Below are 288,358 nucleotides of genomic sequence, written 5' to 3'. Positions count from 1 at the left end.
GAATGGAACAGAATTCACGGAAAGCACCTTTCTCACCTTCCCCTGAATGCTCCCTGGAAGATCAAGCGAGCCTTTTAAATGGCATAAGACATGTGTAGTTTCACTGTCCAGTTCCAGTTCAGTTTTGGCTGATGACTATTTCTGTTCAAAATTTACTCCTGGTGTTCTTTGTGGTTCCAGTGAAGTTACCTGTTGGGAGGGGTATACAATTCAGGGGGGGGAAACAGTATGAAGCATACAATTACATGGACATAAATCATATTACAGTATAGAACACACTAGGCCAAACAAGAGGAGATACCCGGAAAGCTGTGATTGACTCACCTAAGTGTTTTTAATTGGCCGGTAGCAGACTCTGGAGATGGACTTGGGATACAATGTACTATTATGCAACGTTTTTATCTCATCGTCAAAAAGACTTCAAACAATGCAACCCGGAGGAGAACGTGAAATGTTTAAACGTGAACAGTGAAATCACAAGACATGCGTGAGGCTGCTCAGCATTCAGGACCCAGATCTTTGTGAAATGACAGCAGCGTGTGTTGCCAAATCCTGCGGCAATTCATCACTTTTCACCTAGGCAGAGTCCCATTACAGAGAGTTCCGTGACTGGAACAGCAAAATAATAAATAAGGACCTCTACGGCCAGCCAAAAGTAAGTCGATATCTACAGCATGTATACATAATCTTTGAAATGGACCGGTGAGAATATATCATTGCAATTTGGCCGTGGCTGCATTTGATACAAGCAATGATAAAGGATCCCTGAGCAAACAGGGGGCTGTAATTTAGATGGAGCACAGCTGACTTTAAATCCATTAAGTTAACATGGTCTAAGAACAGGAGCAGTTCTCAATGATGCTTCTTTGGTCTATTGGCACTTGTAGTCTACAGCAGGGTAGTCAACCTGTGGTCCTCCAGATGTTCATGGACTACAGTTCCCATGAGCCCCTGCCAGCAAACACTGGCAGGGGCTCATGGCAATTGTAGTCCATGGACATCTGGAGGACCACAGGTTGACTACCCCTGGTCTACTGTGGTACTGATAGATAGTGTTGGCTCCGATTTCCATATAGTTTCTCCTAAACAAGTCAAAGTTGGAAAATACTGGGCAGACGGAGACATAGGGAACTTCGTGGTGAATTTCTTGTCAGTCTGGAATAGAAGGAGAACTTGAAAGCAATGCTTTTCACACTGAGACAATGTCACTGTGAGAAATGGACTTGTCCATATTGATCTGATACTATCTAAATACAAGTATATTGGTACAGCCCGTTTCACGGACCGTTTGCAGTGGATCACTGCCTGGTTGACAATGATAGGTTTACAAACTCTGTATCAGTGGCTGATTGAGCAACAGCTTTAGAATAAATATTTGTAGCATCCCACTTTTGACTGGACACAGAACCCTGGGGGAGCAAACTCGAGGTTGACTGTTTCACCGTTTTTCACCATTTTTCACCCCTACAATCATATATTGCAAAACATAAGGTGGTTCTGGTGTCATGCACACCAGAACCACCTTATGTTCTGCAATATATGACTGCAGGGTCGAGATTTTGATATTGACAGATCTGGCATTACACAATCTTTGGCCTCTCCCATTGTATTTCTAGAGATGGGATGGAGATTAGAAAGATAGCGATGATGTCCATATTTCAGGAAGGTCTGTTAGGACATAGATCTCTTGCTTTGTTTCTATTGTCCAATCGCCTCCCATCACCATATCTACCATTACCCCAGATATTTGGGATCCCTCGCCCGTCACATCAATACACATCTCCTCTCATTCTGTTCATAAAATGCAAACTGCAGTTTTGTGTAGCCTCAGTTACCCATAGAGCCATACATGGAAGGCAGAATGGGTTTAATCCTTCAACCCCTATTTTATCGGACGTTCAAAATAAGCTGCTGTGCATTTTAAAGGGAAAACACATTTTAAAAGATATGTCTTTTGTCCATTAAAAAGTAGGGATTCCATTTTCAAATAGTGAAAACAAATTGAGATTGAAAAGGTAAACCATCTTTCCCTCTTCTGCACAGCCCTGGGACAAATAGAGGCTGCACTTGATGGACAGAACAAGCAGCAGAATCTTCATCTTGTTTGTCCAAACACTGAATAAACTCAGCCCTTAACAGAAGAACAAGAAGAACAAGAAGAATTGGTTCTTATATGCCACTTTTCTCTACCAGAAAGAGTCTCAAAGCAGTTTACAATCGCCTTTCCTTTCCTCCCTCTACAACAGACAGCCTGTGGGGTACGTGAGGCTGAGAGAGCCCTGATATTACTGTTTGGTCAGGACAGGTTTATCATTGCTCTGGTGAGCCCAAGGTCACCCTGCTGGTTGCACGTGAAGGAGGATCAGGGAATCAAACCAGGCTTGCCAGATTAGAAGTCAGCACTCCTAACCAATACACCAAGCTGGCACTCACACCAAGACCTGACAGTGTTTATTCACATCTTTATCCCCCAAATGAAAGTATTGCTGCACTAAGACCAAAGGCCAAAAGACAGAACACAGTCTCAGCTATCAAAAAGCTTATGCCCTGAATCTCTTGTTGGTCTCCAGTCTACTACTGCAGTGGTCCCCAACCTTTTTATCACCGGGGACCAGTCAATGCTTGACAATTTTACTGAGGCCCGGGGGGGGGTAGTCTTTTGCTGAGGGACATCACTGACGCCTGAGTCCCTGCTCCACTTGCTTTCCCACCGGTGCCCCTAACTTCCCGCCACTCGCTGGGGGGCGCTGGCAGCAGCAGCTGTGCAGTGCCACACCAAGGGCAGCCTCAGCCATGGTGGCCACTGGAGAGCACCAAAGGTGAGCCAGTGACAGAGTGGCAGGGCAGCCCCCAAGGCAGCAGCTGGGGAGGAGGACAAGGAGGAGCCATGGCCCGGTACTGACTTGATCCACGTACCGGTCCTGGTCCCCAGACCGGGGGTTGGGGACCACTGTGCTACTGGACTTAAATCTCATGACCCCAGTCAAGACATGTTGTAACCATCCTCAGTAGACCCGGGAAAAAGTAGTACCCTCCATTCTTCATGACTGCCTTTTGGAACCTAAAAGCAAATATATATTATATATGGCAGCAATGCATGTCATTTTTTTAAAAGGAGCCTTGTAATTTTGGCTTTGGAAATGATCATTACAAGATGTGTATTTAATATATAAATATCACAATGTCAAGCAAGTTTGAAAATAACCATGGCATCTTTTTTTTTTAATATTGAGCTAAAATAATAGCAGGGGAACGCTAAAGATAGCTGCGCTCTTTAACTGACCCATTATTTACCTATCATTCTCTGAATGGCCACCTCTATTAAATTGTCAAGAACTAATATATGTTTCTGCATGTCCGTATTTCTCGAAGGTTCTCTTTCTGTATCACTCACATGGATGCAAAGCAATGAAGTCCTTCCACTGGGATTACTCCATGTTCAAGCTGGATGTGCACTGTTGATACCCCTATAAAGCACTCTGAAGATTTCTTTTCCCAGCACCTCACCGTAGGAGGAGGTCATCCAGAGTTCTGTTTCTTCAGAGGGTAGATAAATCAAGATCGAATTGTTTGTGGAATGAAAGGCAGAACAGAACGGCCAGTGATTTGCATCCACAAATGACTACTAAATCCCTCCCCCCCAGAGAATCAACCAGTCTTCTTATCTGGAGCTTTTATTTCTCTGTTGAGATGGTCACCTGCACCATCATAAAGGCTTGGAGTAAGTTATTTAAAATGTAGGTGCAACGGGGGTGGCCATACTGCAGCTCTACAGATGGTCATGGACTACAATTCCCATGAGCCCTTGCCAGAAGATGCTAGGTGGTGTTAATGGGAATTAGAGTCCATGGCCCTCCGGAGAGCCACGGTTTGGCCACCTCCACCATGGCTTCTCTCTGGTCTCCAAAAGCATTCACAAAGTGTATCATCCTTTCTGGAACATGTATAGACTCCTTCCTTGGCAACTGTTCATTAAAAGGATTAACAAGATCACCCTTTGATGTGCCCCTGCAGTCTTGGGGATGGATCCTATGCACCCATTCCACTAATAGAAACATGGATCCCTGAAACTAGCTGCTGTGTTTATTTATTTATTTATTTTATTTATATACCGCCCTCCCCAGAGGCTCAGGGCAGTTTACATTGAACTTATGAACCATACATGAAACAATCTGCATTAATAACCATACAATAATTAATAACAGTGTTTGTAACAGTACAACAATGCAACAGTGCAATGGCACAACAGGTCCAGAGCGCTCTGGTGAAGTTCTGGGGGGGGGGGAGCAGGGGCCCTTCATTCGCTGTTGATTATGCCTGGTCTCAACCAAATGCCTGGTGGAAGAGCTCCTTTTTGCAGGCCCTGCAGAACTGCTTAAGCTCCGTATGTTTGATGGGCCCTTCAAGATGACCTGGTGAGCAGCTGAGTAGCTGCATTGGTTGCCATTGGTTTGCTGTGCTTTGCCACCAGCTGTTTAAAAGAAGAATGAACAAAAATAGTAGAATATAAATAAACTCTGTGTAATTGTTGTTCAGAGCCTCTTGTGGCGCAGAGTGGTAAGGCAGCCGTCTGACAGCTTTGCCCATGAGGCTGGGAGTTCAGTCCCAGCAGCTGGCTCAAGGTTGACTCAGCCTTCCATCCTTCCGAAGTCGGTAACATGAGTTCCCAGCTTGCTGGGGGGTAAACGGTAATGACTGGGGAAGGCACTGGCAAACCACCCCGTATTGAGTCTGCCATGAAAACGCTAGAGGGCGTCACCCCAAGGGTCAGACATGACTCAGTGCTTTCACAGGGGATACCTTTACCTTTAATTGTTGTTCTAGAGTCCCAACTGGTTGGGGTCCATCTGTACTTGTCTGATCATGGTTAGTGATGGCCAGTAGAGAAGGATTGCCTGGAGGCATCCCAAGGGCCCAACACATGACTCCAGGAAGATCCTGTCTTTTCTCTTCCTGTTGAAACTGCTCAATAGGAATGCCACTGCTAAAGCTGTGGATCCTCTAATCTGGAAGCCCCCTGGCAGTCTGAGCAGGCCACAGTGGCCTTGAGAGCCAAAACTCTGAGTCAATATAAGGCAGCTTCATGCGCCCACGTGTGCTACATGTCTGGATCTGCAGCACTTTGCACATGCACATTTTTGCAAGTCCCATGGAAGCTGTGGTTTTACACACACATATACACACACATAAAGAGCGAACGAAATTTAATTCTGTGACCTAACCATCCATGATCCTGGGGAGAATATTAGTTATACCTTCTATGTAGGTACATAAAGCAGCTGCAAGGCAGAAGGACATGAAATTCCACCACCACAATGAAGTGTCAAAGCTGTTCAGCCCACACTATATGTGTTGAATGGCTGCAAAACCAGGAGATCCAAGGTTCAGCTCATGAATGATTGTAGCTGCTGAAGATGTACTTTGCCTCCTGAACAAGTCTTCCCTGAAAGACTCTGCATCCCTACTCACAAGGGGCATTCTGCTAAAAGTTTCCTTGTGCCAGAAGAATCCACCAGTGGAATAGACTTCTAGGATTGAGTCCCTAATCTGGTGCAATGGGGTATATATGTAACAGGGCATTCCTGATTCATGCCAACAGGTTCGCAGAAAAAGCTTAAAAGAGCCAGTTTGGGCAGCCCAAAAGTGGCTCAATAAACCACCTGCTTTAGTCTGGGGCGGCAAAAGAGGGCGGGGGGCTGGCAACAGGCCAAAATATGCCATTGGAGTGATAGATTCAGAATGAGCCACAAATGGTCCAAGTATGTGGCTTCATCCAGAATAAGGCCATGGATGATTGGCACTAAGTTGGCCTTGGCAAAATCCACTTAGGGAAATGACAAAGTAATGGCCCATTATATTCATTTCCCTGATTTCTCAGGCATGTATATTTGATGAATGTCAGCCAGAGCATCTTCTGGGATATTTACAAGATGCATGTCTCTGACTGGCAGGTGACCAATCAACTGTTACAAGCATGTCCATCTGCAGCTATTTCCCAACTAGGGATAATTATATCAATCAATATTTATTTAAGGTCATTCAGACCAAAATCCAAAGACATGCAATTAAAAACTAAGACAATTTAAAAAGAGAAAAAACAGTAATGGTATTATAAATTTTTTTAAAGATCTGGCAACATAAAAACTTTAAGATGTTAGATTGAATATTTAAGACAGTTTAAGTTGCTTCTAAGGTACCAAAAGCTTTTTATTTCTTAAATATATTCTTATATTTGGGGCTATGAACATATAAATAAATATCACACTGAGAACAGTATTCTCCTCCAAAGTTTGCAGTTACTCCTCTGAGACTGCCCACTTTGGTTTCTGAGCTAGGAGTTGCAAAATGCCAAGGCAGCCCCCCGAGTGGGGTCACACGGCAATTGAGGACTGCTTTTACAACTGGCAACGACAACCCCTACAAGATGCAGTTGTGTGTTTCCACTGACAGAAACGTCTGCTCACCCAAATGGAAAACAATACCGCTGGAGGTGTCGGTCAGGGAGCAGTTTTCCCGAATTAAAGGGAAGATATTCCTGGGCCCGTATATCTAGGCTTACACTAGGGCTGTCTGTCAAAGCTTTTCTGTCAACAAACAGGAAACTTGAGACATCAAGTCTGTCAAAGCCTGCATCTTGAGGGAGCAATAAAGATACATGAAATCCCAAAGGGAAAATAGACACAATGCTAAGAATGCTACTCTTTTTTTCCCCCTCTCTATTTCTCTCCTTAAGAAAACAAAAGGAAAACACTGACAAAGTTTCCCCCCACCAGGTGACCCTCCAGTGCAAACTGCTGATTTACCATTGCAAAGCATCTGCTGATCAAGCCCCCCCCCCCCCATAAAGGGAAACAGCTGCTGTGTGCTCTTGGAATAAACAGCCCTTTTCAGAGGATCTGAGGAGAGACAGTGAACAGGGGAAGGAACAAGCACACTAGAACATAAGCACAGGGCCTGTACATCTGCCAGTGTTTGCCGCTGTGGCTCTCTCAGCTTGTTCAAAGTTCTTCACTGTGGACTGAACTGTCTACATACGCATGCATAAGCCTTTTCATGTATTCAAACAGACCTAATTGAAAGGGACACCAGGGATGAACAAAGGTAGTAAGGTAAAGGTAAATGTATCCCCTGTGTGCAAGCACCGAGTCATGTGTGCAAACACCTTGGGTGACGCCCTCTGGCATTTCCTTGACTCAATACAGGATGGTTTGCCATTCCCTTCCCCAGTCATTACCATTCCCCCCCCCCAGCAGCAAGCTGGGTACTCATTTTACCGACCTCGGAAGGATGGAAGGCTGAGTCAACCTTGAGCCGGCTGCTGGGATCGAACTCCCAGCCTCATGGTCAGAGCTTCAGACAGCATTTTGCCTGCCTTACCACCTTGCACCACAAGAGGCTAGTACTACAAAGGTAGTACTGAGGTCCAAATCAAGAAAGGCAGTCCTTCAAGTATATAGGTTCTAGGTCAAGGATTAGCACCTTGAAGTGAACCCAGAAACAAATGGGTAGCCATTGCTCCAACCAAAAGACAAATATCTGGGTGCTATTCCATTAAAATTAATGGATTGTCTTCAAGGACATGACCTCATATAGCACACTTCTGTAGTCTGGCCTCAAGGTAACAGAAGCATGGTTAGTTTAGCTTAGTCTAGGAGGGAAGAGAATGTTCAGGCAAGATGAAGTTGGAGGAAATCATTCTTGGTTAGCCTTATTTTGTAAGAGTAAAGCTGGGCCTAAAGGAACCTTCAGGGGTTTTTTCAAGGTTTTTTTTTAATCCAATGGGAGGATCGTGTTAATGCATGTATGTGTTATGTGCTACCAAGTCACTTCCAAGTTATGAAGACCCTGTGGATTAATGACTTCCCAATATGCAATCATTAATAGCCTTGCTCAGGTACTGCAAGCCAAGAGCCTCAGTTAGTCCATCTCATGTTGGGTCTTCCTCTTTTTCTTACAGCCTTCAGTTTTTCCTTGAAAATCAAGATAACAAGGTAGAAACACATGGAGGAGGATATGTGCCACCAAGGAACAGAACATGTGGTTCAATAAATCCTGCAAGTTTCCAAAGAATTCATTTAAACTGTCATGACAAAGTCTTACATTTCACGATGATGATGTTTGCCAATCAGTTGAGTCTGACTCTTGCCGATCCCATGACTCAACTGTCGCCACAATTTTTGATCATGCACCACTTCTTTTAGTTGTATATTGTTCTGGACAGTGTCCATTTTGGTCATATCTAACCACCATATTCTTTGTCGGCCTGGTTTCCTTCTACCACTAACCAGTCCTGGCATAACTGCTTTCTCCATTGAGGTGGATCATATGATAAGGCCACTTTCCTTGTAGGATTATTTTGAGGGTGAAATAGAAATGAGAGAATCGTATACTCCACCCTGAGCTTTCTCCATTGAGGTGGATCACATGAGAGCCAGCTTGGTGTAGTGGTTTGGAGTGCGGACTTCTAATCTGGCGTGGCGGGTTCGATTCTGCATTCCCCCACATGCAGCCAGCTGGGTGACCTTGGGCTCACCACGGTGCTGATAAAGCTGTTCTGATATCAGGGCTCTCTCAGCCACACCCACCTCACAGGGTGTCTGTTGTGGGGAGAGGGAAGGGAAGGCGATTGTAAGCCGCTTTGAGACTCCTTCAGGTAGAGAAAAGTAAGTGAGCCAGAGTTTTGTGATTTTGCTGACCAGTAATATGTTAGGCTTTATGTACTATAGTATTTTCTTGTTTATTTCAAGCGGAGGTCAATGTTAAGTCAAACAAGAAGAAAAACAACTTGTCTTCAATATCTTTAATAACAATCATCAAACGTCATCAGATGTCCAATGTAATAACTAGAAGGACATTTATACTTTTCCATCAGCGTGGTTAGGGGGGAAATATAATAAGCCTTCACCCCAGGAACATACCTGTATATGTCAGGAGAGTAACACTGAGAACACCCATCATGTGATTTTTAATTGTTGTATTTACAACTAGTTACGTCAGGAACTGCTTTATCCCATCTTGACTGACTCAAATGCTACTTTAAGACTTGCTAAATTTAAAAGATCTTTCGGATAGAAATCAGAATTTATCCTATATTATTGCCAAATATGCAAGATTAGCGATTAAATGTAGGAATATGTATAAGGGTTAGGAGGGATCTTCATACATTTTCCTTTCACTAAAAAAATCAAAAAGTGTTTATTTACCACATATTTATATTAAGGCATCCCAAGTGTGGAATTCTTCCCCAGGAATATCGATTTCGCACTAATTTGGAGGTGCCGTGTTAAAATAGCTTCATTTTCACAAATTTCCAATCAAATTAAAACTTTCTAAAATCCCATTTGTTTCTGTGAAGGAGAATTAACCTTGCGTCTAACTTTTCTTTTGAAATCAAAGGGAATTTTGAAAATAATTCTTCTCTCGTTACATCTGACAAGTACTTTGGATCAACCGTAGGCCAATAATTCTGGGAGTTTTGACCTTCAGTCTGAAAGATGTGGAATTTTGTATTTTATTGCCCTGCTTGGGCATTATTTATGTGCCCATATTGCATTTCAGAGATATTAATGCCCCAAGTGGTCTTAAGCAAACTTAGGTGCTAATTTTTAACAGAAAACAGCTGTTTATATCCTTTTGGAATGCATCTGAATACATGTCAGGGAATTTTTAATGTGCTGCGATAATCTAACAGCTTTCATTAAGTTGTTTTGCTTTACATGCTACCCTCTCGCTTTTGTTAAATTCTGGTCTGTAGCAATTTTCCTGATGCTGAATATAATTGCAAATGCCAGCTTATCTGACAAAGAATGGATGGGATGCCCAGTTAAAAGAGGCAACTGCTGATGTAGCTGAAGGAAACCCACTTTTTTTGAATTTTCTGCCCTGACCATTTCTTTTTGCAGTCATTATTTTGTTGTAATGTGATACGTGGCTTTTGTAAAACTTTTTCAAATGATTATAAAAAAAAATGTTTAAAAAAATTAAGTGACTTTCAAATGCTTACTCTCTATGGCTCCTGTTTTTAAATGCCCACTGTTACTGCAAGTATATAGACAACTGAGATTGTATCATCATTAAAAAATTAATTTTTTTGAAGGGTGACAGTTCTAGAATTCATTTAACCTTCTATTTTAGGGGAGTGTGGGAAAGAGGATGATAGACTAGCGGTATCTAGGGCTTAATCCAGCAGGGTTCTTCTTGGGTTCTTATCACCAAAGTGCTAAATAGTAGGACAGTCAACTGATTAAAGAAATTTTGTTGCATAAACATTTTCCTTCCAGCTGACCAATCATTGAATTTCTTGATTAAATGCAAAAAGGTTGCAGAGCACCTTTTAAACCGGCATGGGAGAAAACCAACAGGACTTGAGAGACATCTGTTTCAAGATAATGAGCTCTTAGGAATGATGATCAGAATGCTCTCCAGGGGTAGTCAAACTGCAGCCCTCCAGTTTTCAATGGACTGCAATTCCCATGAGCCTCTGCCAGCGTTTGCTGGCTCATGGGAACTGTAGTCCATGGACATCTGGAGGGCCGCAGTTTGACTTCCCCTGCTCTATGCCCTCAGGCAGAAGAGAAATACAAAAATGCAATGGCAGTGGAGAGCCAATGAAACAGAAGTAATATAACAAAATGATACGTGAAAAAGCCATATCAACAGGGGAATGTTTCAAATGAAGGGTTAATATAGAGGGAATTCTGAGACACAGTTGCTGAGCAGAGTGGGTGGGCTGTTGCCTTTATACCTGGTTTTCAGGTTTCTTTGTGAATTCTGGCTGGTTGCTATTTTGGAAATGGAATCCTGGAATAAATGACCCAGCGGGGCCTTTTGTGTGTGTCTTTGTGTGTGTTTATAAAACCATGCCATAGATGTCTTTGTTAGTCATCGAAAAATATGCAATTTTTTAAAGCTAACACTGACCGTTTAAAGAAAATGCCTTATTGAAACATACCATCTTTCTCACTATTACAGTAACACACTAGTAACAAAATCAAAAGGTCAAAAGTCCAAAATGTGAGCATGTATACTACTGACATCATCAGGGAATATTGCTACCCACTGCTCAATCCTCTAATTGTTTTAGCCTTCCCAATACCCTGATTGAAAGGAAAAGTACTCCTCAGAGTGTCCAGCCTGGATAAATCTGATTTAGGCTACTGAACCAGTGGAACATTGTCCACTTGCTTCCTAAGAAAATATTGTCATAATATATGAATGAGAACAGATGTAGGACGGACATTTCAAAACAACGGTTTACATCAGGCTGCCAGACAAATATTTACAGCTCACCTAAGAGTGAGCAGAATATATTTGACTTAAATAAGGAAAACTATTTCCAGACTCCAAGGTTGTGAAATATGTTATCAACATCCCCGGAGTGGGCAGAAGGAAGAGAAGAAAGCAGACAGCATTCTCCTGATATTCTAGATCCAAACTTGTGCTATGATTTTCATACTGAGAGTAGAAATGACAGCAGTTCATTTTTGCACCTATTCATTTTCGGGATGAATACAGTGTCTTGGTGCAGTAATATAACCAAGTTTTCCCTTGGCTTGGTCTCAATAAGTCCTTGAGTTAGCACACACACTATAAAGCAAAAGCAGGACTTATTGAAGAAATTTGAGAAAAGTTATTAAAACAAGTGTTGGTGTAGATGCACAAAATAATAAAGTTAGCTGGCTGATGCTAACTTTAAGTCCTACGTCACCAAAGTCGGTTTTTAAGCACAGCGTTCCAGAGCATAATACAAATATCTTCTTGGCTGCAAAGGGTAGGTAGAGAGGAAAAGCATAAATGTTCCTTTCCAACATAAGCTATACTTCAAAGAAAACCACTGGTCAAAACCTCCTGGCTTTCTTAGCCAATTGCTGGGTTGTATCCAAAGGGAGTGTGTAGGGTAAAAGCAAGCTCCCCCCCCCCATCCCAGCTGAATTGTGGGAGCTCAATAACACACCAGTGTGGGGGATTGGCTAGTACTGCTGTCTGTCTGGCCATGCCCACTCTCCGCCCACATAGCAGCCAAATATGAATACAGTGAAAGTTGTATAAAGATGGCCTCTCTCTCTCATCATACCAATAGGCATTCCTGAGGCTGCAACATTAGGTCTAAGAAGTTATGTTCTGGATTCGCATTGGATTTTTAAAGTTTTTTTTTTAACCATTAACAATTTTACATTTTATTATTTTATCTCCTAGATGGTGAGCCTCATTAATCAGTCCTCGAAATAGTACAGTTGCTACAAGGCTGCCTACAAATTCCCCCCTCCCCCAATTGCCTGTGCATGACCGACGGGATGAAAACGGGGAGGAAATGACATCACAGGATTCACAGTTCCCCTTTCCAGGCTCCACCCTCCAAAAGTGCCCAAGGCCTGGCACCCCTGCAAAGAAGCAGCATAATGTTTGAAATAAATAAGTACACTGACAGTGCCAAATAAGTTTCTTCTGGCCTGGACTGGAAGGGAGTGGACATCTGGAAGCCTACTGATGGACAGCAGGTTAAGGTTCATTTTTGTATATCTCAGGCCTCCCTTAAGTTCATTTATGTATTCATATCCCACTTTTCTCTTCAAAAAGGGAGCCAAAATGTCTCACAACAGCAACAAAAGTCATGTGTATGAAGAGCAAAAAAGAGGACATATTTCCTGACTCACTACATGAGCCCTATTTCAAATCTCATTTTAAATGCCCACACCTTCAGGATCTCAGAAACCTTGATAATTGTTGCTAACTAGGGGCCTTTTCGCACAGGGATCTTTGTTGCAAATTGTTTGCGGAATGAAAAATCGCCATTTAAAATAGTGGAATTCGTCGTTATGCATACCTGCCTTTGTAGTGGAATCAGTTGCGTTTTTTAGCGTTTCCCACAGGCTTCCGGTCTCGGCAGAAATCGCTAGAAAGGAAGCGCTATTGCCAAGCTCGTCCCGCCCCTGGCCGTCAAGCAGCCAATGGGCAGCCGTTAGCATGCTCCCAAACAGCCCCTTTCCCTTTAAGAAAGGTTTAAAAAAAAAAAAAAACGACCCATAGCAACGAATCTAGGTAGATTCGTTGCTACGGAGAGACCCATCCAGCTGCCTAATGTGAGCTGTCGTTTGATTGTATGATCGTTTGCACGCTGCCTCGAGTGATAAAAAAAAAATCCCCCCCCCTCTCACGGGCCCGATTTTCGGCTGGATTTATTTGTAAAAAATAAAGGGACTTTATTTCAGCAAACGGGCTTTTCAGTGGTTTGTGCTTAGTGACTAAAGGTGAAGGACTGAAGCCAGGGAAGCCTCTAAACAGAAAGAGGCTCGCCGGTGCGTTTATCCCCGCTCGCTCGGAGAAAAAAAAATGGCGATCGCTTCGCCGGAAGTTTGGAGGAGAGAGCCAGGGGGAGGGACTTTGAAGAACCAGCAACAATGGTAACGCACAGGTCTTTAGCGCTACTGTTGCAGATTGGTTGCAGGAGTGTATCGCTATCCGGAGGGTGAATCCACTTTTCTGGATTCCCCTGAAAGCGCCACAACGAAGTGCTTTTTGCTGATTGGTTTCAGGATTGTTGCAGATTGTCTACGACGTCGTGGGTTATGGCAAATTAGTAGCGTTTCCAAATAGCAACCATTCTGCTACTTTGAAGCCGTGCGAAATGGCCCTAGGAATATTCCTAACCTTCCAACTACAAAACAGGGCATTTTCATCCTTTTTTTTTTAAGAGCCCGAAAGAAGATGGACACTCCCCCCCTCCAAACAAAGAGGACAAGTCCTCTAAAAAGACCACATCTGGCAACCTTTCTTAAACTGTGGTGATTTTTATGGGCATAAAACACAATATCAATCCTATATGTTTTGCTTCCACAGTTGCAAAACATTGTCAGAAATCCTGGATGGTTCTATTTGTTTTGAGAGGGAAATCTTCATTCCTTCACAGTTCTTTTTTTAGCACGGCTGATATTAACTGCCAACAGAATGGAACGTGATATTGTGAATTCCCGTTGCTGTCTCTTACCAAAGAGATAATTGATGTAGCAGTCCTCTTACTCTTATCTCCGGGGAGTGTTTAACTGCAAAAATTCAAGCTTCATTTTGATTTGTGGCAGCTTCATCTGGGTGGGCCGAACAGCTCAGGGGAAGGTGTTAACAACCAGATAGCCGTTTCTTTTGTAATGCACAGAGACAAAATTGTTGCGAATCCACAGCTTTATTATTGTAGCATGGCAATAGAGCTGTCTTGGGATTACGCTGGAAGGCTGCACACCTGACGGTATTTGTTTTCACCAGGATTTGCTTTCTTCCTCTAAACACGGAGTTAGCTGAGAAAACGACATCCAATTAAATTCTTCTTTTTTTAAAAAAAAAATATCACCCCAACAAGAGACTAACAAAGGGTAATGTGAACTAATCCAGCAAACTTCATCAGTAACGAAGATACTAAAATTTTAAAAATTCACTATTGTCCTGCAACTTTTCCCTCCAACTAAACAATGTTTTTTTTAATTAAACCGCACATTTTTAAAATGGAAGAAAAAGAATAAGAAATGTATGCATTTGTGCTCTTTAAAGAGTCAATCACTGAAATTTGTAGCAAGCAGTTAGTATAATTTAGTAACGGTGTCTTAAGTCCATCTTACTATTCACAAAAGCAGTGGAAAAGAAAGGGATTGTCCAACTGGGCTTCTTCCTTTCCTCCCACCCCCTCTCCTCTGTTTTCTCTCTCTGTCACAGCACCTGGTCAGAAAAAAGAGATCAGGAACGTACTTTTATCAAATCCTACCCACATCTGTGGATGTGTGAAAATGTAGACTGAGAGCCAGAATATCTCTTGTTTTGTTAAGACTGTGTCAGAGGGCTCTCACCCCCTGACATAGCCCTCCAATGTGGACTTTAGACATAGAGTAATGGTTTGTTCTGGGGTGAAGATCTATATGGGAAATCCCAACCCACTGAATTTGGAAAGCAACTCTATTCAAACATATATGAAAGGTCTGTCTATTTGGGATCCTCCTTTTTATGTCGCACTTACTTCAAGAAAAGTGTCCTCGGAATTGCACCATTAGAACCCCAAATGATGGGAAGGGTAGGATGTAAATGTTTGAAACAGTTCATTAACTGTGGTATATCTCAAGGCCTTTCTCTTATAGATCCAGTCTGGCTGCATGGATGTCTTCTGCTTCTCATAATATGCCTTCCTGCATTAGCAGACTTGAGCATAACTCACAAGACTGAACTCATCTAGGGTGCTGGCAAAGAAATGTAAACTGCTGGCAGCCAAGGGAAAAGTCCTGACCTGGATCTCAGAAGCTAAGCAGGGTTGGCCGTGCTAAATACTTGGATGGGAGACCACCAAGAGGTCTAGAGTTCCTGCACAGAGGAGGGCAAGGATGGAATGCCTTTGTTCATCTTTTGTCTTTCCACACCACCAACCAAGGGACTCAGAGAAGTGCTGTTAGCCATGTTTCCTCAGCTTAACCTGCCTCAGAGAAATGTTGTGAGCCATGTTCTCACAGTTTAACCTGCCTCAATCTCTTTCTCAGTCTAACCTATCTCAGAGACTTGTTACGAGGATCAAATAGACAAGAATCCCCATGTGGCACGATGAGGTTCTTGCCGGAAAGGCTTGACAAATAATCAGTAGATATATAGTTACAGATCTAGAAGTTATAGAAAGCTGAATTGTTGTGTTGCACTTATAAAAGTTTAGAAAGGGAAGCATAAACAATCTACCTTATAAGAGGAGAATTAACATGGATCTGCAAGAAGCACTTTAGCTTTACATTACAAAACAGACAAAAACCAGGTGTGTGCACGTTACGGGCTTTAGTTTGGCAGACAAATCAAGAACATTTGAGCGAGGGTTTTGAGTTCTCGTGGAGCTGGTCAGTGACCCCCAAGAGTATGATGGGTATGCTTGGTGTTGACAGGCAGGAGGGTGACATTTGAGTCCATTGAGCTGGAAATGGAGTGATTGTTAGCATGTGTGAGAACACAGATAGAGCAAGGAAGCACTAGGCGACAGGAGTTACTCTGGTTTTCTTTCCTAGCACTGGAAGGAACAAGTTACAAGATATTTTGGGGCCTACTTAGTTTCTCTGGACAAATGTGTCCTGTTTGTCTACGAAGGTTGGGAATATTAATTGTAAATAACTCTGCTTTTTGGAAAGAATGGAACAGCTGCAAAGAAAATCTCCTTTCCATAGTATTTACAGAGCATGAGTCCAGTTAAGCCCAAGCGCTAAGAATCAACTTGTCTTGGCCTTCAGCAATCAAAAGGGATGAACTGTTTCAACCGGCTTCTGGGCCAAATCCTCATTGGCTGAGTGTTGTTTACTATCCGTTTTGTTTTGCATCACAATAATCCTGAGAGTAATGGCAATGCTATTTCCTGATTTGACTCACAAAGACCGTTTATGCACTGGAGGTTTCATGCTGGGCTGCAGGCTGGAGTTTTAGTCGTGGCGGGTTGCCCCACCTCTTCCTGCACCCACACGGGGGAGCATTTGGCCTGATGCACGTCATCTGCCCCTGATTTGTGCTCCTGCACAGGAGCTGGGGCAGCGAAGTTCCCAGTGCATAAACGGTCAAAGAGTTTCAGCCTACGTGTTGCAGCAAATGCGAGGCAGAAACCATTAGCCCTGCAGTGGCAGAGGTTGTGTGTTCATCTCTTGCCTTAAAAGCCGTACAGGGTAACCACAAGTCAGCTGCAACTTGACCGCTTATAAAAAAAAGAAGCAGCTTAAAAAAAAAATGTGCCAGGCCTTTACATTTGAACACTTCTGTTCAGGAATGAGAATTTGTTTTCAGAATAGGAAAATAACCTGATACTAAGGCAATGGTGCCCTGGCCAGCACTTTAGCCTTATGACCCATCCAAGTCTTCTGTTAGCAGATACCACCCCTAATCCCCAAGATCATGGGCACCCTAATGTGTAAGTGAGCCTCAAAATCCTGACTGAGCAAGGCAGACAAGGTGCTTGTAAAGGGGCAAGGAATTTCAGGAAGTCACTTATAAAAACAGTGCACGAATGTTTCCAAACATGAACTATTCTTCTCTCATTTCTGACAGTGAATAAGTAATAAGTCTATATCCCAAGCTGGATGGCTCAGGCCAGGCCATTTTCATCCCATCTCAGAAGCTAAGCAGGCACAGCCCTGGTTAGTTTTTGGATGGGAAACCACCAAGGGACTTGCTGTGCAGATTCAGAAAATGAGAAATTGCCTCTGTCTCTTGCCAGGGGTTGCCATGAACTGGAAGATACTTTACATACATGCAGTTTTGTAGCTGTCTTCCTTAAGCTGGCCAGTGCTGTTTCATTCGTGCTTATGAAGTCCACCTAGAAAGATGGCAGCTCCACGCAGAAAAGAAGGCTACCTCTGATCCTGTCTGTAAAGAGTCCCACCACTGCTCCAAAGAATCTGGCTTCAGAGGCCACAGTTGCAGCTGTTCTTTCAGCAATGAGTAAGATGTGTGGTGCCTGCTTGCCCGAAGAACTTGCTTTTCTTTGTCTTTGAACCAGAACATAATCTAATTCACCCCAGGTGAAAATAATAATCCAGGTCTGACAAGGTAATCCTACCCTATTACAGGTTTCTTTGGAGCATTGCTTTCGACAATGGTTACGATTCAATTCATTCTGCTCTGTCAAGATGGGCTCAAAAGGCATTAAAGCTTCCCATGGCTTCCATAGTAGCTCTTTGGAGTCTCAAACATTATAAACTGGCTGAAATGTTAACTGCGTCATGTTAGAGGTGGGGGATCGGAAAGGCAGAAACTTCGTTTGGAGAACGACTCAGCATTTTGAACCCATGAAAAGAAAGACAAGAAAGAGTTAAGTTAAAGATAAAGTCTGTTAGGGGGGATGACACTCTAATGGGATAAATGTCACAAAGATTCTGTACTATTAAATTCTCCCGTCGCCTTGATTCTTTATTGTGAAGCATTCACAATTAGATAGTAATTTTAGTGCATGGGAAAGAGCCTGCTGTACTAAATTGCATGGTCTACATACAGGAGAGATCAAATTATAACACAATAGCACATTTCAGACATAACACAAAACCATTGTTTCATTTTAACTGTGGTTCGTTTGTGAATCCAGCTTGCTTTGGCTAATGCAGGAGAGAGTCTGCACTGGGCTTTTTATTCTCTCTTAGCCTGAATAAACCCCCCGCTCTGAACTTCATTTGATTTCCATTTTGATTTTGGGTGCTTTAAAATTTTCCCACTGCAACGTTCCTGATGACACTACTGTTTCCCCGTGATATCCAGGAGTGGACATAACTTGCTACATCCGAGGAAATCACTCCAAAAGCCCCAGCATTTCAAGTGTAGATGCCAGTGTTTTGCCAGACTAACTTCATTCCCCTTCTCTGCGCTTCCAACACTGATGTTGTGAAGTAGTCTGTCAGGGTCAGGGTCAGGGTGTCAATTCAAAGACTGCAGGAAAACTTGTTCCTGGTTGCCATTCCCTCTCAGGATATATTTTTGTCCGCATTTTGGGATTTGTTTTAAAGTGACTGTATGCTGAAAGCCCACATTTCTACGAGCAGAGATTTGCCTTTTGGATTTACTTTCTCTTTCTCATTCTCTGTGAGGCTACTGCTTCCCCTCTCCACTTGTGCAGGAAAAGAAAGATAAACAAGCAGTCCTGTACTCCACGTGCCTCTCGCATGGCTTGTAGCTGGGAGGCATTGTTCAGGAAATAAAGCTCTCTCCAGCCTTGTGCTCCTTCAGTGTTGACCCCCCCCACTCCCACCCACAATAAAGTGGTAAGGAGACCGAGAATTGGTACAATGCAAATGCAGAAGGGCAACCTTAGCAGGATCAAGAAAGTGGAAAAAATGTAAGTGCAGATAAGGCCCAGGTATCATTCTTTTTGTTTTTCACTCTGTCTCCCCTGCTGCAAGACCTGGCTGCTAATGGAGTACCATGTGACACACAAGCTAGGATTATCCCAGGATGTTCTCATTTATACATTACCTAAAACCACATTTAAGGCTAACTGGAGTCAATAAAATAAAGTTGGAGTCCAGTGGCTCCTTTGACTGATGAAGTTCAATTCTGAGTATAAGCTTTCATGTGCGTGCACATTTCTTCAGATACAGTGAAGCAGACATTGCCAACCATTACATATGGAAGAGGGGTATTTGCCAGGAAGGGTTAAATAAAGTCAAGATGCATAACTGAGCAATAAGGAAAGCTAAGATTGGATTAAAGCAGTTGGTAAGACCTGTGAATAGCAGCCATTTAGCAAGCAGATACTAAAAGAGTTCACAAACAGATGCAAGGACTGAGTGACTTAGCATATATAGTGAGAGAAGAACCCGATATTGCTATTAAGTCCTGGGGGTTCTATTGTCAATAAACTGTCTTCAAACACAGGATTCAGTCTGCAGTTTGACCTGCCACAGATAAGGTAAAGGTAAAGGTATCCCCTATGCAAGCACTGAGTCATGTCTGACCCTTGTGGTGATGCCCTCTAGTGTTTTCATGGCGGACTCAATACGGGGTGGTTTGTCAGTGCCTTCCCCAGTCATTACCCCCCAGCAAGCTGGGTACTCATTTTACCGACCTCGGAAGGATGGAAGGCTGAGTTTTTCAAGACAGGCAGGGCCCAGAACGGCTGAGCCGGCTTCCATAAGGAGAGCTGCAAGAATAACCAGGGGAAAGTTATACCAGGGGGTGGGTGGAATATTCATGCAATTCCTTCCTTGAGAGGTGCAGGTTTGTGTCTTTGTTTTCCAGAAGTCCTACACCTGGGGGACTTACTGCCGAGGAAATCTCTTGTGCAAGCTTTCAAATTTATATACTCTGTCTTCTCTTTAGATCGCTTCCTAATTTGGGGGCCAACGTGTGATTTCTTAAGGCTCCTATCTGCCACGATCCCAGTCATCTTGCGGAGTTTGACTGAGGTCAGGAATCCTGGGCTATCTCAAGCAACACTCACTCCGGAGTTTCCATGCCAGCTCTTATGTTATACTGCCCTCCTCGTAATCCCTAACACTGTTTGCCATTAAAATGGCAGTTTACAATTGTGTTGAAGTTTACAGGGTTACTTAAGCAGGGCAGGCGAGTGCAGAAGCCACTTACAGCCAGGTGGAAGAAGTAAAGCTGACGTTATTGTGTTGCAATGCGATCGTGTTGCAGCCTGAGAAATCCATCCCTTTGCTTCATGTGCATTTAACTATTTTTTCTCCCACTTTATGGAAAACTGCATAAAAATTGCGCAGTTATGTGGATGACACCACGTTCCAGGCATGAAATAGTGAAGCCTTGACAAGGCTACTGTGGAAGTTTCAAACGGAAAGTGCCAAAGCGGGACGACGGCGGAACAGCAAGAAGGCAAAAGCAGTACGCAGCTTTGAGACTGATGATGGAGAAATTGAAATGGTTAAAGGGGTTCTGTCCCTTGGTTCCATCATCCAACGAAAGGCAGGTTGCAATCAAGAAAACAGGATGAGACAAGGAAGGGCAACCAGGAAGGAGCTAGAAAGAATTCTTAATTGCTGGGATGTGTCACTAGCAACCAAGACCAAGATAATTCGTACCATAATATTCTCCCTTACTATGGCTGGATGCAAAAGTTGGACAACGGGAAAAGATGACAGGGAAAAGTTGGTACATTGGAAATGCAGCATCGGATGAGAGTTTTATGAATACGGTGGGTGGCCCAAAAGACAAATGAGCGGAGTCACCGGAAAAGACCATCATGCCAGGAAAAGTTGAAGGCAGTGGAAAAGGAGGAAGAGCCAAGATGAGATGGGTTGACTCCATCAAAGAAGCCACATCTCTCAGTCTACAACAGTGGTCCCCAACCCCTGGTCCGGAGACCGGTACCGGCGCGTGGATCAGTCGGTACCGGTCCTCGGCTCCTCCTCGTCCTTCTCCCCAGCTGCTGCCTTTGGTGCTCTCCAGCGGCCAACCTGGCTGTGGCTCCCCCTCGGCGTGGCACTGCACAGCTGCTGCTGGCAGCGCCCCCCAGTGGACAGTGGGAAGTCAGGGCACCGATAAGAAAGCAAGTGGAGCAGGGGCTCAGGCGGCAGCAGCGACATCCCTCGGCAAAAGACTACCCCCCCCCCCTAGGCCTCAGTAAAATTGTCAAGTATTGACCGGTCCCCAGTGATAAAAAGGTTGGGGATCACTGGTCTACAAGACCTGTAAAAGGTGGTTAATGATAGGACCCTTTGGAGGACATTAATTCATATGGTGGCCATAAACAGGAAGCGACTGCATGGCATTTAACATGTGCACTAATTTTAAAAGCACCTAACTAATTATGTAACTGAAAAGCACAGCAGAAAAACTAGTGATTAGAGGTACCTCAAACCCGACAGGATAGAGAATGCCCCAATAAACTAAACATAAGGTAGATCTTAGCAGATACATTGGTAGGTCTAGAGCTACCACAGGAAAGAGTCTGTGATTCACCTTGCACTACCAGATTTCTCTTCCCCTATTATGAGGAGTCATTTCTGGCTATTAAGGGACAGGCAGTTTATATCAATAAGAATAACAATTAAAATTAATTAATAATTAAAATTCAGTTGAAAAAAAGGTCTCGTACCTGTCTAGAATAATAACCGTGGAGTACCAGGAATACATACAAACACAGAATATTCTGTGGTTGCTGCTTCAGAGACCTAGGAAAGCTCCAGGAAACTCCTCCAGGTTAAGATCTGGCAGCGTTTGCTGGTGTGAATGTTTCATTCATAAATAAATGGTATGGAAAATAAACTAGCCAGTACTTGTGCACAATGAGCATGAAGGTCCTTAGGAGGAGATGGGGAATCACTTTGACAGAGAACCTTCTTCCTGAATCTTCTGGTGTAGAAGAAGAAGAAGAAGAAGAAGAAGAAGAAGAAGAAGAAGAAGAAGAAGAAGAAGAAGGAGGAGGAGGAGGAGGAGGAGGAAGAGGAGGAGGAGGAGGAGGAGGAGGAGGAGGAGGCAAGATCTGGACTGGGACCTCAGCACTAGGGCAGGGAGGTGTTACCACTTTCTCCATGCCGTTTTCCCACTGCAAAGCATTTCTTCCTTGGGCGTTATTACGGCATATTAAGGGCTGATCCTGCGTTGAGTAGGGGGTTGGAGTAGATGGCCTGTATGGCCCCTTCCAACTCTATGATTCTAAGATTCTATGATTCTATGATTCTATGATTCTGTGATTCTGTGATTCTGTGATTAAGGTTTAAAGTAGTAGGGGGTATGGGGATTGGGTCCACTTGATCCAGACTCAGTCCTTAGTGGCTGCTATTTAGAGCCATGGAAGAATTCAACTGTTCCAAACAGGGAACTCCAGCACCATGTGTTGTATAGCTGAAGAACTGACACTGAACACTAGGTTCTTGCCTGCTTTAACTTTGCAAAAGAAGTTTGGAAAACCGCAGTGTTGTCAACAGTGAGGCACACATCCTCTTTTTTTAAAAAAATTGCAAAGCTTTTTGTTTAGAAACTTCAGTGGCAAACATCACTTATCGTGCCTGCAAACATCGTGCTTGCAACCATCACAAAAACACACACTTCTTCCCTTCCGTCCGGTTCACCAGAGAGCCTCTGCAGCAAACTTTCACCCCAAACAAGGTACATCTCCCCCGATGGCCAGTCTCCAAAACGCTGCGGGAAGAAGATTACCCACTATTTGTTTCTGGTTTATGTGGCTCTGCTCTTCTCTTGTATGGCATGTTTATTTTTTTTTGTCCGGTGCTGTTTATTTTTTGTTAAGGATATTACTTAAGACGAAGCCAGGCCAATAATGTGTTTACACGAGTCGAGCATGTTTGCCGTTCCACATGAATGGCTTTTTATTGGTTGCCTTCGCCTGTAATGCTTGCGCGGAGATTAGCAGAAATGGTTTAAATTTAGGTCCCCTTGCGCTCTCGTCTCACAGTACATCTTGTCTATTCAGTTCTGTGTTTAGCTAAGAGTCGCATTATATTACACTGAAAAGTGTTTGGCTCCGGTTCATAACATCAACACTGCAAGGCTCATAATGCATTGATTTACTATCTGTAAGAAGATCTCGGAGAGTCTATAGGAGTCTTTACCCTGAAGCGTTCTAGGGCCTTGGTACTAGATAAGAGCATATAGAACAGGGGTAGTCAAACTGCGGCCCTCCAGATGTCCATGGACTACAATTCCCAGGAGCCCCTGCCAGCGAATGCTGGCAGGGGCTCCTGGGAATTGTAGTCCATGGACATCTGGAAGGCTGCAGTTTGACTACCCCTGATATAGAACATGGCGCTTGGACCAAAGCCTTCTCATTCCTTCTCAACACTCTTCATTCCTTAGCAATATCCAAGACATTTAAGGGAACCAATGTCCTTACCCTTACCTTCTGGTTTTGTAACTAGAAGAGATGCAAGCCTAAGGGTACGGGGGGGGGGGGTTCTGTCGGTAGAAGGGTATGTGGGCAGGGTTTGACTATGCAAAGGAGTGGAACACTAGGCTGCTTAAAGAGCAAGCTGATTTTATTAGGAAGAGAAACCACTATGGACAGAAAGAGGGCAGAAAAGAGAGAGCTAACTAACTGTTCTGTTGTCTAGACTCATTCTTCTGTTCAGCTGTTATTCTGGAGGCAAGCCGGGAGGAAGTATGTTCAAAGGAGTAGGACGTCTCCAGGACACATGAAGAGAGAAGTTGAAAAATATCTGGAAGTTCCTGATCTAACTATGTGAAATACACATCTCCGATGCCCCCTGCAGGACATTCTTCTTATGCTACACACTAGAGATCTTGCATGTTCCAACAAGGCAAACATAAAAACATAAGAAGAGCCCTTCTGGATCAGACCAGGGGTCCATCTAGTCCAGCATCCTGCTTCCCACAGTGGCCAACCAGTTCCCCTGGAGGTCCAACAACAGGGCATAGAAGTCAACGCTTTCACCTGATGTTGCCTCTTGACACTGGTATTCAGAGATTTACTGCCTCTGGATGTGGATGTTCTCTTTAGTCACCATGGCTAGGAGCCACTGGTGGACCTGGCTAACCCTCATTTAAAGCCATCTGTGCCACGACATCCTTTGGCAGCGAGTTCCACGTTTTAATCACTCGTGTGAATATTTCATGCTGAATCTATTACCTAACAGCTTCACTGGATCCACTCAAGTTTTGGGAGAAGGAGAAAAGGTTCTCTTTCTCTGGTGAATTGATTTACTATCTGTAAGAAGATCTCGGAGAGTCTATAGGAGTCCTAACCCTACAGGAGTCTTCAATTGTAGGGCTGTCACAGAGAACTCTAAAGCAAAGAATATGCTGGGCTGGCTTCAACAGATATCTTCTGTGAACTGTGGTGTTTTGCTTCAGTGCAGGAAACTTTTCCTGACGCAAGAAGTGGACTCCCTGTACCAGATAGAACTTCCACCATTAGTGGAACAGATCTATGAGGTCCAATCCCCTGAGAAACCGTAAGAGATTCTGTGGGTCAGCAAGAGCCTTTTAAAATGGCTAGAAGTAACTTAAGGACCTAGGTGGACAGCAACACACTGGAAGAAGGAGAAGACAGAAGAGACCATTCTTCCATAATTTTGTGTCTCCTGAAAGCATCTGTCCATCTTTCTGGCACTTTCCTATTTATTCCAAGAACTTCCAGGTTCAATGTCCTGAAGAGGTATCTTGTGATAGTTATAGGATAGCTGAGGAATCAACTTGTCCCAGAGTGGGTTGATCTTCTGTAGAAGAAAACAGTTTCATAGCTTGGGAATATGTCTGGATTCTGGCTTGTATCAAAGGCTTCAATCTCCTCCAGGATTCATAGCTTCATAGCTGACAATCTGGTCATGATGAACCATGCTCTGATCACAACCAAATAAGATTATTCGCGGTTGGTGAAGTAAGGATGGATCACTGGCTTTCAGCTTTGTTCAATTGATGACTGCAATGCATCCCACCTGGGATACATATACATGGGCTTAATGGCTGGAAGAATTCTGGTACTATGAGAGCTCCTGCACTAGCTACAAACCTTTTGACAGGTCTGGTAAGGTTGATCTGGCCTCCCATAGTTGTCCTATCCTTACCACATTTTACCATCCATGACCACCCACATAAACTCAGATCTTACAAAAGTTATGAGACTTCCTGTTTCAATATTATCCCTTTTTAGTTGTTCACCAAGTCTCACTTATGCATTTCCATTATTATTCTTTCTACAACTCTGTGAAACTGATTAATATGAGAGGTCCCCTTCAATGGGGAAAAGGGTTATCAAACAATAAGGACTTGCCGAGAGTCTTCACATTTCTAGCTGAGCTGAGATTTGAATGAGGGTGTTCCCCCAGCATACCACGGTGAATACACACACCCTTTTATAGGCAATCAACACAGATGGATCCAGTCCAATGTTTGAGTTGAGTCTGGGTCCAAGGTAGATCTCCGAAGGAATCTTTGGCTTGAATCCAGATTAGCATTCCCATGGGTGCAAATAGAGTTGCACCCTGTAGAGTTGCTAGCTCTGAACTGGAAAACACCTGAGGATTTGGGGTAGTGAAGGTAGTTTTGAGGAGGAAAAGGACCTCAGTGGGGTATAATGCCAAACAGTTCACCCTCCAACACAGCCATTTTCTGCAGGGAAATTGTAGTCTGGAGATTGGTTTTAATTCCAGGAGATCTCCAGATCCTACCCAGAGGTTGGCAAACCAGATTGCATGTCTCCCCCCTTCCCAAGCAAACTACCAGAGGCATCTGGGGATTCTGTGGAAAGGGAGAAGCAGGAAAATCATGTGCCATGGACAGAAATCCTCATACACAACTGCACAATAAGTGAAATCAGAAAGTTTTGAGTAAAAGTTTCTGTACTGGAAAGCTGTTACATTGATTTTTGTCTCTACCTCTCCTGACCACCAGTAGAGAACTGTGGGGGAAGGGATAGGGTGCCAGATCCAGATTAGGAAACACCTAGAGTTGGATATGGAGCCTGGGGAGGACATGGGCCTCATTGGGGTACATTAACATGGTGTCCACCCTCCAGAGCACCCATTTTCACCAGGGGTGCTCATCTCTTCAGTTTGGAGAGGAGCTATAATTCCAGGGGATCCCCAGGTCCCACCTGAAGGTTGGCATTCCTAGCACTGAGTCTTCACATCCCTCATAAAGGCGGAGATCTTTGTCACATAACCCCGGATATTCATGCCACTTTCAAAAGCCAGCCCATATTGTGGTGGTTGTTCCGGATCAGAACTCAAGACCCAGCAGCTTTAACGTGCCTCATGACACGTCGGCCCAGAAGCTCCGAGCACGGATCATCAAGCTGTCAGGAGCAATTTGCGAGTTTCACTCAAGTTGGAAAGGGTAGTAAAAGAGGAATCAGAAGTGTGGAACACCACTATTTCCAACGTGTCCATTCCTGACAAACAGCCTTTAATCAAAAAGCCTCCCAGGGACGCAATCCGAAAGTATAAAGAAGCCGAAACAGAAATGATTTCTTTGCGGCCCCCCGTCATGCCGCAGAAGAGAAGTCATAAAAACGCAGGCTTTTGTTTGTCTTATTTCATCCTGTTACCTCATGACAGATATTGGAAGATGTTTCCTTCTAGCGCCATGTCCATTCTGCTCCATGAACCATGACTGCTCCTGGCAGACGAGGACAACTAAACAAACCAACCTGAAGTATTAATAAAATTGAATTTGTCAGAGGTAGACCCGTAGAGCATTCGTGGAAGTCCTAACAAGCCCCAGTCCTGGCAGTGCTTTTTGGCAAGCCGTGTAAATTGAGTTTGGCACTGGCGTGGATTTCTGTCATAATTCAACTTGTCAGGCCCATCCTGCAGTGAATTTTGTGTACTTTATTTTAAATTGGTTTATATTGTATGGGACACAGAATCTGGATCCAAGTGTGGGGAGGAAAACCCCTACGACATGGAAGTAAGAAGAGACTGAGGCAGCAGGACAGCGAGCCAAGCAGGTGAGTCATGTTTTAAAAATATGCCAACTTCTTAGCAACTTGAAATTTAACTACCTTTTGTTATGATAACTTGGGACAAAGACATACCAGAGAGTCATTAGTGGATTATGCGATTTCCTTCATCCTGATTCTTGCATCTGACCAGAAAGCCGAGGCTTCTGCCTCTCAAAAGAGAACTTTCTAAAACTCAGCACACACACAGAGCAGTCTTATACTGAATCCAGCGATTGGTCCATCAGGGTCAAGACGCAAATTGTCACTGGCTCTCTAGGGTCTCAGGCAGAGGTCTTACACGAGAGCACCTACCTGATCTGTTCCAATACCAAGGGTTAAACTTGGGACCTTCTGCATATGGAGCAAAGGATTTTCTACTAAGCCATAGCCCCTGTCCACTACAGAGAAATTACTTTCCTCTGCCATAATGCTAGAGAAACTGCTTGGTGTAGAGGTTAGGAGTGTGGACTTCTAACCTGGCTAGCCAGGTTCGATTCTGTGCTCCCCCACATGCAACCAGCTGGGTGACCTTGGGCTCACCATGGCACTGATAAAGCTGTTCTGACCGAGCAGCAATATCAGGGCTCTCTCAGCCTCACCCACCTCACAGGGTGTCTGTTGTGGGGAGAGGAAAGGGAAGGCAATTGGAAGCCGCTTTGAGACTCCTTCAGGTAAGGAAAGGGGCATATAAGAACCAACTCTTCTTCTTTTTCAGTAATATCAGGGCTCTCTCAGCCTCACCTCCCTCACAGGGTGCCTGTTGTGGGGAGAGGAAAGGGAAGGTGAATGTAAGCCACTTTGAGACTCCTTTGGGTAGAGAAAAGTTGCATATAAGAACCAACTCTTCTTCTTCTTCTTCTTCTTCTTCTTCTTCTTCTTCTTCTTCTTCTTCTTCTTCTTCTTCTTCTTCTTCTTCTTCTTCTTCTTCTTCTTCTTCTTCTTCTTCTTCTTCTTGAACTAGGCTCCACACAGTTATGACATAGGCAGCTGGATTAGTTTTTATTCTCTCATTCCATCATCTTCTTACAACAGCACCCATCTCACATGACTTTTGCCCATCAATGCCCCATGATCCTCAGTCAAGCCATTTTTGGGGTGGTCAAAGTGGACCCCTCATTCCCTTTTCACAGGCTGAAAATCTGGCTGGATTTAGCACAGTACTTCACACAGAGAATCTCTGAACTGATTTGTGAGGTTGACTGCCATTCGATAGGGCGATCGCCATTTGTTTAGATGGCCTTTAGAAAGATCAGACCTAATTACTTGCTCTGGCAGCTAAGTGGAACCTCCCTGTTCTGACGCAGTATATCCATCTGCACCAACTGCTAGGTATTGTGATGAAAATGAAACAAGAAAGGATTATATAGGTCATACCATTGGGAAGAAGAGCCTCTTGTGGCGCAGAGTGGTAAGGCAGCAGACATGCTATCTGAAGCTCTGCCCATGAGGCTGGGAGTTCAATCTCAGCAGCCGACTCAAGGTTGACTCAGCCTTCCATCCTTCCGAGGTTGGTAAAATGAGTACCCAGCTTGCTGCTGGGGGGTAAATGGTAATGACTGGGGAAGGCACTGGCAAACCACCCCGTATTGAGTCTGCCATGAAAACGCTAGAGGGCGTCACCCCAAGGGTCAGACATGACTCGGTGCTTGCACAGGGGATACCTTTACCATTGGGAAGAGAGCTGGTCTGCCTTCTGGTGGGGTTTGGGAGGAAAAGCCAGGAGGTAAGCGTTGTACAACATCTGATGGAATGGTTACAGTTAGGGCCTCTAGGTCTGAGTTGGATGATAACTAAATAAACACACCAAGTTCCTTCATAGGAGGCTGGAACCAGTTCTTTGGGAGAACCTGGAGGATCTTTCTAATCCCATTAAGACAGCTGCATTCAACCGTGGCTGTTTGCAGGCTTTGTAGAGTCATTTGGGAAACCGAATGCTGAACTGGAAGGACCTTTGATTTGATCCAGCAGGATAGTTTTTTATGCTCATCTGTTCCAGGCGTTTCTGTGTAATTCAGAAAGGGATGCTGTGTTTTTACGAGCAGAGGCTCAGTGTCTTGAACGGCTGCTAAACTTAGAAAAAGAGAAAGGAAGAAGGAAGAATATTTTCCCCATCACTGCCTCGCCGTTTTCTTTGGTTCTCTGTGAGTTCAACTTCGGAATTGCCCTGGAGACTGACAACAACAGACCCGTGCTTCTCCCAAAAGCAACAAAATATATTTTTTAAAATCCACGCAAGTGTTGATTCCGTATTTGGAAATGGGTGGCTTAAAATATCAGGTGTACCTTATTCTCACTGCTCATCTGTGGCCAAGTTGCCTATATCATGTGATTGCTTCGGTGAGTGGAAGACAATTCATACCGAACTGCAGTGTTTGCCGTCATGACATTCAGCATGGCCACTGGCCCAGGGGCCTCTGTTGACAGACAAGCTCTCCTAATGCCGCTGGCGATCAGAGGGACCATATACCTGATGGCATAGGGCACAAGGTCTACTCATCTGCACCAAAAAATTTTAATCTCCAAATATCAGGTCATTGGCCTAGGAAGTAGCTGCTCATCTGGGAGAGGATGTGCCGTTACCCTGATCTGCTCCTAAGGACAAAGGAAACACTCACTAAATGGCTGCAAAGTGAGGACATTAAACTGCAAAGAACTCTGCAGATTGTCCCAGCCAAACAGTTGTTAGGATCCAGACATGCAAGGTCTCATGACCTCCAATACACCTCTGCTCTCCTTTGCCCGCCTCTGCTTGTGTCTCCTTCAAAACTGACTTCAAATGTTTCATCCCTTTTCTCCTTTGCAAAAGCAACCTTTTTCTGTCCCCAGGCAAATTCTATGCTTTCCTGCCTGACGGACCCAAGGAGTTACGTTCTTTGGAGGCACCCAAAATTATACCTTCCATCATGATGTTACCATTATGATGGATGCTTCCCCACCCAGCTGGCTCATTCCAAAAACAGTTTGGAATCTACCTTGACTTGTCCAAACTAAGGGCTATGAATTATGCCTTGGTTTCATTTGTAGCTATTATAAAGGACAAACTCATTCAGGTAGCCACGGACAACATCATGGCAATAGACTACCTGAACAAATAAGGGGGTGGTGTAATAGTTAGGACTTCTAATCTGGCAAGCTGATTTTGATCCCCTGATCCTCCCCTACATGCAACCATTCTTCTTCTTCTTCTTCTTCTTCTTCTTCTACACCAGAAGATTCAGGAAGAAGGTTCTCTGTCAAAGTGATTCCCCATCTCCTCGTAAGGACCTTCATGCTCATTGTGCACAAGTACTGACTAGTTTATTTTACATACCATTTATTTATGAATGGCAACATTCACACCAGCAAATGCTGCCAGATCTTAACCCGGGGGAGTTTCCTGTAGCTTTCATAGGTCTCTGAAGCCTCTTCTTCTTCAGTAATATCAGGGCTCTCTCAGCCTCACCCCCCTCAGGGTTGTGGGGAGAGGAAAGGGAAGGCGAATGTAAGCCACTTTGAGACTCCTTCGGGTAGAGAAAAGCGGCATCTAAGAACCAACTCTTCTTCTATTTATTGTAGATGGGGTCAGTGGCCTTTTTTCCCCTGCCATGTGGTCTTCTTGGACAGCTTTGGGAAACTGAAGGAAAGGTGCATTCCGCTCCCCACTTCTTCCCCACATACTACATGATGGTTTGAGTGGGGGAAACCCTCCAAAAATGCTAGAAGAGGAATGGGGAAAGCAGTCTGAGAACACACATGCACAACCCATTTGTGATCCAGTTTCAAACATCCAAAAGGAAACCAATTGTGATCCCTTCGTAATTGTTCAAGGGCCCTGCGAACATAAGGCTCTCCCATCAGTAATCAAGTGTTCCCAATCCAAATTGGTTTATGCTGTCAAACTGGTTTATGATGTCATCGCTTAAGCGGGGAGGCAGCCAAATAATTTGTACTCTGCTGCTCCTCTTCTTCAGCCCTTGTGATAAGACAGGCAGAAAGTCCAAGGAAATCAACGGGGTCCTCCTGATGATATTGGCCTCTTCTGCACCTGCTAGAGGCACTTCCACGAACAAGAGTGATCCCAATCTCCTCTCGCAGACGCTGCCATCTCCAGCCCACTCAGTCATTACTGGAAATTAGCTTTAAATACTCTTTCCATTCGCCGTAAACAAAACCTGTGATTGGCACATCTTCTCCCACACGGCTGGCAGCCCTTCAAAGAACGTTGCATAAATCATTTTGCATTAGAGAAATACACTCTCGGCTATTCCCTTATCCAGACAGCTCCTTTGTTTCCTGTTATTTTACTCGCTGGCACCATAATCAACTCTGTGTCATTAATCCTGCTTTCTGGCCTGGAATCATTAAAAGCATATTAGCAGAAGGAGGTGGAAGCTTGGTAAAGAAAGCGGTGGAGACACTTCCAGTAGTATTAGACACATGCGTATGCTACGAAAAAGCCCTGACCCAATCATTGCCAGCGTTTGTCTGTGCACAGAAGGTAAAATTCTGGTTTTGCAATCTGTCTTGTTCCCCGTTCAATCTTGAGATCCAGTGTGTTGAAGTGGTTAAAGATTAGCAGGCTCTAATCTCAAGATTTGATGCCCAACTCCACCTACATACACAGCTAGCTGGTTTGCCAAATTCCGGATGGGTGCTGGAAACCTTCAGTAAGATGAAAGAGAGCAAGACAGGATGAAAGAGAGAGAAAGGGAAAGAGACAAAGAGGGGGGAGGGAAGAAAGGCATCAGTTCTCCTGAAGAAAACAACTGCTTTGGAGGGGCATTGGCCTTCTTATCCAAAGCCTCATACAATAGTGTCTATATAGGTCCCCAGTGTCTTCACCTTCCCATCCACCTGTATATCTTCCAAGGGCCAAGGTGGACAAGCCATGGAAGGGTGGGCTGCCACCTTCTCACCTTCCACATCTTCCAAAGGCTGGACCAGGCAGGAAAGGCCATGGGAGATGCTTCCTTCCTACCCCCTCCCCCACATCTCACAAAGGGTAGGCCAGGCAGGGAAGGCCATCGGGGATGGGCAGCCTCCTTCCTGCCCCCCCTCCACATCTCCCAAAGGGTAGGCCAGGCTGGGTAGGGAAGGCCATGGTGGGTGAGCTGCCTCCTTCCCATCTCCCCACATTTGCCAAGGGCCAGGCTGGGTTAGGAAGGCTGCTGGATCCCAACAGACCCTCTGAGGAGCAGAAGGGTGGGGGGAAACAAAGAGCACTCCAATAGACAGCTGCAGGGCCATTGGGAGGAGTTATGAACCCAGGTACTGTTAGAGGAAAAGTCTTGCCAGAAGCTTCCATACTACATCTACTGGCAACCATGTCCGGGAGATCAGCCTTTCCTTTGGCAGAGCTGAGAATGGTAACTACATTTCTCTTGCTGTTAAGCAGGACATCATGATAAAGCAGAGTCAGAGAATAAAAGCGACTGGGTTAAATAAGTATAAACAATGAATTACACTTGAGCCCCAGAAGGGCCTCTGAAGTTGTAAATGAAGAATCCTTGCTGAGCAACAAGTGAGTAATCCGTGTTACGCCCACCCATGTTAATGCACAATTTAATGGTGAGGCTGAAGTATATTGAACTGGTCCTTTTGCAAAAACTGAGTTGTCCTTCCTAATATTTATACCTTAGGACACCTGATAATCTTCATATCCAATGTCTCCCCAACTGTTCATTCATAGAATCATAGAATCATAGAATCATAGAGTTGGAAGGGGCCATACAGGCCATCCAGTCCAACCCCCTGATCAACGCAGGATCAGCCATAAGCATCCTAAAGCATCCAAGAAAAGTGTGTATCCAGCCTTTGCTTGAAGACTGCCAGTGAGGGGGAGCTCACCACCTCCTTAGGCAGCCTATTCCACTGCTGAACTACTCTGACTGTGAAAAACTTTTTCCCCTGATATCTAGCCTATATAGTTGTACTTGTAGTTTAAACCCATTACTGCGCGTCCTTTCCTCTGCAGCCAATGGGAACAGCATCCTGCCTTCCTCCAATGACAACCTTTCAAATACTTAAAGAGGGCTATCATGTCCCCTCAATGCTCCATGTAAATATATACACAGAGATATACATCTTAGGAATACAGTAGCAATTTATTCTCACTCTGTGGGGGCATTTCACCAGAATTCTGCGCATGAAGATCACAGCAAGCTCAGCTTTTGCCGCAAATGGCAGAAAACCCCCTTTCGTTCTTACTTGCATGGGAAAAGTGTAACATAAAAAGCATCAAGATAAAACCCTAGGCTTCTCACATCCACAGCCTTCTGAAGTTTCTCGGATCCATTGATAAACTCTATTGCTTTGTGCTTTTGTTTGAAGACAGCGTCCAGATTGCTTGAAATCCAATCTCCAGTGTTAGCAACAGGCCGGGGGGATGCTATGAAATGGTTCTTAAAATCAAGTAGGCTTTTAAAAAAAATTAAACTACAAATCCTCAATGATGCAGGTCTGAGAAGTTAATGGACCATGCTCAGTCTAATAGGAGAGGAGGGATTAGATCCAGAGTCTTCCGTTTGCCGATCAGATTATAAACTTCCACTACCTGTACCTTTGGTCACAATTGGCTTCATAATGAAAGCTGCTGTTAGCTTAAGAGAGATGGTAACCCAACACAGAAATTGCATTTTTGGAACTATTTGTCTTCCTTTTAGATTGTTGGCATTTGTAGCTGAAGGACATCCTGTTAAAACTCTGCTGGCGAGGCAGTCCAAAAACTCTTTCCGATCCTATAGTAGGGAACTTGGACATTTGCTTCTAGGAAGTTTTCTTCTGTAAGTTTTGTGGGAAAGAACCCTTGCATTCCAGTTAAAAAGAAGCACATATTTGTGGTGTATTAACCCTTCCAGTTTGCCATGCCAGGGAATTCTGGACATCAGCATTTTGTAAGAGGCATCTGATGAAGAGATATTTGACTCATGAAAACTTAGACTCAGGAAAACATTTTGGTCTTTAAGATAGTACTGAACTACAATTTAATAAGACAAATTTCACTTCCGGTATTCTAGTTTAGTTTGGCTCTTATTAGCGGCCAGTTGAGTTCCACCTTATCTGCTGATATATCTAGTTGATTACAGTAAAGTTACTGGTTGATTTTGGATCTTCTGTGTGGTCTCCTCATCATGACATTTAGCAGTCTTCCACTAAGGAACATTCATTTTATCGAGTCATTACTCTTATGATGTTCACTGCCTGAAGAGCCTTCAAAAGTGATAGAGAAGAAAAAGAAATCAAGGATTCCAGTTCTTATCCAACTGCAACCCCATGCCTTAGTTTTCCAACCCAAGGTTCTCCTAACAGAATCCACCTTCCTCTGATCCCTTCCTTCACCCAACTACTCATCTATCAAGGTAATGATCCATTACCTTGCAACAGGACATCATAACAGTGGACTTGGTGAAGGATAACATCTGAAAGAGAAAGCTACTTTCATGCCTTTTCCTTGTGTCCAAGAATGCAGCCCACTTCATTGACTGGAACTCAGTCAAAGCCACCAAGAATGGCTCCAGTTCTTCATCTGCTTAATTTTGGGGCTTGGGGGGGTGGAGGTTTGAGTCCCCCAAGACAACTGCTGTGCTTTGATTGGTGGCTTGCTGTGATTGACAAGCCGAGGAGCTGTGAGGAGAAGTTTGACTTGTTTTCCCTTACCATCTCATTGGGAGGCAAAAAGCGGCGATGAGGCAGAGAACAAACATGGGAGGGGTCTCCCATGAGGAGGCGTGCAAATGCACAGCTTACAACCATGCACTTGCAAGCAGGAGGAAGCGTGTGTTTTGTGCCTCCACGAGGAATGGCTTAGGAAGCTATGCTCTTCTAGACCAATGACGTAATGTATCTCATCGTCAAATTCATAGTCATTTGTAGCCAGTGCGTCCGGGTTAAAATGTCAGGGGAAATGGATGAATATTTCCAGTGAAAAATTCTCTAGAGCTAACCAGAATTACAGTGAATGTGGGACATTAAAAAACAGTCATAAAAGTGTCTAGTATCAGATATGCTTATTAAAGGCAGCAGGACTCAGCCATAACATTATTTCTTTCCGAGAAATAATAAATTGGAAGTGACTCATAAAAGAATGGAGAGCAATCTGATTTCTAGGAGGCTTCGGGAGAGACTCCAGCACGAGGGGGTAGCAAAGCCATACATTTAAATCAGACCTGTTCCTATCCAGAAACTAAATTTGTAATCACTCAAGTGACAGTAAATTATATGTGGTTTATAAGATATCAGAGTTAAAGGGAGGGTATCACAATTTTAAAAATCAATATCAAATTTGTCAATTTTTGAAGGAAATTCTAGGCTTCTGAATGACTCAGGATTCCATATAAGCTATCCCATTGCTCCACTTAAGACAATTCGCTTGCATATCCAGGGAACTGCTAATTGCTGCTGTGGGATGGTAGGTGAATTTCCTCCAGGCCAGGCTGGATTCCAGAGATCTTTGGTGGGCATTTGGGCATGAAACTGGGGTCACTGTGGGCAGGTAGGCAGGTAGTTGTGAGTCTCTGCACTGTGCAGGAAGGGGTTGGACTAGATGACCCTAGAGGTCCCTTCTTACACGTTATTGAGATTTTGACCACTAAATTAAATGTAAGGCCAAACTAGGCAAGACAACAGGAGATCCACATTCAAATCTCCCTTCAAAAAACAAGTTAAAGGAGCTGAGCAGGGGTCTTATTTAAATTGGTCTCATGGAACTGGAGAAGGGGGGTCAACCCTTTCTAATCAAACAGTAGCCCCAACCTCACTTATCACCCATTCAGTTGTTTTGAACTTTCTTTTTAAAAAAATGACAATCCAGGAAAATCTCCCACTGTTGGCCTTTTGTTAGCAGTTCTTTAAACAGAAATCAAACCACAGGGAGATCAGAGTGTGTTCTACAGTTTAATGCAACCCAACAGCAAATTTAAAAGGGAAGGGGCATTTCAGGATCACAGTTATCCAAGGAATAATTTCTGGTCCCTATTGGCAAGAGTCCCTTACTTTTTTGAGCCTATATCGTCTCTATGCTTTCATTATACTTTTGCATTTCTTTTGTAAGCCACTTCTTGTGCTCAAATTCATCAAATCAATAGGAAAGCGCATACTTTGGCAGCTGTGCAGCATAACTATAGGAGTCCCAGATGGACAACTGTATTAGTCTCTAGCAGAGAAACAAAACTAGAATTCCATGACACCATAAACATTTTGTCTAGTATTATTTGGGAGCTCGCTTCATCAGATGCACACGAGTGTAAATCAATTATATCATGATAGAATCATGGAAGGGGCCATCCAAGCCATCTAGTCCAACCCCCTGCTCAATGCAGGAACATCCTAAAGCACCCCTGGAAAATGTTTGTCCAGCTGCTAGGTGAAGATTGCTGATAAAGAACTCACGACTTCTCTAGGCAGACTATTCCACTACTGATCTTATCTACCATAAAAACAAATTATTAATATGCAGCCAGTAACTTTCTGCCTGTAATTAGATAAATGGTTTTGTGTGTGTTTATTAAGTGCCATCTAGTCACTTCCGACTTGTGAGTTAACATTCTCTTTAAAAACCTGTCATTCACAGCCTTGCTCAGGTCTTGCAAAGGGAGGGCCATGGCTTCCTTGATCGAGTCAATCCATCTCTTGTTGGGTCTTCCTCTTTTCCTGCTTCCTCCAACTTTTCCTAAAATTATTGTCTTTTCCAGTAACTCCTGTCTTAATGGTTTTATGTTCACAAAAATGGCAAGGAGGACTTCCTTGACTGAGTCAATCCATCTCTTGTTGGGTCTTCCTCTTTTCCTGCTGCCTCCAACTTTTCCTAGCATTATTGTCTTTTCCAGTAACTCCTGTCTTAATGGTTTTAGGTTCACAAAAATGGCAAGGAGGGAAAGATGCCACAAGGAAAGGCTGGTTAAAACAAAGATACAAAAAACCCCCAAGAGCAACCGGTTTACTCAGAGTGGGTGAGGGCCGCTCCATACACCAGTACCCCGATGGGTGACCTCAAACCACTGACAGCGATCCAGGGAATTGTCAAACAATCACAAAATGTTGAACCCCCTGCCCATAATTTTCCCCCAGTATGTTTCTCTTCCCATTCTTTCCCTGCAAGACATCTTGCCAGAATTGATGGGATTTGGACTTTTCGTGGCCTTCAGATCTGAACCGAAATATTGAGAAAACTAGAATTTCCATTTGACGCCAGCAACCCCTTAAAGTCGGAGCATGAGCCAAGAGTGGCTCTCAGCCAGCTGCTGGTCTGATAACAAATGCCGTCAACAGCCGAAGCCAAACGCACACGAAACGATGCTCATTTAAATGGCAAAGGAGCCACTGAGGCTGCTGCAGTATGTGCTTGACCCAAGAGCAAATGCACATCGCAGGTAGGGTCAGCTTCGTTTCCGAACCTGGTGTTTGCCAGGCTCACAGGACAGCTAAACCACAGTCATCAACACAGCCATATGCTAACTACCTCAAAGAGCAGACCTATGTATTCTCTACTCAGGAGCAAGTCCAGCTGTCTCAGTGAGCCTTCTGATGAAGCCTGCCTAAAATTGCAACCTTCAGCAGCACAAGGCAGAAAACACTTGGTGGCTGGAAAAAGAGAAAGCCTCCTCACGAAATCAAAGCACAAAGTTATTTTAATCTCCCATGTTAATCCCCCATTCAGCACAGCTCTGCCTAAGTAATATTGTTTTAACACTCCTGCCAGCAGATGCCTTGCCAATATTTTCCCAGAATGTTGATAGGGCTTTGCCAATATTATATTAAGAAGGAACATCTAAGAAATGCAAACACGTTGTAGACTTTTATTAAATGTGATGTCTGTCCAGTATCTCATACTAAAGGACTAAAGGGGGGGGGGGGAAATCAAGGAAAGTTAAACCAAAGATAAAGCTCTGGAACGGTTTCTGTTCCCTGCTGCAAAGAAATGTCTTCTATGCCCTAGCTAAACAGCCACTGTGGGTTACGGCTCTTTATAGATCAACCCAAAATGGTAATAGGGGTCCCTCTGGCAAAGTGACAGCCACAGTCCTTTCTCTATAGTTCCCTGGGAAATTTGCAGACCAAAGCAAGTCTCGGGCAGCCGATTCAAGAGGCAGGCACAGGAGAGGATAGATGGGCAGACGTGAAGCCGATGGCAGCCAGAGATAGATTATCAGACAGAGAGGGGCCTTGTAGAAGCTCAGCTGGCGTAATACAAAGCGGGCAAGTTAAGAGCTCCGTAGGATAAATAGAACCAGTAAGGTAGCTATCAACATACGGCCCTAAAAGAGGGCAACAGCCCCAAACGGAGGACGTTTACACCAAATCTGCATGTGCTGATTCACATTCTTTGATGCAAATGTATACATGATTAAAGGTAAAGGTAAAGGTATCCCCTGTGCAAGCACCGAGTCATGTCTGACCCTTGGGGTGACACCCGCTAGCGTTTTCATGGCAGACTCAATACGGGGTGGTTTGCCAGGCCCTTCCCCAGTCATTACCATTTTACCCCCCAGCAACAAGCTGGGTACTCATTTTACAGATCCTCAGAAGGATGGAAGGCTGAGTTAACCATGAGCCAACTGCTGGGATCGAACTCCCAGCCTCATGGGCAGACAGCTTCAGATAGCATGTCGCTGCCTTACCACTCTGCACCACAAGAGGCTCATATACATGATTACGTAATACATGATTACGATACTCTAAATAAAAATGCAGTTATCGGCACTAAGGCCAATAGCTGCTGATGGGGGCTCTTGCTAGAAATGTACACTGCAAAAGAAAAAAACATTTTAATAATTGATTCGGGAGACTAATATTTTTGTTAACTCAGATTTCTGGGTTGGCCTGTTACTGATCCATAATTTTATAAGAGGGGTTCGATTTGTTTGGCTGTTTTTAAAGAACTCGTCCTTGTTTTTGTTAACGGCACCCAACGTGCCCTGGATGTAGCCTTCCCTGTGCATCCAAAAATGCCCCAAATTTCACAGAAATTGGACAAATGGAGTCATTTTATGGACCCGTGAAGCAGGTGCCTCCTGCCGCCTTGTCTCCACAGTTTAAAAAACAAGCGAAGGGATCAAAAATGTTTTTGCTTCTTTTCCGCTCCAAACTCTGACATTACGCTTCAGAATGTTGACTTAGCCATGAGCCGTCTCATTGTTCCGAAAACGAGACATAGCAGACATTCTCCCACTTACATTGTCTACAGTAAGATGCAGGAGCAGAGAGCACATGTCTATCCATATTCCAAACCAGTAACTCTGTCCTGGCAATCCCCTCTTCCTCTAAATTCTGGGGGAAGGAGGAAAGAGAGACATCTAATTGCTATACACCATGACTTTCTGCTGCTTAGCCAGTCATCCCTACTCCCGTTCACTGCTTGGGCCAGGGGTAGTCAAACTGCGGCCCTCCAGATGTCCATGGACTACAATTCCCAAGAGCCCCCTGCCAGCGAATGCTGGCAGGGGGCTCTTGGGAATTGTAGTCCATGGACATCTGGAGGGCCGCAGTTTGACTACCCCTGGCTTGGGCTTATTATACTCTTCAGAGGGGACACTGGCAACTTTCTGAGAAATGGAGAAGGGGCCTCAGGAGGAGCAGGTGGTGGCATCAGCTCACACCTCTGAAGCCTAAGAGCAGGCTTTTGCAATGAGGGTTTCATGAAACCCTGAGGCTTCTTGATGGCCCTGCAAGGGTTTCCCGAATAGGTGGGGATTAATTCATCTTGTATATATTTTTTCAAATTTGTTAAACATTATGGATGACATTCATTCATTCATTCATTCATTCATTCATTCATTCATTCATTCATTCATCTTTAAATGCTCCCAGACAGGTCTCGCAGCAATTCACACGATAAAACATTAAAATACAATAAAATCCCATAATTTCCCCAATTAAACAATAAAACAATAGCCAGCAATGGCCATATCCTTTATACTAAATTCTGACCCACCTTGTTCAGCCAGTGGCCATACCATAGTTCCAGTGAGAGAGGGAGCTAGTCTGATGGACCTTGGGCAGTGGTCTCCAACCTTTCTGAGGCTGGGGACCGGCAGGGCAGCAGGCCGCGCCCGTGCATTGCGCATGCGTGGGCCATGCCCGTGCATTGCGCATGTGTGGGCCACGCCAGCGCATCACGCATGCGCAAATGCGTAATGCTCAGCCAAAGTCACGCATGCGCAGCACTTTTGCACATGCGCACATGCGCAAAAGTGCAGCGCATGCGCGATATTGGCCGCACGTGGCGCATTCGCGCAGGCGCGATCCGCGGGCACGGCCCTGATTCCCTCTCCCCGCCCTTCCACAGTAAGAAGCTTCCTGGGCCGCAAACTTGCGGCCTGGGAAGTTTTTTACTGCGGGGGAGGGCAGGGAGAGGGAGCCGCGGCCCGGCACCATGGCCTTCGCGGCCCGGCACCAGGCCGCGGCCCGCAGGTTGGGGACCACTGACCTTGGGGATCCAAGACTGAAATCCTGGGGTTCTGCCATGGCCTCAACCATACACCTGGCTATATATGGCTATATATGGTCTTGGTCAGTCCACCCACCCCACTCCCAAAACTGCCAGTGATGGTCCTGGAAAGGATGGGAAGGGGAAGCGTACATGGCTATGCTGGGTGGGTGTGTACATGGCTATGCTTCCCAACTGTATTCTGCAAGATTGTACCACTTTGGGGGTTTCACAAAGCCTGAAGAATGTTTTGGGGGTTTCTCACTAGTAAAAAAAAGTCGAGAAAGGCTGCCCTAGAGGAAGTGAAGGCAGTGTCCTCTGAGGCTAGGGTTACCAGTTTAGGTTGGGATATACCAGGAGACTTTGGGGAGGGAGCTGGGAGTGGGCAAGATTTGAGCCTGGGAAGGACCTCAGTGGAAAGTAATGTTCTGGATCAGGGGTAGTCAACCTGTGGTCCTCCAGATGTTCATGGACTACAATTCCCAGGAGCCCCTGCCAGCAAACGCTGGCAGGGGCTCCTGGGAATTGTAGACCACAAACATCTGGAGGACCACAGGTTGACTACCCCGTTCTAGATTACACTCTCCAAAGCAGCCTTTTGCTCCAGGGAAACTGATCTCTTTAGTCTGGAGATGAGCTATAATCCCAGTGGATCCCCTGACATCCCTCTCTGAGGCTATAGAATTACTGGAGGAAGAGCAATCAGCAGCACAATGAGTAATAGTGGTGTACTTTGGGGTGGTAGAGGAAGGTTACTTCTGGAGTCTTTACTTGGAACACTATGATTAACCAGGGAGTGCTTTCCTGAAAGGCTTATAAAGCCCTTACTGGATTCCCTACTGCCTGTGGACATTCCCCCCTACTTCTCCCTGGCCAGCAAGAGAAACGGAGGTTGACATCACATTGTCCTGATGCAATGATGTCACTCTACATGTGTCTGGAAGTTGACATCAGTGCGTCTCTGGGGGTCTCTGAAGATGGACTCAGACAACTAGGTAAAAGTCTATGGTTAAACCATAGTTTTGCATAAATGCTAGAGCATCCTTGACAAGTACTGTTGTCACTTCTGGGCATGTAGGAGTGACATCAGCATAAAAACATAAGAAGAACCCTAATGGATCAAATCATCTATTCCAACATCTTATCTCACACAGCGGAAGGCTAACAACAGGGAATAGACCAGTGGTTCTCAACCTGGGGGTCAGGACCCCTTTGCGGGTCAAATGACCCTTTCACAGGGGTCACGGAAGGGCAAGCAGCTTGGAGGGGGGCATCATCTACACAAAAGCCTTGCAGGGTAGATCAAGATAGAGCGTTCATCTGTCTGGAGCAGCAGAAAAGAGTGAGATCGACATGGTGGGACAAGAGGCAGAATTGAACTGAGAAACCCCGGGGGGGGGAAACAATTTATATACAATCACGAATGATGGATTTTCACACCATTGGTTTTGGTTTAACTTCTGTGAAAGAACACTTGCATAATTGTATGGTTGGGAGGTCACCACAACATGAGGAGCTGTATTAAATGTTCGTGGCATTAGGAAAGTTGAAAACCACTGGGATAAACGTTGAGGCCTTTTCCTGGTTTTGTCTTCTGGAACTGGGATTCAGAACTTTACTGTCTCTGAACATGGAGGTTCCCTTCAGATCTTGGTTCAAATCAGGTGCCTTTATGAGACTCCCTAAGTTTCAGATCTCCTGGCATTTAGGCTCTAAAAGGGCTGCCTATTAAAACGACTAAATCCAAAATTAAAAGGGGATCCTTCTATCCAAGGAGGTCTCAGCTGAAGGAGGGGGTAGAGTCCTCGTATTAGTTGTTTATCTTTCTAGCTGTTTTATGGTCTGCTTCTAGTCTAAGGTCTGTTTTATGGTTGGTCATTTTATTGGTCGTTGGTCGTTGACTTAAGTGGTTTTTAATGGCTTGTTTTGTATTTACATGGACTAGCAGTAAAGCCCGTTGTGTGCTGTAATGCAACAGGCGTTAGCTCTTGGTTTAGTGTGGGTTTGCACCTCACTTGGAAGCCGGCAACTGTAAGAGGAGGTCTCTCTGTGCACCACAGCCCTGACCCAAGGCAGGCTCAAGCACCCCTAGGAAGTGCGGAATTCCAGAACATGAACCTACCCCTATCTGCAGCCTTACATCCTCTCTGCATGGGCTGTGGGCACTAAGTGGCTGGTTGGGTGGCTGCATAGGCATTATACCCTTTTGAGGCCCCATTTTTAAACCATAAGGGATATTTTAAACCCAGGGGAAGCCAATCTCCAGGTGTGGCCTGGGGATCTCCTGGAATTATTGCTCATCTCCAGACTATAAAGATCATCACAGGCAGAATATGAGCCTCTTGTGGCGCAGAGTGGTAAGGCAGTAGAAATGCTGTCTGAAGCTGTCTGCCCATGAGGCTGGGAGTTCAATCCCAGCAGCCGGCTCAAGGTCGACTCAGCCTTCCATCCTTCCGAGGTCGGTAAAATGAGTACCCAGCTTGCTTGCTGGGGGGTAAACGGTCATGACTGGGGAAGGCACTGGCAAACCACCCCGTATTAAGTCTGCCATGAAAACACTGAAGGGTGTCACCCCAAGGGTCAGACATGACCCGGTGCTTGCACAGGGGATACCTTTACCTTTACCTTACCACAGGCAGAAATGGCATCTTTGGAGGCATTGTGCCTGTTTGAAGCCCCACTTCCAAACCTCGCTTTCACTGGGCTTACCTAGCACAGTCTGTTTTCTTTCTGAAGCCTAAGGCCCACTGCTGGCAACTGCAGTTCCTGTCCCCGAACGCAAAGCCAAATCATTGCATAATAAAACTGGCAAGCCGAGTTTCCCCCAAAGTCTCACTGCCTACTTTCCTGTAAACCCTTTGTATGCGAACTCCCAAGCTAATTCCACTTGAAATTCTGGGCCACTGATGCCTTTTAATTCAAAGAACCTCTGCGGCAAATACTGGGAAGGCCTTTAGCCTGGGGGGGACGACCCTTCCCAGCCGCCCTGCCATCGCTGCCGGGGCCACTGGGAATGGCTATCGCCTGCTGTATTATTTTTACAGCGGGCTTTATTTCTAGTAAGGTATATAAAAAGAAACAAGACATGCAAAATGCAGAGCGTTTTAGGATGTCTATTCATACTCGTTAGATAAGGAGGATCAGTCCTCGTAAGTACTTGGATGGGATTAACAAGGAAACTGCAGGTTGCTCTGCAGCGTCAAGCCCTGGCAAACTGCTGCTGAATGTCTCTAGCTTTGACAAAACTCCATTGAACCACAAGTCCGCTGCAAGTGGACAGCTGCAACAGGGCCAGCTTGGGTTAGCACAGGGAAGTCATTGTCAGTATGCAGAGGCAGGAAATGACAGCCCACCTCTGTCTACCTCTTGCTTTGGAAATCCTACATCAGGGGTGGCCAGACTGTGGCTCTCCTGCATGCTGGCAGGTCCTCATGCAATCCATGGACACCTGGAGAGCCACAGTTTGGCCACCCCTGCCCTACCTGATCACCATAATTTGGCTGTGACTCAACAGCACTTTTGATCACCCAATTCTACTTATTCCATTATAAGCTCCAAATGATGTTATTTTGCATATATCTACATAGCAGCAGCCTGTAGCTTGTGAATATAGCCAAGAGAAGGTCATGTCCCATGCAGTAAATCTTGCTGAGATCTCCTGGCTCCCGTCCTGTCCTGTAACAAGAGATGACATTCTGAGGTCAACTCCCCAACACTGATGTTGACCCTCAGCCCATCTTTCAAATCGATAAACGAGCACAAAATTAAAAGTGAATTCTGTTTTAAGTGTATTTCCTCCCTTGCCTTTGTTCATCTTCCAGACTTCAAAAGGATTCATATGGTTCCATTCTTAGCTATTGGTTCCTTATTAGGGGCCATATACTAGAAACAGACCTATGAATGGAATACACTATTGTTCTGTCCGAGGCTGTTTGCCATTTAGACTTGCTGGGTTAATTCTTGCGTGGCTGCCATGTGTTGTGCCTTTTGCATCCAATACAAAATTGCCCGGGCATCAAGAGATTTGTCTTTCTGTGCCATGCATAATTTAAGTGCTGCTAATAAACTTATAATCAACTTCTTCTTGGGCTAGACTGGAACTTGATCCAGCCTTCGTGGAGTGGGATTCATTCAGCGAGGAAGTATGAAACAACAGAACTTAATTTAATTCTGTCTTGGAGTGGTTTGAACGTAATCCTCAGGTGGAGGAACCATGTTCTCCAAGAGCTAACTTTTCCATCAGATGCATGGGATTGCTGTTCTCCACCTTTTCCCCACGAATGAGGGAATTGAAAAATGAAATCCATCTCCTTTGCCTTGGCCTTGGCCTTCTTCTCAGCTAAGTGTGTCTGCTAAAATAGGTCAGGAACTACCTCCAAGACAATATATGTGCTGTCAAATCATTCTCATCCTTCTCCTTAAAAATCCATTTTGTTTCTATGAATCCACAGAGCCCAGAACTGGGTCTCTCTCACCTGGTTCCAAAGATGGCAAAAGAATCCATTTGGCTACTCCGCCATGACTGGCCCTGCTTCCCCACTTTTGCAAGGTTTTGAAGCCTATTACTGGCCAGAAGAGAGAGCCTTTGGTGTAATCAAAAGGGCCTTTGGCTCTTAGCCTGTGAGCCACAACAGTACAATCAGCACCAGCCTGCAATGGCTTCATGTCATCACCTGGTCTAGCAGGAAGGGGGGCATCTATTGGGCTTTTGTTGTTATTGCTGCTTAAATTGGACTTTTTGGGCTTGGGTTTAACTTTGCAAGTCACTACGTCCCCGATGTGGGAGAAAAACTGGGCCAAGATAATGAATAAAGAAATGCATTAATACAGTTTTACCCTTCTCCCGTAAAACATCAAGCAGCTAACAAAGAAATGCAAAATTCAAACTGTTTACAATAACCCCCATATCATTAAAGAAACATCTGCCAAGACATTTAAAACATGGGCTTGCGGAAATGGCAATTGACATTCTAGACTTCAAGTGCCCTCCTAAAAAGCATACAAGAGTGCCAGAAAAACAAGGGACAAAGCTGCTCACACTTCTGCCAAGCTGCTTCATAGCACAAACACTGTTAGCATAAAAGAGTATGTCCAGACACCGGACAGCTGGAATCAGCTGCTAGATGACTTTATCAACAATGATCTACAGGCTGATCAAAGGTGGTTAGTGATCGTCTTTGGTCAGGGTGCCTATCCAGATAGCTCAAAGTGGCTTACAAAGCAGTAAAACAATAAAAACATAAACCACGATACCATAAAAATACAATAGTAAATACCATCAAACACGGGTGAGAAGAAAACGGTTGTACCAAATGAGTTCTCCATTAATTTTCTTCTGAGCTAGGCCTAAGTTCCTGGCCAATAGTCAATCTGCAGGCCAGATGGAAGATGGGTGGGGTGGGTTAGGGGAGGGCGTTTTAACTGTAGAATTTTTTAATTTTCATCATGAATGTTTTAATTATGTTGTAAACCAACCAGAGACCACTTGCAGAAAGGGGTGGACTATAAATCTAATAGTAAAAATAATAGCCTCTCTTTTTTTAAAGGCCATTTAAGAAATGTCACATCAAAAAAGAACCACCTGGATGGCTTTTCTAAAGTTGAGCTCTTCTGCTTTTCTTCTGATAAGACAGATGAAGCCATATGGGAAACTGTTGGAAGCGCATTGGGGGAGTACATACCACTCAGATTGAAAGGCCGTAGATCTAAATTACCATTTTAAATCAAGTCTTCCATTTCCTAATTCATGCATTTCTTAAATAAGCATGCATGCTCAATGGTTGCTAATGAGGCCCTTTATATAACCCAACAGTATAATCGAAACCCTCTGGGCATGTATCCTATGCGCCCTTTTGTATTACAGATTTAAACTTCTCCGGGGAGCCAATTATGGAATTAAAGATTCGTGTTTGGCTCTCTGGATACATAGTTTAAAGACACAAAGCAGATCACATACTTGAGGAATAAGGACCAAGCCAGATGAGATGCTGAAAGATCCTTGACTGGACCATCAATGTAGATTTCCTGTGGAAATTGCAGGATGCCCAGTTGACCTTGGAACCAAGGATGTGATGGATGGAAGCACATATTCTTTCTCTTATTGCCATTGACATGAAATTGCAGAACTGAAATTTTCTCCATTGGGGGAAATCTATGGGCACCATACAAAAACCTTTGGTTTCCCCCAATGTTAACATAGCAGTTTAGTGATGATATTTTACATTGTGATGGGATAACAATTTGAGGGGCTGATTAAAAGCCCTCTCTCCTCATGCTGCATTTTTGACCCAAACTGGAGCTTCTCAGGGTTGTTAATTATGAAGGAAAAACATTCTAAAGGCTCATCATACAATTTATTTGTTTGTTTGGTTGGTTGGTTATATATTTATTTCAGGGATTTCTAAACCGACCCTCTCCAAAAATGGTTTCGGGGTGGTGTATATCAGTAAATAAAATAAAAAGTACAAATATAAATCTAAATAAAATACTAAAACTCAGGCTAAAACCCACTTCCTTAAAGTCTGCTATCCTCCTTTGTTCTAAGTGTAACATCCCAATGAACCAGGCAATCAAATTAAGATGGCTTCCAGCATCGTGCCTGCTTTGACTTTCAGTGAGCAGAACTTCCATCATGCTTCTAGATGCTGAGCAGAACTGAGGTTGTTTATGACCTAAAAAGTGACTGACATAAAAACTGTGCCTTAGTGGCAGAACACATACTTTCTGTGCATAAAGTTCTAGGTTCAATCCCTGACATTTCAGTGAAAAAGATCTCAAGTAGCTAATACTGGGTTTTTCTTCTTCTTGAGATGTTGGAGGGCTATCACCAATGCTGGACAATATATGACCTAGCAGGACCTGTCTTCTGATTCAGTATGAGTCATCTACTTTGTTACTCTGTGTTGTGTATTAAATTATAGATGACAGAGCAAATATCCACAATATGAACAATAAACAGAAAACACATCGCCCGGGGCTTTATATTAGATTGTTCGAAAATCACATATTTTTGTCCTTGAGTTTGTTCTGTGAGATACTTCTGCAGGTTTTTAATCAATGTGTCTGCTCGATGGCCATGGATTTTGGTTTATAGAAATTACGTGTAGGATTTAGTGTTACATCCAGAAAGCACATTAGTGAAGGAATAACATTAAGTGGCATTTTTAATGAACTTTTTCATGGAAATCATCCTGTACGAGGACTGTTAGTGACTGCCATGATTATTAAAATAGAAGAAAAGCAACAGGGGAAGTAGACACATGGTGTTGCCTTATACTGAATCAGACCATTGAGCCAAGTCAGAATCAGAATCACGCAGAGCTGGATGAGACCCCAGAGGGCCATCCAGTCCATCCCCCCCACCTTCTCAAGCAGGGGTAGTCAACCTGTGGTTCTTCATATGTTCATGGACTACAATTCCCATGAGCCCCTGCCAGAGTTTGCTGGCAGGGGCTCATGGGAATTGTAGTCCATGAACATCTGGAGGACCACAGGTTGACTACCCCTGTTCTCAAGGACTTAAAAATCACACACTCCTGATGGTGCTCTTCCAATCTCCTCCTAAAATCCTCCAATGCAGGGGACTCCATAAGCCTCTGAAAGCAGCAGATTCCATCTATGAACATCCCTATGAACAGTCTGTTCTGACTGGCAACCCTCCAGGTTCTTAAGAAGAAGCCTTTCACAAAACCTGCTATTATGGGATTAATAGAATTCTTTTTGAAGTATAACAGATTGACAGTCTTCTGGGATCAGTTCCTTTGGAGGTACCAAAAGCTTCAGAGGACAGGATACATGTTATCCCATCCTTGCCAGACTCCCTCCCCTCGCTAAACATCACATCCAAACCTTCAAAATTTCCCAAGCCACAGTTGGCAAATCCCCACCTATTATACCATACCTTTTGTTGGAGATACTGGGGATTGAACCTGGAGCCTTCTGTGTAGAAAGCAGATGTTCTATCATAGAATCATAGAATAATAGAGTTGGAAGGTACCTCTTGGGTCATCTAGTCCAACCCCCTGCATTATGCAGGACACTCACAACCCTATCGCTCATCCACTGTCACCTGCCACCCCCTTAAGCCTTCAAAGAATCAGCCTCTCTGTCAGATGGCTATCCAGCCTCTGTTAAAAAATTTCCAAAGACGAAGAAAACACCACCTCCCGAGGAAGCCTGTTCCACTGAGAAACTGCTCTAACTGTCAGGAACTTCTTCCGGATGTTTAGACAGAATTTCTTTTGAACTAATTTCATCCCGTTGGTTCTGGTCCATCCCTCTGGGGCAAGAGAGAACAACTCTGCTCCATCCTGTATATCAATGAGCTATGGTAGAACCATAATGGACCTACATCCACTGTATGATATCTTTAATTAGAGATTCTGGGGATTGAACCTGGGACCTTCTGTTAAAAGTAGGTGTTCTATCTATGAGCTATGGCGGAACTCAGATGAAGAGGTCAACTGTGGGAGGGAGGGAGAGAAAGATGTGGTGGCTCTCAGAACAAGGCCTGTAGCAGCCATACTGGTAGAGCTCTGACTTCTCCTCCCTTCCCCCCACCTTGTGGTTAAGCAGGTGGCAATGTCGTGGAGGGAGGGAGGGAGCAAAAGACAGGCAAAGGGTGCAGGTGATGATGTCACTGCTGGTGACACATCACTTCCAGAGGCTGGGAGGCGTGGCCAGCTCACATCACTTCTGAGGTTCTTCAGAGGCTGAAAATGTATTTCAGGGTCTTCTTCATGGTCAAAAAGTTGTAAGAAGCTTATTTAGAAGGCTTGGAGTCATTAAAACGATGCAGTCTAATGAGGCACAGTAAGTGGGCATCAGGAGATGCCTGGAGATTTCTGGGATGCTTGTACCAAATTAATAGGATATTATAGGCAACCTGGCACTCCGGTGGTGAACCAGATCTCCCATTTTCTTGCTCAGGGGAAAAAAGCCATCTTGCTTGGTAATAATGATGATTAATTACGTATACCTCTCAGAATACCAGCTCTGATCTGTTCAGGCTTCCTTTTTAGAACAGAAGTCTGCTTTCCTTCTGTGACAGAAAGAATTTCACGGGGATTAGCTGACTTGGAATGCAATGCAGATAATGTTGTTCCATCCTGCAGTCAAATACATCTCCACCAATGACAATTGGGCCAAGAGTTGAAAAGAAAGTTTGGGGGGAAGGGAATAGGATTTTCCCCTGGATTCTCAAATATGTTCCAAAACAGGCCCAGGACCTATTCCGCACACAATAGATAATGCACTTTCAATGCACTTTAGAAGTAGATTTTCCTGTTATGCACAGGAAAATCCAGCTACCAAGGCACATTGAAAGTGCATTATCCTATGTTTGCAGAATGGGCCCTGCTTCTTATAATTCGGCATGGGGTCAGATCACAGGTGCACAGGGATGCCAGCCTCCAGGGGGGTCCTGGAGGATCCCCAGAATTACAGCTCATCTTCAGACTGTAGAGATCAGTTCCTCTGGAAGATGGACTCTGAGGCATTGTACCCTCTTGTGGGCCCTTTCCTTCCCAGGCTCCACCCTCAAATCTCCAGGAGTTTCCCAGCCTGGAGCTGACAATCCTGCCTTCCGTCTCCCGCCAGTGGCTGGGGGACCTGGCAACCCTACAGGTATGTGGCCACACTACTGGTAGCCATGCCAGAAATAAACAAGGGGTCTCTGACTGCTTCGGTTCCACCTCAAATACAATGATGGGGGGGGAGTGAACTGGGGAATGCCATGGCTCAATCTCTGCCCCTCTGACAGGACTGCCAATCTCCAGGTAGGGACTGAAGTCCTCTTTGAATTACAACTGATCTACAGCCCCCCTGGAGAAAATAGTGACTTCAGAGGGTGGAATTCTTACCTGAGCATCCTTTCCTTCTCAAACTATGCCCTCCAGGCATCCACCCCCAGGTCTTCAGGCAAGCATTTTCAAGCTATTATGGGGTCTGTCCGTTTTAGGGTTGCCAACCCTGGGTTGGGAAATACCTGGAGATTTTGGGGGTGGAACTGGGAGTGGGTGGGATTTGGGCAGGGAGAGACCTCAGCAGAGTATAATGCTGTGGGTTCCACCCTCCAAAGCAGCCACTTTATCCTGGGGAACTGATCTCTGTTGCCTGCTGTAAAACCAGGTCCCACATGGGGACTGGAATCCCTAGTTTCTTATTCGGAACAGCGCTCCATCTCCTCCTGACTGGTCCTTTCCAAATTACCCCTGACAGTGGTCTCCAAGCCATAGGATCTCCTGGCTACATTACACACATGCCATGGGATAAATCAACAATAACAATAACAATAACAATAACAATAACAATAACAATAACAATAACAATAACAATAACAATAACAATAACAATAACAATAACAATAACAATAACAATAACAATAACAATAACAATAACAATAACAATAACAATAACAATAACAATAATCCACTTGCAATAATAATCCACTTGAGATGCCTAAACTTCCAGCACATGAATGAGCAATGAGCCAGGTTGGTGTAGTGGTTTCTAATCTGGAGAACCAGGTTGGATTCCCCACTTCTCTGCATGCGGCCAGCTGGGTGACCCTGGGCCAGTCACAGTTGTCTTAGCACTGTTCTCGCAGAGCAGTTTCCTTAGGTCAACAGAAACACATTTTCAGTAGTAGCAGCTTTCTATACACTATAGCCTGATCTCAGCAACGAAGTGTGTTTGTTAAATTTTAAAGAGGTCGTGTCTGAGATTCATCACTCTAACACTGCCCTCTAGTGACTAATTTATAGAACACGAAAGCTCATGCCTAGAATAAAGCATTGTCGGTCTTAAAAGTGCCATTGGACTCAAATTTTGTTGTAAAACACCCGTTTTTATTTCTTCATCTCTCCATCAGTAAAAGCAGTGAATCCACAGAGCTGTCATTTCAGAGCAATACACATATGTACCAACACTGTCCCCTCCCCTTATTTGAGGCTACATGGAATTCTTCTTCCGGAGCATCTGTTTCTCTCACTCTCATTCTGAGGGGCCCTGTACAATGCCCACAATTCTTTTCATTCTCCATTAGATATTGCATGGCAACCCTGTAAAAGACATTAGGCTAAAAGAGACTGGCCTGTGGTCTCCTAGGGGACGTTATTATTCCTGAAGGGCAGCCCCCTCCAGCATGAACCTTTCTGACCGCTAAGACCGTCTTCCAAGGTGCCTCAGCCTTCTGAGATAAGACAGCTGACAAAATGTCTGGAGAATCATGGGCATTTGATGACTGGGGAGTGGGGTCAGTGGGGTGGTGATGGCATATAGCAGGGGTAGCCAAACTGTGACTCTCCAGATGTCCATGGACTACAATTACCATGAGCCCCTGCCAATTGGACATGCTAGTCATTGTAGTCTACAGACATCTGGTTTGGCCACCCCCGGCATACAGTCTATCCCCCAAAGCTGCCATTCCCTTCATGGGAACTGATCACTAGTCTGGAGATCCACTGGAATTCTGGGAGAACTCCAGCCCTGCCTGGTGCTTGGCAACCCAAAAGGAGGCCTTCTTGGCAGTGCAACTGCGGGACTCTCTCCCCAGAGGTATTTGCCTGGCCTCTTCTGTCACAGTCTTCCCTCGCAAGCAAGCATACATTTCCTCTTTGGTGTTTTAGCTAGTGCTTTATATGTTTTCACATACGCGTTTTAGTCTGGGATTTGATTGTGTTTACTATGTCTCATTCTAACAGTCACCTCGATGGCCTGGCTGGGAAGAAAAGCAGCATACAAATCTTGCAAATGAACAGGGGTCTGAGGTCTCCTGAGTCCTAGCATGACCCTTAGACCAGGGGTAGTCAACCTGTGGTCCTCCAGATGCCCATGGACTACAATTCCCAGGAGCCCCTTCCAGCATTCACTGATGATGATTGTTTGTTTGTTTGTTTGTTTGATTGATTGATTGATTGATTGATTGATTGATTGATATCCTTCTACCCACAGCAAGCCGTCTCGTGGTAGGTAACATGTTAGAACCCCACATCAACATACAATCCCCATTAAAACAAGACCCATTAAAGCCATCCTTTGTCCAATTTCTGGTGGTAACTAACACCCTCTTCCCCAACCTGTGCAGCCACTATTCGGTGTGGCAGGGTTCTTTTTAAGCCACAGCCACTAGCCAGATGATCTAAAATGTGGCATCAGGGCTATCTGATCTTCCATGCCCTGGCCTCAACTATACACCTGGTGAAATAGAAGAAGAAGAAGAGTTGGTTCTTATATGCCGCTTTTCCCTACCCAAAGGAGGTTCAAAGCAGCTTACAGTCGCCTTCCCATTCCTCTCCCAAAGGTCACCCAGCTGGTTGCATGTGGGGGAGCACATAATCATACCCGGCATGCCAGATTAGAAGTCTGCACTCCTAACCACTGCACCAAAATAGCTCCGTCTTGAAGGACCTGCGGAACACAGAAAGCTCCCATGGGGCCCTCAGCTCTTCAGGGAGCTTGTTCCACCAGGTTGGGGCCAGGACCGAGAAGGCCCTGGCCCTGGCCCTGGCTGAAGTCAGGAGAGTTTTCCTAGAGCTGGGAATGACCAGTAAGTTGGTACCCACAGATCGTAAGACCCTGCAGGGAGCAGAGGGCTAAAGGCAGTCCTTCAGTTATGTGGGTCCCAGACCGCAAAGCGCCGTAAAGGTCAAAAGCAAAACCTTGAACCTGATCTGGGCCAGCATTGCCAGATATTTACTTTGCCCAGATCCTGCCCTTTAGTTAGCAATCAACATGCAGATATTAGGCAGAGGAAGATATGCAATGGTAAGCTAAAAAGAAATTAGCCACTTCATCTCAGTCATTTCAGAGAGAAGCATCTTGCACTGGAGACTTCTAACAAGCAGACAACTACATAATCATGGCAAAGGTTGCATGAAAATCAAGGCTTGTCAGAACCCAGAAGTCGAACAAGGTTGGCCCTAGTTAGCCCTTGGAGGGGAGACCAGCAAGGAAGACCTGGGTTGCTATGCAGAAGAAGACGGCAACAAACCATCTCTGATTATGTCTTGCCCTCATAATCCCATGATGGGTCCCATGAGCCAGTTGACAGCCCTTGACTTGAGAGTTGACGGCACTTAATTATTATTGTTACCCTCCCAAGATATCAACAAGAAAGTGGAATTTCTCCAAAGGAGGAATGACAGAGATTCTGAAGGTTGACTAATCCTTTTCTAATTGGCTTTGATTGTCAACACAAACCCCCATTGCTCCTCGGCTGCATCTGACCATGAGAACATGGCTGAATGTTCAGAAAGTTGTTTCTCTGTTTACAGGCTGTCTCATAGCAACAACCTCTTGGGGTCAAGAGATCCATTCCATTTGCAAGGCCCACGTTATCCGGCTGGTTAACACAGAGCTCTGGACAAGAATTTTTATTGGCTTTTTTGGAAACCAAGACAACAACAAGTGCCAAGAAGATGGGGAGAAATGCTCAGAGTCCATTCCAAAACACACTTCAAGTGGACAGAGCTCCATAAGCTTGACCCTAAGATGTCAAGTGTGTGTGTGGGGGGGGGGGGAGACTATCATCAGATAATTATTTTCCACCCACCAGCATATTGTTGAAACCTAGGATCAGGAGGGGGCGGGGACTAGAAGATCTACAATTAGATCTTCCCAGAATTTTTAAAATGGAAATAGCAGCTGAGAAAAGCCTAAATTCGGGTTGGAGCTACAATGTACAAGGGAATTCTTTCCCGTGGAGTTTTGCTGATCTAACAAGACTCTTTGCCATCTATTATTATCTAAGAGCAGGAAAAAATGACACATTCTGGGAAGGCAGTCTGGGGTAGTGGTTGGAGTATCAGATTAGTATTTGGGCAGTCAGGTGTTTGCTCCCAAATTAAGCCAAATTGGAAGGGGAATCCTTCTAAGGAAGAGAAGGGGGACATCTGCCTAGTTGTAAAGGGAAATCAGGGGAGAATTTCTTAAGACATGTGTGTGTGAGGTAATCACTTCAGAAAGGAAGGTGGAAAGCTCTGGGGAACTCTGAAGAAACCAAAGATCAAGGTAAAGCCAAGGAGTTTTAAGGAAAAACGAATCAGAAACCTCTCTGCTAAGAAACATAAGAAATGTAACGTCTGACAGAAAAGTCCAAGAACTAAGAACAACCTGTTAACTTAAGAATGTCAAACTAAATAAGGACTGAATTGTATATATATTCGTTAAAGCTTGATTCTAACCACCCTTTCCTCTTTATATGAGCTGTATGGGTAGAAGCGGTATATAAATTTAATAAATAAATAATAGATAAAATATTTTATTTGTTGGCTTATAAAAATGCCTCAGTGCCATTCTGACTCAAAGGGTTTTCGTGAAAACACGGTTGTACTCCTTCCCTGATACTCCCAGGACTGAACAAAGCCACAGAGATCAGACAGTGACAGGGTGGGACAGTGAGCTTTATTTTTTTTGGTGGGGGGGAATTTACCTAGGTGTGGGGAAGAGTGTAATGAGCACTCTGTTGTACCTTGTAAATCCCAAGATTCAAGACTAAACATAAAGGCAACATTCAGAGAGAAGCAAGCCAGTAACCTACCTGTCTTCAGTTGTTCTATCCAACTAGAATGGCTGGGATTGACATCCTGGTTACACCTCTCCCAAAAATCTTTGTTGGTGGCAGATAAGAAAACATGAGCAAATGATAATATTGAAAGATACTTAGTTCCTTCTCTGACTCCGTGCATCAAAGAAAGCAACATATGGATTTCAGAAACTGGAATATAATGTGTTCTTTGCATCATCCATCCATTGGTCTCTTGTCTGTTTATGAATGGCATACTTGAGCTTGCCCACTAATAAGGCTGTGCCATCAGGTGGACCTCCAGCTGGTGACCTGAGGAGCTCCACAGGATCGTACAGGAAGAGACGGTCCTTCAACTATTTGAAACAACTTTGATTTCCTTGAGTGCCAGCTTGCTGCAGTGGTTAAGAGTGGTAGCAGTTAATCTATGTAGCACTTGTAGCACGTGCCACGGCCCTGCCATTCTAGGGGTCCTGCAGCTGCCTTCCCAGCAAAGCCCCTGAATTGGGTCACAAACATGCTGCAGGAGACTACAAGAGCAGAGAACTGCTCTTGTGGCTACTAACTGTGGCTACTTCTGGTGCTGAATGCAGCAGTGTGCTTTGTCCCACTGGCTTTGACCAAGACAAGGAGCCACACTGACTTGTCAAGCTGCAGAGGAGAGTGACTGCACTGGAGGAGGAGGAAGGAACAATGGCAAAAGTGAGGGTGAGTCAACTGGCTGGATCCAGGGCAGGGTGTTTGGCTGCGAGTCAGTGGTTGGGGGCTACTTTGGGTTCTACTGTCCCTCCCCCAAGCACGGGAGCACACCCAAGGTTGAAGGGGAGTTGATGATTGCAGGCAGGCAGCTGGGATACTTCCTTCCCCTGACATTGGGTGCAGAAAGGTTCAATCGGTCTGATCTACACGCTTCCCCGAGGGACAGGAAGGACTGGGGGGAGTGAAGCAGGGTTGTAACTCCCTATAACTCTTTCTTTCCCCTTGGTAGAAGGGTGGCCTGGCAACTGCAGAGAGTCAACACTGCTAGAACAGACCCCTCCCCCCCCCAAAAAAGAAAAACCTGGCAGGGAATACCAGAGGCCCACTCCATCTGGTATAACTGGTGAAATCACAAGGCAAAGCTGAAGGCAGCAGTGGGGGAGGGTGGGTGGGCAGCTTGGAGATGCTGGCGCTGGTTGTGGCAGGAGGGGCACCCTGTGAACTGCAGTGAGTAGCTGACAGGTGATACGTAAGAGGCATTGGGTGGGGGGAATGCCATGTGATTCACTGCGACAAGAACCGCCATTGAGAAAACTTGAAGATGCCTGGAAGGCCACTGGGTATAATAGGAGGCATGAATGCCAATGAACTTGCTCGGTCTCTGCTGAAATACAATTCAGTTCTGAAACGTTGGAATGCAAATGTGGAACAGATTTAAAGAAATCTGCTCAGGCCCTGGGAATGCAAGTCCCCAGAGTGGAATGAAAGAATGCGGCACCGGATAAACTGCGGTGACAACAACGTGTGTGGAACGAGGGTCCCTGGGCCTGAAATCAGCGTATGGGAATGACAAGCACAAGAGGAGAAGGACAGTCCCTGGGAGTAGGATCCCTCCTCTGGTGCTAGAATGACTGTCCCCAGCATTGTTACATGGTCCCTGGGAGTGATTAATGTTCTGAGGCTGGAATTATAGCCCTCAAAGGGGATGGCTCTCCCTGGGAGTGACACAAGTGTTCTGGCACTGGAGTAGCAGACTTCAGAGTGGAATGACAGTCCTGGGGACTGGAGTCATTGGAATGGAACTGGAATGACAACCCCTAATATAGAATGGCTGTCCACGGGAGTAGTAACCCTGCCCTGATAAATGGAAGAACAGGCTAGAGAGTGGAATGAGTGGGAGTAGCATAACTCTACTGTGCCTGGAATGATGGCCAACAGAGGGAAATGACTGTCCAAATACACTGCTCTGAGACTGGGCACTGTTGCCCTTTAGGTGGTGAAGAAATATATTTTTAAAATTTGTATTGTGATGTGACCATATAGGGTAGCGTTGTTCAGCTCCCCCTCCCAAATGGCCAATGATGGGCCTGGAGGGATTGGGACAGGGAAAGGCTCCAGTTGGGCATGTACATAGCTACGCTTCCCAACCATATACTGCATGATCACACCACTTCTGGGGTGAAGCCTGAAGAATGTTTCATGAGTTTATCAACAGTAAAAAGAGTTTAGAAAGCCTGATCTGGATGACTGACTATGGGATTCCATTTATGGAAATCCCAAATTGAAGTGGTCTTCCTAATATCAGAGCCAGCCTCTGTTGGACCCAAGAATCAGAGCTCAGTTCAAAAATATGGGATTCACTATGATCATTTATGCACTGGGAACTTCTCTGCCCCAGCTCCCGTGCAGGAGCACAAATCGGGGATGGATGAGGTGCACCAGGCCAAGTGCTCCCCCATGTGGGTGCAGGAAGAGGTGGGGCAACCTGCCATAACTAAAACTCCAGCCTGCGGCCTGGCATGAAACCTCCAGTGCGTAAACGGTCTATGAGAAGTATTGTGCAGGGCACAGCTATGGAGATGTGTTTGTGGACTATCAATCTATGCTGATTTTGACTACAAGAACCTCCCCAGATGAAACTAATTTCCAAAGATAGCCTTGTGAGATTGTTAGAGTGTTGGACCAGGAGTCAAGTTGGGGTTCCTACATTGCCTTGGCTCACCAGATGCCCTTTGGCCACATTCTCTCAGTCTAACCTCAACAGGGAAGGAAGGAACCACGTGTGACTCGCTGAGCTCACGGGAGAAAGATTGTAAAGAAATGTCCTGGTTAGAAACTTAGATGCCCTACAGGTCCCAGCCATGGAACAAGCAGAAATAAGAGGATCAGAAACAAGACGGTTAAGAAAACAAATCAGTGGAGGAGATGCTAAGAATAGTCCAAAATATTTAGAAATTTGCAACGAGGCAGGAAGAACACATAAGAAGCAGGAGTGGAAATTCTCTGACAAAGCTTTCATCCAGAGCCAAACCATGAGACTTTGTTTCGGCAACAAGAAGAGTTCAAGGAATCTCAACAGAAGTATGATAGCTGCTAGATGTTAAGCCAACAGAAGCGCAATCCATCAACAAACCAGAGATAATGTACTTTGGGGAGGAAAGAGGGTATAGGATACAGTGGTATTAATATGGAAAGAATGACCTAACCCAAATGGGAGATCTGAAGGACAGTCTTCCTCATTGTTTATTCCCAGTCGTTGTTTCTTGTGTGCGTGTGTGTTTGGGGGGGGGGGAGTTCTGCTAGAAAAAATTATAATCGATGAAGCAGTTCATATTACAGATATCTCTTTAGGGCTGTTAAGCCCCCTTGGCCACTAGTGGGGGATGTGGGGTGGGGTAGAGTTGCCAGATCATAGTGGGAGACTCCTAGAGGCTGGGGAAAGCAGGGACCTCCGTGAGGTACAATGCCCCCCCCCCAATGCATCCATTTTCTCCAGAGCAGCTGCCCATTATAGTCTGGGAAATCCCCAGGTCTCACCTGGAAGCTAGCATCCCTAATCTCTTTTTATTAATGATATCCCAAAACTGGATATTATTCTAAGCCACTTCCTGCACTCCACCATGCTGGCTTCTATTTGATGCTGTTAGTATGGGAAGTAGTGGTGCCAACCTCCAGGTGAGGGCTGGAGACTCCCAGAATTATTCCTGTTGATCTCCCAAATATATAAAAAGCTTGTTTGCTTATTTATTCCACTTCTCCTAAAGAAAAGGGCTGCTTTGAAAGGTGGACTGCATGGCATTATGCCCCACCCAGAGTCCCTCCCATCCCCAGTGTAGTGGTTAAGCATGGTGGCCTTTAACCTGGAGAGCTGGACTTGGTGCCCCCCTTCTCCACATGCAGACAACTGGGTGACCTTGGGCAGATCACAGAGCAGCTGTGTCAGAGCTCTCTCAGCCCCACCTATCTCATGGGGAGAGGAAAGGAAGGTGATTGTAAGCAGCTTTGAGACTCTTTCAGGTAGTAAAAAGCCAGGTTAAAAAAAAACCCAACTCTTCTTCTTAAATGCATCCGTCCCAGATTGCATCCTCAAATCCAGGTATTTCTGAATCTGGAGTTTCACCACCAGCAGAAATTGGCTAGTGGTGTTGTGTCCACTGGCTGGTGACTGTTCTCCAGGGCCTCATACATCTCCTTCACTAGATTCACTGGCAGTCTTCAAGCAAAGGTTGTATACACACTTTTCTTGGATGCTTTAGGATGCTTAGGGCTGATCCTGCGTTGAGCAGGGGGTTGGACTAGATGGCCTGAATGGCCCCTTCCAGCTCTACGATTCTATGATTCTATGATTCTCTACTTGTGATTATTTCAGTCAGAGGATGGAAAGGAAGCCCGGAACAGGCAGACCCACAGTGACTGGGGCAAAGCTTAATCTGGGAGATTTTGGCTGACTGGGGACTTGAAGCTGGGTCCGGCAGATTGTAGTTCAAGGTTCTGACCTCTGCTCGGTCCTGGCTCCCATGGTCAGCAGCATCAGAGTAGGCATCCTTCACCACCAGATAGTAAATTACTTAACAGAAAACAGCTTCATGCATTCCTTTGAGGCGTCTCCAAACAGCACCCTAAGAACTTCCATGCTATTTGCGTAATCCTCCACAAGATGGTAGTAGAGCATCTGGAATTTCCCCCCCTGGAAGTCTTTTGTAGCAAGTTTAAGGAGCAGTTTCTTTGCAAGTAGCATCTCATGGCACTCAGGCTTTGCAACCCTTGCCATAAAAACCCACGGTAGACAATACAATGCAGTGAAAACACTGGATTGCTGTGATTGTCTGTGTATGGAGAACTCGCTTTCCCTGGGGCAACTGGTTATGAACAGCAGTTCCTTGACTGCCAGATGTCTCCAGCTGACAATCCACGCAGTGCCTTAGGGCTGCCAACCTCCAGGTGAGCTCTGGAGTTCTCACAGAATTACAACTGATCTGCAGACTAGACCAATGACATCACTTCCCCTGGAGGAAATGAAAGTTTCAGAAGGTGTATTTTATGGCACCACATCCCTACTGATCTCTGGAATGCCCTGGGTGTATCAGTGCAACTCCCAGCTCTTGACCAAGGCCAACTAACAACTTTGGCCTCTATCAAGAGTGTGGGTATGATCCTGGACTCCTCTTCTTTATCGATGGAGGTCCAGGTCACTAACACTACCTGGCAGACTTTTGTTGTCATCTGATTTCACCACTGTGATCCACACAATGGTCACCTCCAGATTAGACTACTGCAACTCAGTCTATGCAGGGCTACCCTTGAAACGGATCCAGAAGCTTCAACTGATTCAAAATGTGGCAGCCCAGTGGAAAGCCCATATTCAACCAGTACTCATCGGCTCCAGATGGAAGACGGAATCATGTTCAAGGTCTCAGTTCTCCCCCTAAAGCCCTAAACGGTCTGGGATCTTTGTACCTGTGAGACTGCCTTCTCTTCTATGCCCCTCCAAGAAACTTAAGATAGAGCCTACATGATTTGCTCAGGGTCCCCAGCCCCAGAGAGAGAAGCCTCCAGCAGAGCCAGGGCTTTTCCGGCATTGGCTCCAGCCTGGTGGAACACTCTCCCGAGCAAGATCAGGGCCCTGCAAACCATTAAACAATTCTGCGGGACCTGCAATAGCAAGCTGTTCCACTAGGAATGTTCCACCAGGCGTGTCCCTAGGTTGAGGCCTGGGAACACAGTGACAATGTCTGGCCTCCCTACTGACAACATCAACTGAAGCAATTATTCGAAACCTTTGCAAAGACTAACTTGGAGGTTGCGCTTTATGTTTTCCCTTCTCCCATCAGAGAGAACGAGATGACTAGCAACGGCTTCCCCGTTAAATTAAGTGGACTGACTTTGAAGTGTTTTTAATATATTTATATGGATGGATTTAAAATCACGTATTTAATTGCCTGTTGTGAGCCATCGGGGAAGGGTGGCATATAAATCTGAAAATAAATAGAAGAGTTGGTTCTTCTAGGTCGCTTTTCTCTACCCGAAGGAGACTCAAAGCGGCTTACAATCGACTTCCCCACAACAGACACCCTGTGAGGTGGGTGAGGCTGAGAGAGCCTTGATATCACTGCTTGGTCTGAACAGGTTTATCAGTGCTGTGACGAGCCCAAGGTCATCCAGCTGGCTGCATGTGGGGGAGTGCAGAATCAAACCCGGCTGACCAGATTAAAAGTCCGCACTCCTAACCACTACACCAAACTGGCTCTCTGATAGATAAGTCATCTCCGATCCAAGTTCTAACCAGCCCCAACTCTGCTTAGCTTCTGAGATCTGATGAGACTGGGCTAGCCTAGGACCTTCCAGGTCAGATTGAGGATGGTGTTGGGGGACACCTAGATGAAAGGGTGGTCCCTCTAGGAAAGGTTGGTCAGAAAAAAATGCAGTAGATAAAATCAGAGGATGCGGAATGTTTCTTGGTCTGCTTGAGGACCAGGAACTCAATAAATACTCCTCTGAGCATGCAGCCTCTGAGCGATACCCATTACTGCATCAAACCCCCCCAAAAATCCCAGGTGAGCCCAACCACTGGGAAGAGCATCATGCACACCAGGAGCTGTGGAAACATTCGGGTGCCCCCATCATCAGACCCCCTGCTCTGGAACTATTTGAAACGGCGGCTGATTCCAACAGGCCTCTCCCGGCTACGTTCTATAAATGCAATATTTGTTTAAGTAAGAATTGGTTCTCTTGACAACCGAGTTTTGTTTTAAGTCCTGTGGGCAGCTCTTCATGTCATAATCAGAATAGTCAACACAGTGAGCAACCCGATCTTCCGAGCCGGCGCAGGAGCCAAAATGCGTGTGCGCATTTCTCATTTGCTCCTGTGTAAACAGATAAAAATTAGAATCAGCTGTCAGCGCAGTCCAAATTAAAGACCAAATGCAACTTTAATGTCAAAATTGGATCCAGATAGATATAAAAAGGGACAGAAACAAAGAAGCACATTCTTTAAAAGCGGGCTGGAAATGCATCCATAAGGTACAGATCCTGTGGAAACCGGGGTCCAGATGCGATAAATATCGTTCATTCCTATTTATTATGCAATTTCTTCTACAGGTATTCATCCTGCCACGACAAAGCTAGGCAGACCTTTGATTGTCTTCGCGGCTGGAAATGGAATCGTATTGGAATTGAAATGGAATCAATAGTGTTCATCTAACAACTTAATTAATTGATGCTTATGGAGAAGCCTTTCCAAATGTGCAGAGTTTGTATCTGAACATGTCCTTGGCCAGTGTGTTCCACAGGATATATACTATTTATATAAGGTTACCAACCTCCAGGTGGGAACTGGATTTCCCCTGAATAATAACTGCCCCCAGATTACACTGATCATCTGGGGATTTTCGAGGGGGTCATCATCTGGGCATGGAAATTGTGGTTACTGTGGGTGGGCTGGTAGTTGAGAATTTCTTGCATTCTGCAGGGGCTTGGACTAGATGCTCTTGGATTGCTAATGAGAGGGGGCTCAGACCTCTGGCCTCTTGCCTCCCCCATTCTGTGAAAGGAATGCCCTTGAGTTCAAATGGTTAACCAAGATAAAGGTAAAGTCCATTATGGAATCAGGGGGCAAATGGGAGAAATCGTTTATCCCTCTTGGTGGGAAGTGTGATCAAGTCACAGCTGAATTATTGTGACCCTGTGGGGTTGTCAAGACAAGAGACTTCAGGGGCAGTTTGCCATTGCCCGCCTCCATGTTATGCCTCTTGGTGGTCTCTCATCCAAATATAGGGCAGGGCCAGGCCTGCTTAGCTTCCATGATCTAACAAGATTGGGCTAGCCAGGACTATCCAGATCAGGGCTTCCTAGGACTCATTTAACCATAGAGTTATAAAAAATAGAAGTGCCCTCAATCTCATCTTGATGATGCCACTAGCCGCTGCTTTCTATACTGATAAACTGGTGTCTAAGTCTTGGTATCTTTAAATGGTGAGTTATAAACTTTGGCAGGAATAGGGAGAAAGAAGGCACCACAAAATGGGAGATAAAATTCTCCCCACTTTCTCCAGCCAGCTATGTGCTTAGCGCTGCCAAAACCAACTTCAGTTTAGAACACAAAACCCCAAATCCAATTTAAAAGATTTTCAATTCAATTTGAAGTAAGATTGCAGCCTGGCCTGTGAGCAGGATCCAGCCTTCCCCCCCCCCTCCTCATAGAAGTTTTGGATTTTTAGAAGATTGGAATTTAATGTGAACCTTCCAGATTGCAATAAGATGATGGGACATTTAAAAAAAATAATTGTGAACTATGTGTATAATACTGTGGGAGTTGATCCATTGAAAACAAATTATGTAACTATGACAGACAGTAACTTTCCACAGTACGCGTCTTGTGTATGTGTTTTTAATTAGTCTAGGAAAGCTTTCGGAATAATACAGCCCAGTTGGGTCTAAAGTTCAGAAAATGATCTGGCCAAAAGTCTATACCAGCTTCCAGAAAGACATGTGGAAAAGAAGCCAATAGCAGGTTCTGCAGGTTTGCTAGGAAAAGAGTAAGAAGGACACAACAAAGCCTATGCAGAATGGAAATTGCTATTTTGGGTACTATTAAGGCCAATTCATGAAGAAGAAGAAGAAGAAGAAGAAGAAGAAGAAGAAGAACAAGAAGAAGAAGAAGAAGAAGAAGAAGAAGAAGAAGAAGAAGAAGAAGAAGAAGAAGAAGAAGAAGAAGAAGAAGAACAAGAAGAAGAACAAGAAGAAGAACAAGAAGAAGAACAAGAAGAAGAACAAGAACAAGAACAAGAACATGAACAAGAACATGAACATGAACATGAACATGAACATGAACATGAACATGAACATGAACATGAACATGAACATAAACAAGAACGGGAGGAGGAGGAGGAGGAGGAGGAGGAATTGGTTATTTGTGACCCACTTCTTACAACCAAAAGAAGTATTTCAATCACCTTCCCTTCCTTACAACAGATGGGCTAGATCATCCACAGCCTAGCCTCAACCAAACACCTGGTGGAAGAGCTTCATCTTGCAGGTTCTGTGGAACTGGGTATGCAAACTTTTAAATTATCTCACGAGGGATATTTTGTACGTTTTTTTTCTGAGGTGAAAACATTCAAATATTAGCAAGGTAGCATTTTACTCTGTGGATAGAAGACGTGGCTGCCGTAATATCCATGCTGATGCATCAAACAGAACGGTGCAATTGTGTGATTACTTAGAGTGCCACCCTTGTCCTGGTTAATTTGCTCCCCTGAAGCAAGAAGGGCTCTTATCACCCCAGGGGGTACACAACTCTCTTTAGGAAGATGCAGACTTCCAAATGTTCCTGATGTGAATTATTGGAAGGCACTGCTGCACAATACATTACCAAAGCAAACTGCATACTGAACCAGATGCATGATACAGGAATATGTAGGAAAATCATTGCCAATATGAAAGCAAAGCTCATGTTTTATGACCAAGAGACCTTGCGATCTCTGTGTTGGTGGGGGGGGGGGGGGGAGGACGAATGCTTTGGGCCTTCTTTTGGAAATGTCCTTTGACTGGGGAATGTTTTCATGATTCCAAACCATACCAGGCCTGCTAACAGCAGCATTAGGAAAGATACATATGTACACCCTGAAACTCAAGCCAGATTTTCCAGTCATGGCATGACTCTTTTCATAATAATAATAATGAGAAAAAGTTTTATGAACTCCAAGTTGTGATTCTATTAGGAGCTGGGCAGACAGTTCCCCTCCATGCGAAGGGGCTGATCCCCCAGGGCCGATGCCACAAAAGTGGAAATGAGAGCAATTCAGGGAGGGGGGATTTGTTCCAGTTAATTCACTTCTCCCACATGGAAGTTCGTTTTACAAACTGGAAAGCTCTTTGAGCAAACATTTGCAGAACCTTGGTCCCCGGATCATGGCAATTGCTAACATGTTGGCCTTATTAGGCAGAAAGTACTTTTTAAATATGGTTCCCCAGGTACAAGCTACTAAAATAACCAAAGTCTAAACCTCTCCCACTTGGGATAACATGGCCTTCGTAGCTGCCAGCGGAGGAAGGGGGTCACTTTCCTCCTCCCAGAGTGGGGAGGAATGTGAAAATTCATGCAACGTACTGACATCAGGGAGTGATGTCAGCATGTCACTCTGGCTTTGGGGGGGGGGAATCTCTATGATTTAGCTTCTTACCATAGAGTTTTGCCCCAAAACCGGAGCATAGCTCTCCGATGTCACTGACGTGCCTGTGTCACTTCTAGGTAACATCAGTTTGTTGTGTTTACTTCCTGCTTCTTCCCTCCCTGTGCCTGGTAAGTTCCCCCAGTTTCCGAGAGCCTTAAAACAGGGGGAGTGGCTCCAGACCGGGAGATCCCCAGGCCCCAGCTGACAACACTTCCTCCACTGAGAGTGGTGGCAAGCAACAAGGCTGTGTACCAAAGTCTGAATCCACTCAGAAAGCATCTGCATAGTGCCAGCCATCACTAGCCTTGAAGGCTTTTCTTAGATGCTATATCAATAGACATGGACTGAGAGACCTCAGAGCCTTTAAACCACTCTTTGAAATGGAGGGGAAATGGTCATGGACCGTTTATGCACTGGGAACTTCACTGCCCCAGCTCCTGTGCAGGAGCACAAACCAGGGGTGGACAACGTGCACCAGGCCAAGTGCTCTCCCATGTGGGTGCAGGAAGAGGTGGGACAACCTGCCCCGAGTAAAACTCCAGCCTGCAGCCAGGCATGAAACCTCCAGTGCATAAATGGTCATGCTGAAGCCTGAAAAAATACTACTGGGCCCAGTAATCTCCCAGAATTATGATTGGTCTCAAGACTGATTATAACTGATCTCCAGAAATTCTTGCTCTGGGGAATTTTTGGATGGTTGAATGCATGCTATTCATTGTTTGTTTCCCGTTTCACTAGAACCTAACTCTAACTAGAACTTAGGAGTCCCTTATCAAGTAAAGCACGGGCATAAAGAATCACAGAGTGGTGTTTTATAGCTAGCACTGTTGGAGATTAATTTTAGATGGCACACTTGCTCTGACTTTTTCACATTTTCAACTGGAGAGCAGTCATTCATCTCACTTGTAATAGCCTTGGGTCAGCCTGAGATCTTTTTGTCACCTAGAATGGCTTAACTAAATTACATTTGTGCTCCATCTGAAGAATGCAGCAATTTGTAGACAAAGAATTTTTGCCTTCTTCCCCAACATCTGTATGTGTGTAAAAAAAAAAAAAACGAACTGCTAATGACTTCCTCCCCTCGTTTTTGGTTTTACTTAAAATCCAGCCTGATGAATAATTCTGGGGAATGCAAAAGTTTCCTTGCTAATTACCACCCTTTGGGTGGGTCCTGATGAAAGATCTGATCCCACCAGTACTTTTTGGAAAGGGCCCTTATAGTTCTAAGAGTCCAGACAATGTTTAGCAAGGCATAAGGGAAGGGAAGTGGTGTGTGTGTGTGTGTGTAAAAACATTTCCTCAACAGGATGTTTTCTACCCACAAACTCTGTTTATCAGTATCCAAAGGAAGCACTGGTCAGTTCAGATCAACCGACTAATTAGAAGCAGCGGTTAATTAGGAATGCCAACCTCTTTGCACTCTTTTGAACATTTTCATGTGATGTGGTATCTTTGTGGAAATATGATGTTAGCCCCCCACTTTCTGACACAGGCATGGTTCTAATGAGCAGCATCCATTTGGAGCTATTTCAATTTGCTAAGGAGGGACTGATCCCGCCATTTTTAAAGACTATGGAAATCCAGTGCAAGTCACAAGTAGAAGACATGATGGATTTCCAAGGCATCTTCGGTCAGTGTAAAACTGGGTAAATAGAGCAGCACGTGGCCCCTGATTTAGAATGGAGCCTGATTTGGAGGTGGGATGTAGAATGGCCCATCAGATCTCAGAAACTATCATGTAGTCCAATCAGATCTCAGAAACTAAGCAGTGTAGATACTTGGTTTGGAGCCCACCAAGGAAGACTTTGTAGAGGCATGCAATGGCAAACCACCACTACTTACTCACTTGCCTTGAAAACCCTATGGGTTGCCATACGTCAGCTGCAACTTGACAGCACTTTCTAGACACCCGCATGGTTGGGGGGGGGACGACCCTGACTTGGATGTCCCAGGTTAGCCAAATCTCATTGGATCTTGGACACTAAGTAGCATTGGCCCTGGTTAGAACTTGGATATGAGACCATCAAGGAAATCCAAGATTGCTATACAGAGACAGGCCATGGAAAACCACCTCTGGATGTCCCAGGTTAGCCCAATCTCATCAAATCTTGGATGCTGAGTAGCATTGGCCCTGCTTAGAACATGAATATGAGACCGGCGAGGAAATCCAAGATTGCTGTTCAGAGACAGGCAATGGAAAACCACCTCTGTTCATCTCTTGCCTTGATGGGGAATCACAGCCAACTTATGACACTTCCCACAACTATGGTTTTGGAGGGAGGCTTAACTCTTTCACCGAAGACAGTAGGCCTCAAGAAAACTTCCTCGAGCTTCTATGTGTTCTGGTGAGAGAACCACTGTCTTTGTTTGCCTGCTCCTTCCAAAAGGAGGATGAGCAAATTTGTTCATGGGCTCAGGTCAAATACATTTCCTCTGATCCTCTCTCCATTTCTGGCAGGAGTTGTCAAGATGGTCACAAGACAACTGGGGGATGACATAACCCAGGTGTTGATTTGCAGAAGGAGAACAAATTAACAGGAATATTCAAGTTTTTAAAGCTCTTCTTCAGTGCACATAGCAAGTGCACTTAGACTTGGCAGGGCATCTGTGGAACATTGTCTCAGGGCCATGACAGTGATGTTCTGCAAGTGAAACTCCAGGTGTGAAATTAGACTTTAAAAAGCAATGTGGGCTTCTGGTTCTGGGAAAAGGGGGCTATCTTGTACCCCCACAGCACTTCTCATATTGGAAATGTGCTCTTTAGGAAGTTTTAATCCTTCCAGCTTTTAAAGGACAATCCCTTTTTCCATATGCATTCTTAAGGAGGGAAAATCCTGGAAATGCAACATGAAATCCCACTTGTCCCAAAATATGTATAGGATTGCACAAGTGCATATAACATCTCAGCCTGGTGAACTGGATTTCAGTGGCATCTAAGACTGGTTAAGTACATTTTCTCCAGCTTGTGCCCAGCTTTTTTTCTGTTTTTCCTTCTGTCTGGCCTTCGCAATTGCTTCCCATTTTAATAAAATCTGCTAATTTCATTTACCATTTAATATTTCTACCAGACCATCAGTGAAGATAAAGGACAATATAACTCCCCAAAGCAACTTCAACAGCAGAATGAAACAGAAGCTAGCAAGGAACTAGTCAGCTTTCTCATATCAAGCTGGCTCTGCATTGGAAGGGTACTCTGAGATCTTTGCTAAAGGCAGTCTTGATCTTCAGAACAGCTCGATCCAAGTTCAAGAGCACCTTAGAGACCAAGAAGATTTTCAAGATATGAGCCTTTGAGAAAAAAAAAATCTCTTTCAGTCAGATAAGAGCTTCCAACCCCAAAGTTCATACCCTGAAAATCTTGTTCGTCCCTTAGGTGGTACAGGGTTTGAATCCAGCATGCTGAATTATACAGAAAAGTATTTTCGGAGCAGGAAATGGAGAGGAGAGGGTGGGTGCGGGGGTGGGGCAAAGCTACAGAGACTATCATGACTTTCCCTCTCCATACCGGGTTGCCCCTGGTTGCTCCCTGATGAGAAGCATGATAACAAGTGGCAAATCCAGTTGGAGTGATTTCCCTCACCCCGAGGAAACTCTGGCCAAAACTCAAGCCCGCCCCTGCAGACAATGTCATGTGGAGGGGGCTCTAAAACCTGCCAGCAACCAGAGGCTCTCCAGTGGCAGATTCCTCATGCAGAAACGGCCAGACTGTTGCACAAACCATGCTTTAAGCAAACATGCCTTATACTGAGGTATGAATCCAGCCATTAATTCATTAGCCCTTAGCCATAATGAATTAATAGGATGTCCTTATTCAGAGGGAATATGGCTCTGGAGGCCAGTTGCCAAAGGAGAGCTGCAGGGGAGTTTTCTAGCTGCTTGGCCCCTGTGGGAAACTGGATGCTGGACTAGATGAATCTTTGGTCTGACCCCTCTGGGACTTACTTATATTCTCAATGTACTTCTGTTTTCGACTGTGTTGTTCTTTGAGGATTCCTTCTCCACTCTGTGTACAGGAAAGGCTAGAGTATACCCCTCATGGAGCAGAGATAGTAATTATACCCGACAGTTTTCTACCAAACCAAATACAGTGCTTCAAATCAAGCCTAAATATTTACACCGCATCCAGATGCTTCACACTCCTGAGGCCTCTTGGTTCCAACCCGTTCTTCTGATTCGCTGTGAAGTGGGCGCTCTGCAATTTCCAGGGGGATTTTGCCGATTGACAGTCCTGGGCCTGAAGTACATTCTGGTTAGCAAGTAGCAATCATCATGCAGATTGTCCTGGCGTGATTCATTCAGCCAAGCAAACAGCTCGCTAAAGGAAAATATTTGTTTCAAGGGAGGGATGAGGGGAGTGTACGGATTAAAGACCCGTGACCTTTCCGAGACCCAGGCAACAATTATGAAGGTAGCAGTCATCTAAATGGCAGGCTGCATCTGACTCACCCAGGACCCATTCCTCCGTGTAACGCCATGTGCTGAGGTTGACTATAGTTTTGAGCTGAGCATGGATACCTCTCATGTTTTCTACTCCATCCATGCAAAGCACCTACATTAGATTAGAAAGACTTGTTTGGGAGGAAGACTTCAGCCCAGAAACCAGGAGATCCAGAAGCATAATATGAAACACCCAAGTGCTAGGAGCCAATGCCAGCCTCTCTAATGAATCACATTGAGATCAGTACAGGCAGTTTCCCCCTAGACCAGTGGTTCTCAACCTTTCTAATGCTGCGGCCCTTTAATGCGGTTCCTCATGTTGTGGTGACCCCCAACCATAAAGTTATGCAAGTGCTCTTTCACAGAGATTAAACCGAAACTGACCAATGGCGTGAAGATCCATGGTTCGCGATTGTATATAAATTGTTTCTTTTTTCCTTCCGGGGTTTCTCAGTTCAGTTCTGCCTCTTGTCCCATCATGCCGATCTCGCTCTTTTCCACTGCTCCAGACAGACAAACGCTCTATCTCGGTCTACCCCGCAAGGCTGTTGTGTAGATGGTGCTCCCCCGGCCAAGCTGCTCGCCCTGCCGTGACCCCTGTGAAAGGGTCGAAAGGGTCATTTGGCCCCCAAAGTGGTCCCAACCCCCAGGTTGAGAACCACTGCCCTAGAAAGCAAGAAAAGACCTGGTAGAGAAGCCCATTCTATAGTCATTGAGCCTCAGTAATCCTCAACAGGCAGTCCAAGGGTCAAAGCAGACCTGCAAAGCCCCTTCCTCATGCGTCTCAAAGCCTATTCTGCATCACTAATACAGGTGGTGGAACCCTGATGGAGTGTACCGCCCCACACTTTGGTTCTTAAATGTCCCTGTGTGATAACCGCCACCCACCTAGGAGTCTAACATAGCAGGGAGACGTCTAGCACTGCTGTGATAGATTTTGGCTTCCTCCTAGGATACCCTGTCCCTTCCTTCTGAATAAAGTACTACAGTCCTCCTGCCTTCAGATTTCAGATTTCAGATTTCATTCTGCTCTCTTTATAGACTGAGTCTGATCTCTCATTTCGTTCTTCCCTCCCCTTTCAGGCATGCTGATGAACTTTTCTGTGTTGCTTCCCTTTGCATTCAGCACCCTCGTCCCAGGTACTACAGTCTGGTTCTGGCATGTACATAGATATCTGGAAAAGGCAATATGGAGTTCTCGCCTCCCAAGCATGCATGACATGGACCCTCCAGGGCAAGTCTCAGGACAGGTGGCACTAGGATGCTCCATCAGATAGAAGATCATGCAAATGGGACTGCAGCCTATCTGCAATTTTGTGACACCCCACGTCACATGGTATGCACCCCACATCTGCATCGTCCAACATCTGCCAACAGTCACATGGCAATGGGGACTGCAAACAGTTATGATTTAAAATGCATTGATCGTAATACAGAATAGCCTAGTGAAGGTGGTAGGGCTGACTTTGCATGTTTAGCTATCTTTGATGTGTTTAGAAGAAGAGTTGGTACTTATATGCCACTTTTCTCTACCCAAACGAGTCTCAAAGCAGCTGACATTCGCCTTCCCTTTCCTCTCCCCACAGCAGACACCCTGTAAGGGAGGGGAGGCGGAGAGAGCCCTGATATCACTGCTTGGTCAGAACAGCTTTATCAGTGGTGTGGCAAGCCCAAGGTCACCCAGCTGGCTGCATGTGCAAGAGGAGCAGGGAAACAAACCCGGCTCCCCACGTTAGAAGTCCGCACTCCTAACCACTATACCAAGCTGGCTTTAATTGTAACAAAAGAATTTCTGCATATGTGAAATGTAGTAGCAGAAGCCAGGAATCTGCATGGAGGTTTCCCATGTGAAAAGGGCATGTACCACAGTAGTTAATTTTATAATGTCCAGGTTCCAATAGCCAAGTATGCTGCAAAAAGAACATTTTAAAATTGCGTGCATTTTTTTTTTTTTGGTCAGGCTAACTTCTGGTTTGGAGACAAACCCAAAGGCAACCGCAATGACACTCCGCTGAGTCAGCTATTTTTATAGTAGGGATTTGGGGCCAATTCTCACACTGTTATCAATAGTACCGGAAAGGACAATTCTGAGCAGAATACAGCTAAAGTTAGCTGCAGTGAAGGCTGTCCGCTGACAAATGCTTCTTCACGAGCAAGGAGCTTTAAATACATTAGGACTCATTCCAAGGAAACAGTCTGCTTGTCAGTATGAAATCGTGAATGAAACTGAAGTGCGTATTTAAACATCCATGGGAGATATAGAATCATAGAGCTGGAAGGGGCCATTCAGGCCATCTAGTCCAACCCCCTGCTCTATGCAGGATCAGCCCTAACCATCCTAAAGCATCCAAGAAAAGTGTGTATCCAAGATATTTTTTTAAATTAAAAGCAAGAAACACCAATCTAGTTATGAATAAGTGGCAATGTGATTAAGTTACAAATAATGTTTGGAAACCCTGCACATGGGCCCTGTTTCTGGCACAAGCATTACATGAAGATGCACTCGTGATTAATAGAAGGCCTGTTACATTATCCAGGGGTAGTCAAACTGCGGCCCTCCAGATGTCCATGGACTGCAATTCCCAGGAGCCCCCTGCCAGCGTTCGCTGGCAGGGGGCTCCTGGGAATTGTAGTCCATGGACATCTGGAGGGCCGCAGTTTGACTACCCCTGTGCTAAACTGTGGCCAACATCAGGGCAAACCAGGTGGACAGGAGACATTTCTCCAGCAGAAGTTAGTTTCTCTTTTCATTAGATTTTTTCATAATGATCATATATGTATATAATCACAATAAATGTGTTTGTTTTAAAGATGACTTAAGTTGAAGCCCAGGAAACAGCCACCAACTAGAGCCCAGAGGCCTCCCCCCACCACCAACTGCAAACACTCCTTGGAAATTTGAATGTACAGATATATGGACTAATGAAATTGCTCTTTTGCAGAAATGTAAAGTTTAAAGGTTATAATGAAACTAGGGGCAAAGCCCATTGCACTCAGGAATACAATGGGCAATAGATCGGCAGGTGGGTGGAAGAACTCTGTGGATGGCCTCTTCCTCCCCCCCAGGACTGCAGGCTGGAGGCCCCCAGGAAGGGAACTCACTGGCAGGGATCTGCAGCCTCTGAGCCTCCGAGGGAAGTAGAAGGAGGAGGGGGTGGTCAGGGGTGGAGGACTGAAGACAATTGGCTGTCCGATGTACAGACAGGCAAGCCAGTTGGAGAAGGAGAAGGCACTCAGGGGCGGGACACCTGTCCTGAGTCGGTGTTAAGCACTGAGTGGCACTTAGAAGAAGAGTGGGTTCTTATATGCCGCTTTTGTCTACCCAAAGGAGTCTCAAAGTGGCTTACAGTCGCCTTTCCTTTCTTCTCCCCACAACAGACACCCTGTGGGGTGGGTGAGGCTGAGACAGCCCTGATATCACTGCTCGGTCAGAACAGTTTTATCAGTATCGTGGCATGTGGGGGAGTGCAGAATCGAACCCAGCATGCCAGATTAGAAGTCCGCACTCCTAACCACTACACCAAACTGGCCATGAGACGTGCCCCTCCTCCAAACCCTTACCAGAAATATTAAGTGGAACAGATGTTATAATGAAAATGTTATACTTTCCACTGTTGGTATGTTATAAGGTTCATGACACTTTCTTTGTAGTGTACTACAAATCTTTCACAGTAAACTGCCCTAAGGGAGGGCGGTATATAAGTGTAATAAATTTAAAAATAAAATAAATATTATAAAAACCCATTGCTTCCCAAACATACAATGCTTCTGGAATCTACTCACCTGCAGCGCCTGAAGACTCAGGTTACTGAAGATGAAAAATAATTGACCCTTCTCCAAGTGCTAGGGATTTCAACCTCCGGGGGCGGGCGGGGGGGGGGGGGGGCTGGGGCTCCCACCATTAAACTGATCTGCAGACGACAGAGATCAATTTCCCTGGGAAACATGGCTGCTTAGGAGAGTGCACTGTAGGGCAAACCCCAGTTTCCTAAGGGTCCGTCCCATAAACCTCCAGGTACTTCCCTGCCTAGAGCTGGCAACCTACTATGTGCCACTGTTTTTAGAACAGTCCTCTATCATCTCTTCTTCCTCTTTATCATTCTTACATTCAACGTACACTTGACACTTGCATTTAATTCACTTGCACGTTTCCTTCCATTGCTTTCTTTTTGCATCTGCTTGGAAATCTGAAGCAGCCTGACGTTAGGTCAAACTTTGGTCCATCAAGCTCCACAGGGTTTGCTTCGATTGGTGGCAGCTCTACAGATCACTGGCAAAAGGGGTACCCCTGCCCCCCAACTAGGGTGGTCAACCAAGTATTGGCAACTCATGAAAGGCTCAGGGGGGCAAATAACCGTCACCCTGATGGAACGTGAACCCCGATGGGATGCCATCATGCTGGAGGAAATGCTATAGGTTGTATATGGCACTGGTCAGTGCCGTGTACAATTGGTCAGTGCTGTATCCCATTGTATATGGCACTGGTCAGACCACACCTGGAGTACTGTGTACAGTTCTGGAGGCCTCACTTCAAGAAGGACGTAGATAAAATTGAAAGGGTTCAGAGGAGAGCAATGAAGATGATCTGGGGCCAAGGGACCAAGCCCTATGAAGATAGGTTGAGGGACTTGGGAATGTTCAGCCTGGAGAAAAGGAGGTTGAGAGGGGACATGATAGCCCTCTTTAAGTATTTGAAAGGTTGTCACTTGGAGGAGGGCAGGATGCTGTTTCCGTTGGCTGCAGGTGAGAGGACACGCAGTAATGGGTTTAAACTTCAAGTACAACGATATAGGCTGGATATCAGGAAAAAAATTTTCACAGTCAGAGTAGTTCAGCAGTGGAATAGGCTGCCTAGGGAGGTGGTGAGCTCCCCCTCACTGGCAGTCTTCAAGCAAAGGTTGGATACACACTTTTCTTGGATGCTTTAGGATGCTTTGGGCTGATCCTGCGTTGAGCAGGGGGTTGGACTAGATGGCCTGGATGGCCCCTTCCAACTCTATGATTCTATGATTCTAGGTTCTAAAACAAACAAACAAAGACTATGGTCCTGCCATAGATTTCAGTGGGATCCTACAGTGTTTGCATTCATGGGAAAGAAGGAGCAGGCTGTGGTTTCTCTCATTCCAATGTAACAGCAAACTATAGCTTGTTGTGGAAGTAGAAGCATTTGATTATCATAGCAAGAGCATGCAGGACTGCAGACCCCCAGGTTAATTCCTTTGGTGGCTGTCCAATTTGATGTTATGTGTAAACCGAGTCTCTTTTTCTCTTCCTTCCACGCCGCCTCTTAGAAAGTCAACGGCTCTTAAGATCTGCACACACGAACCCACTTGCACGCCTAACAGGAACTCAGATGATGAACCAGTGAACCATGCACTGCACATATGGAGAACAGACTCATGTGTATTGTAAATAGGTTTATTTAAATGTCGTCAGCATAATATGTACACAAGGGAAGTGCTGGGCTCCTGGAATACTAATCAGCACCTCCTGAAGTATATCAGTTGGAAGCAGTTTGACTATACAACTGATCCAATATAACAGGTGCTGAGGACCAAATACGGAGGGTTGGATCCAAAGTTTTGTCAGTGAAGCAAGTCTGCGCAAGTGATTCCTGCTCCCCCTCCCCCCCGCCGCCAGCCTCTTGTGCCTTTCAAAATGCTGCCGCTAGTTGTTGCTAGGGCAGGACTGCTATATAAGACGGGAAGCTGCAGTGAAGAGGAAGAAACTGTGTTCCCTCTTCACAAAAGGTGTGACATGGTAACAGAAGCTATGTTCACAGAAATTTCTACTGAGTACCCACCCCACTGGAAAAAACTCCCCTCCTTCCTGGTCAGGAAGGGCCCTTAACAGTGGCTTTTTTGGGGGAAGGGAAAAGCCACAGAAAAATCACTTTGCAAGTGTGGCATGTAGACCTCACTTCAGACTCCACCCATTAGCTATAAATCTCTGCTTAGTGTTGTTTACTCTTGAAAAGTACAATATGGGGAACAAAGGCCATAAATGCAATTCTAACTGCCCCGTTTCTTGTTCTTATATAATATGCACAAGTCTGACGCCCAACCGTGACCTGCAGCCTTTGAGAGCCTGCTGCAAACTTCTGTGCCAAGAAGAGGGCCATCTCCATCTCATGGCACGGCATTAAAACAGAACAACACAACAAAAAGCCCCGGACACACATATGCACACTCATACACACTGATTCAACTCAGTGTACTTCTTCTGCCCCTGTAGTCTCCAGGCTTGGGGAAAGGCATTTTTTTAAAAAAAACAATAACAACATCATCAACAACAACAAAAGTATAAATAAACACACACAAACAAGCTTGTGGACCTCTGTTTTTTCTTCCCCACAAGTTATTTGCAACCAATACTGTCAAAGCAGCTGAATTGCAGTGCAGGAGCAGGTAGCAGCTTCTGTGCATTTTGCAAAGACGGAAAGACGGACAAACAAACAAAAAATCCCCCAACGGATTCCCACGAGACAAAGTCACTGTTGACCGGCTCGGTCCGTGCTGAGGAAGAGGCTGTGTTGCTTCTGTGCTCGTTCCATTAAATTCTTTTTCTTCTTCCTCTTGTCCTTTGCCTTTGGCATCTTCTTTCCTAAAGAAAGGAAACAAAGACAAGAAGGCAGAGATCAGCAAAGGATGGGGGGAAATCCTGCATGTTTTCTTAAGGATGAAATGGGGTATTTACAATACTTTCCAGTATGATTGCTATATTCGCTAGACAGAAAGGCCAAGGGACTAATGCCACTTGAACCTTTCCTTCCAGGCCTTTCTGTCCTCAGTTTAAAATAACCTGGAAGAGGGATGGAAGAGAAAAAAACCCCTTTCTTGATTTTCACCCCAGAACCCTGTCTTGATCTTCAAAGCAACCTGTCTGAGGCTGCAAATATAATTGGCCCCAATCCAGTTCCATCTACCACAACTGACCCAGATGTTTTGAATCCTGATTCTCCACATGTACTAAATCAGTGTTTGCTGGCAGGGGCTCATGGGAACTGTAGTCCATGGACATCTGGAGAACCACAGGTTGACTACCCCTGTACTAAATGAACTCTTTGCCTTGCTGATAGCCACTGGGAAAATAACCGTGCAAGAATATATAAATGCTGCACATACAAGTATAGAACTGTCCCTCAGGAACAAGGAACAGAACGTTTCCCAAACTACAGTGCTGTTCACACAACCACCATTTTTCTTCCCTCCCTAGCAAATACAAGTCAGTTGACACAGGGATCAGGCCAGCAGGGGCCTCGGCGTGGCTACTGATCCCTGCCCGTCTATGTTACTTCACAATCTTACTATGATGCTTCAGGCTCCATCTGGTGGCAGCCAGCAAATGAGAAGAGCAGGGGAACAGCAACTAAAGGAGGAGACAGCCAAGTTACTACTTTACTAACTGAAAGTGGTCCGATAAGAGGTTAGATGCCAGGCTCCGTTTATACCAGCTGAACAGATTAGAGAATGTTTTTACTGAATTTGAAATTTATTTTTATTGTTAGACTTTTATTTTGTGTTTTATTATTTACTAGCGTCAAAGTCCGTTTCTAAGAATGGGCCTTAAAAGGGTCCCCTCCCCTAGCTCCTGGTCAGGCAGTTTAAGGTGGCCTTGACCGCAGCTCGCAGCGAAATCAAGTGGGGCAGATGGGGGCTGGGCAGCTCGTTAGCAGGGCCAGGAGAGAGCTCCTTAGCAGGCAGTCAGCAGGCCAGGAGGCCTAGCAGGCCAAGAGGCCCTCGTTAGGAGGCCCTCCACCACAATCCTTTGCCCAGGGCCCCTCCCCTTACCTGCTGCTGGCTCCAGGCACTGAGGGGAGTCTGAGAGCAAAGAGGCTAGAGTCCAGGGATGGAGGACGGGAACTGCAGGGGCAGGTCCAATCAGGATGGCCCTGATTGCCCCTATTCCAACTTGGACAGCTGGACACATTCCACCCCCCAGGCTGTTTCACAAATATATAGAGGAACAACAATGGATAAGGATATGCTGCAATCCTCCCCGAGATGATTGGATCAAGAGGGGCAAGCGATATGGTGGAATGGAAGTAATGCATTTTTTTGCGACAAGCAATAAAATATATTATCTCTTACTGGTCTTTTGTGCCTCTTATCACCTCATTCTGTAATTTTGGCTTTTCTTCACATAATCTGTAATGCAATTAAATATTAACAAAGTTGTCTATCAAAATAGGTGGTTTGTCCATGTGTTGTTGTACATTACAGAGATGGATGAAATGTGGGGCCCACCAAAGAGGGACAGTGAAAACTTGGTTGGGGGTGGAAGAGAAAGCCTGAAAGACAGGTTCCACTTATGGTCAAAGTGGTGCAAAGTGGTAAGATAGATCTACGCCCCGCCCCCTGGGATCTGGGATCTGAAGTGAACATCATCGGGACCTCCTTCTCCACCCGCCAGTAGTGGGGGGGGGGAGTCGGGTTTTGTTGATTTTCCGCCATGTTGGTAATGTTTTATGTCTTTTAATGGGGTTTTAATGGGGGTTTTAAGACACTGTAACCCACCACGAGCTGTAAGGGAGTGGCGGGAAATAAATCGAATAATAATAATAATAATAATAATAATAATAATAATAATAATAATAATAATAATAATAATAATTTGGAGGGCAGGGTTAAATTAAGCAAAGTGACATAACCTGAACCAAAGAGGTGAACGAGCTAAACTTTTTTCCCATTGTAATTCCTCAAATTTCTTGCTTAATTTATTTAAAGAATTACAGTGGGCAAAAGTTCAGGTTGTTCTCCTCTGAAGCTCCCCCCCCCATCTAATTATCTAAGCATTATAATGTTATTTTTCCCCCTCTCTGTGAAAGCAGGATCATATTGTCAGCATGTTTTTGAGAATGTGTATCATATCCCTGATGAGAGAGCAATGAAATGTAATAGACTGAAGAGATTCAGTGTCACTGACTGTTCCAGCAAACAAACAGCAAACACCAGAGTTTGATGGATTTCTCCTGTTCTATTCAATTCACGCTTGGCTACTCCACATACTCCATGAAACTAAGACTCGTATTTCTCAGCATTGTGGCAACCAGTCAGGGACCCAATAACTCATTCCCATAACCATCCTTATCAGAAAGACAGCCAATGAGCAACACAGCAGGCTGGAATACAGATATCTACCCACATTTTCAATAAGGCATACACAGCTCATGATCCCAAACACAGCACACATGTCTTTAAATGAAGGTCAACAAAACTTCAATGATAATTAAATGGTTTTCCGAAGCACAAAGCAGCGCTTGATGGGATGGAAGCTACCTTCTGTCATTGGGGTTCAAAGCATGTCAAAATATGAGTCTGGGTCCTGACAACAAGGTGGCATTTGTGGGATTTGAAGCAAAAAGACAATCGGGAGGAAAGAGAAAAGTTTACTATTTCATTTCCAATCAAAACGATCCAAAGGGGGTATGGTAGAACTCCTAGCATTGCATGCCAAAGGACCCAGGTTCAATCCCTGACACTTTCAGTTAGACAGATTACCGTATTTGCCGGCGTATTAGATGACTGGGTGTATAAGACGACCCCCCAACATTTCCACTCAAAATATAGAGTTTGTTACATTACATTACAGTACTATGGGCCACTATGGGCAGCTATGTCTATCCCAACTGGAGTGCACCCAGCGTATAGGATGACCCCCCCAACTTGGAGGCATGTTTTTCAGGGGGGGAAGTAGTCTTATACGCCAGCAAATACTGTAGATACTGATACAGAAGGCCTGCACATTGTCTTCAACAAAGGATCAAGAATAATGCATAAGAAACAGACCCTCTCTCCGCCCACACATACAGATACAAAGATTTAAAACGGAAGGCAGTCAGCGCAGTGCAAATTGAGCAGGCAAAACTATTTTACAGGAGCTGAATGCACTGACCCACATAGAGATGAAATTGTTGAGGCTTTTCTGCAATCAGGCCCCCTATATACAGACTAAAGTACTTACACATGCTTCATAACTTTCAGATTAAAATAAAGTTCTCTTAGTTTAAAGGTCTGGTTCATTCTAACACACCTTTAAGGCTACCAGCACTTAGCTCAAAATTACCAGGAGCAAGGGGGGGGACCAAAGACTTCTGGGACACCTCTTCCTGTTTTGGGACAGGAAGTGACATCCAGGCTCAATCAATGCTGCTCCCCTCCACTCCCCTACTGTTTTGTCAAATGAGAGAGGGGGATGAGCAGCACTGCCAGGAGGTCTCCTGCTGGAGGAGGAGGAGGAGGAGGAAGAGGAAGAAGAAGAGTTGGTTCCTATATGCTGCTTTTCTCTACCCGAAGGAGGCTCAAAGCGGCTTATAGTCGCTTTCCCTTTCCTCTCCCCACAACAGACACCCTGTGAGGTGGGTGAGGCTGAGAGAGCCCTGATATCACTGCTTGGACAGAACAGCTTTATCAGTGCCGTGGCGAGCCCAAGGTCACCCAGCTGGCTGCATGTGGGGGAGCGGGGAATCAAACCCGACTCGCCAGATTAGAAGTCCGCACTCCTAACCACTACTCCTTGCTGGCTCCTAGAATGGGTAAGCTGCAACACCAGGCAGTTTCATGTGTCAAAAAGCAGGTCAGTAGGGTTTTAATAGGTGGACTTATATAATGTGGTTAACCTATCAGAGACAGACCTTTCTCAGTCGGATACTGTCTAGGGTTTTAGAGGCTCAGAAAAATAATAAACTGATTGTTATAAAAGGGGTCTTTTTTGTTTTTTGCATAACAACTTGATTAACACAATACATTTGTGGAGAATATTAATTTATTGAAGGTAGAATTTTCCACCTGTTGTCAGTTATGAGTCATAACACTTTCCCCACTGACTTGTGTTGTGTTTTCAGTGGCTAGGTAGAAAACTTTTTAATATGACCCTTTTTGTACCTCCCCCCCCCCCATTTTTATATGGATATTGTGGGCGCAGTCCTAAGCAGGTCAACTCAGAAGTCCTACTGTTTTCTGGGGAGCTTATTCCCAGAACAGCATTCTTTGGAGTACAGCCTATGACTGATTTTTAAGAATTTCTATCATGGGATGTTTCAACACTGCATCACTGTAAAGTAATAAACAGAATGCCCCATCTCAAGTGATCCCTGATATCACTAAACAGGCATATCTATTTTTAAAATTCACCTATGCCCCCACCTTTCTCCCCTTTGGACTCAAAGTGGCTTACATTGTTCTCTCCTCCTTTTTATTCTCCGAGGTAGGTTAGGCTGAGAATGTGTGACTGGACAGTGTCACCCAGTGAGCTTCCACTGCACAGTGCGGACCTGAACCTGTGCCCCAGTCTGAATCTGGGTTCAAATCCAACCTTTGAACCCTTGTACTACAACAGCTTCAATTTAACCAACAGGTTTTCAAAGGGGCGCACTAAACAATCAAGTACTTTCATCATGAGGGATTTTGTTGTTAAAGGGGTCTTTCCCTTCTGTCTTACCATAACTAAGCAAGATGAGATTTACCAGAAGTCACATGTATAAACTTGGAGTTAAAAATGACTTGTTTTGGCCACATGATGGCAGTAGATGTTTGAGTTTAAAACTGGATTTGAAAAACCTGGGTGAGAAGGCTACAGGTATTTGGTCCTCAAATTTTACATAGAAAAAAATGGGTCGCTAAATGTGACTTAAAATTTGTATTTAATTATTCAAACACACACACACCTATTTTATCCTCACCAGTGAGCCAGAAGGCAAAATGGAAGTTTGAGTTTGTGTCTCCCTAATCTTAGTCCAGCATTGTAACCACTACAACACACTTACTCCGCAGTCCTAAGGGATTCTTAAGTACCAATTTAATTTTTATGGCCTTTGGCAGAAGAATCCCCAGATTGCCATGTCCTACCTCTGAAGATGTCAGCCAGAATTACTGGTGAAATGTCAGGGATTAAAACTACCAGACCACGACCACACAGCTTGGAAAACCCACAACAACCAGTTAACTCTGGCTGTGAAAACCTTCGACGATTCACTGAACTCAAAATTGACTTCCAGAAAAATACTGGAGTATAAAAGGGGATTTCCGCACATCAGTAAAAAAAATCGCGTTACGTCAGCTGAATGGCATAGCACTAAATATTATCGTGCCTCCCTGCCACTCCTCACCTTTTTGTTGTCTCACTCTAGTCTGTTGCCTTTTTGCACTTCTCTCCCTCCACAGCTGCTGCTGGAAATGGTGGAAGAGAGCACTTTATACATGACTCTCTTTCACCTGTTAATCAAGCCAGGCAGCCAAACCCCTTTCTCCATGTTTTAAAGGTCCCACTATGCCTGCTAATTTTTTTAGTTAATACTTCTCTATTTAAACACCCATGCATAGATGAAAAGTGCTTTTTGAATGCCACCCCTGATAGAATCACAATACTTTAAAACAATAATCTCATTCCTGATTTTTTTTTTGGGGGGGGGACTTTATAGATGCATGCTTTGTGTCACAACTTTGGAAAAAATACTTTTATTCCTGGCATTGCCTGCACGCTTGTGTGCCTATATTCATTGCTCCAGGCTGTTCTCCATTTTTAAAAAGCATTTCCCATCCCACATAAGAAGGGAGAGGGAAGTGGGTGCGAGGGCAGAACATTGGAGGTAGAAGTAGCACTTCTTCATCTCCATACCTATCTCTGTCTGGCGGCCTGCTGGTTGTTCGCCAGAGGGTAGCACTTTTTTGGCTGGTGAATCCACTTTTGGGGATTCACCAACTTGCGCTTTAAAATGGCGCTTTGCTAGCCAAACGTGGGAGGTTGGTGACACTATGACCCATTATGCACGGGGGTTTTAGCGCACATTCGGAGTGGAATGGCGGCGACTAAAATACCGATAACGCACGGAGCCGGCTGCAACCGGCCGCAGCTTCGGTGCATGCCGCCGAAAAAGCCGCATCAGTGAAACGCGGAAGAAAGCGCAGCTTCCGGGTGAGCGGGGCGCAACCAGAAGCGGCGCCCGGATCGCCGCGTGCATAATCGGTTACTCTGGGTTTTGCCGCCGTCGCGCCCCGTCCCGTACATAACCGGTGTGCTTCGCGTCTTCCCCCTCCGCGTTTTCCATGTGACCCGAAATCGCCGTTTCGGCGGCCGTGCATAATGGGCCTATGTGGAGCATCCAGAATATATCATCTTTGGACGGTAAGACAGACGCTAAATTTATGGAGTGCAGAAAAGCCCTAAGTCATCTCAAAAGAACTGAGGGAAAAAATGAGATAAGCAAAAAAACTCAAAATGAAAACTAAAGGTAACATATATGTGGAAACCAGGAGATAAACCAAAGCATTATGGGACCAGAACCAACTAAAAAGAACCCATGTAGAAAAACCCTAAATTTAAGAGCACATTGTATCTTTTTTTTTAGCCCAAAGATCCTTCACAAATACTTTCCTCCTGAATGTTAGTTCACATAACAGTTATTCACATGTCTTTATTTGAATTATCTACGATTTATTTTCTTATTGCTATTTTTCACGTGTTTGCCTGTGTTTGTATAACAGCAGAAGAGGAATTTCTACTCAGCTAATTAAGGTCCTGCAAACTGTCAACATTTTATTTTAAAACTTACCATAAATGAATCAAAAACATTTTTACCCTGCCGCACTGACAAAGACAGCTGACACATAAAAACGGCACTTAAAAGTCAATATTAATCAAATGCTGCCACAAACAGTACGGGGGGGGGGGAATCTAAAACCAATAACAGCTAAAGAAAAAGGCACACCTTCACACTTACAACTAAAATCAACCCAAACCCTGAATGATTAAAGCCTTCAACTTAAGTTCAACAAAACTAGACTCAATGGAGATACAGCGAAAGAGAGTTTAAAAGTTGAGGAGACGCCACAGAAAAAGCCCTGTCTTTCAATGTTTCCTTACATAGCTCAGTTCCAAAGGAAAGGTCACTGAAAAGGCTCTTAAATTAGTGTTTGGCTGGCTCAGAGAGAACAAGTGAGTCTTTAAAAGCCTCATTTACTTCCCCCCACCCTCATGAAAATATTCTATGTACTCTCCCTTAGGTTAAAACATGGTTGGCAAAATGAATGACCCAAAGAATGTAACGTGCTGAGCTAATGGAGCCTCTGTTACCATCTGCCTAGACAATTCACAGCATCTCCACATGTTACGTATTTAGTTATTTGTCTCAGGACAAAGTCATAGGAAATAAATAGCAACAAATGCAGTGCAAAAACAATCTTCTATTAAAATGGAGAATTAAAACAGATGAGCCAGAGCCCACATCTATAACCTTCAAAGAGGCCGACAAGAAAGTCAAGTACTACAACACACTGACATAAGGAAATCACTGTGTAAAAGACGATAATCAACACTCAGAATTATGACTTAGAAACAGGGACCAATGGTTGGATTCCAGCACTCCATTCTGCTTAACTGGATCCTATGGCCCTCGTCTGCTAAGATGTTCTACAGTTAAGAATGACGCGTTTCTGATGGAGAACGGAAGAATAATCTGATATCTTTCTTTGCTGGAAGGAGAACTAGGTTAGAATTCAGCAGCAACAAAGACCAACAAAATTGGGGGGGGGGGGTGAGGGTGGGATAGGCTTTTGAGAGTTAAGGCTCCCTTTGTCAGAGGCTAGATGTTTTTTTTATTCTCAGGCTCTTAGGTATAATATCCAATCTTATGCATTTGTCAAGAGAGTTCATAACAGTTTGTCTATGTGTACCTTTTTAGTTTTGAGACGTTGACAGATTTCTACTCCATGAAGAGAGTTTCAGAGAGTGGACATGTTGGTCTGGTAGATTTGAATCCAGTATAGGGTTGTTAGTCCCTTCTTGACAACTGGTGTGTGTGTGGGGGGGGGGGGGGCTTATGAGGAGCAGCAGGGAGGACCAGCATTCATACAGGTATGTATCTACATCACTGCCCACGTGATCCAGAAGTGATGTCATATCTTCCAGGATATGTAAGGGTGACACTAGTATTTGGGCAAAAACTCTATAATACCAAAGACTCTCCCCCCCCCCCCGGCCACAATACCAGAGCTACATCCTATTGTCCTAAAGTGATAGTATAACTTCTGGGTCACATAGGTAATTATGCTGGATCTCTTTGAGGGTGAATTCCCCCTGCCAATCAGTTAGTTGGTTGATGTCAGGGAGATGGTGCCTCAGAGCGAGGGATTCCCACCTTCACCAGGGGATCTGACAACCCTAATCCAGTAGAACCTTCGACCAGCCTTTCTCGAGAAGTGGCACAATTGTGCAGAATATGATTGGGAAGCACACCTGTATACACACCCACCTGGAGCCTCTCCGGTCCTCATCCCATCCAGGCCCATCATTGGCCATTTTGGGAGGGAAGGGTAGGCTGACATGACCATATATGGTCATATCACCTTAAAATGTTTAACAAATTTATATATATATTCATAAAGATAGAAATATAGAAATAAGACAGTATAAATTGTTAATACAAAGAACAATAAAATATAGTCTTCATTTGTTACACTTAAACCCCCCTCCATTAAGTATCCCCTTTTAATTTATCTTCTTAGATAATTCAGATAAGGGCCCCATTGCCCTTTTATTATGCATTAATGAAGTCAGTCCAAATTAATTCACTTAATAACAAAGCATAAATGAGAATACAAACATAACAAAGAAAAGTGTTACAAGAATCAGATGGAAATCAGTGGGAGTCGTAAGATCCAACCCGAATTTATAACCCTTTTTGTCTGAACCAAGAAGATCTTCATGTTCTACAATGTGGATGGTGGGACTCTCTGGAGAGAACTTTCTATAAAGATAGATTCTAGTGGATAGCCACGTTGGTCTGAAGTAGCACAACAAAATCAGAATCCAATGGCACCTTTAAGACCAACAAAGATTTATTCAAGGTGTCAGCTTTCGAGTGCATGCACTCGAAAGCTCACACCTTGAATAAATCTTTGTTGGTCTTAAAGGTGTTATTGGACTTTTAAAAAATTTATATAAAGAAGGCATTCCAGAAGCTGACCTCCCTACTGCAAGCAACATCACTAGAGCAGGCTATGAGATGGAGGAGCCCTTTAGATACCCCTGACCAAAACTGTTTTGCATGCTCAGCAATCCAAAGAGGCAAGTCGGTGCTTTCCATTTCAGAAAATTCTCACATTTAACTTGTAGCATTTAGACGGGATTCCCCCCCACCACCAAAAAAAGACACAACAGCAGCAACAAAAACCCCTCCCAAACCGGGGTCTCAACAGCATCCTTTCTTAGCTCCTTAAGTGCCATTATACTACAAAGCTCTTCAGCGCTTCAATGAAGATCAATAAAGTAAAGGATGGAGATGAAAGACCCGCCACACCGCAAAAAGCGTTTATTAGCCTACTTTGGGTCATTAACTCTAGGAAACTGCCGAGGTGATTAAGTGGGCTGTTCCAAACACCAGCAATGGCCACCAGTCCTTTGTGATTATTACACAGCTTCGGGGGACTTCTCTGAAAGCAACCACTATTTACAGCTGTAAAAATCTTCATCCCTTGCAGCGGAGCACTAAATTAAAAGCCGGTCCCTGCTGATAGCCCAGCATCAGCTATACAGGCCTTCCATCTGGAGTTGGAAAGATGCATAAAACCTTTCTTGCACCCGATCCACCGATCTGGCTTAGCCCACTCTTAAGTTAATGCTTCAAAACTCAATAGCTTGCTCTGACCCGCCTCTTGCCGGATTTTGCTTTGGATACTTTTTTTTTTTGCCAAATGCAGCAAAGGAAAAAAAAATCCCAACAATTGAGGCGCCTGCAAAATTTAATTTCCACAATGCAAATTACATTACTTTCCATTAAGGGGCTCTCCTGTGAAACATCCAGTGTTGGGAAGGTACTTGTCCGTGGCCAAGTTTGCTTTTTGCAATGTGCTACTCATTTAAGGGCTCGCTTAAAAATTCCTTTGCTGACGAAGTGAGAAACACACACACTCTTGCTGTAAAATGACAAAAAGACAAGATGACTCCTCGTGCTAGAGCTGGGAAAGGCCTTGAAAGCCAACTCATCCAACTTCCTCAGGGCTGCAAGAATGTGCAACTGCACGTCCCTGACAAATAGCCCCTCCAGTTTATACTTAAAGCCAGTTTGGTGTAGTGGTTAGGAGTGTGGACTTCTAATCTGGCATGCCAGGTTCGATTCTGCGCTCCCCCACATGCAACCAGCTGGGTGACCTTGGGCTCGCCACGGCACTGATAAAACTGTTCTGACCGGGCAGTGATATCAGGGCTCTCTCAGCCTCACTCACCCCACAAGGTGTCTGTTGTGGGGAGAGAAATGGGAAGGCGACTGTAAGCTGCTTTGAGCCTCCTTCGGGTAGGGAAAAGCAGCATATAAGAACCAACTCTTCTTCTTCCTCTTCCTCCTCCTCCTTCTTCTTCAAGACTGTCAGTGAAGGAAAGACTTTCTGCTGTCCGCTCCACTCCCAAGACTATCCCAAGGCTACTACCAATATTTTCAAAATTTATACAGAATAAAGAAAAGTAAAGTAAAAAGTCTCTTCTTTCTATGTTGTTTTATTGTAGGATCCAACCAGAACAGTTTCTAGATGTCTCCCGTTTTCAAAGGGTAATTTTCCTCAGTGTTCATTCCTAAACATTAATGCTCCAAATTAGTACCTTTTAACATTGAAAGAAATTATAATCTGTACACAGCCCGTGGCGCCACGGGCGCCACAGACTATATAAAGGAGTAAGGGGTTGTGGGGAGGAGTTAGGGCGGGACCAGTCCGGGATAAAAACTCGGAGGTGTCCAATCAGGAGCCGTGAAGCGGCTCCTGATTGGGCCCCTCCGAGTGCCACTCGAGGGCCAAGTGGCCACTTGGCCCGCCACTTGGCCCGCCACTCTGATTCTCAGCCCCAGCTGACGCGGTGAGAAGTACAGCTGACGCGGCACCAGTACTTTTCTTATAGTTCTAAGAGTCCAGACAATGTTTAGCAAGGCATAAGGGAAGGGAAGTCCCCAGCTGGCATGGAAAGGTTTCACTGTGCAGGGAGGCAATGGGGGGTGGTGGTTTTTTTTTTTTTTCCTGTTTAGGAACATGGTAGCAATACCATGGTCTTAAACAAAAAATGCCCCAGGTGGCTTGATGGCACTGTGCAGAACTGCAAAGTTGACCAGGGCATTTTTTGTCCCTTCTGGGATGTCGTAGTCAGGAAAGGAGGTGGGTCTGGATGGCCCAACTCTTCCGCTGCTGCATGGGCCTGTCCAGATTGAGGACCTGTTGCTACCCAGGGAAAAAAAAGGGAATGTGGATATATCTGTGTTCCCTTGCCACCGGGCAACAGAGCCTGAGTTAGGGCTTACCTGGGACGGGCCCAACTCACCGCCATCATCATGTGGAACTAGGAATTAGCCCAGCTCCTGGACAAGTGGTAAGGCAGGGCTAATTCCCAGTATGGAAACAGTCATGGTGTCCCAGGCATCATGACATCGTACCAACACTGTTAGTAGAGCCTACCCATTGTTTTTAGAAAGTGGGTGTGATACATAACCCCCCCCACTTCCTCATTCTGAAGTATAAATTTCCATTCAAATAATAAATTTTGTTCCTCACTCACTGAGCTGCCCATGTAGTGTGGGTTCTTTGTTATAAAGTACTAAAGTTGATTCTTCCACCCTGCAACTGTCGGAAGCTGTGGCTGTAACTCAGCCCTGGAACTTTATGGGAAGAACCCTCTTTTCTTAAGCCTTTTCAGAATGACACTGAGATGATGCTACAGTCCAATCAAAACAAAAGACTTGATTGATCATAAAGCGGAGAGTTAAATAGAATGAGGAGATCAAGCTTTGATAAAAGAAACAGTTGTCGTAGTTTGTAGAAGCTGAATTGCAGGCTTTAGAGAGGTTTGGATGCTTTTCAGAGTTTCTGAGTTTTTCTCACTAGGAGGCTGTATTTATCCAAAGACTTCATTCTTTTGCTAGTAGATGAAGACCTTTTTGTTTCATTTGAAATGTGCCCAATGACAGAATTGGTATTACTTCTCATGCAGTATTTTATGTGAATATTATAATTTTATCCATATTTTTACTTGCTTAAATGTTTTAATGTTTGCTGACTCGTAGGCCCTGACTGAATGGGAAAGCAGCATAAAAATGTTTTAAATAATTGTAATTATTTATTTGTTTGTTTGTTTATTATTTGAGTTTATATACCGCCGTTCCTAACTGGGATCATGGCGGTTTACACAATAAAAGAATAAAAACACACTAAAAATTACATCACTAACATTAATAAGACTAAAAGATGGCGGTGAAAAACTACTAACTCAAATAAATAAAATAAATAATATCTATGATATTTGGCCAGACATCTTGTAAATTGTAAATTTGAGAAATTAACACATTGAAGAGCTCACCAAGCTGAGAGATAAATAACAGAAGGAACAGGAAGCTAATATATGACTATATAAATGAAAGAATACAAAATGAGTAAATAATCAATTAAATGAGAAAAAGGCAATTTTGGTGGCTTATGACACCCTTATCCTTGGAGTTAAATGGTGTGAATAAAAGGTGCTGTGTTGTCCTATAACAAAATCAAATATATTTTGTATCTTTGGATATTTTAAAATTAGGTTTTTGGGACTCTAATCTTGGAAACAGCAGAAGAAATTACTGGACATTTAACCCCACTGAATACAATAATTGTACTTTTGGGATTCTTGAGGATTACGGCACCAAAAGCACAGTCTTGAATTCAGAATTTGTTTATGAGCTGCAGAAAATGTGTACATTACACCAAAATGGAAATCCTCCAGAGCACCAATTTGCATGAAATGACTCAGGAAGATCTAGACCAGGGGTAGTCAACCTGTGGTCCTCCAGATGTTCATGGACTACAATTCCCACGAGCCCCTGCCAGCAAACACTGGCAGGGGCTCATGGGAGTTGTAGTCCATGAACATCTGGAGGACCACAGGTTTACTATCCCTGATCTAGACTACAATACTTCCATCCCTAATTATGCATTACACAAAAGAGTGGCTGAAAACAATTCACTTAGATAAGTCTGTGGAAGGATGGATTTTATTTATAAAAATTCCTGGAATTATTGCGTCTGTTCAGACATATGTTTTATCTTCCTTGATTTAAAACAGTTCTAGTTTTTTTCTGTATTACTATAATGATAATAAACAATAGTTTGGAATAAAAGTATAACATCACCCATTTCAGCTGAGTGGATTCTGTTGTTGAAATCAAGGTGCTTGGCTCTCATGGCCCTTTCTTGCATGCCCAGGGATTCTGGGATTTTATTGGGGGGGGGCATCATCTGGCCATGGAATTGGGGTCACTGTGGGTGGCAGGTAGTTGGACTAGATGACGAACTCTATGATTTTATGATTCTACTAGCTGCAAAGCCCGTTCCTAAGAATGGAATTTGCAAGGCCTCATCTGGCTCCCCCACACGCGGGGGCTTCCCTGCAGCCTGCCCAGTGCACCCACTGCCCACACAAGGCGGCGGGCATGCTGGACGGGCCACAAGGAAGGGAAGGCCTCCACTCTCCCCCCATCGCATGTGCTTCCCCCTCCCCCGGCGGCTCCACGGCTTGGCCGAGGCCCGGCAAGCGTGGCTGCCACCTCTTTGAGGCAGCGGCTGCACTTGGCGGGCCACGGGCAAGCCATCCTCAGCCCCCTCCCTCTTAGGGGGCTTACCTGAGATAGAGGGGCAGTGGAGAGGCCCCAAAAGCTGCAGGGGTGGAGAGCTGGCCTGGGCCCAGAATGGCTCTCGCTGCATCTGTGACACAGCGAGAGCCGTTCCCGCAGCCAGGGAATGATAAATACGTAGATTTAAATCAATGAGATGTAATTTAATTTGTTTAATAAATTCACTTCAAACACGTATTCATCTGCCCTGCAGGGAAGAAGGGAACTTGAGCTACCTGCTTGCTAGTATGACATGCTGTTTTTGTGTCGTGTAAAAGAAATGGATCCATTTTCAAGGGATAAGTATTGAATGGCCCATTCTCATTATGGTATCTGTGGTGCTGGTTCCTTTATGGATACATTTCTTGTCATGAATACCACGAGTTGTAGATCTGATTATGCTGAAAAGCCGTTCTTGCAGTAACTTGCAGAAAAGCAATAGGTAGGGCTGTGAGCCCTAGGTGAGGAAATACCTGAAGATTTTGGGGGGTGAGGCCTGGGGAGGGCAGGGTTTGGGGAGCAGCTGAAGCATTATATAATGCCATAGAATCCATCAGCCAAAGCAGCCATTTTCTCCAGGGTTATGGTCATCTGAGAGATCTCCAGCAGCCACCATGAGGTTGGCAACCATAGAATTAGGGCTGGAAAATCAGGATATGAAACAGTGGTTCTTCTGAGAACCTATGTCATATGAATATGGCCCAAGACTAAAGGAAAACCACTTGAATACCCTTGAGTGCATAAGTCAAGGAAATACCCCTAAATGGATAAAGAAATTAAAGAAGAATACAGAAACTAGGAAACTCTGCTAACAATTAAAGTAAAAGGTAAAGGTATCCCCTGTGCAAGCACCGAGTCATGTCTAACCCTTGGGGTGACGCCCTCCAGCGTTTTCATGGCAGACTCAATACAGGGTGGTTTGCCAGTGCCTTCCCCAGTCATTACCGTCCCCCCCCCCCCCGCAACAAACTGGGTACTCATTTTACTGACCTCGGAAGGATGGAAGGTTGAGTCAACCTTGAGCTGGCTGTTGGGATCGAACTCCCAACCTCATGGACAGCCAGCTTCAGACAGCATTTCTGCCGCTTACCACTCTGCGCCACAAGAGTAACAATTACTACGGTATTAATCGCAACCTGGAGGCTGAAGTGCCAAACTGGTAATCTGCCCTCCAAAAATGGTCATTCCTTGCCACTGAGATAAGGATCAAGAGGCTATCACTATGGCAAAGATCAAGGCCCTGATGCAACATCAATTTCTAATACCGTGATGATATAGCTGGGTGTGTGGCAATCAATGTGGTTAAATTATCCTGCAAATCTACTTGTTCGTTTCACAGAATCAGAGAAGAATATGATTCTGGGTTTTTAGGTGAATATGACCGGCACTTTTCACTGGAAAAGGCAAACCCGTTCTCTGACGCATTTAGCAATGTGTACTGAGGAATTGCTAAATAGTGACTATTCCTACAGGTTACTATGCAAACAGGAAAAGGAAGATAACATGTACGGCCAGCAGCTATTTGTATTATTATTTGCTTAACTTAAAGTCTGCCTTTCTCCTATAAGCCCTGAGCCTAGAGATTTGCTGTACTTCTGGCCCAACCTCTGCAACAGCATTTTGGCACAAAGGCGCTGCCTGAGGAGGTCCACATCATGAGTGGACGGGTCCATGTGAAAACATTAGTCAGAACTATTAAACCAAACATGCTTGAGATTTCCACATGTCTTATGGACATAAACATACAGGGTGTTTGGGTTTTCTTTTCAATGGAATATACTCAGCAAAAAATAAAAATGTACAGATGCCTATGGCCATAGGGGAAACCCAGTAAACCTTTCTGTATTTGGGGGTATTTTGCAACCACAGCTAGTTCCACATGGACTTGATCTGATTCCCAAATTGGAACATTTTTAGCATTCACACAACTCACTGAACCTCCAGGTTTTCCTTGTTTTGTCCCAATCTTTCATAAACCTGCTAGGTAAGATTTTTTTCCCAGCAAGATGGTGGTCAAAGCAGGGCCTCTTCTGCATGATGGAAAAGCTGATGAAAACTCACTAAATACATCATGGTTTTTCTGATCTCTGCACTGGAGAGTGGATTTACTCCGCAAAACTGATTCTGCTCTGCATGGTGAACTGCCTCTTCGGTGCTTTAAGCATCTTAAGCATCATTTCTGAAAGAGGCTTTTCACCGAATCAAAGGTGTCAGGGCTATGAATTGTTCCATGCAGAAAGCATTGCAGTGTACTTTTTCAACAGACTATATTCAGTGCAGAATGACGATTGTAGTATAATACAGCGATCTAAATTGGTTGTTTTTTAAACTGTTTTATTAGGCTCTGTACAAAATACCTCCTGGTTTACCTGTTAGCTGTCAAGTTTTCTAAGTTAGAGAAGATCAAACCTTCGTTTAAGTATCAGTTTCTTCCATCATATGAAATTTCATTACACAGACAAAATTCTTACATAAAAATTCAAAAAATCCAAACCATAGCCCAGCACTATGCAGAGGAAAAGGAAAACAAGAACTCTGTGGCAACCATTCATAGACCATAGCCCACTTTACTAGATGCAAGGTTTGGCATATCTGCTTTCTCATCCACACAAACATGCTTGCAATATGAGATGACCACCCAGTATATGCTTCTTCCAAGGATGCAAGTGTTGTCGTGTAATACCATAAACCACTGAAAACAAACGTACCACTGTTTGTCACAACAAATTACTAGCAATTTGAAGATCGTGACCTGATTTTGTCTCTGATTTTTTTAAAATTATTAACATCTAGCCTGATTAAGAGTTCCAGTAGAGGTGAAAAGATGCCCAATGTGAAGTGCTGTACAAATAGCTGAAGGACTGTGAAGGGTTAATTCATCAAAGAATCAGAGAGCCTTGGAATCTGATTGGTAAGTGTCAGCTGAACAGATAAAGGAGTCTGAGCTGGATTCTGAGGAGAATTCAGGCTCATTTCAGCCCTAGCTGAGAAATGCAAATACTGAGAGTGTGAGAATTCAGAACAGACTTAGAACATACAGAAGAATGTTGGCAAGGACAAGTGGGTAGTTAGAGTGGGAGACCCCCAATCAGGAAAGGGGATATATCTTCTAGTAAGAGGAGAATTTCCCTACCCAGTCAAACAGCTCTGAAGAAAACAGAGATCCCTGGCCTATCTTTAAAGATCTTGAGTGAGCTAAAAACTGAAGTCAAGTGCTCACATCAAAATCACAAGATGTCATAGTCCCATTGTATACGGCACTGGTCAGACCACACCTGGAATACTGTGTACAGTTCTGGAGGCCTCATTTCAAGAAGGATGTAGATAAAATTGAAAGGGTACAGAGGAGAGCGGCGAAGATGATCTGGGGCCAAGGGACCAAGCCCTATGAAGATAGGTTGAGGGACTTGGGAATGTTCAGCCTGGAGAAAAGGAGGTTGAGAGGGGACATGATAGCCCTCTTTAAGTATTTGAAAGGTTGTCACTTGGAGGAGGGCAGGATGCTGTTTCTGTTGGCTGCAGAGGAGAGGACACGCACTAATGGGTTTAAACTTCAAGTACAAAAAGGTTTTGGATACTAGAAAGAGTGCACCAGCCTTTTGGAAACCAAAAGAGTCAGAGACTACTCTAAATGTGTGCTGGATTGTCTGGAGAACATTACGATTTTGATTAACTCTGAATAGCTTAAGGCACTGTCTTCAGGTGTAATATAAGAACTTAAGGTTTTACCTCAGAAATTTCAACCCCTGATTTCACCTGAACTTTCCCCTCTATGTTAAATAAAATATTTTGTTATTTTTTTAATTTCAAAATGTCTTGAGTCCCATTTAAATTCTTTAAGTTCAAGCAGGTTCCTGATCCTTCCCTCAGGTTCCTCGGCTGAGCCCACAGCCCAATAGTCATACTGTGACAGGGTGGGACAGTCAGCACTCTTCAGAAAATGCTGTCAAGTCACAGTTGACATGTGGCCAACCTCATAGGGCTTTCAAGGCAAGAGATGTTCAGCGGTGGTTTGTCATTGCCTGCCTTTGTGTTGCAACCCTGGATTTCCTTGGTGGTCTCCCATCCAAATAACAACCAGGGCTGGCCCTGCTTGGCTTCCCAGAGATAATGAGACTTCCTGGGCAGGAGGGTGTTAACTCTCCCAAGGACTGTACCATATTTGCCCTAGCCCTGGATTCTCCAAAATGCCGTAGCTTCTTCAATCGGAGCTTTCAAAAATAAATAAAGAAAAGAAAATATAAACGTTGGGTAAATGTTATCTATTTTTATTTCTAAGGACAGGCTTGATATATTCAAACTGTAATGTGTGCTCAGATATTTCTATCTTCTCCTGAAGGATTTAATCCCAAACTATTAATGTCTCTTTTTTGCTCTCCGAGCAGCAGCCTGTTTCCTCATTAACTTCAGGAGAGCCTGAGAATGAACTCAGCTGCTTTACTGAATTTCTTTCCACTATTTTGGAAGCTTAGCTGATTTCCCAGACTTCATTCTGAACAGTTATCAGGAAATAAATATTCAGAGAGAGGAAGAAACTGATGTGCAACCCTGAATATAGTTGTTTACAAGGAAGCCACACTAAAAGCCCTGAGCTAGATAACCCAGGCTAGCCCGATCTTGTCAGATCTCAGAAGCAAAGCATGCCCTAAAAACTGGCATCAACCAGGGCCAGGTCTTTTTCAGCCCTGGGCCCAGCCTGTGTTTGAAGAGATCAGTCCCCTCTGGGACCTTAAACACTTCTGAAGGGCCTTCAAACTGGAACTGTTCTTCCAGGCCTATGGTTGAGGCCAGGTAATAATATCCTGAGATGCTCTTCCCTACTTGAAAACTCATCCTCCAAACTCTGCTCAATCCTCACAGGGATTGCAAATAAATTGCAAATGGGAGGCGGTTTTTACATTAATGACACATTGTGAATTGTTTTTAAAATGTTGTTAACCACCCTGAGACAAGGATAGGGTGGTTTACAAATGCAATATTTTATTTTTTATATTTGGATCTGGATTGGATGGGAGACTTCCAAGGAAGACCAGGGTCATGACATGAAGGCAGGCAATGGAAAGCCACCTTTTCAAATTTCTTGCTTCGTAAACCCCGCAGGATCACTGTCAATCCACTGTGACTTGACGGCACTGAAATCTGGGAGTCTTCTAAGAAAAAGGCATTTGGAGTATAGTTTTACCTTCAGGCTTGAAAAAATGTAAAGGAGTTTCCCTGTACAATCAGCCAGAGAAAACAATACTGCCATATCAGTGTTTTGTTTACTGCTTGTTAAAGTTGGTGCATCTGTCTGGTGCATTCGCTGGCAGGGGGCTCCTGGGAATTGTAGTCCATGGACATCTGGAGGGCCGCAGTTTGACTACCCCTGGTCTACATGATCCTTCTGCCCAACAGCAACCTTTTAATGGGCTGGATCTAACCAGTTTTTCCAATATTGAAAAAGTCAGAAAAGGCTTTGCTGAGGGTCACGGGTTCTGCATGGAAAACAGACACGAGGAACAGGGGCTGTGTAGGAAAAAGATTAATTAGGTGACCAAGTGAGAAAACTGGCTGGTTCCAACCCACAGTTTTCTACAAGAACACTGGTGTCCTCATTCCAAACACATGCTGTTCCCTCCAAGGCCGTGCTGGCTGCAGTTCGATGTCAGGAATAAAAAGAAGTTTAGTAATACGATGACAGTAAGTCTTGAGAATCCAACTTCAGGCTCTTTCTTCACTACGGCTTGAAGCCGTAGTTTGTAGGCAAAATAGCGGGTTGCGGTTTGCTTGTTCCGCACTTGAGAAATCACAAGCTGTGGTTTGTCCTGACTCAGTTCATCTCCAGTTTTGTAGCAGAGAAGAAAGGCCAAAGCACATCTGCATCATGAACAAGATCCTGGCTGATTCTGTGACCCAATTGCCCCTGCTCCAAATGTTCCCTCCCAGCTTTATGCCTCGTAATCAGCTCTTAGGTCAGGGGTAGTCAAACTGCGGCCCTCCAGATGTCCATGGACTACAATTCCCAGAAGCCCCTGCCAGCGAATGCTGGCAGGGGCTTCTGGGAATTGTAGTCCATGGACATCTGGAGGGTCTCAGTTTGACTACCCCTGTCTTAGGTGAACAAAGAACAAAGGGTTCTTCATACCTGTCTCAAAATGGCTGGGTTACACAGCATCAAACTCCTCTACACCCACCATTCTAGGTCTCTGCAGCCAGTTCCCATCTAGGTGCCGGTACAGCCTTTCCCAGACATTATGATTGTGCATGCCAGCAGAGCCCGACAACCACACATCCTGGAAGTGTGTGCTATCCCCAATTCACCACTGCCACATTGTCTCAAATGGGATAAGCACATATTTTTCATATGTCTGCAGTCTCTGTAAATACTCTAGATATCAGGGGAAAAGTTTTCACAGTCAGAGTAGTTCAGCAGTGGAATAGGCTGCCTAAGGAGGTGGTGAGCTCTCCCTCACTGGCAGTCTTCAAGCAAAGGCTGGATACACACTTTTCTTGGATGCTTTAGGATGCTTAGAGCTGATCCTGCGTTGAGCAGGGGGTTGGACTAGATGGCCTGTATGGCCCCTTCCAACTCTATGATTCTATGATTCCTAAATGGTACATCAAACCTGTTGTTTCTCCCACCCGCCCACCCAGGCAGTGTACCAAATATGGAAGTTAGACTCTCCACGACACACCCGTGAAACCTCCAATTTTAGTAAAATTTGCCTGCAGTTCCACCCCCCCCCCAGCCTCCCAGTATCATAAGGGCTAATTTCTAATATCAATAGTGTCCATTGTGCATTTGTGCATACAGTCCCAAGTGTGCATTTGCTTGCCTCAAAATATTTGGGATAAAAAAGTCATGTAACAAGAGACGATTGATCATGTGGATAAAATGACTGCTTTCCCCCCTCTTTTATATTTAAATGTTGCATCAGCTTGCCTGCCAGGTAGGATGAGATAGGTGCCTGATGAAACACACACACACACACAACAGATTAACCCGCCCTGTTAATAGAATTCCTCCCTTACAGCACCATAAAATAACAAGTATGAGACAACTCCTAAAATGCTAAGTTTTAGCCAAGAATTCTTAATTACTAAAGAAATGATCATCAAAACCACAGTGGAGCCCCAAGCGGCTAGCAATTTGAAATGGCACTAGGCATCCCCTTAATGGGTTGCATCAAAGAATAAGGTGACCCAAAAAAAGAATAACGAGCAGTTATGTCATCGATAAACAGTGCAATGGCCTTCTAAAATGTTTGCAAATTGTACTTTGTTGCTTTATTTGCAAGTCATAAACACAAGTCAAATAAAAACTGCAAAGTATTTGTTTTTTAATCGGACCCTGACTTCATTGTTTGTCATGCAATGAAGGTAGGGTCAGACATATATGTGTGTATACTACACTAATTAGGCCATTTTTCGGTTGTACCTTTTGTCCTTCACCTATGTATTTGTGGAGAACCTGCTGTTGAAGACCTCTATCATTATGTTTTGGATTGTCCACTATAACTGGAGCCAAGAACCAAATATATTGAGAGATTTTGGAATGGCCAGAACTTCCCTGCGAATTTAGACAAAATGGTATTTTTATTATAGAATACCAACTCCCTAATCAGTTATAATGTCTCATTATTTGCACTAGCAGCAAGGAAAATTCAAGCCAAATTTACGCCACCAGTCAGCTAGAGACCCGAATTCTTAAAGTCTTTCATTATCTATGGACCACTGCATATATTGTTTTAATTGTTTCATTGATTTTTAAATATCAACCACTAACATTGTAATGGCCTATGGCTGGAAACAATAAAGTCTTATACATACATGCATACTGTACTAATTGTAGACCCATTATATGCATGCGTATGTGTAGCATAGGCTACAATAAAACTAGCATATACTACTTTTACACAGGTCCTGGCTCAGAAATTTTATTCGGCATCTGCCAATTTCTGAAAGCTGATCCTTTCTCCCTCTCCCTCTCCCTCTCTCAAATGTACTGTTTACTAGTAAGGAAATTAATGTCTCAGAAGTTAGACAGTAGATCAGTCTAAAATCCCTTACCCCTGATCCAAGCGCCATGCATGCTCCCCAAGCAGTGCTCAAAGCAACAAAACACACACACACACTCAACAAAAGAAGGCCAGCAGCTGTTCCATGACAGGAGCCAAAGAAATATTGAGCTGATCCCAATCATAGGAGCCGTTGGCTGCAGGAATGACTCCAGCTGTAACAAAGTAAATTTATCATCTCAGAACTGACATCTTACAGCCAACAAAAATCACTTATTTATGAAATATGAAGATTTGAACTCGGCTCTTGGGATACAAAAGGTTAGCATAACAGCCCACCGCACCAGCGCTTCAGATACAGGATCCAACAGAAAACTCCAGCGCTGGGAGGACAAATGTCTCTGCTGACTAAGCGTGCATGTCTCCATTGCAGAGATCAATTCCCAGACACTGTGCCTGTTTAACCATATGGACTTAATACGATATTATTAATGATTCTGTTAGTACTTCTGCTACCGATTATTCTTAATACCCACCACTGCTTATCATTATTACTGTGACAATCCCAGCCCCATAATGCACTGGTTTTCATTTACATCCCAACCTAATCTGAAGTATAGAGTGTCCTAGCTGTCTAGCTATTAGCTCCAGTTTGCATTAGCAGTATTTTAATTCCATGCCACTTTTCAATTCATTTCCTCTCTCACTTAGTCCCAAAATAACCCTGGCACATTTTTATTCATGCCTGGTTTTCTTCCGACACCCCCCCTTTATCAAATTTTCATGTTTATTTTTTAAACACATCACCTGCAAAGAAGAAAATGAACACTTTCAAAAGATCTCCAGCGGGTCGGCCGGACAGGTCTGCCAGGCTGGATCTGCACTTGTCACGCGGCTTGATCTTTGGCAAGGAAATCAGGAACCGAACTTCAAACAGTGATGGTTCCTGGAATAAAACATGAACCTGTGCTCCTTCCTCCAATCAGAACATCGGCCCTCTAATACCAATGTACAGTGGCTCCTCAGGGTCTCAGGCGCAGGTAGAGTTTCCCAGTACCAACCACCTTGATTTATTAATTATTTGGCTTATATACTGCCCCTCTCTACAAGTGGGCTCGGGGAGGTTTAGAGCAGTAGATTAAAACAATTCGTAAAACAATTAAAGTATCATGAATCCTAAAAACAAAGCCCACCCCCTACGCAGGATCAGCCCAAAGCATCCTAAAGCATCCAAGAAAAGTGTGTATCCAACCTTTGCTTGAAGACTGCCAGTGAAGGGGAGCTCACCACCTCCTTAGGCAGCTTATTCCACTGCTGAACTACTCTGACTGTGAAATTTTTTTCCTGATCTCTAGCCTATATCGTTGTACTTGAAGTTTAAACCCATTACTGCATGTCCTCTCCTCTGCAGCCAATGGGAACAGCATCCTGCCCTCCTCCAAGTGACAACCTTTCAAATACTTAAAGAGGGCTATCATGACCCCTCTCAACCTCCTTTTCTCCAGGCTGAACATTCCCAAGTCCCTCAACCTATCTTCATAGGGCTTGGTCCCTTGGCCCCAGATCATCTTCGTCGCTCTCCTCTGTACCCTTTCAATTTTATCTACTACTACTCTGACTGTGCATTTTTCCCCTGAGATCTATCCTATATTGTTGTACTTGAAGTTTAAACCCATTACTGACTCCCCTGGGCACTTGCTGCTGCCCGCCACCTGCCACCACCTTTGCTTGCCATTGTTGCTGCTTGCGGTGGCAGCTGTTTGCCATTGCTGCTTCCCGCTACCATGGCAGTGGCAACCAACCTGGGGACCCCCAAGAAAGGGCCAGGCGACCCCAATTGGAGTCGTGACCCCTGGGTTGAGAACCACTGTCCTACAGCATCTGAAAGACTGATTCATTTATTTTGCCCCATCCATCACAGGCAAGTCCCTGTTTTCAGTTGCACACTTCGTGGAGTACATCTGGAAGAACAGAGCTTTGCCTGCCGAACCAGGCCTTGAAGGATTCTTACCATTTTTCTACTAGAAATACACAGGGCCAAGCTAAGCAGACTCACACCTTTCAAAGCCCATTGACTCAGAGGGACTTATCAGGGTGTTAAGTCTGCTTAGGATGGCACTGTATTGCAGCTACACACTTAGGAATCCTCCAAATAATAAAATAAAATAGACATGTATGCAACTGTGTTTGCTGGCATCTCTCTCGGCACAGATCAAATGTACTGTGGCCTGAAAATATCCGAGTGCTGGCAGCAATTTTTGATAAATCTCTGACGGAAAGGACCGTGACGGACCCATTATAAAAATGTATTGCTGGGCTTGCTTTCTTCTCCGCAGGATGACTTCCAGCCCTCTATGACTGCTGCGGCTACAATGAAGAACTATACCCAAAATCAAGGCAAGGTGGGGAGAAGGAACATTGCCAGAGAAAGCGTGTTATTGCATTGAAATTAACTTATTGTATTAACCTTAAGTTCATGCCGAGGTTGCACTGTAAGCCACATTTAGCAAAAACAGTTATGTATAGCATAACAGAGTAATGCATGCAATCCCAATTCTATGCAAACTTACAAAGAAAACGGCTGCAAAATATTTCGGGGTGCTTCCCTGGAACAAAATAAACCCAAGGGAAATGTACCAAATAAATTGCATGTGTAGAGATGCTTTGATGCTTAGCATTCATCTTGTATTATACTAACAAGGGATACAAAGAGGCAGGGAGTAGCCATCGGTGACAGCATGACTCTGCATCTGGAATCAAGAGCGTGATGTCAGTTCTGGGGAGATATGGGAGGTAATGTCACAACTCTCTAAGAATAGCTGAAAACTCTATGGTAAAACCATAGCATTTCTGGCAATTTCTAGAGATGTCTGACATCCACTCCGGGTTTTCCCAAGAAACGATGTCACAAGCAAAGAAATGTTTAACCAGGTGTTACCTAATTAAGGCAGATGATAGCATCTTGACATGTGCCTGGTAATGAACAAGCCACTGATACTGCCATGCTAGGAAAGGATTTAGTTGTCTATATTGTCCTCAAACAAGCTTTGGCCTACTGCACTGACTGAAACTCCTGAAAAGAAGTGAGTGTGATTTAAACCACCACCCCCTACAAGACCAATATATCAGTTGTGGGGCTCCTGTGGGCCAAATGCTGCCTCCCCTGGCCCTTTCTGTCAGTGGGCATGCCCAGCCCAGATTGGGAGGAGGACATCAGCCATCAGGAGAAGTCCCAGTAACCCCCGAAGAGCCTTAGGATCAACCAGCAATGAAAGCACAACAGAGAATTGCCCCCATGTGGAAGCAACCCAGATGGGACTAGGGAACGGTTCGGAAGACCCATTAAGATTCACTGAGAACCAATGTGGTGTGAGTAGTGGTCGGAGTCTCAGACAAGGATCCAGGAGGCCCAGGTTCAAATCCCACTTCTGCCATGGAAGCTTCCTGGATGGCCCTGGCCCAATCACATCTTCTCAGTCTAACCAACCTCACAGGGTGTTGTGAGAATAAAATGAAGGATGAGAGAACTCTGCAAAAATCCTTTAGGTTCTGATCAGGGAGGAAGACAGGGATAAGTGAAGTTAACAAACAAATAAATGAAATGGACAGTTGTAAGTTGTTGCTATCGTGTTATATTTAGGGATAAGCTAAAGGCAATGACAACAAAACTCCAAGAATAACAAGTCAGCATTTCTGTTTGATAGAAACTTAATTTTTTAAAGAGGTCTCCAGATTCCTGAGCCAAATGTGTTTGGAGGACTATAAAAATGAAAATATGCTGTGAGCACTGGCTCCTGAACTACTGCAATTCGACACAGAAACATCTCCAGCTTTTGTAATTACATCCATAATTAAATACTCAACTTCCAGCTGTTTCCCTCCCTCTCAAAAAAAAATAATCCTAGACAGTTATAAACTGGATGATGTTTCAAGGAGGAACAATCCAGTTCTAAATATGACTATCTCTTATTTTCCAAAGTGGCCTGGCAAGAAAACATGAGCGAAGTTCCAAGGAAGACGAAGACTGCTTGGAGTCTTGAAAAAATACAAGATCTTGGTAAGATTATTTCTAGCTCTTCATTTCTAAGGAAGGAGACTTGTAACAGGTTTATTTTTAAATTGGATAGTATTAGGATAGTATTAAAGTAAAGGTAAAGGTATCCCCTGTGCAAGCACCGAGTCATGTCTGACCCTTGGGGTGACGCCCTCTACCGTTTTCATGGCAAACTCAATACGGGGTGGTTTGCCAGTGCCTTCCCCAGTCATTACCGTTTACCCCCCAGCAAGCTGGGTACTCATTTTACCGACCTCGGAAGGATGGAAGGCTGTGTCAACCTTGAGCCGGCTGCTGGGATTGAACTCCCAGCCTCATGGGCAAAGCTTTCAGACGGCTGCCTTACCACTCTGCGCCACAAATGGCTCCTGAGGATAGTATTAGGATAGTATTAATATTAGATTTTTAAAGAATTAGATAGTATATAGAATGAGCAATATTTTTTACAGATTTATTTCGTCTGCTAGGTTTTCTTTATTTAGTCTGCAGCTTCTGATACTGATACTGCTAGATAAGAGGGGAAACACCCTGAAAATTCACACCATGGTGTGACATCACTTCCCAGTTTTCTGGAAGTGGCATCATTCCATTGACATGACATTCTAGGAGTCACTGAAAACTCTATAGTTTAACCCCCAAAGTTCTGTCATGTAATTGATCAATAATGCCCACCTCCCATGTCCCTGTTTCTATAGCTTCTAGACAGGACCAGATGTAAGTTTTATGGACACTGACAAGTAAACTGTTAGTGGTTGATCTTCTGCAAAATAATTCAGTATTATTAACTCTTCCATAAATATTCTCCATTGAACAAAAGTATGGAATGGTTGTATCCACGAAGGAGATGATTTGAATGGAACAAATGATTGGCCAAAAACCCTTTCAAAGAACAAAGAACCTATGAATTAATGACCTCCAAAATGTCCCATTATGAATAGCCTTACTCAAGTATTGGAAGGTGAGGGCTATGGCTACCTTTATTGCACAACAGACTAATTGTCTTACTCCGAATAACAACATGGTGTGTTTACTCAAAAAAACTCCTTTAAGCTAGAAGAGTTCAAATTAGCTTGAGCTCACAGGAGTTTAAAGGCTAAGAAGAAGAGTTGGTTTTTATACCCCTCTTTTCTCTATTAGAAGGAGTCTCAAAGCAGCTTACAACTGCCTTTCCTTCCTATCCCTGTCAGGTAGGTGAGGCTGAGAGAGCCCTGATATTACCACTCTGTGAGAACAGCACTAGCACTATCAGGGTAGTGACGAGCCCAAGGTCACCCAGCTGGCTGCATGTGGAGGAGCGGGAAATCAAACCCAGCTTGCCAGATTAGAAGCCGCCGCTCTTAACTACTAGACCATGCTCTAGGTCAACCATGTTTAGTACTTGGATGGGAGACTACCATGGAAGGTCAAGGTTGATATGCAAAGGAAGGCAATAGTCAATTATCACTGTTCATCCCTTGCCTTGAGAATTCCATGATGGTTTTGCCATAAGCAGATTAAAACTTGATGGCATTTATTTATTACAAATTAGGCCACCAGGGCATGATGCAGTCCATTTTGTGGCAAGCAGATATTCGAACCTGAGTCGAACCTGCTAGTCCAAGCACTACACTATTATTGTTACCTCCAGGAGAAATGCCTTCGGACTTTCTGCTTCACTCTTCAAAATATCTTATCTAAACTCATACCTGAGCAGATACTAGCAATTGCCCATTTCAGATTTATGACCTCAAAAATAGACCAATTTACCACTTAAGTCAAAAAGGTTAGGGAATTGTGCTTTGAATGCCGGAGCCTGATGGGAAACGGTCAACGGAGACTGGAATTTGCTAGGCTTCCTATTGATGTGATTGCTCGGCCGCATGATGTCGATACGTTATTCCAGTAGACTTCCGGTGAAAGCCCCAAGGCTTCTCTCTTCCATATGCTCTTTGCAATGTTTTTCCTATTAGTCTTTTCCACTGCTAGACTTTCGTTGGGCCCCAAATCCTGCTTCAATCATCGTTTTTTGCTTTTTAGCCCACTGAAATCTCTTTGATACCTGATGTGCAGCTTTGCCTTGTATATCTTTCCTAGGAAGATCAGGCTACTTGGCCCAAAAGGCTCTCTGCAGGCAGTGCTGATCAAAGACCCCATCTCTCCTTCTGTTGTAACCCAACCCTGCATACAGCCTGATCGACATGACAGGCTTCTGAAACAGTTCACCTAAGGGCTGGCCTCTTTCATACCCCAGTCCAATTTCTTAAATTCCCCTCTTCTTCCTTCAAATCTGGGCTGCATTCAGTCTACCCCCCCCCCTCAAAAAAAAAACAGTCAGTATTATCACAGGGAAGAGGTGGTAAAACTTTAAAATACAAAAACACAACCCCTCAGCACCTCCAATTATGCTGTGTTTCTATTGTACAAGCTGTGCACCATTTCACTTTACTCGATGGGGCCACAGAGGGTAATCTGGTACAAAATGGTCCCAGGGCCCACCTCCCACTCCCTGCCCCCAAGCAGTTAGTAGATAATATTCCGTATTAACATCATAGATGTTATAAGAACTAACCATATAAGAACCAACTCTTCTTCCTTTTCTAGATGTACTGGGTTGTATCCACGCAGTTCTTTTCATTCACTCATACTTAATTTACCTCCTTATTCTAGCCCCAATCCTGCATGCCTTTGGTTGACTCCCATGAGACCCAACGTAGACTTTCTGGGTAGGTAAAGAATATCCCCTGTTCCATTTTAGACCAGAAATGCTGATTGAACCCACTCCATTATAGAGTTGCCTATCTAATCATTATGAGGGCAAGATGCTGTTCCTGTTGGCTGCAGAGGAAAGGACACGCAGTAATAGGTTTAAACTACAAGTACAACGATATAGGCTAGATATCAGGAAAAAAAAATTCACAGTCAGAGTAGTTGAGCAGTGGAATATGATTCTATAAACTCATGAACAATCATGAATGCTAGATAGGCAAAAAGAAGAAGAAGAAGAAGCTTTCTATTGGATTTCATAAGTCACTACCCTAAAGGAAGGCAATAAGTTGTTTTTCAGTTGAACCTTGAGAGATGCAAACCAATATGCTGGAGGCTGGCAGGATTATTTGGCCCTCCTCTTTTAGAGATGAATGCAGGACCAAATTTACTTAGTATGATGATGACCCACTTCCAAAAAACAGAGCATGTTCAAATCAATAAGACTGCAGAACTTTGAGATCCACTTCCTCAGGATTCCAGACCACAGGTTGGAAAATGCTGAACTAAGTACCTTGAGGACGTTTTGACTGGAGATGTTCAAATTCAGAACTTCATAGCCCTCCAGCTCAGCGCAGTGTTTAAGAACAGCTTGGTGTAGTTGTTCAGAATGGAGACCTCTAATCTGGAGAAATGCGTTTGATTTCGCACTCCTCCTCCACACGCAGCCAGCTGGGTAACCTTAAGCTAGTCACAGTTCTCTAAAAGCTCTCTCAGCCTCACGTACCTCACAAGGTGTCTGTCGTGGGGAGAGGTAGCAATTTTGTAAGCTGCTTTGAGACTCCTTCAGGTAGTAAAAAGTGCGGTACAAAAATACCCTCTTCTCCTCCACGAAAGCTACAGTAGCTGTGATTCTAAAACACCTTTCAGCTTTTATTTTATTTATTTATGTTTAAACTTCTATACCGCACACTCTCAAGAGCCTCTTGTGGCACAGAGTGGTAAGGCAGCAGAAATGCAGTCTGAAGCTCTGCCCATGAGGCTGGGAGTTCAATCCCAGCAGCTGGCTCAAGGTTGACTCAGCCTTCCATCCTTCCGAGGTTGGTAAAATGAGTACCCAGCTTGCTGGGGGGTAAACGATAATGACTGGGGAAGGCACTGGCAAACCACCCTGTATTGAGTCTGCCATGAAAACGCTGGAGGGCGTCACCCCAAGGGTCAGACATGACCTGGTGCTTGCACAGGGGATACCGTTACCTTTACCTTTACCGCACACTCTCAGTGAAAACTGGCTCGTGGTGGTTTACAAGAAAAAAGAAAGAAGTCGCATATAATAACCAATAAAACATATGTTAGAAAAACCTTTAAAACACACCCCAACCACAAAAGATGGCAATATCTAACTTGCTAGAAAACAATTACAGCCATCAACTCAATATAGGCTGCTATTACCAAAGAAATCTCCGTGGTGGAATGTTTCTGGTTTTGTCTTAAGGTGCTTCTATTGTATACCTATTTTCATGGGTAGTATTTTTTTTTAATAAAGGTAGACAAAATACATACAATTCTGTAGCTGAGATTAAACAAAAGTGCTGAAAGATATAGTTTGGCTCAGGTTCATCAAAGTTAGCTGGCAGTTATTTGTATATTTGGGGGGGGGGGGGAATTAGCTGGGCAAGTACCCAAGAGAAATTAGTTCTCCCCGCCCTCTGCCCCCGGCTTGCTTTTTTTCAGCTCAAGTAAAACTGCGCTACTCTTTTTTTCAAATGCTGTTAGCATTTACATCTATACGGGGGAGAAAACTGCTATTAAAAAAACTGCCAATCATTTTGAAATGAATGGTTTCTGGAAAATATCCATCACGGACATTCTCAGCCAGCATTGATCCGCGTGGAAATGTCAGCCGCCAAGAAGCTGCTTGGCAAATATTCCAACCAACGTGGGTGTCTGGAAGTCTTGCCCCAAGCCTGAACTTTTCCATCCAAGTTCAGAATAAACCCAACACCCCATAAAGCGACCGCTTCCAGGAGCACCCTACTGTTGCCGTGGCCAAATCCATGCAACTGGATACCTGCACGCCTGTCTGCTACCCAGCCGTGTCCGACCATGCGGGGCTCTCAGAAATTCAGTTAATAGTTCTCCCCCCCCTTTACGCAGACATACACAAAACCCACCTGGATTCTTCAATATATCATTTGAGGTTATCAAGAAAGCAATATATATTGCTAATGCAAGTAAAAAGGAAAGTGGGGGAAGCTTCTGCAAAATTATTTTACTTGGAACGCAAACAATGCTGATACTAATGGAAAGAACCACGTTCAATCTTAAAAAAAAAAATTACAAATGGAAAGAACTTTCAGAGGTTCCAGTAAATTTGTGATACTGACAAACTCGTTGAGAAAGAACGTAAAAGTGACCTTGCTGGATTTCACCGACGGCCCATCCAATCCAGTGTCCTATTGCCCATCGAGTAACTAATTGGAAGACTTACATTCTGGGGAGAGAGGCCAAAGCCCCCTATATAGAAACTGTTACACCACCATCACAATCGTGTACTGAGATATATGGGGCCATGATTGCCTTGAATAGTTGACGAATGCAAGTTAGCTAAGCTAGTGGCCATTATTCTACTATGTACCAGTGGCCCCCCACTAATTATTGACTCGTGTGAGGGCTTTGACTGTCCTGAATCCACTGCTCATCATCACCCTCATTTTCAATTGGCTCTTTTTTAAAAATCAAAAGTAAAAGTAAATTGCGTTCCCTATGGAAATTGTACGTAATAAGTATGTAGGATATGTATTTCCTCAATCTACAAAATTTGTTTTACTCTGCAGGCCATAGGGCACGTGCCGTATACATGCTTCACTTTCCTGCATGCTGTAATTTCCTTCAGAGCTTTCTTGAGGCTTTACTACATCTTACCTACCTACTTTAAAACAAAACTCTACAGCAATAAGGACTAAAAACTTGCATCCCTTTTTTAAATGATGCACACAATGCTGAATTTTGTGTTTTTTTGTCCTTCTGACTACTTGCACACTGGGGACTTTTCAACTTTTATCCTCTGACTCTAGAGTTATAATTCATTTGCCTACCCCCCAAAAGAGAACATACCCCCAAATGACATTCGTGATATGGCTGCATGCCAACTTTGCACTGATAGGTGACTGTCCTGTAGTTTCAATTTGGTCCTGAAATCTCCAAGGCAATTTTAACCAGCCGTCTTTGGAATGACTGAAGTTCAGTGGTGTAAATGGCTATAGAGCTTCAGAGATATAGTGGGACAATGGAAAAATAGCAGAGTAACAAAATGGCTTATATTCTATTGCTCCACTCAGAAAAAATTGAGGCCTTCCTCTATCTCAAGGAATCTCCTTTTAACAGAAAAGAGTGCTTGCTCTGCTCAAAGGATGCATACCAATAATACTTATTTTTATATAATACTACACACACGAGCATGCATTTACACACACTGAATCTCAGTCCATGCTTGTACACAGAAACTTCATTCTCACATGCTCAACAGATCTGTATGCTAATTTACTGCCTCTTAGAAACATAGAATAGAATCACAGAGTTGGAAAGGGACATGCAGGCCATCTAGCCCAACCCCCTGCTCAATGCAGGATCAGCCTGAAGCAGGGGTCCCCAACCTGAGGCCCATGGGCCACATGCAGCCCCTGACCTCTTTCTGTGTGGCCCTCTGCTGCTCTCACCCTCAGACCCATACTGTTCTTCCTGCCTCAAGAGGCTCCATCTACTGCTGTTCAACTTGTCTCTTTCTTGCAAAGAAGACAACGGCAACATTGGTTGTTTTGGTCTCCATGGTTCCTTCTGTTTACTTTTGATCTAAATAAGTAGGTTAATAATTTTGTTACATTTTGGTTATCTGATAGCTTTCTCCATGATCCAGTGTATGTTGGCAATTTGATCTCTTAGTTCCTCTGCCTCTTTGAAATCCTGCTTGTACTTCTGGAAGTTCTCGGTCCACATATTGCTGGAGCCTAGCTTGTAAGATTTTGAGCATAACTTTGCTAGCATGAGAAATGAGTGCAATGGTGAGGTAGTTTGAACATTCTTTGGCATTGCCCTTCTTTGGGATTGGGATGTAAACTGACCTTTTCCAATCCTGTGGCCATTGTTGAGTTTTCCAAATTTGCTGGCATATTGAGTGTAGCACTTTTACTGCATCGACAACAACAACAACAACAACAACCTTACTGTATTGCTAATTTAGAGATCTATATGCTAATTTACTGCTATTCACAGATCTTAACCACCTTAATCCAATCTCAGCAATAATCCCCCAGCCTCTTGCCCTTCCTGGCAAGTAAACGTCTCTCTACCTATAAGTAATGGTTGAGGAAATTTTGTGTCATTGTATCTGAAGAAGTATGCGTGCACACAGAACCAACACGACTATCTCAATTGTGTGTGTGTGTGTATGTGTGTGTGTCAGATTTCAGCAAAGTAGCTAGTCTAAGGAAACTTCATTGCAGAAGCAAAATCTGAACTGGAGACTCACTTTCTTAATAAAAATGCTACATCCCATTTAAGTCATACAAGGCTCTCTTGCTGGTCTTTAAAGACTAATTATTCTTGAAATTGCACTGTGTGTCTTGCAGCTGGTGATAACAGTCAGCCGCCTTGTTCCAAGAGACGCTGCAGTGTACACTGTGTTCCTTTTGAGGAGCTCACTTACACGGTGTGGTCAAAAGGTGAAGCTAATTGGGCAGATCCAACAATGTCACATGCAATGAGGGGGGAAAAGCCAGTGATAGATAATTTCAGCCAAGGTCTAATTCAGACACTCGTGGATCAGCTACTAGGGTGTTAAGTACCAGAAATTCAATATGGATTAGCATCTGGCTGCCTTTCAGACTTAAAAAAAAATGATTGTCAATGGCAGAATTGCTCAGAGACGGCTCTAAAACCCGTGCTCTGGTCATTTGCAGGGATTTTCATTACTAGTTATTAAAAACAGACTGCTCCGGCAGCAACCTAATGGATCACATGGTTCTGAAAAGCACAAGAACTTAAGAAGAGCTCTGCTGGATCAGACCTGTGGTCTATCTTCTAGTTGCACACAATCTTCTAGTTGCACCTGTTCCACTGGAGGACCAGCAGTGGGGCACAGAAGGCAAGGCCACCCCTAATGTTGCATCTTGGCACCGATATTTGGAGGGTGACTGCTTCTGAGTGCGGGGGGGTTCCCTTTAATTGGCACGGCTAGTAGCCACTGATGGACCTTATGACCCCCTTTTAAAGCCTTTGATTATTGTGGCCGTCACTATATCCTCTGGCCAGGAATTCTACATTTATCTACTCTATGCAGAGAAAACTATTTCCTTTTGTCCATTCTAATTCTATTGCCCATCAGGCTCATTGCATGCCCTCTAGTCTTGGGAGAGGGAGAGAAAAAGTTCTCTTTGTCGACTCTCTCCCATGCATAATTGTTAAAGTCTCTATCATGTCCTCTTTCAGTCATCGCTTTTCAGTTTGCCTTAGTGCAGGGGTAGTCAACCTGTGGTCCTCTGGATGTCCATAGACTACAATTCCCATGAGCCCCTGCCAGCAAATTCCCATTAGCCCCTGCCAGCATTTGCTGGTAGGGGCTCATGGGAATTGTAGTCTATGGACATCCAGAGGACCACATTTTGACTACCCCTGCCTTAGTGGTTAATAGTGGTGGATTCTAATCTGGAGAACTGGGTTTGATTCCACTCCTCCACTAGCTGAGTGACCATGGGCCAAGTCACAGTCCTGTAAGAGCTGTTCTTGTAGAGGTCTCCCAGCCCCACCTAGCTTAGAGGATGTCTGTTGTGGGGAGAAGACAAGCGTAAGTCACTTTGAGACTCCTTCCGGCAGTAAAAAGCGGGATATAAAAATCCACTCTTCTTCTTTTTGAAACTGAAGAGTCCCACAAATTGATCCAATCAAGGCTTATCTATGCTAGTCCCCTATGCAGTTGCAACGTTTACTTTGTATGAACCAGTGCTGCACACAAGATTCCAGAAACGCTATACTGCTCTTAGATTCAGGTGGGTAGCCGCGTTGGTCTGAAGTAGCAGAACAAAATTTGAGTCCTCAGGAGAGCATGGGAGGACTCGGAGGACAAGCGACAGTGGCGAACGCAGCTCAGCTCTGGGCCTCGCTAGCTGCCACCGCTCAACCTCTAAGACTGGCCCCGCCCTCAGAAGAGCCTGGCCGGCCATGAAGAACAAACAGTGGCAGCTGGCAAGGGCCGGAGCCAAGCCCCATTCACTGCACCGCTGCCATCTGTCCTCTAAGGCTGTACCTGCACTCAGGAGAGCTCCGACAGGTGCTGGAGGCAGCATGGCAGGCAGGGTCCAGCACGCGGACTCACCAGCCTACGCTCTGGCCATTGTGTGGGATGTTGCCACATAACGGCCAGGAATCCTGTTGCAAGCACTTGTATTTGTTGGCCCTGGAAGGATTCCCCAAATGGATGGGAGTTAATTTTTATATATATATTTTCAAATTTGTTAAAAATTATCAGGTGATATGACCAAAATGGCCAATGATGGACCTGGAGGGGGTGGGAAGAGGAGGGCCCCTGGGTGGGCATGTACACAGCTCTGCCCCCTAACCATATTCTGCACAATCGCACCACTTCTGGGGGTTCTCAATGCCTGAAGAATGTTTCAGTTGAGAAAAGCTGGCTTAAGGGGTTCCCTCCCTGATGATCTTGATTTCACGATCAACAAGAAAGGGGCCAGCTCCAGATATGTTCTCCTTATCTTCAGTGCTGAACAGGTGCATTTCTCCCCCTACTCCATCGTGTAAAATGCTCAACCTTGCCGATCTTAACTCTCAGTCAAAAGGAACATTTCTCCTTGACACTTGCACCCGAAATGCAACAAAAGCAAACTTCCCTCCGAAAACCCTTTTCAAATTCGCTCATCTCCAGAGATACGGACTTTTCCTTGCTCCCACACTCCGATGCCCCAATGCCGACACCTTTCCTCCTCCGCAATCTTGGCAAAAATGTATTAAAATTTATTCTTCGGTCTACCCAAATTTGCACCAGCTTTCGCATACCAGTCTGTCACACCAACTGTACAGCTGGCTTCTCTACTTTTCTACCCTGTTCTGCTGCACTTCTCTAGGGTGGTTAATTTCTTTCTTCAGAGCTGCCCCTCCCTCCGAGGCTACAGGAAGCAGGCTCCAATGTGTTTGATTCTCCCCGTTCATTTCCTTGCTTAGTAGCAGGCAAGGGCTTAGGGCAGGGGTAGTCAAACTGCGGCCCTCCAGATGTCCATGGACTACAATTCCCAGGAGCCCTTGCCAGCATTCGCTGGCGAATGCTGGCAAGGGCTCCTGGGAATTGTAGTCCATGGACATCTGGAGGGCCGCAGTTTGACTACCCCTGGCTTAGGGCATTTGGTACTTCACATATGCATTCATTTCCTTTCTGTAGTGCCTCTACTTTGATTTATCTGATTCAACTTGGTGTGGAATCAGCTAGCTAAGAAGGTGGTGAGCTCCCCCTCACCGGCAGCCCTTAGGCAGTGGCTGGACAAATACTTATCCTGGATGCTTTAGGCTGGTCCTGTATTGAGCAGGGGGTTAGACTAGATGGCCTGTCTGGCCCCTTCCATCTATGAGTTTGTGATTCTAAATCAACAAGGATCAGAATAAGGGCTTGCTTGAAGAGATCAAATATTATTATCAACGTCTTAATGCAAATTTCTCCTTTCTGTATGATGGGCTGTGAAACTGATAAATGAATGTATCTTAACTATTGAAAATTCAACCCAGGCCTGATGTGTGACTACAGTTTTATAGCAGATTATCCAATTACTGGAGGATTGCACGCGTGGAAAGATGGGTACAGAGATTGCCGAGCCACAGAATGTTATCCCTCCCCTCCTCCTATTGTTATCACTGGTGATAGGATCTAACCATTAGCTATGCTTGCTTCCTCCTTACAAGAGGAGTCCAATCCATCCTACAGGCTCAGCCTGGCTTTACCCTCTGAAAGAATTTATACCAGGCAATGGCTTTATAAATTGCGCCATTGTGGGCGAAGATTATAACCAGCTTTTCACCGATTAATTTGATAATTTTCTTTAAATTTTCCAGATGAAGTAGAAATAATCCCTTGATTCAGCAGAAGATTTAAGAGGTTACGGTGCAGTCAGAACATGCTAATGCAACAAGACCTTGTGTGTGTGTGTGTGTGTGTGTGTGTGTGTTTCCATTCCTATTAACATGGATAATTTCTGGCATCTTCAAATGTCAACTATAAAAAAAGAAAAACTGCAACTCTGCATGTTGAAGAGTACAAGTCCCAAAAGACTGCAACATGGATGAGATTCAGGCATAGGCACAATGAGTTTCTCTATCACAGGCTGGGGTATACAAGGAAAGAACTGGGCATATATTGTTCTTTGTTCAACTGGTTCAACTAGGTACAGATCTATGGCATGTTGTCAGATAAAATCAGTGGCACCTTCATTGGTTTTCTGAGACTACAGCTCTATTTGTCCTGAGCAAGTTTCAAATAATTATGGAACTGGCTGGTACTTCTTTGGCATAAACCATCAGCTAGTCTCACAAATCTCGTCTAAAGTCTAGCAGGATCTTTTTAAAGGTCTGTAGCCAGGTCAACCAATGGACTTTCATTATGGGTATGCATGCCAAAGTTTCCATAAACAAGACATGCATTTGCTTAGGAAAGCCTTCTTCAACCTTTTAACCACCGAGAAACCCCTGAAGCGTTCTTCAGGCTTTGAGAAATCCCTGAAGTGATGTTAGCAGGTCACACCTCCCTGCCACACCCCCTGGAAGTCATCTGCTGCCAGAAGGAGTGACATTGTGCTCCCTCGACCCTACCCCCCAACACAGTTAAAATGAAAATACTTACCCCTCTGGACTCCAGCTGACATCACGTGTGATGAGCCTCGGTCAGCAAGGATTTTTACAAATGAGGCCCCTCCCCTTTCCACCCCACAGGCCCATCAGTGGTCATTGTGGGAGGGAGGGGCAGGTCAACATAACCATTATATGGTCCTATCATCCAAATGTTTAAGAATGTTTTTTAAAATTACACAAAATTAACTCCCACCCAATTGAGAAACCATTCCAGTGCCACCAAGAAACCCCAGGGTTTCATGAGACCATTGTTGTGAAAGTCTGGTTTTGGATTTAGAGGCTTTTGTTAGATTAGCAGCAGAACATCACCCTCATGATAGGATGTCAATTTGAGTTTTCAAATCTAAACATATCCATTAATTTATTTGGCGACCTTGGACAAAACTACTAAGCCTGTTTGAATTCACTGAACTGCAACTGGTTAAAACTAATAAGAACAATTTGTGTGACTAATTTAAGATAAGGCATTTTTTCTGTTGTATTAAACAATAGATAGGGCTTGTATAGAGGGAAAAACAATTGCATCTTCCCCTTTTCTTTTGAATCTCTTGCTCAGTCTGATGCTATGTTAAGAATATACTTGTGAGCATTTTCTTTTTAATAAAAGCTTTGTAGCTTTTGATGCTGCTAATAGTCCTCTGAGCCACACAGACTTCCACCATCTTGGATACACTATTTTTACAGGAACACCTGGAGGAAGGGGAGGGCAGTCAGTTGGCAAGAGGCTACTCCTCTATAGAACACCAGGAAATAAACTGTCCCCATGATAATCAGATGCTAGAGAGTGGGAGACACAAAGACAGAGCTTGTAAGGGAAGCTGGGTGTCTGACCCTCCAAGGGGACAATTCCCACAAAGGTCAGGTGGTGGCAGCTGTTCAACATAAAAGGAGAAAAGCCCCTCCAGACGTTGGAGAAAAGGAGAAAAGCCCCTCCACCACAACAATGTATTCCTCCTAAGAACATGACACTGAAGGGAAGTGACACATGACTGCAAAGCATGACCACATCAAGACATCATGATTTTCCCAAAGAGATGAAGGAGGTATGCCCATGAATGGTTCAGAAGCAAAGACAAACAACAGTTTGTTGTCACATGGACAAGCCTGTTCCCTGTTCTTCTATCATCTTCCCTTTTCGTTCAGACATTTAATCAAATGTTTCTGCATTCAAGACAAACCATTGTTGATAATTATGTTGCGATTACAAACTATGGTCAGTTGCTTGCTTTTCAGACCAGGATTTCAAACCTGGCTTAAATATTGGTTTATGGGAACAATGAGAACCATAAACTATGATATATGAGAACAAACAACAGCTTGTGGTTTAGAAGGAATGCCAAACTATGGTATGTAATGAATGCTGAAGTATTTGATTATGAAGCTACATGTGAAAAGATGAAAAGGGGTAAATGAATATGTAAGTCTAAATGTCTGTCATTCTTCTTCAGGTAACAATAAAGCATAGTTTATTGCCACATCTGAACACAACCCGTCACTGTTCTTCATGTGAATACTCTGTCCCATTCTTGTGGAAAGACAAGTTCTGTATTGCTACAAAAATTAATTTTAAAAAGCATGGATATGACAGCATGATGAATGTGTTCACCATGTACAAATGAAAAAAAAGAAACACTATCAGCCATTGAGAAATGAGATCATGTTCAAGCAAATTAGACTGGATTAGAAGAGAATTAAATTAAATAGGCTTAGGACAGCTGTAAACAGAGAACACACACACAGGCTGTTATGTCACTTTGTGACACCGAAGATGCTCTAGTCTCGCCACCACCGAACAGGAAGCAAAATTAGATCTAAGTGAATTGGCAACAAAGAGAGAATAGGAAAATGGTTCAGGCTCCAAAATATTACAATTGTCCATCTAAGTCTCCAATCTGAGCTCCAAATACGTGGCATACAATTTGCCCAGAACAGAAAGCAAATTAATGCGTCAATTTCTCCCATATTTCTGTAACTGAGGCTAAGCTATGTTTCAATGCTGAGGTCTTATCACTGGCCTCAACACTTCAACTCAACAGGGAATTATTAATGTAGGGAACTTGGAAAAACACAATTCCTCACTGAGACCATGAAGCAGCATATCGGCCTTTCTTCCATATCATCATTACATTCTGCTGCAGGAGCTGCAAGTTTGTGATGAAGCAGAAATTGGATTTTTCATAGTGTTTGCAGACCCTTTAAAGGAAATAGCGTGAGTTGGGGATTTTCATTGGTGCAACTTGAACACCACTGAGGCACTGCCAGTTTGGGGCTTGTTCTACAAAAAAAAAAAGGTCCTGAAAACCTTTAAAAATTTTGAAATTATCCCCAACACAGCAATCACAGTATGATTAGAAGACAGACAAGCTGCCATTTGATAACAGAAATATGAAATTCTCTATCGCATAAAGCCCCGATTGATTTCTCTTGTCTCTGCCTGACCCTTCTAAGAACCAGGAAGAACTAGTGCTTGACATCATTCCACAAGGCTTATTCCATTCAAGTAGGCCTGCCAGCCTCCAGGTGGGACCTGGGCATCCCCAGAACTACAACTCATCTCCACATGACAGAAATCACTTCCCTTGGAGAAAATGGCTGCTTTGGAGTGTGGATTCAATGGCATTGTACCTGTCCTCTCCAAGATCCATCCCAAAATCTCCAGAAGTTTCCCAACCCAGACCTTACCCCACCCATCCACCATAAGTGGCCAGGAGCTTGCCAACCCTGCATTATAATGAGTTCCATCACTCAGTTGTAAAGACATTCTTCAGTCATTAATCTAGAACCCCATGATTCTCCACCATTTGTTTCTCCTGAATACGTACTGTATTTGCCGGCGTATAAGACGACCCCCCAACATTTCCACTCAAAATATAGAGTTTGTTACATTATATTACAGTACTATGGGCCACTATGGGAAGCTATGTCTATCCCAACTGAAGTGCACCCAGCATATAGAACGACCCCCCCACTTGGAGGCATGTTTTTCAGGGGGGAATAGTAGTCTTATATAGCGGTCCCCAACCTTCTTGTAGTTGGGGACCGCCTCCGAGGGTGGAAGAGAGCCAGTGGCCCGGCCACCGTAGCTGCATGTAAACGCGCACGCGCAGTGCCACTAGGTGGCGCTAACGCGCATGCGCAGAGCTGCTGCGAGTGCGTGTTTTCGCCAGCAGGGGGCACAAACGCGCATGCGCGGCAGCTCTGCGCGTGCATGTTTGCGTCGATGGCGTGCCGGCAGCCGTGCCTGCCTCTTCCCCCCCTCTCACTGCGGGGGGGGAGGCAGGCGCAGCCGCTGGCGGCCCGGTACCACGGCCTTTTCTGCCCGGTACCGGGCCACGGACCGGGGGTTGAGGACCCCTGGTCTTATACGCCAGCAAATACTGTAAATACTGAAATTAAGAAATCAAAGTCAGGCCTATACACGACTATGAATAGCTTCCCACTATTTATCACCAATTGCCCATGTGAAGACATGTGCCTAACAGGAATGCGTTGCCCTAAAATGCCATCTGCAGACAAGAGAGTAGTGCCGCTCATTCGTTAGCAACCGGCTCCATTATGAAAAGGCAGATTAATGATTACAGGAAATAAATGAATGTCCTGAGTATGAAATAGTACTTTCCATAATGATTCTGCTACAAAAAAATTTACGTTGTCATCCTAACCAAAGTTATGGAAAGTACTGTTTCATGCCTGTGACATTCATTTCTCATCTGTAACCCTTCTGAAACTGTTGGCCGGGATCCAGCAATGTGAAAAAGAAAACAAACGATCTTACAGCAGTACTGCTTGCCAGAGATCTCAAGCAACACCTAGGGCTTTTTCTCTATCACATATCACAGTGCCCAGAAATTATTTCCGCAAAATTTTGTGCAAGTGAGGATACAATTTATTTATTTATAATCCCATGTATGGCCCGCCACTCCCACACAGTGGCTCCCGGAGGGTAACAGCAATAGCCCACAATAAAATCCTCCTAAAACAATAAAACCAGATAATAACCCACCTTTGATTGCGATAAATAAAACCCTCGCCCAGCTCCGCAGGTTTCTTAACAGTGCCTCAGTGGAAGCGGAAGCAGAAGCCCTGATATTACTGCTCGGTCAGAACAGCTCTATCAAGGCTGTGATGAGCCCAAGGTCACTTAGCTGGCTGCAGGGGAAGGAGCGGGGAAACCTGGCTCGCCAGATTAGAGATAGGCGCTACTAACAACTACACAGCAGTAGGGGGTACCCCGATGACCTGGCTGTGGCCATTTTTTACTTCCTCCTCCCCCCCCTTACTTTTCAACTCCATCAGACCTCCCCATCCATTTAGAAAGATAATGACTGCCTGGGATCATGATAGGGGTTGATAAGATTACTGGGTGTTGTGAAGAGGGGATTTTTCTTCCTCTCTCGTAAACCTGGAATTCAGCAGCAAGATTTGACTCCAGTCTGACAAAGGGAGCTTTGCTTCCCAAAAGCTTATACCCATAAAACCCTTCTTGGTCTTTTAAAGTGATTCTGAACTTAAACGTGGTTCTTCTACTGCAGACCACCTCAACTGCCCACCTGAAACTGGAATTCAGGGTCCCCCTTGCAGATTACTGGCAGGAGACTTGGGACAGCCACTTTCATTACACAGTGTGTAAATAACTCTCACAATTCACTCATTCAAGACCAGATGAGGTGTCTTGTTTGTTTTTTTTTCCAAAGAAAGCTAGAGAAGGAGGAGGGCTTGGGATAAGTTCAATTAAACTCAAGAGCAGATTTATGGACAGCCATTATCAACAGTCTTCAGAGACAATCTGCATACTTCTGAAGATCCAGTCACTGGGGACAAAGAGTGGAAGGAGTCTGTCTCCTTCACACAATGCTTGCAAATGCCAGAGGCATATAGTCAGCTGTCACAAAGCTGGGCTAGATACTTGAGGTGATTTCCTAATACAGAACTAAGGGCCAAATGAGACACACTCTGCAGGGCCCGCAAAAGGTGGGTTGAGGCATTGGGTTGAGGTCCATCAGAATCTACACCTACTGGGCCCCTGAATCTCAGTCCCTGGAATCCATATACCTGAATCTATACCATGGACCTGTTTGATTACTATTCTGTTAAATTGTTATCTTCTGTTACTATTACTATTGTCACCATTGTTATATTCTAGTTTATTGCCAAAACTTGAGTTCAGTGTAGAATTCCTTACCTTCCATGTAAACTGCCCAGAGCCTCAGGTGTGGGTGGTATATAACAAAATAAAATAATAAATAGAATCATAGAGTTGGAAGGGGCCATACAGGCCATCTAGTCCAACCCCCTGCTCAATGCAGGATCAGCCCAAAGCATCCTAAAGCATCCAAGAAAAGTGTGTATCCAACCTTTGCTTGAAGACTGCCAGTGAGGGGGAGCTCACCACCTCCTTAGGCAGCCTATTCCACTGCTGAACTACTCTGACTGTGAAAAAGTTTTTCCTGATATCTTGCCTATATCGTTGTACTTGTAGTTTAAATCCATTACTGCGTGTCCACTCCTCTGCAGCCAACGGAAACAGCATCCTGCCCTCCTCCAAGTGACAACCTTTCAAATACTTAAAGAGGGCTATCATGTCCCCTCTCAACCTCCTTTTCTCCAGGCTGAACATTCCCAAGTCCCTCAACCTATCTTCATAGGGCTTGGTCCCTTGGCCCCAGATCATCCTCGTCGCTCTCCTCTGTACCCTTTCAATTTTATCTACGTCCTTCTTGAAGTGAGGCCTCCAGAACTGCACACAGTACTCCAGGTGTGGTCTGACCAGTGCCGTATACAATGGGACTATGACATCTTGTGATTTGGATGTGATGCCCCTGTTGATACAGCCCAAAATGGCATTTGGCTTTTTTACCGCTGCATCACACTGCCTGCTCATGTTTAGTTTACAATCCACAAGTACCCCAAGGTCTCACTCACACACAGTGTTACCTAGAAGCGTCCAGTAGGTATGCTACTATTACCTACAGTAGGTAATAAAACATGGAATCACAATTGGGATTGGAACCATGACACTGGGAGGGGTATAGCTGTCTTGCCCCTGAAAGATGTAACAGCCAAATAATTGTTAGTACCTGAATGCTACTCCAACATCCAGTCAACTCTGAGGGAGCTGACTGTCAGTTGCTCCATGTACTCTCACATTCAGATTGCTTTACGTGTAGCTCTATCTGAAAGTAAAGGCCAGAGTAGAGTAAGCTTTACCTCAAGGAGAACACAGAGTGAGGAGTTCTCTGCCTTTCTCTGGCAACTTGTCATAGTCTGACTCTTGGGATAATGGGACAGACTGAGGTGATTAGAATCTGATGTGACCCTTGTGAGGGCAGAAATCTAGGATATAAATTCCGTAATATAAATATTTCTGTGAATATATTTAACCTGGCGTTTAGACTGCCGAAGCCTTTCAGAAACAATCCGTTTTAAGGGAAAGGCCATGAATGATAAAAGGCTGAAAAAAATCAGTCTATTGAGGTTGAAGGCATATGTTCTATAACATCAAGCGTTAGTGTGCTAAAATTCCATCCTAAAGCTTCCCACTAAATTTGTCTAAGTGTTTCAGCTAGGCTTTCCTTGACCATGGCAGGAAACTCACATCTGTCGGCATGTTCCTTTAGAATTCTGTAAGCCATCTTTGTTGCTCATCTTAAACTCTCAACATTCTTGTGCCAGTGCCCTACTCACACAAAACTGACCCCACAGCAACAACCTTAAAAGCCTTTTCATGCAATAACGTACAAGGAGCAAGGTGTAGGGAAGATTTTATTTTAAAACTTCAGAGGCTGTGTGAGCCCCCCCCCCCCCAGTTTGGTTTTAAGGCTCCTCATGGAGGGGTCAAGGCTTTTTTGACTTGGTAGAGGGAGAATCTGAAGTAGATGGCCAAAGCCTGTTGCAATGCATCATCACATAAAGCATAAAACATAAATCAACTTGACTTCCTTCTCACAAGGCTTCTGGTACTTGCAGGTCCAACAGCTCCTGGTATTGTCTTTTTGGGTGCTCAAGGAAAAACCACTCTTTCATTTCATTTTTCTCTCTTTTTCCCCTCATTTAATTTCGTCACCAACAAAATAGCTGGCTGGATCCAACCTACTTTTTATCTAGTGACACAATCATGCAAGCAGAGGCCAATTCAAGGGATTTTGGTCATCCCAAGCAAGAGACACATGTCCCTTCCAGGGCTTGAAAACCCACTAACCTCATGTTGCCACAGAAGCTGAAATTGGACCTAGAGACAGAGTCTCAGAGGGGATGGCAGGCATCTTCCACGCCATGTGGCTAGAAACAAGCGGAGACCATGCAGAACACTGGGCTATCTCAAGCACTCTAACTTGAATGGAGAACCTGCCCTGTATATAGTTCTTATATTAATGTTCAGAAGCAAGAAGTTCAGGTCTGAAATTGAGATGCCGAGAACAAAACAGGGAATGCTTGGCGTAGTGGGTAAGAACAGCAACTTCCAATCTGGAGAGCCAGGTTTGATTCTCCGTTCCTCCACACGCAGCCAACTCAGTGGCCTTGGGTTAGTCACAGTCCTGTTAGAGCTGTTCTCACAGAGCAGTTTCTCTCAGAGGTCTATCAGCCTCACCTACCTCACAGGATGTCTGTTGTGGGGAGAGAGAGGGAAGGCAATTGTAAGCCGCTTGGAGACTCCTTCAGGTGGTGAAAAGGGGAGTATAAAAAACATCTCTCCTACCTTCTTTGTTCAATGTTTAGGCACATAAGACCTACCTTTGCCCATTGTCTTCAACAATCAAGGAGAATGATCTCCTGTTAACAACTCTCCTAACAACCAACCCACAGTGAGTCTGGAAGAAAAAGACAGCAGAACTATGTCTGTCTTTTGTCATCAAAAATGGGGTGGCTATCTCTAAGCAGGATGCTGTCACCTATGAAACGGAAGGGGCTTTGGCTTAGCTCACATGCCACCTCCTGTTGACAAAGCATTTTGAGCAAGCTGGAAGAACAGGAGAACCTGAAGGTTCTGGTAACAGCAAGAGCTGCGATGTTAAAACAAGGCTAGGCTATTAATCCTGTTAAAGCATTTTCTTCTCAAGGAAAATCCTTTTCTGGATGACATCCAAAAAAACTCATTGCTTTGGAAAGGTTTGGAATAGCTGAGGGGGGAAGGCATTGTTTTGAAATCGACATCTCATAGTTCGGTGAATTATTTCTTGACTGAGAAAGAAAGACATTTTGAAACATTATATCTATATCCTTTTCAGGATAATTTTAATTTTATAAGGTAGGGTTACATAGCTTTGCTCAGGAGGATGGGGCCGGTGCAATATGCCATCTCTAGTTGGACAGAACTTAACAATTTAAAGACTTATACAATCAAAAGACCTCCCTGGAGGACTACAGCTCCTTGCAGTCCTCTATATCCGTCTAGCACAGGCTTTCTCAACCAGGGTTTCATGAAAGCCTGGGGTTTCTTGACAGCCCTGGAACAGTTTCCTAAATGGATGGGAGTTAATTAATTATAAATATATATTTTTTTAATTTGTTAAACATTTACTGGGTGATATGCCCATGAGGCTGGGAGTTCAATCCCAGCAGCTGGCTCAAGGTTGACTCAGCCTTCCATCCTTCTGATGTTGGTAAAATGAGTACCTAGCTTGCTGGGGGGTAAAACGGTAATGACTGGAGAAGGCACTGGCAAACCACCCTGTATTGAGTCTGCCATGAAAATGCTAGAGGGCGTCATCCCAAGGGTCAGACATGACCTGGTGCTTGCACAGGGGATACCTTTACCTTTACCTATGACCATATATGGTCATGTTATCCTGCCTCTACTCCCAAAACAGCCAGTGATGGGCCTGGAAGGAATACGATGGGGAGGGGCTCCAGGTGAGCATGCACACAGCCATGCTAAGCAACCTCTGTACAATCATACCACTTTTGGGATTCCTTGAAGCCTGAAGAATGTTTCAGGGGTTTCTCAATGGTTAAAAAGTTGAGGAAGGCTGGTCTATGACAAGCCCATAGTAATATGACAGAGGTCTTGATCCACTGCCTGACTCTCATGATTAAGTGGGGCTACAAATGAACAAACTGAAACAGAAACCTGAGTAGACTGAGGCAATATTAAGTTCAGAACCCTGAGGTCCTGAAGGACATCATGCTTTCCACTTCTGATGGGGTCAACTGACTCTTGCTGGCTCAGAAGCCTAGAGGTTAAATGGAGCCCAGAATTACTGCGGGAAAAGGAGGTTAATGCTGATCCCAAAAAAGAATTAAAAAGGTTTCTTCCAAAGTTGATCCGTACCTTGACTTGACCAGTCTGGTCATCATGCCAAGGAAATATTAAAAAATATACTACTGTATACTACTGTCTAAGGCCTCTTGTGGAGCAGGGTGATAAGGCAGCCAACATGCTGTCTGAAGCTCTGACCATGAGGCTGGGAGTTCGATCCCAGCAGCTGGCTCAAGGTTGACTCAGCCTTCCATCCTTCCGAGGTCAGTAAAATGAGTACCCAGCTTATTGGGGGTAAAACGGTAATGACTGGGGAAGGCACTGGCAAACCACCCTGTATTGAGTCTGCCATGAAAACGCTAGAGGGCATCACCCCAAGGGTCAGACATGACTCGGTGCTTGCACAGGGGATACCTTTACCTTTATAACTATTGTCTACATAGGTCTCTCCTTGAAGTCAGTTTGGGGGCTCCAGTTGGTGCAGAACACCGCAGCTTGATTATCAGGAGCTAGCTGAATCATGCATTGTTCCCATTCTATTGTTCCTGCATTGGTTGCCCATTAGATACAAGGTTCAATTAAAAGTAGGGGCTATCACATGCAAAGTCCTTCAAGGCCTTGGATCCTCACATCTGCAAGACTCGTGTGATACCACTTACTCTAGCTGAACATGTCATATTTAATATGTATCCTTTGTTACGCTCCATACTTTGTTTTTGATTTCTGCAGGTGCACTGCTCACTAGATCTCATCCTGCTGATCATATTGACTTACGTCGTACAATCTGTTTTTGAGTCATGGTGAGAAAAATGACCGTAAGTAAGGTAAATAACCATTTCTCCTAGTTTCATGTCACCACTGGTGGAGCTAATGCGATGCCATAGAACGTTCATGAATACTCCAGCTATTTGAAGGGAAAGATACAGTCCTAAACAACTAAGATACAGAAAATCCTCAATAGTGTTAAATTGCACAGCCATTGTAAGGACATTAGACTTCGGAGCAAGGGATTCAGGGAGAGAAGATATGCTATGAGCTATCAGAAGCTGAGCTTGCCAGATAAGGGAGGGGGAGCTCAACAAGTTCTAGATACAAAGATTACTTTATAAAAATGCAGCTAAATCTTTTACTTATCTTTCAGACTTCATGGCTAACAACAACCAGTCACGTAATGGCTATCCAGCCTGAGCCATTAATCCAGCCAGGTTTGAGAAAGCTATGATCTTACTATTTAAACAGTAATGTTGCAAGAATAGAAGTACCAATCAGGAGGGAGGCAGAAAGCGAGTAGTACCGATAATCTCTCTGCTTCCTACACGCTCACTCCCTTTTTAGAGTTGCACTTAATTCTAGACTCAACTTGCATTAGCTCTGGTTTTACTGCTGCTTCAACTATTGTTCTGCAATCGTGGTGGATTTGGGGAAACGGCACTCAAGAATTCAGTACACCAAAGCAATTTTTTTCGGTATCATCACTGACCTCCCCCCTTGGCTCTTTGCGCAGGTCATTGTCCTCAACAGCAGGGGTGGTCAACCTGTGGTCCTCCAGATGTCCATGGACTACAATTCCCATGAGCCCCTGCCAGCAAATGCAGGGGCTCATGGGAATTGTAGTCCATGGACATCTGGAGGACCACAGGTTGACTACCCCTGCTCAACAGCATTCCTTTCTCCTTGAATGCTCAGTATTGGCCTTCCTCATTTTGTGCTCAAGTCTTGATGTAAGTATCTATCCCATCTATCCTTCTATTCCCCCCCCCCTTCAGAAATGTGTTTTAAAAGGAGAAGAAGAAGAATGCTGGAGCAATCAGTGTTAGAAGAACTTGGGCTTTCATACAAAGGTATTTCTGCAAGCCCTTAAGGGGATGGGTTTTTTTTATTAACAATTTAACTGCAATAAATATGTACAGCTTTGCACAGGAGTGATTAATAAGGGGACAGAAGGACAGGCTACAAATATTTGAAAGGTGAAAATTGCTGCAGAGGAACAGGGATATGTGTTATAGATCCCTGAGGACACTGGAATGAATAATGGAATGGAAAGGGTTCTGGCAGCTAGAACTGATTTGGGGAGACCCTGAGCAGGACGATTCACAAAGTCTGCACACCATTCATGCCTTGGAAAAACAGGGCAAGTTGCAATGCTAGAAGCTGTTAATGCTGAACAGGAAGACACACACCAAACTCATGGAAAGGGGCGAGTTTTTAGCCATGAAAGCAGGTAGCAGAGAATGGGAAGAGGGAGCTTGCTTGGAGGCCACATTGGAAAAACCCAGGGTCTTTTGTTGGGGACCCCTCTGAAGAATCTATTAGCAAATCAAGGCGCAGGTCACTGCCTTGTAGCATCATAAGGCTTTGAGGACAGCACTCAACATTATTGTAGGAAAAGGACCTTGACAATGCACAGATATCTTGCCACCGCAGAAGCAATGCTCTTGCTGAAAGGGAAAGTGGTTCCATAATTGAGAGTTCTTCTAAACCCACATGGACCGATGAATAAAGTCCCATTCTGCAGAAGATGGGGATGTCAAAGTACTAAAACTATGCCTGCTGAACTAACTTCTGCTGCACGAATCCACAAATGTGGCCTCCACAGTGATCGCTGTGTGTAAGGCAGACCACATAAATAGCAAAATGAAACATAAGCAAAACGAACAGAAATAGGAAGCATATGTGTAAAGCACACACACTTGACCCCATCTCACCAAAAATATCCTTGCTTCTGTTCTCAGTTTAATTCATCAAAATCTACGAGTGTCTTTGGCTATATAATCCAGTACTTACCCTACATGTTGCCGTCAATTTACAGATGGAGAGTATTAGGAAGAGAGATTATCATCACAGTCATTTGACAGATATCTAGAGGGATTACTGTTCTTAAAGTCAATGAATAGTATTTCCCTCACTACTTCCTTTACTTCCTCTACAATTTCAAAAACAAAAGCCATCGGAGAACAACCAATAATAGACAAAGCAATATGGCCAAACTGCACTTGACCTCCTAGTTCCAAAGAAGGCCATGCCTTTTCCTTACCACAAGTAGACCAAGAAGCCAAACTATGCAGCTGTGTGCCCCATGCCACTTGCACAGTTAACACGGAAACCCAGAGGAGCCTCCCCTTTCCTGTTTCATTTCCCTTCTTCCGTTCCCCCTTTCTGAGGTCCATACGGTGCTCTTTCCCCCTCTGTGGGGACCCACCAACAAATCACCAGTCTGAAGGCAGAGAGAGAGATGAGAAGGAGTGTGAATGGAGGGTAGTTACCATTGTAAAGGTTTTTATGATGGTTTTATTGATACTGATGATTTTATTGTTGGTTGTTTTCTGTTGTGCACCATCCCAAGCCTGTCCATGGAGAGGGACGGTATACAGACTTAATGCATAATGATAAAAAGATGCACCTTTGGATCCTGTTCCTGCTCATTTCTGTGAATTGTAATATACACTGAACAAAAGGGCCTTGTCTTATAAAGGGTTGGCACCTACAGATGCATTCTACTAGTGGAGGCATTTTCCTTCAATAGAAGTAGATGTACCTAATGCAGGATGGTGGATCAGAAAACGCTCGTTCCACTGGGATTACCATCTGATTACTGTCTACCCCAAGGCAGGGGATTTTGGGAAGTTGCGGAGTAGGGGTGGGAGGGAGGCTGTTTTCGCCACCAGGGAGGGATAACTTCATTTTATTGGGGTTTTATTGTGGGGTTTAAAATGTGTGATCCACCACAAGCCAGCTTGGCTGGGAGTGGCGGCTATAAATTAAATAAATAAACAAACTGCCTCTGCTAGCAGAACAGATTTGGTGGGTCCAACTGATTATCACAGGAGGAAGATCCAAAGGTAGTTTCAGTGCGCTATCTGAGGCACTTCTTTCAGCCCCCACAAGACCAATGGACCAACAGCTTGTCCACGTTTTGGAAACAAACCCAAGAGAACGTTCAAGCTTAGTTAGATAAGAGAGGCTATAGCAAGGGAAAAGGCCCATCATGATTGATCTGGTATTCAGGTAAGCTTACCTCCTGGACAGTGCCTCAGCGCCAATTTACATCTCCTGGACTCTGCAATTGTCGGGCATGGTATCGTGTCCTTTGCTGGCTTTTTCACAATCTGCCTTGTTCTCGTTTCTAGTCCCCACTTAAATCCACACGTCTTGTTATTTCGGCTGCAAGTTCCCCATTCACTCCATGGACCCACTTCACAGCCTACTGTGGAAACCAAGGGAAACACACACACATATAACAAGTTAGCACCTTTCTGGTGTTGATCTTCCAAACTGTTGGCCTTCAAAACACACACACACACACACACACACCTGCAGTGAAGAGGATTGACAACGTCAGCAGTGGCAAGTTGGACTCTTGTATGGCTTTAATACACTGTAAAGCAGGGGTAGTCAACCTGTGGTCCTCCAGATGGCCATGTACTACAATTCCCATGAGCTGGCAGGGGCTCATTGGAATTGTAGTCCATGGACATCTGGAGGACCACAGGTTGACTACCCCTGCTGTAAAGGAATCACCTCTGTATACCCGCTCTGCGGGTATGTATTTACTGGTTGTCCTGGACCCACGGGATGTTCGCCTGGCCTCGACCCGGGCCAGGGCCTTTTCAGTCCTGGCCCCAACCTGGTGGAATGAGCTCCCAGAAGAGCTAAGGGCCCTGCGGGATCTACCAGCTTTCCGCAGGGCCTGTAAGACGGAGCTCTTCTGCCAGGCATATGGCATATGGTTGAGGCCAGGGCAGCTCTCCCACAAATCCATCAGAGGATCCCCTCCAATATTGAGATCTCTAACATCGAGATCATTGTTAGATCTATTGTATTGGTGCCACCCTCTTCTGAATATTATTCTCCCCACCAGGCTGAACTTGGGGGGAAGTCAGGTAACTAAGATCAGAATTGTGACCACCGCCGCTTACATGTTATATGTAACTTGTTGTTGATGTTAATTGGGGTTTTTATGGGGATTTTATTGTGTTTTAACTGTTTATGTTGTAAACTGCCCTGAGACCTATTTGGAGAAGGGCGGTCCAAAAATTTAATAATAATAATAATAATAATAATAATAATAATAATAATAATAATAATAATAATAATAATAATAATAATAATAATAATAATAATAATAATAATAATAACAACAACAACTCTATTCATCCTGATCACTATCAAGTAACTAGGACTCCTTCAGAATCCAGTCTTGAAATGGGGGGACGGGAGTGATCTCTGGGATTTGTTAACCATTTTCACTAAGATGGTTGTAAATTTACCCTTACACTTTGCCTTTAAGTCTGAACTGATCATTTCCATTCGATGACATTGTATCTGAGGAAGTGTGCGTGCACATGAAAGCTGAAACCTTGAATAAAACTTTGTTGGCAATTCTGTTCTGAGCAGGTAAGAGTACTGCCTTATATTTTTGTCTCTATCTTTTATGGTTTAAAACTAGATTCTTCTTCAAATCTATTTTGTGTCCATGTAACCCCAACACATAGATATTGGTATCTGTAGATGGGGGCCACATTCCATTAGTAGCATATAGATATGAAAAGAATATTCTGCAATATGTCTTGGCTGGGCAGTCAAAGCTTTCTCCTCAGTTTATTAAGTTTCAAACAGACTTGCAAGTCACCAAACTCCAATAACATTTTTCTTTTTAGGAGGTCATTTCGTAAAGAGATGCTCCACTGGAATCTCCCCCCCCCTTAAGTACAAAGAAAGTCAAAACAACTAAGCAAAGGATACCTTAGAGCATCCCTGCAATTTATTTGGAGAAAAGCCATCAGGTTTCAGAAACCAAAATTCCCTAGGAACCATTACTCTTGATTTATTAACGGTAAGAAGATGAATTGCATTGCTCTAACTTAATTATGGCACATTAATGGTTTCCATCTATCTTATGCACCAAGAACCCTAGCCAAAGAATTTGCACAGTGACGTAATGTGTGAACTTGTAAACCTCAGCTCAATATCCTGAGAGGTTAGGAAAGTTCACAAGGGACTCATAAAAAAGACATTACAGCCCAAAGAGCTTGCAAGCAGCCCAGCTGGGCAAAGCGGAGAATAAATTCAGACAGCACTCCAAAGTCACGCAAAGGCTGCGACAAAAAAGAGGTTGTTAATGTGTAGCCCGCATCCTACAAGCACTCACCCACACATTCCATTGACTCCTCTAAAGGCGCAAAGCCATCAGGGCATTCCCCAAAGCATCGGCCTCGGTAGAGATAAAACCCAGACTTGCACTTGGTACAAAAGTCTCGGCTGAAGCAAGAGTCGCAGTTTTCTATTCTGCATCCTGAAAAGGAGAAGGGAACAAAACACACACAATGTCAGTTTTTCAACCATTTTGAACAGTACAACAGCATCTTCCCTGCCCACCCCCCCAAATCCAAGCAAGGTTCCACAACTGAGGAAGGTATACATCTCAACAATATACAGGACCAGAGCTTAGTTCTCATATACAATGCAATGCACTGTCCCAACTCTAGGCATGTCTGATGCTTGGGACAGTATGCAGAAATGCACAAAATATGCATGGGAATATCATGAGAAATGTCTCCGCAACTTAGAGAGGGAGAAGGGGAAGAATTTATCAAGGGGTGCTACTGTTGTTCATAACATTTAGGTCCTCTCTCAATATCCTTTAGTGGCATCAGCTAGGAAAGAGGGTAGAGCTCTGACTCAAACAGAAGGTTCCAGGTTCAATCCCAGGCATCTCTAAGCAAGAAGACTAGCTAGAAGCTTATGTGAAAGACCTCTGATACCCTGGGGAACCACTTTAGGTCAGATTGGCAGCTTCATGTATTCACATGTTTAGGTAAACAGAACATTAAAGTCAAGTGCAGTAAAGCTGTAATTTCCAGGACCCAAATTTCTTACTTGCTGTAGAATGTTATATATGTTACTTCTGAGTATGTAATGTAAAAGGGAACATAATGTACATCTTAAGGTCAAATTTGTAAGAACTGAAAAGCGACATAAATAAATAACCTGCATTTAAATTGCCAGAGAGCAGCTGCTCACCAATTTCTAATATTTTGAAAAGGCAAATCTTTCTTCAGAAATGAGTCAGTCCAATTGTAAGTCGTTTCCAACAGATACACATGGACCTTTCAGAACTGAAGCAAAAACATTCTTGGAGCTGATTATTTTTTCACAAAGGGCACAAAAGTCATAATTTAGAAATATTTTGGTTAACAACAAAAAGATAAAGACAACCCCTTCCCTACCAAAGGATTCAAAATGATTCAATGGTTAAATATATCATCAATGCATTTCAACAGTTTTTTTTTTCATTAAAAATAATCTATAAGCTTATCCTTTAAATCTATTTAGACTTCCTGAAATAACAGCTCCTCTACTGTAGTGAAAGAAGCAGCCACATGTGTGTAGTATTAAGACTTCCCTAGGAAGACTCTTGTGGCGCAGAGCCTCTTAAGAGCCTCTTGTGGCGCAGAGTGGTAAGGCAGCCGTCTGAAAGCTTTGCCCGTGAGGCTGGGAGTTCAATCCCAGCAGCCGGCTCAAGGTTGACTCAGCCTTCCATCCTTCCGAGGTCGGTAAAATGAGTACCCAGCTTGCTGGGGGGTAAACGGAAATGACTGGGGAAGGCACTGGCAAACTACCCCGTATTGAGTCTGCCATGAAAACGCTGGAGGGCGTCACCCCAAGGGTCAGAAATGACTCGATGCTTGCACAGGGGATACCTTTACCTTTACCTTTAGGAAGACTGGTGACAAACATTTAGTGGAAATACATTTTTTTGGGTGGAGGGATCACATGGCCATGAAATTTGGGTCCCTGTGGGTGAGCAGGAAGTTTTGAGTCCCTGCACTGTGCAGGGGGTTGGACTAGATGACCCCAGAGGTCACTTACAACTCTATGATTCTGTGATTCTATGATTGATGCAGCATTCTTCCAATGACTAAAAAGGAACCTTTACTTTAAAATGTTATTATCACACATGCTTTGTCTTATTACCATCTTCTTGGGTGTTTGGTGCAACCTTCTTTACCATCATTTAACTGCCTGGACCGGAAAAAAACATAAGATGTTCCCTACATCAGGGGTAGTCAACCTGTGGTCCTCCAGACGTCCATGGACTACAATTCCCATGAGAACCTGCCAGCAAACGCTGGCATGGGCTCATGGGAATTTTAATCCATGGACATCTGGAGGACCACAGGTTGACTACCCCTGCCCTACATCATTTTCCCTTTGGGGACCTTCTTGTCCATTTCCTATCTTAATTTAATGAAGAGGCATGTGGAGTTATCCTATGTAGCATCTTAATTTTCAGCATTTGGCCATACACTGCTAGGTAGAATACCATACTTTGCAATAAACGTTCCTGGTAACCATTCCTTTGTGTTTGCATGAATCCTATTCACTGGAATGTTTAGAACAGCAGTTTGAACAACATTGATGGCTCCTTTTCATATAGTTAACATGGGAATGGGGATTTCATCTTTCATTGTAGACACAGATCTCAATTCTAAGTGTCATTTGCACATAAATCAAATGAAAGTCAGAAAAGAGCAAAGAATGTATTCATGCTCACATTCTAAGGGGAACAGGCCCTAAGCTTCAGAGCTAGGCCTCATTATAGGTATAGGTCTTCTTAACCAGCAAGCTCAATGAAATGCTCAGCAAACCTAAATTAGTTCTTCCTATATTTAGCTGGGCAAATGATTATTCCTTTGGGTGAGAAAGAGCTGGGGGCTTCTGGCATCTCTGTAGTGTGTAATAGTTATTTTCCTTGCAAATACCAAACAGAAAATAATGGAAATAGATATTGAATCCTACATTAAGCACCAAATCTGCTAACTCAATCAGATTCCCAGAGAATTCCTGCACCCCAGGGCTTGTACTTAGTTTTCAGAATAAAATAAGTGAAACTATAAGTTTATTGTGAATCAGGCTTGATTTCCTTATGTTTATGGCCATAGGTAAATTAATGTACCGTGGATGCTAGAAATTAGATCCCCCAGTGCATAGCGGGACGGAAGGATCAAAAGATGAGCACGGAAAAGAAAGCTGCCCAACATTAGCTGGAAAAATTGTTGTCTTTTCTCAGGAATGTCAAGAATATCAAAATAAGAAACAGTACTATGATTTCTGATTTTAAAAAGAAAATAAGTTGGAATATGTTTCTATTTTATTGCCAAGGCCATTTCAGAAGTATAAAAGGTCAATAATGATCAATACAAACCAAAAACTTTTCTGGATGAATCTTGGAATCCCATAATGCATGCGAACAATAAGCAAGTACCATTCTGCTTTTCAAATATAAAAATGACTTAAATTTCTCTGTTAAATCTAAAATGAATTCAGATAAATTAAAGCAAGAGAGAATTTAAGGGTTTTTCTGATTTCAACATATTTGAAGATATACTCTGCAAATTTAGAAAGTTACTACTAAGTATGCAAAAGTAGTTTGTTGAAAAAAATAGTACAAAACCTATCATGTTGACAAAATGATAAACCTGAGTTCATTAGCCATTGCAATCTCAGAACAGCAAATGTCCCTTAGGTCATGCATTAAAATATCTGAGGGTAGTTTTTACATTATCTAGTTCTGTTTACTTGTCAACCAAAGGGGTATTAACTACTTACAACAAGAAGCCATGAAACACTGAGCACAATGGATCTCACAGCAAAACAGGAGCAGAGTTGCCCTTTGACCATCAAAAAGACTATGCTGGGATTCACTGTTCTTGCAAGCAGATAGAATTAAGGAGGGGAATTAGATAAGAGGTTTTTTTAAGGTTGGATCCAACCCAGTTTAAACAATTAAACTATAATAAGGAACATCAACTTGACTATCGACCATATAAATCTCCTTTAAGTTCCCTCGTAAGTTACTGAAATACTCTGAATATATATTACGGTCAGAAAGCCTACTAGAATTATTGGCTTAAATTCAAATAATATTTAAGTTTTAAGGACAGGCTTTTCTAAGTTCCAACAAAACCCCAAGGCGCATTTTTATTTAATAAAAGGTCGATCTGTTCTTTTACAACCCCACTGATGTGTGGTTTCTGAGAAAATTTAAAGAAACATTGTTAAGCAAAGTTTAACTATTATTAAATAATGTCCAATGTTTTTTTTTATTTTATTGTGTTTTATGAATTAAGCTTGTTACTGTTTTATGCAATGCGTTGGAAACTGCCGCAATCTGGCGGTAGAGAAATTCCATAATCAATAAATAAAATAAATTAGCAAAGGAAGGTAGATACTCCATGTAAAAGCACAGGGGTTTGTCCATGCTTCATTTAAACACATCTAATATGATGGATTTGCAGCACAGCAACTCTGATATATATAGATACGCTATATTTACATAAAGTGGGGCAGAAGAATTTTCATACAAAAATATAGCATACTAAACTTTTCTGCAAAAGTTTTTGTTTTGGAAAATTTTCTGCCTCACATCACTGGACATCACTTTTCTATTAAAGCAGTTCATGTGCCAATCTGTGAGTAAAGGAATAGTGAATTTAATGGAAGGTACACGAGGAGCAGTCTTTACTGTGCTCGCCTGAGCAGAAATACTGTGACACCAGTTGTGCTACATGCAAAAAACACGTGAGGGAAGGTATAGATGTGTTGATCTTCTCTTTATGACTGTAGTAACTATGAAGAGTAACTATCACCAGCTTGATCCCACCAGATCTTTACACACATACACACACACACTTAAACTTTTATTGGGTGATATGACCATATATGGTCATGTTGAGTCACCCACCCCTCCCAAAATGGCCAATGATGGGCATGGAGGAGGTGGGAAGGGGAGGGACCACAGGAGGACGTGAACACAGCTATGATTCCCAACCATATTCTACACCAGCAGTCCGCGTGCTTTCGCCCGCTGCGGACCGCTGCAGTGTAGTGGGGGGAGAGGGCGGCCAGGGGGCGCAAACGCGCGTGCGCGGCAGTCTGTGCACGCGCGTTTGCGCCGACGCCATGCCGGTAGCCGCGGCTCCCCCTCCCGGCCCCTCCGGGCCGCCAGCAAATCGGCCGCTAAAGCGGCCGATTAGCTTGCAGCTCGGCAAGCTTCTCTTCCCTCCCCTCCCTAAATAAGAAGCTTGCCAGGCCGCGAGCTAATCGGCCGCTTTGGCGGCCAATTTGCTCGTGGCCTGGCGAGCTTTTCGCTTCTGGGGGGGGAGGGAAGAAGGAGCCTCGGCCCGGCACCGGGCCGCGGTTAGCGGGTTGGGGACCACTGTTCTACACAATTGCTCCATTTTGGGGTTTCTAGAAGCCCAAAGAATGTTTCAGGGGTTTCTCAACAGTAAAAAAATCTTGAGAAAGGCTGAAGTCTAATCAAATGTTTAACTAATAGTTAATGTAGCTTTGGGCAGAGATTAGATTCCTTCTACCAGCAGAAAACACTGTAGGCAGCTCTAGAGATTAAGTGACATGACATGCTGTTAGGGGAAAAAAAGAAACAATCCTGCAAATTTGAGATGCCTAACATCACAGCTAGCAGACAAAATTAATTTTGAAATACGAAATTTTTCAGAATTCTGGAGCTGCTGCTGTCCTTGGCTGTGCAGCACTTCACAGCATTATGCTTGGCAAGAACTATGCTTTTTGGAAAACCATGTCAACATTTTCTGACAGATATACATTCTAGCACTTCTTTGGTGTAAGGAGGGGAGAGTGTTCCAGAAACAAAACCACTGAAGATTGTTATTTTATAAAAGGTTCAGGCATTTTGGAATCAACTTATCTAAGCACTACCCCCACACACACACACACACAAAACAGCAACAACTGGTAGGGATTTTAAATCTAGCCAGACATTCTTAACACAGAATAAACATGGTCGGAACAAAGGACAAAAATAAAAAATAAAATTTCCGAGAGGATATCGAACATCAAGCAAGATGAGTTTAATAATAGCACATGAAATAACAGTTGTACATGAAAACTCTGGACCTCCCTTCCAAGGAGAACTGTCTGTCTCCTCCAGCAGGTGAAGATTCCCCCCCCCCTCATTGATAGCTCCTTCTTGCCCAATGTTTCAGTTGCTAGTTTTATGTTTTCGTACCTGTATTTTAGCCTCGTTTTCAGTTGGCTTAATGGGTTTGGTTTTTATGGTTTTTATGGCAAGTTTTCACTATGCATGTTTTAAATTTGCTACCCACTTTGATGGCCCTGTGGAAGGCAAAGGGGCAGAGTACAAGTTTAGATAAAGTCGTTCTAACAAATGGGGGAAAGTAATAATTCTGCATTCAGCATCACTTGCATGCAGGGGAACATGGGTACCTGCCCCCCCCACACAAGTAAGCTTCCAGATTTGAGTGGCAATAGTCTAAGCTCTGGTTCTAAACTGGGCTGGAACAGGCATTTAGCAGAAAGCTTGAATGTCAATTTTACTGACTTCTTCTCTCTTTCTGACTGCCATAATCTCTAAAACCCACAGCCATGCACAAGAACAATGACAGACATTCAAACGTTAAGCACTACATTAATTAAAACTGATTTGTTTAAAATAGAGGTAGTTCAACTGTGACCCTCCAGATGTCCATGGACTACAATTCCCATTTGCTGGCAGGGGCTCATGGGAATTGTAGTCCATGGACATCTGGAGGGCCACAGTTTGACTACCTCTGATTTAAAATTAGGATGTATATTTGGAATATTGACTCAGCATCAAATATACTGATGAACACCCACTTGGTTTCATTCTAGATTGTCTGCTAGAGTTGTTGACTTGAGCGATTATATTAAAAAAATTAATTTAAAGTATTTTTTTTATTTTTACAGAACAAAATTATATACTGATTACAGAATTGCCAATGAAAGGGAATAAAATACATATAAGGAGAGAGAAAAGCAATAAAAGAAGAGAAGAGAAGAAAGATAAGTAACATGTGATTTAAAAATGTCTTCCAACTCTACTTACAAAGAAAAATTTCTTAGTGATTGCATTAATTGGAAAGGGACAGTTGTTAGAGGTGCTTTGCATTTAGAATTATTCAGGAAGGTGGACAATTCGGGAGGTTCCACAGCTCAGCAAAAGAGCACCTGCTCTGCTGAAGACTTCAGGTTGAATCTCCGGGTAAAAAAATCAGGAAACAGGTCCGTGAAAGTCCTCTGCCTGAGATTCTGGAGAGCCACCACCAGTCAGAATGGGATGGAAAACAAACCTTGATAGACAAAGGGCCCAAGGTGGCTCTGTTTACATTCATACGGTGGGGGAAATAAGCCTTTGTGATGAGCAGGGCTCTCTAGTGGCAGTATGTGTTTTACTATCTGAACGACCATGAAAGAAACCACTGATCTCTGTCGCCTGAAGATGAGCTGCAAAACTGGGGGAGCCCAGGTCCCACCTGGAGACTGGCACCCCTACTTTCTGGCCCAAATATCAGCTTGCTTCCAGCTCTCTAGCTCTGAGACTTGAATGCTCCAGTATATCAGACCGATGCCCCAATAGATTCCATGGTGATAAATCCCCCTGAAATTCATGGGGTTTATTTCTAGCTGATGTGTACAAGTATGGCAGAGGGGCAAAATCTCTACCATAAGAACAGAACCACCTGCCTTTAATCAAGGTATTTTCCAAGCTCCCCTCCCAATTCCTAGTATTACTGTTATAACTCCACGCTATCTCACACTCAGATTTGAATATACCTTTCCAAAATCCATTATTTCCACAAACATGAGCAAGTGATAACAAAAAACAGCCTAGAAAATAAAACTCCAGCGTTGCGGAAGGGGTGGAGGCGAGTCTCAAAATGGGAAGAGTTCCTGACATCACAATTAAAGAACGCAAAGTTTAGGCCAAGATCCCAAAGTGCTTCACAAATGAAATATAGAAGCTATACCCTGGGATCATTTTCATCTCCCAGCCGAAGGCAGCCACATGGTAAATATTAGGCAGTGCACAGCAACACTTGAGAATGCAAAGCAAGGAACATCATCCTCAAACAGACACCGCAAGTTTAGTAAAAACAGGCAATATGAGAATTACATATCTGTGACCTTGTGCAGAGCATGCAAGAGAGTGTTCTTTTCAAGGAATTTTAACAACTTCACCAGACCTGGAAAAAGAAGTGTTGTGTATTCCACAGTTCTACTTTGAGGATATGCTAATGCCTAAGAGCGAGAATTTTTTTTATCGTGCAGCCCACGACTCTAGAATATAGAACCAAATGTAGTTCTTTAAAATAAGAAAATGAAAATTTTCAGTAAAAGCAGTTTCAGGAGGTAGCCATGTGGGTCTGGAGGAGAAGAGCTAGACCGAAGTCCAGTAGCCCCTAAGAAAATATATGGGTATGAGGAACGTGTCAATACAGACCGGTATCCCCATACCCACGTGAGCCTGTGGCCAGTATTATATTATTATTATATATAAGGTTTAAATTCTCGATACTTATAAAATTGATAAAAATATTGAAGACGCAGAGGACTTGTCACTGATGAAAGAATCTCACTGAAAACGGATATTACCTGGATTCCGTTTTGACAGAAGTCCTACAGAATAAACAGAAGGAAAACTACCAAAAAAGGACACTTTTCTTTCTTTTATGAATATATTTATTGTATTGCCATTGGATAGGTCTGTTTCCCTCTGTTTGGCCCTTAAGAAACTAACAAGATTTTCGGGGTATAAGCTTTCATCTGAGACCTGATAAAGGGAAAGCTGACTCTCAAAGGTTGAGCTCCCCAAAGTCTTATAGATCTCTAAGGTGCTACTGGACTCAAATCTAGTTAAGGTATATTGGAAGGGAATGTGAGATGCTACAATAACTAGTATGTGAAGGGACTGGCAGGCAAAGACTGTTATGGGGGGGGGGGGGCTTTCGAAGGATCTTTGCCAAAAGGAAAATAACAGTGGTAAATAATCCAAAATTTGCAAATTTATGCTACTGCACTAGCAAAAATTTTAGAGCCTCTTGTGGTGCAGAATAGTAAGGCAGCCGTCTGAAAGCTTTGCCCATAAGGCTGGGAGTTCAATCCCAGCAGCCGGCTGAAAGTTGACTCAGCCTTCCATCCTTCCGAGGTCGGTAAAATGAGTACCCAGCTTGCTGGGGGGTAAACGGTAATGACTGGGGAAGGCACTGGCAAACCACCCCGTATTGAGTCTGCCATGAAAACGCCGGAGGGCGTCACCCCAAAGGTCAGACATGACTCGGTGCTTGCACAGAGGATACCTTTACCTTTACTAGCAAAATTTATCAGGAGGCTCCCAAAGTTGTCTTGAGCCACATGGTGCTCAGCGATGTTGAGAACTCCTCAGAAGAGGAAAGGGCCAGCATAGTCAGACCAGAGGCAGCAGAAGCTGACAGACAAGAGGAGGAGGTACAAGCATGCCAAGACTTACAACTCAGAGCTTGTACAGAGTCACCTCCACCTCCCAGCTCTGATCCAGCAGATGAAAGCCAGCTGATTGTTTCCGGCCCCTCCAGGATCACCTGCACCATTAGAGAGGTGGAGACAGAGGCTTAGAGCAGAGCGACAGGCTAAAAGGAGAAGCGCTCACCTCGGCTAGATATTAGCTACCTGCTGAGCGCAATGATGAGTCATTGCAGGATTAAGTCTGAACAACTTGTATTTAACTATAAAACCTCTCAGGGGACATTGTGGGGATAGAGAAGTTAGGGACGTGAAATAAATCTGGTTAATTCTGGATTCAGGTCCAAACAACCCAAGCCCAATTTGACATTTCCCAAATCACCTGAATCCCAGTTTCAGTACTGGGGTTCAAGTTTGGCATCATTTGGGAAAGCTGAACTTTTCAGAGGCATTTAAGGAGCCCTAGGTCAATTTAAATGCCTCCAAAGATGTCGAACAGCTGATCTCCGGTTCAAGCTGTTTGTTGGGCTGTGTGGGTGAGTGTTCAAACTGCCCTCACCCTTGCAAAGCTTACCAAAACAGCTGATCCCTGCTTGGGCTGTGTGGGGAGGGCCGGTTCCAACTGCCCCCTCACACAGTATGCTAAACTACTGAAAGCCAGCTCTCCCAGGCCAGGACCTGTCAGCTCCACATCCTGGCTCCCCAACTGTGCTGGAGCTGACTCTTCCAGGCCAGGACTGGGGGGTGGGGAGGTTGATCCTGACTATTGCAGGCATAGCCCTAGCAGCCCTAATACAAGTATCCAAGTAAAGGCTCACAGGGATAAGCATTTCATGTGGCTGCTGAACATTTGCTGACAAATGCCTTCTTTGTGAAGTCTTCCATTCATAAAAACCTCTGTGTTGGATGTGTGTTGGGACTTTCATAAATACCAATCATTATCGGACATCGCAATCATTGATAGATGAATCAGGATCCTAAATGGAGCAAGCTACATGTGTTTACAGTTTCATATGGCTGTGAGTTGGGGGAGTTTCATATAGCAGTGACTTGGGGGAGCATGGCTGTGTTCTTTATAGAGGGATACGAACACATTTGAGCTGATGAAACTTATGACCACTTATATCTGCTCTGGACATATTTGACTTGGGACTAGTGCAACTAGATTTGTGTTTTTGTTGTGGAAAACTTGAAAATGCTTGCGGGTGCAAGTAGGAAACTCTTGTATGTAATGTATGCATACATCACTTTACCTTCCATCTGAAGCATGAAGTCAGTGGGCTGAATCCTACAAACGGCTACCATAAGGAGCTTCCTCCCCAAATTCCCTTTCACCCCAGCAGCGCTGTAACAATTTGTCCCTCCCCACAAAGCTGAATGTCATGGACAAAATGCCATACGGCACGGAGTTACACAAAATCACCAATGCACTCATACAAATAGAGTTTTTACACCCTGCTTTATTTACTAAGGCTCTATCACACAGTATTTATCACAAAAATTTCTTCAAGCATGGATGATTGGATAATTTTTTGATTTGCACTAAGAGGTGGGAAACCTCCAGATTTCAAGTTTGAAGTAGATGGAACCTCAGACTGTACATTAATCAAGCCAGGAAATGGCAGATGTATATTTCTTTTCATGCTTGAACAGGACTGCAAATCAATATGAAGGACTGCAAATCAACTAAAGAGCATTTCGGTGACATTTACCAGTTAAATAAGCGTTTCTCAAAATCAGAATGTAGCCCTTAACAAAGATGGCGATTAAAAAAACCTGAGGACAAATGTAGAATAAGAACCAGAGAGATAAAAGGACATCACAAATTCTTCACACAGAATTCTGCAACTTTCTGTGGATCCAGCAATGCACAAACAGAAACATAAACGGGCTAAGCACAGTTCACTTGTACAAGATCTTGTTCCACACCTAGCACCTTCCTCCTTATGTGCCTGGAAATTGATACAACAAAATACTGAACAAACAGGAACACAAGAGGAGATACATTACGTATGACTCACTACAAGAGGTTACTGCAGTCTTTTTTTTGTGTGTTTCTACTTGTGCAAGAAATCTAGCAAAAGGGGACATTTTAGCACACTTTATTTATCAAGGCCACTTAATTTTTCTAAAGCTGACCTTACCAGATGGGAATAACTGGATGTTAATCAACATCTATGCACCAAACTAGGTTAGGTGCGCTTCGGCTCGATTCGGCCACCACGGCGAACACCAAAGCCCAAGGCAGCCAAACTGAGCCGAAGCGCACATCCCTACACCAAATACGGGGAAAGACGCCTTTTTCACAACTCTCTTTCAGCACTACAAAAATCCTGTTGACAATGAAGCAATGATCATAGGGATTTCATTGCCGTTCCTAATCCGCAGATGGACAAATCAAGACATATTGAAGGGGTCAGAATACCAAGGAAAGCCTTGCAGACTCTGAGACAACATGAGATTGCTGATTTATGGAGACAAAGAGATCATTAATCTATACTGCCCACAAAGCATAACAGAGAGCAGGTATGTCAATTTTGGTCAAGTCCATTACAAGAATGTATCAAGAGTTCATCAACGTACTGTCACTGATAATTGCTTCTTCCCTAATAACTACATGCGAGATCTGAATCAGAACACCGTCCAGAAGATAAATGGAAAATTCAACACCCAAGAGCAGGGGTAGTCAAACTGCGGCCCTCCAGATGTCCATGGACTACAATTCCCAGGAGCCCCTGCCAGCTTTTGCTGGCAGGGGCTTCTGGGAATTGTAGTCCATGGACATCTGGAGGGCCGCAGTTTGACTACCCCTGCCCTAGAGGATAACTGGTGATTAGCTCCGGGAAAAGTAGCTTGCAATGACATAGTGTTACTTAGGAAGATTTCCCTGTTATGTTCTCTGAGGCAGGGGTAATCAACCTGTGGTCCTCCAGATGTCCATGCTGGCAGGGGCTCCTGGGAATTGTAGTGCATGGACATCTGGAGGACCACAGGTTGACTACCCTGCTATTGTACACTTTTTAAAAAAGCAGAAAAACACTCACTTGAACACCTGTTCATATCTGGGGCTCGGAGACCGTAGTACCCTGAAGGGCAAGAATTCAAGCATTCCCCATACTGCCTCATCCCTTCTCTTCTGAGGAAGAAGAACAACTTATGCTGACACCGGAGGCATCCGTTGTCTTTGGAGCAAGACAGGCAGCCTTTGCAAATGGGATGTGGCCCATAGTTAGCTGTAAAAAGAAAAAAAAATCAAAAGAGAGATAAAGAGAGAGATTACTAATAAAAACCAAGAACAACCACATAATTCCCTTCTTCAAAACAGAAAAATCTCGGGAGGGAAACAGAAGTGAGATGGGAAATTTTCTTTGGAAGGGAAAGCTCGATTTCTTTATGACCATGTGGTGTGATTTAATAAGCCAAGTTTATTAATAAAATGCATGATTTTAAATACAGCTGGAGATCAAAACAGAATTGGCTCCAGTTCTGCTAAATGAATCCAATGAGCCACATTTTAACTATAGCATACATATTAATGTATCCCTTCAGCCGGCATTGGAAGACAAATTGGTTCAAATAGGGGAAATGTCTTAATTCTGTCCAAAGTGCCCCCTTGTTTAAGGCATCAGACCATTTATATTAATTACAATATGCATACTGAAAGGGAGCACTCTTTCTATCTGAAACAAAGACTTAATACTATTTTCAAGCCATTCTTTCCTAAGTCAAATAAAACTTACACCTGTGCATATTATTTCAATAACTTCTAATCTCAATAGTTTACAGGCAATACAGATGCAAGTACTATTATTATTAGATTTAATTACTAAGAACAGATTGATTTATTAAGAACAGAACAGAAAAAACCACCTAGAGTCTTGAGATTAATCTGCGCAGCCTTGACGCAAAGCGAAAGTGATTTAATTTTTTTAAATAAAAACTACGGTGATATCCTACCATTCCCCCTTGGTACTCAAAGCAGTAATAAGATATCATCAAAACCATACAACAAACCACCCTACAATATAGAAACTGTACAGCTCAAAATATACTTTTATGAGGTTAATTTTTTATAAAACTTTATTTACAGGCAGCCCAATTTGTACAACTTTCATACATTTAGTTATATGCAAGTAAGGAAAAGGGCAGGGTAATCTTGCTTCATCTTGTATAAACTAAGGTGACCAGATTTTAACATTGGTAAAGTGGGACACCATTGACCGGGGGGGGGGGGGTTCTTGATTAAAAATTTGGTCTATATGGAGCAACAAAAAGTTTCATAGAACGTAAAAATAGTATTGTAATATATATTTTTTAATTTCAACATAAGTACAATTTGCCAGGGGCCCCCAGATGTCCCTACAAAAATGGGACAATCTGGTCACCTTAGTATAAACATTAGTGGCAAATTTACATGGAATATACATATACCTGAGCCTCTTGTGGCGCAGAGTGGCAAGGCAGCAGACATGCAGTCTGAAGCTCTGCCCATGAGGCTGGGAGTTTGATCCCAGCAGCCGGCTCCAGGTTGACAGTCTTCCACCCTTCCGAGGTCGGTAAAATGAGTACCCAGCTTGCTGGGGGGTAAACGGTAATGACTGGGGAAGGCACTGGCAAACCACCCCGTATTGAGTCTGCCATGAAAACGCTAGAGGGCGTCACCCCAAGGGTCAGACATGACCCAGTGCTTGCACAGGGGATACCTTTACCTTTTTATACATATACTTCTCTAGTTGGTCCTATAATGTGGTACAATCCCTGAATGATGAATAAAGCTCATCAATACAAGAGGAATTCAACATAGCTGGCCTTATGAAGAACAAATATTACCTCATCTTTGGATTTTTAAAATGCAAGATCATTGATCTTCCTACAGTTACAACATTAAATGTCTATTTTCTTTGTAGCCGCAAATATCTATTCCTGCCAAAGTGATTTTTAAAGTCCTCAAGAATATTTCAATTAGTCACCTGAAGGACTAAAACCTTTGTGACTCCTTGACTTTTAGAATTCATATAAATAGTTTATGAAAACCTTTTTTTAACATGCACAGTGTAGGGGGAAAAACAGACATCTTGGGAGAATCTGAAAAGTATTTTTTTCCACAATAATTGTGCTCCTATCTCACCATGATGCCCAGATATGTGGTTTGAGCCCTTTTTGTGTTATTCTCATTTATAACGGTAGTAATAAACAACAGGGTGAGGTGATTTTAATCCTGCCCATTCTGTCCCCCCTTCTTACAGTTCTACAGTGTTTGCTCAGTGTTTCTTGACAGGGGCTCATGGGAATTGTAGTCCATGGACATCTGGAGGGCTGCAGTTTGATCCTAGGCTGATCCTGAGTTGAGGAGGGGTTTGGATGGCCTGTATGGCTGGTTCCAACTCTATGATTGACAAAATGGAACATGTCCAGAGGAGGGCAACAAATATAGTGAGGGGTTTGGAGACCAAGACATATGAAGAAAGTTTGGGGGAGCTTAGTCCTCTAGCCTAGAGAGGAGACGACTGAGAGGGGATCTGATAACCATCTTCAAGTATTTAAAAGGGTGCCATATGGAGGATGGAGCAGAATTGTTCTCTCTTGCCCCAGAGGGACAGACCAGAACGAATGGGATGAAATTAATTCAAAAGAAATTCCATCTAAACATCCGGAAGAAGTTCCTGACAGTTAGAGCGGTTTCTCAGTGGAACAGGCTTCCTCGGGAGGTGGTGGGTTCTCCATCTTTGGAAATTTTTAAACAGAGGCTAGATAGCCATCTGACGGAGAGGCTGATTGTGTGAAGGCAAAGGGGTGGCAGGTTACAGTGGATGAGCGATAGGGTTGTGAGTGTCCTGCATAGTGCAGGGGGTTGGACTAGATGACCCATGAGGTCCCTTCCAACTCTATGATTCTATGCCCATGCCCAAGATGATTTCAAAGCCTGTTTGGATTGAAGCAAAGACAGGCAACTTGGTTCTCTCATGTTCTACATTACAGGGAGTAGGGCAGGGTGGGGTGGGGGCAGGATATGTCCTAAGTACCAGGAAATGCTTTGGTCAGAAGGACACTCCAGGCAGCATGTTTTTGAAGGAGATTACTGTACTTCTTGGGTGGTTACAATGACTTGGTCAAAAGGCTTGTGCCTTTCAACATCAGAGACATAGTATAATCGCTCAGAAATGCACCGGCTGTCATTACATTTAATTTAATTGCATGCACATGCATACGGAGACATCGAAAGATACCCTTGCAATTCTATCCTGGTTGGCAATACCTATAACTATTGCTTGTTGAATCTCTTTATCCCCCCCCCCTTCCCGCTTCAGCTTCCAACCACATAGTCTGCTGACTACAGAACACTCCATTCTGTGCACTTTTGCCGTGAACTTATGTCTCATATATTGAAAACTTAATTTGTTTTTGTCAGTCTTTTAATATCTAAAATATTTCAGCTTGCTGCTCTGGACTAACATTAGTCTCATACGCAGGTGAATAAACAGAGATTTAATTTTTCCCCCTTTGATGGCTTGTTTATTTTGTCTTTTATTGTAAGTTTTAACTTTTTCCAAGCCCCAAAATCTGCAGGGATCCAACCACGCGGGATTCCAACACAAACACAGGCCCAAACCCAGATCCACCCAAACAGCCAAAGATGAAAAAAAACAAATGTTTCAAGCATTTGAAAAAAAAGAGAGAGGAAAGAGACCAATGCTTAAAGAAATGGAGCTGTATAAAAAGGAAACCTGGTAATATTAGAAACGGGGGACAGATACTTCAAGCTTGGGAGCCGTTATCCTAGGGGTGCCAATCCCCAGGTGGGACCAGGGGATCCCCCAGTTTTACAGCTCATCTCCAGGCAACAGAGATCAGTTCTTCTGGAGAAAATGGTTGTTTTGGAGGGGGGACTCCATAGCATTATAACTCCACTGAGGTCCTTCCTCACCCCAAATCTCACCCACTCCTAGCTCTGACCTCAAAATCTTCAGGTATTTCCTAACCCAGAGCTAGCAACTCTATGTTAATCATAAAGCTAAACAAGGGGGGAGGGACCCTATAGGAATCTTGATTCGGCTGAAAAAAAGAGAACAGAAGAAACAGGAAACCTCAAATGATCTCTGCAAATACTGTCATTTATTTATAATTTAGCTCTTCTTATTGCAAACTCACACCTGCTGCAGTGAGTGCTTGGTACGACTTCAGTAATTTCCAGAGCTACAAAGAAAGTTGAATCTGTAAGGACCAATGCCTCCTCAACCACGTTGAAAGCTATCACCTGTGCAACTATATTTCCTTGGGCAATTTATTCAATAGATTGCATCACAAATTTGCATCACAAATATCCAAAATGAAACCTCCCCCTCCCTTCAAAATGGCCAGTGATGGACCTGGAGGGGATGGGAAAGGGGCCCCATATGGGGGTGTACACAAGTATGCTTATTCTTGCTGAAACTAAATTGATAGGCAATACACACTGATCAATATAACTCCAAAGGGACCACCACCACCCAGGCACAAAGGAGAATGCCCCAGTTAGGAAAAAGCGGGCTTCCCCTGTTCTCAGGGGAAAACATGCAGAGCAATTCTGCTTTCAGGTGCAAATTACATCACCCCTGCAAAACTGATCCAAGGCCAATGCTGGCAGGGGCTCATGGGAATTGTAGTCCACGGACATCTGGAGGACCACAGGTTGACTACCCCTGTACTAGATGACCCAGGAGGTCCCTTTCAACTCTATTATTCTATGAAAGTTCATCAATGTCACCCTACAGCAGTGGTTCTCAACCTTGGGGTTGCCTGGCCCCTTCCACGGGGTCACCAGATTGGTGGCTGCTGCGGTGGCAGCAATGGCAGCCAGCGACCCACAGTGTGCAACGGCAGCAGCAGCTGGTAGCCAGAGCATTACACTGGCCGCCTCCACACTGCCTCCAGATTGTTGTGCGCCTGCCCATGTGCATGTGCGCGCACTGCCGCCACAGTTGGGGTGGCGGCTCGACAGCGGTTGAGAACCGCTTCCCTACAGGGATTGGCTTAACTCTGCAGTACAATTTGTCAAGTGTTCAAGAAGCCACTACAACGAAAGAGTATACCATGCACCCAACGAGTTGTCTACTTGGTTTTCCAGTCACACTTCCCTTGCTGCAAAACGCACTACTCTTCGCCACAAACAAAAGCCAGATGTGCCAGGTGCACTTCACATTGAGAACTGGAGGACACATTGGCAGAGGTCCTCCTAGATTTCATCATTCCTCATGATAGGAAGAGGCAGCTTCTTGGGCTTTCACTTCTGCTACTGAAGCCAAGCAGAGATTACTGGTACCTCCTGGGCTGATGGGCCCTGGGCAGACACTGATAAAACCACCGATTCAACCATCAACAACACTGCTTGCATTGTCCTGACTTGAGATCACAGCAAACCAAATACAACATTGGAAGAAACCAGATACATAAAGTGTATTTAGTTACACCATGAGTAACAACTAAGCCCAGAGAGTTTTTTTGTTTTTGTTTTAAAGGCAACAATCTATCATATGAATGCCGTTGAAGTTGTTTGACTGATGTCCAGGTAAAAAACGATAACCAATATCCAAGTTGGGGGGGGGGGAAACGACAGACCAGGATTAAAAACGCATTGTATCTCAGAAAAACAACACAAATCTAATTTCACCCTTATTTCCTCCCATCAGTTCCCCCTACATTCTTTAAATGCACTGGTGGAGTTGGGGGTGCCCCATGGCAGCACTGGGAGCTACAATAATGGGGGAGGGAAACAGACTCATCTCCTTCCTTCTTCTGGCAAAGAAAACGGGGCAGAGCAACTTCCTGTTGGTGAAAGAATTTGGTACAATGCTGCTCAATCCCTTCTTGTTCCTTCTCTGCCCACTGCCCATGCCTCTGGCTATTTTGTGCCAAGACCCTCCAGCAACAGAGTCTTAAGTGACTGCTGAACCCCAACAGCCTCATGCTTGCATTTTGCATTATCTCCAGGTTACGAAGAGCACAAGCAAATAAATAATGAGAAACAAATCAGTTGCACAAATACTGTGAGTCGACAGGATGACAACCGTCCACGAGAATGGCTGAAAGCATTTACCAGAACCTCAGATGAAGCAAAAGCACGCCTTTGGGGCAAATGAAAAGGCGGGATTAACACATAATAGACAGAAAACAGACTGGGCTCATTCTGGGCCAACCAACAAAAAGGCTTTACCCAGCACTTCTCGCTCTGTTTCGGAGTTTATGTGGCTGCATTAAAGGGACAGAGAAAGCAAGAGACACATTCATAAACTGGATGGGCATGGAGGTCAGCAATGAAGGTTTGATATTTACAGATTGCTTTCAACAGAGAACGTGTTAGGCCTCCTGAGTGAGTATTCCCTGGGTCAGTGAGGATCTCTGAGGCAAATGAAGTTCAGTGTAGCTAAAGGTGAGGTGATGCACAACTGATCAAAGCCCTTTAAGTACATGCTAACAGGGGGATGACCTCACTGAGACTGGACGGAAAACAGATCTTGGGGAGATAGTACAGAGCTTAAGGAAAATGTCAGTCCAGCGTGACACAGTGATGAAAAAGGCAAAGTCTTTGCTGCGGATTATGGAAAGGGACTAAAAATAAAACTGCTGATATTATAACACTTCTGTACAGAACAAGCTTTCTCAGTCAGGGTCTTGTGAAACCCATACTATAACTCTTAGTATACTTCGGGGGGCAAACCATGATACTTAAACTGGTGTACAGGTTTGTTTGTACTATGATGCTAGGACAAAGGAAAGAACCAATGCAGTGTGGTGCCACAGATGGTTGTCTATGAGAGCCAGCTTGGTGTAGCGGTTAGGAGTGTGGACTTCTAATCTGGCGAGCTGGGTTCAATTCTGCACTCCCCCACATGCAACCAGCTGGGTGACCTTGGGCTCACCACGGCACTGATAAAAGTGTTCTGACCCTCACAGGGTTTCTGTTGTGGGGAGAGGAAAGGGAAGGAGATTGTAAGCCGCTTTGAGACTCCTTCTGGTAGAGAAAAGCGGCATATAAGAACCTCCTCCTCCTCCTCTTCTTCTTGAGGCAGGAAATCCAGGATCAAATCCCTAAGAAAGTTTCAAATCTCTACAAGGTCGTTGCAGACAGAATGTTTTAGTAGTGCTTAAACTGGTTACGTTGTTGAATGACTTTCTTACCGATCTTTTAAATTGCTGCTGGTTTTTAGGAATTTCTAGGAAAATTACAGCTGACAGCTCTAGTTTTTAAAGTCATTCTATGGCACCTTTAAAATGCCCATTTGTTGTAACCCAACCTAATGGTTCACTTACAGACTGAAGGGTAGCAGATGAACGGATATAATAGCCGAGTGGGGTCTAACAGGGTCTAATTCAGGGCTGCCAAATGCGGAAATGCATGCAATACGGCTTTTCCCTGCACCTGCCATTTTGAATCATTTTGGAACACCTCATTGCCATCCTTCCTCCCACTTCCTCTGTTCTGAAAAATCTGCTTTCAAAAGTTTGGTGTAGACGTTAGGAGTGCAGACTTCTAATCTGGCATGCCAGATTCGATTCTGCACTCCCCCACAGGCAGCCAGTTGGGTGACCTTGGGCTAGCCACGACACTAATAAAACTGTTCTGACCGAGCAGTGATATCAGGGCTCTCTCAGCCTCACCCACCTCACAGGGTGTCTGTTGTGGGGAGAGGAATGGGAAGGCGACTGTAAGCCGCTTTGAGACTCCTTCAGATAGAGAAAAGTGGCATATAAGAACCAACTCTTCTTCTTCTTCTTAAAAAACAGGGAGTGAGCACGTTACAACGCTGTTTCTATGTTTTTAACAAAGCTGTCTTGCAGTGTTACAGAGCAGTGTTATAAAGTTGTAAAGTTATTGTGCTGTAACCCACAGTTTTTTAATTGCATTCTGGACACTTTTTGGGGAAGGGGAGGCAATCAAGGGCACAGAATGGCGGTATTAAGGGCTGCAACGAAAAAAGGTGCAAGCAGGCAGTATTTTGCAAAAAAAAGAATGAAAAGGGGAGGGGAGCAAGGAATGATGGGAGGCTGCCTCTGTCAGACTTGGTGCGAGAAGCATGTCATGAATTTCAGCCTGGGAAATAAGAGGAAGAAAGCCCAAATGCGGAAGCACTGGGGTCGACTCGCAGCATCCAAAGGCAATCCAGAGTGAGGCTAAAACAAGATGTCTCCTAATGTGGAAATGATCAGAGACAGAATCAAGTTTATAAAGTTGACATACATTCATAAAGATGACAGAAGCTAGTACATTATGGATAACACTTGGCAGAATATTGAATTTTTCTGGCCTCTCATATGGTTTTGATCACACCTGGCAATCCTGGTGTTCACCCGTATCATTATTAACACATTACCTCAGATAGAAAGATGTTCTCATACAGATCTTGAAAAATGGGCAGCAAGCATAGCTGTTATCACCATCAATTTGTACTAATTAAAAACACTCAGTTACTCTATGTTCTGATATGGTTTCCACGGCAGACATATTCCTCAGAGGGCTTCCTGGTTGATGCCTCTTTCTTCAAGTATGATCAGGCCCAAACTTACACATGTTTCTGAATCATTCTTTAAAAAAAAAACCCAACTATATATTGATAGTGGTTGAAGAGTCAGCATACGTGTGTGTGAGGGAAACATTTTCATGTGTATATATTTTATTTAGATATTCTGCTGCTATGTTGGGGGGAAAGGGAAGGAAGGATGAGCAGGTTTGACAGAGCAAAAATAAATCATTCTCAGAGGCCAAGAAAAACATTTAAACAGCAGCGATAACGGCTTGATTATCGAACCACACAGAGGAAAATGGGTAGCAAGTAAAAATGATTGACTGGGATAACATTTTTACTTGCTTGCTACCCATTTTTCACTGTGTTGTTCTGTAACTGCTCCTTCTTCAGGAGGCCTTGGTCCCAATAGGAAATTTAAGGCACATAATTTTTTTTCTCCAAAAAAGGTTTTCTGGTTAGGTTCAAAGTACTTCATATGTATCAAAGTCAGCCTGATGTAGGACACTTTGAAACTCCTACCCCTTTTCATTTAAAGTATAATTATTACTGCTTTGAAGCCAAATTCCATGGATACATAAAGCATGTACGATTTCCCTTTGGAACCATAGTCCTTTTGAACTCACTCCTGACTCCTGAACACCAGCACTAAAATGTAAGCAGAGAGTGGAAGATGATTTCTGGACACAATCTATAATTAACACACAGAAGGCAAAAGGACAACTGTTCTAGAAAGAAGACGTTGGCGTTTATTTTAAACGCTTAAATTTGAAAACGCTCAAAACGTGAACCTAAGATGTTCAATGCAGAAAAGCAACACTGAAAGAACTGTGCCTTTTAAAAACACTCTGAAGCCCTTATTTCCTAAAAGAAACAAAGAGTCTAGCCAAGTTTAATTTTGCTTCCCTCCAACTGGAACAAGCCATAAGTCTTAAATCCCTTACTTTAAGTTTTATTGCCAGTAATTAGGCAGAGCAGAAGCTGCCTTTCCAAAAGATAAATGCTGTTTAAATATTAGGAACTGTGAGGCAACAGATAACCTACTTCAGCTAAGATGCAGCCCAATCAGGGTTTTTTTTATGCTAAAAATATATGTTTTCCTTGGATTATGATATTTTTGGATAAAGATTAATCTCCAAAAAAAGGATGAAGTATCCTGTATCAATGCCATTTATAGTTTCAGGTGGAAAGCCATGTTGGTCCACAGAAGAACATCAAGGTGGGAGCCCAACAGCACCTTAAAGACAAACAACATTTCCCATTTATACATTTTCAAGAGTCAGAGGTATCTGATGAAGGAAGCTGCGACTCTTGAAAGCTTATATTCTGGAAATCCAGGTGGTCTTGAAATGGTGCTACTGGACTTAAACCTAGATGTCATTTACATGGACATTCCTTTGAGATACTTGCCAAAGCTCAATCCGAATCATGTTCTGTGAAAAAGTTTACCAGAGAAAATAAAATTTTAAAGTCCTTATTTGTAATTAAATAATATCATGCTAGATCAGGCTTTTTCAACTTTTCTGCCATTGAGAAACCCCTAAAACATTCTTCAGGCTCCAAGAAACCCCAGAAACGGTCCGCTCATGCATAATATGGTTGGAAAGCATAGCTGTGTACATGGCCCACCCCCTCCAGGCCCATCACTGGCCATTTTGGGAGGGGAGGCAGGTCAACATGATCATATCACCTAATAAACATCTAACAATTAAAAAATAATTATTAACTCCCACCCACTTAGGAAACCCTTCCAGGACCATCAGGAAACCCCAGGGTTTCATGAAACTCTGGCTGATAAGATACTATAATGTTTAATGCACATTAAACTCACAAAATGACTTGACTGACACAGGATTCTAAAGCCATGCTAATTGATTCTCCAGGTGAGATTTCTGAACACTCAGTGTTCATGTTTTACCATTTACTTCAGTGCAGGACAACCTCATGCACACATACCTCTGTACATAAAAGGTATGTTGTGTGAATATGCAATGTACATGTTCTCCATCTCTAGAATACGTAAATACATAGCCTTGAAAATGTGGGATTCCAGACATGTGTGCCAGTGCTGGAAAATACCCATGTTGCCCTGTAAACTAAAGATGGATACTGAGAGGGTTGTACATGAGTTACAGATGCCAAAATAACAACTGCAAAGGCTATAACATGGTTAGAATCCAGGACAGCACATGACACTAGAAGATTCATATACACATGGCTTTACATATATAAATGGAACTACAACAGGAGCATAATGTGGGGGAAAGACCCAGAAAATCCATACTGAGTTTTATAGACCCTACTAGTCCCCTCCTTGAGATTTTGAAATTCACTGCTGCCAGAAGTATCACTGGCTACAAGCATAGACACCTTCAACAGGGGACTGGATAAACATATGGAGCAGATGTCCATCAATGGCTATTAACTGCAAGAGATAAATGGAACAATATGTGATGCTCTGTATTCTTGGTGCTTGGGGAGCACAGTGAAAAGCTTCTGAACTTCTGGCCCCACTGGTGGACCTCCGGTTGACACCTGGGTTTTGGCTACTGTGTGACAAAAGAGTGTTGGACTGGGTGGGCCATTGGCCTGGTTCAGCATAGCTTCTCTTATGTATTTATGAAGGAGGAGGAGGAGGAGAAGGAGGAGAAGGAGAAGAAGGAGAAGAAAAGTTGGCTCTTATATGCTGCTTTTCTCTATCTGAAGGAGTCTCAAAGCGGCTTACAGTCGCCTTCCCTTTCCACACAACAGACACCTCTGAGATGGGTGATGCTGAGAGAGCCCTGATATTCCTGCTTGGTCAGAACAGCTTTCTCAGTGCTGTGGCGAGCCCAAGGTCACCCAGCTGGCTGCACGTGGGGGAATGCAGAATCGAATCTGGCTTGCCAAATTAGAAGTCTGCACTCCTAATCACTACACCAAACTGACTCTCTATGTCAGTTCTTAAGTCAGTCTGAAACCACACTATGTAGTCATCTTCAATTGTCATCTACAAGTAAAACCTGTTGTGTGTTGCAGTGACAGAATGTCTGAAACCAGTGGCTATTTTATGCTGGCACTTCCAATCCAATTTTCAGCTAATTTTCTAAGTATGACAAATTTGGAGACACATTTGAGTTAAAAATACAGGAAAGGGTAATACATCCTTGGATGTAGCCTCTTTAAGAATCCCACCCATCTGCTAACATTTCTATACATTAAGTGGGGAAATCTGGCATGGCAGGATGCCCATCAGTTGACTCTCCTCTTCTTTTGCTTTCAAATTGAGCTTCAAGCAAACTCAGAAGGGTATATTCCTCAAACCTATGAAATGAGACTCTGCAAAACACCTGGCTGTAGAGCAGAAAATCTTCAAGCACTAGGCATCCAAAACTACACTAGATGGACTTTCAGGCACTGTTCATCTGCTTAGCCAAAAAGGATATGCAGCCAAACTCAGTCAAGCTGAACAGAATTTCCATAGTCATATGTCCAGCTCAGCAGCAGATTGTGACGGAATAGCTGGCAAAAGCCAAAATGTCAGCCAAACTTGGAAGAGATGAAGCCATGTACAACAGATGTCCTGGAGGAGCTGCTGAATGTTGACAGGAAGCAAGGCAGAAGTGAGAAACATGAAGAGCATGGCAAGGAGGAAGGGACATGTGCTTATGAAGAAAAAGTGAAGATTTCTACAAAGCTGAACGCCAAAAGAAAACCGAAGAACAGACGAAATACACTGGGTGTCATAGCTTTATCATTCACAGGTCAGTCTCTAGCTGTTTGGGGGCATTTCAACCAGGTGTACTGGGAGCATACTGATGAGAGTATGTACAACCTGAGATGTTCCTGATATGCCTAAATATGTACCACTGTCATATTTTGTGTGAAGAGATTTGTGGATCTTCTGCTTTGAGAGTTTCATGTAGGGTGTGCTCATGCTATTCAGAAAATCCATGCGTTGCTCTCTTCACTCTCAATGGTAACTACATGTACCATGGAAGACTGGGAATATCATGGATGGCATGTGCTCCTATTACTCATGATTGTAACATGTTAAAAAGTCTTCTCTGTAGGGCAGGGATTCCCAACCCAGGGTCCACTGACCTCCAGGGGTCTGCAGGAGCTCCATAAGGGGTCCATAGCCTTCCCTCTCCTGCCTTAATGGACTCAGCCACAAGATAGGGAACTGGCTGCTTCCATTGTTCCCCTCCTGAGTGTGAGTTCTCTTCTGGTTGGGGAAGAGATGGGGAAGAGTCTACATACCTACTTCTGTCTTAAACTGCTTCATCTCCTTCAGTCCTCCTCAAGCCTGCCTGTTAACTCAGGTGGTGATGCCACTTCGGGTGATGTCACTTCCAGGGAGCATGGCAGGGAGGTATAGCCAGATGACATCACTTCCAAGGTTCCTCAAATCCTGAAAAATTATTTCAGAGGCTCCTCCCTGGTCAAAAGGTTGAAAAATGCTGCTCTAGAGCCTACTATATATCTTTTCTTTCTTCGGAGAACCTGAATGTCGAGCTCCTCTAAGTACCAAGAACAAGTATCTAGTGTCTCAGTCAGGGAACTGCTATTCGCCTGTGATGTGTTGCACTTTTAAAATTTATTTAATTTATATTTATTTATATTTGAACTTATATTCTGCCTTATCTTCACAGATTCAGTTACATCAACAAAAGCTGGTCAACAAAATTGACAGCCCATAATTCATATGTGTAGTCCATATCTGCAATCACAATTAGCACTAAAGTTCCTGCTGCTTCGGGGGTGGGGGGGGTCTTCGAAAATTCAGCATGCAGACACAAGATGCTGGCTCTACTCCAGGATGTCTCTCATCCCCAACAGGTTTCGGAAGGGGATGACACATTCTTTATTAATTTGTGCCAGGCTTCGGGGATGGAAGAGACAGCTGAAAGCCTCATATGTTCTTCCTTGCTCAATGTTCTTAAGTAAGGCAAAAGTAGACTAACTCAGTCTTTTGGAGGATGCAACAGCCAGGCATCAAAGACCACCCTTGTCTTTCCCTCTGTGTAGGCCAAATAACTGGAGCTGGGGAAAAGGGTTGAGGCACCTACAAATACTTCGGGCTACTAAAGCAAGCCAAAAACTGTGCACCCCCCGGAGGCAGTCAACACTGAGGAACGCCAAATATTGGTCATGAGGATGTTTGTAAAATATGACTTAAGAGACTTTGACATCAGTTATTGAGGAAACACTGGCAAGCAATGGAAACATCTGTCATTAGACCTTGGGAAGACATACAGAACTGATGAAAAATTGCTCCTCGAAATCCAGAATAAGCAAGTATAAACTTGTGACACTGTGTATCACCAAGACTTTCTCAGTGAGGCTGACAGATCCAACATCCAGGCAAGTGTTGCCAGTCTTGGACTGGATACTTCCGCAAAGAAATGTGTTTCAACTCCGTCCATCCAATGGTGTGCCACAGGGTCATTGACTTATGAAGACTGACAACTGTCCCACAACTCCTAGAAGTAGAAGTCCTTTAACTCTAAAGGTAAAGGTATCCCCTGTGCAAGCACTGGGTCATGTCTGACCCTTGGGGTGACGCCCTCTAGCATTTTCATGGCAGACTCAATACGGGGTGGTTTGCCAGTGCCTTCCCCAGTCATTACCATTTACCCCCCAGCAAGCAAGCTGGGTACTCATTTTACTGACCTCGGAAGGATGGAAGGCTGAGTCAACCTTGAGCCGGCTGCTGGGATTGAACTCCCAGCCTCATGGGCAGAGCTTTTAGAGCGCATGTCTGCTGCCTTACCACTCTGCGCCACCAGAGGCTCCTTTTACTCTAAACTTACTTTATCCACATTTGTAACCAAAGAATAAAGCAAGAATTTACATTCAAATTCCCTATTGCAAATCCAGTATCTTGTGCCACTGGGAGATGTCTATATGATGTCTATATTTCTACATAAAGCAAATATGGAAGTATTCTTGAGTGTGCTACAGTGACTGTCACAATTGATGGTTTTTATGTTAGTTTTGAAGGATACAACTCCAACCCTACATAAATCTCTTATTCAAACATAACAAAGAACAAAAAACTTTTAAAACCATTCCTGTGTCCATCTTTTGAGGTTCATGTAGCCTTGCAATCAGTACAAAAAGATGGGGCTCCTGTATGCATTTCTCACACTTCTGCCCAGACTCCCACTTGAGACACACCCCAAACACCTTACTCTGCTCAGTCTTCTCCCACCATGGGAGTCAGGATGGAGGTCCATCTCTGCTGCCTCCAGCTGCAGCATCACACTTCCACCCAGGGGTATCCACCTCAGGGTAACTATGCCATACTGAACTGCCACTCAATGGCTCATTCAAAGGCTGGGCCCCTACACAGTTATGGCTCAGTGATAGAACTTCTGCAGGACATGCAAAAGGCCACAGGTTCAGCCTACGGCACTTCCAATTTAAAAGGGTCAGGAACTCAGTGATGGGAATTTTCTCTTCCTGAGATCCTGGAGAGCCACTGCCAGTCAGAGCAAATAATACCGTCCTTGAGAGACCAATAAAAGGTAAAGGTAAAGGTATCCCCTGTGCAAGCACCGAGTCATGTCTGACCCTTGGGGTGACGCCCTCTAGAGTTTTCATGGCAGACTCAATACGGGGTGGTTTGCCAGTGCCTTCCCCAGTCATTACCCTTTACCCCCCAGCAAGCTGGGTACTCGTTTTACCGACCTCGGAAGGATGGAAGGCTGAGTCAACCTTGAGCCGGCTGCTGGGATTGAACTCCCAGCCTCATGGGCAAAGCTTTCAGACAGCTGCCTTACCACTCTGCGCCACAAGAGGCTCTTTGAGAGACCAATGGTCTGTGTTAAATCCGTGGGTTCAAAGGAAGCTTAGACCACTGGGAGTTCAATCAGCTCTTTATTGTGATCTCAGCATGGTAGTACAAAAGGCAAAACTGAACTGAGAATCCCCCTGAAAACCTCAACTTATATCCATGAGCAGACAATGGATCTTCCCGCCAGTACACGCTATTGGTCAGTTTCAGGTTTAAACTGACTGGATCCAGCTGATGGGATCTAGCCATTCATTGATCAATCACATTGGCCAGTATTATCCTGCCTTGGGACCTCAAGCTCGGTCCTTGCCAGGTCTACAAACACAATAGTCTGATTCAATATAAGGCAGTTCCATGTTATGCACAATACTCCCTGGTTGACTTTGGGCCAATGGTTGCCTATCAGCCTAACCTACTTCAAGAGTTATTGAAAGGATTTTTTTTTTAAGGACTGCAGAAGTGATGTGTGTTTCGCTGACATTCAGGGAGGAAATGTGGGAAGGATGACGTTTGCTAGCCTAACCCCAACAGGCATCTGTCAGTGCTTTTTTTTCATGCTATGGCAGCTGGACTGGCAAGCTTCCCAAAACACATGCTACAATCCCAACCACAACCACATATGCAGAGAACCAATGAATCCAACTGGGCAGCTGCACAAATCCTTGTTCACAGGATCATAAGCATTGCGTGCAAGAGATCATCGCTCAATGGAAAACAAAAGCGCTGAGTGTTAATCGCTGGCTACACTGCAGCTTTCAGTCTGCATTCAATATTAAACCACTTCCTCACCCTTCAAGATAAAGGCTTCTTGAGCATGGTAGTGTGTGGGAGGAGATGGCTTTTGACGAAACTATCGAGGGAGGGGCCCTGATTATTCAGCCCCGAAGCGCACTTCGCTAATAGTAAGCTATCAGCAAACACCAAACAAATGACTTTGGACATCTTGCACCCAGCTGCTCAGAACTGGAGACGGCCCTTCCTTTTTAGCACTAATTACTAAACACGTCTATGGCGTTCCATTAAGAAAAAAAGAAATCTAATCATGTGTTTTTAACGTAGTTTCCTTGACTCTCAAAGAGAAAATTAGTAAACGGTTTCTGAGAGAGAGGTAGTCTGCTGTGATCGCTCTGTCTGGGTGGCTACCCTGTGTGTCACACACAATGCACTCACACTTGAGTTTGGGTTTGTCCTCAACTCCTGCATGCTTGGGTCTTGCAAACAGTCCTGGGAGGCCAATTGGGGCATCCCAGGGAACATGTGGTTTGCTGAGATATGCAAGATCTGTAGTGTGCGTGATTCAAAAACATAAGGAATATCCTACAGCAAGGGTAGTTCTATCTGACAAGGGGTGGGAACCCACACCCAACCTGTGTACTCTAATCATCCCATACTTCAGCATCTGCAAAATCATGCTGGAATCCATATGGGGCAAGCCTTTTGACTACTCCTGTTATAGAAACCATGCACTACTAGAAGGCATAATGGTCTACAGAGTGGTTGCGGTGATTTCAGAAGTGTTGCTGTTTAAGACTTCTTTGGTCTGATTAGCTATTCTTTCCGCTGGCCTAAAATTGGCAGTATTGCACAGGCTGAATCTTTACCCAGTATCACCCCAGGCACAAGTTCAAGATACGTTGTAGACTGCTTATGTTGGAATAAAAACAGCCAGTTCCCTGCCAAGCACTAATATTTTAAATAAAGCTCTTATTTAGTTAGGGGGAGAAAGCACCTCATGTCTTTGTATGCGAGAGAAGAAAGGTGTCCTGATCCAAATCGTCTCAATGCTGAAAGGAATAAGGTTGAGAAACTTCAGTTTCAGTTCTTTGTTCCTTGAATATTTTTACACTATTTTCATAGTTTTGCTTGCCAGGTTTACAGTGCAACTCTGATATGCTATCTGTATGTATTATACTGTTTCAGTGCATTGCACTCTCATTTTGAATTCAGTTTTGTTCACTGTTGGTAACTATATTGTTCATATTGTCTTGCTTTTAATGGCTTTATCCACCTGGAGTCTCAGCAAGGAAGGCAAACTATAAATAAAGTAAGTAAATAAAACTGCAGATACCACAGTACAGTGGAAGCCAAGGAGGCTTAAACCCAGCCAGTCACCTTCCTGGCAGACTTCTGGAAGACCATGCGAGAACACTGCATATGCATAATACACACAGAACTGGTACCAGCTGTTCCAAGGCTTAAAAGAATTCTTCCAGCTTCAAAACAGGGAGACAACCCCCTGTCCCATTGCTCTTTTCATGCAAACAGCACAGATAGTGTGATATTACTTCTGGGCAAGCACCTAAAGGGATTCATTACATCCACAACATTCTAGGAATCCCCCCCCCCCCTGCATCTTTATGGTTTTTACTACAGAGATAGGGAAATTCCTAGAGAGAAGTGACTGCTGTGCCATAACGTCTAGGTGCTCTCCCCAAATTGACAACACATTGCCCATGCCATTGGTCTCTCCCCAGGCCCATCTACCAAAATCTCCCAGGGAGTTGCCAGGCGCTATTTTCAGAAGTTTTCCCCTCTCACTACGGATCCCCACTTTGCCCCTATGCTCTTCTTGAGAATCTGCACAGCCCGCCCCTCAATCAAAATCCCAGAGTGCTCCATGAGTTGCGGGGTGGGGGTGGGGGTCGTCTCTCTCCACAAGGTCCACTTTGTGAACAGATCTTGTTGTGTTCTACCCCTTCCCCCCACACAAACACACACAACAAGACTGGGTTGGAGAGAGCTAACTTTTCTACAACAGGCATTTCCTATCTCAAACAATTAAGCGCACATTTGATACATGTTTCTTGGCAGCAAATTTGGCCATGTATAATACACAAGTGTATAATACACAGGTTTCCACACTCACATCTGTCGGTTTTTAGACACACTTGAAACATCATAAGGATACGCTTAAAAAAATGTGAGGCATACATGTGGCCCTTAGCCAGCCTCCTGCACCTACATGGAACTTCACCAGAGCTCTCCACATATTTCAGACATTCCCTCACAGCCACACAGATGGCTCCTATCTACAAGGCCAAAACCGGAGATGGTTCAGAGTAAGGAACATCAAAGAAGAAAACAGCCACACAGAAGCACTTTTCCACATAGACACAACAACAAAAAAGAATTTCATACTAGTTGTCAACACCTTACATTCTGAGGCCTTTCAAGTACTCTTAGCAAGCGTATTCTCTTGGGCCTAGAGGGGAATGGGGAAGAGAACCTTGTATTATTGAAGTCAATAATGCCCTGGAAAAAAAATGATCTGTTGGTTTCCATAATGTTTAAAGGCTTCCTTTTTGACACGGAACCCTACTGTGTCACATTTACTTGCCTCTGTTTTTGTATCCCAGTCATCACCTGTGGATACATCAGGCTCCCTGACATACGAAGGGAAACAAATCAGGATGCAAAGAAAGGACTGGGAAAGTAGGAATGATAGGATGGCAGTGTACAAAAAAGGTACCTTACATGAATCAAATTAGCACTTTATCAGACTATATCCTCCTAATATACCAATGTTTCTTCTTTCCGGTCACTTCATTCTATTTCTAAATAGAAGATCTGGAAGAACGCAGCTCTAACTATAGTTGAAGGTAAAGGTATCCCCTGTGCAAGCACTGGGTCATGTCTGACCCTTGGGGTGACGCCCTCTAGCGTTTTCATGGCAGACTCAATACGGGGTGGTTTGCCAGTGCCTTCCCCAGTCATTACCGTTTACCCCCAAGCAAGCTGGGTGCTCATTTTACCGACCTCAGAAGGATGGAAGGCTGAGTCAACCTTGAGCCCACTGCTGGGATCAAACTCCCAGCCTCATGGTCAGAGCTTCAGACTACATGTCTGCTGCCTTACCACTCTGCGCCACAAGAGGCTCTTTAACTATAGTTACAACAGGCCATTGTGGTGGTCAGACTATTTGTTGCAGAATGCCAAACATGTCTGCACCACAAGGATAACAGGCGTCTGACATTCTCATATGACAATGGGCACATTTTTCCCTGCCTGAATGCTTGAAAAGCTTCACGCATGAAACAAATATCTACTATGGTTACGGCTGCTGACCGTACGGCGGTGCCCAGAGATCTCCTGGGATTACAACTGATCTCCAGGAGACATTGATCACTTCCCCAGGAGAAAGTGGCCTGTACAGCTTTACACCCCCCCTGAAGTCCCTCCCTTCCCCAGATCCTGCCTTCCTCATGCTCCACTTCCCAAATTTCTAGGTGTTTCCCAACCCAGTGGTGGCAACCCTAAGTAAGGTGGTTGGATCTTCCTTCTTTACTCCATCATTTAAACCAGTTCTGTTCTGAAAAGAAGGTGCGTATTAACAGTAAGAACCATCCTGACAGAGTGTGACTGGCCCAAGGTCGGCAAGTGAGTATCACAAGCCAAGTGGAGTGTGCACCACACAGGCTACCTGGGTGTGCTTTTAGGCAGGCTCGTATCTTAGTCCCTGACAATAATAATATGTTTGGCAACAGCATATGTAACTCAGTTTCTAACACACCTGAGTCTTCTAAGTTGTTATTGGATGAGGAACCCAAACTGTAAAGCACAGTGACCAGTTAGGGCAGTGGTTCTCAACCTCGGGGTCACGACCCCATTTGGGGTTGCTTGGCCCCTTCCACGGGGTCACCCTGTTGCTGGTGGGTGACGGCAGTCAGAGGCGGGCGGAGGCGGCTGGAGGCGGTAGAGCCATGGCACTGGCCTCCTCCACGTCACCTTGTTGTGCGCCTGCACATGTGTGCACTGCACATGGATGCTGCCGCCACCAAAGTTGGAATCACGGCACCAAAAAGGGCCAGAACCACTGAGTTTAGGGGGTTCACATGCATGTCTGCGAATCAGGACTGCTCCAGTTGAACCCTGGCAAGCTAAACACAGATGACCCTGCCAAGTACATGCCAAGCTAATCTCAGATGTACAGAGAAAGCAAGGTATTTAAAGTGGGCTGCACTGTGTTCAACTTGGTTCAGTCACCGGTACACACACGTTTCGGTTGTGCGGATCAGGGAGCTGAGCCCTTTTCCTTTTCAAATTGAATTTCCTGGCTTCTGATGGCATAAGTGGGTCCCTCTGTGTCCAGTTTCTCTGCGCGCTCACGTATGCATTTCAAGTTACTTTACTACGCCTTATTATAGGAAATGGGGTGCTCTCACTTACAGAACACCGGCTTCTTGTTAAAATCCATGAATGCACAAAACAAGCGTGTCTTTGTCATGGGAGTCCAAGTTCAAATGCATACGGATCAGATAATGAGTTTTTTTTTCAAAAGTATACAAAGCAACATGCTTCTACTTAGATAAGAAATGACTGCCAAAAAAAAAAATGTATCTAAATCAGATGCTGGGAAGCTAAAACAAACCCAGAGAGTATACTTAGATTTCCCCCATCAAAATGTATTTAATTATTATGCACACATGCACCCTGGAAGCTAAAACCGACACACAAGGTATCCTCATATCCTCCAGAACCGCGGCTCAAGGTGTGGCTGGATTTTTTTTTTATTTTGCTGCAACACCAGCCCAGAAATGAGTGTAAGATTAGCTATCCACAACAGCATTCTGGTGAAATAGACCACTCCATAAAATGATACATGGATTCTATAGCTCAACAAAACATCTCCACCTATCAGATCTTTGCATTCATCTTCCAAATCCTGGATATTTCTGATCTTTCTTAAAGTAGCCTTCAACTGGAAGGTCAACATGTTTTTTTTCTATTTTAATGCTGTGCTATTTAAGTAGAAGTTTATTCAAGAAGTCGGTGCAAACTTAAATGGACTCCAGGGAATGGTAGAAGACCAGAAGGCCTGGAGGATCATTGTCCATGGGGTCGCGATGGGTCGGACACGACTTCACACTTAACAACAACAATTATTCAAGAAATCACTCTTGAATCCTGCAAAGTATGTTCGTTCTCACACATTCCATCTATTTATGTTCCAGTTTTAAATATAAAGGTGATATGTATATTTTAAAATGTTGATATAATCCAATGGGCTAACTATTTACTCAGATATAATATTTTGGATTGGGTGAATTCTACAAAAGAATAGGATTAACCCCATGATATGTCAGCATCATTACTCTGCATTTGGTTAGGATTTCAAATGCCACTTATAAAAGGATTATTTTCCCTTATCGTATATTATAAGTTTTGGGCTGGGGGGGGAGGGATTTGAGGTATTAGAGGTCCAAAAAGAAAATAGTTTTGAGAAACAATTTACTATCCCAACATCTTTACATTTTATGGCCTGAATATGTTAACAGGAAGTGGTGAACTGTCAGAGGTATGTGTAACTACGCCTAAATTATAGCTGTAAAAACCAGCTACCCAAATTCTTAGAGAACTCCTAGTTAGAACCTACTCAGATTACACAAAGATAATAAAAGGGAATTAAGCTCGGAAGCCAAAGGGGTTCCTTTGCCCACACATTAAACATGAAGCTAATTACCAGTGTTTCATGGAATGGCTGTCTGACAGCCCCAGCATTCTTAGAAAACAAAGACAATTTATTTGGCTACGCAACAGGATTCTATAGTGCTGAAATAACACTCAGAACAACAGTTTTTGAGTCAAGCAAAATGGCAGCCAAAAATGCATAATCATTACAGTGCTAACAGAAAGCATTTTCCTTATTTCACCTTTGGCTTTCATTTCAAATAGTGACAGGATGACCAGTTTCAGAAACATTTACATTCGATTAGGATAGCCTTTCTCAACTTTTGTACCATTGAGAAACCCCTGAAACAAGGCATGGAGACCACCTCACCACCTCACCTGTCTGATAATTTCAGTTTTAGTATTTAATTTCACATTGTTAACATGCATTATATTATGCTTTTAAAATCTCAGTACTCCATATTGCATGTGTGACAGTTCTTTCCATATTTTGCATTTTGCAATGACCAATAAAAGGTAAAGGTATCCCCTGTGCAAGCACCGAGTCATGTCTGACTCTTGGGGTGATGCCCTCTAGAGTTTTCTTGGCAGACCCAATACAGGGTAGTTTGCCATTCCCTTCCCCAGTCATTACCGTTTTATCCCCCAGCACATGCTTGGTACTAATTTTACTGACCTCAGAAGGATGGAAGGCTGAGTCAAACTTGAGCCAGCTGCTAGGATTGAACTCTCAGCCTCATGGTCAAAGCTTCAGACAGCATGTCAGCTGCCTTACCACCCTGCGCCACAAGAGGCTCTTAATGAAGAATGACCAATAACCACATGCAAATAAGCAATAATGGGTGCCGGTGCTTTGGGGGGGATTTTTTGTACATATTTCCACCAGCTTCCCCTTCCCTCTGCAGAGACTCACTAGGCTGTTCCTTGGAGCCCGCTCTTTCTATGGCTCAGTGGGGCACACTGGCACATGAGGGTCAGGAATTGGGACAGCCTCCCCCCCCAAAAGATGCCAGTACTCAGTACCATCACAAAAAGAGTTCTGGTTTTATTAAAGGTGTTTGAAAACTACAAAAGTCAGTGCCCCTTTCTCCATGAGCACATGAAGCTGCCTTAAACTGAATCAGACCCTTGGTCTATCAAGGTCAATATTGTCTCCTGCCAGGGGTAGTCAAACTGGGGCCCTCCAGATGTCCATGGACAACAATCCCCATGGGCCCCTGCCAGCGAATGCAGAATTGTAGTCCATGAACATCTGGAGGGCCGCAGTTTGACTACCCCTGGTAGTCAGACCAGCAGCAGCTGTCCAGGATGTCAGGCAGAGGTCTTTCCCATCACCCACTACCTAATCCTTTTCATTGGAGATGCCAGGGACCTTCTGTGTGCAGAGCACAAACTCTGCCAGTGAACACACATACAATCGTTGCAGAGTTTACACTTGATTGTTCTTTTTATGTTAAGTAATCTCATATTGCAGTCAGCGTGTGTACAGATGAACGAGTGATACGAACACCAAACTCATCCAAGTACCGTTCCCTGTTTCATTAGTAACGTGAACATACATTGGCTCTTTCTTACAAACACCTCTTTGCATCTTCACCGTAGCTACAGAGCTACTGTCTATTTAGGCTGAGTGGAAAAGCCTGGATATAGGAGGAAGAGACCTGCCAGCAGGGGAAGAGACATGTCTGAAGGCCTTCTGTGCTTTCTTTGAAGCCGTTTCCCTTTGGCTGCATCCTTCTTGCATTGTGAGTCACTTTGGGTTCCCAAGAGGAAGAAAGTGGGATATTTATTTGTAAACTGCAGAGCCCCTTGTTCAGATTGGGTCCCCTGTTTCAGGAGAGAGGTGTTTAACCTTTGCTATCTTGCAATCGTACTGACGTAACATTAGCCTCGGAAGTGGGTGGGGATAAAAATGGAAGTCAGTCCATCCAAACTGTATACTGTCTCAGGTTCAGCTGTACACTAGGTTGTAACTACATCAAATGGGAAGATGTTCGCAAATTTGTTCACAGGATATTCAGTTGGACCTTGACGTGCGAATGCCAGCCTCCAGGTAGCACCTGGAGGCTCCCCAGAATTACAATTCCTCTCCAGAATGCAAATAGATGCAATGGACAGTGGACTATGTGACATTATACCCCACTGAGGTCCCTCCCGAAATCTCTAGGAGTTTCCTAACCTGGATCTAGCTAATCTATCCTTCCATCCCCTGCTGACAGTCAGGCAACTCTATCTCAACAGCTCCTTTTCAAAACAAGAATTTTTTTAAAATACGATTTTTAATTACTCAACAGATAATTTGGAGAAATGAAAGAGGGGTTCAAGATTATCATTGGGAGCAGATGTTTCCTTGTGAAGATTTAAAATACTGAAGAGCGATTCAGCAGTATTAATTTAAGCTTGATACATGCCAGTGCATACACTGGTTTTACCTCAGAAACGTCAACCATTGATTTCACCTGACCTTTACCTTCTTATGTTAAATAAAATACTAAGTTGTTTTTGAATTTCAAAATGCCTCAATTGCCATTTATGTTGATCCATCCCCCAGGTTCCTGGGCTGACCCCACAGCCATATATTGTTCTGTGACAGGATAGGACAGCCAGAGTTCTTCACATTACTAGGTTGGGATTCAGTTGTAATGGGAAAGAAAAATGGGGGGGGGGGGGAAACCTTGCCACTGAGGGAGGGATGTGGATAGGGCCATTATATCATCAATCTTCAATGTTGACACATTTATTCCCTTCACTATTTTCTCACCCGGAATTAAACCCAAACAAATGCTAAGTTGTTTATTCCTGTTTGGTCCTTGAATCTATTAAATATCTTCATTATGTTCCATGTTAATTTACTGCTCTATATGTATAGATATAGATAATTATTTAACTATATAGATAGTTAATTTACTACTTATATATATATAATTGGAAATTTCCATTTCATTGTATCTGAAGAACTGTTTATGCATACAAAAGCTTAAACCTTTAATAAAACTCTGTTGGTCTTTAAGGTGCTATTGGGCTCAAATTTTGTTATGCTTGGTAGAAAACAACTCCACAAGTACAGGTTTCCCAAGAGGAGGGAATGCACAACCAAATGTTGAATGCTCACCTTTGAGGCAGCTATTAAAAGAGCCTTTGCCATGAAAAAGTGGTAACCGGGCCTTTAAATAAGGTTATTTCAGATGTCTATTTAAAAACACAAACCTGTCAGAATGCGTAAAGAGTTTCATTGCCCAGGCTGCAAAAAGTTGCAAAGGATTTGTGTACCTGCAAGAAAGCACACCTAATGTTTAAAAAAAAAATCACAACCCATTCTTATCAAGAAGCCCAACACAATTTCCCCAGGTTTACAATGCCGGCTTCAAAAATACTTGCATTCCTATGTGGAAATGCTGCTACATGCAAGCCAAGTGAGGCAACTGGCTTTGAAGTGGCTATGCATCCAGAAGCATTTGAAACAAGGCTTCCAAGCACAGTTAATACTGGACTTGATTGCAAACTGCTTGCTGCCTTTTTTTAAAAAGTGCTAATTCCTTAAGGAATTATGAGCTGTTTGGTTCAGCTGCACAAGGCATCCGATCCCTACCTACTTGCTGCTGGCTTAAATCTTGAGTGAATTAATCTGGGATAGAAGGGTGTCTATAAAAGAAGGCACTTAAAAGCCCCCAAAGATGTTAGAGCGCTGATGGTTTACCATTATGTGGTATAGCAAAGTTTTATCCTGCCATTACTAAGAGCATACATATGGAGACCATTAAACCCCTTCCTTTCTTGTGGCGCAACCCTGAATGGCTGCATTATGCCACTCTTTTAAAAAAAATGATTTTAACCTTCACCACTATTTTTTTTGTTGGTTTTTTTTTTTTGTTAAAAGCTCTGCACACATTTGGCATGTCACAAGCAGGCGGCGCAAGAAATTTCATCAGCACCTTAACAAGCTGCCTAGAATTTTGTTAAAATAATTCAGTGCCGTTTGTTGACTTCCTTTAATGTGTATCAGTAAATTAACCATAAGGACACGAATGCAAAGCAGAGGTGGAGGTCCTTCGTGTCTGCAACATAGATACGAACATTAGGTGCCTTCTGACTTAGCACAATCCTAAACAGCATTACACTTTTCAGCTCCCAGAAGTGAATTGCCTTGGAAGGGTATAATTGTTACTAGGATAGCACTGTAAGTGGGGCAAGGAGCTTCTGTAACATAACTATTCACAACAAACTGGTGACGTCAGACAGCTAGTAAAAGAGCCTTTGAAGAGCTTCTTCTGTTTGGATATCTGAATCCCTTTGCTTGAAACAGCATTTCTCCAGCCATTTTCTGCTGGTGGGACCCTAAGAAGAAATTCCGAGAGGGGGGAAATGGGAGGAGCCAATGGGGGGGAGTGCAGCAGATTCAGCTCTTCCCTCCCATTCTTTTTCCATAGTCTGGGAATTCCAACAAAAATAAAAATCCTCTCCCAACTGGAGTAACTCCTCCGGGCCTCTGGAGTAACCCTGGGGTTACTAGTAACCCAGGTTGAGATTCACTGCTCAGTGGGGAGACTCACAGGAACAGCAGAAGGATCAGATGGCTGCTGCAAGGGAGAGAATTAGCAAAATGTTGCTTCTTCTGTTGAAATCCCGTTTCACTTCACCACATTCTCCCTTTTATTTTTAGTCTAGGGTTGCTACAGTGAGAAACCTCTTGCCAGCAGCCCCCCTGGGTAGGCTGGCAGGGGAGAAATAAGGGGGAAATTGCCATATGGATGTTGAGTCATCACTTCTAGGCAAAACACAAAGTAACATCACACCACTCTAGTATTCAGCAGAAACACTATAGTATAATAAGAGTTTCTGCTGAATCCTGAAGTAGCATGATGTCACTTCCAGGTTCAAGCCAGAAATGGCACATTTCTGCCATCTCCTGCCAGGTGCCAGCTACTGTCTGGCAACCTTACTTCAATCCCACTCCTGCACAGATTTTGCCTATGATCCTCAAGTGCATCATTTTTGGTGGTCAAAAGGCGATTTATCTTCACGCTTTTAACATTAGAAAAAGTCTGAGTCCAGTGGCACTTTTAAGATCAACAAAGTTTTATTCAAGCCTGGTTGGATAAACTAAGAGAATAAACCAGAATGGTGAGGTTTACCAATCTGATGAACAGATGACCACCTGAAGAATTTTACGAACGCTAGGAATTTTTCCTAAAATCTGTTGATTTATACTCCGTTAGATTATTAGATTACTGTTCTAAATCACATTTTCCCTCTTAATTTATCTATTGGTCTAAAATAAAACTTGAAATCAAAAAGTATTATTCAAGGTGCATGCACACAAAAGCTTATACCTTGAATAAAACTTTATTGATCTGAAAAGTGCCACGGGACTCAAAACTTTGTTCAGCTGCTTCAGACCAACATGGCTACCCACGTAAATCTGTCTTCTAATAATAAACTTGGGAGGATCCGATCCAGTAAGCTTTTGAGGACCAGCATGGTTTCAGTGCTGGTTTGGCCAGAAATTACCTACACACCACCTTTTTTTCCTAGATTGGAAACCAATAATGGCCATTGGACAGGAACATATCACAGAAAAGCACAAAGGGCTCACACCTTCCATTCATGTTTTGAAGTTCATGCTGCACAAATGTCTTCAGTAGAGAACATCACAAGATACCAGAGAAGAGCATTGCGCTCTTTAGTGTTGCTCCCTTGCAAACTGCAAAGCCCTAAGAAAACACCATTTATTTTCTTTAAAAGAAATTGGCCTCTTCTTCTAGCAGAAAGTCACTGATGCCAACAGAAGCCGTAGGAGGAATAAATTCATCCCTTTGTAAACCCCCAGAGTATATTTACACAAAAAAGACAGGGAAGTGATTATTCAGATAGATTAATCTTTTACTTTCTCTCAGAATTCTCTAGCCCCACCTCTCTCACAGGATATCCGTTGTAGGGAGAAGAAGAGAAGGCAATTGTAAGCCACTTTGAGACTCCTCTGGGCAGTAAGAAGAAGAAGAAGAGTTGGTTCTTATATGCCGCTTTTCCCTACCCGAAGGAGGCTCAAAGCGGCTTACAGTCGCCTTCCCTTTCCTCTCCCCACAACAGACACCCTGTGAGGTGGGTGAGGCTGAGAGAGCCCTGATATCACTACTCGGTCAGAACAGTTTTATCAGTGCTGTGGCGAGCCCAAGGTCACCCAGCTGGCTGCATGTGGGGGGGCGCAGAATCGAACCCGGCATGCCAGATTAGAAGTCAGCACTCCTAACCACTACACCAAACTGGCTCTGGGGTGCGAACAAACAGCTCTTCTTCAGCTCTTCTTCTTTCGTACAAAGTATACAATATTTAGGATACCATAAACAGCAGGGGGGCGCAAGCTTGCGGCCTGGCAAGCTTCTTACTGTGGGAGGGGGGGAGAGGGAAGCAGGGCTGCGCATGTGCACATGCACCATGTGTGGCTGAAAACACGCATGTGTGGCACTTTCGTGCATGCGCGAAAGTGTTGCGCATGCACATTTTCGGCCGCACATGGCACATGCACACATGTGCGACATGCGCGGCCGGGCAATCGCCCTCCCTGCTGCCGTTGGTCCCCAGCCTGAAAAAGGTTGGGGAACCACTGCTTTAAAGAATAGCATGGACAGCTGAACTCTCCCACAGTCAAATTTTTCCACCTTTAAATTGTTTTATTAAGGCTGCTTGCTCCTGGCGGGATTTCTTCCTGACCCAGAGCACTGTTGACAGAGTGAGGAAGGTTCTTGTGGCTGTTCTTTTAAAAAGCAGTTTTGAACACAGATGTAAGCGTATGTCCTTGCGCTTTTCTTTTTGTACATCATTATCATGAGCTGTTTTAAACGACAACGTAAGCTACTTTGTGTCCCCCTGGAGAGAAAGGCAAGGGATCAATGAAGTGAACCAAGTCCAATAATGTACTGCTGGTGTTCCCAGTTCATTGGTTTCTTTTATGCCATCTTTACATTTTGCGCCATGATGTCCATATCAGAAGGGTTGCAAATTCAGCAAAAATCCCTGATTTTGAGAGTAAAAGCAAAGACGAAGATTGTCTACCATTTCACTGTCATATATAGACAGTGTAACAAATGCACTTCCACTCACTGGCCTGCCTGTGGTTCATGAGATACTAGTCCTTTAGTACATAGGATATTATTTCATGTGATCCACTGATGCTATAGTACAGTTATCCAATGGGGCACCCGAGGCCCACTGCTGTATTTCTAAGTGTCAACTTTCTCCATCCTCCCAAGGAAACCTGTTTTTCCTCCACCTCACTGAAGCCCAGGAAACATCATTTCCATGTCTACAAAGAGCACTCATCTTGGAAGTACCTGCCTCTATCATCTGTACACCGCTCGGGGAGCGGTATAAATAATTGGTTAAGGAGGGTGGGGTGTCCAGGATACAAAATCCCAAGGGGCCAATTGGGAAGCGAGCAGCTCACACCTTCTGATTGGCTCCTTGGTCCTGGATTGGCCCTTCCACCAACTGCCTCCACTTCCTGACCCACTTACTCCCCCCCACTGACGAACAAGCGGCGCGGAGGTGACCCGAGGGGAGGACAGTAAATCCGCGGGGGGAGGGAGGGCTGGGGAACACTACCCAGGCCCTGCAGAGCAGGGCAGATCCACGGGGGGAGAGAAGAGAGGGGGCCAGGTAACGCTTCCCCGCCCGCCCCCCCAAGCACACCCACAACCTCCCTGGGCTGCTGGCTGTGCTTAGCATGGGGGGGGGGCTTCAAAGCCCGTCCTTAGGGATCGGCTTGGAATCTAGTAAAGTGATACTTGGCTTGGAACCTCCCAGCATTCCGTGATTCACTTCAGCCTCATTTTATACCCAACTAGCTGCTCTCAAAATTCTAGAACTCCTTACAGGCTCATCAAAGTTGGTCAGGACCCATGATTTAACATACAGCTATGAGCAAAATCAAGAAAGGAAGAGGCAGGAAAGAGATAATACAGGTGGTGTTCCAGATTTTTTTTCTCCTACAGACTCCTGCAATGAAGGAGGACACTAAGGCAAGTGATACTGATGGTATTCAACAATCCTGAACAGACCAAGATGAACCCCAAGCCATCCTCTACGTAGAACTAAGCTTTACATTAAGCTCTAGAAGTTTGCATTGACAGGGGTGGTCCATGAAAACCATCAGTGCTCTGACATCTGAGCCCCTTCCCTGTAATCTCCTATGCACCATTCAAGGTGCTGCTTTGGACCTAAAATACCCTAAACTGCTGAGGTTCTACATAACTCTGGCTGCATTGAGATGGCAGCTTGCCCAGTGACCGGAGCTGCACAGTCCTTGTTTAGTCTGGCTTTTTAATGGCTGGGATTAAGCAGGTATGGGGAATGTTAAGGTATCTGGGCAACAGAGTTTTAAACTGCTGGTTCTCCTGGTCTGATTACTTTAATAGGCCATCTCTCCCCAAACCTTGAGGATGTGGTGGGCTAAAAGCGAGGAGAGCCCCAATGTATAGAAAGTCGCCTTTTGGTTTCTGGAGTAGACCTTAAGCATGTTTCTTGCTGTTGCATGCTTCCTAAAACTGCTCTAAAAAGTCACCACCTGGAAAACATCTCAGCCTCTGTGCAAGCTCTGCTACAATGAACCATGTGTTTTAATGAAAGCACTGGAAATAAAACTTATTCTCTTACTCCAGCTAGCTGTAAATATTTTCAAGTCCTCTGCTAGTTTCATATGTTTGCTAATTTCATACATTTGTTGTGTGGGTCTCAATGTTCCTGATTTCTGCCAGCTTGTATTCTGTGGTGGGTACTATGATGCATACTGTGGGTGTGATCCATGATGACTGGCAATAGCTTTCCAAGCAGAAGTTTTGCCAGTCCTGTTGCTTAAATCACCTGGAGCCAAGAGAAAAGTCAGGGTACAAATATTTTAATTTTAATTTTTTCACTAGAAGTTAACCTGGAGACTATTTGCATCCAAAGCCTTGCTTTAGCAGTGAGCTATGCTTCCTTTTTGCTGACCCAGCACTGTAAAATTGACATGCCTCTTGTTATAATTTCTCTTTCTGTATTCCCCTCTCCTATTTCATGAACCTCTCTCTCAGAACTGGCATTCTCTTGTTTAACCTTCTGGATAGTTTAACTGTACATGCTTTAGGATGCTTAGGGCTGATCCTGCGTTGAGCAGGGGGTTGGACTAGATGGTCTGTATGGCCCCTTCCAACTCTATGATTCTATGATTCTACATCAGGGCCCTCTGTTTAAAGATGGTTTCCTTAGCAAGCCCCTAAATTCTTGCCCCGGTCCTTTCAGGACTTGCTACATTCCAGAAACAAATTCCGTGAAGACTCCCCATGGTTTGGTTGTGACCATCTACCAGGCACATTTTGATTATACAAAGAACATAACTAGACAATAGGTCCATACTGGCAATGGATCAAAACGGATAATTTCTCTTGAAGAACGATACGTGGTACTTAACATCCGTTCCACAACCATAAATCCTACACACAGTAATCACATAATTTGTAAGTGACAACCACACGTTAACCTATTGCAAATGTTCTCATGACTCAGTATCAATTTTTTTGTTCTTAATTTGTGGGATTCTTCAAGAATGTAATCACTATTCTAATTATAAGGCTAACTTTAGAACCCTGGAATTGTCCCATCTACAGGGATATTTACAGCGCAATCTTAAGACACTTTCCTAGGAGTAAGCGCCATTCAGCAGCTTTCAGTAGGATTCCAAGTAGACCTGCTCATGGTTTCACTGCTGAGCAGAGAGAAAGCTTCTCACTAGTACAAAACTCCTCAGGTGTAAGGTAACTGATTTCATCCAAGTTCTGTAATCTGTATTGCAGTTGATTTGCGCATTAAAAGCCTAGCCTATTTCACAGTTGCCAGATGTACCTACAATGAACTTGGTATTTTTTTTTTGTCTTTGAAGGCTGGCCATTCTTTATGACAAGGGTCCTCAACCCCCGGTCCACGGCCCGGTACTGGACCACCAGTGGCCGCGCCTGCCTCCCCCCCCCCCCGCAGTGAGAGGGGGGGAAGAGGCAGGCACGGCCGCTGGCACGCCAGCGACGCAAACACGCACACGCGGAGCTACCGCGCATGCATGTTTGCTCCCCCTGCTGGCGAAAACGTGCATGCGTGGCAGCTCCGCGCGCGTGCATTAGCACCACCTAGTGGCAGCAACTGCGCGTGCACGTTTACATGCAGCTGCGGCGGCCGGGCCGCCGACTCTCTCCCACCCTCGGAGGCGGTCCCCGACTACAAGAAGGTTGGGGACCGCTGCTTTATGATTTAATCTCCTCCACACACATTAACACCACAGATCTTAGCATTTCTATATAACCTAGTTTCAGACTCTCAGAATCCCTGGGTTTGGGATAACCTTGAAAGCACATTGAAATGAAGATAGAAAGATACGGGAAGGAAAGAAAGTGTTTGCTTTATTTGGGCACAGAATCTGAACCTCCAGATAAACTGGCCAGTTCTAGAATAGCTATTTCTTGCTCTAAAACAGTCTCACGGGTGTGAACCCACTGGAACGTAACTGACCCTATATACCACATATTCAAGGCCATGTTGCATGTGAGATGAGGCACAACACTCAGACCCGCTGATTGACTACTGCAATTTGTGATGACTGTTGCTTCAATGTTCTGTCTGGCAAGAAACAAAGATCCATGACAAAAATTCAACCTGAATGAGATTGTTAGCAATATCGCTAAGGATGCTCTTGCACCTGCCGGTTCATTGACTAATTTGGCTGTTTGTGGTCACTTTGAGCCTGTTCAGCTAGTCACCTTCTGTGTAGTCAAGCATTACTAGTACACAGCAAATGTCAATATTTCACACATGTGGTCTTGGGTTCACCAAGCCTTATATCATGCATGCACACTTTCACACTGCCTTACATGAGTTATAGTTTCCTCTCCCGCCCCTTCCCCCCCCCGCCCCAATGATTTAAATGACTTTTACCATGAGGAGTAGAGTCTATTTTACTAAATCTGCAAGTCTGAAATTGTACAGCCGCACCTACTACAAAGCTCTTGGACAGCCGTTGCAGTCAAATGAGAGGGATGCAGTTCACAAGCAATTGTGGCCATCAAAATAGTATACTTGCCTACCAAACACATTCACCACAAAATTTGTGGCATCTCGGAACATCACTAGCTTGGTATGTTTGGCAGCTCCCACATAATTGCCTGCAAGGGCTTACAGGGTCATCGTCCAGAAGGGATTGCATGGGATACCACTTACACTAAAAGTGGGGGGGAAATGGCTTTCGCAGCCTTGGTTCCTCATACCTGCAGGACATCTACTTTACAATGCTCTGCCATGGCAGGGCCTTCATCTCAGCAGAAGTCACTCTGCAAATGGGCAAAATCAGCAACTGCCTATACTTGTGCCTTCTCTGTTATGGCCCTAGACTTAAGGTACAGTCTGTCTGAGATGGTCAGAAAAGATCCCAACTCGCCTGGCTTTCTGACATCATCACGGGTGTGATGATGTCACTTCCTGTGTGACACCGGCGAGGAAGTCGAGCCTTTTGCCCATGTAAATCATCCCCCCATCCCCTACCAGTTTCCAGGAGAGACCTGGCAGCCCTGACTGAACCAGTTTCAGCAGAAATAGAAGTTCAGTGTAAGAGTAGGGTCGTAAGAGATCTCAGTGGGGGCTCAAGGGGATGTTAGCTGTTTTCTTCTATTTCAGCCAAGCATAATTCTCTCATTGTACTTTTGACAGACTTTTATAAGCCAGTCTGCACGGATATGAGTGCACATTAAAGCACATATCAATAATGATTCCATCTTTTAAGTCATCGATGCCATGCACAGAAGCCCTTGATTTATATGGCTCTCCTCAAGTGCATGCAGGCCAAGCAGTTTCGGCAGCTTACACTTGCACATCATCATATGCTACCTGCTAAACTCATTATTACCTCAGAGTGCAACCATAAGCCACACTGCTGACTGTTATTTTCTAACAAAATAATCTGCCAGAAAAAGACTGGCTGTTATTCAAGAAAAGCAATACCCCAAAAATAAATAAACGAAAAAGTACAAATGGCCAATGGCTAACAGTAGCACACAGATTACTTAAAAAAAAAACTTATAGAAATTGCTTTTTAAAAAAAATATGGTACATAATTTTAAAGAAGAGTCTAAGAACCACAAAACTCACTGCTTGATTTTTCAGGTAATGCAAGCAGTGACACTGAATTTCACCAAGTAGTATGAAGTGCCACTAACCAAAATAGCTTAAGGTAAACTCTCTGTGGCAACATGAATTTTAGTTAACAGAAGGAGGGAATTGCCCTCCTTCCAAGTTGTGAACTTTCTGGTGGCATCTGGCTGGCCACTCCAAGTAACCAAATGCCAAGACTAAACAGACCTTTCAACTCACACAAAAAAAGTTTTGTCGTGTCCCATTGGGAGGAGGAATTTGGGTTATTGTTATTTGAAAGCTGCAGTGCTTATCACACTTGCACAAGCCATCATGTCCCAACACAATTCTTGATATAAAATGGACAAATGAATTTTGCCGAACCTCTTCAAAGTTTCGAACGTCCTGTTGAATGTCCACACAGGCCATCTTTAAGTCCACAGGAAGCTTATAGTAGTAATAATTAAGAAAGCGTTTTCTCATACCCTTAAGACTCACACCAAAAATGGCAGATAAATACAAGCAAGACCCAAATTTGTAGGGTATTTGATAGGGATATAAAAGTAATCAAAGAAACCCGAACATTGGGAGAGTGATAGATGAATGTCTCTTGGTGCTATGTGCAATACGTATCCTTTGGCAAAGTGCATCTACTGCTCTCACTTTGAACCAGTGCATCTGAACTACTTCTCTGAACTGGTTTGCTAAACATCTAGATGCAAAGGGTTGATGGGAAAGGGTTGTGCCCCACCAATCACAGTGGGTGTTAACATGATCCGTTTTGGCCTCCAACACAAACCAGACTGACTTACTCTAAAAACAAAGTTCAACCAAACGTGAAATAACACCCTCCCCAACAATCACATAAATCAGTCTCCAGAGGAACATAAAATGACCATCAGTTCATTACTCATCAGTTCTAAATCTTAAATCATCAAGTTACTGCAGTCTAATTCTTTCTACAACTTTTATAAGTACAGTTGCTCCAGCCAGCTTTTTTCACTCAATCCTGCCCAGTTCCCCATTTACCAAGGCTCCTGCCCCACGTGCCCTTTGTCCATAAAAGTTCCAGGATCCCCAGCATAGTATTTTTGGTGGTCAAAGGAGACACACACACCCCCATCCATTTTCAGCATTCAAGATTCAACTCAACTTAAATTTTAAAAAGAGACTTTGCCCCCTGAACATTTTACATAAATCTTTCATTCACATGAAAATGGCAGATGAGTGACAGTGAGATATTTTTGACTATCAGGTGGCAGTAAAAACAGAGGGTTACAATGCGGAGAGGCCGGGACGCTTTGGCCTCGGCCTTAAATAGGCCCACGTCCGGCCTCTCCACGTGACGAGGGCCATGAAGCCCCAGCAGGAGGCCGCCGCTTCCCCGCGCCGCCGCGGCGTCAAACAGCGGCCGCGGTAAGTCTCATCCTTCTAATCTTTACAAGAATAATATAATACCTTAAAAACTAACAAGCTTATTCTACCGATTCCTAATTACGATCATGATTACTGCTCTGTAACTTCAACTAAAACCATTGTCCATACTTCTACATGTATCGAGAAAACTTATACATATTCACCCTCCCTAAGTGTTCCACGGGTACATTTTATATGTTGTTACAAGGACAGCCAGTATGGTATTGTTGTTAAGAATGCTGGACTAGGATCTGGGAATCTCAGATTCAAATCTTGCTATGGAAGCCCATTGGGTGATTGGGCTTATAAAAATAAATTTGAATTTCTCTCAGTTAATGTCATGCTGCTGTTCTGCTACAGGTGAGACAGCTCAAGCTTACTCCTTTTTCCCTCTGTCAACTCTGATCCAACTGATGTCTATCATCTTCTCACCAACATCCCATCAGTTCCCACTGGTCATTATAATGAAGAGGCGGAGCCTAACCTGTGTCACAGCTGTGGTCACTAAAAGCTGTATCAACATAAAGTATCTTTAGAGGTACTACTAGTTACTCCTCTGTAAAGCAGTGCACAAAATAAGGTTGACTACCACAATAAAGAGTGAATCATTTTCAAACATTCAAGGAAGGATTTTGGATCCAGGAAAACACTCATTTAGGACGTTAATTTCATGAGAGGGAGGCTCGGGGGCACAGTGGAAGATATTGTTTCTGGTTGACCTCAACCAAATGCCTGGCGGAAGAGATCCCTTTTGCAGGCCCTGAGGAACCGTTGAAGTTCCATCAGGGCCCTGATCTCCTCTGTGAACTCGTTCCACCAGGTGGGGTCCAGGTTGGAAAAAGCTCTGACCCTGGTTGAGGTCACGTGAGCTTCCTTGGGCCCAGGAATCACCAGCCAGTTGGAGGTGGCGGAGTGTAGAGCTCTTTGAGGGGTGTAGGCAGAAAGTGGTCCTTCAGGTGCACTAGGCCCAGACCATGCACAGCCTTAAGATGATTATCAGAACCTTAAGTCTGATCTGGAATGTGACTGGTAACCAACACAGTTGTTGGAGAATGGGCCAAATGTGGGACCTCCATGGTGTTGCTATGAGGACTCTGGCAGCAGTATTCTGGACCAGGTGTACTTTCCGGATCAAGGTTAAAGGCAGGCCTGCATAGAGCGGGTTGCAGAAGTCTAGTCTAGAGGTGACCACCATGTGGATCACTGTGGCTAAGTGTTCTGGGGTAGGGTGCTAGTAGTTTGGCTTGGTGAAAGTGGTAGAATGCCAGCAGCACTGCTCTCATGATGTGAGCCTCTACTGAGAGAGAAACATTGAGGATCACACCCAGGTTCCTGGCAGAGTGAGCCACTGATAGCTGCACTCTGTCCAGTTTGGGCAGTCATGCTTCCTCGCTTGGACCCTTCTTGCCCAGCCATAGGACCTCTGTCTTTGAACAGTTGAGCTTCAGATGACTCTACTCGAGCAACTTCATCATTGCTTCCAGGCAGCTGGTTAATGTTTCTGGAGGAGAACCAGGGTGGCCATCCATTAGGAGGAAGAGCTGGGTGTCATCAGCATATTGGTGACATCCCAGCCCAAATTTCTGCAACAACTGAGCAAGAGGGCACATGAAGATTTTAAATTGGATTGGAGAGAGGTCTGCTCTTTGAGGGACTCCGCATGCAAGTGGGTGGCAGCTTGATGATCTTTCTCCTATTCCTCCCCTCTGCCCATGATCCCGGAGAAAGGAGATGATGCGTTGAAGGGCTGTTCCCCTTACCCACTTGATATGAGGCAGACTCAGAGTCCTGGAAAAGAGAAGACTGGGTAAGGGGTGGGGGGAGAAATGGACTGAGGCCGTGGCTTCCTTCTTCCTCGTTATGTTTAAATTCCTCTATGCAGGCATAGTGTCAAATCTCCATGTTGTAATTCAATAACCACAGAACCCAAAAGATGCTTAATAGAATCCAGAGGCTTACCAGACTTTCTAAGAAATTCCCAGGCCTGGTGGCCACTAAGAAACTTTTGGAAAAGGAGGCAGAACACAAAACCCCAAACACCGGGCACTTAAACCAATTTCCCTTTGTTGCAGTACATATTTTGCAAGCAAACGTCGACATTCCTAATGAGCCAGCCAAGATCTCAGTAACACTCTAGAACAGTGATTCTAAATAGGGGATAGTCAGCATCCCATCTACAGACCTCAGGGGCATTCATAATTTTCATAGCTAATGGGAAAATATTTGGGATTTTTAGGCAGCCCCTTCCCCATACCTGAAACACTTCTTCCTGACAGCACATCCCTAGCTATTATGGTATTCCAGAAATGCAATCTCACCATCTGAAATTACTTTCTTTTGGAACAGAACCAGAACTGGCCCCTGAACATGTTGCTGTTCTGAGCAGCCAAATCACGTGATCCAAGAAATAAACTTCTGCTTATTTTTATGACTGACTGAAAAGGAGGAAAAGCTCTAATCCAGCCTTTCTCAACTTTTTTTACCATTGAAAAACCCCTGAAACATACTTCAGGCTGTGAGAAACCCCAGAAGTGGTGCGTTCATGCAGAATATAATTGGGAAGCATAGCTGTGCATATGCCCACCTGGGACCCCTACCCTTCTCACCCCCTCCAGGCCCATCATTGGCTGTTTAGGGAGGGTGGGCAGGTCAACATGACCATACACGGTCATGTCAGCCAAAAATGTTCAACAAATTTTTAAAAATAGATATCAAAATCAATTAACTCACCCTTCCCCCCATTCATGAAACTCTACCAGGGACGTCAAGAAACCCTGGTTGAGAAAGCCTGATCTAGACAGTAGCCATGTCATTGACATCCCAGAGTGCATTGACCCCATCAAGGGTTGCTTGCACCATTAAGACTACCACTCCACAGGTGGACTTAAGGCATAACTACACAATGTGACTGCTGTGCTGTGGGGACTTGCAATCAGACAAGTATTTGAAAGGTTAAGTATTTGAAAGGTTGTCATTTGGAGGAGGGCAGGATGCTGTTCCCATTGGCTGCAGAGGAAAGGACACACAGTAATGGGTTTAAACTACAACTACAACGATATAGGCTAGATATCAGGGGAAAAAATTTCACAGTCAGAGTAGTTCAGCAGTGGAATAGGCTGCCTAAGGAGGTGGTGAACTTCCCCTCACTGGCAGTCTTCAAGCAAAGGTTGGATGCACACTTTTCTTGGATGCTTTAGGATGCTTAGGGCTGATCCTGCATAGAGCAGGGGGTTGGACTAGATGGCCTGTATGGCCCCTTCCAACTCTATGACTCTATGATTCTATAAACATCAGAGGAATTCACCTTCAGAAGTACTCAGTACTTCAAGAGAACACTGTGAGTGAAGGAGCAGCTTCTAGCTTCACTCCCGCACTGCTTTCACCAATGGAAAGGGTGGCAAGAGTTTTTGTTGCATTGATCTGGCTTCATGTCTCCTTTGTTGGGGAAAGAGAGAACCAAGGAAAAGGGCAAAGAGACCCACCCAGAGCTAGTGGAAAGGGCAAAAAGCCCTTTCCTCCTCTTCCGCTAGCAAAAACAGGGACAAATGAAAGGGCAGTTCTTAAGGTGAGTTCCCCCAATGGACACCCGACTGTGAAATAGGCAGTGCACATATTACCGGAGTACCGTGTAGTTTGGCCTTCAACATGTACTGCCAACACAGAGGGCAACCTTCTTCACATCCCTACCTATTTAATATCGCCCCATCTAGTTAAGATAAGCATCAGTAAGCAACGCCGAGCAGTCAAACTTTTAAGAATTTTTTGCTCAAGACTCCAAACTAAAATGAAGAACAGATGAGCCTTGTCAACAATTTGCTAGTTGCTTACTACATTCTGACTACCATATTACAGAATGCACACTCCATATCTGGTTGGTATTAGAGTGTGTAATGAAGAACATATTTACATCCTGTATTTTTCCAACTCTATCCACTACATTATAGGATTAATGAGTCTTGAGTTCACGTCAGGAGCCAAATTGTTCTAATAAAATATGAAGCGGTGCTTATCTGCGCTAAGAGGCTAGAAAGGGGCACAGTTCATATGGCTGGCGTACTCCACCGTTCATTCCCAAATCAGAGGAAAATTCAAACAAGACTGTGTTTGAAGCAGCAAAGCTGCAGAGCACAGGTTGGGCAAGAATCCTAGATACAATAAACTTCCAGGAAAAGATAATGCTTTCCTTGAAGAGCACAGGAAATACGCTTGCTACTTTATAAATGCTGAACTTGTTGAACGGAATACAGATAGTGACAAAGTAGTAGAGAAGACCTGGAATCACTGGGCACATCATCATATCTGGCGTTCTGTTGGTACACATTGGTACACTCTCCCACAAAGCATGGCTGCCTGTGATTACAGCATAAGTCATTTGAAACACTATCACACACACGCACCCCATCTTTAAGTCTGAATACTTCTGAAAGACATGCCTTCGCTTTGCCGAACCCCAGTTACGATCTAGTTTCCAAAAATGCTAAATTTGTCCATTGCCCAAGATGTTGTTCAAACAGCTTCAGAAGGACCCGGCAGCCAAGCAGTTAACAAGGCTGCCACAATTTTAAGAACACGGAATTTGAGAATTCCAGCTCTCTGAGTTAAAGCACAGCTTTGACTAGCAACAATGAAGAAATCTGTACGTCCTAGTCTCAGAATCTGAGCCTGGGGGGCCTTTAATGCTTGCCTTCAACCAAAACTGAGAACTTTCTTCTCCAGCTCCAGATACAAACTTCTGCCCACTTGGAAGGTCACTAGAAGAGAAACTGCATGGTTTGGTAAGGAGAAGGCTGCCTCCCTTCCATCCTGAGGCCGCAGTGACCATTCCACAGAATGTGGTTGATTCCAAAAAATGCCACTCATTATCCCCATTCAGTTCTGTAGTGTTTCATGAAATTTGCCAAACCCTTCCCAGTCAGAAAATGGGGAAGGTCACTCATCAACTTTAACCTAGTACCTGCCAGGAATACCTGCAACGTAAACTGATTTAAAAGCAATTTCCTTTTCCTAAGGAACCTTGGGAGCTGTAGTTTTATAAGGAGTCGAGTGATCTCTGCCAAAGAATTGCCAGCACCTACATCAGACTACAGTTCCCAGAATTTGGTCAGAGTGAGGGTTGATGGCAGTGACGCTGGTCCGAAAGGGACAGAAGTTTGTAGCATAACCATATAATTTGGGTTCAACATAGCACGAACCCTGTTAAATATTCGAGAAGCTGAGAAAAGTAAACCTGTAGCAACCCAAGAGAAAGCAAATGCATTTTTAAAGCTCTAAAACAGAATCAAAGCCATAGAATATAAATGGGGGGAAGGTGTAAGTAAGACTTTTGTAAGTAGAAAGTCGGCTGCAGCTAATGAAAAGAAGGAATATTAAACTGGGGGTTTGTTTTTAAAAAAAAACTTTACAGCAATTGAGACATTGAAATTATTGGACGCTTTTATTGTACGAACGCTGGTAGAAAGTTACAGATGGAAAGAAATCAATACAAGGAAAGAATACCAGGAGCTGATCTGCTAAGAACACAAGTTTTAAATGGAGGTCTCCCATTCAGGTCAAGCTCGGCAAAATGCTAATCCATCTCAGGTGACGTTTCTTGTATTCGACCACATCCAGTTGATCTCCTCAAATATTTTCCTTCCTCTCCTCCTTAATCTTTCCAGAGTGTGTTTAAGTAGCACAGACTAATGTTATTTTACCCAAAGAGCCTCAGATTACACCCAGCTGAACATGCCGTAAGTTTCACTTACTGACTGCCTCATAAAAGCTATTAAGAGCAACCATCACGAGATCAGGGCCGTCTTCGGATTCAGGTTGGGGTGGGGGAGGTTGCATTTCAGTGCCTTTCCAGAAGTTTAGGACTGTGCATTCACTCCTCTGCTAATGTTTCAAGAAGTCAAAGAAAGGTTGAGGAACTGCTACTTTTTCCAAGACGTTAGACAGAAAGAAGTGTAGGAAAGGAATAAAAGCAATAGTTCTGGTTCCAACTCCGGCTGGGGAGACACCAGCCTTTTTAAAGAGAGTTGAAACCTGTCTAAGAAAGGAATTGCCTCCTGCCATCTACACACATTTCTTTGGGGCTGGCGCCACCACTGCCTCTGGTCCAACTGGTTTTGCAAGGTTTGTGAAATAAATAGAGAATCCTGCAAAATCTGTTTAGGACATTAAAAAAATCAAATAAATTACGTGCAGTAGTATCTTTTTAAAATCATTTTTAGCTATCAAAAAAGCTATCATTGTCTCTGTCAGAAAAATAATCATAAATGGTACAGAAAGCCATGTAAAGAATAAAAAGAGTTGATTCTTATATGCTGCTTTTTCTCTACCAGGGGTCTCAAAGCAGCTTACAATCCCCTTTCCTTTCCCCACAACAGACACCCTGTGATGTCGGGGAGGCTGAGAGAGCCCAGATATCACTGCTCGGTCAGAACAGCTTTATCCGCACCATGAGGAGCCCAAGGTCACCCAGCTGGCTGCATGTGGGGGAGTGCAGAATTGAACCCGGCATGCCAGATTAGAAGTCCACACTCCTAACCACATCACAAAAAGCTACCTATTTAGATTAGAAAAAGGGATGGCACATAGATACTCTGACCCAATTATATAAATTTGTGAACAGACCTGACAAGATAAAAAGGAAGGAAACAGTAATTTTAGTTTTTCTTTTAATAACAGAACTAAGTGGGGGGGGGATGGTGAACAGGTTTCAAAACATAAACAAATGAAATATAACATATAGTGTACTGCTAACACAGACTTTCCCGACTTTTACATTTGAGAACCCCTTGAAACATTCTCCAGGCTTTGAGAAACTCCAGAAGTTGTGTGATCATGCAGAATATGGTTGGGAAGCACAGCTGTGGACATGCCCACCTGGGACCTCTTCCCTTCCTCCCCCCCCCCCAAGTCCATCAATGGCCATTTTGGGAGGGTGGGAAGGTCATCATGACCATATATGGTCATATCACTGATATATGCTTCACAAATTTTAAATATATATATTTAAAAGTTATTAATTAACCCCCCACCCATTTTGGAAACCCTTCCAGGGCCATCAAGAAAGCCTGGGTTAACCGTTCAGCCACCTGAAGTATCTTGTCTCCACATTCCCATCACTACAAGGTCCTTAGCAGCACAGCTCTATTCAAGGCTGTTCAGGTAATGCAGAAGAACCTCAAGACGCTTACTGGCAAATACTTCAGCGTTCTTAGGCTTCACCACCAGAACTTTTACCTCAGAATGCCACCCAAAATGGCCTTAATGTGACAAACGGACTCTGACACATTTAAAACATGCTTGTTGAAAGCTGGGCTTGCTGTATGGTAAACATACTCATTATTCAAAACGGTTAGACCCCGCCTTATCTCCTTAAACTCAAGGTAAATAAGAAGTGGGTATACGCACAAAAACACACAGAATCCCACAAGATAACAATGCATGGGTTAAAATCACAGCCAGATCTGAGTTTGATTGAAAGCGCCATCCAGTCACAGCTGATTTGCAGTAGTGACCCCGTGGGTTTCCGAGGCAAGAGATGAACAGAGATGCTTTGCCATTGCCTGCTTCTGCATGGACTTCCTGGGAGCTAAGTAAATATTAATAAAGACCGATCCTGTTCAGATTCCAAGATCCAACTAGGCTGGGCTCGCCTAAACCTCCACTCAACACCATCTAAGAATTGTCTTTATGAAAGCAGCCAGTGAAGAAGTTCTCCTCCGCCAGTCTTGAATACCCTTCCAGAGGAATGGACCCACCACAGAAAAAGCCTGAGACCGAAGTGCTGCCACATGGACAATGAGAAAAAGAAGAGTTGGGTTTTATACCCCACTTTTCACCACCTGAAGGAATCTCAAAGCCACTTACAATCATCTTCCCTTCTTCTCGAGACACCCTTGTGATGTAGCTGAGAGAGCTCTCACAGAACTTTTTCTGCAAGAACAGCTCTGAGAGAACTGTGACTAGCCCAAGGCTACCCAGCTGGCTGTATGTGGGGGATCAAATCTGACTCTCAAATTAGAGGCCATCACTCTTAACCACTACAGAAAGCTGGCTCTTGGTGAGGGTATCCCCTGGAGACGTCTGTCAGAAGAGTGTTTTTAGGGCAATTGCACCCCCCCCCCTTTTCATTATCAAACACCTTTTCAAAGCAACTAAGCAAGTCATTTTTAAAATAAGCTAAAATATTAAATTCCACCATCCCTTCTCTCAAGTTCTTGGGATGGCTCGGTTTGTTGTTATTGTTGATAACAGTTCTCACTGGGCTGGGGCAGAAAATAGCCTCAGAATTATGAATGCTACTTAGGATTATGAATGCTACTTGCTTTAGGATGCTTAGGGCTGATCCTGCATAGAGCAGGGGGTTGGACTAGATGGCCTATACGGCCCCTTCCAACTCTATGATTCTATGATTCATCGAGCTAGTATGGTTTAGGATCAAGGGCTGAATGAGGTCAGCTGCTGAGCCTGGCATCCATGCTAACCTCTCTCTGTCTCTCTCTGTCTCTCTCTGTCTCTCTCTCTCTCTCAAAAACATCAAGTCCTAATGAAGCTAGAGCGATCTTGCAGGGCCCCAGATGCCATCTGCACGAGAGTTTCCCCAAGCAGGGGCCGCTATAATTTATGCAATGACCTGACTAGAAATGTCACAGGAGGACATATTTAGACCTCGGTGCCATTTCTATATCGGCATCTGCTCCATACACACACAACGTCCAAACACTGTATACAGCCAGTGGATTAAAGAAAGGGTTATTTTAGCAAGGTGTTATCCCCAACTCATGACATTTCTATTGATACCCTCTGTCCTTTCCTCTAGAGCAGGGGTAGTCAACTAGCAAATGCTGGCAGGGGCTCATGGGAATTGTAGTCCATGGACATCTGGAGGACCACAGGTTGACTACCCCTGCTCTAGACTGTTGATAAACTGTGCAGGAAATTAAGAACGCAGCACAGACTGGATTCAATCAAAAGCATTTCTATCCCTGTAATGTAAGGAGAAAAGTTTTAGAAACCCGTTCATAGTCAACTGTATTCCAGACCATGACAAGAAACCACAACTGTTATCATCTCAGCATCCAGCTGTATCAATGAAAACTAACTACATTCATATGTGTCTATAAGCGATGCTTCCAAGATGCCTTTGATACCGAAATGGTCTAATACGCAACAGGAATGTCAAGACACGCCAGCCTTGCCGAATGCATACCCTGGCTGAAGTCAGACAATGGAAGCCTTCGTGGCATCAGGCTCCGTGGGCAAACAGAGGTGCAAAAATTACTCTCCCTGGTCTGCTGATGCCAAGTGAAAGCAGTTCTATCCCAACTACCTGTTTAGCATACGCAAGACATAAAAGGTAAAGGTATCCCCTGTGCAAGCACTGGGTCATGTCTGACCTTTGGGGTGACGCCCTCCAGCATTTTCATGGCAGACTCAATACGGGGTGGTTTGCCAGTGCCTTCCCCAGTCATTACCGTTTACTCCCCAGCAAGCTGGGTACTCATTTTACCGACCTCGGAAGGATGGCAGGCTGAGTCAACCTTGAGCTGGCTGCTGGGATCGAACTCCCAACCTCATGGGCAGACAGCTTCAGACAGCATTTCTGCCGCTTACCACTCTGCGCCACAAGAGGCTCTGCGCAAGACACAGTACAAGTTCAAATCCAAATTAAGCAAAGTCATGTGAACCATGTGTTGCACAATGCATTACTCCATGCCATTAAACCTAGACTTCAAAATTTGTGTGTTGCTGCAGCTGTATCACTACACAGTGGAACTGTGCTAAGCGCGTTTTCCTTTCCACTCACACACTGCTGGATTCAACCCAGTGGTTTCCCAAAGGTTGCTAGGAGTAGGATGGAATCGGTATTGGACATATTACAAGCAACAGTTTCTTTTGCCCAGTTGTCAAAAAGTTTCAACAAGCTCTTGAACAAGCAGATAAGCATTTGCCTGCCTTACTCATTGTAACTCTGACTTTTCCCAGTGCCTGCCTTGGGCTTTGTGTTTTAAAGCAGTGGTCCCTAACCCCCGGTCCGGAGACCAGGACCAGTCCGTGGATCAGTCAGTACTAGGCTGTGGCTCCTCCTCGTCCTCCTCCCCAGCTGCTGCCTCGGGGGCTGCCCGGCCACTCTACCACTGGCTCACCTTTGGTGCTCCTCCAGCGGCCTCCATGGCTGGGGCTCCCCCTCGGCGTGGCAGTGCGCAGCTGCTGCTGGCAGCGCCCCCCAGTAAGCGGCGGGAAGTCAGGGGCCCCGGCGGGAAAGCAAGTAGAGCAGGGGCTCAGGCGGCAGCGACGTCCCTCGGCAAAAGACTACCCCCCCCCCAGACCTCAGTAAAATTGTCAAGCGTTGACCAGTCCCCGGTGACAAAAAGGTTGGGGACCACAGGACAAGGAATAGAACAAAGTCTGAGTCCAGTGGCCCCTTTTAACACCAACAAATTTCTATTCAAGGTGTAAGCTTTTTGCTGCTTCAGATCAGCACACCTACACACCTGAATCTATCTCCATGGTGGGCAATGAGCAGTTAAGCCAATTTGTGTCTGCCTGCAACTGAACATTAATTGCTCACCATGTCAGCCTGTTCCAGCAAATAAACCAAGTCCGGAGACACCTTCAAGATAAATGTGGTTGGTCTTGAGCAGGGGTAGTCAAACTGCGGCCCTCCAGATGTCCATGGACTACAATTCCCAGAAGCCCCTGCCAGCATTCGCTGGCAGGGGCTCCTGGGAATTGTAGTCCATGGACATCTGGAGGGCCACAGTTTGACTACCCCTGGTCTTGAGGATGCCACTGGACTTTTGCTTTATTTCACCAAATGTCAGTCCAAGCAGTTGATGGTGCCTTTATTCTAACTACCCTCTAATCACCACTGGTTAATACGACAATCAGGGAAATGGAGAGGAGTTTCTGGTATAGATTTTAATAGACCTGCTTCCAAAAGAGCTTACTTCTGGAACTCAAAAACACCTTCCATTTATTTTTTAAACCCTCCATTTAATACTTTAAATATCTGTATGTGGTTTTGATATGGCTCTACATTTGTTGGTTAAAAAAAGTAGAATGGAAGTATTATTCTTTTGATGTAGTACGCTTTTGGCTCCAGGTTGGCAAGCTTTATCAGAGGAAGCAAGAGGGACAATAGACTCCCTGCTGTTGTCAGCCTCTTTTTGTGTGCACGAGAGGATTATGTGGCTCTTCTATTCTTTCCACCTAGCTAACAAGGCCATAAATGAGACATGAGTCGACAAAAACAACACGCGACTTGGGTAATGTGACCCTTTGTATCCACCCCAAGTGGGAAACACAGATTTAGCTGTATACCTAATCACGTTTTTATCCATCTCCTCCTTCAAGGAGCTCAAGATGGCTTGCATGCCTCCTTCCTCCTCTTAGCCTCACAACCTGGTTTTCAGTAATCTTGGGAAGCATTTGGTAGGGAGGGCTGGTTGGGGTTAGGTCAGCCATACCACCTGGAGAGCCAGTGTGATGTAGTGGTTAAGGATGGGGTCTTTTAATCTGGAGAACCGGGTTTGATTCCTCACTCCTCCTTCACATGCAGCTGGGTGACCTTAAGCCATTCAAAAATTCTCTCAGAACTCTTTCAGTCCCCCCTACCTCAAAGAACGCCTGTTGGAGGGAGAAGAAGGGTAGGCAATTGTAAGCCAGTCAGGTAGAGAAAAGCATGGTATAAATCTAACTCTTCTCTTTCTATTGTTTCGTGGTTCGCTGCTTCAGCTGTTCTGTTGCTAAATAGTTAACATACTATACTTCTGTGGTATAGGCAGTGTGGTGTAAGTGACTGAAATGTCCGACTAAGATCTGAGAGACATGGAAAATCCAGGCTCAAACTGCTCTCACCTATGAAGCCTAGTCCAGCCCCCTGCAGAATGCAGGAAATTCACAACTATCTGCCCACCCACAGTGACCTCAATTCCATCTTCAGATGATGCCCCCCCCCAAAAAAAAAACAGAATTCCTGGTCAGTCTGGTCTGGAGGAAATTTGCCCTCTGACCCCAAACTGGCGATCAACATTTCCCTGGGCATGCAGAAAAGGGCCACAAGATCCAGGCTCAGACGCAATCCCTCCTGCCCTCCCACTTACAATCTATCTAAGTTCACATAATCAGCATTTCTGTGAGATGTCTACCTAGCCTCTGCTTAAACATTTCCAAAGAATGAAAACCCACCACCTCCCGTGGAGGCCTGTTCCACTGAGGAACCCCTCTAACTGTCAGAAAGTTCTTAAGCCAAAAATTATTTTGAATTAATTTTATCCCATTGGTTCTGGTCCACCTCTCTGGGGCAATAGAAAACAACTCTGCTCCATCCTCTATGTGACAGCCCTTCAAGTACTTGAAGATGCCTATCATATCACCTCTTAGTCATCTTCTCTCCAGGCTAAACACACCAAGCTCCTTCAACCTTTCCTCATATGTCTTGGTCTCCAAACCTCTCACCATTTTCATTGCCCTCCTCTGGACTTGCTCCACTTTGTCCACATCCTTCTTCAGGTGTGATGCCCAAAACTTAAAAAACCTCCTAGGAGGAAATGTTAGATAAAAGTGAACCATCAAGACCTTGGCTTGGATCCTACAGAAGGGATCCTTGTTGATTCACCCTTCCAACTGCAGACTGCCATTTCATCCGCCATACCCTTCCTTAAGGGGACATGATTCTACAAACATAGGATTTTAGGGACCATTGCAGAATGCCATAGTGGGAGAAGGCAAGTGACTTCCATTCTTCTAGCAAAGAGTCACCAAGAGAACCAAGCCAATGTGCTTTTTTAACTAGTGTTTTAAGTCTTGTTTTAACATTGTCATTTCACACCAGTTTTTAATCCTTTTTGATTTTGCACTCACTGCTGATTTTCATATTTGAGTATTAGCTGTTTCCACATTAGGAGACATGCCTTGCTTTAGCTTCACTTTGGATTTACTTTGGATGTTGCGAGTCGACTCTAGCCTTCCCGCATTTGGGCTTTCTTCCCCTTATTTCCCAGGCTGAAATTCACAACATGCTTTCCGCACTGTCAGACAAAGGAAGCTTCCCATCGTGCTTTGCTCCCTTCCCCTTTTCAAAAAAATGTGTTGTTTGCGAAACGGTGCCTGTTTGCACCTTTGTTTTCATTGAGCCCCTTAATCCTACTATTCTGCACCCTTGATCACTTCTCCCCCTTCCCCCCAAAGGGTCCCGAATGCTATTTTTTTTAACCAAGTTATAATGGTATAACACTGATAGAAATAGAAACTGCGTTGTAACACTATAATCATTTTTTTTAAGGCAGATTTTTCCGAAGGACAGCAACAAGGAAAGGAGCATTCCCAAACAACTCAGAATTACGGGCACAGGGGAAAACCTGATTGCAAGCATTTCCACATTTGTCAGCCCCAAATTAGACCATTAGACCCCACTTTAAAAAAGGAAAGCTGGTTTTCTGGGGATTCCTTTGTTGCCAGGCAAGTGAGGGAACAATTTGTGTCTGTGCCCAAAGAGGCAAATTTCAGTGCAGAAACAGACACAAAACTCGACCCTTTAAAAGTCAAATCTAAACAATATCCCTAGTGCAGAAACAGACCTTGTCAGTCCCAAAAATAAAACTCTTGCCTCTTTTTGTAATCCAAAAGTCGTAGTCTGGATTATTCTTAATGAAACACTACAGCCAACCTGTAATCAAAAGTCTAACTACTTAATTATATTGCACTTCAAAATCTGTATTACCAGTAGACTCAGAACACTATTTTTGCCCATGTTACAAAAGGAGAATGGCCATAATTTGCCCAAGATCACACAATCAGGATTGTCTCTGGCTTTCTCCATCAGAATGACAGATTGCCCAACCCACATTTTGGGGACGCATGTAATTAGATCCTATAAGCAAGGATCTATGAGTCTTGCAGGAGGGGAACCCTATTCTTCCCCTCCCTTGGTGGGACAGCTATGCTTCAGCTAGCCCACCCACCAGCCTGCCCACCTACAGAGCAGCCATCACTGGCTGCCTAGCTCACATGGCTGGAAGGGTCTCCAGTTCCCCTATCTCCCCAACCATATCCTGCATGATCCGCCACTCCTGGGGTTTCTTGAAGTCTGAACAATGTTTCATGGGTTGCTCAATGGTCAAAAGTTGAGAAAATCTGCTCTAGGTTCCCCTTCATCTTGCCCACACACCAAGTGCATCAGCGGTGGCCACAGCCCCTCTCCCAGCCCTATGGGCACCCTGAAGATTGTCACATTGTCTGCCCCAATACAGGGCACGTACAGTTGTTTTTTTTAAAATATGGGGGAGTTTAATCCCCTGCTGTTTGTTTCTAGAGTTCAGAATTTTCTGGAAATCTGAAACTTTCTTGAAGCTTTTAGCTCCATTTTGCAAATTCAGTGATCATATAATTTATAGTGTGATTCAGAACTAAATATAATGGTCAGTATAATCCACAACCCTTCTGCCCTGTGCGTAAGGAAAACTCATGCTTGCTCTTGACCTTAAATGTGCGTTTGAACTTAAAATAACAATGTACCTTTGTATTGCAATAATGTACTTTTAAACTAGGTTGTTAATGTTGGATACTGCCTCAGAAATGACAGTTACGAGTACGGGCCATAAAAACGAAGAGCTATTTGTTTAAAACATCTGCAGTGGATGATACCATCTTTTACAAAAAAAAAAAAGACTGGCCACTTTTAAGTCTTACAGTTGTAACCTTGATATGACAGGAATTTACTGGGCAGCTTCATTACCTGCGTCAGCCAGTAAAGTGGCTGGAATACCAGTCTTAAATGCTTTCTCTCACATTATGGCTGGCATTGTGCCCTTTCATCCCAAACACTTAAGTACAGGTTGCTAGCACAGCATCTCCTGGGAGGGTACTTAGGATGGTGAACTGGATAAAGTGCTCCCCCAGCCCATTATCATAGATCTAGGACTTCTGCACTCAGCAATGCAGGGATGGCATTGCTTCTTAGAGTGAACCCACTTTGAAGATGTGAAGGGGTCCCAGGACCCAACTCCATCTTGGACAAGCCAGAACAAAACAAACCCATTCATTTTTTAAAAAAAACAACTGAGCATTTTTGTTGTGGCTCAAGGCAGCTTACCATTCCAAACTAAAACTGTGCATAATAGAACAATAAACTAAAACCCAATAATTCCATAAGTCCACCTCCCCCCCCAAAAAAAAATCACCCATTGGTCAAAGCCCATTAAATCACATGCAACGCATACCTTAAACTTAGAGCTATGGGTTTCATAGCATTCATCGGTTCTGCTTCACAGGAGAAATTTCCCACTGGAAAAATGAGTTTCTAACAATGCAGCGTTGACTTCAAGCACTGTGAAGGCCCCCAATGGCTGGCATACCCATCTCACTTGGTGGAATGAGCGCCACAGGGAGATCAGGGTCCTGACGGAACTCAAGCAGTTCTGCAGGGCCTGCAAGATGGAGCTCTTCTGCAAAGCTTATGGCTGAGGCTAGTGGAAGTCAAATCAAGATAACATCTGATCAGAGCCTCCTCCTTCCCCCATGGGGCTAGCAACTCAAATTTTAACGGATTTTATATTTATCAACGGTGTTTTAAATATTTCACTAGACTTCCATTGAAATTGTATGTTTTGGTTGTTATGTTGATTCTTTTATTAATACCTATGTTGTGCAGCACCCCGAGGCATCTAGTTCCAAGGGAATAGTAGTATAGAAGTCACGTAATCAATCAATCACTCACTCACTCAATCAATCAATCAATCAGAATGTTCCCTTCTTGATTTGACCATAGGCCTTTCCTTCCTTGCAGGTATGTGATGTAGCCACTATGTAGCCACAAGAATCACATTCTGATGGCCTTCCCTTTCAAAAAAAGAGTGAGACTTACCTGGGGAGCAGGAAGTACTCAAGTACTCAAGGGGGGGGGGATGATGCTCCTGTGCTCTTGAAATTGCACATTCAGTCAGTCAAATGTGTTGATAAGAAGGATACGGCTTCCCAAGAATTGATCTAAAGAGCCCCAACTGCAAGCCAAGTGACCACTATCCAAGACTGCATTAGAAGCTCAAGAAGGCATCAGCGCATTAACCATCCTGGAAAGCACATGTCTCAAATTGCCATCAAAACAGCGCTGGAAAATCCAGAGGGCTTTTCCTTGTAATTGGTCTGCTGGCTTTTAACCCACGTACATTTTGAACTAGAAGCTTAGCCAAAGAGAGGCTAGAGCAGTAGCATGCTTCCAGGAACTCCGGAGTTGTGCTGACACCTCTGCCTGCAATGCCAACAAACTATGAGCGATATTTAATTATTCGTATACCATTTTTCTTCTACGGCTTAAGCGAGATTCCAAAAATAATACAACACCATATGCCATCAGACCACTTAAAGTTTGAAATTGCCATTAAAAAAAAGCTATCGCCAATGAATTCAAAGTTGGTGACGGCAAGCCCTTCCGAACAGCTGCGCCATGCAAACTTCTCTAAAGGAGAATAAAGAGGATACAGCCCTCGCCTCGTTGGATGGTGCATTCAACAGAAGTGGAACAGTGGCAAGGAGAAACCCATCAAAAGCAATCCATACAAACCTGACTAGACAGCCCATCCAACTCCACTGCTACATGATCTGCAGATGAATCAGGGAGTTTTTTACCCAAAAGAATCTAGCAGAATTGTCACAGTTTACAGCCAAACCACATGCCTCTGAGTCCTGCCTTGGACTTGGCTCAGTCATGGAGCATCTGCTTTGCATGCAAGCAGATCTCCGGCTCAGTCCCCGGCATCTCCAATTAAAAGGATCAGGTAGTGAGTGACATGAAAGACCTCTGCCTGAGACCCTGGAGATCCACTGCTGGTCAGAGTAGACCAGGGGTAGTCAAACTGCGGCCCTCCAGATGTCCATGGACTACAATTCCCAGGAGCTCCCTGCCAGCATTTGCTGGCAGGGGGCTCCTGGGAATTGTAGTCCATGGACATCTGGAGGGCCGCAGTTTGACTACTCCTGGAGTAGACCATGCTAGCACTGATAGACGGATGGTCTAATTCCATATAAGGCAGCAGCATTGGTTAATTTCAAATATTTGTGCTGCACACCATTGGCTCCTTTGTGCAAGGAAGGGGTGGATTTCACTGATTCACCCCCATGCCACAAGAGACCTCTGACTCTCTGCTGCATGATACTTCTTTGGGGGGTGTCATCCCCCAGGAACAGCACTTCAGGGGGCATTTGAGTGGACCATGGGACAGAGGAATCAGTAAAAAATCATTCTCCTTCTCGTCTTACACATGGAAATTTTGGGAGGGATCCAACCACACTAGCAATGAAGAGAAATGTTGACTGTTGTTAACTACCAATTTACAATTTAATGCACTTTACAGTATGTTCTGTCAGAATCAGTACACATTTGCTGCCTGTGACACTCCAGACATGTCTGTTCCCCAAGTTCACCAGTATACAGGTTTACTAGATTGCCCCAACACAGCAGCCTACCTCCCACTGCATACTCCACCCCTAGCACAGGATTAATGGAACAGCAGGAGGGAAAAGGGAAGTGAATGACCAAGTGAACACTGTGACATCACATCCTGGTGAGCATCCAGAAATAATGTCATGGTGCTCTAGGAATACTGCCCTCTATGGTAAAGGCCATAAAGCCTGTAGGAATTCCTGAAACATCACTAAATCTGTGACATCATTTCCAGGTGCTTGCGTGGATGTGTTGTCACATGCATGATGCTTCCTGAAATACTTCCAGGGATTGCCAGCAGAGATCTAACAACCCCATCAGTATATCATGGAGCATAATCTCTATTTGGGAAGGAAATAAGATAGCAAAGATGATCCGGTTCATGGTCTTCAAAAGTCTGGTGCTCCAGATTCTTCCAAGTCCTTTGCTGATGATGTCTTAATATGAGCCAAGTCATATGGGCAGACAAGAAATTCTGTAATAGAATTTTGCCAATCTGGCCTTCCATGCAGCCTTACAAAAAGACACTTATGCTGAAATTCAATGGAATTTACTCCCAAATATAGACAGCACAGATGCCATAGTTAGCTTTCATATGAACAGATGTAGCTCAAACCCTACTAGAGTGAGCATTTACATGCTTCACCATGTTCATGGGAACTTTGTTCCTGCTTTCTACTGAGTAATGCATTAAATTTAATGGGGCTGCTCCACAGTGAATGAGCTCTGGATTGCACCCTCCATCAGCTTTTCCTTTGCCACTGCTGCCAATCAAACCGAAAATGCCCTGTGTAATGTGACTAGAACATACATTCGACATCAAAATGGAGCTCTCCAAGTGAGGTCAGTTTTCATTCTCAGGGCCAAAGCCTCAGCACCACAAGGCTCCACTCCTGAAGAATTAAACAAGCATGAGAAGACATGGATGGGCAAGTTTCAACAGGCACGAAGCAGTTGCTTAACATTAAAACTATTTTTGATATACCAAAAAGGCAAAGATTCTTCCCAGTTTGGAACTTTGCAAAAAGAATATGTTTGTTCTGTAATTGCTGAACTAGCTGAACACAACGGCAAAAGTGACATTATGAAGATCTGAATGTTTCTGTCTTTTCAATGTATGATTTTTATTTTTCCTCATGAAAAAAAGATACTTACCATTACTGAATGAATCGGGGGGGGGGGGCAAACTAAACGGCATTTCATAGATTACTAAATGCAAATCACACTAGAAATGAAGTCAAGAAATTAATTGACTTAGCTATTTGTGTGCTGCATTTGGCCTACATACTAATCAGAGAGCCAGTTTGGTGTAGTGGTTAGGAGTGCAGACTTCTAATCTGGCTTGCCAGGTTCGATTCTGCACTCCCCCACGAATCCCACCTACTCCAAGCTCTGCCCCCAACATCTCCAGGTACGTCCCAAACCAGAAATGGCAACCCCAGTTTGCAAAGAGGATATTTCCAGCACAGACACATCTGGAAGATACAGAAGCATAACCCTTTCCCAGATGCCGTTTTCACTACCTAAACTTTTCCCGCAAATGGTTCTCCATGCACATACAGACCCCAGATATGTGCAAACATGAACTGGAGACTACAGTGCATGAATAATAAAACACAGCTAAGAAATCAGTTGATTCTCAATGAAGCTCCTGTGGAAGATATATACAGGCTGGAACCGCTATTGAAGTTCTCTCTGCTGATAAGGCACCTAAGGTTCAGAAGACCCTTCAGCTGGTTCCTTAGCGGTGAAGACAGACCTGGCTGCAGCTTTCCATGCCTCGGCCACAGCTTGATTTCTCTGCTGCATTGTGGCTTATGTACTGCGGCCAGTTAACGTGCTGTTCAAGAACTCAGTTAACTGGTAGAAGTCCCTGAAATGCAACTTGCTAGTTTAGAAAAAAAACTTTCATGCCTGCCAATTTGTTTTAGGGCCAATTTCTAAAGCAGCCAAATTGTTGAGAGCATCTCCAGAGGCCTTTCAAGGAGGAAGCAGGTGGACACGAAGGACAAGAACTTCCTATCTCATCCCTCTGGTGACCTTCTCTGCCGAATGCCCTCGCTGCCTCCATTCAGCTGACACTTCCCGCTTTTGCCTTTCAGGTACCAAATCAAGACATTTTTTTCCCCAAGCTCCCAATGAGAATTCATATCCTTTTGCTCCATCACTCTTGCCCGTTGTTATGACATAATACAGGGGTAGTCAAACTGCTGCCCTCCAGATGCCCGTGGACTACAATTCCCATGAGCCCTGCTGGCAGGGGCTCATGGGAATTGTAGTCCATGGACATCTGGAGGGCCGCAGTTTGACTACCCCTGACATAATATGTCTTGCTTTACTATTCGGATGTTGCAACTGAAATTTTAACACGGCTAACTTTTTAATGATTTATTGTTTTGACTTCATGATGCCGTTCATAAGTCTGCATGGGCACCATTTTTTAAATGACAGATCCTGGAAATAAAATATTAAAAGCCACTGGAGTAGATTGGTGGCTAAAGATGTCGTCCTGAGAGGGTGGCAGGGCATCTGCTCTGCTATCTCTGAAGCCTGACAGGGGTCAATTGTGCAAGCAATTGGCAGAAAAGAGGAGGGGTACGCAAACCCCACCTCACCTTTCTACCCAGGAAGTTCTTGGGGCCGTCTCCAATCCTTTAGGGAGTATATCTCCCTGGATTATAGGCTGTCAGCGTTCCAGGTCCAGAGGACGACTGCCATTTTCTACCTCGGACTTTCTTTTCTTTCTTTAATCTTAAAGTATCTGCTTCAACCCTACATGATGATTTACCACAAATGAACGCTTTGAACTGAGGGGAGGACATCGGCTGAGTTCCAAAACATCATTTACTGCAAGTATCTCTCGCTTTTTTTTTTTTCTCCGTCTCTCTTCCTGCATCAAAGCCCTTTGTTTCCCCCCTCCTCTTACTCTGCTCTGCCCGAAGCCACCTCGTTAAGAGGCAGGCCAATTCTCCTAACTAAGCAGAAGAAGGACTCAAATCAACTCGAATTAATTGGCAAAAGCTCTTATTGTAATTGTTTTGGTTTTCGAAGATAAGATAAGCTGTGAATGGGAAAATCTCACGAGAACTCTGTGCCAGCACGAGAATCTCTGCCTTCAATACGTCACATGCCTGTGCCGGAACATTAGAGGATAAAACAGAGGACCTCTACTGGCCACTTGTAAAATTGTTTGGGGCCGGTTTTTTTTAAAGTCAAAATCATGTCTATGTTAAAAAGATTGGCTCATCTAATAGAGATACAAACCCAAGATTACAAAGTATTTTTAGATGGATTGATCAAAAATATCTCCAAGGAGATCCAAGATGGCAAGGAAGAAGTCTTCAATAGGAATGATGGATCAATAACAGTGACTGATGACAGCTTTAAACAAGGTGGAAAACCAACAGCAGAAGAGAAATCTGAAATTCATATCTTCAAGGAGATCCAAGATGCCAAGGAAGACGTCTTTAACAGGAATAATGGATCAATAACAGTGGCTGATGACAGCTCTAAACAAGGTGGAAAACCAACAGTAGAAGAGAAATCTGAAATTCTGGAGACGGAAAATGGGATGCCGGAGCTCTGCAGCCCAGATAAGGACACCCTTTTTAAAAAGACATACAGCCATCTCAAAGCAACAGTGTACAAAAATCAATCAAAAGAAATATGGATCTGCAGTGAAAGTAACCGATTTAAAGGATTTCTCTGGGGGGAAAATTGTATTGATACTGGAGTCCAGGAGGTGCAACGGCCTCAAGATTTATCGATGCATATTCTGCGGGAAAGAGTACAACTGCACTTTCTACGCCAAAGGCCATTGGGACAGAATATAATTTTACGGGAACGACAAGATGTAGCAAGCCTCGAGATGAGACCCCCTTAAGAAGACCGAAAGCTTATATTGTTTTATGTTTAATGTTATACTGTATTCTATATTTCCATTTTTATGAAAAAGGGGAAGCAGTGTCTCTTTCTCTCTTGTTTTTTTTTTTGTCTCTTTTCTTTTGTAGGCATATAGGTAATATAATCATTAGTGCTGAAAATGTAAAATGGGGTTCCCCCCCCTTATTTTTTCTTTCTTCTATTAGGGTATTGTCCTAGGACTAAAGCCTACACTGACTTGTAGAAAATGTTTAATGTTAAGCTTTCAACTTAAATCTGAAAATATATCTGTCAGGATGGTTCTTAGAATGGGTCAAGCATAAATTGTTTTGTAGATGTATCAGAACCAAGGATAAGGAGAAGCTATAGAAGACTGAAAGCTTATATTGTTCTATGTTTAATGTTAAGCATTTAATCTAAACCTGGAAATCTTATTATTCTCTGTATTAACAACATATACTGTATCCTACATTGCTATTTTTATGAAAAAGGGGAAGCAGTGCCTTTTTTCTCTCTTGTTTCTTTTTCTTAGTAGGCATATAGGTAATATAATCGTTAGCGTTGGAAATATAAAATGGGGCTTTCCCCCCTTATTATTATTATTTTTTATTGGTGTATTGTTATAGGGCCAAAGCTCATATTGATCTGTAGAAAATGCAAAGCTCTCAACTTATACCTGTCAGGATGGCTCTTAGAATGGGTCAAGTATAAATGGTTTGTAGATGTATCTGTATTAAGGATAAGGAGAAATTATGAAATCCTTTTGTAATTTTTTTTCTTTGTACATCTTTAAGGCAAAGCCCTACTTTCCTCTCCCTTCATCAGGGTATTGATACAGGGCGAAAACTCATACTGTGCTATAAGAAATGTTTAATGTTAAGCATCTAACTCAAACCTAGAAATATCTGCTAGGATAGCTCTTAGATTGTATCAAGCAGTTAATGTGAGGTCTACGATCTCACAAGTAAGTTGATTAATAATAACTTTTCTTTTGTATATCTAAACAGGCCTTTTTTTTAATGTAGTGGAAATGTGGATGGCTCTTAGACTCATGGCTCTTAGAGTTTTGGGCAAAAGTTTATATCACTGTGGAGTCAATGTGGGGTCGTATATTCTTAAATGATGATTATATTTCTATCTTTATGAAAATAAAAAAAAATCATTATAAAAAAAAAAAAAAAAAAGCCACTGGAGTAGGCCATCTAAGTTTCCTCTTTCTGAAGCCGCTTCACCTAACAACGTGCAGTGTGCCCTACACCGCCAGTTTGGTGTAGTGGTTAGGAGTGCGGACTTCTAATCTGGCATGCCAGGTTCGATTCTGCGCTCCCCCACATGCAGCCAGCTGGGTGACCTTGGGCTCGCCACGGCACTGATAGAACTGCTCTGACCAGGCAGTGATATCAGGGCTCTCTCAGCCTCACCTGCCTCATAGGGTGTCTGTTGTGGGGAGAGGAAAGGGAAGGCGATGGTGAGCCGCTTTGAGCCTCCTTTGGGTAGGGAAAAGTGGCATATAAGAACCAACTCTTCTTCTTCTTCTTAATCAGGCATATTTATTCCCCCATCACAAACAGGTGGGCCCAACAAGTTGTAAGGAGAGGAAGGAAACAGAACGCCTACTTTGAACGCCGCAGTCTAGGAAGGAAGAACTATTTCAGCACTTACAAGCGGCACACCCACCAGAGCGAGCCCCACTTAAATCCTTCCTTGTACGTCCGTCCTATGGGCACGCAGCTCATTTTGCTCATTTTCTTTTAAAACTCTATTTTAATTCAAGAGAAACGGTAGGTTCGGTTGCCGTTCCGGACTGGAGGCAACTCTGCAGAGAAGTCCCCGCATGCCGGGAAATTTATTCCATTAAGAAAGCGATATTATGGAGCATCTGAAATCGCACAAGAGACACAACAGAAGGCCGGAGAAGCCCTAACTGCCAGTACCCCACAGTGCGTGCCTGATTAATTGCAGATGGGATGTGGGGACGAGGTGGGGGGGGGGAGAACAGAGAAGAATTGCTATACAGGAATTTTAATCCGGTATTTTGGCTTTACACAGTCAGCATCACATATAACCTCGGCTAGATGCACGGATTAGCCATTAACATCCTAGCGCACATTTCTTTAAATTAGCTGAACAAGCTGCATTTTCCACAGACCGCAATAAAAGCCCAGGAGTGAGCACAGACTAACTTTCAGTAAGTCAACTGTCAACACTGATTCTATTTAGCCAATAGTTGAAAGTCTGACAGAGAGCAAAGTGGGACTCTGTCTCATCGGGACAGGCCTGTTGTCCTGTGAGGGCAACCGTTGCTCTAAGCTCAACTGGAGAACATGAGCTCAATTAAAACCAGCTTATGGACCAGGGAGTCAAGACGGGGGGGGGGGGGGGCGGGGGAAGGGGGGAGAGAAATAATTCACACAACGTGGGTTAGATCTCTATTCATTTCAGTCGTCCTGCGATGCAGTCCTTAAGCTGTCTTGCAAAAGGCAAAGAAACATTGCTATCACCCTTTGCTGTCTACCCTGGCTTCTAAAGTAGTTCCACATTTAATTAAAGACACACTATAGCTTTTGTCAGCACAGATAGCTTGGTCAGTCCCGGGGGAGAATAGAAAAGACTGATGTCATTTTAGCCACACACCATAAAATAAAATTCTGAAACCATCTGTTGGGAAGTAGAGAGCTGGAAGGGGGGAGCGGAGGAGGGGGGAAGAGTGGAAGAAAATAAGAATGTGAAGGGGGAAAGTCTACACAAATAGCCCTGTTCTTAAAGCAAAGGGTACTTTGGATTCAAAATTTTGTTCGTTCATCTCTAAGCAATGTTAATGCAATACCTTAACGCTGTGGGCTGCGCTGTATTACGCTTTACAACTCACAGACCACTTTGCAATATTTACAGGGAAATGCAAAAGGGCATTAAAAGCTGATTTACAGGAAAAGACAACCCTTAAACAGATATCTACGTTTTGGAAACACGAGGAGAAAAGTATTTCTATACATTCGCTATAGAAGAGGCCAACCATTTAGGACCTGGAGCTACTCTTGGCTTGAGGGATCTTCGCCTTTAAAGAAACTTAGCAATTATAAGAACCCCTGGCCTCCTGGACTTCAGTGTCCGCTAGACGGCTGAATGTCTTAAAAACATGAAGCAGTTCGGGATCTATTAATAATACTTTAAGACCCACGTCACGGACTCTGGAGCAGGACTAACACTGGAATCAAGAAGAGCCAGCATCCGTCCAGTTCAGGGTCCTCAGAAGAAGAAGAGTTGGTTCTTATATGCCGCTTTTCTCTACCCGAAGGAGGCTCAAAGCAGCTTACAGTCGCCTTCCCTTTCCTCTCCCCACAACAGACACCCTGTGAGGTGGGTGAGGCTGAGAGAGCCCTGATATCATTGCTCGGTCAGAACAGCTTTATCAGTGCCATGGCGAGCCCAAGGTCACCCAGCTGGCTGCAGGTGGAGGAGTGCAGAATCAAACCCGGCATACCAGATTAAAAGTCTGCACTCCTAACCACTACACTGGCTCTCTCTGAGTAGAGACGAAGATGTGGCCTCTAGATGGGGGCAGATTGCCATCTCCCATCCTATACAGGACTCTCAAACACTGGTGAGAAGGTGCAGGAAGATTCAATAAAACATTGTTGACTACACTTTTGCTGCTGTAGCAAAATTCCATTTGATCCACAGCTTTTGTTGACCAAACTGCAACATGAACTAAGATGTTAAAGGTATTAACAAATTTACAGACAGACACATCGTTATTAAGACAAAACCTCAGTTCGTCATGGTTTTGTTGAACATACAAATGAGGTTCTCAATGGGGCACCATTCTCCTCACCCTTTAACTCATGATTCCCTTGAATAACAGATGTCAGCCTTGTTTTGATATTGGACAACTAGTCACTTGGAAGCCCCTACAGAGGCAGGGTTGCCAGGTGCTATCGGGCTGGGGAACCCCACTTTCAGGCCACACCTCCCCCCCAATTAACCTGCCCCAAAATGAAGATTGCCAGAAATTAACATGACATGCCAGAAGTGATATAGGTATGGGGGGGGGGGGAGGGAATGCTATGGTTTGGGGGCAAAATTCTCCAGTTAGAAGCTAATTCAACCATACAGTTCTAGCCTGAAAGCCAAAACATCACATACACCCCATGTCTCCAACTGCGTACATTACCTCTGGGTAGCATAGGTATATTTCATTAATTTCCCACTCCTAGAAAGTGCATCCCTGGCCCATCCCCTGCTGGAAGCTCTGAGGAACCAGCAATCCTACACAGAGGGCAGAAAGCAGCCTTTCTCAACATTTTTACCATTGAGGACCCCCTGAAACATTCTTCAGGCTTTGAGAAACCCCGGAAGTTATGTCAGTAGGCCACACCTTCCTGCCACACCCCTGGAAGTCACCCATCACCAGAGGTGACCTCCCCCTGACACTCCCACTGGATGTGATATCACCAGGCCACTCCCACAGCACAGGAAGTGTCACTGCAGAAATATTTTCAGATGATTTGTCAACAGAACCATACCTGCAAACTGGGCCAGGGCAGATCTATTCCACTCCATGGCTTCCACATTCCACAAAAAAAAAAACACACAGCAGAAACAGGGCTGGAGCAGGCCTACTCCACTCCATCCTACCACCAAGAGTACTTATCTCTTTAGACTCCACTGGCTCCCAAGTGTGATGAGCTTCAGCCAGCAATATGTTCCTTCCACACCCTCCAGGCCCGTCACTAGCCATTTTGAGAGGGGGGGGTCAACATGACTATATATGATTATATCACCCAATAAACTTAAATTATTGAAAATACATATTAAAAATAATTAACTCCCACCCAATTGGCAAAACCCTTCTAGGACTATTGCGAAACCCTGCCTGAGAAAGCCACAAAAAGAATATCTATCCCAGCACAGCCACAACAGATAAACATCATTATGGGCTAGATGAAGCGTCCCATCCAGAAATATTTCCCAGCAGTAACTTAAATAATTGTGTTGCCCCCTCCTATTTTTTTTAAGAACACCTTCTGCTTTGGTAGTAACCTTAAACTGAGAAATTAGGGTTACCAGCTTCCAGGTGGGACCTGTCGGTCACAATTACTGCTCATCTTCAAAGTAAAGGGATCAGTTCCCCTGGAGAAAAAGCATGCTTTGGGGGGTGGACTCTATAGCCTTGCACCCCACAGAGACCCTGTCCTCCCCAGACTCCATCTCTGAATCTCCCAACTTGATGCGGCAACCTTAACCCAGCCCCACCCTCACAAGTGGTCAGAGGAGACCAGGCAACTCTGCAAGGAGTACAGGATTTCTTTCATGCAGCTGATCGTTTTGCATGGTGGAGTTTTGAGCACTGGGACTTGCCAGTGCTCAAAGGGGGCAAAGAAGCAGAAATCCCTTTCATTTTCCAATAAAGGGCATTCAAATAAGCTTCCCCTGATGGAAGACAGGATAAGGTGATACTGCCCTGTTCCCTTTCCCACTATACTCACCACCCAAGACCCCATGGCTTTTTAACCAAGATGATCCCCTGGCTCCCATTATTACTTTTAGGAGCTTCTGGGTAAGGACTAACCCACTTCTCCTGGTGGAACACCAGCTAGATCTAACACAAGTTTTCTTTCCATGCATCTAGAGACAAAACTGTCCTAGTTGATATAAAAGCCTTGCTGGACCAGACTAGTAGTCCTATCCAGCCCAACCTCCTGTTTCTCACAGTGGCCAACCAGAGAGTTAACAAACAGGGCCTTGACGTCAAGGTGTTCTCCTGATGTTGCCTCCTGGCACTGGTATTTAGAGGTTTATGCCTGGTGATGTGGCGGTTTCATTACGTTAGCTATGGTTAGTAGCTATGATGGGCCTCTCCTCCATGAATCTTTCTATTAATGCGCTTTTGCAGCCGGATTTTCCTCTGCTTCTAAAGTGCATTGAAAGTGCATTATCCAACATGTGCGGAATGAGCCCAGGACGCCACACCCTCAAAGTCACACAGAGAAACCAAGAACTGTCACTAAATGAAAGGCCTGATCAAACCCTTAACCCTGTAAATCCAGAGACTTAACCCCAGTTTCAAGCACTGTTTTCTGAGCACCAGCTCTCAACAGAGAGTGATTTGCATAATCCAAATTCAATCCTCTGGGTTCTCTTCAGATCGCATCATCCAAATTCAACCCTGCTCCCTTGGCCGTCTTTCACGCTACCAACAGGGAAAGAAATCAAGTGCTCTTTCATTCTTACCCAAGGAAGAAATTTTCAAACACACACAAAGTTCTAACAATTCCCTAAAGAGCTGCCGACATGACTCCCATCACTAATGAGGGGTTTCACACGTCAGGCCAAGTTATCCCCTACCAAAATGGTTCAAGAAGACGCTTATAAAGGGAAAGATTACAGACTATACTGCTGTATGGAGATTGAATTACCCTGAAAACACTGCATTGTTTCCTACAGACATGCCATTCTTGTGCATTCTATATCTTGTGTAAAATTCCAGGCTTGTTTTGGATCACTCTAATTCCACTCCTAGCGCATTGCTTATCAGAGGTCTAGTCCTCCTGATTGTATCGACTTACATGGTGGAACCCCTCCTGGGGTGTCCCTGAGAAGCACAGACTATAATTAAAAAATGAACAAAGTTTCTTGCTATAGCTTGTATAGGCTGCCGACCGACAGTTCATGCAGGGCTAGGATACAAAAATCATATAATTTTAAACTTACCTAACGATATTATGGTTTTTATACTAAACAGAGTTTGTTATATTCCTCTAACATTGTATCTTATCGTTTGCTGGTCTCTGACCATGTCATAAAAATCTATCAATCAATCAATCAAAGAACAACATGGGCAGGGGAGAGAAATGCATGGCGTCAGTCAGTCAAAAGAATGGACATGGAAATAACAATTTGGAAATGTAGACTGGTGGAAAGTCCAGAGATGCCTGGCCTCTTAAGAGTGGAACCAAGACTGTGAGTGCAAAAAGCTGAGCATAAACAGATTGCCTCCCCAATTGAATGAGGCAAGACATTTATAGTAAGAAGGTGTTACACTAGCAGCATCGGTACAACAGTCTCCAGCAGAGGCTCCAACGCATCACAGAGAGACCAATGCTCTGACCCAGGGGTAGTCAACCTGTGGTCCTCCAGATGTTCATGGACTGCAATTCCCATGAGCCCCTGCCAGCAAACGCTGGCAGGGGCTCATGGGAATTGCAGTCCATCGACACCTGGTGGACCACAGCAGGAACCTCTAAGAACCAGCCACACCCACACCGGACCATGCTCAGCATGGGCACCTGTGAATCTGCAGGCAGAGAGAGAGAACAGGAAGCAAAAAATGACTCTCCCATCCTGCTTTCACCCTGATTTGCAGTCTATGAAACAGAGCTTGCGACACTTTTCCTGTGAAGAGCTGCACATGTTTCCAATGTGAGGACAAGCTCAAGCATCCCCTCTGGAGGAAGGGATGCCAGCCCCTTCTTCAGACTTGATACAGGAAGGCTGAAACAAATCATCAGCTTTCTTCTTCACACACACCCTGAATTCATTCATCTTCTTTATTTCAAGGAAACAGAAAGTAAATATACTTCCTAGAAAATCTAAGTGTGAACTATTTAATCTCTCCTCACCTGGGTCCATTCTGCACACATTGGACAATGCACTTTCAATGTGCTTTGGCAGCTGGATTTTCCTGTGTAGAACAGGAAAATCTACTTCTAAAGTGCATTGAAAAGTGCATTATCTATGCGTGCAGAATAGGCCCTGGTCACCTGTGGCGAGTTCGGACCTGCTTCCTGGTGACCAGATAGAAAACCCGTGGTAAACAGTTGTTTTCTTTTTCTTTTATTTTCTGCCCTTTCTCAGACCACTGAAATGCTAATGTGGAAAGACAAAAAATGAGGCAAAAGCCACGGTGTGTAAATATAAGCATCAGAAGTATTCAAAAAACACTGTGCATACTGAATATGTACAAACAGGAGGCAATTCAATAACAAAATTCAACTATGCATAAAGCTACCGACAATCATCAACAAAAACAGTTTGCATAGTTGAATTTTGTTATTGAACTGCCTTCTGTTAGTATGTGTTGAGTATACTCAGTGATTTTCTGGATACTATTGCTGATGCTTATATTTACCCACCGTGGCTTTTGCCTCGTTTTTTCTGTTCTATATCCTGTTTGTAACCTTCTTTGTATTCTCGGACATAGATAGGCAGACTAGTAAAGATAAAGGCAAGCCTACTGAAGACTTTTTTTTCCCCAAAGGGGCTTCAGGAAAGCAAACCTGGCAGCTCAAGTGAGCAAGCCAAGCTACAAATTACAAGAAAGAAAAAGGGATGCAGTGAGGAAATCCAGGACTTTCGTCCCTACAGCTATTTCCACCTGGGTTATCTGCACTGATCTCACTGCTGGTGGGAAGATTATATTTTCCTCCTTCCCCACAACATTGTGGCGCATTCATGCACCTTCCCGGGGCCCTTCCCTGATCTTTCTCAAACTGGCTTTACTGCAGGCATTATTGCTTCTTGACCAAGGCCTGGTTGGATTGTGAGCTATGAATGTTTATCTCTGGATTTCAACCTGCAATTTGTACTGGCTCTTGAGATTTGCATTCTCTGCAGCCCTAGCCAATGGTTTTGAAGTGGGGAGGGGAAAAAAAAAGGAAATGAGCTGCTATTCTTATAGCACCCCCCCCCAAACCCTTGCTGTATCTCAGTAAGCTTGGAAGGCAGCAAAGTTGCCAGATCAGAAGAATCCATTTCCAGCTGATCAGCCAGGAGGCTTTCTATTCCTGCCTCCCTCCCACTCCACCCCACTCCCAAATTCACTGGGCACAGAGCCAAACCTCCCCAGCAGGAAATCAGAAACCCCTCACCTGATGGCTGTTAGTTTCCTGTCCCTGTGAATGCAGGCAAAGCAGGTTGGGGAAAGCCCATCCACTCACTGGCTGCCTCATCACCACTAGGGAACAGGCGGTGAGCCAAGGTGGTGGGTGTTGGAGCATCCCTAGCCTAGAGCAGGGAGGAACATCAGGCTTAAAAGTGTCAGCTGTGAGTCCTGCCTGGCTAGCTGTTGAATACTGACCAATTTAAAAGGGAGGACACCGCCCCCCAAATACTTAACATCAAAGCTGCAAAACACACACAAAAAAGACAACAAAACCAAATTAACACAGTTCAGTTGTCAGGAAGAACAATATGCAGCTATGAACCTACCCCACAGGGTTATCCACATGTCTTGCCTCTGTTACTCAAACCATGTAATCCTAAGCACTCTTCCCAAGAAGCAAGCCTCAATGAAATCAACTGGTCTGTATAGAATTTGGCTGGATTTTTTAAAACAGAGGGGTAGGGGGAGAGTGGTTAATATACCGGTCACTCTTTAAAGCATGCTACAAGGAGATGTCTTGCAAAGCAGCAGACTTGCCCTATAAACCCTTTCATCTCTTGTGTTTACAGCATCATGCCTTCCACATCCTCCTCCCCCCCCCCGTCAAAAATAAAGACGTTATTCAATGAGTCTCATTGAAAAACTTGACCTCTGCTATTTCAACTAGTCCAGAGGGACCAGCCGGCAGGGAGGCCTGGAACTGTCAACGTGGGACATCTAGAGCAAACTTATTATCTGTAATTAGCTCAAATTTCCGCTGCTTTGCTGGAGCTAGCTCCTCATGCGCTTCGAGTTCCTATGTGCAAAGGACCAGTTCCTCTTCTCCAAGTTTACCTGGATCCATCCTCATTCCCTCATTTCATCCCCACAGTTGTCCACAGAGACTAGAACATGGCTGAAACTTAAGCCTACTCTGATGGGCCAGGGCAGTCAGGGGGTGGGGACCGTCCACTGCCCCACTGCTCAACCCATCCCATTGCAATTCCAGCAAGTAGGAAGTCTAAATTCAAGTAGAGATTGAGGTGGGTAGCCGTGGTGGTCTGAAGCGACAGGACAAAGATAGACCCCCAAAGTTTTATTCAACAGAATTTTTTTGTGTGTGTGCACACACAACTTCTTCAAACAGAAGAAGAGCTGGGTTTTTCATGTCCCACTTTCTGCTACTCTAAGGAGTCCCCAAGTAGCTCGCAACCACCTTCCCTTCCTCTTCCCACCACAGAGCTGTGAGGTAGGCGGGGCTGAATTAATAAAATAAGAAGAGCCCTAAGAACACTGCTCTGCAAAAATAGCCCTAAGAGAGCTGTGGGTGGCCAAAGGTCACCCAGCTGGCTGTGGGCGGAGGAGTAGGGAATCAAACCTGGTTCTCCAACTTAGAAGCCTCCGCTATGTCCAACATGCACCTCTACAGCTGAATAGCCTGCAGGCACACTTACTCAGGAGTAAACACTACTGAACTCCAGGGGCTTTTAGCAGAATTTCCCGCTGAAGCACCTGAACCCGACTTTATGAGCAAATTATATACGAGCAAATTATTATATTCAAGTACCGGAGAGGGGACTCAAAGGGGAAACCCACTGGCTTAAAAGACAGGTCAAGTGCAATCCTAAAGACCGCTCCATTTAGGATTGCACCATTAGCAAGCCATCCTCTGTTAGGGCGGAAAAAGTTACCTGCGAGGGGGGGGACAGTCTCCCCTCTATTCCTAGTGGAGCGGGAAGAAAAGGATTTTAGGGCAAAACCATTTAATGTGTGACACACACACACACCCCACGCGCACACACACAGACACCGCATTTTAATCCGCATTCAAGCTCAAGTGCATGACAGTCATGGGCACCCAACCCCGGGGCCGCAGCCGTGGGCAAAGGCGGCGCGGGGTCCCGGCGCGCTGCGCACTGACCTCTCTTGCTGCGTCTCCAGCGGCCGCCCTGGCAGTGCGCGTAATCCATGCAGTTGAGGATGATCAGGGCGCAGGAGAAGAGGCGAAACTGCATCCTTCGGGCCCGGCCTGGGGGGCCTCGCCGCCGCGGCAACGCTGGGAACCGGGGGCGGCGGCGGCGGCTAACTGCGCGGCAGCGGCCCCGACGAGCAGCCGAGCCCCGCTCGCTCACTTCGCTCAAACGCCCCGCCGCGGATCCCGCGAAGTGCCGCCAACTGCGGGCATCTCCTTGGCGCTGCAAAAAAGAGAGGGGGGGGGGAGAAATCAGAGCGAGCCGCGGCGCTAATCCGGAGTAAGCCCCCTGACTCTGGAGCCGTCCCGCCGCTTTCCCCCTACCCTGCAGGCTCTGGAGGTTTACTCGGAAGAAATCCCCCCGAATTGCCTCGCGGGCGCCCAGAGGACTGGCTGGCCCGGGGTCGCAGGCTTTAAGAGCCGGGGGGGCGTGATAGAGGGTGGAAGCACGTGGAATCGCCGCTTCTGCCCCCGCCTCCTCGAGAGTAAGCCCGAGTCAAAAGCCAGAGCCCGGCCGGCCCGCCTCCGTCTCTGCTCAGAAGAGCTCGCCGCCGAAGCCGCCCCTCCGAGCCAGCCGCACATCCAAACGGAGCCGCCGGCAGCCGGAGCGAAAGAGAAACCTCCCCTGCGAGGCAGCGCCGCTCTTTACCTCGCCCCGGCCGTGCGCCGCCGCCGGCTCAGCTGTTCCTTCGGCAGCCCGTCAGGCGAGCGCTCCGGCTTGGCCGGCCAGCCACAGCTCGCGGACACGTGGGCCGCCCAGCAAAGTTTGGGGGCTGCTGCTGCGAGGCGCGCGGGGGACTGGCTGGGGGGGGGGGCGCCGCTGCTTTCCTGCCTGCCTGCCTGCGTGCGAGTGAAGGCGCCCGGTGGGCGGCCAAGAGAGCCGCAGCTGCCCCGCGCCTTTCCCGCTACTTCTCTTATACGAGCTCCGCCAGTCCCAGCCCGGCCGCCACGCAGGGCTAGTCGGCAGGCACCTCGGAAGGGCCGGGCGGCGGTAAGTAGGTGGCGCTGTCCGCCACAGCATCTGCGCGCCGAGCCGCCCGCCGCCGCCGCCGCCTTCCCAAGCCCCCCACCCACCCTCCCTCCCCGCATCCAGGGCAGGTTGGAGGGAGGCTCCCGCACCTTCACGACACCCGGGCGGAGGCGCTCGGCGGCTGGAGGACGGGGAGAGGACGCCTCTCCGGTTGGATTCCTGCCTGACGGGAGAGTGCGTGCCCTGGGGAGCTTATGGTCCTCTCGTCCCCGATGTGACATTTATTGAAGGAAGGTCTCCTTTGCCTTTAAAACACACCCCCACAGGCATTCAGCAGGTGGAGGATGGAAGAGGTGGCTTCACCGGTTGAATTTCTGCCTGACCTGTTGCTGTTAAAGATATTAGGCTTGGGTATCCTGGAGATGGGTTCAGGGAACCTCTGGCCTTCTACTCCGAAAGTGACATTTGTCTTCCTGGGTAGCCCTCGTTCATTAAGAGTGAAGAAAGAACCAGTCCAGAGTAACAGGCAATGACTAGGGAGACTGATTTTGGGTCGGGACAGAATTGTTCTCCAGGCCAGATCGGCCCAGGGATCCTGGGGGTCTTTTGGTGTCGTGGTTAAGAGCAGTGGCCTCTGTGCTGGAGAGCCAGGTTTGATTCCCCATGCCTCCCCAGGAAGCCAGCTGAGTGACTGTGGGCTGGTCACAGTTCTTTTAGAGCTGTTCTCATGGATTGGTTCTGTCAGAGCTCTCTCAGACCCACCTACCTCAGATTGTCTGTTGTGGGAGAGGAAAGTAAGCTAATTGAAGTCACTTGGAGGCCCCTTCAGGTGGTGAAAAGCAGGGTACAAAGAAATCAACTCTTCTTCTTTTGCCTCTAGGTATAGCGGGGTCACTGGGAGAGGGGGGGGAAGTATCTGTGAATTGCCTTCATTGTGCTGGGGGCTGGACTAGATGACCATTTGGACCCTTGTATCTCAGTGCTCCTATGTAAAATCCCTCTCCTCACAAAGGTGATCTAGAGAGGGCATGGCTCAGTGGAAGAGCTTCTGCTTTGCATGCAGAAGGTCCCTGGTTCAATCCCCATCTTTTGTAGTAAAAAAAGAAGCAAGCAGGAAGTATTTACCTTCAAGGATCAAGCATCCAATTCAGTATCAAGCATGTATTCATGTGATGAGCCATTCTCTCTCTGTTTAGCCTACCTCACAAGGTGGTTGTGGGGGTTGAGTCGAGGGGGCATCCTGTGGGTCTGCCCTAAGTCCCCTGGGGGAAAGAGGGTGACCAGGCTTCTGTGTCCCCAGTAGATGGGCTTGTGAGACCCAAAATCAGGTTTATCTGGCTGCCAGGATTGAGGTCAACAAGAAGACAGTCTGAGTTCAGTATCTCCTCAGGAATCCTGATTTTTAAAGGGTGCGTGATTCAAACTAGATCAGAAACATTGGAAGGGGTACCTTTAATAAAAATATTGTCTTTATATCCTTGGGGAAACTCCCATGAGAGGCAAAAAATAGAAAGTAGGCAAGTGTGTTTAAACAGGTAAAACCTTCCAAAATGAGCTTGAATAGCTACCGGTTAAATATGTTCTTCAGAACACATTTCATCTGTGTGAATAACAGAAGATAATTAACAAAATGTATATCCAGCCTTTTCAATGAGAACCCAGAGAAGCTTACATAGTTCTCCTCCTCAAGATCCTTGTCCTACACTTTAGCCCAGCCTCTTTCAAACTTTTGACTGTGGAGGAGCCCCTGAAATATCTTTTGGCCTTCAAGGAGCCCCAGAACCAGGCTTAGAAGTATGGCTAAATCCATTAAGGCAAGGTATAAGGAAAGGCCCGGGAGCCCTAGGGCAGGGATAGTCAACCTGTGGTCCTCAAGATGTCCATGGACTACAATTCCCTTGAGCCCCTGCTCGGGCTTACTCTGCTGGCAGGGGCTCATGGGAATTGTAGTCCATGGACATCTGGAGGACCACAGGTTGACTACCCCTGCTCTAGGGGGCTCTCACGGACCTCCAGGAAGCCTTGGCTGGGACCCCTGCTCCAACAATTATTACACCACATTGGCTATTTAAAACAGGGGTGACCAAACAGTGACCCTCCACTGTCCATGGACTACCATTCCCACGATCCCTTGCCAGCATTTATAGTCCATGGGCATCTGGAAAACCACCCCTGCTTTAAAGAGAGAGTCTCTACACATGTCCTCAATGGGCTTCATCAGTAAATTATCACCTTCACCTGGACATAAAAGGTAAAGAAGCAATACTTCCATACCAGGTGGTACGTCTTCCAGTGTAGCTTGGTAATCGTGCCTGATTTAGGATTCCAGTTCCATCTTCCATAGCAGGCCTGTGATGCTGAGATACCCTGTTCCCAGCCATATTTTCTAGCAAGTGAATCTCTTGTACTTTTCAGCTTCCCTTGTATTTTCAGGTTACCTTTGAGCAGTTGGAATGTCCATGCACATTTCGTAACACTTCAATAGCCTAGTAGGTGTTTTCATTTTCATCAAATGAAGTTGGAGAGCTCATCTGCAATAATGTGATTTGTAGCCTACATTCTACTTGAGGGTCTTCCTCACACACACACACCCCATGGTGAAAATCCTTCCCTCTTTGGAATACAACCCCATATAAAGAGGTCCATAAGTGCAATTGTATACTGCCAGCAGATGCAAGCAATAGAGCAAGGGTTGCCAGCTACAGGTTGGGAAATACCTGGAGATTTTGGAAGGGTGGGGTTTGGGGAAGGACTTCAGTGGGGGATAATACCATAGCCCTCCATCCATAACAGCCATTTTTTCCAGGTGAATTGATCTCTGTTACTGTCATCCCAGATTTCCAGTTATTACCTGGAGGCTGGCAACCCAACTCTTCACAGATTTTCTGGCCCAGTACAATTATCTTAATGTTTGCAGTTTTGTGCAGGCCCAGCATTGGAAATGGGAGAAGCAGGGGCAGCATCCAGTTATGTAGGGATGGATGGAGAGGAATTAATTTCTTGCCATATCTTATTCATATCACTTGTTGCTGTGGGATGGGTGCATTTTGGGACCCTGGTCTGGGAACAATCTAAGCAAACCAAAAGTCTGAAGCTTTCTTTCAAGGGCTGGGTCCAGTCATAATTCTGCTTGGAGAAAACTGAGGCCTTTATACTTCTAAATTCCATGAATCTGCCAGATGGTGCAATTTTGTATGCTGATTCTGCTATGAGTGGGTGGGCAGGAAGGGATGTGCCAGTGTTTGTCTCTCGTGGCCCTTCCTTGCATACCCAGGGAATCGCTGATCGCCACTGTGGGATGGTGGAGATTTTTGGTGTGCATGGTGGGATCGCTTGAGCATGCAATTGGGGTCGCTGTGGGTGGGCGAACGCTGGCAGGGGCTCATGGGATTTGTAGTCCATGGACATCTGGAGGGCCGCAGTTTGACTACCCTGAGCTGTCACCTGAGCAATAGCTAAAGGATCTTCAAAACCGCACCAAGGGCGTAACAAGTAGTTATGGTCAGGCTTTCTCAACCAGGGTTTCTTGACAGACCTAGAACGGTTTCCCAAATGACCAAGAGTTAATTTTTTACATATTTTTTAAAAATTCATTGGACATTTATCAGGTGACAGGACCATGTTTGGTCATGTTGAACCACCTCCCCCTCCAGTGGCCAATGATGGGCCTGGAAGGAGTGGGAAAGCTTGGCTACCCAACCATATTCTGACCAATCGCACCACTTCTGGGGGTTCCTGAAGCCTGAAGACTATTTTAGGTGGTTCTCAATGGTCAAAAACTTGAGTTAGTGACTTAAAATGCTTAGTGTAAAGCGTTAAACATGTCTAGGCCAAAGTATTCCTAGCCTGAAACAGAGTATTTGCAATATATCATTGGACTGTGACATGTGACTTTCTGCCAAGTGATAATGAAGAAGGGAGTTTAATAGGAATCTTGGACAATTAACAATACTTAGATAAGCTCTTGAGAAAGTGTTTCTTGCAAAGTCTGTACAGCCACCACCGGGTAGGCTGCCAGTGGGGCTCATGCAAGTCTGAGGCATGGACAAGTCCAAATACCTCTTGGCCCTTTGCAGAAATTTTCTGGACTTCTTCAAGCCAGGTTGGTGGAGTAGTTAAGAGTAGCAGCCTTTAATCTGCAGAGCTGGGTTTGATTCCCCTTCCTCCACATGCAGCCCGCTAAGTGCCCTTGGACTACTCACAGTTCTCAGAGCTCCCTCTGCTTAATAAGATGTCTGTTGTGGAGAGAGGAAGGGCAAGCCATTATAAGCCACCTTGGTAAAGGTACCCCCTGTACAAACACTGGATCATGTCTGACCCTTGGGGTGACGCCCTCCAGCATTTTCATGGCAGACTCAATACGGGGTGGTTTGCCAGTGCCTTCCCCAGTCATTACCATTTACCCCCCAGCAAGCTGGGTGCTCATTTTACCAACCTCGGAAGGATGGAAGGCTGAGTCAACCCTGAGCCGGCTGCTGGGATTGAACTCCCAGCCTCATGGGCAGAGCTTTCAGACTGCATGTCTGCTGCCTTACCACCCTTTGCCACAAGAGGCTCTTAAGCCACATTGAGACTCCTTCAAATAGTAAAAAGTGAACTATGAAACCCCCAGCTCTCTATGTGAGCTCCATTTAGCTGTTTGTTGATTTATCCTGATGCTTCCAGGGCAGATTGCAACCAAAAACACTTTCAAAGCGTACTAACCAAATATGTAATGCGTAACTTTAATATCTTGATCATGTTTGATTTTGGAAGCCACCTTAGAAAGGTTCCCTGGAAATGCAAACTTTTTGTTTGCTAAATAAATTATAAATTACTAATACATTGATTCACAACGTGAATATTTTTGCTGAAAAGGTGGTGAGTGCTAAATACCTTTCCGATTTTGAGGGGACACTAGTGGAAATAAGGCCATATGTTTTGGACAGATAACATGAGAATGAAATTTTCCATGCAGGGCACAGTAGGTCAGTGGAAAGTGACTGGCTCATGGCGGTTGCAAAAGTCAAAAACATTAGGCAAGTAGCAGTCTATCCCCACTTGCTTGTAAATAAATGTTTTACTGCATAAAAGCCCCTATAACTTCTCCTCTTGTCCACTTCTTTCCATTCACAAGCCAACCTTACTTACGTCTGCCGTTTCCACCATGTTTTCAGCTTTGCAACCCCCAGCAGGCTCTCACTAGGGAAACTCTGATTAAATTATGCAATGCCAGTTGCCTAGCTGGTCCCAGTTGCATGGTAGGAAACTCACAAGGACTTGTGAGGGCACCTCACTTTCCCCTATATCCCCCTTTCCACATGACTTCCTCTTTCCCTCCTGACAGCCCATATATCTTCAACTTCATAGTCGACCACGTCAAACGCAGCCCACAGGTCAAGTAATACGAGTATGGCTGATCTGCCTCAATCCAACTGGTGTTGAAAGTCATCTGTAAAGATGACCAACACCATCTCCACCCTGTGGCCAGGACAGAAGCCCAACTGGTACAGGTCAAGCCCTGAAATTTCATCCAAGTATACCAGGAGCTGGTCCACCGTGGCCCTTTCAACCACCTCGCTCAGGAACCAAAGATGTGACACTGGGTGGTAGCTGGCAGCGTCCTGCAGTCCAGCGATTTTTTTTCCAAGTAAGGGACAAACCACCATCTCCTTTAGCACCTCCAGGAACTCCCCAATAAGCAGGGAGATGTTGACAATATCTCCCAGAGGGCCCCCTATCCACTAATCTCTCATTTTGAGCAACCAGGATGGACAGGGATCAAGGAGGCAGGTGGTTGCCCTCACTAACCCCAGCAACTTGTCCATTTTGGTTTCCAAGGATGGGGTTAGCTGCCATCAAATCCACATGTACCCAAGCACCGAAGACCAGATTGAATGCATGGCTGGCTTGGTGAGTGGGTCCGGTAACAAAAAGGGAGAACCCTGCCATTGCCATGGTCAACACCAGGTCCAGGCCAGACCTGGAGGAAGGCAAGTCAGCATGGACACTGAAGTACCTCCCGGTATACCAGCTCAAGTCAGCGTACAACGTCAATAAAACAAAGCAAAATTAAAATACATTAAATAATTTTAAACCATCTTTAACTAACAGCAACATCATCTCAATTGCAGCTAGTATTTCTAGTGCCATCCCTTTGAATAGGTCTGTTGTAGTGTGGAGATTTGAAACTGGGCCTTCTAGATCCTAATCTGAAATTCTACAATACTGTCTTTTGTGCACTGAATGCTGTCAAATAGTTGCGAGAAGCTGGGTCTGTCCCAGCAAGTACACTCTAAAATGTCAAAACAGGCCAGGAAAGGTCTTGCTTCTCCCTGTGCCATTTTTTATTGGAAACCAAGGCTTGAAGGCTGGCAATAATGCCGTGGTTGCTTAGCAATAGCCACAGGTGGCATTGTTTTTTAAAGCCACTGGTGTACCTTCTGTTGTTTTGAATTTTTTAAACCTTGTTATTTTAAGATTACAGATTTTTTTCTGAAACATGGGCTTTTGTTCGTAGACAGCCCTGTATTATCTGTTCATAGCATCAATCTCCAGATTTAGATACCCACAGATGGGGCCATTTTGAGAATTAGGTCCATCAATATCGCTTATCCTTTCCCTTTTATCATCTCTCAGTTCCAAATCTGCTGCTTTCCATCAATGTCTACCCCACAAGATTGCACATATACATGCGTAGGATGAGGCTAGAATTTTTTACAGGATACGTCACTTTTTGATGTTTTTGTTTCTTCCATAAGCCTTTAGAATAGTCAACAGATACAACCCGGGTATTCTGGTCTATCTGGAAAAGGATCTTTGCTGTGTCAAAGTAGCTATTCTTTGATCCCACCAGATACTGTCCTTTGCGGAGAGGGCAATGGGAAATAAACCAGCAGTGTGACACAGTAGAGTAGGTCTTATGCAATCCTGCATTAGCTTAAGCTACTAAGGCTCACCACTGGAGCATCTTTTCTTTGCAACGATGACATATCCCAGAAGCTGGAAGACAGTCCCTTGCTCTAGTAGAACAAAATTCTCTTGTCTTACAGCCTCTGTTTTTCTTGCTTATCGAAGTTCCGAGTAAAATCCATCTCAACACACTCATGAATCCATTTATAGTGAGATCATACATTTCTTAGTGGCAGACCGTTTTCTGCACCAGACTTCTTAGCAGAGCCGAATGCTGACTAAGGTATTAATCACTACCCTGATAACTCAATAGACATTTGTTGCGGATATTTTTACCCTGAGGTCGGCTTTTTTTCTCCCCTTGTTAAAACAAGGCATGTCACAGAAATTAGCAAATTCTTCCTAAACACAAGTTAAGCCAAGATGATGGTGTTCCCCATTAGCCAGATACCGATCTTCTCCTCAGTCCAAAACGATAGGACTCCCATTGGAAGATCTATACATAAACAGATCTCTGGAAATGCTTCCCTCCTTCCCGCATTTAGTTTTGTAGGCAGAATCACAGTATAAGCATATTGTCAATATGGTGATTTCCTTTCAAGTTTTCCTTACAAGAGGAGGTATTTTAAATCCATACATTCTAACCATCGTCCAGATATGTTAAGGTAAGATGCCTTTATTTATCGCCTTGCATTATTTGTTGTCAACTGTTCTTTCTGAGACTCAAGACAGACTGCACTGTGTAGATCAGGACGGTCAACAGGATGGAGCATCCCGTAACGTGCAACAGGATTTGGATTGGCCAACTTTTGAAACCAGGCAGAAATCTGATGTAACAGGCATTGTTCACGAGGATGGAACCTGACATTTTTTTCCGCAGTCTTTCTCCATGGCCAATGATGGGCCTGGAGAGTGTGGGAAGGGGAGGAGTCCCGGGTGGGCACGTACACAGCTATGCGTCCCAACCATATTCTGCATGATCACACCACTTCTGTGGTTTCTGAAAGCCTGAGGAACGTTTCAGAGGTTTCTCAATGGTAAAAAAGTTGAGAAAGGCTGTTCTAGGGAGAGTTCAGGCTTGATTTCATCTACACTTATTTGTCCACGGTGTCCATAAAACTCTCCTCTGACACCTCGCTTCAAATGAACCAACTTTCTTACAGTTCTTCTTAAGACAGCACTGTTAATGACATACAGTGCAGAGTGCATGGCACAGTTCCTTCAACACATCTGTGTGTAAGGAATTCTACATTAACAAGGCACACACGAGCACTGACCATATTGCCAGAGAGCAACCTGGCTAAGATCCTATTGTGTGATTACATCAAGATTAAGCAGACGCTTTGAGAATGCATATGACTTTTTGAAGTGTTGAATGGACAAATATGAAGACGGAAGGAATGAGAAGCTGAGTCAAATTGCACATGCACCAATTCTGGGATTTTGGAATTATCCTAGTTAAGCCAGAAGGTAAAACAGAACTGAGCAAAGCAAATTCCGTAAGTAGAAAGGAATGAAGCAGGGACGTCTACTTGTACCTAATTTAGAATTTATCTACAGATTTTAAATGGGCAGCAGAGAAATCCAGAAGACCTGATGCCCAATATCCCAATCAATTTTTTTTAAGTGTTGTATACATCTTGTAGGCCTCTTGTGGCGCAGAGTGGTAAGCGGCAGAAATGCTGTCTGAAGCTGTCTGTCCATGAGCCTGGGAGTTCCATCCCAGCAGCCGGCTCAAGGTCGACTCAGCCTTCCATCCTTCCGAGGTCGGTAAAATGAGTACCCAGCTTGCTGGGGGGTAAACGGTAATGACTGGGGAAGGCACTGGCAAACCACCCCTTATTGAGTCTGCCATGAAAACGCTAGAGGGCGTCACCCCAAGGGTCATACATGACTCGGTGCTTGCACAGGGGATACCTTTACCTACCTTGTGTGAGAAAGAAAAGGGCAAGGAAAACCACCCTCCAACAGAAGATCTCCAGTTTCCGGTGTTCTACAGGGACTGCAAAATGGAGCTCTTCCACCACGTTTATGGTTGAGGCCGGGGAAGCAAGGAAGATCTGATTAGGGGCCACCCAGTGCTAGGCAGCACCATATACAAAACTGCCATAAGTAAAATTACTTGCATTACAAAACTAAGATGGCCACCCTGCAGTTAACACAGTGACTTCAAATTCACAGGTCTGTCTTCCTTCCTGCATTGAGTTTTAGGAGGAGGATCAGAATAGTAATGTCTTATCAACATGGCCATTTAGTTCCAAGCATCACTTAAATGAGCAGCTATCTAAAATGCATACATTCTAACTACTAGGTAAGACCAACAATACAGTAAAACTCCCCTCCTCCAAAAAAAAAAAAAAAAGCCACCGCTTGGCCACAAGTTTTAGTGGCAATGGTTCCAAAAATCTCTGAAGTAGCAGACATAGTGGAAAATGTGTCCATATCTGGCCTATCACACTTTTGCCAGGGACAGTTCACAGGCCTGAACATTTCACTGCTGGGGTAATTATATATATATAATATACAGAAGATGAACATACCAGGAAGAGAGCTTCTGGCAGCCTTTTTTGCTATGTTTTTGCTATTATTGGGCTATCTGCCACAAAGGCTCAACTAGTTCTGGTACATCCCTGCGTGCAAGGGACTCTTTTATCCATATTTCTCAAACACACTCTAGCCTTCCTCTAAAAGAGCTCAAGGAATAATATGCATCAGGTTCTCTCATTTCATCCTATCCACTGTGCACGTTAGGGCAGGCAGAGAAAGACTGGACAAAGATCACCTACCGTGTTTCACGGTACATCGGCATTTGAACCCAGATCTCTCTCCGGCCCAGTCCAACCACTACACTGTACTGAAGAGCGATATTGAAGTCTCGTAGCACCTTAGAGACCAACAAGATTTCCAGGGTATAAACTCCATACCTGACAGAAGCCTTGATTCTTAGGTTTATACCTTGGAGTAAGCATTGGTCTCCAAGATGCCAGTAGACTTTAAGCTAGCTCTTCTACTGGCGTAGAAGTTCTTTACATGGCGGAAACTCAACCATACAGGCATGTATGACCTGTAGTCTGAAGGCACACAAGCTTACCATCCTATGAGCTCCTGGAATACTAGGTTTCTTGTGAAAGTTGAGGCCCCGAACCACTCCACAAGCCCAAGACACACATTGTCTAAAGCCTGCTATTAATGGAAGGAGGAGGAAAATAATCCAAGATATGCATGAGACTGACTCACCCTGATTATAAGGGGATTGCCCGTACATCCACATTAATAATTGGTAAGTTCAATGGACATCCAACCCCAGTGGAACAGATGCATCAGGACGCTTATGCTGCATCAAGCCTTTATAGCAGGGGTAGTCAAACTGTGGCCCTCCAGATGTCCATGGACTACAATTCCCAGGAGCCCCCTGCCAGCGAATGCTGGCAGGGGGCTCCTGGGAATTGTAGTTCATGGACACCTGGAGGGCCGCAGTTTGACTACCCCTGCTTTATAGAGTCGTTGGCCAAACCACTGTTTAGATTAAGTTTTGTAGTTCAGTCCTTAATGTTCCAATTGGGCTAATGACACAAGCTTCTCCTGGGTATCTCAGGAATACAGAGAAGTATTGTTGAAAGAACAACCTGGAAGTTTGTGCCAAAATGTGAAGAAATTCTGGTCAGGACCACACAGCCATGAGACATTTTACAGGCAGCAATACCACTCACGTCTAAGTTTCCCGATAGCAGTGTCCTCTACTCTTTAATAACAGAGCATTGTCAAGGTATAACTCATTTTATTCGGCTGTTATTCATGCAAAAGGAGCTGGCTTGGCATAAGTCATCTCTTTCTTTATGCAACACATGCAAACAGAAGCCATCCCAACACTCCAGAGCCACTCAACTAAGCCGCCATTCACTGCTAAAAACTAATGACTCAAAGGAAACAAGCCGAAGTGATGATGCCTCCAGTTCTCCATTGTGGATTTGCACCTGAAGATCAAAAGGAAAAACATGGTCTCCCCAGAAATGTTCTGCATCCTTGATCAAAATACAGCAACGGAAGTCTTTTATTCTTTTTTTTTTTAAAGAAGGCCAACATTACAGGTTGAATATATTTATCAGCGAGCAACTATTTGATAGAGAAAATATGCTAGCAGTTCCTCGTGGTGTTTATAAACCAACATTCCAGTTTAATCTCCAGGTTTGGGGTGGGAGAAGCCTTGATGCAAAAACCTTTAAGGCCAACCAAGTGTAATTCTGGGCATGCACTTTAATGTGCGTGCATGAAAACGTATACCCAGAATTACATTGTTGGACTGGATGGGCCACTGGTCTGATACCGCAGGACTCACCTTACATTCGAAGCTCTGTGTCAATGGAAATGGGTGGGACAAAACCCCAGCAATTTCTTTCCTTGAGTTCAGCCTTCGTCATACTACTTTGAGGCAGTGACCTTTCAGTTAAAGTGAGACAAAGCTTGTTTTCATTTACAAAGGCTTCCAAAGCAAGAAATCAGAATGCCATATGGGAACTATAGGATAAGCCTTGTGCTCGACAGCTACAACTTGTTGTTTGGAAAGTGTACCCAATATTAATGACAGATAAAATGTCGGAGGACCAAACCTTAAGCGTATCCCCCTTCAAACACCTTAACCCAACTAATAACTGTCAAAGAGATAAATATCTAAGCTGTTTAGGATAGTCCATTTCTTGAATTTAACATCCTATATTTACTTAGCAAGTTTTCAGCTGTGTATTAAACATCCTTTGATCCTTAATAATACCAGTGCGTTCTGATTCTAATCAGAGAATTCTTCCATATGGCAAAGCATTTAGAGCTAGTTCTGAGTTATTTTACAACCGGAATACACGCTTAACCTGGCCAAAGTGCCTTGGGTAGAAGGGGAGCTGCAGAACAGATTTAGAAGTGTGATGGAAAAAATTAGGTATAAGAAATTCAATAAACTTCCCAGTGTCTTTTTCCAGGTTGATAGCAAAGAAACCACATTTCTTTACCCCTAAGAATACCATAAAGAATTGGTCAAAAGCAAATTTGCATTCATTTGAGCTTGGGGTGATTGCAACATACTTCTCCAGGGAGCTGCCCTTGAAGACAACCGAGAAACTGCAATTGGTCCAGATGCAGCAGCCTGACTATGGTCAGGCGCCAGCCGGCAGGAACATGTTGCCGATTTCAAAACAGCTACATTGCCTGCCAGTCTGTTTCCAAGTTCAATTCAAGGTCTTGGTTATAGCTTCTAAAGCTCTCCACAATCTGGGACCTCATATTTGAAGGACCACCTCCTTCCATACATCCCTCTGTGCCAACAATGGAAGTCAGGCAGCCATCTGTTGGCACCAACCCCAGCCCAGGCCCTTTCTGTTGTGCGGGCAGGAACGAGGATTAAGGGCTTGCTCTTTGATTCTCGGTTCTAACTGGAAATGTTTAACACCTATGTTGTAAGCCACCTTGAACCACGAGGAAAGGTGCAGTATGATGTTTTAACAAATAAATGACTTTGACGAAAAGAAATGTGCAGTTGGTTGCCCGTGAGACCTCATGTCAGCTGTAGGCTTCAGTCTCATAGTACTGTAAAGCAGGGGTAGTCAACCTGTGGTCCTCCAGATGTTCGTGGACTACAATTCCCATGAGCATTTGCTGGCAGGGGCTCTTGGGAATTGTAGTCCATGAACATCTGGAGGACAACAGGTCGATTACCCCTGCCGTCAAGCACATCAGCCTGAGCAAGCCGTCTACTCCACGGCTTATTTGTAACATGCAACCTTAACAGGAATGGCACAAAGCTGCATGTGCACAATGTGTGCTACTTACATCAGGAGCTGCAGTCAGCCAGTCCACACGAAAGCCCCATTGCCATGAGGGATCTGAACCATGGCCAGATTTGCAACCAAGCCAGCCACAGGATATCAGCGATCTTACAGTCAGAAAAGGTGATTTCCTCATCAATTGTTTTGTTTCCATGGCTGGAACAAGTTCTGCTAAGTTCAGGCAGATGCCTTTTTCAAGCTGACTACAGATGATTTATAACAAGGATCACACAAAGGAACTTTGCAATGTATATTCTTTACCACTAAGCTGTAATGGACCCAATCTTCAGTCCAAGCAGACCAGGGTGCCTGGTCTGTGGAAACTTACTTCAGCCCTAGCTGGAGACAAACAGCCATTCTTTACATCTTCTGCTTATCACATTTCATAGTAGTAAACTCTTGTTTGTGTAATGGATACGTTTCTGCCCCAATCTGCTGCCTCACAGTTTATTTGCATTCACTCTTCACCCACCTTGATTTTTATAACTTCACATACACACATGATTTTTCTAAAGTAACCTGTTATCCCCCACCCATTCTGCTGTTATCCCCCTGCCCCAAATTCCCTTTTCTTAAGCTATAGTGACCAAAATATTCTAAACACGGGCAAGCGTACAGTGTATTATTCAATCCTGTATTTCCAGGTGGGGAAAATAGAAGGTTGTTTTTATACCTGCTTTCCACTGCCTGAAGGAGCCTCAAAGTGGATTATAATCACCTTCCCCTCCCAACAGGCATCCTGTGAGGCAGGTGAGCCTGAGAGATATGACAGGACTGCTTGGTCAGAACAGCACCATCAGGGCTGGGACGAGCCCAAGCTCACCCAGGTGGCTCCATGTGGAGGAGGAGCAGGGAATCAAACCAGGTTAGAAGCCGCCACTTTTAACTATTACACCAAGCTGGCATGTTGTCACTCCTGCCCCACAGCAAAAATTTACACTGATTGCTCTGAGAAATGGATCACAAGTAGCTGCATCCAAATACTGGGTGCTTCTTTTAAATTCACCTCTGGAAAGACTACAAAGGTTACATCCGCTGGGAGTTTGCTAAGCAAGTAGCAGTAAAAGCATTTGAGGTGAATCTGGATCAGTTCGATCCTGCATTCTGATTCTTTATGGAAGCCTCCAGCAGAGGCTTGCAATTCAACACCTTCCAGCAACGGCAAATGAAGTTTAGAAGAGCCACTTAAAGTTCAAATTAGATCTTTGCTGCTTTCAAGGAGCAGCTAGTTTTCATGCACTGAACAAACCCCCTTTTTATAAATCCAATTACAGAGATACACGACCGTCCAATTAAAAGTAGCCAATTTTATTCCAATCATGTGCTGAAAAGTTCACATAATTACCACCCTCTTCAAAACAATACATAATAAAGTATGTCCTTATCAAATGGAAATTTGTCCTTGTTCCCCAGACGTGTTTCAGTAGAAGCCAGAGTCTTGAGTAGCCCAGTTAGGTGCCTTAAAAAAAAAAAGGGGGGGGGGGGAGAGAAAAAAGATTTGAAGTTTAGGACACAAGAGAGTTACATTTCCAACAAATGAACCCAGCAGAATTGGTTTTACCCCAGACAGTGCCAGGCACGCTATCGTTGGCCAACTGTGTGACGGTGTGTAGTGTGTTTCCGAACCTTTCTTCAAAGAAATTAACATTACAGGCTGGTCTGTGAATATCTTAGGAGAGCAACTAGAGCTAATGCTGGTGCCATCTGGAGATAGTGATCCTTCTGAACTGTGTAGATGGAGTCTGGAGCCAACCACACCTCTTCTGAGCACTGTCGAAATGCCAGTCAGGAGACCCTGTGACTCAGGTAGGGGCTTCAGTGATGTCGAGTTCTAGAGCAGGGGTAGTCAGCCTGTGGTCCTCCAGATGTCCATGGTCTACAATTCCCATGAGCCCCTGCCAGGCTCATGGACATCTGGAGGACCACAGGCTGACTACCCCTGTTCTAGAGGAAGAACCCTTTGCACAATCTGCCAAGCATGAGGCTGTATTGACAATCCTGCTTTCCCCAGAACCTCACTCAGGGCGCGCACACTGACTCTGAACCTCTGCCCCTGAATTGAGGGGGATCCCTGTGCTTCTAACTTGACTGTGCCATGGGAACCAATGGGTGCAATAATTAGATACATCTTAAAGAGAAAGTTACAGTTTCCTCCATTTTAGTGAAATGCCTGCACAATTGCCAGGGCTGCTGGGTACTCACCTCAGCCCTACTGCCCGTGTTCAGTTTTTTCTCAATATTCATAGCCAGCATCTGACTCCGGAAAGACAAGCTTTTGGTCTTCTCAATCACTTGTTGGTAAGGCGACACTGCGTTGTTCCCCATCACCACGTGACCCTAGATGTTCGGGAGAAGGCAAGAGACTGGCTTCAGGTAGATTAGTCTACTTGCACCCTTGGGAAATGCCATAGCAAACACCCCACATTCTGCTTTTATGCTCGCTGTAACCTGATAAAAGTCATAGAATCCACCTGGTGTACCAGAGGCCAGCCAGGCCACCTGCATTTGCCTCAATCTCTCTCCAGTGTCCCCCCTACTCTGTCCTTACTAAAGGTGTACACCACACAGCCAAGTCTTCTACCTTGTATCTGTAGATTCCCCCAAACTGCACTGCGACTTGCCCTCACCCCACTTGATAAACGGCAACATACAGAAAGCAGTTTCCAAAGGTATGGGCTCTCATGCCAACCTGCTCCCTACAATTTACGGACTGTGGAAATGTTGACTGTAAATGTGCTGTGTGCTTCTCAATCATACCCCTGATCTTCCCACTGCAGCACCAGGCTTGGCTTACTTGCCACCATGTACAACATCTGCTACAGAAGCACCTTCTCTTTCCCAAACTGGACCTCCAGCCTGAGCTAACAGCATCCACAGATGACGATACTTCTGCCTTTGAGCCATGAGTGCTCTCTCAATCCATACCGGTGACCGTGTATGAATGGTCATCTACTCCGCGTGGTGGCCGCCAAACTTCGTTCCCTTGCTGCTTACTGCATGGGCTTAATGAGTGTGGCATTCTGTACTGACTGCCTGTAGCTCAAATCAGAAATCCCAAACCTGCCAGGGCTCATCAGTCACTATTCCCATGGAGATAGTCATCAACAAATGGGACATGTAGCAAAAACTGAAAAGCTAAGGATGATGGAAGGCTAGATCAGGCTTTCTCAACCAAGAGTTCAATATTTTTTAAATTTGTTAAACACTTTTGGGGTGATATGACCATATATGGTCATGTTAACCCACCCACCCCCAAATGGAGGGGTTGGAAAGGGGGGCAGGGAGACGTGTACACAGCTGTGCTTCTCAACCATATTCTGCATGATGACACAACTTCTGGGGTTTCTCAAAGGCTGAAGAATATTTTAGGAGTTTCTCAACAGTAAAAAAGTTGGGAAAGGTTGGGCTAGATGATGGAACATGTGAAGCTGCCCAATACCAAGGCTGGCCACTGATCTGTCAAGGCAGCCGATTCTGGTTTGAATGGAAGCAGTTTTCCAGAGCTGCAAGTGCAGGTCTTTCATATGACTTAATTCAGCTGAAAAGATGCCAAGGACTGAACCTGGGACCGTCTGCATACAAAGGAGATGCTCTATTAATGAACCGCCCACCCTCCCAGGCAAGCTGCCATTCACTTACACAGAACGGGTGTTTGACAGCAGATAGAAGTTCTGACTCTCATACTGAGCCCCTGGTTAAGTTCTTGCCTTGGCCATCAAAGGTCTTAGGCAAACCACTGTATCACAACCCTAGCATGACTACCTGTAATCCTAGCATGGCACACCAAATTATTAGTAGAGATAAAAGGGGAAAAAACAGCACGGAGATACAAGGATAGAGTTCCGCTAAACACTATTTGTTAGTATGAATCGGTCAAGATTGCCAGGAGCCCTCTGCCCTGTACAGTTCCTGGTGTGGCACACACTTCCCTTATTTAAATAAATAAATGAATCTTGTGTTCTTCATAACAAAAGCCAGCGGCTGCAGCACAGTGGAGAAAGAGCACAGTCACGGCACTTTTTAGACTTTTCACAGCTTGTACCAGCTGAGATCCGAGCCAGCCCTTGCGCTAGCAAAAGGCTTCTCCAGTCTCACAAGGGGAGGTCTCTCATTTCCGCTGTGTAACGTACCCTTCCCAAGACGCTCTTAATCCTCAGGAGCGGAGGGGGAGATGCAAAAGGGGGTGCAGGGGAGACACCCACAATGCGAGTGGAAACCCACTCCTCAGTTCTTAAGAGCCAACCCGGTCATATTAAAAAAATGTTCTGACACAGATAATTTCACATAAGGGGGGGCGGGGGAAGCTTACCAGTTTTGAATCTATCTTGGCATCCAGCCTTGCATTCCGAATTAAATTCACAATCCATCGCTCAGCTTCTTCTGGAGTCATGTTTAGCTTATCTGCCAGCATACTTTGCGGGGGGGGGGGGGGTGTTGGGAGAGAGAGGCAGAAAGGGGAGAAAAGGGACATGTTTTTAATAAAATCTGTGCTCTTGCCTCAACCTTTGTTCAGCATCTGTACCGGCCAAAGTTGGAATAATTAGATAATATGCTAAGTAACTGAATACAGACAGTTCTAACTTGGTTGCCAGTTTTTATAAAGAGGTCTTGTACGGGATCTCACAGATCCTTTCCATTAACAGAGGCGCCTTCCCCTGGCAGAAGAAGCCTTTGCCCAATCCAAGACTCTCTGACATCGTCCTTTTTTTGGGGGGGGGGGGAGCCCTTTACGCAGCAGTAAAACATCTCGGATAATGAAACTCATCCATGGGATCCAGATCTCTAGCTCCAACCCAGCTCTCTATAAACGCTGTATTTTAAAACCATTCAAAGCCCCTGGCCAGCCTTGTTCTATTGGCGCTTGGAAGCTACAAGAAGGGGGAAGCCCTAGAAAGCAAAGCTGTTCTGTGCAGTCCTTCCACATGACAAGCCAGAAGAAAGGGACGTCAGGGACGTCTGAAGACTCTCTTGTCTGAGAGCCTGTAAATCAGCCACTGCAGCGATGCTCGAGGCATAAAAAGAAAGCTAGTTACATTCTAGACTGAAACCAGTACGACAAGCCCCAAACAGACCTTTAAATCAAGCACCGGTTGTGTATAATTAATATTCCACGTGGACGTATGTCTCAATGGTGAGCTATTGCTGTTTGTAATTACGGTCTGTAAAATTTCACTAGAAGTTTAAGATCTACTGCAGACTCATCGGCTTGGTTCCATTTACACACTGAAGCGGGAAAACAAAATCGATGAAGAGGCAATCATGGCGGGAGGGGGGAGACGGAAGCTGATGCCCTCTCTTCAGCTCATCCAGGACACTTTCTGGCCCTGCTGATTCACTTTAAGAACCTCTAACAGTGCAACGTGTTAGAAACCGGACTTTGATGCGCTCACAGGCTTTCGTGCATTACTTAAAACCAAATCAGATGCTCCAATAGACGAAATTTGTTTGGTGAAAAGAGAAGACGGGTTAAGAGGAATGAATTCTAAAAGGATCATATCATCCAGAAACCAGAAGGATTTGAATTGGGTTAGCTAACTATGTAATTCCACCACAACATTAAACAGCCACACACGCACTACAAAAGGGCCATCCAAGCTACTTTTCATTTGCTGAACATCTGTCTAGCTTTTGACAAAGCCATCTTTCGAGGGAAGTGTGTCACTCAACTAGCCATAAAGCGCGAGGCAGACGGCACTGCCCTTTGATGTCCGATGCCGGACCACTTGTTTCCGACACTGAGCGTGACGCAGGTGGTTTGTGACAATTGGATCTTTCAGGGATTGTGTCCAGACATCCCAGTTTCTTCTCCTCTACAGAACAAGAGTCAAGAGCTGCTGTTCTGTCAACAGGCACCCAGCCAATGGTTTTTCCTGTGGCTTTCTAATGAGTTCTCAGCATTCTCCGGTGGTGCTTCACCCCCTTCAGATTCAAGAACTCTCGGCTTCCAGACTTTTGCTAACGCCTTGCGTTCCCTCCTGAAATCCGGCCAGGAGAAAACACTGTCTTCTATTTCAAGCCATTCTCCACTGCAATCTCTGACCAGGTTCTACCCAAGCTCCCCAGGTGCCTCTAAGACAACATAGAACTTTCTGAACAGGCAGGCTTAATTATAATAATTCATTATAAACTGTAGAACTTCAGATCACAATAACGAGAAATTTGACACAGACGGATAAGCTGCACGCGGCGTTAAAGTGTTCTTCACGGATTGCCTGATTAGCCAGCAAGAACGAATCTGATTATTATTAACCCATCAATTTTATCAGGCCTGCCTGGCCCCTTTGAAGACGAGAGATTGCTAGTTTGTTTGGGGCGGTGGATGTTCCATTAGAATCCGCACTCGATGTGTCCGGTTGTGTGAGAGAGGCATTGTGCCATGGTTGAAAACAAGCTCGTGGGAGTTTCCAGCCAGGGCTAGAATGCAGCTGGGTTACAAGAACCAATCAAGAAGAAAGGCCGATTTGTCAAATGCCCTTTCCTCCCCAAGACTGCTGTGATTCATTCATGTTCCCTCCCCAAAATAGCAACATTCATAAACCGAAGCAACAGCATCAGATAATGCTGTTCTGAAAACAATGATCTAATCTGACAGGAACTAATCAACTTCCAGACTGACTGCAACCGATCAGCATACGGTGGCAACCTTGGGAGGAGGGAGACGATTTGAGACTCAAGTTCCCCCATGCCAGGGCCTTCTCTGGCCTTGAAACAGGTTTCAGAAAGTGTGGCCTCCAACTGTTCTGTCAGGTTTACAAGCCTCTGAAATATTCAAAGACGATATACAAAGACAAAACTCTTCCTCTCTGTGCTGACACCACACATGCACACACCCCGATACACACACACACACACACACGCGCGCGCGCGCAGGCGCAGTCAAGAGGAGCAAGCATCTTCAAGGAGCTTGGTTAGACAGATCTCTTTTTGCGATGTTAAGTAAGATGGCATCCTTGGTGATGCAATTTGGATAATATAAACAGCTTGAAATATTTATAAAGCTGCATCCGCCATTGCTGCAGAAAGTCAGGCAGCATACACGCAAAACGGTATGATGAAGCCGCATGCCAACATAAAAATCAAGCCACACAATGAAAGCGACGGAAAATAATAGTCAGCGGCTTGAAATGAGAGCCATGAAGCAGCCCACAGGCTACAAGATGGCCATAAGATGCTGGGGGGGAGGGGGGGGCAGAACTCAGTTAAAATCTTGGGCAAAAAGCATGCTCAGCTTGGGACTGAAAACAGCACGGCAAGCATCCTCAAAAGTTCCTGATTCTAATTCACATAACCTACATTTTTTTAGATTTGTGGGTGGAATAATGATTGATCCAGTATTTTAAGGTTTGCTTTCACATTAACTGTTGGCATGTATCTGGGAGTATTAAGATTTGAAAGACTGCCTCCTCCCATATTGTCTGGCCTCCAGTTAAAGATCTGCCCTCCCAAGCCCTGCTACCTTGGTCTTCCCTACCCTCAAAGATAAGGCAGGTGGCAACTAGAGACAGGGCTTTTCCAGTAGTGGCACCTTGCCTGTGGAATGCCCTTCCCTTTGAGGCTCCCTTTGAGGACTAATCCCACCCCTTCCACGGCTTGGGCTGCTTTGGGCGGGAACAGCCGCTTCAGATGCCGAAGCGCCCAACCCTACTTGGAATCCGTCCCCCTTGAGGACTGCCTGGCACCTACTTTACTCTCTCCAGGCCAATATACAACTTCTTGTGCAGGCTTTTAATTAGGCGGTTTATTTCACTACCTTTTTTTTTAATGGTCAGCATCTGGTCTGAATTCTGTTCTACGCTGTTTACATTGGTTTGTATTATTATATTATTGTACTGTAAGCTGCTTGAAACAGGATTTAGAGGAGGCAGCATAGAAATAGATTCTAAATAAATAAACAGGGCTTCAAATTTATTCTTTGGGAATTTCTTCTGTTACTGGCTAGAACTTTTGCTCTAATGCGGAATAACTGTATAATCTTATTTGGGTGAGCCGAAATGTTCTACGGATATTTAAAATCCCAACACTTCAGCTGTAACTCTCTTTAATATGGAGATGCTATAACTCACGAGTAACAGCTAAGTTACTACAACAGAAGATACACTGATTCAAATGGGTAGCCGCGTTGGTCTGAAGTAGCACAATAAAATCAGAGTCCAGTAGCACCTTTAAGACCAACAAAGATTTATTCAGGGTGTGAGCTTTTGAGTGCAAGCACTCTTCATTAGACTCCTTATATTCCCTGTCGTGTAAGGAGTTCATAGTCTGAGGAAGAGTACTTTCACTCGAACGTTCACGCTCTGAATAAATATTTGTTGGTCTTTAAGGTGCTACTGGACTCAGAAGATACATTAGAATCATAGAATCATAGAGTTGGAAGGGAACATACAGGCCATCCAGTCCAACCCCCTGCTCAATGCAGAATCAGCCCAAAGCATCCTAAAGCATCCAAGAAAAGTGTGTATCCAACCTTTGCTTGAAGACTGCCAGTGAGGGGGAGCTCACCACCTCCTTAGGCAGCCTATTCCACTGCTGAACTACTCTGACTGTGAAAAATTTTTTCCTGATATCTAGCCTATATCATTCTTACTGTTTAATGCAATATCAAGTATGACCATTACAACTTCAAACAGAAAATCTGAAAGAAAAATGAGAGAAAACTTACTGAATTTGTTGAGAACCATACAGATTGGTAGCGGAACATGTATTAAATATAGAGTCTGACAGATCATGTGAAAAATAATGTTTTGATCCCCAAAGACCAAATTCAGATATGAAAAATAGTTATTCTGGCTCCTTCATCTTCTAGCACTGGAGCAGGAAAAATATTTTATAATCATTTATAAGACAGCTAATGTTGGCACACAGCGATCAAGTACCTTTCCACCGCAGGGAAACACGTGAACGTATTTTCTGACCAATTCTTCACATATCTCTTTTGTCTATTACTAGAAACTCTTCCAATTTTTTTATTTATTATATTTCTATACCGTCGCTCCCAGCACAGCTAGCTCATGGCGGTTCACCATACACATATGATAAAACATCGATACGTAAAACATCAAAATCTAAAAACATCATATTATTGCAGCAAACAATTTGCCCCTAAATACATAGAATCAAAATGGCAGTTAAAATACAAAAGCTTCCCCCACAATGTCTCCAGCAGTTGGAACCAGTGTAAAGTCAAATTAACGACAGGTGATGGAAGGAAAATCAGGGGGTGAATCATTTAGTGGTTCCGGATAGGTCTAATACCTAATCCGGAACCGGGGGGGGGGGGGGGGGGAGGGGGGCCGAGACAACCTGTTTTCACCCTAGAGTCATCTAAACATTTCTCTGAGAAACGCTGGCTCACTTCACAAACTAAAACATTTTGAGGGTGCTGCCAACAATTTACTGAATCAAATTATGTCCCAAACTAGAGTTTGGAGGATCTTCCAAACTCAAGCTTTTACAGGTGTCTCCACGCAGACAGTTTCCACCCTGCAGAAATTTCACATCTACTCACATTTGGGCTGATCCTGCGTTGAGCAGGGGGTTGGACTAGATGGCCTGTGTGGCCCCTTCCAACTCTATGATTCTATTCTATACTCTACAGCCCTCAGAGAGGATCAGACCTGCACTGCTGTTCAACATGGAGTAGTGGGATCCAACTTGACAATCATGCCTTGACAGACAGTAGGAAACCATCAGCACAGGAGACTTGCATATGCTGTAACATTCCTGACCTCACAACACGGCCTTGCCTTACTTTGGTGGGGCAGCTGTATGTTTAAAGGTCACCTCCCATAAAAGATTTCCCTACACGCTGAAAGGTAGCACATCAAACGCTTGACCTACAACATTTTTCACCCTCAGTGTCTATCACACGCAGCAGGAGCTTAACGTAAAAGGAAACTTACAATACCAAGTGCACGGCCAAGGTGGTACGGTTCCATAAAGAAATCTATGGTTTATTCAGAAAGCTTACATGTTACCTCTGCGTAGACCTGTGCGATATGCTCTGAATGTTCTGATTAGTTCTGAAGATGAAGACGGGAGCAACAGAACTGGTGTCCCCCCTCCAACGCATACTAGAACACTATCAATGCATCTTACACAGAAATGATTTTACGCCTGCTTCAATCAGAAGGCTTCTAAATATTTAGATCAGGGGTAGTCAAACTGCGTCCCTCCAGATGTCCATGGACTACAATTCCCATGAGCTCCTGCCAGCGAACGCTGGCAGGAGAATTGTAGTCCATGGACATCTGGAGGGACGCAGTTTGACTACCCCTGATTTAGATCATGTAAGCATTTACTGAGCTTCAACACCATGCTTTCTCTCTCCTTCTCACTCTCTCTCACACACGTTGTTGCTAATTTCCCCTTTTTGTATGCCAGTTCCTCTTGCTTCTTACTCAAGTAGAAGCAAAGCAGTTTGACCGCGTCGTGTTTTGATGCAGTCACAGGTTTACTTTAGCCACCGAATCACAGTTCTATTACTGGTAGAGCTTTCCTTACTTGATGCTGATGCACTGGTGGATGCGGCAGAAGGTCTCAAATATAAAGAGGCGAGCGTTCTCAATGAAGTCTTCAAGGCAAGCCACCAAGAAAAAGTCGTTCACGAGAACCTAAGAGATGGCACGTGTTGATGGTGGGGAAGAGAAAGGAGAAAGCTTGTTAAGGCCGTATTACTATCCGACAATGGTGAAGCTTATGCACTGCAGACAGAGACCCGTGTTTTCTGCTACTACTAGAAGTGCCCTCTTTCTCAACGGCATCAACAGAACACCCACAGCCAACTTTTCATTCCATGTAACAACTGGGCTGAGCAACAGGTTTGACTGGTGCTGAAATGCCTAATTTTAAGGTATTTTTAGCAATGAATGATTTTGACTAGGTATTCAAATGCCAGCTGCCTGGATGCCCTAGAAGTATCTTAAATATGCATGTCTTCCTACTTCATTTCTTTGAAGAGAGACTATGGGGTCCCTTCTCGGGGGTGCAGCAGCATCCATCAGCTCTACTGCCCCCCTCAGCTGGCTACTCTAGGCCTCCAGATTTTCCTCGCCTTTCTCCTCTTGCCACTTTCCTTCTCCATTCTCCGTTATCCTCCATCTCCTCATTCTCCTCTATCTGATCTTCCTCCCTCCGTCACTCTCCTCTCTCTCTCTCACCGTTTCTCGGCCGTCAGTTGTCTGCCTCTTTTCTCCTTGCCTTCGACCTTGAGCACTCCCTCTATCCCTCCATTTATACTCAGCTGCCTCCTGTACCTCCACTGTCGCGCTCCCACCCCCAAGATCTCAAAGGGGCGGTCATAACTGCACCCAATCACTGGTCTTCCAGCCACCAGCTGTGTGTTCGTAGCCTCACCCCCTCTCTGCTTATGCAGAAGCCTGGGGACTGTTGGCTGGCAACAGGGGGCTGCTCTCCCCACCAGCCCTGAGGGGATGATTCTGTCCCCCCAGGGCTTCCTGCCCTCCTTCCCCAGGTGAGTGTGTCATGCGGGAATTCCCCTTCTCTCCACAGCTCCCCCAGCCCTGACCTTCTGGAGCTCTCCTGCATGAGGTAAGTGGGGGAGCTGCTGTGCCCCATGTTTCAGGCTGGGTGGAGCACTGTCTCCCAGAGCGGGCAGGAGAACTCTGGGGTCCTTAAGAGGGGAACCGGACATTGTCTTGCATATTCTTACTTCCACCATCTATTAATGTTAATTTCTGAGGCTGCACATGTCCCAAATTTCAGGTTTCCAGCTAGTACAGAAGGAAGCCTAAGCCTTTAGGGGCACACTTTGGAGTTGCCAATTTTGTGATGTGTCTCATTCTCAGATTATTCTAATATCCTGGATGTATTCTAGCAAGTGCCAGTGACTCTGTTCACTAGGAAGCACCCAAACAGCCCTAATATTCCTTCAAGTGTATCTAGGCGCAGCAATGAAATGTACCCAATATATTCTGAGACCAGAAATCTTGGGAAACTATAAAAATAAACTGCGCATTTGGAAGATAAGGCTTATTTTTCTTTTCTGAAAGGAAAATTTTATAACAGTTGGCCTGAAGTTGCTCTCAATTAAAGTTGCACCAGTCCACAACCCTATGGGCATGTTCCTTCCTCAACTTCCATTTCAGCCACTTGAATTAGTCCTATACAGATGCCTCAGTTCACATTAATAAAGGGATGGATCCTATGTTCAGATCCAAATGGTAGTGGAATGATTCACAGGATGACAGCCATTTGTAAACACCCAGTAGTCTGAGACTGCTTTGGCCAACGAATTCTTACTGATTCACATTCTCTTAGCTTCTTCTGTGCTCCATCGAAGTCAAAATTCACATATAAACATTCCACGAACTCAGTTATTGGGTCCTTGTAAGTGTAGGATTCCTGCATACACAAGAGTAGGACTTTATTATTTAGTTGATCTGTATTTTACCTTTTCTACCTTGCACAAGCCCCCAAGGCTGCTTACAAGTGATATAAAATAAATTTTAAAAACCATACCAGAAACCAACACCTATGGGGCAATGACCAATTTGTCATCTTAAGTGGGGGGGGGGGGGGGGATGGACTCTTTAGTCTCTTTTAGAAGATGTCTTAGCAATGCCGGTCTTATCCCTTCCTGAGTAACTGGGGGATGGCAGCTGAAAAGTTCCCCCTGTGAGTGGAACCTCAGGCAACCAATTCCTCCAGGGAGACCTTACCTTGGGAAGTCAGAGAGGGGTGATCAAGAAGGTCCCTTGAGTACTTTGGGCTCAAACCCACTTAAGAGCTTAAAAGGTCCAAACCATCCTAAATTTCACCCAAAACAAAGCAGAAGCCTATGTTGTCAGAAGACCTCTGGCTTCAATTCAGTGAAGATTTCTGGCAAAGGAAGGGGAGGGATGGTTTTTTCCAACTCATCCCCCCTACCACACACACACACACACACACACACACACACACACACTGCTGTTCCCAGGGAGGGGGGATGACTCCCTGTCCCCCCCAGAAGCAGCTTTTGGAGGCCATTTTGGACTTCAGTGGGAAGGAATATTTCAGTCAGCAGAGATTTTGGCAGGATCCAATCCACTGGCTTTGTGTATTTGTCAGATAAGGCTCAGACTGGGTCTTGGGTGCCGCATTTTGTGCTCGGCTGAAGTTTCTGGATTATCTTCAAGAGCAACGACACATACAGCACATTCCTAGCTTGAAAATTCTCAAAGCAGAATCCCCAGTGGTGTAGCCTTATTATCTTCAGGAACAGCAGCAGCGAGCAAGACATTCCTATCAGCGTCCAACAGCTGCCTATCTAGACAGAGAGGTGTCCAGGAGTCCTCCCAAGCTGTGAGCCTAACCTTTTCGGTACAAGCAAGAATTCCAAATGTTGCTTGTTAGAATCCTTTTAGCAACAGCAATTCCATTTTAAACAGCTCTAAGGATACAACCAAATTTCATTTTAAGCACACTGGCATGTTTGGCATGTATTCAGCGTGAACCTACAATATTGCCCGTCATAAGACGTATGTATGTAAAAAAACCTGAGAGTGTCAGTTCCAGCACACACAGCCACAGAAAGGGGTAATGCCCTTCCATCATCGTATTGGTCAATCAACTGACTTGCTGGGGACTACAAATCAAAAGGGAACATTATTCCTGTGACCTTTTGTCTCTGTGATGCAAGCAAACTGATGGGCCAGGCCTCCTAGGTCCATCTTACAAGCGATATGTATGGCGTGTATGCATAAGAATTACAAATCCATACCTCTGCTACTCCAGTCCAGTCAACTGGAATGGCAGAATGTCATACCTCTAGGCCCACTGCACTAAAGCACCAAGCCACCAGCAGGGGACACCAGATGGATTATGTCTCTTTCCCTTTTCAACTCCCAACGCTTAGGGCCCCTAGTTGCTACAGCAGCCTTTCTCAACTTTTTTTACCATTGAGAAACATTCTTCAGGCGTCGAAAAACCCCAGAAGTGGCACAATCATGCAGAATATGCTTAGGAATCATAGCTGTGTACATGTCCATCCGGGGCCCCTCACTTTCCCACCTCCTCCAGGCCCATCACTGGCCATTTTGGGAAGGGGGGGAGGGCTGATATTACCATATATGGTCTTACTCCCAGATACATGTTTAACAAAAATCTTAAATACTGTATATAAAATTAATTAATTCCCGCCCTTCTAAGGTTGTCAAAGAATCAGGGTTGAGAAAACCTGTGCTACAGGATAAAATAGACCATAACAGTGAACTCCGTTTTTATGTCTGACCATGTCAGCAAAATTTCTTTGCTCAAACGTTTCAGAACAAGTCCACATGCTCCCCTAAATTTCACCTGCATTTCACTCTCTATGTTGTTGGTGTCCTTACAGTCCCAGGCGGGCCAAAAGCAGTTGAAAGCTGTGCGTTTTATAAGCAGAAACCTACTTCCTACCTGCTGAATAACCTTGACCAAGTCTTTCAACACTTGTCTACGCTTCCGAACATCTTTGTTTGTTATCACTGCTGTAGTCAGATACCGAAGAATATGTGGACACATTGTTTGAATTGCATTAAGGTACCTGAAAGGGGGTGGGAGAAATAGGTTATTATATTAGAGCTGAAAGCAAATTAGAATTCACAAAAACCCAAGCCCTTCTTCTGCCAGAGGAATACAGAAATGAGAAAAGACTCTTTTCCTGGGTTACCCCATCCAACCCTATCTGAAGGCTCTTATACATAAAAGCAGCAGAGCTGTGATGAAGTCTCATGCTTGAACTCCAAAGCCATGCTCATTCCCACAAAGCAGGGTCCAAAAGCTTTTTGAGCCAGCATGCACCTTAGGAATTCTGAAGCAGGATAGAAGATGGCAATACAAAATGGCTGCCACAGGAGGCGGAGCCAAGCATCCTCTCCATTGTTCTGGTACTTCCTGCCCCCACTGCAGAATCCTGGATACTTCTAAAGTGAACAACAGGGAGGGTCCAGGTGAAAAGCCCCTTTATTTGTATTATCAGGCAGCCAGTCACTGGCCTTGTCTTCACAATGGCCCTGTCTACTTATCTAAAGCACATGGCAGGCTTGACTCAGGGCACCATGGCACTTGATACCCTGAGGAACTCTGCTACAGACAGTTACTTCCAGTTCTAGTCAACAACAACAAGCCTTTAATAGCATATAAAAGTACAATATAAGAAGGGAAAGTGCAAAAGGATCCACTGCTAGTGAGAACAAAGGCAAAGATCATGCTTTAGACATAATACATTCACAATTTCTCATGGCAAGATGTAAAAACTTTGCTACTGGTTCAATTATATCAGGATTCTGGGATGTCAAAAGAAACTGAGTCTTTTGTCCATCCAAATGCAGTTCTCTTTTACACAGCAATTCTAGTCTCTGTCAAGGCCAAGCTGAGTAAGAACCATCATACTCTATACCAGTGGAGGTACTGTGTATATATTCAAAATCATTATTCCCAAAATTCCATTTCCTTTCAAATCAAGAGTTTTAGATGGGGAGTGAGCAAAAGTAAAGCACTCAATGTCATAGTAAAAATTTAAACAAGGTTTTTTTTTATTTTGGAGAGACGTTGTTCAGAACAAACTATTTACGCACAGTGCTTACTTGTACACAGTGGCTACAACAGATGGATTATATGTCCTTGAAACACAACAGAAGATGGCAATGGATTGCCACATTACCTCATGCAACACTGACATCACCCCCTAATTTCACTTGAAATAGATAGCCTGTACTTCTAAAAAATCTTTTGATAAATTTCAAGTGTAACACAATGCCAGTGACAGCATACAGAGATGAAGTCATCTATGAAATAGGGCCTCTTCCAAATTTACGATAATTACTACAAATGGAAATATAAAATCCCTTCGATATTTGCAGCCTCATAGTGTTGCATGATGTATTACAATCCCAGTAAAGATTAACCTTTAAATCAGCTTTGACAGGCTAATGCGAAAAAGATGCAGCTCAGCTAGGCTGCCGGTGGCACTCAAAGGCTGCCCTGATGCCCAGGTGACTGCAGGCCTTGGGGATTTACTGCAGTCCCCGTTAAGCCTTTCAATTCCTCACGTAGAGAAGACTCTGATCCACTTCTCACACATTTCTTTTTCTTTCCGGGGGGGGGGGGGGAATTACGCACAAGACAACTTACTGGGGCTGGTAGAGAAAGAGGTCGATGATGTTGTCTCTGCCTTTAGGGTGGTTGAAGAAAACAAAAAGAGACCAGTGGATGAGCCACGTTCTCTGCTGAAGAGACTGGAGTGGAGAGCTCACAGACTGAAAAACAAAAGGGGGGAAAAAAGATATATTTTACAGAGCTCAGTGACAAATATTCACTGCATTTTAAAATGCATTTTTGGTCTTTGCCTTCAAGAGCACTCGATGCTTTAAAACAAGAAAATCAACTTTGATTCAGCCCAACACGACTAGTCTTTTTGTCTGTTATTTGTCACTCACCTATGACAAACTGCCATCACCGCCTCTGGCCGGCAGCTAAACAAACTCCTATCCTAATGCCAGAATTGGAGAAAGACACAGAATGCTTTTGCACCTTCTCAGTCAACCTGTGACCCTGAACCACATTCCCCTGCTTAACAGCACAATGTCAGGAACTGTTCAACTTCCCTTACTGCCATACCTGGCATGCCCAACAGTAGATCTCTAAATGCAATGCTAGAGGTGAGGGACAGATGACAAAACAGCTTTTTTGACTGCTGCACCAAAACCTTACCACAAAGGTTTCCATCGCTATCCACCCAACACCCAATGCCAGCTGCTTCTTAAGCTTTCCTACTGGTCTTTGCCTCACTTGCAATGATCATGTCCATTAAGGTAACATAAAGAAACCCTTCTCCCCATTCTTTCATAAAGATATTAAAGGCAACAGACTGGTACAAGCTGTTATTGTTTCATGCGGGCCATCAAAGGTTCTGGAGCGCTTTCTCCAGGAAGATCTGTGTGAACCCTTTCCACTGCCATCTTCAACCAGTGGGTGAAGATTTTAATTCATCTGGCACTCCTTCAAGGATCCTTCCTTCCTAACCAATACTTTTTAAAAGTTGTTTGAATTAGATATTTCTGGAGAAGTGTAGTTTTTTTTTTTTTAATGGCTTAATCATGTAATTTTCTCACCTATGTTTTACATTGTGAGCCACCTTGGTAGCCCTTGCAAGGGAAAAGATGGCAAAATGCACATTTTGTAAATAAAAATATTTCATCTTCTAGTGAATGAGCCTCCCAACATTCTTATCTCAATTAGTAAAGGGCTGTGAGCTCATGAGCCCATTTATCTCACTTTCCGGACTTGTCACAACTTGCAAATGTTATCCAAAATGGAAGCCTTCTGATCAGTAGGGTGGGTAACTGCTTAGGTAAATGGGATGGCACAAAATTTCAGAGATTCACTGGCACATCCTCTATTTGTGTCAAAAGGGTCTAACTACAACAAACAAAAAATTAAAATATTTATCAGATAGTGTGCACGGGTTAAAACAACATTAGGAGTCTGCCATTCCTGGTGCATGAGCACGTCCTATGAATCACATAGAACCAGGCACATTTCGGCTTCTACAGCCTTCCTCAGCGGTTACAAATATGTTAAAGATACCTAAAATACATTCAGAGAGTGCTTTATAATTTTCAATCAGGTGTTCTCTCCTATGCTGTGTGGTCAGACAGTAGATCAGCCTTTGTCAACCTTTTTACCATTGAGGAATCCCTTAAATATTCTTCAGGCTTTGAATAACCTCGGAAGTTATGTCAGAAGGCCACACTTCCCTCCCACCTCACCCAAGAGGGCCCCAGCTGCCCTTGTATTGTCAGGACCACTCCCTTCATGCCCCACCAAATTGGCGTAACCCCTTCAGTGCCCTGGCATAACCCTGGGGATATGCATAACCCAGCTTGGGAAACACTGCGGTAGATAGAGTCATATTCCCCTTTCCCAACCTTAGACGCCTTAACAGGATTAAGACAGTAACTCACGTTATTATCAATTGTCTCTTTCAGTCTTGTAAGGTCCTCCATGGCCGCATCCCAGTTCTGCATCAGAATTTCAGATGCCAGTTTCCCCCAGAGAGAACTCAAAGCGTTTCTATCCGTCGACGGAACCTGTTTCAAATAAGCGAATCCAGTTATAAGAACCACAATAATTTAATATTTCACTCGCTCAAGGAGTGCTGATTAGAGACTGGCTGGCACCAGTCGAGAGAGAATATGCCACTGACATGCCTGCGCCACGATTTTGGGGAAACGAGCTGCGTTTCATTTAGAAAAATCAGATTTGATTTTTTAGGAAACAAATCAGGAACACTGGGCATTTCAAGAAGGTTCAGCTGGAGAATTAAAAGACCCACAGATACACCAGGAAATCCTGGAGAACTGGCAGCTGCCTCAGCTTCTGCACAGACCTTTCAATGCAAGCAATAAAGACCCCCTCACTTAAATCCTGCAGAGTAGTCTGGGGGAGCTTTCATGCACTAATTTAAAATGGTTTAGAGCTTAACTAGCAAAACCACCAAGTCTACTGAAAACTGCTGCAAATTAAGAGGACAATCCAGGAAAGGAAAAAAGAAAAAAAGAAGAGGGAAAAAAAAAAAACAGCAGCCAGCATTGCCTAGATTTAAAATAGCCTGTTTAACAAAGATAGCTGCAGACATAATGACCTTCGTGCAATTCAAACAAAGATATTTTATGCAGGAGATGGAAGCCTGTGGAACTGCAATAAGTAATTTTTCATTGTGCGGCCCTCAGCTCAGTACAGCGGTCATTCAACAGACGTGGCAGAAGAAAAATAACCTGATTACTACATTAGACAAGACAGTGCTGAACCTGTCTTATGTTTTTTCTCTCTAGTGTAGCAGATCAAGCTCATTCTAAGTAAGGGTAATTCTGGGGTCAGCCTGCCTTAGTTTAAACAGAACTGAACTACACTAGGTCATTCAGAGAGCAAGCATCTCAAGATCTGCCACAATGGCTCTTTCATAGCTTGTGTTTCCCCAATGACTCCTTTAAAACAAATCTCTGCACACAGAAGAGGAGCCGAGTTTCACAGCAAACCCTTAACAGTAACGTATTTAACTATTATTCTACAACTGGCACAATACATTTAATCATTCCTTTAAAGGCACACACTACTATATTTAAGCCATTGTTTCGGAAGAGACACACCCTTGGCCAGAAGCCACAAGAGAAAAAAAAATAATAATATTGGATCCCTCTATCCTGAAGCAGCATTTCTTCCACAGGTTTCTGACATCTGAAACGGAGATGAAGTTTAAATGCTAAGTCAGAGGAACCAGGTGAAAAATGTTCCTGACGTGTTTCAACAATATTAGAATAGTGATGCTCTGAACACCCATATTTTACTTGACTTTGGAATGCAGGAGTCCTGGTAACAGACACCCACTGGCCACTTTGGCTCCATTCCATACAGGTTCATCTGGTACTGAATGGTGACCTGCTTTCAGCGATGCTTTTGTTTAAGTTTCTGGAATTTCACCAACAGCAGATTCCCAAATATAAGATGCCCCCTTAATACAGCAACTATACATTCAGCGCAGTAGGACTGTAATGGTATCTCCTCTTCCAATACTTCAGACACCCCCACCGACTTAAACTACATGAATAGTCAACTTTTCGTTTTGTAAATAAGCTGCACCAAGGAGGTTTAGGAAGATTTCAAAAAAAATGGGTGCAAAGTCCATCGTAGTATTCAAGGAGTTTCAAAAAGCAGTTTTTAAACCACGTGTTGCTGTCAAACAGAGGCAAGATGAGGGATTCACCATTATTCTATTCAAGATTTAGTTTACAATGAACTGTGCTCTAAAGGCTATATTTTCTTTATTTCTCCCACACTCTACAATGCCAGCCCAAATGACCTCCAGATGGCTCATGGCATAAAAGAATAAAGCCACAATAAAACAAGAACTACTAGGGGAGAATTAAAATGCTTCAGGATGCTTTGGGCTGATCCTGCGTTGAGCAGGGGGTTGGACTAGATGGACTGTATGGCCCCTTCCAACTCTATGATTCTATGATTCTATTAAATGAGTAGCCGTGTTGGTCTGAAGTAGCACAATAAAATCAGAGTCCACTAGCACCTTTAAGACCAACACAGATTTATTCAAGGCGTGAGCTTTCGAGGGCAAGCACTCTTCCTCAGACTAAGAACTGACCATCATAACAGTAGGAAAATATAAGTAAAGGTTAATCCTGTTACATTAGTAAACTGTGTCACAGCATTGTATTAGGGAAGGGAGGCAGTAAGAAACATCCCCACATACACTGATGGTAAAGAATCATCCCCACACTCTAAACAAGAACTTTAGCTGACAAATTAAAGGCCAGATTGGAACTGAATTTCCTTCACTGAACTAGTCCACAGGTACAACTCCACAAATTAGGATTGAAACACATCATAAAGACCTCAAACCAGCTTCTTCCTTACAATTACTGTTCTACAACAGCATTTATTTCTCAGGTTCAATCCCAACTGAGCCTGGCAGAGCTTATGAGCATCTACAGCAGTAGGGTATAGTTTAGGTTAAAAGACTCTCATATGCCAGTTACAAGAAAGGAGGAGGTTGGCAGAAGAGGACAAGGAGTTGCTGCCACCACATAAGCCAGTTGGGCCAAGGTGACAGCTACAAATGGGGCATACCACAGCCCCTACTCCCCCCAGGGCTGCAGCAGGTACCTGGCCACTGACTGAAGGATGGGGCCCCCTCTCTGCAGTATCATAGGTCCCCCACAACCCCCATGTATGCCTTCTTAAGACCAGATAAATCACTAATGCTCGGCATGATGAGTGGCAAAAGGGAACGTGGTTGCCAAAGGATCCGCAGGCTCGACACGATCAAAGCCAATACAGGGATGACCATGAACCAACTAAAAGCAGCAGTCAGAGACTGGGGCACATGGCGAAGACGAGGGTTGGACACAACTGAACGGATAACATCAATCAATCAAGACCAGAGAGCTGCAGGAACAACCATGGCAAGGCCGAGTAAATAACAGATCAGGACACTCTCCTAGAGTATACCCTCTTGTAAGAGATGTGAAGATTCATCCATTCCAGAAGAAATTAATGGCAAATCTAAACTGATGCCCAGTTTAAGGCACAGAAGCATTTTAAATGTGTGACCCAAAAATAAAAACATACTTACCAACACTCTGAAAAAGTAGAGGTATTCTGCTGCTCCTGAATAGTTGCCACATTCGTACTGGAATTTTGCATACCTATAAAGTGTATCTAGATACTCCTGCCTAAACTGAAAAAAACAAAGCAGAGTGAGAAACATCCTTTTGTGATTGTGCAAGTGTCTTCTTTATGAAGTAGTCAAATTGCGGCCCTCCAGATGTCCATGGACTTTAATTCCCATGAACCCCTGCCAGCAAATGCTCATGGGAACCCCTGCCAGTAAATGCTCATGTCCGTGGACATCTGGAGGGCCGCAGTTTGACTACCCCTGTGATTGAGCCTGAGTCACATTTTATCACATCTAACCTTTTCAAACACTTTCTGTTCGGCGCCAATTGAGCTTTCGCCAATTTATTAGAACTCTCCTGCTTGTGCTGCAGAGCACTCAACTGTTGGCAGGTTGTTTTTTTTTAACACTGATCAAAACTTAATTATGTCAACTTCACGGATGGGATGGATTCTGCTCTGCAAATGCGTGCTTTGCTCCTCTTTCGGCCATTCCCTGAGGACAAGGCCTAAAGAAAAACAGAGATTGAGCTCTAGATGTTGCTTTTGTTGAAGCTGCTGTAGGTTAGTTGACAGATCTGTAGACTGGAAATGGAATATTCCTTGAAACCAAGGATGCAACTGCAGAGGTGGTAAGTTCATCTTTTAATTTTCATTATGGTGTCGTTCATTAGCAAGGGTAGGACGAAGGCTGCTGAGAGACATGGACTGGCAATTTAACTTACAGGGAAATATTCTAGTGGGGCACTGCCATAGAGGGCTGGTAGTGGCCATGACCAAAGCAGAGCCATGCCCCAGCAATCTCTGCCAGTTCACTTCTGGCTCTCAACACCTTCATCCTGGGGCAGTCAGCAACAAACCTAACAACACAACAGCAAAATGTTTCCTAATGGCGGTTGCTAAGACTACAGACACCTCTACAAAGTGTTCCCTGTGCAGACCTGAGTAGTTAAATGGGTTGCCGGTTGCAGCCTGGATTAGATTCAAGGTTTTCGCATTAACTTTTAAGGCCATCTGCGGTCAGAGCCCCACATATCTGCGGGACCGCCTACCTCCTTATGCCCCCCGCAGGACACTTTGCTCTGCAGGTGTGAATTTACTGGAGATCGCTGGCCCAAGGAAGATTTGCCTGGCTTCAACTGGGGCCAGGGTCCTTTTGGTCCCGACCCCAACCTGATGGAGTGAGCTTCCGAGACAGCTAAGGGCCCTGATTTGAGTTTTCGCAGTTCCACATGACCTGCAAGATGGAGCTCTTCTGCCACATCTATGATTGAGGCCAGGACAGGACACTTACAATCTGGGCCCCTCCCCGAGCCAATGAGGTCATCTGTCCCTCCCTATTAGCTCACTGAGGTGATTATACACCCTCTGTTTAGCAGGGTTGGGGGGGGAAGGTATTTTATTCTGCTACCTTCATGTTGTTGTGAGTTTTTATGAGGTTTTATTGTGGGGTTTGAAACTTTGTTACCCGCCATGAGCCAGCCATGGGAGTGGCAGGCTATGTCAAATTATAAATAAATAAAATAAATAGCTCACAAGGTTTCAGTTTGATTTTTAAATTAAAAATAAGTTAGTTTATCCCAGATAAGAAGAAGAGAAGAGCTTCTCACCTACCAGAACCCTTACCTAGGAGACTTAAAGCAGGCTCTGTACAACAAGCTGAAAAGCAAATTCCATTTTTGCGCATTCATTCGCCGAAGGATCTCATCTATCAATGCTTATAGCAGTTTGTGTCCAAAGTTCTTCAAATGGAGCTCCACTGAAACAAAATGATCCCACCTCCTTGCCCTACTGCTGCTCACTGTTCTCCGATAAACACTACTCAGTTGTTGGGAGACCTCTAGGAATAGCATTGATGATGATATTGAGGGTTGTGAGGGAGGGGAAGGCCTTTTCAACCCGATGGAATGAGTTCCAACCTGATGGAATGAGTTTCCGGGACCGCTAAGGGCCCCAACAGAGCTTTCGCAGTTCTGCATGGACTACACACTGGCATACACACACACATAAATGGATCCAATCCAGTAACTTGCAAAAGAACAACACCCCGCTGCTTTTTAAATGCTTGATCGATCCTAAATCCAATGTTACTGTGGCTGCCTGAAAACCATGTTTGTATTTTGGATACAAAGCCTTTTCCAGTTGCTTCATGAATGAAGAATACAATTGTAACCAGGCTGAGCAGGAGGAATTTGTGTTCTTGCCTTTCGTCCCATGCAATTATGACTGTGCCGCATGTTCCTTGGTGTGCCACTGAAGCTGCATCTTGATTTTAAAACAGATCTAAGAAATGAACGAACATTTCCGCCTTCTGGGTTTCGGTTTTTTAATTTATTTTTCGTCGAAGAACAGCTAAGTATTTTAACCTGTGCATAATTTTTGATATTAAATGAATTAACTGATACCTACCCCATGCTTATCTGCTAAGTAGTCAAACAGCATCCGACCATCCCTGTAATAAAGAAGAATGATAATTGTAGGGTTGTACATTACTAGAAATCTTCAGAGACACCCAGAAAAATATGCTGATTCATTCCAAGGCTTTTCCTACAAAAGGTGTAGGAAAAAAAATTGAAGGAGAAGGCAGAAATCACTTTCTGAAAGCTTCCAAAACTTTTCATGTGCCAATATACAAGGCTGCACACATTTTTTTCATAATATAAAAGATTCTAAGACGAGCCTTAATAATCTTATATAATATAGCTTTTCAGGGAGCTAAGCCTCTAATTCAAATGCCCATCTCTGACTGCCAAGAAGTATACAAAATAGGAAGCCAGAGACAGGTGTCTCAGCAAACAAGAGCAGGCGAGGATTTCTGCTTGCAAGCAATTCTCCGCTGTGTACAATATACTATTCTGTCCTTTGACCAATCTCTTAGAGATCAGAAACTGGTTTCTGTTTGGCCAGTTCCAACCCCCTTTGGTGATGTCAATGGGCTCTCTATAATTGACAGCCCAGAAGTGAAAATGCACAGAGGTAGCAGGTTTTTCTAGCAGGCTATTTTGTGGATAGAGGGAAGGTGACATGATATGGACTGATCTCATCAGATCTCAGAATTTTATCAGGGTCTTTACCTGGAAGAGAGACACCATTCTGTGAAGACTTTTCAAACCACCTCTGCTTCTCAGTTGCCCTGAAAGACCCTTGGTGGGGTCACCAGTAATTGGCTGTAATGTGACAGCACTTTACACACACAACAATTTGTTGGCTAACAAAAAGAGGAAGGGACTTAGTACGCAAGACAGGCATGAACTGCTCAGATGCAACTGTAACATGCTCTTGCACATGATCAGCTATGCCAGCAATCCTCTCAAACATAACATCTGATTAGAAATGTGGAGATTTCAAGATGCAAATCTGATGGTCTCCACTTCTCACACATGGTGCATGCAGGTATCATGCTCTCTCTTGAGAAAGACTTTACAAAAATTTGTGCAAAAATGTACAGAAGGTTCAGTGTTCTGTGGAGAAAGGGGGGGGGCTTTCTACACAACCTAAGAATGGAGTCATTTAACAAAAAATCCTTTAACTGCGATGAAGCAGCGAGACAGCACTTCAACAAGCCATAATGATTTATCTCTATAGCATGGGAAGGTAGCATCCAAAAGCTTACCTGGTAGACTGCATCTGCCGGGTAGTTTCTGGGTCTTCAAACATCTTGACAATTGGTTCAGTTTCTGCCTGAAGTTGTTTCAGCTGGGCAACTACTGTGGTTCTCTTTTCACGCAAAGCTGAGCATGAAAGTAAAATGTTTATGCTTTCTGAATGAAGTCAGCAATGATTCGCTAGGATGGACTAACACCAAGTATTCTGGATTTTCAACTCATCTACTTCAGAAAGGTACGGGAAATTATTACTCGAATAAAGCCAAAGACGCACTTAATGAGGTCAACAAGAATCTCAAGCAACTTTTATTTCAACTCAAAGTGATTTAAAGACCAACAATAAGTGCTCTGGGAATCTTTAGGGGGTGGCAATTACACTTTTTCAACTGATCAACTGGCAAAACAGTATCAATTAGTTCAACAGAATTTCTTGTTTACCAAACTTTAGGAAGATACAGTCAAGATACAGGCCCATTACAATGCAAACTTCAAGCAGTAATCAATTTTATTTGTGTGTGGATTCTACACATGAAAAGAAAATTCATTTTGAAGGTTGTCTTCTAGAAACTAAGTTTTTCATGCCAGTAACAGTAATAATTAAGGTAAAATTAATGTGCACATTAAAAAAAATAAGCAAATAGGATTCAGAGGCAAGATTTTAGGTCAGAGAAAGCTGGATCAGACCCACTACTGATAAAGAGCCAGGGGAAGAATGTAGAGAAAGATTTTCCAGAAAACCCGAATAAGTGTGCCAAAGGGAAGCACCAAAACAAAATATGCACATGAAGTCCTTCCACTTAACCCACTGTGTCTATATCCAAGAACCATAACCTGACAAAGAATACTCCAGTACAAAAGTAAATAGCTTAATATTAATTTTCTGCATGTGTATGTCCAGTGGCACCTATAAGATCAACTATGTTTTATTCAAGGTATAAGCTTTTGTGCACACACAACTGAGGAAGTGCCTGTGTACACAAAAGCTTACAACCTTAAATGAAACTTCTTAAAGATGCCACTGGACTTACACTTTGTCCTACTGCTTCAGACCAACACAATGACCCACCAAGAGTGACAAGTGAGGGAAAGAACAGAAATCCAGCAATTTCCCCAACAACATCATGTTATGGAGGCTATTGCCCCTAGTAGAGTAAGAGGGAGCAAGGCCATGGTTGTTCTTCCAGGCTTGTGCCTGCTTCATGTTCCTCCAACCCAAACACTTTGCTGGCATGGGAATAAACTCTTTCTCTGTCCCTTTAATCTCGGTGGCTGGACTGAGGAACAGACCCCCACCACCCTGCACTCTTTTCAAATTACAGGTTTTTAAATTGAACTACTACAAAGCATAGAGATAAAAGTATTATAAATAAACCAGCAGCATCTTCATAGCCTCATCCAGAGCTCTGTTTCTTGATCAAGATAGAAGGGACTCAAGTGCCGGAAATTAATTTACTTAATTAATTTAATTAGGGAATTTACATGCTGCCTCCATGGAGACCTATCCATGGTATCTATTTAGATTAAATTTACTGAAGTAATTAAAATCACAAGTGCTGTGCTAGCAATTCTCCACAACAAACCACAGAGAAATAAAAGCAAATCTGTGGAAAGCAAAGGCTTTCACTGCACAGTCAATCAAAATCTGAGAAAATAGTAAAGGTCAGCAGATAACATTTTGGTTTCAAAAGCTATAATATTTCCAGTAGACCATGCCTCAGTTCTTTTTATGGTCAAATATGCTTACCATGAGGAATATCATCAGTATAAAGGTTTTTGTAGACATCCATAGCAAAATCCACCATATTGGTATCGCTAAGGAGATCCAGTTTTCCTTGAAGTAATTCCTTTTCATTGTATATCTGAAGCAGAAAACACAGTAAATATCTCTAATGGGTTTCTAATTTAAGAAAGTGATATATTAAGATAAAATACTACACATGGAAGAGTTGGTTCTTATATGCCGCTTTTCTCTACCAGGAGTCTCAAAGCAGCTTACAGTTGCCTTCCCTTTCCTCTCTTCACCACAGACACCCTGTGAGGGAGGTGAGGCTGAGAGAACCTAGATATTACTGCTCAGCCAGAACAGCTTTATAAGTGCTGTGGTCAACCAGCTGGTCGCATGTGGAGGAGTTTGGAATCGCTCTTAACCACTACGCCATGCTACGCTAAAGTTTACTGAATATAAACTTTGTAAGACCACAAAACACAGTGATGCATCTTTTAAATACTGAGAGATTCAGACACCACATCAAGTCAGCATTAAATCCAAACATGCATGTGAGTAGTGTAAATTCAAACACGCTGCTGTACTCCAATTCAGTCACAGCCTAACTGGTGCATTTTGCTCAACAAACTGGGATGCTGCACCTAAATTAAAATCCTCAGGTGAGGAGAGGAATTTAGTGTGGGATAAACTGAGCATATGCTTGTAACCTGGGAGTATGCTCAAGCCAGGACTGATTAGAGAGGGTGAAGTGAGTGAACATGAAAAAAAAAAATCCAGGTTCTTGCACATTGGGGCTGATTATCAGCTTGATGATGTGTCATCTAAATCAGGGGTAGTCAAGCTGTGGTCCTCCAGATGTTCATGGACTACAATTTCCATGAACCCCTGCCAGCGTTTGCTCATGGGAATTGTAGTCCATGAACAACTGGAGGACCACAGGTTGACTACCCCTGATCTAAATGAGAAGACCTTGATTCTCCCTAAGACCTCCACTAAAAATTCCACATTGTTTCATACACCAGAAGCGTATAGTCATTCAATGTAACACATACCCAAATCAACTGCAATATAAATAATCTGAGAACCCAAATTCAACACGATGAGATTAGATCAACCACAACAGCAAGTTTTGTTTGTTCTAATCTAAAATGCAATATCCTTTTCATAGTCTGAACATGCTTTATGGAACCAGCTTTTATTAGTAAAGCCGTAAATCTGAGTTATTCAAAATATTTGCACATGTTCACCAATACAAGACAACTAACTAAAGACAGCTAACTGAAGCAGCTCTGTGCTTTAAAGTCTACATCTATCTTTGCAAGAACTCTTAAGATATAGTCAGATATGCTGAAGATAAAAACGGACACCGCTAACTCTTATCCTTTATTTAGAAAACCACATCCAGATTCACTGTAAGCACCCTTCCAAAAAGACAGCTGTATTTGCAGCAAAACAGCTGAAACTAGTGTGGCATCAGCTTTTGTGAGCTACAGCCCACCTGGCCAGATGAGTCCTGCATTATATATACTTTTAATTTACTTTCCTTTATTACAAGAGCTGCTTTTCACTAGAGCTTGCTTTTCATCAGTGATGTGGATTTCCTCAGGAAAATTGCCTCAAAAAATTTCTGGTTCAAATATAAATAACTATTCTCGTTAAATACTGTTAGCAAAATTTAAGTAATGCTAGCAAAAGGAAGTACAAAAAAGAAGGCCCATGCTTCATATCCCAAGTGTATCTCATCTAACATGACAGACCTGCAACAGAACAGCCTTCACAACTATAGAGAAAGAGACTATTTACATAGGCAGATTATATTTAGATATATATGCAAGGCAGAAAATGTTGTTTTGATCCCACATGATGGTATTTTTAAATAGAATACACAGTGCTTATCGAATGCTTTTTCAAACATTACCTTGTCATAATTTTTACAACACTTCTATTAAGCAGATGAGTATTACTATACTTTGGGGTTGAAAATAAAAGGAAGGGACTAATTGATAAGGCTATCTAGAGTAGCAGAGGCAAGGTGTACAGTACACCTTTGAAACCCTATTATTTTATCTGTTTATAAGCATGTGACTCAATTTAGCATCTGCTCTACCCAGCTCTACAATACAAATAGCTGTTTCAAAATTAGATGTGAAATTGAAGAGCATCCTGATTGGAGGGACCAACTACAGAAACAAGACCAAAGATAATTGACTCAGACCACACTTTATTAGATGCCAAGCACTTTCCAAATTATGCTAAATTCCAAACCTACAGTTTGAAAGAAAAGGAAATCTGGAACAGAGTACTTCAGCACCTTAAAAAAATCTGTGAATGATAAAAATAATACGCAGATTAAGCATGTCTAGAATGTGTAGCATACGCCCACTCTGGTGCTTTGAGTCAGTGACAGGTAAGATGAGGATGAACAATCTGAAATTTAATCCTGACAAAAGAGAGGTTCTCTGGGTTAATGGAACGGCAGGTCAGAGACTTCAGATCTTCCCTGTCTTGGGTGGGGTTATATTCTCGTTGAAAAGGTTTGGTCTGCAGCTTGGGAGTGCTACTTGACATAGTGGTCACCTTAGAAAATGAGGTGGGCACAGTGGACCAGAGTGCTTTCTCCCAGCTTCAGCTGGTATGTCAGCTACATCCATTTCTGGGTCAGCCAGATCTAGCCACAATGACCCATGCCTTTGTTACAGCTAGACTAGACTACTACAATGCACTCCACTTTGGGCTACCTTTGAACCGTATTTGGACGTGGCTGCTTTTGTAGAAAACTATGGCTAGGCTGCTGGTTTTGGTCAGCTATGGACAGCACATGACCTTGATATTACAGCAATTTCACTGGCTAAGAGTCGGTGTGCAAGCTCATTCAAGGCATTGGTTTCGACATTTAAAGGCCTACATGGCTTGGTACCAGGGCATCTGAAGTACCATTTTTTCCATATCTTTCTGCCCCAGAATTAAGATCACTCAGATATGCCCTCCTCACTGTTCTATCCATCAAAGATGTTCCTTCAACGGTTACATGAGAGGGCTTCTTCAGTGGCAGCCACACAATTATAGAACAACCTCACCAGGGAAATGTACCTGGCCCGACTGTCAATCTTTAGGAGGCAACTGAAAACTTTCTTACCTCAGACTGCATTTAATTAAAATAAGTAGTCCTAAACTGTTATTTTGAATTTTAGTTTTATGTTTTTGTGTAGTTTATTAATACTACAAGCTGCCTTGAATTCTGCAAGGGAGAAAGGCAGCCAATAAATACTTCAAATAAATACATTTATATGCCTCTCCCCACAACTATATTATGTTTCTGATTCAATCAATTCACAAGGCATCTTATTCCTTGCTACCCTTGATCTGTCAGTCCTGTAGACACATAATTATGTTTTAAGAAACATTCCAACACTTTTAAAGGGATGGATCATACACCACAGTGATAAAACTAGTGTCACATTAAAAATTTTAGGAGGTTCATTTTAAAAAATATTTACCAATAGAACAGCAAGAGGGTACTTGGAGATTTCAGTACAAATTTATTAACCTGTGCAGGTGCAATTCATGCATTTGATAAAGTCACTCACAAGCAGTTTATACTTGAGTAAGTTGTCTTAAAGTGTCATCAGACACTTCTTTTTAGTTTTCTTGCAACAGACCGACATAGCTATTTCACTGGATCCTCGAAAACAGGTTGCAAGGTATCCACACTGATCCAAAGTGAAACTTCAGAAATTAAAGCTAAAGGGAGAACCAAACAAAACAATGTACAAGCACCTGTGTTTTCCAGAACTTTCATAAAGCAGCATACCAACAACACACACTCATTCCTGTGTAGCCCTTCACATTAGTTACACGCGTTTTAAGAGATGCATTAAGCCAACCCATGATCAAATGGCTATTATTCGCAGTAGCACTCTGGACATGTAGAGACACTCCTACCACTAAACCGCAATTTAAAACTTCACTCCTGAACAAGTGTTCCCAACAGCTGGCAAAACAGCAAGCTCTGCGCACGCACATTCCTCTCCTCAGCCTTTTTGTAAAAAGAAGACACAGACTGTCAATCCATCTGGCTTTCCAGTCATTGGCGCAAAACGGGGATGCGCATGCGCGCTGCCTTTAAAGGCACTCTCAGCCAACGAAGCCAGGGAAAGGCCCTCAGCCCCGGCAGGGAGGAGGAAGTCCTGAGGCTCGCCCCGCTTCCCGGGCTGCCCTAAAAGGCGGGAGCCGCCCTCACCTCTTTGACGGAAAGGAATTCGAGGAGCGGGAAGACCAAATGCCGGTCTAAGAAGTGCGCGATGCGAGTGGTCAAGTCGTACTCCGCCATCTTGGACGCGAGGACGAAAGGAAGAGGCGGAGCTAAAGCTCTCTTCTGCCGCTTCCCTCCAGGCGCATGCGCGGCCCGGCGCCACTCAGAGCAGGCACATGGGGGGGGGGAGAGAGAGCGCAGGCACGGGGGGGGGGAGAGCTGTTTGCGCGTGCGCACTGGACGTCTCGCGGTTCCAACAAGCGCCTCCCACGCCCGACTCGTTTGGTATCTATTCGCCTCGGCTGGGCCGCGGCCGCTCGTGCTAAAAACCGAGAGGAGCCGGTGATAGAGAGCTGGAATGTTGAAGGGAGCGGCGCATGCGCATCTTCAATAGCGTGCTTCGGCTGGCGCATGGACCCAGACGCATGCGCGCAGCGTGAAATGGAATTGTGTCTTGGTGGGGCGGATTTTCGTTCTAGGATCACACCAAATGCCATTTCAGATCAGTGTGCGATTACAAGTTTTATTGCTTCCCCCCCTTCTAGTAAAACAAGTTCAGTCAAAGTAATACCGAGATTCACATGAGTAGCCGTGTTGGTCTGAAGTAGCACAATAAAATCAGAGTCCGGTGGCACCTTTAAGACCAACAAAGATTTATTCAAGGTGTGAGCTTTCGAGTGCAAGCACCCTTCGTCAGACTATGACCTGACCATCATGACAGTAGGAATATATAAGCAAAAGTTAATCCTGTTACATTAGTAAACTACTGTTATGATGGTCAGTTCATAGTCTATATATAAATGTAATAAATAAACACACACGCACCACCCATCTCAGTAGTACTGTGTTGGGGCAGTTTACCCAATGTAAAATCAATAACCCCAATTCCTTTAATAAACGTAGGAAGTAGAAGTGGATGCAGCTGTAGAAATTTGTTTTAACTGCTACCTGTTTATTGAGATATCAATATAAAGGTAAAGGTATCCCCTGTGCAAGCACCAAATCATGTCTGACCCTTGGGGTGACGCCCTCTAGCGTTTTCATGGCAGACTCAATACGGGGTGGTTTGCCAGTGCCTTCCCCAGTCATTACCGTTTACCCCCCAGCAAGCTGGGTACTCATTTTACCCACCTCGGAAGGATGGAAGGCTGAGTCAACCTTGAGCCGGCTGCTGGGATTGAACTCCCAGCCTCATGGGCAGAGATTTCAGACTGCATGTCTGCTGCCTTACACCATGCGCCACAAGAGGCTCATTCCGATATCAATATCAATAAACAGACTTTGGATTTGACTCAGAGGCATTATTGAACAGGCATAGCAGCTTGATCAGTTCAGTTTCCCTGTTAAATCTTAAAGCACAGGACGTCCCATTTACCTCTCAGTTTCTAAGCCAGGCACTGCCATGTCTGGTACATGAGAGAAACAGAATCTATCCAGTGGCTTAATAAAGTGGAAGCCTGAATAAATAACATAAGAGACTCTTTATCTTTTCAAGCTTTATTAAGCCACTGGATAGATTCTGTTTCTCTCTTGTCACTAATTTGGAATCGTCCATTTTTTTTGTGCAGCATGTCTGGTGCATGAACAGAAGAATGACCTAGCCGGAGCTGAACAAAGTTACCCTAGTGCAGCACTTTGTTTACAACGGTGGCCAACCCAATGCGTGTCTCACGTTCCAAGGTGTCTTGCCTCTGCATATGTAAGCTTCACTGTACTGTCATGCTTAATGACCACGGACAGAGCTGTATTATCTGATCCTTCTCTTTTTCAAGCAAAGTTCAATGTGAAGGAAGGAGCCTGGCATTTGATCAAAAGAACTGATCAATAACATACCGATCATGGTGCTAACAACAACGAGGAAGTGATGTGTGTAAAGGAAAATACATGTGTGGAAAGAGAAGCAGGAAATGCAGATATTTATGATGTGCTAGAGGAATGGCCATTCAGTTTAGTTCCTTCGCTGTGCTAAATTACTTCAACATCTAGTTTGTAAGCAGGGGACTCAGGAACTGGATTATTGCCTTGTAAAAATGTACCACCGGTTAAATCCTGCAGCTGTTCAGGATACTGAGTCAGTGCAAGAGATAAGGACAATAACTGGTTGCAAATGTCCCTTCTGCCCCCCCCCCCCCCTAGCATTGCAAAGGAGCCAGGCTTCCGTTCGTTTGTTCCACATGAATGATTCACGACGAGAAATTCCCATTGCTCCTGTAAATAAGATTTGTGCCATCAAAAGATGCTCAGATGTGTGTGTGGGGTGGGGAGAAGGCTGAAGCAACAGGCGTTTCATGTGTAGAATCGGTTTAGGCTGAAAGAGGAAAAGGAAGGAAGTCTCCTTTTCTGATCGGTTCTTATGGTGAGCATATGGATTACGAGAGTTATTTTAATCTCATGGTTTGCGGTGAAATGAATGCCATGTGTGTGGCACAAGAGGCCGCAGCTTCATGAGACAGTCTTAAATCTAGACAGTGAAAAGTAGTGCTGTGCAGTGACTCAGCACAACCTGTAGCCCTCAAATTAATCACATCACATCGCCTGATATATTTATTATTATTATTATTTTGATTTATTTCTCGCCACTCCCAAATGGCTCGTGGCGGGTTACAGTGTCTTAAAACCCCATTAAAACTCCCATTTAAAGACAAAACCATCACAACATGGCAGCGCAATAATAAGATCCCCTTCCCCCCCCCTTTCTAAAAGGGGGGGCCGAGGAGAAGGAGGTCAATGGTGTTCAAGAAGAAGCTCGGGGAAGAGCAGTCGATGTGCCACGGCAGCCCCAGCCTCAACCGTAGACCTGGCGGATGAGCTCCGTCTTGCAGGCCCTGCAGAATGTTGAAAGGTCCCGCAAGGCATACTTCCATGCTCGGTTTATGCTCTTCAGCTTTCTCCTCGTGTTACCCTCTTCAAGCATTGTTCAACAGCTAGTGTTGAGTCATAGGCACAGACCTATTCCCCTGAAAGGTCTTAGTAGAGCAAGGGAGATGAACACCTGCAATTAGGAAGGTAGGTAGGTATGTGCCATCAAGTGGCAGCTAACGTTTGGTGACCCAACAAGGCAAGAGAGAAGTGGAGTTGGGTTGCCATTGCCTTCTTCCACAGAGTCTTCCTTGGTGGACCTCCTTCCAAGTAATGACCCTAATTAGTTTCTGAGATCAGGTTGTACCTCCTATCACTTCCCAGTAAAACTTGTTGGATGGTTTTATTCCAGAGGGGCATTTAGTGGCTGATAAATTATTTTGGCAGACTGGTCTGCATTTTTAACATAGTTGGTCTGCATTTTTAACTTATTGTTTATCTCAATTGTTAAGAGTGTGTTTTGGCTCAAGAAGAATTGCTTTGTAGATTAAAGTATTCCACTTGTAAGAACAAAGTGTTTTCAGACACGGAGAGGTCTCTGTTTTTACATACCATGACACAGCGTTTCTGACTGTCTATATTTAATAGCTGTGGAAACCTTGCAGCCCTACCCAAATTGCCGAGTTCTGCAGCTATTTAAATGATTGAACGGTGCAGCAAAATACATTTTGAGGCGCTAAAACATGAACAAGATATTGGATTGGCTCCTGAGACTACAGAAATTAGTCTTCAGTGCCCCAAAGAGAATATCTCATACAGTTCAACAATTCAGTTTTAGAATATGGAGTGATTCTTTACCTTCACTCCAGAGTTGCTGACCATGTATATAACATTATCACTGAGAGTTCCCTAATTCCCAAGTAAAGAAAGAAAGGAGGGGCAGAGCATGCAGGAGAAAGCAGGATTATTTGAATTGTTATATTTATAATCTATGCCAGGCTTCCTCAACCACGGTTTCATGAAAGCCTGGGGTTTTTGATGGCCCTGAAAGGTTTTCCTGAATGGCTGCTTCATATTCTGCATGATTGTACCACTTCTGGGGTTTCTCGAAACCTGAAGAATGTTATGGAGGGGTTCTTAATGGTAAAAAAGTTGAGAAAGGCTGATCTATACATATGACATGCAGATATTAGGCACGCAATCAATGAAACCTTGTTCATTATGCCAGTCACTCAGGTCTTTCATGCTTGGTATGATTCCTGTTTTCCATATGCCAGTTTTTTAAAGAGTCTGGAGTAGAAACCTAGGAGATGGAATTGTGTTCTCAAGATGGGGCAAGCAGTGTAAATCCACTCATCACCTATGGCTCTTGAGAGCCGGCGTGGTGGTGTGGTTAAGAGTAGCAACCTCCTATCTGGAGTATTGGGTTTAATTGCCCACCCCTCTACATGCAGCCAGCTGGGTGACCTTGGGCTAGTCACAGTTCTCTCCAAGGTCTCTCACCCTCACTTAACCCACAGGGGAGAGGTAGGGTAAGCAACTGTAAGCTGCTTTGAGACTTCTCAAAGGGGGTGTGCCCCATATGTAGTGACATATGGGGTCCACCCCCCAGGCGCTTTTGTTAGAAACCAGTTGGGGAGAAAAGGGCTAATACTCAATACTCCTCCCCCATTTTCTCACATCTGACTGTCCCTCAAAATTTGCCCATCACCTTCTGCCCCCAGGTAAGATTTACTGAGCCTTGTCTTAGAAACTGTCTAATACAGTACAGACTGGTTGATGTTTGTGTTAACCACCTCCTCAAACTAACCATAGGTCCTGAGTGTGTCAAGAGAACGGTGGGCAGAGAAAATGTTTAAATAAATGTTGAAAAACCAACATTTTTCGAAATACCTCCTCTCTGTCCTACTGCATAAGATTTATCACATGTGATTTCCGTGTGTTCTTTTTGCACATCTAGAGGACTTCAATGAACTGTTGGTCAGATACTCTTCTTTTCCTCAAGAGAGCCTCACACCTTTGGTTGACTGCCCTGCTCAGTAATATTTGCTTGGGGCACTTCAGGATTAGCATTCCTAATGAGAAAGGAAATAATTAAAACCTCCATGTCTGGAGCAGTTCTCCCTGGGAGATGGATCTTCTCAGAACCTTTTCCAGGACTCAGCTAGCTTTGTTTCTGAATGGGGCTGGAAGAATATAAAAGATCAGCCCTTGACCTCCGTTGGTTTTTATGCCCGTAGAAAGTCTGCATGGAGAATGTGAATAGGACCCAATGTGTTTATTATTATAGAACGTTTTCATTACAGCACAGCCACTAGAGTGGCCTTTAATTTCCGTGAGACAAAAGATCTCTGTGCCTGACCTTGGGGGAGCATAAAAATGGCTTGAAAGGAAGGTAATTAACTAAGCCATTCAATGTGCAGCTTTCTAGTTTCATATCTACTCTGGAAAGGGAGGGGGAGATAATTTATGAGTGGGTGATATGATTTCTGTATTTTGCTGAACCCCCAGCAAACATTAACTTTTTTATTTTGGAGAGGGAATAGTCTGACCCTGTGCTGAGACAGCTCCTTGGAGAATAGCCTTTGATAGATTTCACAATATCAACTCTGACGGTAAAATAGCTTCAGGGACTTATTCTTGAGGCACCTGGGCAGCTTTTCGGCAAATAAATCTGCTGGATACTTAGGGATGTGACTGTAGTGGGCTGTTGGAAAGGCTTGGCAGAGGCTGATGGGAAAAAAATATTGTCTTCGAAATTCCTGTGAATTTTCAGAAGAGATTTGCAGAGCACTGATGCTTTATTTCTGCTTGGTCCCGCTGACAGGATTGTACCAGGAGTAGGGTGTGTGTGTGTGTGTTTGTGAATGTGTGTGTGTGGAGGGGGGGGAATCACATTAAGAACTAGTCCAGTGTGCATGGGAATCATTTCAAAAGCTGACCGAAGAAATAATAAATAGGCAATAAATACTCTTGCAGGTATGTGGCAGGGATACAGAAGGTTAGTTATTTATTGAAAACATCTGTATGCCACCTTTCCACCCAATCAGGGTCTCCGAAGTGCGAACATAACATTAAAACATTTGAAAAATTAAGAGCAACATTTAAAGTTATAAAATAATTCCGGAAAAAGAATTAAACAATACAGAACCAAGGAAGAGGGCTAATAACCATAACTGGTAATGTCATAAAATAGGGGTGAGGTGGTATTCGGAAATGGAGCAGATTACTCGGAAAATATTCCTCTAATAAAGGTACCAAGTTGATGATAGATGTATTTCATTAGTGGGATGATTATGATGATGATGTTAACCATTCAGCCATGTCTGACTCCTGGCAATCCTACAGGTCAACTGTCACCACATTTTCCGATCTTGCACTGCTTCTTTTAGTTGTACAGCGCTCTAGCTAGTATCCATTTTAATTGTATCTAACCGCTGAGTTCTTTGTCGGCCTGGTATCCTTTTACCCCTGCCCAGTCCTAGCATAATTGCACTCTCTATTGAATTGGATTGCGTGATATGGCCAAACTAATTGAGCCGGAGATTCATGATTTTGTTTTCCGGATATATATCAAGCTTTCTATGAAGGAGAGTCAGTTTGGTGTAGTGGTTAGGAGTGCGGACTTCTAATCTGGCGAGTCTCTACACTTGAAGAACTAGAACATGAGTTTCAGGCTCGAACAGTCTGTTGTGTGCACAGTTCCCAGTTTACCACAGCAATTTTCTGAGGGGGAAAGGATGGAAAGGAGACACATACTTAACCAACAAGCAACTTTATGACCCAGTCCAGGGGCTAGAATTGTTGGGAGTTGAAGGTGCCACCACCTCCCAATGGAAGCAGAGTGGAGTCCTTGGATGATCAGAAGATCACCCCTCTAGGCTGCAGAGTCCTTGCCCTAAGGGGAGATCCCATTGGCTACTTGGCCAAAACCCAATAGTACCGGCCTCTTTAGGCTGACTCAGAGTAAGAGAGGAACCAGCTGGAGGAAAAGAGGAGGATAAGGGTGAGTCTTGAACCTCATCCCCTGACTTTTATAAAAGCAGGTAAGCCGACTGCTGTATACGGTGCTGGACTGATTGAAGAGAGCTGGACTGCAGAATCTGGTAAGAAAGAAGGGGAACAAAATGGTGGTAGTCAAGACAGCAAAACTGAACCATAAAAAGGGCAACAATGTACAGCTGATAAACCATTCCCATTTGCACATCCCTAGTTCTTTAAAACCCAGTTAAAGTTATGGCTGGCCACAGCTAGGATCCTCCCTCATGGTTAAGCCATAAAAACAAACCCAGGGAGGAGATGAGTAAGGGATTTCCCAAAAAGGACCCAAAGGCTGTGGTGAGATACATGCAGGAGGGGGTTTGGAGAAGGAGGGGAAGGAATCTCAAACCAGGTGAGAAAACTACGTGAGGAGGCTGGTTAGCTGTAAAGATGGCTGGTTGAGATCAGGGAAGGGAGAAGCTAAAAGGAGTGAGGAGATTTAAAAAAAACACAATGAGAGGGGAGGCAGAAAAGGAAAGAAAAAGCACACCATGCCTCTCTTGAGATACACAAGCATGCGTGCACATGTGCACACACACACAGGAGATGTGGTCTAATGTTTTACACAGCATTGTTTTCTTATTCTGTAATCTATTAGTAGTGCACTGTTTACCGTATTTTATAGAATCATAGAATCATAGAGTTGGAAGAGGCCATACAGGCCATCTAGTCCAACCCCCTGCTCAACGCAGGATCGGCCCAAAGCATCCTAAAGACTGCCAGTGATCATTCACCAATTTAGAATTCTTGTTATTGCTTGTTGAATGTGCTATACCGGTTTTATTGCATTTTTTTTCAAAGTATGCAATCTTCCTTGAGTCTCAGCAAAGAAGGCAGACTGTAAAGAAAGAAAATAAATAAAATTGTACACTTGTTTTTTATTTGAAGGAAATGCTTCACATACTTGTCGGGATTCTTCCGTATCTCTGCAGGTTTCCAAAACCGATCTCCTAAGGAGAACAGAGCATGGGCCTGCTGACAAAGCAATTCAGTTTTACTTTTTCCTTGAGTGACACTGACTTGTTGCCAAAAAGTCTTTTCCAAGGAAATATAAAAGCACTCAAAAACATGGGATAGTGTTGCCTGCCTAGAAATGTAGCCCAGTTTGGCAGGTTCTTTCAGTTTCATTGCAACGGCAGGGGGAACAAAAGATACTGCTTGCTTTGAGGACGGTCTTCTTAAGCAAGAGTTTGTATCGCACAGCCTGCTAACATTTTTGCTGTTGGTCATAGCATTCCCACTGACATGGGGTACGCTGTGGGAGTTCAGGAGTGTATCCAGTCCATGTGGAACTGTATGAAGCATAGAAGCAAGTATTGGGGATAAGAGTCACAAGCACGGAAGAGAATCCTCACCTCAAGCCAGCTTGCTACCAACGTGGCTTCATCCACAATGGAATCATGGTTCTCCCAAGGCAGACATGTGGCTTGTTCACAAGGAAGCCTGCTTTGACTTCGACCAGGGCCAGAGCCTTCTCTGTCCTGGCCCCCAACTGGTGGAATGAGCTCCTAGAGGAGATCAGAGTCCTGACAGAACTCAGTTCCACAGGGCCTGCAAAAGGGAGCTCTTCCGCCAGGCATTTGGTTGAGGTTGGCCAGAACCAACGATACCCACTGGGACTTTGAACCTCCCTCCTAGGAATCCATATGCCTAAACCATGTACCTGTTGATTACTATCCCGTTAAACTGCTATCTTTGTCATTGTTACTATTGTTATCATTGTTGCTTTTTAATTTATTGACAAAACTGAGTTCAGTGTATAGTTCCCTACATTCTACGTGAACCACCCTGAGCCTCAGGGGAGGGCGGTATACAAATGTAATAAATAAAGATATCCGGGGTGTATAAGAAGAAAACCCCAGAAAACCCTTGATCTTCATGATGTGTCAAGGGCTATGAAGGGTAGACTGGACTAAAACTTAAATAGAGCATACAGAAATTCCCTTGGATGAGGTGACAAATACTTGCAGAGCAGTTATACTTGTGAGCAGCTATTTCTGCTGGATGCAAGGTTGTTCCTGCAGACCCTTCCTCCATGGTGATTTGGGGTTGGAAAAACGGCATGGGAGACCTGGAGCTCTCCCCCCTTCTACAGTCCTGATCCAAATCAGATGCCTACAGCACTTCCAGATTGTTCCCACAGGGGATTCATGGCTGTCCTCCTACCGCAAGTCACCTCACCCTGGTGGTCATGGGCTAAACACAGTGTGCAGTTTTGGCCTGAATGTAAAAGGATCCTATTTTGACATGTGAAAACCAGGCAGTTCCAAATGTGTTTGCGCTTGGTTTCTGAACTGATGGATGACCACGCAAACAAGGCTCATTTACAATCCCATGTCAGCCATCCGTTGTGACTTTTACAATGCCCACGCAGTTTCAATTCATGTACAGCCAGCTGGAAGTTGGTTCAGATATTCCCTTCTTTTGAGAAATGTTGCTCCAACGGAACTAGTTCACTGCTGCATGAAACAGGATACTGGACTAGAGGGCCCTGGTCTGATCCAGCACGGTTCTGCTTAGGTTGTTACTTTGGCTCAAAGGGTGGGTGGGGACTCGAAGCTGGACAGCTTCCCAATGGATTAAGCGATGTTCTTTGATGGTGATGCTCTTGCTGCATTTCAAAGCAAACTCCTCATTCTCAGGCCGCCTGACTCTTTTCGCACATTGACCCAGTGGGTATGGACCATCAAATTCAATTGATTTGTACTTCTGGGTAGGGGTGCACAGGATGTAATGTTAGTGATGTTAGTGATCCAAAACTGCTGCCAGGGGGTCTATTGAGAAGATTCTTCCTCCCCCCCCCTCCCCAATCAGTTCTGATCCAAACTGGGCCTTCAGCCAAAGCTGCAACTAATAGAAGTGACAAGAGGATCATAGAATCATAGAGTTGGAAGTGTCCTCCTGGGTCATCTAGTCCAACCCCCTGCACTATGCAGGATCATAGAATCATAGAGTTAGGTTCTAAAGAATGACCAGAGGCTGGTAAAGAAACACAATCCTTTTGCTCATCCACTGTAACTTGCCGCCACCTTGATTCTTCAAAGAATTAGCCTCTTCGTCAGATCTAGCCTCTGTTTAAAAATCAGGGTCTCTAATGTTTAATGGACTTCTCTTTCCCAAAATCTGGCCTCGCTTCTGTCCTCCTTTTAAAAACAAGACCAGCATATGAAGTCAAACGTTCCTGAAATAAAAACTGGGTTTGGGATCACCAACAGGCACAAAAGTGCCGTAAACTAGCAGGCGTCTTTTTTTTCTTTCCTTTTTTTTTTTTTTGGACAAAAGCAGTCCCCTTCGGTCTGGGGCGTTGCTTGTCAAATGACTTCTAAAACAGCTGAATTATAAACTCCTCTGACAAATGTGAGTGCTGACACAGTCTGAACTACAATTTCCTAACCGGTGATGCTATAATAATACTCTGGGAGTCTAATAAGTCCCATTGTGAGAGTAATTTGTCATTTTAACCCTACTGGCAAATTTGTAAAGGTCAATGCAGACTATTTGTCAAAGTGAAATACATCAGCTGTTAAATGTTTTATTTCCAAGATATGACTCTTAAAACATATTAGGAATTCTGGTTTTCTTTCTTTTCAAGAAAAAACTTTTTTTTTTTGTGGAACAGATGGAGGAAAGGACCGAAGTGATCCAGAATTATTTCTATATTTGTTCTGATTTTACTGGACTCATTGTTAGAAAAAAAATTCTCTGCACTTTAAAAATCCTCAGTCTAGACTGCTAAAGTCTGCATGCCGTGTCTGAATACATGAACAACAAAGGATACACCTTGGTGTAAACTGCATGGAGCTTTTATTCCAACCCCAGATCGATTCAGTCCCTGCCCTCTACACAGAATGTGATTTCCGTTTGGATTTGGGGTGATTTAAATATTCCTTCTGCAGCAAGAAGGATTGATCCGGAGTGACCCTACCTTTATTGTGCGATATCTTGGAGTGCTTTTAATGCTCAATATATTTTAAAATCCGGATTGGGAAACCAAGCTCCGTGGTAGAGAACCTCTGATAGGCCGCACCTGGTCATGTGACAAGCTTGCCTTAAAGGAGAAGCCCCTAATTTCAACTTCTGTCGGTCCTGGATTTTTCCTCCCTCCTCTGCCTTTTTCGATCTTCTCCCCCACCCCTCCAAGAAAAGAAAGAAAGAGGCTTGGCTCCCCCTCTTCTGAACTACCCTAACCACGTGCAGAACACTTTCCTGTTTCAATGGGGGGGAGGGTAGAGGAAGACCTGAGTTCAAAGCGATCTGAATTCAACAGGATTGACAATGGAATAAAGAAAGTAAGTGCAGACTCTGCCCTTGAATTGCCGTCAGGTCCTCAGCATATGACACTATCTTATATTGACTCAATCATTATTCCATCTAGATCAGTATTATCCTCTGTGGCTGGCAAAAACAGTTCTCCAAGAAGGCAGGCAGACAATGCCAACCCAGTGTGGAGTGGTTAAGAGCAATGGATTCTAATCTGGAGAACCAGTTTGAGTCTCACTTTCTCCACATGCAGCTAGCTGGGTGACCTTGGACTAGTCACAGTTCTCTTAGAGCTGTTATTGTAGATCAGGTCTCTTAGAGCTCTCTCAGCACCACCTGCTACAGGGAGAGGAAGGGAATAGTGTTTGTAAGCTGCTTTGGAATTCCTTCAGGTAGTGGAAAGCAGGGTATTAAAATAAATCCCTTCTACATCTCCATTTTTAAAAAAGCCATTCAGCTGGGATCCAGGAAATTACAGGCCAGTTAGTCTAATATTTCTTCTGGTAATGTAGTAGAAACTATTATTAAAAAGAGAAATATTAAGCACCAGAGGAAAGAAGCAACATTTCTTTACCAGCCTCTTGTAGTTCTTTAAGCTGTTCATAAGCATGTGGAAAAGGGCAATCCAGTGAACAAGGGACCTCACCAAAGACCCCTTAGTCCTCTTATGAAGTAAGAGACCTGTTCCTTTCATGGATTATATACTGGCTAAACAGCAGGAATCAGAGTGTAAGAATACATGAATAGTTTCTCACAGTAGAGGGAATGAGCCATGGGGACATGGATCAATATTGGGATTGGTGCTGTTTCATTTATTCAAAAATGTTGTGCAATTGGAGCTGAGCAGTGCAGTAGCAAAGTTTGCAGAGGAAACCCAATCATTTAGGATGGCGAAACCCAAGGTCAATTGTGAAGCATTACAGGAGGAGCTTCCTCAATTGCGTGAGTGGGCAATCAGTTGGCGCGTTAAATTCCCGGTAAGTCAATGTAAGGCGATGCCTAGGGAAACATAAGAATCCTAATTTTAAATAGGCTGATGCTGAAAGAGATCTCGGCATTACAATGGGGAATGAACATGTCAACCCAGTGTACAGCAGTGATGAGAAAGGCAAAGGATGATGAGGAAAGGGACTGGAAATAACAAAGAACAATGTTGTAATGCAAATAAATGCACAAATATCCTACATTGCAAGAAGGCTATAGCCCACCTTTTCTGAGCAGAGACCAAGGTGATTAACAGAAGCTCCATCTAGGTCCTTGGATCTTAATACATGGTTTACAGCATGTTGTCCCTGGTGAACTAGACAGCCCAGAAGATTCAGGAATTGGAATTGCATTGTATTTTTGTTTGCATATCCAAATTATGTCACCATCCTTCTGTGTAAGTCACCTTGAGCCCTCAGTGGGAAGAATCATGGGACAGAAATTCTTCAATAAATGCATCGATCATCATGCAGGTTTCAATGCACACGATCATCATGCAGGTTTACATGCACGTCCTTTAGATACGTAGCTCTGAGTCATGACGATCTTGAAAGTTAAGTGCTAACTAACATCTTGACTGGATTCCTGGCTATTGTTCCACCATGCTTTTATCCTTTGGAGCACAGAATCGTGTGGCTCTCATTTTAATTCAGGAAAAAAAAAATTCCTGTGTTTCAGATACCAAAATCCTGGGGGAACAAGAACACGCTCCATATGTCGAAAGTTCAGGAAACACAACAATGAAACCTATGATTTGCATGAAAGCATACCAAGGCACAAAAGCTATGAGAAATGTTTTTGGGCATTAGATGGACCATTAGTCTAAGGAAGGGCTCCTCAGTCTTGTCGGGTTTATTTATGTGCCCTGAGAATTTTGAGAATAGGGAGTGGCTGCTACCACCAAAGGTCTTCTGCAGGGATCGAGGCCAGTCCTAAAATGCTGGGCGTTTCCAATGTAAGTTACTCCTGAGATAGGACAACAGTTTCCGAATGTTCCTTCCAGATCCAAAGATGATGACTCCTGGGACTTCCTGAAGCACCTCCTGCTCCAATGAGGTAAGGGAAAGCTGGGGCTGTTGCTTTCAGGAAGAGATATTTAGAAATGAAACACGCAGGAGCCAGGAAATCCTGTCGCAGTGGGGATCGCTTCATTTGTGTCAGTAACGATTCTGCAGCACCCCTCTTGTTTATTAAGAAAATCCATTGTGTATACTCTGTTGCTTTTGGGCAACATTTGCATATACCTTTGCCAGTTTTATTGCTATTCCCACTGATGCTTTTGGCTGCAAAGTCATGTAATTTCAAAGCTTTTTCCATTAACTGCCATGCATAATTGTAATCGAGGTGGGATCATATAATAGTATTATTAGGCGAAAGCCTTGGCAAAACTGAGCAATTTCCTGGACATTGTAGCCAAAAGCATCGTTAAGGTTTTGCCAAAGAACCATGCCTCTATGCGGTAATCCTACAAATTGTAGCGAAATTTCTCGAGTTGCTCCAAGAGGTCTTCGGTCTGATTTTAACAGGGCCTACTGGGCATAATGGAAAGGGAATGTTAAAGAGGCATTCTAGAATTAGCTTGCATGCCATTTTATTAATTCATTTCTTATTCTCTGCTTAGTGCAGCCTTTCTCAGCCTTTTACCATTGAGGAACCCCTGAAACGTTCTTCAGGCTTCAAGAACCGCCCAGACCACACCTTCCAGCCCTCCCCTAGAAGTCACATGTTACCAGAAGTGACATCATTGAGACACTCCCACAACACAGGAAGTGACAACACAGAAATATTTTGAGACAATTTGTGAACAGAATCACTTTGGGCTGGCTACCAATTTGCTCTTCTTCACCAAAGGAAACCTGCAATGGGACCTGCAAAAACAGGGTCAACTGAGGCCTATGCTGCTCTGTTGCCTTCACCCCCCCCCCAAAAAAAAAAAACCTGAAACAGGCCTGGAGCATAACTTTGCCACTCTGTTTCCCCAACCCGGTTAAGTTAAAATGAGAGTACTTATCTCTCTGAACTCCAGTTGTTACACCATGAAACTAGCCTTGGCCAGCAATGATTTGTATGGTCAGGGCCCTTCCTCTTCCCACCACCCCCAAAAACCCTGATTGAGAAAGCCTGGCTTATTATAACCAGCATTTGTTGCAGCTAGAAATCCATCTGATACGTTAACAAGTTGCCCATCCATTAACGATTAGCTATTACTTCTTGACATGTCTAGAGACAGTAAAATTTTTATTTTTACATGTTTGCATTGGCCCTTGAACCAGACTTTTAGCGATCTAATCAATTGAGCCCTCATAAAAGTTTTAATCTACTTAAAAGCTTCAGGTCAACATTTCTCCAAGAGGTAAATGTGTGTCCAGTCTCTCCTGTACTTCAAGAAAGGCTCCCTCTTTATGTGTTCTCCAGGAGGGATAAGGAAGAAACTACCACTGTGGACTACCCTTAGTTATATTAAGCAGTTTTTAAACTAGAATCATAGAATCATAGAATGGTTTTTAAACTAGTTAAATAAGCCTTGCTAGAATTGTTAAACAAAATCAACCAGAAATCCAACTGTAACAAGTTTTAATTGGAAAAAAAAGAAAGAAATGGACAAGATGGGAGGACAGGGCGGGGGGAGGGCAGACGGAAACCCTTAGGAGCATTTCTCACCTCCTCACACACATACTATGTGTTGTACATGACAGGAAAAAGAAGAGCGGGATCCGCATGCAAGGCTTGTCTATAGTTCTGACACTAACACTGAACTCCAATTCTCATTTTACTTAAAGGGGGCTTATTAAAAATGTAAATGCTTAAGCAGTACAGAAGTTTAGATAAGATGATGGTGGGAAAACTTTCTACTAAGATGGCAACCCAGAAGGGAAGGCAGCTTTAAGAATCTTCCTTACTATTTCAAAACATACAGCCTGCTTGAAGCTGACCAATGAACAGACACTATGACACAATGTCAGTTGTAGAGGCATGGCCTCCTGGGGGGAGGGAAGAGAAATCCAATGGAATTGTGAATTTCCTTTGCATTGGGAGCCAAGAAAGGGTGGAATGGGAACAATTGGACTTTTACAAAAAGTGGACATACAGTGACTAGAAAATAAACTGAGCCCTGAAGGGAGCTAAATCCACAAAGAAGCAAACCAGAAGCCTGGCCCACCCACAACATGAAATTGAACTGGCATACAGAAGTAAACAATACACCTGAGGAGAATGCACAATAAAAGCAAATGGAAACACCAGTGCATAAAAGGCCGAAATTGGCTGCCTATCCACTGCTTATTGTTTTGCTCAGGTAGAAGCTATGACCTGAATATCTGATGCTGAAACAATTAGCAAATTACAAAGAAAGCCCAATCACTGAATATTAAACAGCCTGATCTGAGAGGATGGCAGAGCTGTGCCTTATTCTCCTTTTCTATTCCAGAAACAGTGTAAGGAATAGAGATACAATTTGCTCACTATTGGTAGGAAGCCCCTGCTGGTGCAGCCCCATCCACTGCCAACAGTAACTGGAGTGATGGGTGGAAAATGATGGGGGGTGTTTTTCAAGCAACACCAATCCCCCATGCAATGCCATGCCATGCCATGCCATGCCATGCCATGCCATGCCATGCCATGGATTGTTGGCAGCGCACATTGATCTGGTAAGCAAAGTTCTAGAAATCCACCCAATCTCCATGGTCTTCACTATTGAGAAAATTTCTAGAATGTCATGGAATGCAGTGACATCATTTCCAGGTCTCTACCCACAACGGACATTTCTGCCTCAAGTGGCATCCATTCCCTCTCAACCTCCTGCTAGTTAGCTGTGAAGGACTAGTTACCCTAGAAAAGAAAGAGATCATGATCCTAGCTGTTCCTCACCAATGGCTTCATAACGTTGAAAATTCCATTATGGCTTTTTCTTTTAGCGGGTCATTTGACCTGTGGTGAATGATCTACATTTGCTTAATATGTACAGTGAAAGAAACGGGAAGGGGAGAGGGAGAGAGAATCATTATTAACGATGCACTGTAGGTGTTCTTCTGGCAACAAATAGGAATCCTACCAATAATAATATTGTTACTAATGGAACAGTTAACTGGCACATCCTGTCCAGCCAGGTTATTGAATGATCTCAGAAAGCATAGGAAGCAAAGATTGTTTTTCTACCAAATTATTACTAACAAAAGACATATAAAAATCAAATTGAATGCATTTTAGGAAGCCTCATTTTAAACATCAGTGGAAGTGTTAATCAACTACAGCTGTTTTAATTTTTGCATTTTTAAACAGTTTAGTTTCATGTGTGTTCCCAAACAGGGCCTGGAAAGCCTTTCATTTTTGATCCTTCTTTTATTTTACTTTTAAGTGCTGTTTAGGCGCACTGAGATCCCAGCAGCTCTTTCATACAAAAGAGTGGACCTTGTTCTCTCTCAATATATGGTTGAATTTATGGACGAAGAACCTATGAGATTCATGGAATAAAACTCTCCCTGTCCCCCTACAGCCTTCTATGCCTCTTTTAAATCTGTTGCTGAAGATTACAAGAACATAGGAGTAGCCATGCTGGATCAGACCAATTGTATATCTAGTTCACTATCTTATTTCCAAAAATAGCCAGTCAGAGGCCTCAGAGAAACCTATAATTAGGGCTTGCCCATATGCTCTGACCATTCTTCACCTTCTGACAAGTTGAGATATTCTGCTTCTGAACCTGGAGACACCATGAAGCTACCCTGTGATAGTCCTGTTCTCCATAAATTGGTCCACTTCTCTTTTAAATCTATTTAAACCAGTGGTCATGAAGATGAAACTCAAATACTTTGGCCACCTCATGAGAAGGAAGGAGAAGAGCCTAATGCTGGGAGCGATTGAGGACAAAAGAAGGGGATGACAGAGAATGAGGTGGCTAGATGGAGTCACTGAAGCAGTCAGTGTGAGCTTAACTGGACTCTGGGGAATGGTAGAGGACAGGAAGGCCTGGAGGATCATTGTCCATGGGGTCGCGATGGATCGGACACGTCTTCGCAACTAACAGCAACAGTAAAACAAGTGGCCATAACTATAACACAGGACAGTGAGTTGCACAAGTCAACTGCCAGTTGAGTGAAATAGCTAAAGAGCTCAGTTCTCCCCTAGAAGACCTCCCAGTGTTCCTCTCCTCTGCCACCTCCCCTTTGAAAATTTAGTACCATGTCTTTGTGCTGCCATCACTTCCAGCCAGTATCAAAAGTGATGGCATTGTGCTGAACATAACACTCTAGGATTTGCCAAAAGCTCTATGGTAGTCTTTTGGCAAGTATCAACATCAACATATTCCACTATGTGATGTCACTTCTGGGTAAGTGATATCACATTATCAGTGAAACACCACATTTTCATCATCCAGCTGTAGGTGCAACATTACACACACCCCATCCCCGTCCTCTCCCTGTCCTAGAAATAGTACTTGTTCTTCCGTCTTGAATCTAATGCCAATCAGTTCCATCGGATGACGTTGTATTGTACTATTATGGAAGAAAAAATTTCTGTCCATTCTATTTTTTCTTCTTTGTACACATTTGGAGACTTGCGGAACAAAATGTGCCAATATGGGAAGCTTCACCAAAAAGGGGGAAATTGGCAGGAATTACGCCACTCTTTTGTGAGCTCTGGCTCCATTCTTGGAAAGCTTGTGGAACTATTTTAAGTGCTCTGAAGACATACATCCCTACATGGCTAACTACAGAATACTTACCTCACCACAGACGCATAAATTCACAAGGCAGAAAGTGATCCCAAGCACCACAAATATTAGAAATTATTTTTATATGTTTTCATTTGTTTTTCTTTTGGTGGACATGAAAGTTTATGTAAAATGACTAATATTTTAGGTTCGAACTTTAGTTTTCGTTATTAAAAATTATTCTTTTGTAAAAATATCATATTGATATCAGTTGTTCAAGATGCAGAAGGGGAGTGGTGAATCTATACAAAAGAGACACTGTCTCATGACATGTTTTCAAGCTCTGGATAGTTTAGTTCTCCGAAACACAACTATTTCTGCTGTCTGAAACACCAAGTTTGTAGGACATTTTCTCTTTCAAGATACATTGGAATTTGGTTTGGGATGCAATATGTGGATCTTTTTTATAGTATTGTTAAGAAGATAATCTCCATACATGTCTGTCTTAGTGTATCTTACAGTTTAATAAAAGTATTTTTGATAAATGAAAGCAGATTGACATATATATCATATATATATCAATTGTTTCCCTGCCAGAAAACTGTGATAGTCAGCAGTAATCAAACCTCCTATCCAAAAACTGGGGGCTCACATTCCTGTTCTCAGTTGTCAGCCTGGGAAATGGAATCACAAAGAAATCCGGTTCATTGTGTCGTGATTACGCAGTCAAAAACTCAAATGGGCATGAATCTCCACCTCTTTTTCAGGCCTGCACATTTGCTCTGGTCTAGAGGATTTCGCATCGATCTGAGTGGGTGTAAGTGAGGAGAGAGACGAGGGCCCTCACGGTTTGTGATCCCAAATTCCTGTGAGGACATTCAAATAAATACACTCACTTCATTTATTTGAGTGTGTGATGGTGCGATCATTTCAATAAATTATCTGACACTGTTTATTTGACTCTCCCTCATGTATTCCCCTTTGAACATGTGCTCCAACACACTCTTCCACACACACACACACCCCGGAGGAGGGGAGAAAAAGGGATTATGTGCAGTCCCTTTCTCAGACCCTAATGTTATTGTAATGCTATGGTAGAGATTTAAAATACACAAAAGTCAGAATATTTTTAAAAATTATGGCTCCCACAACGCCTGTAGCTCAACCATATAATACATGTGTTGCACATTAAGGCCTTGGTTGACAATTTATTTTTGTTGGAAGCCCCTTTGGGAAAGAGTAGCAGGTGGGCCTCCTGCTTTCCTCTCCTCTGGAGCTGTTCTCTGGTATGAGTAAAGGCAACCATGAACACTGTGAGAGCAAAGAAGAGAAACGGAGCGGGATGGCAAGGAAACACTCTAGCAATTCCCACCACTACTAGCATGGCGTCAATCAACCATTCTGGCAAACATGCCACACTCTGAGTCTAGGACAGGGGTAGTCAAAATGCTGCGAATGCTGGGAGGGGCTCATGGGAATTGTAGTCCATGGACATCTGGGGGGCCGCAGTTTGACTACCCCTAGGACAGGGGCAGTCAACCTGTGGTCCTCCAGATGTCCATGGACTACAATTCCCATGAGCCCCTGCCAGCACATTGTAGTCCATGAACATCTGGAGGACCACAGGTTGACTACCCCTGGTCTAGGATATGAGACGGTGCGGCCCAAGAGACTCCTACAGTGAGTAGGCCTTTGTTGCTTAAATTTGTTACCACTGAGAAACCCCTGGAACATTCTTCAGACTGAGAAACTCCAGAAGTTATGCGATGGTGCAGAATATGGTTGGAGAGCATAGCTGTGGACATGCCCACCCAGGGTACCTCCCCTTTCCAACCCCCTCCAAGCCCATCGTTGGCCATTTTGAAGGTGGGGCAAATTGACATGACATACATGGTCATATCATCCAATAAACATTCAACAAATGTAAAAAATGTATTACAGATTAATGTTCTTCCACCCATTCAGGAGGGAAAAAACCACTCTTGGAACTTCATGAAGAAGGGAAGGAGTAAAATATAACAGATGGCTATGTAGAAGCTCCTCGGGAAATCTGATTTAGAATGAGTCAAAATTCTGTTGGCTTTTATCAGAATGATGCATGTGTCTGCTTTGCCCAGCCTTTCTCCACTTTTTTTAACCAGTTTCCCCCCTGCTGTGTGAGAATCTGAGTCTGGCAGTACAATCCCAAAGCCTGGCAGTGCAAAGTCTATTGAGTTGAATATGCTAAGGAGGGTTTGACTCTGTTTTGGATCGCTCACTCAGTTCCATTCCAAACCCAACACGCTAACTACTATCCATATGCACAGTATACAAAACCTTTGGTTGATACCGGAGTCCTCCTACGTAGGAAGTCAAAACAAATCTGGAGGTTCCTCATTAGTGGAAGCATCTGAAGGATTTCAAGGGAAATCAGAAGTGACTTTGTACAGCTAGTAAAAATTTCTTCAGGAGGGTGGTGCAGTAGGGAACTCATAGTTTCCTAAGTTATACTCCTGTTCAGTGAGCTGGGATTAGAGAAAAAATGGCGATAAAAAACTGCATCAGTCCACCCTAAGGAAAGAGAGGACCAAATGACATTAGTAAACATTGCATTCGTTTTGAGTGCCAAGATTAAAATTTTTGGATGTTACCCAAGGCCTGCTAGTTCACTTGTTTATTTCCTTAATGAAATACTGTACAAGAAATACATGGAGTACTATAAAATGAGCGTATAGCTCAGACATTGTTTACATGTGCACATAAGACATTTTGGAAACTGCTGCCATAGTTTGAGAGAGAGAAAGAGAAGCAAAATTATTCTATATATTCAGGGGTGGCCAAACTGTGGCTCTCCAGAGGTCCGTGGACTACAATTGCAGCAGGGGCTCATGGGAATTGTAGTCCACAGACATCAGGAGAGCCACAATTTAGGCACCCCTGGTAGATGATTCCTATTTGTTAAATTGATAAGACGGACTATTTAAAAAACCAAAACCCATCTGCTAACTGCTTGCAGTTAGAAACACATTTCAGAGTCTCTTGTGACAATTTCCTTGGCTTCGATAAAGATAACAAAACTTCTGTAATTACATTTCTTCCATTTTTTCTTATGCTAATGATCTTTACAAGAGCCTCTTGTGGTGCAGAGTGGTAAGGCAGCAGACATGCAGTCTTAAAGCTCTGCCCATGAGGCTGGGAGTTCAATCCCAGCAGCTGATTTAAGGTTGACTCAGCCTTCCATCCTTCCGAGGTTGGTAAAATGAGTACCCAGCTTGCTGGGGGGTAAAAGGTAATAACTGGGGAAGGCACTGGCAAACCACCCCATATTGAGTCTGCCATGAAAATGCTAGAGGGTGTCACCCCAAGGGTCAGACATGACCTGGTGCTTGCACAGGGGATAGAAGAAGAAGAAGAGTTGGTTCTTATATGCCGCTTTTCCCTACCCGAAGGAGGCTCAAAGCGGCTTACAGTCGCCTTCACATTCCTCTCCCCACAACAGACACCCTGTGGGGTGGGTGAGGCTGAGAGAGCCCTGATATCACTGCTCGGTCAGAACAATTTTATCAGTGCCATGGCGAGCCCAAGGTCACCCAGCTGAATGCATGTGGGGGAGCGCAGAATCGAACCCGGCTCGCCAGATTAGAAGTCCGCACTCCTAACCACTACACCAAACTGGCTCTCCTTTAGCTTTACCTTTAATGATCTTTACAGGAACCCTGCAAGCCAATGATATGAAGCAAATGAATACATTTTCTAAAATGGTCAGAAGCCCAGATCAGAGCTCAGAACTGATATTTTTTTCACATTCAAGACTGTCACATTAACATTGGCACAAATTGCCCAGATTTTCCCAAAGGTTGGGCCTAGGCATTATATCATGTTTACTCACTACCCAAGTGGCTTTGCTCACCTAGGAGTCCCCGCTAAAGGCAGAAGTCACTATCCTTTAATGATCTCACAGTTCATTTGAAAGTATTGCCTTTGGAAGTCCAGCAACATCACTGGACAAACAAAGCCCTGAAGGGCATTGGATCATACTTAGGAATATAAGGGCTTAGAACAGGGGTGGCCAAACTGTGGCTCTCCAAATGTCCATGGACTACATGCACATGCTGGCAGGGGCTCATGGGAATTGTAGTCCATGGTCATCTGGAGAGTCATAGTTTGGCCAACCCAACGTAGAATGTGGGTCAACATCTGCTTTCTCTGGAGCTATCCCTGGTCCTGAAGTGCCTTAGCTAGATTGGGACTCAATTATTGGCTCCTACCATTGGTCAATTTCCTCAGACTCTTGTCCAGCACATGAACCCCCAATTTGGCTAAAACTCAACACAGATAAAATTTTGCAAGATCTCACTTCCCCTTGCCCATGCTGTGTCATCACAAGATAATGCAATTCCATGATTACTTTTTGAGATCTACCGTGTATTCCGCTTTATGTTTTCTGTGCATGCTAACTCAATCTGACAGTGATTAATTAAATTTACAAGCCACCATGGGTCTATAGAATGACAGCCTTAATTTGGTCCATGTGTAGTACAGTCAGCCACGTTCTGGATAGCCCAGGCTAGCCTGATCTCATTGGATGTCAGAAGCTAATCAGGGTTGACCTGGCTAGTATTTCTATGGGAGGCCACTAAGAAAGTCCAAGGTGGCAATGGCAAATCACCTGGAGTACTGTGTGCAGTTCTGGAGGCCTCACTTCAAGAAGGATGTAGATAAAATTGAAAGGCTACAGAGGAGAGCGACGAGGATGATCTGGGGCCAAGGGACCAAGCCCTATGAAGATAGGTTGAGGGACTTGGGAATGTTCAGCCTGGAGAAAAGGAGGTTGAGAGGGGACATGATAGCCCTCTTTAAGTATTTGAAAGGTTGTCACTTGGAAGAGGGCAGGATGCTGTTTCCGTTGGCTGCAGAGGAGAGGACACGCAGTTTAAACTACAAGTACAACGATATAGGCTAGATATCAGGAAAAACATTTTCACAGTCAGAGTAGTTTAGCAGTGGAATAGATTGCCTAAGGAGGTGGTGAGCTCCCCCTCACTGGCAGTTTTCAAGCAAAGGTTGGATACACACTTTTCTTGGATGTTTTAGGATAGAATCATAGAATCATAGAATCATAGAGTTGGAAGGGGCCATAGAGGCCATCTAGTCCAACCCCCTGCTCAATGCAGGATCAGCCCTAAGCATCCTAAAGCATCCAAGAAAAGTGTGTGAACGAGACCTTGGGGTACTTGTGGATTGTAAACTAAACATGAGCAGGCAGTGTGATGCAGCGGTAAAAAAGGCAAATGCCATTTTTGGGCTGTATCAACAGGGGCATCACATCAAAATCACAAGATGTCATAGTCCCATTGTATACGGCACTGGTCAGACCACACCTGGAGTATTGTGTGCAGTTCTGGAGGCCTCACTTCAAGAAGGACGTAGATAAAATTGAAAGGGTACAAAGGAGAGTGACGAAGGATGCTTTGGGCTGGTCCTGCGTTGAGCAGGGGGTTGGACTAGATGGCCTGCATTGCACCTTCCAACTCTATGATTCTATGATTCTACCTCTAATAGTCTCTTGTCTTGAAAATCCCATGAGGTCACCATAAATCAGCTGTGATGACATTTTCCACCTGCACTATAGTATAATCCCAATTGAACACCTGAGGCTACTTTGTACTGCATCAGACCATTGGTCTGTCAAGGTCAGCATTGTCTGTTGTGATTGGCAGCTGCAAAGGTCTTTCAAAGTAATGACTACCTGGTCCTTTTTCAACGGAGGGTACTGGGGATTGAATCTAGGAATTTCTGCTGGCAAATGCTTCCCCATGGCTCCTGCCCCTCCCCATTGGCTGCTATAAAACAGAAATATCAGTCAGGGGGCAGGGAATGTGGGTGGCATAGAAATAAAGTCTTTGGAACTTTGAAAGTGGGTGGCAACCTTAAATCCGAATTCTATTAAAGTGGAAAGCTTTTATAATCTCAATAAAAAGAAATTAAAGTTCCACTTGAATGCTTTGGGATAATTTTAAATTAGTATTTGGGTGTCTACAAATGTGTCAGTTTAGCTGGATATTTGGGAAAGTTCCAAAATATGCTTGTTTCTTCTCCAGTGATTCAATTCTTTGTCCTTATAGCTTGGATATTATATATTTTATGTATACATAAATCAAGTGAGTGTCAGCTATTGGCATTTTTTAAAAATTCACTTCAGTGCCTTAATGCAAAAACTCCAGTCGGTGCAGCATGCTGTGGCTCAGCTATTATCAGGGCTAAGTGGACCATCATATCACTCTGATTCTGTATTAATGCAAGTAGTGGTTAAAAGCAGCAGCGAGCCGGATTTGGTTCCCTGCTCCTCCTCCACATGCAACCAACTGGGTGACCTTGGGCTCACCACAGCACTGATAAAGCTGTTTTGACCGAGCTCTTTCAGGGCTCTTTCAGTCTCACATCCCTCACAGGGTGTCTGTGGTGGGGTGAGAAAAGGGAAGGTGAATGTAAGCCGCTTTGAGACTCTTTCAGGCAGTGAAAAGTGGGGTATAAAAACCAACTCTTCTTCATCTTCATCTTCATCTTCATCTTCATCTTCATCTTCATCTTCATCTGCTTCTGCTTCTGCTTCTTATGCTTCTTATGCTTCTTATGCTTCTTATGCTTCTTCTTCTGTCTGCACATGGTCAGGTATTGGATATCACCTACAAACACTTCATCAACCCTCATGTCTACAAATTCGCCTCTCCCCCTATGCTCCACCATGACAACTTTGCTTATCTGGGCAAGGTTTATCAGGAAATTTCCAGCTGTGCCACTACACTGCTCACGTGAAGAAGCAATGGTTTTTATATCCTGCTTTTCTCTGCCCTAAGGATTCCCAAAGCAGCTTACAATTGCCTTCCCTTTCTATCACCACAACAGGCACCTTGGGAAGTAGGTGAGGCTGAGAGAGTTCTGAGAGAACTGTGACTGCCCCAAGGTCACCTACCAGGCTTCATGGGATTGAGTGGGGAAATCAAACCCAGTTCTCCAGTCTCTAAACCATCATTCCAGTTCTACATGCGTTGACCACTCACACAACAGGAGAACAATTTCAGACTTTAATAGGACAAGAGATTTTGGAAGTAAAGGTAGCAACCAAAAAAAAAAATCCCAGCATGGTTCAAAGGTTTTCACTCAGAGATGTTCAAAATTAAATTTCAAAAAGCAGCAGAACAAAATTTGAGTCCAGTAGCTCCTTTCAAGACCAACAATGTTTTCACCTCGTTATAAGCTTTCTTGTGCCATTGGACGCAGAGCACCCCTAGACTCAGACCGACCTCATTACCCACCTGAATCTATTGTAAAAAGCAGTATACTTGTTTTGATTGGTTGTGGCTCCCTTTTATACAAAGATGTAAGGAAATAACCGCATGGGGATCAGCTCATGAAAAAGAAAGCATTTTACGCTCTTCCGACAATGAAAAAGGTGTTAGTTTGAGGCTGTAAAACAAATCCCCACCTTTGATAGTAACTCAGGAGAAGGGCTGAAGGGTGTGTGCAGGGAGGGTCCTCCTGTAGCAGCTGTTAGAACCAATAACCAGTTTGGTGTAGTGGTTAGGAGTGCAGACTTCTAATTTGGCGAACCGGCTTCAATTCTGCACTCCCCCACATGCATCCAGCTGGGTGACCTTGGGCTCACCACAGCACTGATAAGGCTGTTCTGAGCAAGCGGTAATCTCAGGGCTCTCTCAGCCTCACCCACCTCACAGGGTGTCTGTTGTGGGGAGAGGAAAGGGAAGGTGAATGTAAGCCGCTTTGAGACTCCTAGTAGAGAAAGGCGGCATATAAGAACCAACTCTTCTTCTTCAGTAATATCAGGGCTCTCTCAGCCTCACCTCCCTCAAAGAGTGTCTGTTGTGGGGAGAGGAAAGGGAAGACGATTGTAAGCTGCTTTGAGACTCCTCCTAGTAGAGAAAGGCGGCATATAAGAACCAACTCTTCTTCTTCTTCTATAGCCAACTAAGTCTTCTGACCACATCGTGGCTTCTTGCAGGTCTACTACATAAATTGGCAGCTCCACTGTCTGGAGTACTGCTTGTGGATTTCACATGTGTGTCTTTCTTTGATTTCTGCTGCAATATTTTTTTCCACTTTCTCCTGAATATTTGTGGTGGGAATGTTTTCCCAGGTATATATGAAGCAGAAGCCATGATTACAATAAGAGAAATTGTAAGAAGGTTTCCAGAACTGGGGTCAAGGCTGACATCTCCATAAATCATTAGTAACCTTAACACAGACGGTCTTATAGGAGCTTTCCTGTCTGATATAGAATATACATGCGTTAAAATATTCCCGCTGTATTTATCTTTCGCTCCAAGATTCACAATACCCAAATATCTGTCATCAACAATTATTAATCTTCCATTTTAACCTGCAGGGACTTTTAATAAAGTATCCAGGGTAGTGGACAGAGAGGAGGAGCGGAACGGGAGAGGTGATCCGAATGTATGAAAGTGAAGAGAAGAAAAGAGAGATGTATAAAATTTAAACGTTAAAAAAAAAGTGAAGAGGGGAAAACAAGAGAGCTCAGAACATCTGTGTGCCACATGCACGTAAATCACAGCGGGATTCTAAACATTTCTTCCTCCACATACACGTAATCTAAGTTTTTATAGCTCATAATTTAACTAAAAACATTATTATTTGACTCACTTTAAAGTGACATTTGATCAAGTCTCAGAAAGAAGAACTTCAGCAAGCCGTTGCCCAGCGGCAGACCTAGGTCCTCTCAGAGTCTTATGAAATCCTCGTAAGCAAACCCTTTGGCAGCCACCTGAAACACAACAGTTGTCACCAAGCGAGTTTCTGCAGGGAAGGCAGGTCAGACTCATGGCACCTTCACTAAGGTTGTGAGTGACCCAGAGAACTCCAAAATAAGGAACACATTGGGAGATACAACGATATAGGCTAGATGTCAGGGGAAAAATTGTCACAGTCAGAGTAGTTCAGCAGTGGAATAGGCTGCCTAAGGAGGTGGTGAGCTCCCCCTCACTGGCAGTCTTCAAGCAAAGGTTGGAGACACACTTTTCTTGGATGCTTTAGGATGCTTAGGGCTGATCCTGCGTTGAGCAGGGGGTTGGTTCTAGATGGCCTGTATGGCCCCTTCCAACTCTATGATTCTATGAGTCTATGAGATGATAAGAAAATGACTCGTCGGGAACCGTAACAGTCCTTTTCAAAAACAACGCACCTTCATTATGAGGCAGTCAATGAAAACTGCTTCGCACTGTAATGCGCACCTCACCTTTTCCATGATTTCCCCCTGTTCCTATTAAATGACACGGAACCTTTGGCAAACTGAGCCACAATGGCTATGGATACTCTCAAAAGCTTAAACGAGCCTTTCCAAACTTTTTTGCCATTAAGAAACCCCTGAAATATTCTTCAGGCTTCGAGAAACCCAAGCTGTGGTACAAGCATGGAGAATATGGTTGGGAAGCATACTTGTGTACATAGCCGCCATGGCCTCTCCCCTTCCCACTCCCTCCCGGTCCATCACTGGCTGTTTTGGGAGCTTGCAGGGGGGGGGGGAGGTTGACATGACCACATATGGTCATATCACCCAATAAATGTTTAATAAGTCTGTCTGTCTGTCTGTCTGTATGTATGTATGTATTTCTCTGTGTGTATAATTAACCCCCACCCATACAGGAAACCCTTCCAGGGCCATCAAGAAACCCCAGGGTTTCACAAAACCCTGCTTGAGAAAGCCTGGATTAAACCCTGGAATCTTGTTGGTCTTCCTGGTGCCCCTGGACTCAAATCTAGCTCTTTGACTAAAACCCAACATGGCTACCCACCTGAAACTGCCTCTGTGTTGTCAGCCCACATTCACAAATGGAGGTGTAAATGCACGGAAAGGAAAATATCCCAGGGAATAATTGATCGGGAGTCAGCAAGTAGAATTTTTAAAATCACTTTTTTAATTTTTTGCTTTCAAAAATGTGAAAGCAGATTTCATTGACACCAAGTTAGATCCAAAGATGAGCTCATTCATAACCAAATGATCCAATTTCCAACTGCGCAGGGGGGAAATCTGATGACATTCTGTAGACTTTCCATGAAATTGAGTTTTTGTTAATGGACAGGCAGTGAAATAATGAGGTCTTGCATTTCATTTTTTTCCCCTTTTGATGAATATTTCATAGAAAATGGCACAGAATATGTTGGGAGTATAGGAATGACAGCAATTTTCCCTTCTTGGAAATACTGACAAATGTCTAGACCTTGTAAAACAAGGACTCCAGAGGAAGAGATAAGTGGAGACCAAGTTTTTAACAGTCAGAAAAACACTAAGACACATCCAAATGTACAAAACCAGGGAAATAAAAGTATTACATGTCAAGGTTTACTAATTGCAATCAATGCTCCTTAGGGCTAAATTATGCCAAACTGTGATCCACCCCCCCCCCCTTTTAATCCCAATTGCAAATGCATTGGCCCCTTTCAAACAGCCTTTGCATTCCATATTAGTACCTGGTTGCTAATGGATTTGGGGCGGGGGATCATTTCACACAGACCTGTTTTATTAACCAATGCATTTTATTGACCTTTTCATTCAAAGCTGCATGTGTCCAGTTAGCAAAGCTTGGTTGAGCCATTTTTGAGGGAAACTGCTTTCTTCCTATTTCATCTCATCGACCGTTTATGCACTTGAGGTTTCATGCTGGGCTGCAGGCTGGAGTTTTAGTCGTGGCAGGTTGCCCCAACTCTTTCTGCACCCATATGGGGGAGCATTTGGCCTGGTGCACCTCATTCGCCCCCAATTTGTGCTCCTGCATGGGAGCTGGGGCAGCGAAGTTCCCAGTGCGTAAATGGTCATTGTTGCACTTCTGACGTGTTGTGGTGTGTTGTTTAAAAGATCCAGAACGCTTCCTATAATACCACCTCCCCACCCCCTTTTTTATGGTGCAACCTTTCTCTGTATTCTTTTTGTACATTCTAAGTTGAGTGCTATAGCGCTAAAGGAGTATAGCACTTCAGTGCTACAGCAGTACCATTGTGATGCCTTGGCACCATTACATTACCTGCAAAACTGGGAAGGGGGAGAGCCACACTGTTTCAAATGACCATAGCACTCCAGAGATGGCTCATTAATGGAAGGATATTCAGTATATGAAACCCCTGTCGTTGTATCGCTTCGCACGGATCCTGGCCAGCAACGGATAATATCCGGTTTAGAACAGCAATGTGAAAGGGGCCATTGTTCCATGCTTTAAAGCAACCAAGACTAAGATTACTGCATGCATAATTAGGAAAAAAGTTATTTTGGATCATGAACACATACAGGTCTTAAGAGATTTGCTCTCTGAGATGAAAAACTTAGATGTACAGTCAGACATTCAGAATCGAGAGCTGAATTTCCACTTGGACTTGATCTCTTGTGCAAGCAGAAACACCAAGAAAAGAGCCTGGCAGCTGTTTGCACTTAGTCAGACAGATTGTATTCCTACTTGCATTTCCACTTGTACAAGATCCTGAGTGACCAAGGCCTGGGCATTATCAACTATGAGGGGAAAGTGCTAGGTGCTGCACGAGATCCTATGGTAGCAGAACTATGCTACGCTGGCTTGTGCCTCCACTTGAGCACCTCTGGGCAGAACCCACAGTTCACAGGTAAAAGAAACTGCAATAATTGTAGCCAGAAATGTGCATCAAAAAACAGCTAATGAAAGTTATTTTAATATCTCTCAGACAATTCCATTCACAGGGAAGTGCAGAAGAAATCACTCTGTATTGATTGGATGCTGTAGCCTAGGAATCCCCAAACTTTTTGAGCCTCTGATTACATTAGGAATTCTGACAAGGCATGGTGTGCGCAACAACAAAATGGCTGCCACAGGAGGTGGTGCCAGGAGTGGCTTAAGGATTTGTGGGGCCCATAGCACCAGAACCAGGGGTCCTAGCAGAGTACAATTGTGGAAGGAGCAGCCAGACTGGGGGCAGGGGGACTCCCCCATACACATAGTGGAAGAGATGTCACTCTGAGTGTCCTTAAAGAGGGAAAAGGGGAATGGAGAGAGGGTATGACCCTGATCCATGGAGGAGAAGACACCGGACGGGGCAGTCCTGGAAGTACAGGTCTGTAGCACATGCTTCATGTGATATGGAGTGGAGCCAGCCACAAAATGATTGCCACAGCTCCATTTCAGTAACACAGTGTATGCAGACCGCTGTGTTGTGATGGCCGCTGCTGCCAAAGCAACATTAAAAAAATCCTCTGTTCAGCAGATAAAGTCTCCATTAGTCAGCCAGAAACCTTGCTGTGCAAAAGCCCTACCTGGCCACACCCATTTCCTAAAAACACCTGGCAGACCCCAGAACAAGATTGAGTTGACCTCATTGTGGGGATGGCCCACTTTCCAGTTCGGTTCCAATTATGAAGTTAAGTGTGGCGAGTAAATGCAAGCTTCACCCACATTTTAGAATTAATATTTCCATTTTTAAAGCGGTTATCTTTACTTAGAAACAACAACAAAAATCAAAGAATATAGTATTTCACAGTTTATAATTTTTAAAAAATCATACTTCCCGTCACACTCTTCCTATAAGATTTAAGATACGGTTTATTTGAGAACTATTTGTGTGTTGGACTAGGATCTGGAAAAGTCAGGTTCTGATCCCAATTTAGTCAGGGCGATCTTGGCCAGTCATGCAGTCTCAGCCTAACCTTCCTCAAAGGCTTGTCAAGAGGCTAAAATGAATCATAGAATTGGAAGGGGCCTAACGGGCCATCTTGTCCAACCTCGTGTTCAATGCTGGACCAGCCTTAAGCATCCGTAAGAAGTATCCTTCTAGCCACTGCCTAAGACTGCCAGTGAGGGGGAGCTCACCACATCCTTAGGCAGGTTATTCTACTGCTGAACTACTCTGGCCATGAGAAATGCATTCTCGGTAGGGAGAAAGATGGGCTAGCTTCGGCTTTCCATTGGGGAGAAAGGTGAGGTAGATATATAGTAAATTAATAAATTTACACTTTAAATTGACAGACATATTTTCTGCCTGTGTATTAAGCTTTTCAGAAAGCCAACAATGGAATGCAGGTATGTTTTCTCCAGATATGTCATGGGCATCATCTACTCCTCACAACAAGGACTATCACCTGGCCTATTCTGCCCTATTAGGGCAAGGAATCTTGCTTATACACAGCAAGGCTGATCCCTGTGGTATTTTTCTCAAGTCACTAGACTTGAACTGGCCTGAGTCCTTTTATGGGCTTGAATCCTGACACTGCAGTGCCGATGTATGTGTGACCAACATGCTTGCCCCACTAACTGTCAATCAGTTCCGATCGCCCACCTGAAAGAAGTGAGGAATCAAGGTAAGCAATTTAGACTGAAATCAGGGAATCATGCACAAATGGAAACTGAAAGACCTATCGAGTCCCAAATAAAAGCCAGAACTTTCTTTCTCCGAGTAATGGAAAAATAGTATTTGGCTCCCATGATGGAATGTAGGGTTATTCATACAAGTCCAAACCGGAAAAAAAGGAATCTCCCAAAATAAACAGAAGTGAGAATTAGCCGCACAAACTGGAGAAACTAGAAAAAGTAGCAAGTGCTGAGGAAATAACTCAAATAGGAGCCAAAGCCCATAGAAATTAATGGGAGTCCTTAGCATCATGTCCACATAGATTTATTGTTTCAAACTTATACTCAATTAGTAAATATTCCTGATGATATAAGATACTGAGTTTGGGAAACTTTAAAATTTAGGCCCCCATCCCGGGATTAAAATGAAGAAATCGTAAATAGCTGCTTATTTTTAAAAGAAATCCATCTACTTATACTTGTAGAATTTTTCTTCATGATGGGAATGGGATCCCCAAAAGTTTTCTTTTTTATACCAGGTTATAAATTCTTAGCAGTAACATTCCAGGTCTGTCTTATTCATAAGAGAAAATACTCGAAGACATTCAAAAACAGGAGATTCCAGTGAATCCTCTTTCTTGAAACATTCTTTTATGTAGTAAGATAATAACTAAACCTCCCTCGTGTGAAGGAGGTTTAGTGTCCATCTTTCTCTTTAAAAAAAAAAACATGTTAGTTTCTAAATAAAAGAACAAAAAGAATGTTTTCCCCAGGTCTTTTAAATATTTTGTCAAAGATTTTGTCATCTCGATTCTGTAATCATTGATTCCTGAACTTTTGTCAGCTATAGTTGCTCCAATTCCTGCCTTAGTTTGGCATACATAGACAAGATGTTTAATAGCCTGTGAGGAGAGGAAATTGTGAGGGCCATTGTGCTAGGAGAAGGAGGGATTCATCCTGCCAGGTTTGATTTGCCAGACCCAAAATATAAAAGAAGAAGAAGAGCTGGTTCTTATGTGCCACTTTTCTCTACCCGAAGGAATCTCAAAGCGTCTTACATTTGCCTTCCCTTTCCTATCCCCACAACAGACACCCTGTGAGGTAGGTGAGCCTGAGAGAGCCCTGATATTACTGTTTGGTCAGAACTGCTTTCTCAGTGCTGTGGCGAGCCCAAGGTCACCCAGTGCTTGATGGGCACCAGGAAAGGTGTTACCAGACACTATGGTTAGCAGGTGAATATGGGCACCATATTGGTGACTCACCGTTTGAGCTTTGTAGATAAGATTCTTGACTCACAAAAGTTTGGTAAGAGCTTCACACAGAGGGATGTCCTGTCCACGGAAACCCAGTTGAAAATCCAGCTGAGACTGCACATGCAGCATTTCTCGATAAATCCTTTCCACTTGTCATTCCATAGTCCCAGATAAAAGAACATGCAATACAGAAACATGCAATACAAGGACTGCTACTTTTTACATGCTTGGCCTGTACTGCATGAGTCAGTCTAGCTATATCCTTGCATCCTTGTAATTGCTTTAATAATTTTCAAATAAAAACAATGATATTTGTGGACAGCTATAAATAAATGTAATGAAACACATTATTTGTGCCGGCGCTTCACTGACATTTGTTTTAGGTATCTTGCCGCTAACCTGAAACATCTGTTCCTTGGGAGGGGGAGTGGTGTACACCAACAAACACAGCTCTCAAAATGATTTGTGCATTAGATGGCAAGATCTGGCAAGCTTTAGTAGTTGCTTTCTCAGGAGTGGCGGAGCGCAGACTGTGGTGAAATGGAAAACCTAGTAGGTCTATAAACCTGTGGTGGGTAGGTGTGCTTGAAAACCCATCTGTCTCAAATCATGTTTATATTACAGCATGCAACACACCGAGTGAGCATCTTTAACCATGTCCACTTCCTTCATCTCCCAACATGATTAATAAGCATGGTTTTTAGGACATTTTTAAACACAGGCTGGATAACCATCTGACGGAGAGGCTGATTCTGTGCCGCTTTGAGACTCCTTCAGGTAGAGAAAAGCACCATATAAGAACCAACTCTTCTTCTTCTTCTTCTTCTTCTTCTTCTTCTTCTTCTTCTTCTTCTTCTTCTTCTTCTTCTTCTTCTTCTTCTTCTTCTTCTTCCCTAATTAGTTCTTCTGGTTGGGGCAGCAGCGAGCTGTTGGGTTGTAGCGGGGGTTGGGGGGGAGCCCCTTTATTGTCCCTATAAATTCCCCTCCTGCCTCCTCTCGGGTATTGCCTTCCGATGACATAATCAGCCACTATATTCCTTTATTGTCTAAGGGATTTTGTTGTGGGCTGTTGTTGTCACCCGCTAGGGGCCATTGTGTGGGAGTGGCAGACTTTAAATAAAATAATCAGTCACCCAATCACAGCTAGCCTTCCAGTGTCCCACTGTCTTGACTCTGCAGTAAGTTGTACTGAAAAGGGCAGTGACTTTCCTTATGCGATCCATGAGGGCAGGGGTAGTCAAACTGCGGCCCTCCAGATGTCCATGGACTACAATTCCCAGGAGTCCTTGCCAGCATTCGCCAGCGAATGCTGGCAAGGGCTCCTGGGAATTGTAGTCCATGGACATCTGGAGGGCCGCAGTTTGACTACCCCTGCACGAGGGTGTACGTTTGCCAGCTCTACAGGGCAAATAATGTTCTGGCACCTTATTAGACTGGAAATGGGTGGAAAAAGCTTCACAGCATGAAGCTAAATAATGGCACCTGAGCATTGCTGCATATAAACTGATATTGAATGGAGAACCGGAGGGACCCCTTTGAAGGTTGGTAATCCTGTGTGGGTGCCTCACATTTACACACGCGTGTGCGTACACGCCACCAGTTTACAGAAACATGTGTGCATGTGCCCATACAAGCTCGTGCACCTGAGAAACACTTTAAATTTGGCTTCATTTCTGTTGTTTAAAGTTCCTTATACTTAGCAGTGGCTAATGATACCCATAAAAGCGTAACATAGTATTAAGTAAAATAAACATGGAGTCAAGCTTTTAAAATGATGCTGTACACTGAAAAATCTCAACATCGGTTTCATTTCCTCTTTCTCCCATAGACAGGGCAAAGTCCAACAGAACAAGCTTGTGGGTCGTCTCCTGTGGCTTACCTCCCACTGCTGAGCCCTCCCAGGTAGTTCAATCTCACTGTTTTCTACGGCAAAAAGAAAAATATAGTCTAGCTGGTCTTCCGGTGGATTTTAATCTATATTTCTTTGATGTGCCTTCCCATCTTGTTTCCTTTTTGATGTTCTGCAGTAGGGACCCATGCCAATTGTGGCCCTCTGATGGTACCATGGCCTACTTGGTGCAGTAGTTAAGAGCTGCAGTCAGCTGGGTGACCTTGGGCTAGTCACAGTCCTGTTAGAGTTGTTCTCACAGAGGAGTTCTGTCAGAGCTCTCTCAGCCCCACCTGCCTCACAGATTGTCTGTTATGGGAAGAGGAAGGGAAAGTCATTATAAGCCTCTTTGAGACTCCTTAGGGTAGTGAAAGCAGGGTATAAAAAGCAACTGTTCTCTAATTGTTCTGTGCTCTGTTGTGCTCATGCTATATAGCATGGAACACTGCTGTGCTCTCTCATTGCACGCTTTCTGGATTTCCCCTTGTGTTGATTGCCTGGATGTCCTGGAAGTCTAGATATGCATGGATGGGTAGTTAAAATCAGCTCTGCCTTGTCAACTTGCTCTTCCCCATATCTGCTTGCCTCTCCGCCTTGAGTGGAGCATGTTGCATTTGGACCATCTGGCTCTGAACTGCACGTTCGAGAACATAAGAAAAGTCCTGCTGGATCAGATCAACAGTCCATCTAGTCTCCCACGATGGCCAACCAGATCTTCTGGACAGCCAACAAAAGGATATAGAAGCTGAGGTCTCCTGGCACTGGGATTCAAAAGATTACTGCTAAATGTGGAGGTTACCCTCAGTCATAATGCCTAGTAGTTACTGATAGACTTACTCTCTATGAATCTATCCTTAGAGCTGTTTATTCCTGTGAAATCCACATTTTAATCAATCTCTGTGTAAAGTAGTATTTCCCTTCATGTCTTTACTATTAGAAGATTTGAAGAAGAAGAGTTGGTTTTTATACCCAGCTTTTCTCTACCAGTAAGAGTCTCAAAGCAGCTTACAATCACCTTTTTTCCCCTCTCCCCACATCAGTCACCTTGTAAAGTAGATGGGGCAGAGAGAGTTCTGACAGATCTGTGTCCAAGGTCACCCAGCAGGCTTTCTGTAGAGAAGCTCCAGTGGTGTATCTAGGGTATGGTGGCTAGGGCACCTGTCTTAGATGCCATACTTGACTGAGGTGCCACTGGGCCCCACCAAGCCCTGTGGGTTGTAGGAGCCATACACGCCCAA

At 44.2% G+C, this 288,358-nt stretch overlaps 2 protein-coding genes and 1 long non-coding RNA gene across 6 annotated transcripts; 1 reads left to right on the top strand and 2 right to left on the bottom strand.

Moving 5' to 3' along the window:
• Nucleotides 1-74,776: 74,776 nt before the first annotated feature.
• Nucleotides 74,777-209,466, bottom strand: RSPO2 (R-spondin 2). 4 transcript variants are annotated; one of them, XM_077351657.1, is made up of 7 exons: nt 209,160-209,466; nt 208,460-208,733; nt 141,166-141,354; nt 128,970-129,113; nt 126,837-127,025; nt 77,465-77,521; nt 74,777-75,977 (listed from the first exon to the last, which is right to left on the bottom strand). In XM_077351657.1, exons 2-6 carry the CDS (start codon nt 208,551-208,553, stop codon nt 77,484-77,486), a joined length of 654 nt encoding a protein of 217 aa, XP_077207772.1. In that variant the 5' UTR covers nt 208,554-208,733; nt 209,160-209,466; the 3' UTR covers nt 74,777-75,977; nt 77,465-77,483. The 4 variants fall into 4 exon arrangements, with proteins under 4 accessions (XP_077207772.1, XP_077207770.1, XP_077207771.1 ...); XM_077351655.1 differs by lacking the exon at nt 77,465-77,521 and having other exon boundaries at nt 209,160-209,448; XM_077351656.1 differs by lacking the exons at nt 77,465-77,521; nt 209,160-209,466 and adding an exon at nt 208,835-209,044.
• Nucleotides 147,298-155,462, top strand: LOC143844195 (uncharacterized). The gene is made up of 3 exons (XR_013233848.1): nt 147,298-147,417; nt 152,888-153,362; nt 154,254-155,462. It is a non-coding gene; the product is annotated as an uncharacterized LOC143844195 (long non-coding RNA).
• A 14,005-nt stretch (nt 209,467-223,471) lies between the features above and the next one.
• EIF3E (eukaryotic translation initiation factor 3 subunit E) lies at nt 223,472-253,082 on the bottom strand. The gene is made up of 13 exons (XM_077351654.1): nt 252,918-253,082; nt 248,696-248,810; nt 246,960-247,077; nt 245,756-245,798; nt 243,306-243,410; nt 240,124-240,249; nt 238,292-238,416; nt 236,576-236,702; nt 234,443-234,544; nt 232,685-232,794; nt 226,494-226,596; nt 224,387-224,521; nt 223,472-223,643 (listed from the first exon to the last, which is right to left on the bottom strand). Exons 1-13 carry the CDS (start codon nt 253,005-253,007, stop codon nt 223,605-223,607), a joined length of 1,338 nt encoding a protein of 445 aa, XP_077207769.1. The 5' UTR covers nt 253,008-253,082; the 3' UTR covers nt 223,472-223,604.
• Nucleotides 253,083-288,358: the final 35,276 nt, after the last annotated feature.

The sequence above is a fragment of the Paroedura picta genome, chromosome 9 (assembly GCF_049243985.1).
Source record: "Paroedura picta isolate Pp20150507F chromosome 9, Ppicta_v3.0, whole genome shotgun sequence".
In the NCBI taxonomy this organism is placed as follows: Eukaryota; Metazoa; Chordata; class Lepidosauria; order Squamata; family Gekkonidae; genus Paroedura; species Paroedura picta.
This window is presented reverse-complemented; position numbering and strand designations above follow the sequence as displayed.

Bases quoted from the DNA above. Each gene is read 5' to 3' on its own strand.
- EIF3E (XM_077351654.1), bottom strand. From the start codon at position 253,007: ATGGCGGAGTACGACTTGACCACTCGCATCGCGCACTTCTTAGACCGG. The intron at 240,250-243,305 runs GTAAGTATGTTT...TATTTGAAACAG, and splicing joins TCTACTTTTTCAGAGTGTTG to GTTCCGTCGACGGATAGAAA. The intron at 232,795-234,442 runs GTAAGAATTCGT...GCCATCTCTTAG, and splicing joins AGCTAAGAGAATGTGAATCA to GTTCTCGTGAACGACTTTTT.
- RSPO2 (XM_077351655.1), bottom strand. From the start codon at position 208,553: ATGCAGTTTCGCCTCTTCTCCTGCGCCCTGATCATCCTCAACTGCATG. The intron at 141,355-208,459 runs GTCAGTGCGCAG...TTCTTTTTACAG, and splicing joins CTGGAGACGCAGCAAGAGAG to CTAACTATGGGCCACATCCC. The intron at 75,978-126,836 runs GTAAGCTTACCT...TCCTTTCTTTAG, and splicing joins GCTGAGGCACTGTCCAGGAG to GAAAGAAGATGCCAAAGGCA.